This window comes from Alternaria ethzedia (assembly GCF_023757985.1).
Source record: "Alternaria ethzedia strain BMP 0044 chromosome Unknown scaffold_3, whole genome shotgun sequence".
NCBI lineage: Eukaryota > Fungi > Ascomycota > Dothideomycetes > Pleosporales > Pleosporaceae > Alternaria > Alternaria ethzedia.
In genome coordinates, this window is record NW_026056196.1 from 1,663,714 (window position 1) to 1,903,198 (window position 239,485).

Below are 239,485 nucleotides of genomic sequence, written 5' to 3' on the forward strand. Positions count from 1 at the left end.
TCCGTGGACACCGTCTCCGAGCTGCTTACAGATGGCGGAGTTTAGGTAGTTGAACAACAGGTTTTTGATCAAAGACTTACAAGATGTGGACAAGAAGCGCATTAGTTGACAGCGGTAAGAGGGTATAAAGGAACAGCACTTCTCATCTCTTGTAGCTCTCATCAAACACTACAGTTTCTACATCCCATCACTACCTATCTTCCCAAGACCAATCGCCAGAATGACTACTCGTTACGCATCCGCCCATCAATCGCCCAACGGCCCCGGTGACCAACGCCCTACGGCCTCTCAGATCATCGCAGATGAGAACCTCCAAGGGAAATGGTCGGACAAGACAGTCCTCATCACCGGCTGCTCTTCTGGTCTTGGTATTGAGACTGCAAAATCGTTGTTCGAAACCGGTGCGACGCTCTTCCTTACGGCTCGAGATCTCAACAAAGCCAAGTCCGCACTCGGAAGCCTGGTAGAGAGCGACCGTGTTCACCTCTTGGAGCTCGACCTCAACTCTTTAGCCAGCGTGCGCAAATGCGCCGACTCGTTCTTGGCCCAGCACGATCGTCTCAATGTCTTCATTGGAAATGCAGGCATCATGGCGTGCCCAGAAGGACGCACCGCAGATGGCTTTGAAACCCAGTTCGGTACCAATCACCTGGCTCATTTCCTGTTGGTCCAACTTCTTCTTCCTACGTTGGTCAAATCGAGCACCCCGGAGTTCAAATCACGCGTTGTCATGCTTGCGTCGACCGGTCATCGCATGGGTGGCATCCATCTCGACAATCTCAACCTCGAGGGCGAATACCACCCCTGGACAGCCTACGGCCAGAGCAAGACAGCCAACATCTACACCGCTACCGAACTCAACCGCCGATACGGAAGCGAAGGTGTACTAGCGTTCTCTGTCCATCCCGGGTTGATCTTCACTGGCCTCATGACGCATATCGACAAGGAGACGATGGAGTCGTGGGATAAGAACCCCAACATCGGCAAGGCGCTCAAGAGCCCACAGCAAGGTGCTGCGACTACGGTCTGGGCGGCTACCGCGAAGGCTTTGGAAGACCAGGGTGGCAAATACCTTGAAGAGTGCCAGATATCCAGCGTACTCAATCCAGACCCTGCATCCGACGAGCCCGGTTATGCGCCTCATGCGTACGATGAGGAGAAGGAGAGGTTGTTGTGGGAGAAGTCTTTGAAGTTGGTCAAGCCTTTCATGGAGTAGCTTGCGCGTCTTCTATCGTTCCTGTATTCGAAGCGCTCCTTTTGCTAGATTCTAGATACTGTACTCCTTCAGCAATATACAAACGTGATGAGAACTTCTTTTGGCCCATATCTGTGCGAAGATCTCGCGAATTTTGTGCACAATCCGTAAAACCATCACACGCGATTTGATGATACGTGGAGAAGCGACTGTTTCGAAGTGTTGAAAGACGCGGTCGCGCATTAGCACGAAGATTCCGTGAAGTACGGTCCTGAAGATACGAGACGGCGTTGCGCATATAGGCTTCGTCACGTGCGCAGAGTCTTCTCCATCCCTAGGTCGAGTGATGTAGACTTGTCCGATGTCTCCAGAGCGAAACTCTTCGACGCCAAAATTGCTGTCAGAATTTCCCTGGGGAGAAAGAACGTCCCGCTGCCCGTAACGTTGTAGCCGTGTCGTGCCCACGGGTCCCGCGGACCCCACAGACGGAAGTAGACAAGGGGGGATGCTTGGCGGATGAGTGGGGCACGCGAACCCAACGCGTGGCTGCCAGCTCGTCCGCCTTCTGCTCCCTCTCGCACGCCATAACATCAATACACGACTACCTTCATCATGTGTCCGAGGCTTTCTGTTGTCGAATCACCTTAGAAGATGCGGTTCTCTCTGCACTAGCTCCAGATCTGGGATAACGCTGCAAAATCTTCTCAGACATGGCGCGTCAGGAAACCAGCGGTTATAGGCGCTCACTCCTAACTCCGCAATGCTCTCCAGCCGCCAACCCGAGTACTGCAACTTTAGATAAAAGATGACAAACGGTTCCATCCGAATTCAGCAGTGCTGGGGCGTCGGACGAATGTCCAAGGCTACCTAGGTAGGCGTACGTGGGCTCCTTTTCATCGCGTAACTGTGGATTACTCAGCGGATAGTGTTCGCTATCATGGCGAATATCGAGGTAATTAGGCCTCGGTGCTTACCGGCCTGGGTGGCCTGAGTGCTTACTGAAGAGCGAGAGTCGACGGCAGAAGCAACAAGAATTGCTCGGGCGTAGCCAAGGCCCAACAAACAATGCACGATCAACCCGTACAAAAAGGAAAGCAACCTTCTTTTTCGCTGCAAGGGATGTACACAGATAAGGGGTTCTTCCATCACCGACACAGTACTCAGAGACAGTGTGCCTTTCAACATCAACTCAGCTCTTCCGAAAAGCCCTCGATCAACTACCAGCTATGAAGCACTTTCGCGCCAGGATGAAGCCCATGTCCGTCATCTCAGCCCTTATGGCCTCGACATTTGCCACGAATGTTTCGACGATCCACCAGTTTCCCAACGGCACATGGGCCGAAAATATTGCTGCGATGGGCAACGGCTCCCTTCTCGTAACAACCCTCGACGCTGCTCAAGTGCATATCGTCCACCCGCAAGGCTCACCCGCGAGTTCCTCCGTCATCGCCACTTTCCCGAATGCAACTGGCGCCCTAGGAATTACCGAGTTTCAAGAGGATGTCTTCGCTGTGATCGTTGCGAACTCAGTTCCTGGAAACACGACGAATCCACAGAGCTTTTCGTTGTGGAAACTTGATGTGACTGTCAAGGACAAGGCAGTCAGGGTCAGCAAGATGTCTGAACTGCTTGACATGGCTATGCCTAATGGCATGGCGACATTGAATCACGAAATGTTGCTGTTGGCAGATTCGATGTATGGAAATATTGCTGCGTACAACGTCAGCACTGGGAGAACGGAAGTCGTTCTCGAGGATCCTAGCTTAGCAGCCAATCTCTCTGCCCCGGTACAGCTTGGTGCCAACGGGATCAAATTCCACAATGACTACGTATACTACACCAATACTGCCCAGTCTCTGGCTGGCCGCGTTCGAGTTCACCCATCTACCGGCAGACCCAACGGCTTTTTCGAAACCGCGCGCGACTCAATCTTCAACGGTCCTGACGATCTTGCAGTTGCGAGGGATGGCAGTATGTACGTCTGTGCGCCATTGGCAGCACCCTTAGGCGACAAAATTCATCACATCGAACTGAATGGCAAATTCACGACTGTCGCTGAAGGTGGATTGGTGGCAGGCTCTACGGCGTCGACATTCGGAAGAACGGACAAAGACAACAGTACCCTTTATTTGTCTACTATGGGTGGCTTTGGAGCGGATGGAACAGCGAAGGCTGGTGGAAGGGTTGTTGCGGTAAAGCTGCATTAGTAGTACCTGAGATGAGTGAAGCCCTCGGACTCGAGATGGTGCTTCGGGGGTCGGGGTTTACGACAAATGATAAATCTTTACAGTGGATGCACTTTTAAGATATTTAATCCTAGTCTAAGGCATATACGTTTCAAGAGGTCGTGACTTTGGAACTACTAGCGTCTGTATATAGAAACGGCCGGTAGCAAGGCTTAAAAGTCAAGAGTCTGCAAGCACCTCTATTCACTTTGATCGACTGTCTCATATGACCCACTTTACAATGACATAATAGGACATATGATAAGGCCGCAACGATTTGTCAAAGCTACAACTCTGCCACTACACAGTTCTCTCCGGTACATTACTCCCGCTTGGGCAAGAGCTACATGTCCGGCCCCCAACACCTTCCTTTTCATATATCACACAAAGTGCGATTTGAGGGCGCCACCTCATCTTTGCAGCCGATGAATCTCCTCACTACCTGCGCTATTGCAGTTGTCGTTCTCGCGATAGCCTGCATCATGTACAGCTTCATTATTACCGCCATCGACAAAGCCACACACGCCAAACTCCACGCCCCGACAACAGATCGCCGTCGCATGCGACGCAAGGCCGTTGGACATAGGGGTAGGCGTCTTGGGGCAAGTAGAACCTTGCTTTCTTTGCTGACAAAGAGCTACATCATAGCCAGCGACGCCAAATTTTTATACGCCCGACAACGAGATCCTCTTAAAGTACATCGTTTTACAAAACAGGAACGAATCAAGTTCGGTATAAGCACGAAAAAGGAGAGAGAGGAGGAACTTCCCGACGCACGATGATGCATGAAGCTGGAATACACAAGAGACAAGGATACATCCGACTGGAACGGCGCCCAAGTGGTGAGATGCAAGCTGCATAGATATCTGGAATATTGAGGGGCTATAACAACATCAATGAATGCCATCGTTAGCGTTATGGATTTAACCTCAGGCTTTACCTTCGTCATCGCTGGATAACTCATCATATCATTTCCTTGCAGCGTGTTGCCTCAAGGCGAAAACATCGAAGCCCTTTATCCCGCACGTTCACATGGCAAATAGAGCAAGGCTAAGCCAGTCGCACGAAATGGGGCAAGAAGACAGAGTTAGAGGTGATGTGGTGAATTGCTACAAACCGCTGCATCGGACCGTAATGTTGGATAGCAGTCGCGCAGCCTCTCCGTGCCTTGCGGCAAAATCTACTCTAGCTCCAGGTACAAAGCTCTCAGCCGTTTTTCTCTCGAGACCCACGAATATGGCCTGTTATCGCACAGCGTTGTCTCTTAGTGTAAGTCCTCTAGCAAGTGACGGAGATACCCTTGATAGGGGGGCCAAGAGCGTAGCACTCTCCAGTTATGGTGACATTGGCGAACTGGTTCACGCTGGTGCATGTGGCATCTGTCCAGATAGCCACTACATCTCGTTAGCTCTGCGCTTCTCTTCACAGCCCGAGTTGTGGGGCCGAAGAAGACTACGTACCCTTGCAACCAGCGTTGGCATAGTTGAGCCTCAAGCTCGCTTGGCAAGCGTCGGTGATGGCATTGCATCCGGCGTGGAGATCCCCCGAACCAGCCTTGTTGCAAATGGTGCTCCTGCAGCCAGCACCAGCATAACGGTCGACGGAGGCAACAGCAGCGACCTGGCGAGGCGAGAAGTCGGAGGCAGGGGAGGCGGTGGCCAGACCAAGGGCGGCGACGATGATGGTGAGAGCGTACATCTTGAAAGGTGGAAAGATTGATGAGTGTAAGAGTTGAAGAAAGGATTTGTGATTGTTGGCTGGAGATGGTTGTAGCAATGAGCGGAAGGAAAGGGCATTCTTATACTTGTGATCACCCACAACTCAGAAAGATGTCCATCAAGCGAAGCTGCAGTCTTGAGGCACCAGCAGCTCTTCGGATCATCGGGAGGCATAGCCTCATCCTTCGGTATGTTGTCGCTGTTGGTGACGAGAGCTCGGATGTACAGCAGTTTATGGCCTACCTCACGCATGGCCAAGAGCGTCAGCGTAGCGTCAATGCGATTATCAAACGCCAATAGCGAGGCCGAATAGCTGACTGAGTTGCCTATGGCTTGTGCTAGCAGACGTGGCTCTTGCGGAGTGTGGACTGTGACGCACCAACGAGCGGTAAGACGGTCTAGCTTGCAACGATATGTGATATCCGCGGAAGGAGCTCCGGCGTCATAGGCGATTGCTGAAGGCATTTGGTATCGCTCTGGACAGTTTGGTAGTGACTTGCGTGGTAGTTTACATAGTAGAAGACCGTTGCCGGTATGGAGTTAATTCCGTAGATGCAGGAAAGTGGTACGCATTCCATTGCTTCTCCATACCCGAATAAGTCAGGGCTCTGAAAAGTCTTTGCAGGACGGCCGAGGCCATGGTAGTACAGCGTTAATACCAATTTGGCGCGACATAACAGAGGGTTATGCTCTTCTCAGCGGTGGCGTGTTTGTTGTGGGATGATAGGGCCACAGTGCGCATTTCCCATGCATCTTAGTGGTAGGTACTCCGACTCAACGAAATCTCTAACACTTACGTACGCTAGGCTACCCAATGAAGGGCTACGCAACGCCGCGGGTGTCGAACAAACCGAACGTATTGGCTGACGAGTTGGCAACCCGGGACTAAACTCATCTTGCAGTCTTGAACGTATACGAAGAAGATCGGCCATCGAGCTGATCATAGGCAGTCGAGCATCATCGAGATACCATCGAACCCTGCAGCTATATCAGTTGGTTTCCACACATTCAAGATAGGCATGATGCCATGCAGACTCCCTGTAGGTACGATCGCGTGCAGGCTGACACATGGATCTAGTTAGTTGTTACGACGAACACTGCCGAGTCTGTGCTAGTCATAGCCCCAGTGTTCGTCTTCAACCGCCTGGACCTCATCCTAACTCTGCCATGCGTGGTCATCTGGTAAGAATCGCTATAGGAGCGAGAAGTCCTGCAAGCCTTACTAGCAAGTTCGCATGCCAGGTGTCTCAACAAGCCTTCCGGGGACTAGCCTTCGGGCCACACGCATCTGGCGGGCCGAGCCTGTTGTGTGCTTCGGCTGCCGCTTACTGCATCGCGTCTGCAGTATGTAAAGCTAAAATCCCAATTCCAATGTTTGGAGTTGTACTTCCACGTGGGCCAAGCTATCCGCAGGCTCAGTAGGGATAAGATCCCTGAAGTGATCTGTAGCCATGGCAGGCAAACCTGGTCGTATACCCAATTCCTCTGGTCATCCAACCGACAGATACTGGACGGGGTAAGATTAGAGGTGTCCGGCCTAGACACGATGGTAGAATGACCGGGTAAAGTCGGTCTCGCATAATGGGCGTGCATGCAGACATCGTATTTGACCTGTCAACCTGGTCTGTGGGTGCATAGGCGGTGGACGCCGGATCCCCGTCCACCAACAATGAAGCTATGTGATTAACACGCTGGGTAATGAGCTCGGAACGAGAAGGATGAACAGCAGGTTCCTCACGAGATGCAAGACAGTCTTGGCATCTGGTGTAGATGGTTGGCGGTCTGTGTGCGGGCGTCTGACTGCTGATGCGGCGTCGGACAGTGATACGCGTTCGGCCTGAGTTACAAAGCATTGATCACCTCGATCTGACCACCAAACGCGTCTGTCGGAACTTTCTCGACCGTATCATGTTGACAGCGTGCGATGGATGCGTGGGAGGAAGGAAGCACCGGGGCCGCTGTCCGCAAGGGCCGTCTCGCTTACGGCTTACTAAGCCGAATCATGTGATGTTCTAATCTCGACGTATAGTTCAACTCCCATCACAATCACCTCTCGAGACACTTCCTTATCCTCGCGCAGCCTTGGAAAGATTACAAGGCAACCTCAGACATGCATTCCTGCGACCGTGCACAACAAGGGCTTGGGAAATTACGATTATGGAGAAGTGGTGCTTGCAGCAGCTTCAGATCAGAGCTTCGCGGGTGCTTCTGTCAGTCCACAGCAGGTGAAACTGTAGCATGAAGTACAAGAGCAATTAATATGACAGATAAACACAACGATCCCTCGTACCCTTCGCTTCATATTAGATTTGACGCCTGAACCTCTTCAATGGTCTCTGTTGATCGGCGGGTTGATCAGGATCCCAGCCAACCAAGCAATTCACAGTCTCCGCTCCAAGCCCAGGGTCGTTGATGCGGTCACCAGTCGGCATGCGGAACTGTCCCATAAGCTTGACATACGAGTCAAGCGCATCGACCATAGTCTTTCCAAGAGCCAGAGCCCTCTCAGCCCTAGTATGCGAATAGAATGTCAGCAGTTCGAGCGCATCCTCTCGCATTCCGTTCTCCACCAAAGTCTTAGCGCTGCGCTCGATCCACTCCATATCTGCGAATGAAGCGTTCTCAAATCCGTGGAGCATGTTTTGGACGATTGGTAGGTATGACTCCGGATCTGAGCAAGTGTAGTAGAGGACCTGCTTGAAGATGCGTCCGGCGAAGTGCGTGGCTTCTTGGTATTGGTAGTCGGTATCCAAGAAGGTGGATGCGGCATCTTTGTAGAGATAGCGATGGAGGCCGAACTCAGGTGGCACGCTCTTCACACCCAGCCACCACGGGTTGAAAGGTGCGGTCACAGATCCGGTTGGAGCGACCCAGATGCGAATCAGATCCGGGTCCATATCTGCGCGAAGAGACACGACTTGGCCATAACCGGCTTCATCATCTGAAATACGGTAGTCGCGAACGCGCTCGATGAGGTCTTTCTCGGTCACCGGAGCCATTGCGCGGGTGGCGTTCTCAAGAGCCGCTTGAGACATGTACTTCGCACCTCCGTCTCGCGCGGTGTATCCCTCCGCTTGGTAGGCATACGCATTGAAGATGTTGAACGGCTCGGTGCCGTTCGGGTTCCACCAGCCCTGTTCGACGGCAAAGCTCACGATGTTCGGGCTACCCATGTAGTCTGTACTGTTTTCGAAATCGACCGGGAAGTCCTCAATGTAACCTGGGTAAAGCACACGTACGTCGTTCTCGCCGAGACGTTCTGCAGCCCAAAGCTTCTTGCCTCCTGACATCTGCCATACAACCCATCCTTCGTTCGCATCTGCGATGAGATGCGAGTTGCCGCCGTAATCGGCATATCCGTATTCTGCAATCATCTGGCCAATGAGCTCAACACCTTCGCGTGCGGTGCTCGCGCGTTCCATAACGATACGAGCTAGGTCGGAGTATTGTAAACCTGTCTGGGGGTTTGGCGTCATGGCAATGAGGTCATCTCGGTTTTGTGCCCAGATGTCCCTAACAGCGACGCCCTTCTCATTCACACCACCATTCGTCAGTGGAGGTGGGAAGCCCTCGAAGTCGGAGTATTCCATCGAAAGATAGCGGAATGTGTGCGGCACTTGGGAGATGTTCATCAGTTTTCCAGGCATCGATGCGTCTTCGGTAACTCCAACTGTGATTGTCGCATTCGGGGCGTGATCTTTTGCTGGGAAGATCTGAAGCCAGTGCGAGGACACTTCTTCTCCGGTGCCACCCAGCATAACACTGCCATCCTGCGTTAGGTTCTTTCCGACGTAAAATCCATAGCTTGCTCGGGCGGGCTTCGCGAGGCTCAGAAGCCCTACTGCAAGAAGCTGTGTAAGCATGTTGCCGTCCGGTGGTAAAGATGAAGAGGCAAGAACATCGAGCAAGTATCTCGGAGTTTTTTTTGCGGATTCTTTCTCACAGCAAGGGTGGGGGTGCTCGAAAGCGGTCCGACTACGTCAGATAACTCCGACACGGCACATTGCGGAGATCACATCGACTGGAGAAGGTCAAGCTTGTGGTGTTGGAGATGCGCTATGCAGGAACCGGTTCGGTGGGCCTTGGCACCTGAGTCGTGAACTACTGTTCGGAAATATTGTCGGGCGCGGCGGCCGCTTATCGCACACGTGAGTCCAACGACCGCTATGGCTTCACAGCTGCCTCATCCTTGACTGCTAGACGTTGCAACGTTGTGATCCAGCGGTGTTGAGGAGCGCGTCTCGCAAATTGACGAGGCGGGGTTGATTCGCAAGCCACTACGCTAATCATGCGCGAAGGAGCGGGTCGTCGGGTCTGACTCTTTCGTGTCGTTTGAACTCCGTCGCCAGCATGCATCCAGAAATCTCCGTGCCAATGAGTTTATGATGCGGTGGGTTTAATCGCTATCGCTCAAAGTGACTCATAAAGGCTCATGTCTTCCGCATGTAGCAATCTCCATCACCACAACGGCCATCGTGAGGTTTTGCAGGGCTTGCGATCTCGAAAGAAGCGTTATGCTGGTGCCTGGAGGGAGCGCGAGAGCGATGAGGTAAGTCTATGAGCAGACTAGGAAGGTTGACAACGCCCTCGCCAGTTTTGCGCAAATTGCGCCCTTGAGAAAGGCGTTGTGTTGGTATCTGGGAGGATCGCGAGGATGGTAAGCTATCTACTCGTGAGTGCATACGCTAGGCAGACACATCGACCTGTAGGCATGGGTATAAGTATCTGAGGCATCCAGGCTGCAACGTAGCAACGCTACACTTCCCTTGCAGAGTATACCGGAACCCTACAACTATCACCGCATCTTTGCCATCGCTACCACCTGCAATGTCTTCTGACTCGGCACCCTCTACTTTCCCGCGTCAGCGTATCCGCGAACTGTTACCAACCCTGCATCTTGGTCGTTACCAACCCGGCCCAAAGAACAGTCTGACAGACATTCCCGGTGTGCTCGTACACACTGAGTCCATTCATTCATCTCCTGCCTATCCCGATGCCCCACCGAACGACATCAACACTGGCGTGACGACCATCATTCCGCGCAAGGACTGGTTTCACAAAGCTTGTTTCGCAGGCATGTTCCGGTTCAACGGCTCTGGGGAGATGACTGGAGCGCATCTGATCGAAGAGATGGGCCTTCTTTTCTCCCCAATCATCATTACGGGGAGCTTTGGCGTTGGCTCAGCGTACAACGGCATCTACGAATATGCGATCCGCGAGAACTGCGACAAGAATGGAAAGGTCGATTGGTTCCTATTGCCTGTCGTAGCGGAGACCTTTGATGGTTTCCTGCACGATGTGTCCAAATTTGCCGTGACACCGAAGCATGTCGTAGATGGCATCGACAAAGCAAGCAGCGACCCCGTGAAAGAGGGAAACACGGGCGGTGGAACGGGTATGATCTGCCATTACTTCAAGGGAGGTACTGGGTCTAGCTCCCGTGTGGTGCCTGGCGAAGATGGCAGGAGTTATACAGTCGCGGCTCTGGTCCAAGCGAATTACGGCAAGATGTGGGATCTCAAGATCGGAGGTGCGCCGATTGGGAGACTCATCTATGAAGAACAGAAGCGAAAGATTGAAGCGAACCCTGACGATCCAGAACTACTGGCACAAGCGAACCTACTGTTCAAGGTGAAGAAGGAGAAGGACAAGAAAGATGGATCCATCATAATCATCCTGGCCACGGACGCGCCGCTTCACCCGCAACAACTGCAAAGGCTCGCCAAACGTGCGACTGTCGGATTGTCTCGCGTAGGTGGCTACGGCACGAACTCTTCCGGCGATGTCTTCCTCGCGTTCTCTACCGCCAACGAGTTGAACGTGCAGACAGTCACAGCGGGGCAAGCATCTGTCGATCCGTACAAGGCGAGAGAGGTATCGGTGACCATGACCGACGATCAGACAATCAATGCCTTATTCGAGGCGAGCGCTGACACAGTCGAAGAAGCAATATACAATGTGCTGTGTATGGCGGAAACAATGGACGGTAACGGAAACAAGATTGAAGGGCTGAACCTGGAGCGCGTGAAAGAGTTGATGCAAAAGTACCTGTAGCGTAGTGCATACTTCCGAAAATCGACCCTCCGGTTGCTCAATATGATGCGTACAGAACAGTGCTATTTGGGGGCGTTTCCAAGCCCATCGTCTGCAGTAGCTCCTGTAAGGATTGGGCAGTCGTACTAGTTTTGATAGTTCAAGAGAGCCTGATATTTGGCCAAGGACGTGGTGCATGTGTCGGTTGCTGTACCCTTTGATGCGATTTGACAGCTGATGCTTGTGTAGCGTGGATCGTCATGCGTGATCCAGGCACGAGCCTCATGATTGATGGCTGAATGCTCCAAGTCGATGAACAGGATCTGAGTGCACGTGCTTAGCACGACGGCCACGAGGCTGCTCGTTTCACAACAAGGAGATCAGCAGCTTTGCCAGCGCCAATGGCAAGGCTGCGCGAATCTACCATGGCCATGATCAGCAAGAGTATGTGGGGAAAGGGTACCGATCCAAGCGAAGAGACATTCCCTACTCATCGCGCGGACGTGTGGCGCAGAGATGCACGGGAACCGGGAAGTCGTGTGGGTAAGCTAGAGGCTGGCGAGATGGCGCGCCGCTGTATCGGAGATGCACGAACAGTCTAGGCCTTTGGCCTACATAAGAACACGATCGTCGAGCAGCTTTCGATCGGTAAACCCCGGTCGTGGGTTACACACTCAAGAGACACTGCAGTGCAGATGATGGCTTCTGACTGGAACAGGGAGGTGGAAAGCAATTCCGTAGCTGCTTCATGTATTTGAGTGGTGGAAGGGCGGTCAACTTTAAGCTTCCCGGGAATCATTCCCTCGGCAGATAGCGCAAAAGATCATACGTTGATTCTGGAGCGCGTATAGCTGCATTGAGCGGCAACACGCTGGTAGTGAGTGTTTGGGCCACATGATTCGCATCGTTGTCTTTGCGTGGTGTTCTGAGGTCTGGACACAGCGCGGTGCTGCTGCTGATGTCGGTAGCACGCTGGAGAAAGCCGATGCGCTCAGCAGCAATAGCGAAATGAGATGAACAGCAGCAGGACCGAGCCGTCTTAGCAATACGTGCTCATGGAAAAACACAAACACCATGGGCGCGTCGTGTGGCGGCGTCTTAAATTCCCATGGAAGTTCTTGCCCTGTGGCAGAAACCGGCTACTGCCACTAGCGTGTGTCAAAAGTGGGTCCGGGCTGTGACGTTCGAGGCTCTCCCAGAACACCCTTCTTTTCATCCACGCGGTCTGGATCACCGGCCACGACTGCGCGCTACCCTATAACGTCCATCTCAGCTTCAGCCCGCCTGTAAGGCCATAGTCGCGGTATCTGTCATGCCGTGTGGCAGCGCTCATATATGCCATTTGTCCCTTTTCCCATCTTCTTCCACCACAGACGTCACCCCTCATGGCGATCCCTACCTTTCCGAGTTCTTCTGTCCCAGACCTCACTGAAGTCTTGGAGCGACTTGGACTCACTCAGTATGCTCAGGTTCTAGCTGAGAATGGGTTCCACAACTGGGAGACGGTTGTAGACATCACGGAGGACGATTTAACAGCACTCGAGTTTAAGCTTGGCCACAGGAGATTACTACAGCGCGAGATTGCCACGTACCGCGGTATCCCTCAATCACTATCACTGGAGCCAGACAATAACTCGCCTGAGCCGACGTCATTATCGACATCCGCTTTGGAAAGCTTCACCAGGCAAACAACGTCCCTGCCACCACGAGAGAAGAGGAGGTACAGGCGGCATCCACGGGCAGACCCAAATGCGCCAAAGAAGCCAAAGACAGCCTGTACGCTCTTCCTACGACGCTATCATAACTTGATCTAACACGTCGTCAGATGTAAATTTCGCCGACCAGCTTCGTACCGACCCTGAGGTCAGCCAACTATCCTTTGTGGATATAGCTCGCGAAGTCGGTCGGAGATGGCAGGAGCTTCCTTCAGAGAGAAAGCGTATCTGGGAAAGCAATGCGGCCCGAGCCATGCAAGAGTTCGAAGCCCAAATGGACGACTACAAGAAGACGGATAACTGGCGAAAGTATCAGGCCTATCTGAACGAGTTCAAGTCGCAACAATCAAGTCCGAGCATTGGCAAACAGCGACCGACGAATAGTCGCTCAACAACCGACACTTCTAACAACACGAGACAATACTCACGTGCCAGCCCGAGCTCTTCAGACAGCCCGGTATCTCTCCAATCAAGCAGCATATCAGCCGGACCCGAAGCCGAAGCATGCCACAATGCTCTGACGCTGGCCTTCAGTGAGTTGGTCACTCTCAGAGGCGAGATACTCAATGGATCCGGCCAGCAGTTCAGTCAAGCATTTTTGCCGACCGAGGATCGTGTTCGGCGGTCCATGTACGCGTTCGTACGAGGAACTGGGTCGCTGCTCTTCATGTGGACTTATGATGAGGTTAATGAGATACTTGACCGTATCTACCGGCCCCAAAAGAAGGTGGACGACATGACACTTGCCGAATGCTTCACAGTTGCTGCTATGGGCGCGCATTACGACATCGATGCCTTCCCTGATCGGATGCGCCGATTGCTCTACGCATCTGGGACCCTTCATTTCAACGAGCAGACTGCCAGACAAGACTATTTCCGCACAATGCGCTTGCTATTATCTTTGTCCTTTTATTCTTTGCTCGAGAAGCACATGAGCGCCAAGTATCTTATCGGTATGTTCAACTCGTACACTTGATCATGTGATTGTACTAATAAGCCACAGCTGCAGGACTACAGATCGCCCGTTGGAAGTATCCGGCTCTGCAAACTTCGTCTCGCTCAGCAACGGACGACCACTGGAGAAAGATATTCCGTAGCCTCGTATTCATGGATTCATGGCTTGCCTACACCCTCGGTTATCCCACTGAGGTGACAGCCAGTGACATCCAGGTATGCTAGGGCGAGCTTACATTGATTTTCATGATACTAACATGGCCAGGTCGCCTGCATTGCCCATCGCCAAGATCAGCTGTCCATCGATGAACTCATACACATGCAAACCAGCAAGATCAACCTGATAGCCGCCGAGGTTGCCAAGACACTGGCATCTCCAGAGCTAGCTACCAAAGGGAACATCACCATGCTCACAATGAAGCTGGAAAAGTGGCGTGAAGAAGTTCCGCAAACGTTACAGATCCCTACGCTTCTGTCTAGTGCCGCACAAGACTTGACAGTCTTCCAAAGGCGAGCGGTCTTTATGTTGCACGTAAGGAAACCTTCCATCTTCTTGTATCATCATTTTATTGACTCATTCAGATCATGTATCTTGGTGCACTGGTCCTGCTATACCGCCAGCTACTAGTGGCTTCAGCAGAAGCCCAGCTTATCGACGGAATTCCATCTGCGTTGAACAACATTTCAGTCGAAGATGTCAAGATATACCGACAGGAATGTGCAATGGCTGCCCAGAACATTGCTCGCATATTGAGCCTTATCTCCTTTGACGGTACGCTGACAACGCGTTGCTGGATCATGTAAGTTCATATACAAAACCCGAACACCCCACGAACTAACGATCATAGTATTTACTGGGCATTCTCAGCTGCCATTTGCCTGCTCTTCAGTGCAACGACTAAACTCATGGACGGTCAAACTGAAGGAGTCGAAGCTGATCTCACGTACGCCAAGTCGTGCATGGATATGCTCGAGCCATGTAAACCATGCGAACCCGTTGCCGCGCGATACCTGGAGACACTCTGGCCCCTATACGACCACTTGCAAGATGTCCATCGTCGGATGATCGGCAGATCGAAGAGCAGCATCTTCGCCATCCTGCAGCCTGATCCGAGTCTGTTGAGCCCACCCATACCTGTGTCGAAGCAAGAGATGGGCCCGATTTCAGAGAAGCTTACAATGCTACTTACGGATCCTTTCGGGAGGAAGCAGACTGCCGACGGCACCCAACGACGCATCCTTAGCAACGATGGGTCGTACTCAGTTTTCTGGTTTAGGTGAAGAAGGCTTCGCTGATATTGTAATGTTTTATCATCGACCAGAGGATACCGGCGGCACGGTCTGTCCAAACAAATCTTAGAGTTCATCAGAGCTACCGTTCTCGATATCGAAGTGCAACAAACCACAAAAAGCCGATGCATAGCTTGTCCGTTATCTGAAGTCCACTGGTAGCCAAGTCCGATAGACGCAAAGTCTACATTAGCTGCAGTCGTTTCTTACAAGACGAATCTGTCATGCTACTAAATATGGCATCATTCTCGAACGCTTGTCACTCCGGCGTGCGCTACAAGACAATTGATCGATAGCGCGACTGCACGTTTCAGTCGTTCCTGACTAGCAGCCAAATCGACGGATTACAAGCCGATGCGCCTGCACGTCCCAGGGGTCTCCTACTGTACTGGTGGGTGAGCGTGGGGAAAGAACGAAGACCGGAAAGGGGGGAGAGGCGTCGATATCGGCCGTGGTACTGGCTGGGCAACGTCATCTCAACAGCGAAACTGATGGTTTGCACCACGATAGTGTATCTCAAGCAGGAAAGTTGAGACTGCATTGTGCTGTAGCGTCGATCACGGGAGCGCCCGTCCTCCGTAGCGCAAACGCCATCGTCAGCCAATTCCCACTCTCAGCCCGTATCAGCCTGTATCTGAATCAATCATTGTAGCGTCATGAAAATTTCACCATCAATATTCCGTTCCACGCAAACATTTCTGTCCTGTCGTTGTAGCATGTTGCGATGTTGACGAGTTAGACCCTGTTCGCGGCCGCGGTACAAGCAAGCGATACGCGTAATTCGGCTCCATATTTCATAAACCGAGCGATATCGCCAGCGACGCAGGGCCGAATCGTTCGCAGTGCAGGTGTAAGAACCATTCGCATAGAGATACAGGCGGTGCGTCCATGACATCTGCAAGTCGAGAGATGGCGCAGCTGAGGTGGTGATGTCGGCCGCTACGCGCTTCCAATAGTGCGGCAGTTAACAATGTCGCGATATCTAGTGCCTCTCGCGAACCCTTGGGCTAGCGACTATCTTTATCGAAACGTGTTTCAGCGGGGTCGTCCTTGTCAACCGACCGCTCTACCTACGACGTCGTTTTCGTTTCGATCGCGATGTTCGGGTTGATCGGCCTCTGCGCGGTCGGGTCGGTGTAGCTGCGCTTGCATCATTGAAGATCATGCTCGCAAATTGGTTTAGGGGTACAGGAGGGAAGTACGTAGGCGCGGGTACACCTGCTGTATGAGATACAGGAGGCAGTTCGCTTCCCTCAAATTAACGAGGTCGCAAAATAAATGCTCCACCGCTTCTTCGTTGTTGATGCCGCTCAAGTGCGGAGAAAAGCAAGCTGTTGATGCGCAACAGGGGACTAACCGCCCACGCCGCGTTTTCTGCCCGAATCCGAAAGCCAGTACTTCCCGGCCGGTGGTGATGCCATCTGGCGCGAGCTAGTTGGCTACATAAAGCAGTCGTGAGATACGGGCTCTGCACAAGCGTGGGCGGATAAGGAAAGGGGGGTGCGCAATATGCAAGTCTAGATCTACAGCAGTCTCCACCCCGGCAGCGCAGCAGCGGGTGGAGCTCCTGGGCATGAGGGAGGCTCGTTCGCGTCATTTGGGGGGTGAAATAGGGAACGGCCGTCCGTTGCAGGGAATAATGATAATACCCTCGAAGCCTTCTTTCCCTGGCATCTTGCTTGCTTTGCTCTTCCCCCTCTTATTTGCTTTTTAGCCTCGTCGTGCGAAGAAGCTTGTTCGTTCTCGTCTGCCTTTCGACTCGAGATAGCCCGACTGCATACCGATGCGAAGCGAGATAGCCACGCCGACAGAGAGATACGATGGACTACGGATACGCTGTGCCGATGGAGAGCCCTTTTGTGATCCCACATGAGGATGTAGAGGCGCTGGGCGAGTCAAAGGCCTTTTGCGCGCTGAGGAGGCACCTGGCTGGTGATGCTGAGTATGTTCATGTTCCTGTTCCTCTCCCCCCGTCGCGAGCAGCTTATCGCACTTCGTATCGCTTCTCTCCACCTCCACATGCCTATCCACCCCCAGCTCCACGGCAAACCTCAATCGCAAGATCAAGTACTAACAAGCATGCCAGCTTCTGCGCAACACACACGCAATGTTCTCCTCAGGCGAAACAAACCTACATACTCCACCGCGATATCCTCCACGCCCTCATCATGCCCGTCGTAACCCTCTTCTCCCGCGCATCAACACTAGCCTCCGCGGCACTATGCACACAACGCGCCTCTGACCTCGAGCTCGCCTTCTCAGGCGAATCCCGCAGCGCATTCATCGGCCTCCAGTGCTTCATAACCGAAGAATCAGACTGGTGCCGCACCCGGGGCTGCCCAGCATGCGTCGTAACAGCAACCCTAAGCACCGACAGCCACATCCGCCTGACCATCGCCGCAAGTCTGCTTAGTACAGCAAATATCGCAACGCCAACGCAAGAAGAACCACCAAAGCACATCGAGGACCGAACGCTGCCTCCCCTCCCGCACATACTCCCTGCGCTCCAACACGCTGTTATAAACGACCCGTTCTGGGAAGGCTCAGAGATCTGGGGATACATACTCTCGCGTGCGACACAACTCTCCGCTGGCATCCAGGCCCTCATCGCTGAGTGCGTGAACCTCGAGTCCCTTGTTTCGTCCCCTATGATCGAACGTCCGGGCTCGAAGCGTGGGCTCACACATCCTACGGTGCCGTTTGTGGTATCTGGACAAGCGGTTCAAGAGAAGGGCGTCAAGCTCAGGAAAAGCAAGCTGGCGAAGCGACAACTCAGACTGCGGGACGAGGAAGTGGAGCTCATGCGCAGAGTGGCCATGCAGTGCTGGGCGAAAGCTCAGGTGCCCAAGCACGTCAGGGGGGAAGTACTAGGCTTGGGCGATAGCAAAAGGACGAGGAGTTTGACCTGCCCGTAAGCAACGGGTCTACACGGTCTATCAGCAGTGCGTCTGATGGACTGGAATGGTGTTATATGGCGTTTAGAGGGCTCGCATATGGATGATACCACAGCATACCACTTTTCCTTGGGTTAGGCGGCATTTGCTGTCGCGGGACTGGTTGGTCTCGCGACTGGGTTGGGGGGCATATACATGGTATGGGGGTATTTCTTTTGTTTGGCATTAGATACTACTGGGGCACACGTGGTCTTTAGAGGTCTAATATATCTATATGTTCGCTTTTAGTAAGTGCCCGTTCATGTCCCATCAAACGCCCTCTCGTTCCATCTGGCGCCGACGGTGCTCCGCCAAATTTCCAACGACACCATACAGAGGATATTGGGGGGCACATCTGCGCATGACGTCTCGCCAATCATCATTTAGGTGGCTTGCAGCTGCCTTGCCGGCGTTCTCTCACAGCCCTCAGCCTTCCTCCCCAACTTACATCCTACCACCAACACCACAATTCTACAAGCTCACCCAGTCCTCTGAGCAATCGGTCTCAGCATGCCAAAACGCAGAATCGAGTCTCCTTCTCCGCCTCCTGAAACCAAGCGATCGAAAGTATCCGACGAGAGACAGGACGACACAATCTACGAACCACTCCCAGCGGGCGAATTCATACGCGTACTAAGACTACGACCCGGCGACAACGACCAAGACATCGACTGCAGCCTCGAGATTGTCGACATAGAACAGTCCAAGGGCTCATATGAAGCGCTATCATACGTTTGGGGCGACCCCAACGACACTGTCAACGTGCAGTGTAATGGACAGCGGGTGCCGATCACCGTCAGCCTCGCAGATGCCCTTCGAACCTTTCGCCACGCATCGGAACCTCGAGTGCTATGGGCCGATGCTCTGTGTATCAACCAGGAAGACAAAAAGGAGAAAGGGCACCAAGTCAAGAGAATGGGCGAAGTGTATGCCAACGCGAAATGTACACTTGTTTGGCTTGGTTGCGATAATCAAAACAATGCTGAAGATGCGTTCGCTCTAATCCTCGAGGCAAATGCATATTTTGCGGTCTTATTCTTACAAGCGAACCAAAGAATTAGCAGGATGGCAAGTATTGCAAAACCGTACCCTATTTCCATGAACAGAGAAAGATGGTTAGGGGTCGTGAGCCTCTTCAAATTTCCTTGGTTTAGAAGAGTATGGACTGTTCAGGAAGCTGCCATCGCTGAGGAATGTTGCGTTTATTGGGGCTCAGCCAGCATTAATATTGCCGATGTATTGGAAATGTGTGTGTGGCTTTCGCAAAGGCAAGATTTCAAAGAGACCATTCGCAACGTTGTTGGGAGATTTAATCGCCCTACAGAGAGAAACATAGAAGTCTACCTTCATTACAATGCGCACCGGCCAAAACGATGGCAGCAATCCCGCATGGGATTGGCTTACTTAGCCACCCATTCCGGAAAAAGCACGTTTACGATGCTCCTCCAGGCTTCCCGATCCCTAAAAGCAAGTGATCCTAGAGACCATGTTTACGCGTTCTTGGGTTGTCCAGCCGCGATTGCCAGTGGAGGCCGCACGTTCGTGGAGGCAGACTATACCTGTTCGATAGACGATCTTCATCTTCGTCTCGCGCATGCGCTAATTGAGAATGCCGCAGAAGGGCCTTTCCTTCTTTCGGCTGTTCGTCACAACAGTAGAGACAGACTTCTGGACTGCATGCATCCTTCTTGGCTACCGGAATGGCATGTCGCCGGGGAACGTCGCGTGAGAGTAGCGGACCCGGACTATTGGTTCCAAGCTGGAGGCACCAGCGAACTCTTCAGAGCCACCCAGCATGGCGAGAAGGGATTGAGCGTTGGTGCTTGCACCTTCGACACCGTCATCTGGAGGTCATCTACAATACAAGGGGACTATGCGGAGGTCAATCCCACTTATGCATCGACTAGCGGACTGAATGGAGTATTCGTCGACACGTTATGGGATGATGTGATGCGAAGCTCGTCACGATTGGGCGTCGCAGTACGACATGTCGACTTTTTCCGCAGCTTATCGATAGGTTACCCAAGCAACAATGTCTTCTCCGCCATTTCTGACCAGAGACAGCAACGCTTAATTGATGCGTATGAAAAGCATATCCGTGTGGCGAGACCGGGTGACAAGGAGGCTGTGATGGGAGTAGACGAGAGACAAGACGCAACATGGCTCAAGAAGAACCTCGACGCTCTCGACAATGCGAGTATGTTTTTGACTAGCTATGGGCGTATCGGAATAGCTCCGCTGGGTGATCTGGTCGAGATTGGCGATGTATGCTGCATCATTTTCGGGGCAATTGTCCCTTTCCTCCTCACACCAGCGAGAGAAGGCCGGCACAAGTTGATAGGCGAATGCTATATCAACGGTGTAATGAATGGCGAGATCATGCAACGTTTCGCTGGAAGCGACCTCAGCGAGCAGAGCATCGTCCTTGATTAGGCCTCGCGACATGCTTCTGCAACGAGACTTGTTGACGGGTCGAGCAATGAGTCGATGGAACATGATTTGGGAGGCTGGTGCAACTCGGCGTAATCTTCGGTATCGTAGAAGATGCGAGGAGCTTATACAGAATACTACTCTCTCTCACTCTCATTCAACCACTTATACACCACCCTCGCGTCCTTCCCTTTATACCTATCGTCCTGCATCGCCTCACCAAAAGCCTCCAACGTAGGCTTATCGAGTATAGTGCGCGCCCCCACCATCTCCGCAAGCTGACTCCCCATGCCCAACACCTTTGCGCAAAGCTCGATGCGAAACCCGCCTTCGTAACCCCGTGAACTCGGTACATTTGCTTGTATCCCTGGCACTGGATTGCTCTTACTCGTGACCCAGCATTGGCCACCAGATACGTTGATTACATCAGTAAGTAGCGCGACGTCCAATCCCATTTTCGAGCCGATGTTCAGGGCTTCAGACGCTGCGAGCGAAGTGATGGCACTGAGGTAGTTGTTGATGACCTTGAACGCTGTGCCTGCACCGATATCGCCGCAGAGGAATATCGCATCTGGCTTGCCCATGTGACTCAGATAGCTCTTCACGGTAGGGAAGATGTCCTTATTGTTCGCGCCTGCCATGAACGCCAGAGTACCATCCTGCGCACCCATGGGTCCACCCGACACCGGCGCATCGACAAATGTCAGCATCTTGCTTGCGCTGGAATATTCCACCGCTTTTGCGACTTCCAAGATTGTGGCTGTTTCGATAGTGCCGCATTCCATGATCAGCTTTCCCTCTCCACCTTTTGGTAGTTTCTCCGCACCGGCCAGGACTCCCGTTTCGGCATCAAGGTACACCTTCTTTACAGCATTTGAATCTGGTAGCATCGTTATGACGGTGTCGGCCTTTTGTACGGCGTCATATGCGTTCTTTACTACTTCCACGGGACCCTGGCCGGAGGCATCTGATTGGAACTTTTCGAGCGCGGAGGTGGATACGTCGCATATCAGGATGGTATGGGTAGAGTCGAGGCCTTTGCGAAGGTTCAGGGCCATGGGATAGCCCATTACGCCAAGACCTGCGAACCATAAACATGAGGAGTGATGGGTTAGCTAGGTAGGAAGGAACGCACCGATGAAGGCCGCAGTCTTGCTTGGTGACGACATCGTGTCGAGAAAGTAATCGTGCCAGTACCTTCTTGTCGATTATTGTTTCCTTCTCTTCAGATTTATTTGAGTATTTTCGCAATCGTAGTCTCAGCTTGCTATTGTGAGGTGTCAATTGGCAGGAGCCATGCCCAGTAGCGCGATGTTTCCTACGGGATTGCAGTCGCGACCGTCTCACCAACATCTTTCCCCGCACACCACCTCACATTTTGACCATCTACTCGCAGACAGTACTTCCATGCTCAAAGCCCCCATCATACCAAGCCGCGTCGTGCTTCCCCAAGCGTAGCCCCGCATCTCACCCCGCGTTGGGGAACACATGGCTTCTCCACCTCCGCAACGTTCGCAGATCGGCAATCCGGCTAATACTCTACACCCTGCCACCGACGTCGACATGCAGACTTTCTGTGTCACTCACTCTTCAGGCGTCCTGCGTATCGAAGCGAGTGATGGCGGATTTATGGAAGTTGGAGAAGGAGCCAGGCCTAGACGATGGACACGAGTAATGAGCGCAGGAAGGCGCATGGCGTACATACATGCCGGATATACGCCTTTCTATCGAGAATGCATAACAGACGAGACTACTTGATCTTTGAGCTCGGATAAGTCATCGGGAAGCATTCCGCTACTGTTTCCCTCGCTTCCTGACATCTTTCGGCAATGGCAACGCCAGACCTTCAACGCTCGCTGACCGACGAGAAACACGAACAAGTGCAGCGCGAATACCTCGCGCAAGATGAGACCCCAGAGATTGTGGAGAACAAGAAGAAAGAAGATGCGTTGCGACGGAAGCTGGACTGCTTCGTTGCACCAGTCATGATGATGCTGATGCTCATCAGCTATCTTGATCGCGGTAACATCGGGTTTGCTGCGACTCAGGGTATGACAACAGATATTGGACTAAAGGGTAGCGAGCTTAACGTACGTTCAGATCGTGATTTGGATCTTGGAAAATTTGCGGCTAATCAAAGCATAGACTGCTGTATCAGTATTTTACATCTTCTACATTCTCGCTGAAGTACGTGTATTCGCTATCCAGCCCTGCTCGTCTAACCTCACACAGTTTCCAACCTCGCTGCTAGTCAAGCGTCTCCAGTTCAACAGAGTCATCCCCACGATTACGTTTTGTTGGGGTGTCACATGTCTCTGCACCGGCTTTGTGCAGAACTTTGCTGGCCTGGTCACTACGCGCATCTTCCTTGGCTTCTTCGAAGGCTGCTTATTCCCAGCGATGACACTTTTCCTGTGTAACTGGTATACTAGAGAAGAGCTGGGTATCCGTATCGCGTATCTCTTCATCGCATCGGCGTTGTCGGGAGCCTTCGGTGGCCTTATCGCGTTCGGCATTCTGTACATGAACGGAGTTGCTGGGTGGTCAGGGTGGAGATGGTAAGTCCTGGCTTTTGCAACTGTAACGGTGTATAGACTAAAGAGTGATAAAGGCTTTACGTTATTGAAGGCATCATCACCATTATCTGGGCAGCCTGTTGCATTTTCCTCGTCCCCAAGTCCTTCGAGACAGCATATTTCCTGAACGACGACGAGAAGGCCCTCATGCGCCAACGCGCACATCGAACACAGGCCTACTCCGACTCGGAGGGCTCTGGGCATTATGGAAAGGCTGATATCAAGGAAGCAGCGAAGGACATCAAGAGCTGGGTTCATGGTCTCATTCAGATCGCGGTCGTAACGATCCTATACGGGTTCGGCACCTTTTTGCCTATCATCATCAGAAATGGGTTCAACTTCTCCACCAAACAGGTACTGCTAGCCACTTACAGTTTGAGATACAGAACTGACGTGCAAAGGCGCAATATCTTGTCATTCCCGTCAACATCTGGGGTGCTATCGTCTACGCAATAGGCGCATACCTGTCTGACCGATATCAAACGCGCTTTCTACCTCTGATCCTCATGGCACCCGTAGGCATCGCCGGTTACGCCATCCTCCTCGCTCCAGTGAGCCCATACGTTCAATACTTCGCCACCTACCTTGTCGCAACTGCCTGTTTCCTCTGCACGGGAGGAAACATCACCTGGCTATCTGCGAATTGTGCGCCTGATGGCAAACGCGCCGCTTCGTTGGGAATCCTGCTCACACTGACCAACATCGGTGGTGTCGTATCTGGCCAGATCTATCAGAGCAACGCAGCGCCGAAGTATACCTTGGGCCATGCGTGGAGTCTCGGCTGTTTAGCGTTTGCGTGGTGCGGATGGTGGATTGTTAGGGCGATTTACAGGAGGAGAGAAGAGAGGAAGGATGTTAAGCTTGCTCAAGGGTATACTATGCCTGCTGGGAAGCAGTATACCGATCGCGAGCCGGATTTTAGGTATCAGATATAGCTGCGCAATCGCCTCAGGGAGTTCAAGAACTTGAGAACGTCGTATTGATTAAGTTCAGACTGGAGGATGTCGCGTGACTTTCAAGTTTTTTGCATCAAAGTATAGAGCAGCGTGATGTGCTTCCAGATTTCTATAAGCCATATGAACAATGTAACAGGGTAGCGGGTTAGACTTCAAGCTCTCCACAGACAGAATATGCACTACCCACAAGCCTTGAAGTATACCAGGCTCCTACACGACACTACTCTTCGACCACTCTCATGACCTCCAGACAGCTACCAACAGTCCCACTTCCTACGCCTTCAGAAAAGACATGTTCTTGATCTGCTCAGTGACATCCTCCAAGCCTTCCATCTTATCCTGTATCAGCTCAATAGCCTTCTGCGGATCCATCCAGCCGGCGAACTTCTCAGGCACCTGCACCTGCATATTGCGTACATCCACCAGAAGAGCTTTCACCAAAGGCCGATTGAACAGCTCTTCCGAGAGATAATTCGGTACCGTCTCGTCGATGGAGAGATTACTAAAGCCCGAGAAATTGCCTTTTGAGAATTGGTCTTGCGCGTGCTCATTCTGAAGTTCTTTCGCCACAACCTTCTCTTTCTTCTCCTTGTAGATGATGAACTGCATAGCCCAAGCAGATCCATGTTTCTGGTACTCTTCCACCGGCATCTGCCGGGCTACGCTCCAAAAGTCGTCCGTGGCGTATTTCTGCGGTGGAACGCACTCTTCGAGCGCTTTGACCGCCACACCCATCCTGCCCCTAGCCTGCTTGCCCCAATGTACCAGATCATACTGGCTTGTGCGCCAAAGTCGAGCGATCCAGTAATCGCGCTTCTCCTTCCCGTCGTACTCGATATGCATCGCCGTTTCCAGCCATGCGCCGACGAACTGTTCGAGGAATACAATGAGTTTCTCTGCGAGAAACTTGCGCGCATTAGGCGTGTTGAGGACGATATGGGCTAGGAGTACGTTGAAACGGATTTCCTTGTGCCAACTTGAGAACGACTGTGTCTGGCTGATCTGCCAATGCCATGTTGCCATGCAGACCTTGATGTCTTGGTCGTTCTTTCGCGCGAGGAAGTTGGCGGCGGCGAAGTCGTTGTAGTTGGCAAACACGAAGTCGAGCTGGAGGCTTGGAGGGATGGTAGGGACATGTAGGCCTTCCGGGTTCTCGTAGATGTCGCGGAGGGTGGGGAGGCGGCCTGAGGGGAACACGCGGCCGGGGATTTTGAGCTTGGATAGCTTGTGTTTGAGGAGGTGACCGGCTTTGTTGTGGAGGTCGAGGAGTTGTTGGTTGGTAAGCGCCATCTTGAGGATGGGAGGGAGAGGAAAGATAGGTGTGTAGATTGTAAGAAGCAGGGTTGGTACGGCCGACAGAAGTTGGTTTTATGGTACGGAATCGAGGTGAAGGTGAGCTGCTCGCGCGACGAGTAGATCGTTGGTGACGCCATGTTCTTTATCGTAAGTGAAGGTAGGTTGTCAGCCTAAATACAAACGCGCGCGATTCTCGCTCACCTCGACATGACCGACTAACACATACATAGTAGAGATATATCTATCTTCTACTGTCCTTTTACGCTGTGACCTCATACAAACCAAAAAGCTAAACAGGTCTGCAGCCTACATCAACACAAAAACCTGCAAAGTAGCTAGCCCAACGTCAATGTAGTCTCTAGACCTACTCAGATTCTTCCTAAGTTAACGTGCTGTGGTATAAAAAAAAAAGGAATTGGCAAAAACAAAATGATGGCGCCAACAACCTACTAACACAGAGTCGTACTCTATAGCGTGCTTTCTGTTGTCAACTGTAGTGAATCGAACCCACGAGCGACCATGGGTATGACTCTGCAATGCTGATAGCCAGTGTGGGTGAGACAACTGACTAGACTAGCCGGTAATGCGCATTGCTGTCTTCTTCGTTTCAATGAGAATCTCTTCGGCGGTGGGCTTTATATACCTAGAGAATGTCGCGATTGACCTATCACAAGCAATTTTGGGGGTCAGGCGGTGGGCTGCGATGTGAGGTGAAGGACGCACGTCATTGTGGGCGTGGGCGGGAGAGTCTGTGCGGGTTTGGGAGTTTAGGCGAGAGTGTTGACGGTGGGAGAGATGGTGAGCTGGAGGTGAGAGCGCGTGAGCGCGGAGATGATGGGTTGTGAATGTATCGACACGCTTTGGAAGTTGGAAGGAACAGCGGATGCAGCGTATGATGGAGACATTGCAAGACAGAGAAGACAATGGGAGATAACTCAGTGACAAGAGGTCACAAAGTGTCCCGGGTGAGGCACTGGGACTTGAAGGGACCACGAAGACAGCGATTACACAGCGAATGAGGATATCCGAGTGTACGAAATGCTAACAGAGCGGTGAGAGAAATTATCCTGTCCTACAAAGAAAAGAAATGAACAGGTACTTTGCCGGCTACATTAGTATACAAGTCAAAGTTACGCAATGTCCAAAGGTAATGTAGACTCTTAGGTAATACATGTCCAGCTTGTTCCTTGAATGGGATGGTCCAATCCAGATATCCAGAGTCACGATCAAGACCAGGGTGACGGGCACCTTGAAGTATGTTTTACATTTCTCCTGCTTCACTATCTTACTTTCATAGTAAAGCGCCATGCGTGTCCCGATGCGAAGATCTAATACAGTGACACGACGCCAAGCCAGCATCTGTCATAACAGTCGTCCTCCTCATGTACTCGCCTGCTTTAGCGCTTCTAACTTCTCAACCTGCCTCCTCAGCATAACAAGCGCACCCAGACTGATCTTCCTGAGTCCATCACGCTCACCCTCCTCACTACCCTCGGCGCTTTGCTCGACAACGTCCTTGGCAGCTTCGATGGCCTTGTCGAGGAGTTTTGGCGCGCCGTCTTCTTGGCTGCGGTAGAGGTACTGTAGCTCCTCCTTGAACGGGGCGACCTCATGCGTGAGTGCGTGGTGTATGAATGCGCGAGCACGGAAGTAGGCGCGTTCAGTGTAGAGCGCAGAGCTGAGCTTGGTCTCTGGCGCTGAGCGATGGACATCGTAGCCAGCTTCGTTGTAGTAAGGTTCCTTGACCAGCACAAGTCCCATAATGGAAACTAAAACCTGTAGTAGCGTGCTCTTCGCGGGACTCCAGCTCTCGTTCCGCTCATCTGTGTGCCATGTGCCCAGTAGACTCAGACAAATCTTGCCATCTTCGTATAGGTTTGGGTTGACAGGTCCGTTGCCGTTTGTCCAGCTATGGAAAAAGGCTGATGGTGCTTCTTGTGGGTATGCTGATCCGAGGTGGAAGTCGATGACGAAAGGCGCGTACTCGTAAGGTGTGTCGTTGGGGCCGATCATGAGGACGCGGAGGAGATCTAATCGCGACTCCCATGTGCGGACGAAGATGCCTGGTGGGAGTGAGCTTCGGAGGATCTTGTGCTCTTTTGCTATCCGGCGCATGAAAGCTGATGATGAAGCTGATGACTGGGATATGTAGTGGTGGGACGCCGGTGGGGCGTCTTCAAGGATAAGGAAAGAAGCCGGGCCATCTGTGGGCTGTTCTGTATGATCATCCAGCGCTATTCCACCCTCTTCATCAGGCTGCTCTTCTGGAGTGGTCTTCGATGTATCGACTTCTTTCGTGATGTCGACAAGATCGGGCATCGATGTATCCGTGTTGCCATCATCTTCTTCCTCTTCGTCCTCATCCTCTGTCGACCAGTCGCCTTCGTCGCCAACGGGCTGTTCGCCATCCATGCCCTCATACTCGATCCACATCTCGTTGAATGACGCCGTGTCGAAATCGCTCTCATCGCTCTCGTCAGAATCGTCGATGTATTCACCCTCTAGTGGATCCATGTTACCGAAATCATCAGCCATGTCGCTGCTGTAGGCAAGAGTGACGCGTTCGTAGGGAACCTTGACATCTACAACAGGCTTTGCTGCGCCAAGGCGGACGGTGAGCTTTCCATCTAGACCCAAGTCAATGACCTCTCCAAACCAGTCGGGGCCAGTGACATTGAGTGGTGTCTGTACACCTTCGATCGAGTCTGGATGTACAAGTACAAAGTCGCCACGCCTTCGAGTTAGTGCTGGAAAAGAGTAAATGTCGTATAGACTGACGTCTTCAACGGTCTCGAGCAATTCTCCTGTGCTTGACGGAGGAAGTAGGTCTGGGCCGAAGAACTCGATGGAAGGATTCTTGAACCATCGCACAGTGGCTATCCGATCTCGGCCCTTGACTGTCTGAACCACACCCACTTTCGAAGGCTTCTTTGTCGCAGTGTCATCAGCGTTATCCCCGTCGCGGTTCTCTTTAGAGAAGACGACTTCACCCGGCCAGACCTCGTCGTCGTCTTCTACATTGGGGTCCGGCAGTAGAGAAGAGCTGAGATCGTGCGTTATGGACAGGTCTTGCCATTGAACGGTGACCCGACTATGTGTCTGCATCACTAAGAAGACATTGAGATCGTATCCCAGGCTTTCCGTCCGCGCGATGCGTGTCACCTTCCCTTGTGGATATCCGTTGGGTAGTTCCCTCGTGCCGTCGTACTTTACAGCAGCGCCGGCGATGTCCTTGAACCGTACCCGATCACCCACGGCCACATCGGTAACATGGTATGATTTGTCGACACCATTTTCGGAGACGGGCAGTGTTGTGGCGGTACCTCCTGAGGCATCGTATCGGTAGAAGTTGGGGCTCTCGAATTCGTCTCGACCGATCGTCGCCGGAGGCTCGTCTGCATTGAAGGCGACATTGCGCGCGCCAATACTTCTTGCTAGCCACTGCACGTCGATCTCAGATGCTCTTGTCTCGACTACCATGCCCACGGGCGGCACGCTCGGATCGTATGCGCCGAATCTCCAGTTTCCTCGCCGCAGGTTGCCTTTTTTGGTCTTGACTGTGTCGCCCACGCTGAGCCGCTCGAGAGTGGTGTCGTCCTGTTCCAGCTCGGCCGGGTCCTCGACGACCACGACTGAGTTGTTGGCCAGCCTGATGGCGACCTCATCGTATACGTTCTCTACCCGCCCCACCCAGTCGCCATACACGACTAGCGCGCCCTCGACGAATTCGTGTACGTTGATGAGCTCGTCGGCCGGGATGTTTCGTATGGATAGATCGTCGGTGGTTGTCTGTGTGATTTGGCCGCCGTTGAAGAGGGTCGCGGGGAAGAGGGTGCAGACTGCCTGGGTGCCAATGACGGTACCACTAATATGATCTTCGGCCTTCCTCTTGACCACATCGCCTACGTACAGCGCGCGATCCAGCAGCTGAAGCTTTGCTTCTGGTATGAGTTCCGTCTTGTACTGGGTCTGCCATGACACTAGGACGGTACCCCGCGGCGGGATACCGTCTTTCATGAACTTCCAAAAATCTTCCCTGGGGATATCGGTGTGGCGTTCGATATCGTCGGGGTAGTCGCGCTGTGGCCGGGGCTCGTGCGAGTCGACATCCCCAAAAGATCGCTCTATGATGCCGACGCTGTACTTGTCGTCCTTGAGCCCCACGGTATCCTCGACACAGAAGACGACATCCTGCGCGCTTTGCATTTGGCGTGCTGAAGTATGCGGTGGTGTGATTTCTGCCACTCCTGCAGTGTTGCCTGGATTTTGCGGTACTGAAAAGGTATTGGAGGCGGTGAAGAAAGGCACGAGGTGATTCGAGGGTAGCGTTCGCGGCGAAATCGGTCGTGTCGGTGCAGCTTCGTCGTCGGCGGTCGAGAGGTCTGTGAGAAAACGATTCTGGAACAGCTCAGCGAGGAAGCGCTCGACTGCGTTGGGTTGCTGTGGTCTATTGGCGTCGTCGTCCGCGCTATTGGGGTTGTCTGGGTGGGAGTGGCCGCGATCCATGAGTCCTGCGGTTCCAATGTTGCGGTAGCGGCCGCATGTGAAGTGCAAAGGGCGCTAACGCGACAGGGGTCAGCCTCGTGGCACCTCCGCCCGCAACTCGACACCTGGGCAGCCACCCCACGCTGCCCTCGCGACGCAATTCAACAGCTGCACGCGTCATTGGACGAGTGAAACGCGACAACATGGCGGATCCCCTCTACGAACTACTGATACCCTACTTCGACGCCCAAGACGCGCAGCTACGGCCCTCTCCCAATGACGCCGTTACCAACACGTACCTATCCCGCCTGACGACACTGCCCTTGGCGGCCCTCACCTCCTCAGAGCAGCAATCGCTATCACAAAGCTCGCAGTCTATACTACGATCACTGCAAGCTCTTTCAAAGCGGTCACATAAACCGATAATATCCTCGACCGACCACCTCCTACACCTCCGCAAGACACTCCCGCAGATTGGCCAAGATGCAGGCACAGTACAGGCGGAGCTGCCGAATCTGGAGACAGTTGCGCAGAACTTCTCCGAGAAATACAGCAGAGGGGCAGACAATGCCATACTAGACAGACGGAGAAAGGCAATGTTGCTGTCCCGGAACATTGACCGCGTATCCGATGTGCTCGACCTACCGACCCTTCTCTCATCCGCCATCAGCTCCTCTACAGCTGCCGCACAAGCCTCGTCATCCACGGCCACGGCCAATGCGAACTATGCCTCGGCTCTCGATCTCCACGCACACATCAAGCGCCTCCATACGCTATATCCAAACTCAGAGTTGGTCTCCTCGCTCACTGCCCAGGCTGAGCAGGAGATGAAGACAATGACCACCAACCTCATAAGCTCGCTCCAGACTCAGGGCATCAAGCTGGCAGGTGCCATGCGAACAATCGGGTGGCTCAGACGAGTGGCGCCAGAACTGGACGAAGCATGGTCAACAAAACAAGCTGGCATAGGCAGTGGAGAAGGAACACTGGGCGCGTTATTCCTTGTATGCCGCTTAGTGTGCCTGGAGTTGATGCTCGGCGCATTAGATCCTCTACGGGAACTCGCAGACCAAGAGACAGAAAAGCGAACAACCAAGGCAGCGAAAGGCGACGCTGGCTGGGCCGTGGGTCAGCAAACAGAAAAGTACCTGAAGAAGTATCTTGAAGTCTTCCGAGAACAGAGCTTCGCCATCATATCCATGTACAAGAGCATCTTTCCCTCCGCCTTACCAGCACCAGGATCCGACGAAAGCGCGCCAGCTGTAAAGCCAGTCAACACATCCAACCCCCTACAACCGATACCGTCGGCCCTCGCAACGTTTCCGCTACACCTCGTAGAAATGCTCTTCGACACTCTGCGAACATACCTTCCAAACGTGCAAGATCGCTCGCAACGAGACTCGCTCCTCACGCAGGTCTTATACTGTGCTGGTTCGCTGGGTAGACTGGGCGGCGACTTTAGCATGATGATCGCTTTACTGGAAGAGGACCTTCGGGCAGAGCTAGGAGAAGACACGGCGGATACCGAGGAACAGGAGGTTGAGGAAGAGTGGGTAGAGGTCATGAAGAAGCACCGTGTTCAGGCTTCTAGGTTGGAGCTGCTTGCATCAGGCGTCGGTTCCGGGAGGACGAGTAGTCCTGTAGACCGGGCTGCGAGTCCAATGAGATAGAGCTTTTGCTGTACTCCGGTTTCAATATACGCCAGACGTCTACATGGTCTTCTGTTCCGTTAGCACGTCGATGTACAAATGAGCCAGGACCTCCTAGGTGCGGTTCCACATACCTTTCCGTGCACCACTTGGAGATTCGCCGACCGATTAGGCTTAGCGTACCTGCATCTTGGGCACTCCTTCCCAGGGAAGCCGGCCAGGGAGCTGCGTCATCCTTACACACCATCACGACCACCTCTAGGCTATTCTCGAATAGTGTTCTCATGTGCCAGACCCTTCGTATCTGCCTGGCAGCTACTCGATTCACACACGTTCTTGCGAGTGTGCTGATCACTGAGGCCCAGAGCGCCTACCTGCCGAAAGGTTCTTCCCGGGAATACTGACGAGTAAACTGCGCTATCTTTGCATTGGACACTGATGATACCTCCTGGGTACGTTATCAGATCTCAATTGAAAGTACAATGTCCGTTGTGTTCTTCTGGCATGCGCGCAATTTACTACGGTATCTGGAGATGAGCTGTACGCTAAGTTGTTCTTTCCGATCGAACTCAAATATGGGGAATTACGCCTTCTCCAGGAAGGGACCAGCGGATACCCCCAGACTACCTTTTCAGGTTCCAATTCATGGTGTAACTCCCTCTGTATCCTCCTGGGGTAGCGTTTTTCCTCTGACCTGTGCGGGAGTATGCCGGATCTTGATATGTTCTTTCCGATAGGTCAGCGATATTTCCTATCTGCTAGCACCATCAAAGAGCTCCCGGCTTCACTTTCAGGTCGAGTTTGAGTTGGTAAACCCATGTGTATCCTCCTGGCGTGACTATCTTGCGCTATGCTATCAGAAGTATGGCCCATGTCACAAGGCCTTTGCCGGAGACATTGATAGTGTGCTTGCTCTATGCTCCGGAGGACAGACCATGTATATTCCAGGCTACCTTCTCCCAGTTAGGTTTAAACTTCAACGCACCGTTGTAGCCTCTACGGGTTATTATACCTCACTGAACTGCTGGGAGGTAGGTCGACGTATTCATCAAGCCGCTCCTGCATGCTATGGGTTTCTTCCCAAAGGAGCCGATGGGGAAACTGCACATCATGCTTTTGAGAAGGAGTACACAAGCCATGAAGCAGCAGCGCAGGAGCGCCTGCCCACGCTGTAGCTGCAATGTAGTGAATCTCGCTCCGCGTCCTGCTTCCTGTTCTTTAGCACCCACAAGAAGGGAACAGGTATGTGCACATTTCCTTTCCAAGCCATTTTCTCCGTTACTGCATTTTGGCTTCAGTGTGCTAATAACTATGTATCTATGTAGCTAACACAATGCCAACTCTCGCGGAAATCTTCCCGTGGCTCGACTGGCCTTCAGTCGGAAACAGTATCGTCGCGGCCGCCCTTTGCGGCCTTTTCTGCATGTTCGTGGCCTTCGTGGCTTGGCTCTTCCGGGTGTCGTGGCCCTGGAAGGGGATGTCGGCGGAGGAGGTGGAGCGCCTCCGGGCGGTGAAAGAGGAGTTGGTGGAGTTGCGGGGGCAGGTGGACCGTCTCGCCCGAGACAACGCCATGTGGCTGCGCGAGCGTGAGCAGCTCGACATGCGGCTCGCCATGCTGCATGACGACTTGCGGCAGTCTCGGGGCCTGCCGAGGATGACGGTCCCCGTTGACCGAGGGGGTCCTCTGCCGGGCGCGCAGATGCGGGCGAGGCGTCTCTCCCTTTGATTTCTTTTCCTTTTGTCAAGTATCATATTAACTCTAGCATCCCTTTTTTTCCATCATATTTACAAAACATTGTAGCCCATGACAGATTGTATCCCCAACATCTCTTTCTTTATCATATTTACATTTCCTTTCTCTCCAATATTGTATCCCAAGACAGCTTGTATCCCTAACATTTCTTAACAACTTACATTTTATGGGCCTTGTCCCCCACGTCCCCGCCGTTAGGCCTGGGGCCACCCCCGATACTGAGATAGGGGGTGGTGCAGACGGGGGTATTCTTACTCATGTTCTCTATTACCTTGAAGGTATACAGAACTTCTCTTCAGCCAACAGTTCCGCTTCAGCCAACAGTTCCGCTTCAGCCAACAGCTTTGTTCCCGTCAACAGCTTCGCTTTAGCACTCAACTTGGCCTCAGCATACAACTTGGCTCCAGCATCCAACCTCGCTTCAGCACCCAACTTGGCTTCAGCATCCAACCTCGCTTCAGCCTACATCTTTGCCTCAGCTGGCCTGACTTCGCAACACAGCTTCTCCACCAAACAGCTTCACGCAGACAAGAGATCACACCATCGGCTACTTCACGTAGACCTGTACCGCTACAATCAGCAATGTTGCTACTTTCGCCCAGTACCAGACAATCGATGTTCTCAGCGTCTTTTGTTGTTGGTACTGAGGTACCTCAGTCGACGATCTCCGCCTTGACATCGTTTCACTGGCCTCGATCAGTCATCGGGTATTGGACGAACGCGATCAAATCCTGCATACCACGCCGTTCCTCAGCTTATCAATAACATCAAATTGGCAAACCCCGGTCAGCTGGTTGAAAGTCTCGGTGTTCGCGCGATTCCATACTTCGGTTCCTTCCATCCCATTTATCGTACTGCGATGGCGGAGAGCGAGACGAGCCACTCATGACTCCTGCAATACATCAACCACATACGCAAAGGTGCTTCTCATCAAATGAAAGAGATAGCAATCCTCAGACTCTGGCTGAAAGTCACACGATCGCTCTGAGCACAGGTCCGCTTTTAGCTCACCACCACCACAACGTTCACACCTCAGGTCAACTGCACGAAGATAAAACGCATGCATCTCATCCATCGCCTCCGCAACATCTTCGCGACGCTTCCGCAGAATCCGATCTACCACTGGATTATGTATGTAACCACTAGTTAGACCGTTAAGTACACAATAAGATTAGATAGTGCAGCTCAAAGCCATACTCCAGACTCATCTCATACCTGTAATCAAGCATCGATAATCCAAAGACGGAGCTAGATTAATGTCAGGCCTGGCCCGTACGAGTCGACCTCAAGAGCACCCTAAAGTCTACATCAATGTTGAGCCACTCACTTTGCATGGTTCTATGTTATTGTAGGCTGCAAACCTGGTTGGGATTTTCCGTACATCGGGTGGGAGGCTCGACCTTGGGAGCACCATGGAGTCTACATTGATGTTGGATTACCCACTTTGCATGATCTTGTGTAATTGTAGGGTGCAAAGCTGGTCATGATTTTCCGTGTATAGGATGGGAGGTTCGACCTCAAAAGCACCCTAGAGGCTACATCAATGTTGAATCACCCACTTTGCGTGGTTTTATGTTATTGTAGGCTGCAAAACTAGTCAGAATTTTGGGTGGGAGGTTCGACCCTGGCTCTAGGTTCGGTTAGCTTCTCATTCGCTACAGGGTTGCGCATGCACGTGCACAGTTCTTTGGTAGCGAATACTGCCCTGGGCAGGCTCGAAATACAAAAGGACTCACCGAGCTTCAACGAAACGCACTTCTTTCAACTGATTGCAACTTTTCTAAACCTTCCCAACGCCGCGACCATGCCGATCATCAATCTTGGACCGTTCGGACGCTACCGTCTCTCAAAGCTACACGACACAGCCGAACAACAAAGTCTACTAGAGGATAAAAAACATCCAGAAACCGGTGGCACTGCCTCAAAGTCCCTACCTTCTTATACATCTCAAAGTGAAAGCTGCGTGCCGCTAGGGTTGCCACCAAAGGAAACAAAGCATTGTGCTCCTCCCAAGGCTCAAAAGCCAAACAGTCAAGTTCAGCAGCTGCAGCGATACATCCTCGAAATCCTCGCGATTACTTTCTCCGCAAATTTCGACACGCTCAACAGGGCTCTCCAGGATCCAACATCAGAAGGCACTACCACAATCCTCTGCGACGAAGAGCGATCGGAGCTTCTGGCGCTATCGGGTCTTGTACGCAAATGCCACGATCAGCTACATCGCGATCCGGAAACGCGTATCGAGGCCAAAGACGAGATGGCACTAAGCGACAAGATCTCCCAGCCCGGTCTGCAACTAGAGTACAACCTGGGCAAGTACGCCTTAGAATTGATAGAATGGTACGGATCCTACACTTGTGCGTGTGGGAATAGCCACACCTGGCAATACACGATACCTGGCTATTGGGAGAAGAACCCTACGATGGGTTTCAACAATCTCAAGGAAAGCATGCGTACCTTCTCTCTAATCATAGAGCACACGGCGCCTAGCCAGCATGTTTTCGACATTCTGCACGAAGCATGGGATGTCTGCCGAGAAAAGCGCGGACTTGAATGCGAATACGAATTCCTAAGGAGCAGCAATCTGATCTACTGGGCTAGACGGAACGGATATGATCACATGGGAGCGGTCCTGTCGCTGTATGGTACGACGCTTGAATTTGCGGGCAACGCACCGGTGAGGCCGCGATTTCTGTGCGGAAAGCCACCGCGATTCCTGTGGAAAGCCACGTGGGGAGGAGGAGGTGGTCGGTAGTGGATCTTTTTGAGTACAATAGATCTGCTGCCAAGCAGCCTTCATAACACGCCGATCAAATGTAATACATGCCACTAGAATTTTATGCTCACCTCATACATGAAAAGACTGAACGGTTATGAACACTACATGGATAACATGCAAAGTGGGGGATCCAACATCGATGTAGGCTCCGCGCTCGTCGCCAAGTTAACATCCTATGCCGTTACAGTGCCCCATCTCCTTATCCAGCACCTCCAACCCCACATCCAACGTACTAATACTCAACAACGTCGCCAACTCCAACACCTCCATAATCTCGTCCTTCGTACCCCCATAATTCAACACATTCCGCATATGCAGCTTCAACCCCGGCTTATACATATGCGTAGCCGCCGTATCAAACGCACAATATATCAGCTCCTTGACTTTAGGTTCAAGCACGCCCTTGCCCCCCTCATTCGTCCACGGCACAGAACTAAACTCCGTATACGCGTCGAAGAAGTCGGGTGCGATGAGCAGCATTTCTTCCCACAACGCGTTCCAGTACCCGCGCTTTACCTCGAAATCTTGCTTTAGCGCGAGTTGCTGTGGACTCATATTCGCCATGCCTTTTGGTATGGCTTCGCCGCGCTCTTCGAGGACTTCGAAGAGGATTGGGACGCCCACTGTGGAGGCGTGGATGCCGAGGGTGGATGTGAGACACAGTGTTTCGACAATTTCGGCGCGGGAGGCGCCGGCGGACAGGGCGGCGCGGGTGTAGCGGTGGATGTTGGGGATGTGGAGGTGGGTTGATGATGCGCTGACGGCGAGGGAGATGAGAGCCTGGATTTTGGGGGAAAGATGGCCGCTTCGCTTTGGTATGGCTGTTAGGCGGAGGGATGCTGCGAACATCTCGGGTGAATGTATGAGCATCCTCGCCCAGGATTCGTCGTAGGCTGCGGAGCCGAGCTCGGTGTCGAGGCGGTCTCTTAGGCGCTGCTGGTCTGGTGAGAGAGACATGCTTTGTGGTAGTATTGATATTTCAAATCAAGGCTTTGGGTACTGATGAGTGCATGAACAGTTCGCGCAGAGTCTCTGGTATGGAAATTACAAAGACAGTCGCATTGGAGCTATCGGAAGTCATATAAGATCTCGGCATTGAGACAGGAACGCGAGTAGTATCTATTTTGCTATTTCCGAGTAGCACTCTGCGTGGTCCTGCCTGCCGCCCCTCAACCCGGATATCCGAGGATGGTTGATGGTGGTGGTGGTGAGCAAGCAAGCCCCACATTTCCCCAATTCTGTCGAGTGGGGAAGCGCAGGGATCAGCACACCACCTGGTGGCCGAACGAGAAGGATTACAGCTGTAGCGGGTAAGCTAGACCTCCGCATACTGCGATTCGACAATGCGGTATGTGCGAGAGGGCGATCGGTATCCCAATATCCTGTTCAGAGCAATTGCTAGGTGATGTCTTGAACGCTAACGACTATCCATCCATGCTTTGCTCCGCGCCAAAGAACCGCGTCTTGTTCTTTGGATCGTTCTCCCATTCAACATCATGTGCAAAGATGATTTCAACACCTTCTTTCTCCAGGGCTCTGATTCTGTCAATTGTCGCCTCAGCTTGCTTTCTGTCGGCATGTATGCAACAAACTTGTCCATGAGCATCGTTCCACTCTCCGATCGTTTTCTCTCCGGTCAACAGTCGCCTGTCGTGACATGCATCTCCGCCCATGTAAATTTGGTGATCAGGAGATGTCCGGGCAAGAATATTGATGTGTCCTGGTAGATGACCGGGTGCGTCGACGATGAGCAGTGAGCAGTCGTTGAAGACGTCCAAAGTCTGAGGGAGGTTCCCGTGCGTTTGCCAGGAGCCACTAAAATTGATATCGCCCGTTCCCCTACACGAGTCGTGCTTCGTCAACACGTTTGCCGAAGGTTCCGATAGTTCAATGGTCCGCTCTTCTGGCAGAAGATCACTTTCGAAGAAAGAATGGCCACCGCGCAAAGACGACGATGTGCCATCAAGCAAGGCAAGTGAACCATGGCCGACAACGAAGGTAGATGAAGGAAAGTCTCGAGGTTCGCCAATATGATCCCAATGCACCTGCCGTAGCCACGTTACCTACCATCCGTGAAGCAAGTTCGTGTGACTTACGTGCGAATAGATCACATAATCAATATCCTCGGGTACTAGCCCGCCTCTCGCGAGGCTTTTGGTGACGTCCGGATCGGTACTCATTGGCTGTCTCGTCTCGACATGCTTTTGTATTGGTGGGGCGTATCTCTTGATGTCTCTCCTCAGGCCTAGATCGAACACAATTCGTGTCGTCTTCTTAGTGCTTCGATTGTAGTGCTGTATCAGAAATGCTAACGAAGGTACGGTCCGGCGTGCATCTCGACTAACAGGGTGTACGAATTGGTACTCCGGAAGGGAAAAGTGACCACACGATAACGCGTGCATAGTGACAACGGCCGGCGCTGCATGGCCGGACTGGTTTTGCGAGACAATAGCAGACATTTTCCAAGGATGATGGAGCTTTTCGTAGATGATGTCGTCTCAAGGTTGCAAGACTATGGCTGTCCAGAAGAATAGCCGCAGGTGCTCTCATGCACGAGCAAATGGAGATGGCACGTGAGATCATCGTTCAGCTTACCAAGAACCTATGGGGAAACTAGGAGTTGGCGAAAGAGTGGGTAGGATTAGTGCGTCGTTATCCGTTGGAGAAATCTCTACCCCGCTTCACCAGCCGCGGCACGCTCACAACGCGTTCTGATGGTTGTGTTGACGTGACTTGGTTCCCAAAATTTCCAGGTCTCGTATACACACCAACTTTCCACTCGACGATAGCTCTCTGTCGTTCCTGAAAGTACTCTCGGCTTCAAGTCAATCCACTACCTCTATCTGGCACACGCATTCGTCATGACGCATTCGCACGACTTCAGAAAGCTGGGCTTCATCGGCCTCGGAGCTATGGGAAAACCAATGCTTTCTCATCTTGCCAACAAACTGCCCGAGGAATCGCGCATTTGGGTTTATGACGTGGTCGAACAAATGGTAGACGATGCGTGTGCAGAGTTTCCTGGTCGAGTCTTGAAGGCAAAAAGCGCCAAAGACGTTGCGCAACAAGTCGTGAGTCTAGACGCAATCTTGATGAAACCATTGCTAATGCCGTGGCAGGATACAGTTGTGAGCATGGTGCCCGAAGGTGCACATGTACGATCCGTATATCTCGACCCCCGGGACGGCGTATGCAGTACCGATATCTCGAACAAGTTGCTCATCGACTGCTCGACAATAGATACGGCAACTAGCCTCGCTGTGAAGGACCATATTGCCGCTGAGTTTCCCTCTGCGTCGTTCTATGACTCTCCGGTGAGTGGCGGCGTAGTGGGAGCCATCAAAGGCACGATCGCATTCTTTCTAGGCTGTGCAGAGTCGGACCCAAATCTTGAGCGCCTCACATATCTGATGGGTTTGATGGGTGGGCAAGTGATACCTTGCGGAGGTCCATCCCTTGGGCTTGCAGCGAAGCTGTCGAATAACTACCTATCGGGTATCATCGCCATAGCTTGCTCTGAGGCTTTCGACATGGGAATGCGCAGCGGACTGGATCCCCGCACTCTGGCCAAAGTATACGCTGCAGGTACTGCCCAGAACACTATTTGCGACAAGTTTTGCCCTGTCCCACATGTATACCCCGAAGCCCCGTCTTCAGGAGGCTGGAAGCAGGGTTTCAAAGTGCAGCTGATGCGCAAAGACTTCGGTTTGGCAGTTGATATGGCGAGACGAGTAGGGTCGAGAAACGTATTGGGTGACGTTGGACTACAGACATACGATGGGGCAGCCAACGATCCGCGTTGTAGAGATTTGGACTCGCGGGTGGTATATCGCTACCTCGGTGGCCAGGAAGACTGGCAATCTAAATCGAACGGCGCGTGAGCAGCAACTTGGGCTGTGACATCCCATCGTCGTCATACCCGATGTCGCTGGATCTCGATGTGCTGTATGTGACTAGTCGCATTAGCGCCATGTTGAAGTTGGAGAAGGTTGGGGATGCTTGGGGTAATGCCGAGGGCGGGCAACCGTGGGATGAAGCTACTATCGCGGGGCAAGCATGCCAGTCTTGTTAGCTTGTCACAGTGCTAGTACTACGAACGCGCAGTGAAAACACTATCGTCATTCCCATCCTGTGAATTCGTCTCGAGATAGACAGCCTCTTTCACGTCAAAGCCGCAACAGCTGCTATCGCACCTCAAAGCAACCGACCGTCAGCATGTCGACCGATCCGAAGCTCGACGAGCTACATAAGCAGCTCTTCGATGAAGGGCTGAAGATGAGACGGAGTGTGGTGGGAGATGAATACGTCAATCGCGCGCTGGATAACGGGTCCACTGAGTTCTCACGAGCCGGACAGGAGCTCGTCACCGAGATGTGCTGGGGATACGCTTGGACACGTCCAGGTCTCGACAAGAAGCAGAGAAGTCTGATTAACATCGGCATGCTCATGGCACTCAATCGCGCCCCCGAGCTTGCTGTGCATGTGCGCGGGGCAAGGAACAATGGTCTTTCCGAGCTTGAGATCCGTGAAGCCATCATTCACGCCACAACATACTGCGGTGTGCCGGCTGGGGTCGACGCGATGAAGACAGCTGAGAAGGTCCTGAATGACATGGCAGAGAAAGGCGAGATGCCGCGAGAATTGGGCGAAAGGAGCAAGAAGGCTTGATAAAGCGTTGGTATGTGACGATGGACAGAAAACGCGTCGCGTCGCGGTGGACTGTGGCTGGGGCAAGTGGCACCCGGGATCATCCGGCCCGGGCAGGGACGGGTTGTTCAACAGTGATCGTAGCAATACCACCATTCTTCGTACCTTGCTTCTGCGCGAAAGTGTCAAAACAACATCTTCCACCTCATGCATTCTATCAATATGCGTGCATCCTGGACTGTGGGTACCTGTCACATGTGTGATTGGTGGCTTTCCCACCTCTTCCCAGCACCCCGCATGTGAACCGTCGCGTCCCCGCGCTTCATTCCTTTCCCCACAATCTCACGACCCGACTTCGTGAAACACGACTTGCTGTCTCCAAACTTCGTCTAAGTGTTCAGGCTGCTCCAAAACTCGGCTATCGCCTGCTGAGCCGGTCGCAATTGGGCCCTGTGTGAGCGAAAGCGTTGCGATTGGTCTTTGATGGAAGCCGCTACCGGTACCAGTGGAGAGCAGGTCCCGCAAGCTCAACCGGGGAAGAAGGAAAAGCGATTCCAATGTCCACACTGTCAACGGGCCTTTGCTAGGCTAGAGCATCTCCAGCGTCATGAGCGCATTCGTAAGTCGTGCGGCTCGCATCGTAAGCCAATTCTAACATGCGTCAAGATAGCGGTGTGAAGCCCTTCAGCTGCGCAGCATGCAACTATTCATTCACACGCAGGTACGATACGTCCAGCGTCGTTCACGGCAGCAGCTAAAAACTCAATTCAAGTGACCTGCTCGTTCGCCATGAGCGACTCACTCATCGCAAAGAGCAAAGTACACAGCAGAATCACCAGCATACTCCCGCTGGAGATGCATATGGCTCGGTCGAGACTCGGCCGCACAAGCGCATGCGGTCAAGTTTCGATGCTGGACGTCCAGTGCCCGAAATACCCAGTATGATATCCTCGCCTGCTGTAATGGACATGCAATCCTCGCAACAACCCGCAATGTCACACGCCTCCATGACCTTCGGGCACCACAGCCCCTACTCTTTGACAGCATTGTCCATGGCTGCCGAGTATCAAGCTCTTCAAGGTAACATGGCAAACGGCTCTGCTCATGATGCGATGCCAACCCCAATGCCTTCTCATGCTAGCACGATCGCCGCGAGTGTTGAAGGCCCACACTCAACCATGCTCACAGAGCCGTCTGCTCATAGCTATGAGTCGACCTTTGGAGAGTCACTGGACAGTCTCACTTCGTTCCTTGACAGTGAACCACTAAATTCGTACCACTTTGCGTCCCTGATCAACACCGAACAGCCCATGCCGTTCTTCTCTCCAGACTCATTTGGCTACGGTCAACAAATGGCGACCGAGCCAGAGGGAGCAACAGCACCCACACACGGTTGGAGACCAACCCAATTAGAAGAGCCGCCGTCGCTTTCACGATTCGGCTCTCGTTTTCCTTCCTTGCAGCCTGACGATCAATCCGCTCGGAAACGATCATTCGCAGATATTTCACACGAGGATCGTCAGGAAATTCTCGAGATGCTCCAGCCCTTCTCCATGGTCATACCCAGCGACTTCGTCCTACCAACTCGATTAGCACTGTGCAGATATATTGCTGCGTATATCAACGGATTCCACGAGCACATGCCATTCCTCCATATACCCACGATGTCCGTGAAGACATGTTCGATAGAGCTACTCCTAGCATTGGCAGCTATCGGTGCGCAATACACTTTCGAGGGCGAAAAGGGTGTCGAGCTGTTCAACGTAAGCAAAGCAATCGCGACGCACCGTATCAGGAAACGGGACACGCGCCTGGTGCAGCTCCAGCATCATTCTGAGTCGGATCATTCGTCGCCCCACAATCATCCGAGCGACCCTCGTAGCCCTCAACGTAAGGGTTCCGTCTCGGGACCGCTGGGTCTACCTTCCCAGGCTGATGTTCCTATCCTTGGCGAAGATCTCATGCAGACCGCTCAGGCACTACTCTTGCTCATGGCACTGTGCACTTGGGCAAAACACAAAGAGATTCTCAGAGAGGCGTTAGCAATCCAAAGCATCTTAGCTACCCTTATCCGTGACGACGGACTCGAGACCGAACCTCTCCATGAGACCATCTCATGGTCGGACTGGATTCGGCGCGAAACGATCAAAAGGACCAAGTTCATCGTCTATGGCTTCTCCAATCTCCACTGCATTGTCTACAACATTCCTCCGTTCATGCTAACGAGCGAGGTCAAGTTGCCCTTGCCATGCAGTGCCGCTGAATTCAAGGCTCCTACAGAGGCTTTATGGAGGGAAGCGAGGAAGAAAAGTGCGCCTGAGGTCCTGTTCCAGGATGCATTGAAACGTCTATTTACAAAGCAAGGCCGCGACGTCACCGAGGTCAACTCGTCGTCTGGAAACTACGCGTTGATACACGCCCTGATACAGCATGTTTTCTTCCTCCGACAAGTGGCACGATGTCGTTTTGAAGGACCCGGTGATCTGAGCGCAGAAGACATCGCGTCGCTCGAGAACGCTCTGCGAAACTGGCAGACAGGATGGCGCCAAAATCCCGAATCATCGCTGGATCCGATGTCGCAGAACGGTCCTGTCGCTTTCAACTCAACTGCCTTGCTTCGATTGGCATACATACGACTCTACGTGGACACCGCAGGTCGAGCTTTAGAGACGCGCGACCCGGTGCTGATTGCCAACGCCTTCCGCGCCGGACCTACAATCAGACGCTCGCCAAAGATCACAAGAGCTGTGCTCCATTCGGCTCACGCACTTTCCATACCCATCAAGATCGGCTATCGTCTCGTAGCAAAGACACAATCGTTCATCTGGAGCATCCAACACTCCTTGTGCACGCTCGAGTGCGCCTACCTCATGAGCAAGTGGCTTGAAGCCCTGTCGGTACCAGAAGCAGACCGACCCATCACAGAAGACGAGCACAGAATCATCGCGATCGTGAAAAGCATGTTGGATGAGACCGAGTTTGCCGTACCCGCCGATATTACGCCCGACTCGCCCAACTTTACACGACATCTCAGCGCGGGGGTGCTCAGGGTCTGGGCGATGATCTTCAAAGGATCTCAAACTTGGGCTATCGTGGATGTTATTGGAAGCTCTCTCAATCTGTATGCGGATATGCTGGAGTCTGGGTGAGCAGACTTATGAAGATGGTCCGTTTCACGAATAACACGCAACGACTTCTGTGGACTTCAGCCGAGACCTTTGGTTTTCCCGATGCAAACCAGGGTTGAGCATCGAATGAAGCCAAACCTCGCATCAACAACCCTAATTTGGTAATAATCCAGCTGCATGGCTTGCGCGGAAGATGCGACATTAGACGATCGAAGCATATAAGAGAGTGTCTCCCGCGAGCGGCGCCTGTTGATGGATTCTGCGCTCCCAACGTGAGATGACATTCGAGCAATGCGGCCGCCGTTCGAAATCAGCTTTGAGGACTAGAATTACCCTTTGAACATTTTATAAGCCAGCAAGATTTACTCCGATACCCTTTACCCACGATGGCGGACCAACGTTCCGAGCGGTTACGGGATACGCGCCCCTCAAAGTCCAATAGCTTCCGATTGTGCAGTCGACCAACAAGAGACATGTCGAATCAGGAATTTTCGAGCTTCAGGCTGAATTGCATTTAACTCACGAGAAGCGGCGTGGAGGAAAAGCCAACAGCTGCGTGGGCTTGAATGAGTGGTGAAAGAGGTCGAAAGTGCAACTATCGAAGGGAAGAAACCAGACAGAATACTTGACGTGGTGGGCACATCGAAGCCTGATCTATTCTGAAGCTTCATGGGCGTGGTAAGCGTTGAAGGTATTACCAAGCAGAAGCAGGAATAAACCTTGTCTCTTCACCGGAAGTAGCGGGTCAGTCAGCCCACTGTCATGAATGCGTGTTGAAGGGGTCCTTCTTTCAGAATCAACACTGCCACTTCCGCAATGGAGCTTGTGGTGCGAAGCAAGACGTGGAGTTGACGAGGCGCCAGACAAGCTTCGAATAGGTTGTCACTGCAATCTAGTCCACACGTCCGTTTGAGGTGTGTGTTGCGTGTGATACAGTCACACGTCAGTGTCACTGTCAGCAAAAACCCCAGCGAGTTCGAAATGGATGCGTTTCAGGTGTTTCAGGGCATTACACACGCTTTGGTGGTATCTAGATAGCTGCCCAACCACCAATCGACATGCAGGCGTCACCTGAAGGCCTTGCAACGGTAGCTTGGCGGTAAGATAGAGGCGCCCATCTTCGAGCAACTTATCCATGCGAGATAGTATTTGTCGATGAGACATGATCATGGCTCGTCGTGCTTGGCCAAGGGCAAAGCTGTAGCTTAAAAACCATTCGACGAATTTAGACGGTGCTGACGACGAAGAGCCGTGTGCTCTCCTATAGGTCTGTCACTGGCATAGAGTGCTTCAATCTATCAGCGAGTTAATAGCTTTCGCATACCCTACCTCAAACAGCGTGGGTGCTCAATCCAACTGCATGCCGCGCCGTCATTCGCGAGTCTAGTTAATTACCGTGCTGCCGGGCGTAATGTGCAAGGTTCTGTCCAACTGCATATCGGCTAAGACAGTGGCGCATCGGCACGGGGGCAAGCCCTATCCTCGGGTTGGAGTTGCAACCCATGCGCACGTTCGGTATGTCTGACATAAGCAGCGTCTGTACATGCAGTGGAAATGGGCATGGTGTGAGGCGGCATGTATGGATGAATATTGTATTTGTCTGGCGGGGCGCATTGTTGTTGTCCAGCAGTAAATGTCTCCTGGTGGTGCGGTGACAATAACCCGGGTCTGTGTTGATCACGACGCGCCGTCGGTACAAGCAAGTCGATAATCGTAAACACGGCGGCTGATTGTATTGACATCTACTCAAGTCGCTCTACCGGTATCTTGAATTCTTGCGTGATCTTGGTCACGTTGTTGACCACTACGGATTGAACGAGAGTTAGTACAAGGCCTGCATGTGTACTATACGTGCTACTTGCGGTCATCAACGTCGACTGTCTGCTGCTTGCTTCTGTTTGGAGCACCCGAGGTTGAAGCATCCGTCTTCGGTGGGTTGGTGTCGATTTGGATAGTGACCTAGCAATGTCCATTAGCATTAGCAAGCAAAGCGGCACACATTCAGGAAATGTAATGCTTAAGTTGTACCTCGCCATCTAGGCAGGTATAATCCAAACCTACCGGCCCATCGTTAACCAAAGCAACATCCATCATGGCGGCAAAGAGTCCGTCTTTGACCTTGTTGGACTCATAGAGAGATCCGACCTTCTTGAAGAAAGCTTGATATAGTGTCTTGGCTTGGTCGCCGTTTGCGGATTGGTGGAAATCCGGCTTGTTTCCCTTCTTCATAGAGGCCAGTAGCGTGAATTGGGAGACTGTCGACATTCAGCACAACGATTCCGCAGCAAAAGCACTGTCATAGAGTTTCACACATACCACACAAAACCTCGCCATGGATATCGGTCACGTTGCATTTCCACTTGGCATGTCAGTCTCAGCCGAGAGAAAAAGCATCGGCTTCATACGCGGCCCGGCGGGTCCTTGGAATCGTCGTCCCAGAGCTTGGCCTTGAGTATCTTGCTAGCCATGGCCTCAACATCCTTCTCCGTGTCGTCTTTGGAGACGGCAGCAAGGACCAGCAAGCCCTTGCCAATCGAGGAGATCAACTGGCCATCGACCGTGACTGATGCCGACTTGACCCTCTGCAGCACCGCTAGACACGCTTAGTATAGTCGTGGTTACGTGTGCATGGAGGCGGGGTCCGTACTCCTCATGATGGCGGGGTAGCAGCCGTGGTGAGAGAAACTTGGGTGGCTCAGTGTGCGATAGCCTCACGGTGATGCGTGCAGCAGCGCAACGACGTCACGCATGGGAATTGCGACATGCGACAATTATGAGACGGGGCTGGAAGAGGGTGGAACGCGTAGATGAAACCAGACGCGTGGGGCCAATCGTGGTGGCTAGTGGCCGCACTCTTGGCGAGGACGCTAGGCCAGCCCTGTGGCATCGCGTTACCTATGCGATACGTCCGCCTCCGCATTCAGCCCACGACAAACATCCACGCCATTCCCCGTCGAACGCCCTCACTCGCGCGATTCGACTGTCTCCCGGCCGCTGCCACCCCCGGCGCCGCAATCATTGCCGTAACCACCGCGAAAGTCCTCACGACGAGGCTCGACCCTCGCCATGGCCGCCCGCAAGCTCCAGCAGGAGATCGACAAATGCTTCAAGAAAGTCGCCGAAGGCGTCGCGACGTTCGAGAACATATATGAGAAGATTATGCAGACGGGCAACCCCTCGCAGAAGGAGAAGCTCGAGGACCAGCTGAAGAAGGAGATCAAGAAGCTGCAGCGCTCGCGGGACCAGATCAAGACGTGGGCCGCCATGTCCGAGATCAAGGACAAGAAGCCGTTGCTCGACCACCGGAAGCTCATCGAGACAGTAGGCTGACCGCCGCCTCCCGGCATGATGGGACGCTGACATGTGACAGCAAATGGAGCGCTTCAAGGCCGTCGAAAAGGAGATGAAGACGAAAGCATACTCCAAGGAAGGCCTGCAATTAGCGTCCAAAATCGACCCCAAGGACAAGGAGAAGATGGAGATGGTCGAGTTCCTGCAGCAGATGAACGAGGAGCTGGAGCGCCAAATAGAGACCATCGAGACCGAGATCGAGACATTACATGCCAACGTCAAAAAGACGAAGAAGGGGGACAATTCCAAGGCAGAGCGAGTCGCAGAGCTGGAAGAGTCGGTCGAGCGGAATAAATGGCATCAGGGCAAGCTGGACCTGCTGCATCGAGCGCTGGAGAATGGCAATGTCGAGACGGAACAGGTCAAGGAGATTGAGGACAGCATCAAGTACTACGTCGAGAGCAATCAGGACCCCGAGTTCATGGACGACGACACAATATACGACGACTTCAACCTGCAAGAGGAGGAGGCCATCTTTGGCCTGGGCGAGAACCTGGACCATGTGTCTTCACACGAGTCGCAGTCGATAGCAGACGACACACCCGAGTCAGACGTGCGACCGCCAGCACCCAAGCCGAAAGCGACAGAGGCAGTACAACAACAGGCACGACGGCCCTCGACACAGATGAAGTCGCCATTACCAGCACTAGCAACATTGCACACGCCGTTACCTGGCGTCTCAAATACCACGGCCAACGCGATGAAGCCCGCGCCGATACCGACAAGGACGCCGGGCGAGCCCTTAAAGTACGCCTCGGCCGCCGCTGCTGCAGCCGCGAGCGATAAGAATGGAGTGGGCATTGCTCCTCTGCCACCACCACCGGGAGGGGCCGCAGCACAGTCAGGCCTCATTCCTGGCGGCGCACGGGCAAGTGCAGCGAATTCCCCGGCAATAACACATTCCCAACTGGCCTCGCGCGCGCAGCCAGCCGAATCCGCACAAGCATCGCCAGCTCCCGCGGCAAGTATACCCGTGACGCCTGCTGCGGAGAAGGAGACCCTTTCGCGCGCCGTTTCGTCGGAAGACGCATCGAAGTCCAGCAGAAGGACACCCGCTCCCGAGCCTGTAGAAGAGGAGGAGTCATCGGCTGCCACCCCGCCGTTAACGAACGGTGATTCTCATGCAGAAGAGGAGGAAGAGGAATCAGTGTATCATCTACCGTCGAGCCTGCAGGACCTCCTGGACACATTCGAGGCGACCAAGAACGACATATCCGCCTCTGCCTCGAAACCTCCGAATGAGCACATGCTAGCAGCATCCATGGCCACCGCGCCGGACTCTGCGGATACTGAGGCGCCGCGCCACTACCGACCCCAGAATCCCTATCCGTTTACGCCCGCGCACTACCCGCAAGAGCCGTTACCCATCTTCGATGATCCTCGCTTGTACTCCCGCATCGAGACCGACGCTCTCTTCTACGCCTTCTACTACCGCCAAGGCACGTACCAGCAATACCTGGCTGCAAAGGCACTCAAGTCGCAGAGCTGGAGATTTCACAAGCAATATCAAACATGGTTCCAACGCCACGAAGAACCAAAAGCAATCACGGAAGACTACGAGCAGGGGACGTACCGCTTCTTTGACTATGAGAGCACATGGTAAGCACCTAATTCTGTCCACCAGCCTTACGCGGGGCTGCCGTATTACAAACTCGCGCCACGCCGTGCTATTTCTGCACGTCATACAGTGCTAACCTTATTGCAGGATGAACCGTAGGAAAGCTGACTTCCGGTTTGCCTACAAGTTCTTGGAAGATGAGCTATGAGCAGTCGGCTGCTTTCTTCTTACCGACCCGCATGCTCGGCTTGGGGTAATTGAGTTCTGTATTAAGATTAAGTATTAGGTAGTCCTGGAATGGGTCCCGTTGAGGGCAAACAACTTTTGCTCTTCGGATCTTGAATCGCTTCCATGAGGGTATCTTCGGTGCGTATTAATGTCCGCCCGCAGGCACCCGACCGACCACGCGAGGTGTAAGTCACGGTGAGACAATTATGCATGGATCAAATAGCACTTATTGAGGCTCACCTGCCAAGTGCAGGCCCTCCGCCCGCGACAATTTGGCCGTCCAAGGATGTTGTAGCGGTCTGAGCGCCGGGCGTAATCTGACATGATGTGGCTAACGGCTGCGGAATGTGCTCAATTGGTCCAGACGACGTTACACTGGGTTCCGCCCCCAATCGGTGGAGCCTACAGGGCTGCAGGAGGAGGCTGGTCGCATGTCACTGGCCGCCTAAGCGAAGAATCCTTCCGCGACGTTCAAGCTTCAGTTACGCCCCGTTACGCCCGGCAGCACTAACTCGTGCATGACTTTGAGTTGAGCGGTTACTGCATCAATCATTTTACGGCATTCGTGCGCCGGTCCAAGTCCATCGGGTTGCGGGTTAATTGACCCACTTACAGCAGCAGCAGAGACAGACGAAGACCAGACGCGAAATGGGCGTTTGATGACGGCTAACCTACTTGGAGACGGGCGGTCAAGCAATGTTTGATCTCAATGCGTTTCGAAGGCATGTGGCCATCACAAGTGCTCCGATGATTTCGAGCGATCAAGTGGTCGGGTGAGTTGCCGAGAGCCAGCTGGAAAAGCCTGGAGCATCGCGAAACGACCATGTCGAACATGATAGACCTCAGGCCGATCGCTAGGCTCCAGGCCACGTTCTGCAGCGTAGCAGGGGTTCGTTCCTACACCGCGGAACGAAAGTACGCGAACAAGAGCCACGCATGCACATCCAGTCACACGGGGCCCATCGACCTACCCGCATGTGTGTTAATCGGTGAACCATGCCTATCATATATCCCGGTACACCAAGATCAGAACACCAACGTGTACGCATTGGACTATTCTAGCTATTTGCCTTGCCAAGCCATGACAACGACAAATGAAAGAGATGGTACAGTTCAATTAAAGTTGGATCGGGGCCTAGGGGTACTCGCCCTGCATCGCCATAAGACGACACAGATCTACCAGTGTCCTCGTTGTGCTTCCTACCTCTACACCTAGACCACTATTTCACCGCCTCAATTCTCCCACAGCATACGACAACATTAGGCCTTCTGATTCACCCGCGCCGCGACCAGACCCTACAATTCCATTTTCCGGTGACGGCACGGACACTAGTTGTCGTCAGCCCTATACCGATTAGTTGTGTGGGGTACCACCAAGCTGGTACTGGCTTCGCCTCGCCATCCTACGCATCCACCTCAGCAATCTTGGACTTCTATATTCACACATTTGGCCTCTGGCGTAGCGGTCCTTGTACAAGGAGATCGCAACGCTTACCAAAGACGCGATCGTCAAGCCCTGTCGAGCGAATCCACAACCTGATCCGACTTCTCGCCTTACGACACTTCTAACTTTGTTTCGTCATCGCCATGTTGGCACACTACGGCCCTCAGGGAGATGGCTTTGGGCGCCCGGACGGTTCATTCCCTCCGAAATACCTGTGAGTCGATGCGGTTCTTGAGGGTCTATAGCATAAGCTCTGGGGTGGCAGTGAAAGGTCTTTGCCGATATGAGGGAACGAGTTATCATGCTCGCTTCATATAAGACTCGAAAGCATGCCAGGATAGCAAAAGCAACAGCATCATCAACGACAACTTCTAACACCGGTTTCATAGATCTCTCGAGCAAGTTCAACTTCGTCCCCGAAGACGTACTTCCGTCTCTAGTACAAGAAAGGCATTCAGACCAAACAAGCTACGCATCATCACTTCGCCCGTGGCGCCCGTCTATCGCCCTTCCACCACTACAAGCCGTACGAAGAAGACGAAGACGATACGCCCGAAGCAGGAACAACCGCCTTCGCCCGCCATGTCCGGATACAGCGTAAGTCAAACTTAATCTGTTCGTCGTCACTTGCTTCGACTAATAACACCAGTATTCTTCTTCTGACCAGGGGAACTACAACTATCAAACCTCTTACCCAGCTTCATCAGTACCTCAATACACACAATCCCAGATCAACACATACTACGCACAGTATCAATGTTACCCACCTCAACCGTACCAGATCATTCCAGACTACTACGTGCAACCTGTCAATGTTGCGCCGACTGCTGGATACCAACAGCCAGTAGCTAGCGGGTATGACGTTGGAGGTTGGCAAAGTCACGGCGGTGATCTAGGGATGAGTTCTTCGCAAGCTCCGACTAGGTGAGCATCTTTGTATCGAAACTTGGTGTTGAGATACTAACATCAAAGCAGAAGCAGCAGTCGAACAAAGTAATTACCCAATCTCCCTTCCCCATTCCCATCCACTAACCAATCTCCCCCCACAGAACATGGACCTGCGACATCGCCTCCTGCACCTCCTCAGCAAACTTCACCCGCCTCGCAGACCTGCAACGCCACCAATCCACCGTCCACGGCGTAGGCACGCCAGAGTACCCCTGCAACGTACCGCGCTGCAACCGCGTAGGCGACAAAGGCTTCACACGACGCGACCATCTCGTCGAGCACCTCCGCAACTTCCACCACATGGACATTCCCAAGCGGAGACCAGGGGAGCGAAGCGCCTTCCCCTTTGGATGGCCTGAAGGAGGTGGCGCGGGCGGTTCTCACCAGTGAGTCTACTTCACGTATGGGAGGGAAGCGGGGGAGGGTGAGAAAGAGGAGGCGCTGATTGGGGTGTAGGGTTGACGAGGGTGCAAGGTCGAGGGCGGGGGGCCAAGAACAGGGCGAGGGGAGAATTGGTCAGCGTGTACGAAGTTGTGGGAGTGGGATTGTACGAGCACCCACTACTTCGACGACGTCAATGATGTCGACGGGAAGTCGTAGTACTACCGTTACTCGCGGTAGGGTCGCCAAACGCCCGTCGAGAAGAGGTGATAGGGCGGGTGGCAGGAGCAGGGGTGCGAGTTCCAGTGCAGGCATCAGTCGTTTGAGCGCTCAAGCTGCATCGGCTTCTTCTTCTTCTGCAGCAACGTTATCTTGGTTGGACGTCCCGCAAGAGCAAGGCTTACATCCTTCGTTACATCAATATCCGCCTCCACCACCACTACACCAGTCACATCAACAACAGCCACAACAACCACAACTACAACGCCATCCCCTCTCCTTCACCAACGCGGAACTTACCGAACAAGACATCTTGCTTGGTGGCACCACCGGAGACTTGTTTGGAGCACCGGCCCCTGACCCGGAGACATTTCACAGGCGGTGAGGCTTAAACGACGACACGGCATGGCATGGGGTTTCGGTTAGAGTATATGCGGTGTGCATTGATCTCTCGTTTATTTGCGTCTTGGTTATAGCATTGTTTGCACAGTTTTGTTTAGAGTCTTCGTTTTCATTTTGTTTGCATAGCATCGCATGGTCAGGGCATATACATACATGATTCAGGCTAGGAGAACTAGAACGGCCAGAACCTGAGAGGCGCTTGGGGAGTAGTTGTTGTTTTATTTTAGATTTTGTCTAGCTTGGTCGCTCGCTTTACAAAGAGCATACAGTAACAGAGTTTTTTGTTCGTTGATACGATGTTGTTGTTGATCAATCGGGCCGGATGGCAAGACAAAATGTAAGCTTGTACATTGTCTATACGAGCAGACCAATCTCGATTGCGCAAGCAACTATTCTGACGATCGTGCTGTCTAGGCAGGTACGCTCCTTGCCTGCCTCTACACGCATTGGCTGCCTAAAGACGTTAGTCAGCGGAGGTTGCCTCTGGACATCGTGACATCGTGTCTTCGAGGAGCTGCAAGAACGTTGACCGGTGCCCTGGCAGGATTGGCATCCTTGATGGTTGCTCGTGATCCTGCTCGCGTATTGCGGAGGATCCAGATGCGGGCTGCCTACGGACTCGCCAACAGTTGCTGTAAGTCGACTAGACAGGTGTGTTGGTGACTGCGCCGCATAAGCCTCGCTTGACCTGTCCATGCTCCCCACAGCAGTCGCATTGTCTTGTGCGTAGGTGTGTCCGTGTGCGCTTTATTACCAAGCTGATGTCGACGCGAAGAGGAAGGGACAGGGGATTTGGAATCCAACAATGAGGATGCATGAATGATGTGCATTCAACCCGAAGGAAGGGGTTGCGTGCGTGGCGGCTTGGTACTGTGCCGCATGAGCCTTGCAGGCTTCATCATTTCCCACGTTGCGGCGTCTGCCTTGGTTGCCGTCTACCGTAACGTCGGTGACGGGTTTATTCGGTTCACAGTACTGCAATGAGATGCCGGGTCGCAAGAAGCACTGCTTTGATGGTGAAGTTCTGGGGTTAAGACATGGGTGCCGTGGTGCCGAGACCAACATTGCCGCTGTCATAGATAAGCCGATGCCAGGTGAAGCGAGACGCTCACTCACCCAAAGCACACAAGTTCGCAGACGTATGCACAGGAGACGGAGCTTGTGATAAGGTTCTGTGCCGCATCCATGACCAACCCTAACACCTATGTCCGCGGCGCATCGGTTGCCAGATGGAGATTAAACCCGAGGCTGAGGTCGAGGTCCAGCAACACGTCTCAGCCCGAGCCGCGGGGAGCGATCCGCTGGCACAGTTCTGACTCCACGTGGTTGTGCCGCTTGCAATACGCGTGGGGCATTTGGCCCCGTGATCCTGCTGTCTATTCATATCCATCGCGATCCTGTGGTGTACCAAACGGTCGTGGGTTGCGCGAACTGTTTCTGCGCCGCAGCTATTTCGAACGCTGGGCGGGTCGATTGTTGAGCCGCCCGTCGCAACACTTGAGCCTCAATAATGTCTTAGAAGGCCTGATCGGTCATCGGAGGAATGCGACGCCAAGGTAGGGCTGGGAGATGGTCGCACATTAGCTGAGATGTTGTGTGCATCGCCCTCGCGACCGGTCCGTCGATGACTGTGCGCGGCTTCCTTCCGAGTGTATAATTAGTCCTTCAGGCCTTCAAGGTGAAGACCAAGTCTCTGCTATGCGAGCTAGGTGTTCTGCCGCCCTTGATGCTACAAAATGCATAGACGTGGACGAGCCAATCAGCGATGCGGCCATTTAGCTTACAAAAGAGTGTCGCCAGAGGCTGGGTGCTCGCTGGATAACGGTGATTGCTGATTTACTACATACTTCGATATTGCCGGAAGGTAAGAAGGAGATTAGTATACCTAGGTACAGTCTGGAAGAAGACAGAACTATAATGACGTAGGTCTTGGTTAGCGCACTTTGGGCAGCCATGGAATCGGGAGAGGTCGTATGGATGGATGAACATCTGACACTTGCAAGTTGCCTCCTGCACCACCACACGTCCTCGTACCTTTGCAACCTATACCTTGGTTGACTTTTGCTCTGACTCATACTCATGTCTTTCACACCGCACTTATATTTCTACACAATCCAGTTCACAGAGTCTTTACCATTTCAATAACTGCCTTCACCTTGTTTTCCCCGCAGTCCAACCTTGGTTCCGCCACACCGAGCAAACTTCAGCCTCTACAGGCATATATTATAGTTTCACCAGAACTCTATCAGCCATAGCCCAACATGCGAGACCTCCGAAAACAGGCTCTCGAGAGCCATAAGACTATGTCGCGCAAGGCCCGCTCGCGCGTCGTATCCACGACAGCCTCAAAGACAACGTCAGCGGCAGGCTCGCCGGCACAGTCGCGCGCCGCCAGTCGCAGTCGACAGGACTCTTCAGACGAAGACGGCTTCAGCGACGGAACTGCTTGGAGGTAAGTTTCAGTCTGCGCATAACTTTTTTGATTTTCCCCACATCGCGACTGCACCGGTGACATCATCGCGTCTAGCCACCTTCGCGCGAACACGTACTGACATTCCTCACAGCACGGCATCCATCGACGATGTACTCAACGGCGAGGACATCAACATACCCGAAGACGCGTGGAAGGCCGAGCTCAATACGCGCATCGAACAAATCACCAACCTCAAGCGCAGCAGCACCGAGGGGCGCACCGAAAGCCTGAATGCCTACGCACACGTACTCATGGCCCGCTATGCGAGGGATGAGGTTGAGGGACATGTGAATGAGCTTGTCTCGTCCATGATTAAGAGCATTAGACAGGAGACGACAGAGGCCGAGGTTGTCAAAGCCCTAAAAGGTATGTACAAGCGCAAACACCGTAGATAGGCCTTTACTAACGCTCGCCAGCACTCGCTGTCACCGCCGTAACTCTCGATTCCGACAGCATCTACGACGACGTTTCCGACCAACTAAAGCGATCGATACAATCCTCTTCCTCAGTCGCAATCAAAGTGAACGCGATCCACACACTCGGCACGACTGCCTTCTTTGCTGGGGCCGGCGACGATGAGATCCTGGATATCATGAACCTCTTCATTGAGATAATAGAGTCAGACGGCGCATCGATTGACGCCCAAGACGAGGGCAATGTCGTGATTGCTGCTTTGGAAGAGTGGGGTCTCCTCGCAACCGAGATTGATGATCTGGAAGAGGAAACGGAGGCTGCAATGGAAGCGTTTGTCGAGCAGCTTGAGAGTGCCGACTCTGGTGTCCAAATTGCAGCAGGCGAGAACATAGCGCTCCTGTACGAAAAGTCCCTCACTCCACAAGAAGAGGACGAACAGGTGCAGGAAGAGGCAGACTCCGACGACCCAGAGCACGTCCGCGACGGCGAGCGGTTAGTCAAGCGCTACACAGTCTGGCGACGACAGGATCAGCTCATGCACACGCTCGACGAACTCGCCAACGTTTCGACACGCCGCATATCTAAGAAGGACCGCAAGGCACTACACTCGTCTTTCGCAGACATCCGCAATTCGGTTGAGAAGCCATCGCGCGGCCCCGCATATTCCACTGCTCTTCACGAAGAGACTGGCAAGGCCTACGGAGCGGGCAGGATGAAGGTCAAGATCAACAAGAATGTCGAGGTCAGAATCGACAAGTGGTGGAAGTTGCAGAGGCTGAACGCGCTGCGACGGACACTGCAGGGTGGTTTCACCTACCACTACGAACACAATGAGCTAGTATCGACAGCTCTCCCTTTCTCCATGTCGGCAAGACGATAATGTTATGCGCATAGAGATTGTGTCTTTGGCGTTGGCATCAGTTGGAAAAGTGCTTCTATTCTTATACGCGTGGATACCTGGTTGCAAATGGCGTTTTTGAGCTTACTATTATTTTCGAAATGGAAGAGATCGGTGAGCAAATAGGAGTAGATTTGCGCCTAGAAGTGATCAAGATGCATATGCCATGACATTGTTGCTGACCGTTCGGGTGATGTTTGCGAGTTTAGCGCTGAGGCTTGCTGTATAGCTTTCGGAGTGTAGCTAAGACGAAGCCCGGTCACTGCCCCGCGTTGCCCCTCATCGCGAGCATCATGTCAATGTTTACAAGACACAACAAGCTCAAAGAAGCACCTTCACCAGTGACTATGCTGTTAATGCGAACCATATTGTTGTTGTATGAATATAGTACAGTCTTCCTAGAGAATCTAGCCAACATGGTTGCGCCTGCCAATGGTCCCACCGATGTGTAAAGGCGGGCTTGGCGCGGCATGAAGCTGTAGGCTGTAGCTTCCGTAGAAAGTTCTGGACAGCTATCACCGTGCTTTTCTTCAGCCTCGCACATAAACTCCGACTTCTGCAACTTTGTTGATATCCTCAGTGCTTGAACATTGACATCTTTCGCTCATCTACGACATACCCACGCAACAATTATAGCAATTCCGCGATCATGGCTGACACGAGTAAGTAACTTCAACACAAGCCTATCTATAGGCTTTGGGAGCCCAAGAGAGTCCTGCTAACAAGCTCCAGAGCGCCCTCGCGTCTTCTTTGACATCGCCATCGGCGGCGTGAAAGCTGGCCGTGTTGCTTTCGAGCTCGTACGTTCCTCAACCTCCCATACTCTGCACGCGCATACATTCCAATCCGCTCAAACACAAAACCTAACAGCTCTTTAGTACAGCGACATCGTTCCCAAGACCGCCGAGAACTTCCGCGCACTATGTACCGGCGAGAAAGGCGAAGGCGCATCCGGCAAGCCGCTGCACTACAAGAACTCAGGCTTCCACCGCGTCATCAAGGGCTTCATGATCCAGGGCGGTGACTTCACACAGGGCAATGGCACAGGGGGTGAGAGGTAAGCTGTGGCCGTACGAAATGCATGTGAGACATACACTGACTGGGCATCTTCACCTCTGCAGTATATATGGGGAGAAGTTCGAAGACGAGAACTTCGAGAAGGTGCACGACAAGCCGTTCTTGCTTAGTATGGCGAATGCCGGCCCAGGAACAAACGGCTCCCAGTTCTTTGTAACCACTGTCCCCACACCGCACCTCGACAAGAAGCACGTCGTCTTCGGCGAAGTCATCAACGGCAAGAGCATCGTGCGCCAGATCGAGAACCTCAAGACGCAGAGCGGAGATAAGCCATTCCACGACGCGACCATCATCGACTGCGGCGAGCTCACCGGCGAAGACTACGACAAAGCGACAGAAAAGATCTCGGACGCAACCGGCGACCCCTACGAAGACTTCCCCGAAGACCAAAAGGCCAGCAGCGACGATGAGTGGAAAGGCGAGGAGATACTCGAGATTGCCACCAAGCTAAAGGACATGGGCAACGACGCGTTCAAGAAAGGCGACCTCAAACTAGGCATTACCAAATACTCAAAAGGGATCCGCTACCTCCACGAGTACCCCGCCCCTCTCGACGACGACCCTGCAGACCTCTGGCCCAAACTGCAAGCCCTGAAGATCTCCCTTTACTCCAACAGCGCGCTGTTGCAGAACAAGACGGGTGCATATAGTGACGCGGCGGAGAGCGCGACCAAGGCGCTGGACATTGAGGGTATCACGGATAAAGACAAGGCGAAGGCGCTCTTCAGGCGGGCGCAGGCTAAGGCGGGCAAGAAGAACGAGGACGAGGCGTTGGCGGATCTGAATGCGGCGCTCAAGCTTGCGCCGGGCGATGCGGCGATTGTCAAAGAGTTGGATGTAGTGAAGAAGAGGGTGCAGGCGCGGAAGGAGAAGGAGAAGAAGGTTTATCAGAATGCCTTCAACTTCGATTAGGACTGCGAGAGTTGTTTGCGTGATATTGATCACGAGAAGCATGACGAAGCAGAGGAAGTGGAGGAGTGGTGGTAGAGAAAAGGGATAGATACCAGTTTATTCGTCAGTGTAATAGACAGCATTTTATACAAGTACTACTCTCGACAAACACAACAGTCACTTCGCAGATTGTGGAACAGAAGTTCATGACAAACAACCACATTGATATCTATGCATAACCCCAAACTTTGCAAATGCTATGTACACCCAAAAAGAAACGTACCTCGTCAACCGATCCATCCCCTCAACCGACCTAAAATGCCTTACTACCTGCCAGGCTACCCTGTCATGCCAACCCCCCTAGAATGAAAATCTAAATGAATCAAAAACCCCAAGACCAAGACGATAAACAAACAAGTCATCGCTCTAACGCGCCATATGTAAAAACGTCAAAACTTTCGTCGCGAGTAGTAAACATGGTTCAGATGAAATCGTCTCAGAACCAGCCTCCGCCTTTGTTGTTGTGTTATGCCCATGCCATGCAAGCGTTTTTGTTGTACCAACGTACGTCTAGTCCACCCAAAACGCAAGGCGATGATGCAACATCTGAGTGTGTATGTAGTACAAGCTTTTTAGCTTTTGTGATAATTGCCAATCAGTAGATGTGGTAGCCGCCCTGGGACAGAACAGAGACAACGAGCGAAAAAGAGTTTCCGAAAGCAAGATATCATCACTACGACGGACTCGCTTTATCCAAAAGTTCACCCGCGCTCTTCCTCCTCTTGATTTCGCGTCTAGCAATCGCGCGCGGACTCTCGGTAAACCATCCATGGAGTCAGAATTCCTCGTCACGGTCTTCGCCGCGGGTCGTGTGTTTGCCGCGCATGCTGCCCATGTTGTCGTTGTAGCTCTGGTGGCCGCCGAGGGCGCTGGTTCCGCGTTCGGCGCTGCGGCTGCGGTCGCGGCTTTTGTCCTTGCCTTTATCTTTGCGGTTTTCCTTGTCTCGTTCCTTGTCTTTTTTATCCTCTTTCTCCTTGTCTTTGTCCTTGCGCTTGCCTTTGCGTTGGAAGGGGAGGACGCCTCGGAAGCCGCGTTCCTTCTTCTCTTTGGTGGCTTTCTCGGAGAAGGCGGGGAGGGCGGTTGTGTACTCCTCTTCTGCGATACTGCCGCTGTCGCTGTTTTCCATACTCTGACCGCCTGCTGAACGAGGTGGTCTTCCGACAAGCGAATTTGTGGACACAGCGGCAGGTCTTTGTTGGTTGATATGAGAGTTTGGATTGCTGTAGTTGAAGGACTGTGTAGAGGTAGATGTAGATATCGTGGTCGTGGTCGTCGTAGTCAAGGCTTGCGGGTAGGAAGGCGCAGGGGCCATGTGAAGACCATCGCTGGACCCCGGTGGTGTATCCTCGGTTGCCGATGCTGATGCACTGGCCGAAGCAGACGCGGACTGCGAGGCATTTACCGAGTCGTTCCCTGACGGCGTGTATTGACCAGACCATTGCTTCTTCGCAAAGGGGTTTGTGTAAGATATGGTGGCCGAGCTGTTGCTCTTCAAAGAGCTCTGAGATGCTGAGATGCTCGAATTTTGCTGATGCCGTGCCCGAGGTGGTGGCTGCATTGTGATGGGTGTGCTGGTAGACGAAGACGAATAGTCATCACCACCGCCTGGAGATAGCGGGGTTTCCTCCATCTCTTCTTCCAGTATTGGTCCACGATTCCTCGTTGCTGCACCTCGTGACGTGTCGATTTGCGCCCCTTGGAGCTGCTCGACCAACTCTTCCCACTTGACACTCAGTGACGATGAAGGCCGTTCGGCAGGTTCAGCGCGATTCAGGCAATCCTTGGTGCGCTCGCTTAGAGACAGACAGATGTTGTGAAAACGGAGGAGATCACCGTCCGTGGCTTGTATGTCAGGCGCACTCTTCTGCGTGTTGTCTAGCCAGAGGTTGACGAGCATTGCAAAGTTGCGTGAATGATCGATGAGATAGGGTAACGATGGAAACCCTTCTTTGAACGTCGGAGGCAGACGATGAAGAATGGCGATCGGAGTACTGTAGGATGGCGGTATCGGCGGTGCGGGTTGCGAAGTGGTTGATATTGAGCAGATGTCGTCGAGATACTTCTTGAACTCTTGCCGATGCGTGGTGAGGAATTGGTTCATGGGCTCCATCCATGCTTCTTTGGTGCCAAATGAAGACATGTTCGCCAGACCTTGCAGTGACTTTGCAATGAGCGTGAACGTTCTTCGAGCTTTGACCTTGGGGTGATCTAGATGACTGTTAGCGAGATGGTTAGAGCAGAAGTGGAGAACTTCGCACCTTTCAGTAAGCCAAAGAGTTTCGGGTTCAGCACCGCTGGAACGAAGAAGCGCAAGAAAAGGAAGCCAGAGACACTGCTGTACTGCACCGTCCGGAGGTAGTCTCCATAGCGGTCGTCAGCACAGGCCCTGATGTGCCTGAAGATCAATCTCAGCTCCTGTGGACACCTCGCCACGGAGTTGTAGATGGCTCGCCAAACTTCTTCAGTACAGTTGATCAGCCTTCTCCAGTTCCGGTCTAGTTCGTGTTGTGAAGTGACTTTGTTTGGATCAACTTCACAATCGGGGTCTTTGGTGTTGATCTCTCTCAGCTTCTCGCTCAGGGTCTCTTCCAGGTACTCTTTCCCAAGTCGCTTCATGTGCAGATCCAGTGACTTCGTGAGCAAGGTGTTACCGCGGAAGAGCAGATTGGCCTCCAGTTTGGCGTTGTTACCCATGTCGCGAACGAAGAGCTCGCGGTCGCTAGCAGAACCAAAGGTGGCCAGCGAGGATTCATTCGATTCACTTGATCCCAGTCTTTTACTGAACCGTAACCGACTAGCAGGCGACTCTTTCAATGTGCCATCAATCTCTTCTTCGACTAGCGCGCATATCCACTCGCCAGCTGCCCCGGACACCTGGAAGATGTTCAACAGATATTCTGATAATCTTCTGAGCTCGTTCGGGATCATCTGGGCGATCTGGAGTGTTATTCCGTTGGAAAACCTGTGAAGGAGTTCCGAAAGTGGGTAGTAGTCGCGAGCCATGAGGATCGCGCATTCCTCGCTGCTAACTTTGACGAGTACCTCGCCGACACTGTTTCCATACATGTTGATCAGCGGCCACCACTTCTCCATCTCTTGATTCGGGCCGAGGTCGTCCAGATAGATGTCGGTTTTTCCTACAGTCTGATCGAAAGAGATGCCAGCGTAACCACCCTCGGAGACATATGGGTCGGAGTTGGTGGCCTCGAAACCGCTCTTTTCGGTGCGGTTGTAGCTCGGCGGTCGCTTTTTCAGGAGTAATGAGGCGGTGTGTAGAGCAGGTAGATCCAGGAATTCAAACTCTTCTCTCCAGAAAGGATTGTTGCCTTCGCTCTTGACCGTGGTTCGTGAACGTGTCTCTCCGTCTAGTAGCACTTCAACGAGATAGCCACCCGGGTTGGTTGTGGCAGACGAAGACGGTCGTATCGGGGTCGTTCCGTTGCTATCCGAGACCTTGGGGCTAACAGGCGGAATCAATTTCGCTTCAATGACCCTTACGAACAATGACTTCTCCATGCGGAACATGTCTTGGGTGCCGAAAGACGGCGACAAAGTGCCCTCGTCGGTCATGGCATCCGGCGACTTGGGGCCATATAGTTGCGGAACGGTGAAGGCGCGTAGGAGGACAATCCAGACCTCGTACAGAACTCGTGACTCTAGCGATAGGAATATGGGACGCAGGATTGTTAATGCAGGAGAAGAAGCAGCGGTATACTGGGGATATATGGCAATGCAAAATTCGTTATCCAAAACGGAGGGATCCAATCGCTGAACGGCGCATCGGGAAAGCTGGGAAAGCTGAACGGTGGAAACAAGGGTGACGTCGGTGTCGGAGTAGAGCTTGAGCTCTCCGTTCTCACGGAGCGTGCACGACACTCTTCTCCAGCGGCGGGATCCGTGGCTCTGGACTCTGTACGCCTGTGGACGTCCCCCTTGCCCGTTGTTCTTGGCGGTACCTGTATTGCTGCTGTAAGTCACACTAGTGTCCCAGTAGATCATCTTGCCGACTTTGATGATGGGCGCTTCCTTCTTGGGCGAGTCTTTGAGGAGCGACACCTCGGAATGCCGTCGGCTGTCTGGCAGGCGGCGCTCGATCATGACGGGCGCCTGGGGCTTGGCCATCCTGTTCTGGATGCCCTTGGGACGCATGGGCGACCAGCACAAGAGGGCGGCGAACCACGAGTCGAACTCTTCCTGGGTCGGCGGGCGCAGGTGGACTTCGAGCTTCGAGTTGTGGACGACGACGTGGATGTAGGCCGTGTAGGCTTCGCCGTCGTATGCGCTCTTGACATGGCAGCCGCGGAGATCGGGTATGAGGGTGCGGGTGTACGACGTGTCGTTCTTGGGCTCGTAGACCAGGCTGCCGGCCTCGTCGTTGATGTAGCAGTACGACAGGCCCCAGGGGTTTGGTTCGCCGCGGCGGAAGGCCAGCAGACCCTGCATCTTGCCGCACGTGGAGCGCATGAGGGCCTTGAGCTTCTTAGCGTCAGATGCCGGGACGGGCGAGACCCACGAGTCGGGCGGGACATTGGAGGGCGAGAGAACGGGCGAGGTGGAGCGGTGGGCGGCCGCCTGCTGTTGCTGCTGCTGCTTGGTGAGGCGGCTGCGGCTGTTGGTGCTCGAGGTCCGGGGCGGCTGCTGGGGCGGGGAGATGGTGGAGATGTGGCCGATGGAAGTGACGACCGACTCCTCGAGGCTCTGGTAGTTGCTCTGGTTGCTGGCGACGGAGCCGATGCGGTGGCGGCCGGAGCCAAAGACGGAAGAGGGCGAGCGCTCGCGGGTGCTGCGCTCCTCGAGGGTGCGGGTCCGGGGCCGTGTCTGCTCGCGCGCATTGCGGTACTCGGAGTCGCTCGAGGCGCGGGCGACGTACTGGCGCGGGTTGGCGGTGCGCTGCGAGTTGCTGAGCTGGCTGTTGTGGGAGCGGGGGCTGTTGGGCGGGGACTGGAACGTCTGCACGGGCAGGCCGTCCTCGGGGATCGTGGCCGTGGCCGTGTTCGTCGAGGTGGTGGTCGTCTGCGAGGGCGGCGGCGGCGGGTCGTCGGGGGTGACGGTGCGGATGGTGTGGGCATGGCGGACGTCGTCGCGCTCGTGGAGGGAGTAGACGCCCTGGGCGGCCTCGGAGGCGCTCACCTCCCTCCGGCTGCGTCGCTGCTGCGTCTGCTGGTCCATGGATGCGGACCGCTGCGGTGTCGTCTGCTGCTCATTGACACACGACAGGCGGCCCGGCTCTGGCAGCTGGTCGCCGTTGCGCTGGCGGGAGTGCGGTGACGGCGGACGAGGGCGGCGGGGGCGCGGCGGGACTGGCGTCTGGTGTCGTGAGGCGCATCGCAGGCCTCGTTGCGCGGGCAAAATGGTCTGTCGTTAGGTAGTCAGAGGCCCACCGCCAGCCCTAGCGAGCCAACATGGCCACGACTAGCACCCAGCCTTGGCGCCGCTGAGATGCATCGCTAAATCACCGCGCCCCGGCCCAAGCACCGCGACGCCAGCTGACGACTCTACCCAGCTGCGCTTGGGTGCCCAACGTCCCTGTGCCCGACGTCTCATCTATCTGCTTCACCGATTCTAGAATCGACATGTATGCAGGGGAGACGACTGTAGATCACAGCATAAGATAACACGCAACATATAACTAGCATTCTCTCAGCATTCTCCGCATTCTCAGCATTGGTATCGAACAACGACTGCAAACGGCGCCTCGTGGATATCTGAACCTCCCAATAACCCCACTGCCTGCCTATAACCTCCCAACATTGCAAAATCAAATTGGTCCCTTCCCATGTCCATGCTCCTCACTTGAACGGGGGCTTGTCAGCCGCGCTCTCCTCCACACTCGCCGCGCTCAATGGCTGCGAGCGCGCACCGCTGAGGTCGCCCGAGTGCGTCTTGCGCAGCGCCTGTCGCATTGTTTCAATTTGCACTGGCAGCTCTTCGCCCGACGCTGGGTGTGGGCTGCCGAGCACGACAGGTGACGTAGGACTCGCCGGCGACCGCGTGCGCGACAGATCCGCGTGCTTGGGCGAAGCTGCTCCGCTTGTGGTTGGGGGCGAAGACGCCGCAGACCGCACTGGCGAGGGCGATCGGTTCGCCGTCGACGAGAGGCTCATAAACTGCAGAGCCTCCGTCGACGTGGCGCCCAACACTTCCTGCCTGTCATGCTCAACATGCTCTGCCTGCACCACGTCTGCGAATGAAATGAAGCTCAAGCGCCGGGGATCCGCCGTGTCCAGCGAGCCGTATCCGGGTGCTGAGTCTGGCACGTCAGCATGGCTGGACGCCACGGATTCTGTGTGAGGGAGAGGTGGCGAGTGCAGGGAGTCGGTCATGCTGCCCGCAACTGCGACGGCGGCTGGCTGATGCGCCGTGTGTGTTATAATTTCCACCTCGTCGGGGTTGAGGTGGTTGTCGGTAATTGCTAGGGACGTCGCATCCAGCGCGGGGGGTATGTGGTCTTCCGTCTTGATGTGGGCAGGCACGTCGGCTGAGGGCTCGGGCTCCTGTACATTGCGCTCGAAGATGAGCGACGACGCGGGACTGTGAAGACCGGGCGACGTAGAGCGGATGCGCCGTCCAGGAGATGCGCCAATGGGCAGCATGCGCGGGCTTCCTCGCGGTGATGCTCGTTGCTCGGGCGGTGACATTGGGGGCGAGGGGAGCAGTGTCGGAGTCGTGGTTGTTGATGCGCTCTCTGTTGGCTGTTTACCGGCCTCTGAATCCTTCTTCTTGCCTAGGCCCAGGAGCTTCTTTCCCTTGCTCAGGATGCTGCCATCGTCGGTCGACTTGGTCGCGCTCGATGCGGGTGCGACGGATGCGGGCGGGTTGGGCTGCTGAGGGGCTGCGGCTGCCGTGTTGGTTGCGCTCATGGTGATATCTGCTCTGTCTATGTCGCGAGGTGGAAAACAGCGCAAGAGGCGAGATGGGCGCCCTATACAAGAAGCTGCGAGTCGGGCCTATGGCAAGCAATAAACCTGTCCCTGTGTCGTCACGCGGTGGCTATCGTCGCTTTCCAAGTTCAGGGAAGTTGCCGAGTGGGATACACCCTTGACCTTTAATCAACAGGCCTTGGGCTGTCTTGCGCTACAGTGAATGATATCGATAGATTCAGTGGTGGAAACTGACAAGGTATTCAATGAGACTGTATGAGTGAAGTTTGCACGTAGTATAGCACTGCGCAGGTCTATGTTGACAGTCTCCTCTCCCTCGTACTTTGGGTTGTTGATCATCACGGCGTGCTGACGTATGCCCAAGACCCTGAATGTGCCTGGGAGACTAGAACGCTTCCCCTAGCTCATCTCGCGCACCCGCTGTCCAATGCCTTGCCAATGCCCGCCAACAACAACGCCTTTCAACGTGCGACGAGTCTCGCTCAGGTTTCAGATCAAACGTTTCCCATCATTTCCGCTCGCTGATCCAAATGCCACTCTGCTATGCCTGGTAACGGCACAGTTCATTGGCACGGCCTGGTCGCTCTCCGGATCCCTCCATGCGCATGCATGCAGGACATTCACGTTTAATGACCTCTGCGCTTCCATCATGCTTCCACGCTTTTCTTCTCCGCGGTCCCCTCCATGTGGTCGAACCAAGTTCTTGTGATCGCTCGCCAGGCCTCGATTACCATGTCTAATATCCCTGCTCCCGATCGAGAGTTCGACCTTGCGTCGACAGTTTATGGCAAAGCCCCAACAATCGGGCGAGTCTCGTGGACGCAGAATTTCTCACGGTTCATGCTTGGTTCTGACGCACTCGCAAGGCAAACTCGTCCAGTCAGCTCCAAGCCGCGCCGTGGGGCTGCTCGTTTCGTAGTGGCTGAACCCGCCAAACACCAACATCGGACTAGCCGCGGGTAATTACATTGATGGGGGGCCAGACACGGTATCATCCCTTGGTGGCATAGCATCACAAGCCGTCCCCGCCTCACGTATATGCCAAGTGCATGGTCAAATCCTCATCATACCCCCCGAGTTGCAGGCATCATCCATCACGTTGAGAACGGGCGCCCCAATACAAACCTGCAGAAAGCACGTGAACACGTTCGACCGCACCTCACTCCAGAACCTTGTTGAGATGAGAGCCGTCATCAACTGCGCCGCATCGGCTTTCGCCATTCTGGTTGGCCTACCACTTTTGCAAAGTTTATCGTCTGCGCCTGCATGACCTGACACGCAGGAGTCAGTAGATGCCGGTGTCAGCTCAGCAGCACAGCCGAACTCCGTGAAGAAGTGGTACACCTCCCGGAAATTGCCATGAAGTTCAGCAGAAGCGTGAACGTACGCAGCAGCTTGATCGATTGGCCAACATCGCTCTCCATCATTTCACTTCTCCAATATACAACGTCTTAGCTAGGAGCACAAGGTACTAATCACAGTAAATGCACCATCTGACAGATACCGATATGACATGGGTACATACTGACGCCTATGGTGGTTGCCGGTCGTGGGGTATACGGATTCGCGAATGCCGATAAACGCCCTGCTCGACTAGGTATTCAAGATGATCGTGGCGCTACCAAAGCGCAAGTCCCCAGCCCGTGGTTTACCTCGTGGCTCGCTAAGTGTACGGGTATTCCCAGTCCTTCGATTCATCATCATCCCGTGCCGGGCATCGAAACGAGTTTTGGTACTTCGTATCGTACACTTGACGGCAGGTCGTCCATGCCCTCATTTGCAAACGTCCATTCCGTACTGCAACTCCCACTACAACGTCACTATTCCGATGCCGGGCAAGAATGGGTGCAGTCAAGATGTTCAGTCCAAACGATCTGCGGCCCACTATCGAAATCACAGCTTTCGTCCTGGTGGCCCTCTCGACAGTAGTGATCGCTGTTCGGTTCGTTTTCTATACTCGTTGTTCTACCCTTGTCCCATTGTGCTCATCAATATCAGGTTCTACGTGCGAGGATGGATCATCAGAAAGGTTAATCTAAGTGACTACTTAATGGCAACGGCATTAGTAAGTTGAAACCAGGTTATGAACTGTCATATACTAATCGACCGTGGGTCTTCACTTGGGGGCTTTGCGCCTGCAACCATTATCAGTTCTTATTTGGTTCCGGGGTTGATTATAACCCAGGCGTCAGATCAAAGGTAAGGATAAGTGTTTTGAAGCATCGGACGTGCTACAGCAACATGCTAAGCAAACCACAAGGTCAAAGCAGAGCAGTTAAAATTGGACCGCAACGCCTTAGGTGCTGTAGCGACATGTAAGTAGCTGTGTTGGCAAATACAATATCATTCTGACTGTTAGAAGGGTACGCATACCATATCGGTTATCAATTCATAATGGGTCTCATCAAGCTCTCAATACTCGTCTGTAAGTACAATCCTTGACTACGTCGTCCAAATGCACGTCAATCTAATCCCTCCACCTCCAGTCTACCTCGGCTTTGCAACCCAACGAACCTTTCGAAGACTAGTTCACATATCGATCGTGATCGTCACCGCTGTTACGATCATCTTGATCTTTGTTATCGCCTTTCAATGTCCCAAAAAGCCCTCCGTCGCTTTCGGCGCTGCTATATTGCGAGACAGGGGCTCCATCCACTGTTTCGACTTAAAGATCATTCTCTACTGGCAAGCAGGCTGGAGTATCGCATCCGACATCATCATTCTACTTCTTCCCATGCCCCTCCTATTTTCACTGCGTATGCGAACCGCCAAACGCCTATCCGTCATAGCCGTGTTTGCTGTGAGCCTTCTTATTCCGATAGCATCTGCAGTACGGCTTTGCGGGCTGAACCTCTGGGCCAATAGCGGATCGCACGCTCGGTATTACGGGGGATACATCATTTTCTGGTAAGTAAATACTGTATAGGATGTAGATCTGAGACAGCAACTGATCGCACTCTAGGTCCCAAGTCGAGATCAACACAGCCATCATCTGCGCATCTGCACCATCCATCCAACCTCTCTTCAAACGCATCTTGAACCGTATACTCGGCTTCCGCCAATCTCGCAGCCCTTACTATTACTACGGGGCGCGCAGCTCGCTTCCCGGACTACCCGCCGTGGAAATCGACAGAGACTTGCGATTCCGTAGAGACAGCATTAGTACCCTGGAGATGCCGACGCGGGCTTGCTGTCCAGCCAAGGAAGATGCAGATGACGGACTTCGGGACCGAATTGCTATTGGTCATCCTGCGGAAGAGGAAGAGCTCAGGGCGCGTATTCGTGCGCTTACAAGTCCGACGCCTGTGTTTGTTCGGCCTGTGTCGCTGGCTTCTGGACCGACGGTTCCTGACTCTAGTGTGCCGGCAATACCACCAGAAAATCCGCAAGGCTCTCTGGGCTGATCAGAGGCAGCATTTGAGACCTCTCAATTTTACAAGAGTGTAAGATCATCTACGCGCAGAAAGCTTCAGGGCCAGATCTCAAAGCAGGCGCGCAACCATGGAGTTCTTACGCCCCGCCCAGCCATGCAATACAAGCCAAGACCGGATTTCACTGTTCATTGCTTGGGCAATCCGATTGCTTACCTGTCAGCGACCAACACCGCTCTCGTAGCCGAACCTGGTTCCTCGGCTGAGATAAGCCGCCCCAGAACGTGGAGTTCAATGTAACCATCGGTTACGCGATTATTATTCGAGACAGGCTGATTTGTCGATACTGTGATTATACCCCCCGCGGCTTGGGGCATGTGCTTGGGCGGAGGGGGGAATCGATATTCCTGATCCGTTGTATGGGGACGAGAAGGGAGAAGGCGTCCAGATGGAACAACAGCATTTTCGCGTTGGATTAATATTGGGTGGGGTGAGAGGAGATGCATGCGTTGGCACTGCTGGTTGCTTTCGAGTGCGAGGTATCATTCCAAATCGTGGCGCCGGCTCGAAGTCCGGTCATCGCGTAGACTGCAGGCGGCGTCGCGTCGCGTCGCGCTCGAGCTGAGCACTGATGGTAGGGTGGGGAGGCGGAGGGGAGGCAGTGGAGGTCTCAGATGTCGATGGCGCCTACTCAGAACATAGAGTGTACCATGGCCATTCTTGGTTTAGACTAGTCATGGAGATTGTGCATTGGTATACGGCATCACGATAGCTTTGATGATGATGCCGACTTAACCCCGATGACGCACATATCGCCGAGATAGATCTAGACCCACCTTCCTCAACGGTTCAGCCTCCTGTCTTCCTTCCCACCAGCTCTACAAGTCGGCGTTCAAACAAAAGCCCTACATCGCCGTCTCATCAAAGCTCTTCGCCGTCCTCGAAAATGCGGCTCTGGCCCTGACTAACTCCAGATGGGGAAATTATCGCGGCGGCTATGCTTTACTCAGGGATCCTGCATATACATTTCATGAGAAGGGTCTAGCGTCAAACCACGCTTCGATCTGACATTTATCGCACCACCAGCAATCCACGTCACAACGTCCCTCAATGTCACGGTGATACTAACAGAAACGTTCATTAATGCGGATTGCTAGTAACGGTCGCGATCCGGGAGTTTCCCTTTTCGCATGCGCGGCTGTGGGGTTGCCGCTGCTTTTTGCTGCTTTGGATGGGTGGCGAAAGGTACCGATGCTCGCGGTTTGGATCGGAGGATGTGTTTTTAGACGGCGGCGTGGAGATCGCGGGATCCTCACGGATTGCTCGGTGCTTGGGGTTTTGTATGCTTGGTTGGCGAGAGAGCAGTTGGTTGCGACTGTGTTGAAGAGTTGGAATGATTGGAGGGGCTGGGCTGAAGGGTCGCCTGGTACATATGCCGTCTTCAGCGTCGCAATACCGCTAGCTATCCTCGCGACTTGTTTATGGCGCAGTCTTCGCAGCAACGAGGATCCAATTGCGAACACACCCGATATCAGTCGATGGAGATCTGATGTGGAAACGCCAAAGCCAAAGATATTCCCGTGCCAAACGTCGCATGCTCGAATCTTTCCGAAGCGCCATGCTTTCGCATACTCATACCTTCAATGCGGATTTCCCATCGTCCCAAGCGGAGCTAAATACCAGGGGATAGAGTTCGCAGGCGGGGATGACCAGACTTTGGGTAGATGGTGGTTGCGGATAAGAGCGGAGGATTATCTGGAACGAGGTGGCGGCGCATCCGGATTCTACTGGAAGCTGAGGTCGTACTTGCGGGCTCAGCATGTTGAAGATGCGGAATGGGAGTATGCCTATCTGGTGACGGCACCACGCTTTTTGGGCTACGCATTCAATCCGGTTTCGTTCTGGTATATCTACGATCGCGAACATCAGCTTGTGAAGATGATACTCGAAGTCAACAACACATTTGGAGAAAGACGCATGTATCTGCTTGATGGATCGACCCCTGCCAGTCCGCCGCGCACATCTGATTCTGAACAAACGTCTGGATCCGAGGAACACGGATCGCAGATACCTGTTCGGGCGAAGTCGAAGTTTACCGATGTATGGATGAAAGATTTCCATGTTTCGCCGTTCAACTCTCGAAAGGGTTCGTATGCGCTCAAGGCCCAAAACCCTTTTCCTTCTGTGGATTACGAGAACCCTCTGATCGACAACACGATTACCCTGAAATCTTCCAAGGACCATGGGAAGCTTGTAGCTCGCCTCTTCTCTACTGGAAAGGCAATTGACCCGAATCAATTGGGCTCCCTCGGAACTCTGCGGTTCATCCTGAGCTGGTGGTGGGTAGGCTTTGTAACGTTCCCGCGCATCGTCAGAGAAGCTGGCAAGATCTTTTTCAAGAGGAAGTTGCATGTGTGGTTCCGGCCGGAGGTGCTAACGTCGAGCGTTGGTCGGCCTCCCACTTCCGCTGAGATGTAAGTACGGGTGAAGCACTACCCGAATGCAACTAACAATCCCAGAACACTCTACAAAGTATTCAGAAACTACTTACACGTGCTCGTAAACCAAACCGAAGTAGACTTTTGTATCACGTTCAAGGCGTCGGTTCCCAACATCCCCACCGACAAAATCGCGACGACACACGTCCCTGGTCGGAACCGACCGTACAAGAACATCGAGATCCGTGTGCTTACACCAGCGTTCTACTCGCGACTTATCCACTACACCTACATATCCGAGGCTTTCGATCGCGAATGCATCTTCACCGACGAACGGAACAGGACATTATGGTTGTGCCGTCCCCAGCTCCTACCTCTGCTGCTCTCAGAATGCTCATCGATACGCCTCAAAGACGAGGATACGCCACCAGTCCGAAGAAGCTACCTCGACGAGCTGAGATGGTGGTTGCTCAAGAAGTTGAGGTGCCCGCCCGCCGACCCTGCGTACTCAGTCACGCCGCAAGATTCCGCGGTCAATGTCGACGATATCCGCGCCAGGCCGTTCTCAGAGCTGGATAGATATGTCCGGGGTTACTTCGGGCAGCAGTACGCTTGCGAGTACCGCAGGACCGTTACCAAGCTTTTCTTGGCACAGCGGTTTTGTTTCGGGTTTACAGAGATAGTTGGGTTGGTGGATCTGATTATCAGGATCTTGCTGTGTTATATTGCTGCCCGGCAGCTGATGAGTTGGGGTGGCTCGACACTGGGATTGCTGTCAGCTGAATGTCTAGAAGGTTTGGTGATGAGGAGGGATTGGTCGGCATGCTCCAATGCGCTTGCGATAGATCATTGGGGTTGGTGGTCCTTGGGGAAGAGCGTGTTGGCGGTGTACTCGTGTCACATGTATGAATCCTTGAAGGGTTACAGATGAAACGTAGATTACTCTCCTCCTAACCACAATTCTACTCGTCAACATGCTTCCTGAATAACGGCGATGCACATGGCGGTACAACGCCCAGTCACGAGCATTTGCCGGGATCGTCACTGCTGCCGAGCGAGCCTTATCCGAGATATTCCAGACGCAACAATGACACCACTCACGTGTTTTCCGAGACAAAAGCGCCCTAAACAGCGAAGATGCCTGCTCGTGAAAGTCGCAGATCAATAGCGGTTCAGGCCTTTTCCGGACAGGATCAACCGAGGTAAAACCCGCGCGACGCTAACGACACGCGACCCCAGATTTTGGCGTGCGTCTTCACATGCACCAGAAAACCAGCTAAGCAGAGGGACGGAACATCGACATGTGAAGCTGCAGCATACTGTCGCGTGTCATGCTGAACATCATCTCCAATGCATCGAGATGGGAACCGTGATAAAGGAGTAGGATGACAACGAAGGATGCAGCTCTGTCTGTAACGAGTTGACCCAAGACCATTGGCAAACGTCATCCCCGTCACGGTTCCGCTGGTCCCCCATCCCCACCCCGATCTACACTGGTCAGCCTTCCAAAACGTCAATTCCCCTTGGGCCGAGGGCAACGCAAAACAACGCTCGAGCAAGTGCCATGGCCAGCGCTAGACGTTGCTGCCAGCTTCCGAGGATGCAGCAGTCGGGCCAATGGTGCGTCCAGCCGGTCGTCCCCGAGCTCCCTTGGGGTGCTGTGCTAGCCGTGCTGGTGTGAGTATGCTGATGGCTATGGTTATAAGACGCTTGGCTTTCCCCCCAAGGTTCCTGGCTGCGTAGACCGAGGCTAGAGTAAGTGTGGTGTCATTGCTGGTCATCTTTATCAAAGGACAAGCTTTCCCTCTTGTTTTTTGTCCATATTTCTCCAGACACACACCAGTCGTGTCGAAATAACTTAGCTTCTTTGCTGTTATTACACATCTTAGACACCATTCATCATGGCGAACATTGACGCCGAGGACGCGCAGTTCCAGAAGGAAGTTCAGGAAGTTAAGCAGTGGTGGACGGACTCAAGATGGAGGTATACGAGGAGGCCGTTTACGGCTGAGGATATTGTGTCGAAGAGAGGTAACCTCAAGATCACCTACCCAAGCAATCACCAGTCGAAGAAGCTTTGGGAGATTGTGGAAGGACGCTTCAAGGTATGGTAGTCGTTTTAGACATCAAGTATGCGAGCTGACAATATGTAGAACAACGACGTCAGCTACACATACGGATGCCTTGACCCTGTCATGGTCACACAGATGGCGAAGTATCTGGACACTGTTTACGTTTCTGGGTGGCAAGCATCCTCAACAGCTTCATCGACCGACGAGCCAGGTCCAGATCTAGCAGACTACCCCTACGTAAGTTGCAGCAATGGACGGTGATGGGGAACGAAAGCTAACGAACAAAAGACAACCGTCCCCAACAAAGTTGGCCACCTATTCATGGCACAGCTTTTCCACGACCGAAAGCAACGCGAAGAACGCCTGACCACCGCGAAAGCCGACCGTGCGAAAGTAGCCAGCGTAGACTACCTACGACCGATTATCGCAGATGCCGATACTGGACATGGAGGTTTGACAGCTATCATGAAGCTTACGAAGCTGTTTATCGAGAAGGGTGCTGCGGGTATACATATCGAGGATCAAGCACCAGGAACAAAGAAGTGCGGTCATATGGCTGGAAAGGTGTTGGTTCCGATTAGCGAGCATATCAATCGACTGGTCGCTATCAGGGCGCAGGCAGATATCATGGGTAAGGCGATGAACTTCAGCCATCAGATTTGATGTGGGCTAACGTTCGAATGACAGGAACCGACCTACTTGCCGTCGCCAGAACCGACTCAGAAGCCGCTACCCTGATCACTTCTACCATTGACCCACGCGACCACCATTACATTCTAGGCTGCACAAACCCTGCCCTCCAGCCTCTGGGCGAGCTGATGTACGCCGCCGAACAAGCCGGCAAGACAGGCGCGGAGCTCCAAGCGATCGAAGATGCATGGACGAAGGAGGCCAACCTCAAGCTATACCACGAGGCCGTAATCGACACGATAAATGCCGGTGTACATGTCGACAAGCAAAGCATGATCAACGAGTTCATGGAGAAGAGCAAGGGCAAGAGCAACTCAGAAGCACGCGCCATCGCCGCAGGCCTGACCGGCGTTGATGTGTACTTCAACTGGGACGCCGCAAGGACGCGCGAGGGCTACTACAGGTACCAAGGCGGTTGCCAAACCGCCATCAACCGCGCCATCGCATACGCACCCTACTGCGACATGATATGGATGGAGTCAAAGCTGCCCGACTTCGCGCAGGCTAAAGAATTCGCTGATGGCGTGCATGCCGTGTGGCCCGAGCAGAAGTACGTCTTCTTCCACCCACTTCCCCTCACACGCACTAACAATCTCAACAGACTAGCATACAACCTCTCCCCCTCCTTCAACTGGAAAGCCGCCATGCCCCGCGACGAGCAAGAAACCTACATCCAGCGCCTGGCCAAGCTGGGTTACTGCTGGCAGTTCATCACGCTCGCTGGTCTGCACCAGAGCGCGCTCATGGCTGATACGTTCTCTAAGGCGTATGCGAAGCAGGGTATGCGTGCTTATGGCGAGATTATCCAGGAGCCGGAAGCGGAGAATAAGGTCGATGTGCTTACGCATCAGAAGTGGAGTGGCGCGAATTATGTGGATAATCTGTTGAAGATGGTGTCGGGGGGTGTTAGTTCTACGGCGGCTATGGGGAAGGGTGTTACGGAGGATCAGTTTAAGTGAAGGAGTGTTGTGGGGGTTCACCAAAACGAAGCTTTTACATCTCAGATTTCTGGGTTACTCAACATCTTGGTGGATCCAAAGACTTACCGCCATGGACATAGTGCTATCACCGCTCCAGTGAATGCACGATTTTTATTTCGACTCTCACCATCTAACGAACGTTTGTATTCTTTGAAACTTCGGAATTCATTCTTCACAGTCTCAACGTCAAAGCCTTTCGCTCAACAAACCCGCAAGCTCATTATTTCACTCGACATTGAGCACTGTGAAGGATCCATTGCCCTCCCGGTCAATTATACTTTAGATCTGCAACAATCTTGTCCAAAGTTGTGCAAGAAAAGGCACTTTATCTGGTTCCACTTCTCCGCCCCAGACCTGTGTCCACCAAGCAGCAGTTGAGAACCTAGACTTGACTCTACTACACCATGTCAGCCCAGAAAGACATTGCGGAATCGGCAGAAGCTCCCGCAAACCCCACAACCTCATCGTTTAGGAAAGAACGCAGCGACATGGCTCAACGTATCAAAGACGACAGGGAAAAACAATGTCAATCATACGGTCCACAAGTCTTCGAAGATGCTAGGGCTTTCGAAGCTTCCCTGGACAACGGAAGAATCTTCACCCGCGCGTTCTTCGAAAAAGCAGCAGAGCAAGTCGAGATCATTCGTAAAGGTGACCCGGACATGCCGATTATGTATACACCACGTGTAATAGGTGGTGGATACGTGAAGGGGCGTGTCCCAGCTGGTCCCTCGCCCGCGGTCAGCCTGAGTTTCAGCGGGGTCTTCATTTGTGCTTCTGACACGATGCGTCCAGCGTGGCATATCAGGACTCCCCGCCACCAGGATACTAAGTACGAATTCAGTGATACCAGGGCGTTGAAGCCCAATCACCTTCAGAATACACATGAGCAGGCGAGCCCGTGTTGCTCTACTTCCGAGGAGTACAAAGGAATCCCGAAAGTCATCGAGACAAGTCTGCTACAAAGTAGGTTCTGGCCCAGTGTACAACAGCAGCTCGACGCTCTCACTGTACAAGTCGACAACATTGTTTGTGTAGCCCTCGGAACCTTGCAAGGGACAGAGGAGGAAGGCAGAAAGGAAGATACTTCAGCTACACAGCACATGCTCGCCTGCGCCATCTCAACCTACCTATCGCAGCGCTACGTCGCCACTTCCCCGACAACTTCCACACCAATCCCAATCCCAATTGTAGCTCGCGACCCGGCCTACGAACGCGTAGACATGGTCATGCTTTCTCAATGCAACCCTCCCATCACGGTAGTATCAGAGCCGTACCAATACCTCTCCATCACGCCCTCTACGCTCTTAATAAGCCTCTACCAGCCCGCTTTTCTACCGGTCTTCCAGGTTGCTGCAGACATGTGTTTTCCGACAAGTCCCGCGGCAATCATCACCGCAGAGATACTGAGCCATCCGTGGCATAAAGAAGGGAAGATCATGGCGCTCGATACTTGGACCCCGCGAGTTGGAAGGATGCTGGAGTGTATGAATGCGACGTGGCTGGGTCGGGAGTTTGCAGATAATTGTCCGTCGCCAGATGGTGATGGTAGGTTCGAAAATGCCGGCGACCTTATTGATGATTGGGGGAAGAACTTGACGTTTTATGCGCGGAAAGAGTAGGCTTTTCGTTGCTGTGTCGGCGTTCTTTTCGGGCTTCTCCTCTTGGATCGTGTCCTTCCCTATGATTGTTACGAAGTTTATAGTAGACTTCTCTTGTTTCGACGCTGTTTGTTTTGATGTATATCAAAGATACACATGAACTGTAATGCGGGCGCGTAATCATAATCCCAATCTCAAGCGATCAATTGAAGAGCTCAGAGTTGTTCGTATAGTGAGGTGAGGATCGTCATCTTTGGGCCCGGGAGTTGCTATCAAACGCTTGTCAAGGTTCTCAGCCAACCATGATATGACTGGGAGCTGCCCGATGGGCCATGGTGTCGCCAAGAGGAGGACAACATGGTGCTCTGAGATATATATGCCATCGATGCCCTCGTCACTCTCCACATCTCTTTCATATCTATCGATTGTTTGCGACAGATCTTTTACCGTTTTCTTTTTGCTCTGAGATGATTGCTCTTGCAGAGCCCTGAGATGGTCTCGCTATCTCTTCAGCTATCGGCTGCTCCGTGCGCCAGGCACAAGCTCCCCGTTTTCCAGGGACCTCGGCGCCGCCGTGCTATCGCCCGATGGATTCGACAGCCGGTCACACCAAATTGACCTGCCCAGATCGCACGAAGCGGGGTTCCTGAAGGAAGAGGCGACGATGACAAACCTCACGAGGGCTTTTGAGTGTTCCGCGATACACCATGGATCCTAAACGGCCACAGAACGGGTCTTATGCGGGTCGCGCAGCCGGACATGACCACCTTCCTAAAGAGCATCCATCCGGCTTTCTTGGCGAGCGTGATCTTGCCTCCGCCGGCATCCACCCGCATGAGTTCTCTCTCCAATTGCGCTGCGGAAACCTCGCAATTGAGCGCCACTATCAGGCGTGCCCAGACGCCGCCCAGGACTCGACCGGAATGAAGCAGGCATTGGCGCGGCTTGTCTTTACCAGCTGCTGGATCAAGCATGAAAAGTGGAGAAGCCATGGGCGAATGATAGGAGCTTGTTCATATTGAGCTGCTTGGCAGACAGGGCGTTGATTGCGAGTGCACGCGATAGCTGCAGAAGCAGTTGACGGAACAGGTCCACGGAACTTGTGCATGGCGACGCATGCACGACCTGACGATCGCTGCAACAGAGATCTATAAAGGGCGCGTTCCGCACTCCAGAGAGGAGACACGCCGCAGCTTGCTTCTACCATCTCAAACACTCGAGATAGAGCAGATTTGTCAATATGAGGGTTACTCTCGGTCTCGCTGCGCTCGCCGTTGGTGCTGCAGCCGTCCCTACGGCGGAAATCAGGCAGCGCCAGGATGGTCACAACGCCAAGCCATGCCCCAAGAAGCCTCTGGTCACGAAGGTATGGAACTTCAACCCCCAACAGTCGCGTTGAAACTATGCTCACGATCGTTGTAGGAGGCTCTCCAGAAGGACATCACCATCAAGAAGTTGATGAGGGGTGCTCAGCAGCTCGAGGACTTTGCCTACAGTTACCCAGCCCGTAACAGGATCATGGGAGGAGAGGCTCACAATGACACCGTCAAGTGGCTGAAGAAAGAGCTCGAGTCTACTTCATACTACGATGTCACACTCCAGCCCTTCTCCAACTACGTCATGCTGAACGGCACGCTCAACAAGTTCACCATCGACGGACGTATGATCAACTCCACGATTCTGGAATACTCAGCCTCTACCGATGGCCTCGTCACCGCACCCATCGTTCCCGTCAACAACCTCGGTTGCGAAGCGTCTGACTTTCCCGCGGAAGTATCCGGCAGCATCGCACTCATCTCGCGCGGTGAATGTGAGTTTGGACTGAAGTCTGCTCTTGCTGGAAGCGCTGGCGCCGTAGCTGCCATCATCTACAACAACGTTGCTGGCACTATCAGCGCAACGCTTGGCCCCCCTCCCCGCCCGGAGGGTGATTACGTCGCGAGTGTTACTCTGTCTCAGGCAGAGGGCCAGGCAATCCTTTCCAAGGTCGCAAGCGGTGCTACTGTCACCGGCGAATTGGACGTTTTGACCGACGTCCAAATCATCACCACCAACAACGTTCTTGCTACCAGCAAGTGTGGTGACAAGGACAACCAGCTTTGGCTCGGTGCTCACACTGACTCTGTCGGTGCCGGTCCTGGAATCAACGACGATGGCTCTGGAACCGTTGCCATCCTGAACGTCGCCAAGTCGCTCGCTAAGTACAACGTCAAGAACGCTGTTAGCTTCGGCTTCTGGTCTGGCGAGGAGTCCGGTCTCCTCGGCTCCACTTTCTTCGTCGAGAGCCTGTCTCCTGCAGCAGCTCTTGACATCCGCGCATACCTCAACTTCGACATGATTGCGTCTCCCAACTACGTCCACCAGATCTACGACGGTGACGGCAGTGCATACGGTCTGAGCGGACCCGCTGGAAGCGACCAGATTGAGACTTTCTTCGAGGGTTACTTCAAGGATCTCAACATCTCCAGCAACGCTACCGAGTTCAACGGTCGTTCCGACTACGGTCCTTTCCTTGATGCCAACATCCCCGCAGGTGGTACCACTACTGGTGCTGATGAGGTCAAGACCGTGGAGGAGCAGGCTATCTGGGGTGGTGTCGCAGGAGAGATCCTCGACCAGAACTACCACCAGGCCGCCGACAACGTCACCAACCTCAACGAGGGAGCTTGGCTCCTACACTCCCGCGGTATTGCTGCCGCGGTTGCCAACTACGCTACCTCGTGGGAAGGCTTCCCAGCCCGTACGCCCGTCAACGGTACCGCGAAGAGGAGCGTCCGTGAGCCTCACGTTCACAGGGGCGTCAAGGGCGCAAAGGTCACTTTGAGCCTGTTGTAAGCTTGCAGTAACGCAGCTTTGTATATAGTCAACAATGATAATGTCAACGACACCACGAATAGCACACTTCAATCACGCATCTCTTTTGTCTTGATACACGTGTAGCTGATCAAGCTTTGATGGGATTAAATTTCACCCGAAAAAAACGGAACATAGACGTCAGCTTTGTAGTGTCGTCTTACTGTAGCGCTGAGCCTCATCCTCATGTCAGCCGCCGGACCTGCACAGCCCCCACAGCCATGTCAATCGGCTAAGCGGCTCGCGAAAGCTTCTAACCGCGACACCGCCGCTGAGCCGCACGCGTGTGGAAATGAGGCTTATTGCGATCAGCTGAAGTGCAGATAATGGGAGCCTACTTTGGCTTAGACGTATATGTATCGCGTTTGGGACGCGTTCGTGTGGATTGTTGATTCTTGGGCCTTTGACTGTCAACAACAATTCCCAAACCTCTCGCTATCTACCAGCGCGACGGTACCAACCAGTGGACTAACAGGAGCTTTCACTGCTGTGCAGACTCCCGATCTTTTGAGAGTCTGAGATAATCGCCGTCCCGCGCGTGTTTCGGGCGTCAACGACGTGACAAAACAAAGGGTTGCCTGAACGAGGCTGTGCCCACCGCGCGACGCTTTTGATCACCGCGCCTCCAGGGCATATACACACGCATCACGCCGCCATTTCTCTGGTCCTCCGTCCCTCCAGCGATTTCGCCACCTTTAAGACCACAAAACCTCCGTTAAAAAAACCAAAGAATCAAGAAAACAGGAGTGGATAGAAATCATGGACCACAACAGCCCCTGCTACGAGCCCTTCCCAGCCCTAGATTCCGCCCCCACAACCCCACAACACGACCACGATGCGCCTATACCCTCAACCTCAGATATCGCCACATCAACATCACCATCAACATCAACATCAGAGCCCTTCTCAGTCCACTACGAAGGCCCTCTCTACACAGAAATAAACATTCCACTCCCCCGTATCACAACACCACGCACCACATCTCCATCCACACCAACCCACCCATCATCACCAACCAACCCCTCCGTTTCCACACCATCCGAAAAACAACGCGGACGTTCCCGAACCCTCTCCTCACTATCACCCTTTCGGCACCGCAGCTCCTCATCCGCATCTACATCCGCGTCCGTAACATCACCCACCTCACCTACCTCCCCCCGCTCCAGCGATCGGAACAGCGAAGACTGGCCGCGCATCCGCAAAGACGTCGTGAAATCGCGAGAAGTGAACGCGATGATGAACTTGCGACATCATGGTAAGAGGGGCCGGAGCGGCACGATCGATGCGTTGGCGGTTGTGCCCGCTGTGCTGGTGTTGAGTGCGGAACTGTTTACGCCGGGGGGTGAGGAGGTGGGAGTGGCTGAGGGGAGGCGGAAGGATAGTGGGGTGGGGAGGTGGGAGGAGGGTATTAGATGAGGGGGTTGGGTGAAGGGGCTGGAAAGAATGAGGATGTGGGGAGGTGGTGTGATGGTTGTTGTATGGAGTAGATCTGTGTGTTGTATTTGTACGGTAATGCTTTGGGATGGGCAGTATGGGTATTTGTTGGAAACAACGAGGCTTCGTCTAGAGGGTCACCCCATGCAAGGAAAAAACTGAACAGGCCTGCGGACTACATCGAGACAAAAATCTACGAAGTGGGTGACGTAGCATCAACGTAGTCTCTAGGGTGTTAAGTTTTTTCCTGATGGCGTGGGGTCATGATTGTACCACGTCACAGAGGGTTTAATATAGACAGAGGACGCGGATGTGCGTTGGCATCATAATAGATGACGAGCAGGGTAAGAATTACTCTCGACGATCGGGAGAGCATGGTAGTAGAGGATAGTTGATGGTCTGATGTAACATAGAGCGGCGACTGCATCAATACATAGTCACAGCAATATCACATAAGTGAAATGGAACAAGACACAACATTCTATTTTGGACCCGGCCATAAAACACACAGAGTCATATCACTACTCGAGTTTTATAAAGAACAGCCTCCCCAACGCCAGTCCATGCACGTATGCTCATAATGCAGGTACAGGTATTTGATATACTGCTCCTCAGCAGTCTATAAACATAAAAGCACGATAAAAACACCCCTCATGTCCATATTCCCAATGAGCGCAGTCGACAGATAGTGTGATCCTTGACAACCAGCAACTCCATCGGCCCATTTTTTCTTTTACTTTTCGCAAGTGTACTCCGTAACAGAATCCGAGCGTAGCTTAGCGGGGCAGATAGCACGGTCTCCCAAGAAACGGATACTACATGAGTACAGGTACTAACTGTAGTCGAACAGCACGCTGATGCTCTCGCCGTGGTGGACGCGTCGAATGGCCTACAGAATGTCAGTGTAAGTCTCGACGTCTCGTTGGTAGTTTCAACATACCTCAGCAAATACGTTGCCAACCTCGAGGACCTCCAACTTGGGGCACCGGCTCTTGTGATCCTCCTGGGGCACGGTGTTGGTCACAATGACCTTGTCCAGTGCACTGGCGTTGATGCGCTCGATAGCATCTCCACTCAGAATACCGTGTGTAATGAGCGCAATCACCTGCGTAGCGCCCTCCTTCTTCAGGAGTTTTGCCGCGCGGGTAATGGTGTTGGATGTATCCGCCAAGTCGTCGACCAGGATAGTTGTGCGCTCCCGAACGTCTCCCACCAACATCATGGTCGCGTTCTGTCGGTCGTTGATCTGTGTGGGGCGGCGCTCCTTGTGGATAAGGGCAAAGGGCATGCCGAGGGCGTCGGCAATGGCGGTCGCGCGCTTCGCACCTCCAGCGTCGGGAGAGACTACCACGGCTTGTTGGTAGTTCGGGATGTTGAACTGGATGTATTTGCGGAGGAGATGGCGGCCGTACAGGTTGTCCACGGGGATGTCAAAGAAGCCCTGGTATTGGGGATCTAGCACGTTGTTAGCACAGCCATCTCAGGTCGTCCAAGATTGTACATACCGTGGAGATCCATCGTGATAACGTGGTCGGCGCCAGCGCAAGTCAGAAGGTCCGCGATAAGGGTACCGGCCTGAGCGACCCATTGGCGGTATCCAACCTGGGGCTCGAAAGCAGGAGGCTTCGTAGTTGTCGGTGCGCGCGTGAGGCCTGGTGTTGGAGCAACTGAGCCGTTGGTGCCGTTGGCGCCATGGTCGCCATTGAAGTATGCGCCCTTGTCGGATTTGCCGGAACTGCTCGAGTCGACCGTCTCGGTGCGCTTGATGCCATTCTGCTTGACCGGGCTTGTAGGATCAGTGCGGCCGCCGTTGCGCTCGTCTAGCTTCATTCTACTGAGCTGGTGGTGCAGCGCGGCGGAGCCATTGGTGAGGCCTGCGCTTTCCGCCTGCCCAGGGAAGGGCGTCTGCGGTCGCGAATCGAACGTGTAGGTGCCGGTCCTCGAGCGCGTGCCAGGCACCTTGGAGAGGGGCGCGCCAGTCTTGTTGTAGGGAATGTCCGACTGGCGCGAGTAGGGGAACAGAGGGAGGACGGCGGTAATGCGCTTCGCCGAGGCGGTGCGGCAGGCCGAGATGGTAATGAGAAGTCTGGAGGACGGTCAGGCACTTCACTCAACTACACCATGAGGATGGGCCTACTCCATCAGATGGTCGTTGACTGCGCGCAACACGAGACATTAGCGGGGTTCTTCACATATCGCAGCGCACGCGGGCGTCGTGTTCCGTCCCAAGTGCGCTGCAGTACCACTGCGGCTAGGAATGCGCGCGCGACCTGCACGAGGGCTTCGTACCTTTACCGCCGCCGGACTGAATGATGAAGACATCCTTTCCTCGTACACTCTCCTCGATCTCGACACGCGTCTCACCACCCTTGAATTTGTCGAGAAGCACCTTGGCCTTGGGTATGCCGAGGTGGTTGCAGATGGTCCTATCGCCCAGTTAGTCACAGCCATGGCCCGCTTCTCCGCGCGTCGACTTACTCGGTGAGCTGCGGGTGGGAGCTGCCGCCCAGGACCACAATGTTCCTCATGTTGACGGCTGGTGGAGGTGGTGGGGTCGAGTGCTAACTTCGCGGCGGGCAGTATAGCAAGAGGAGATTAGTGAAGGAAGGAGGGCCCTCGCGGAGAAATTCCTCTTATCGATAATGGAAAAGATTTAGTTCCAAGTTACTTTAAGGTTCCGCCCTGGTAATGCTTGGGTGGAGCAGTCGCAGCTCAGGCAGCTCAGGAATTGGGCAGCATGGTGAAAGATGGATGTCTGTCGTCACGGGCCAGAGAGGTTTTCGCTTCCTTCGGCTGTTGCACTTTTTCTGCCGAGCCCATGTCGCCATCCAACGCACCTCAAAGCTTCTAGAGCGCGGCATGGCTGCAGTCTGCACGGCATACATACCATAGTGAGCACACCGGATGAATGACTCGGCCTGCACGCCAGCTACTTCCGCGTTGTTGCGCAGGAGAGCGCAGCTATGGCGCTTCACCTGCAGCGGCTGGCGGTCAGTAATCGCGCCATGCTCAGTGGTTGCAGTTCGCGTCAGTGGACCAAGGGAAGGGTCCGTTAGCGCCTGCCGAAGTCGCTCTCTCACGTGCCTTCCTACCTGGTCGTCTGGGGAAGGAAGGATACACCATCCCTTGGTTTTAACGTTACATTCCAGACATCCCACCTAAGTCTAGTTCACCGGCTCATGGCACGTCGTACAGTCCTGCAGTTATCACCGAAAGCGGCATCTTGCGCCCTTGATGTGCCCTCGAACAGACAATGCGGATAAGCGTGCGGTATTATATTACATTAGAGGTTTTAGTCTAAGTGCCATAAAGCGGTTCGTCTACAAGGGGTATATGCTAGTCGTCGTTTCGTCCATAATGTACTTACTCTACTCGTTCAACTTGGTTCTCGCTCTTCGATCTCTCGCACTTCGGCCTCCCCCTGCGGTGTGCCCAGCCACTCCACCCTGGGTCGATGCACTCCCTCGTCGACTCCCTGTAGCACCGCTGACAAGGCTCGATGTCGGACTGTAAGGTCTCCTGTGCGCGCTCGACATGCTGCTATCCCGCGTTCCGCTCATCGAAAGGACGAGATGCGCGCGCGAAGGTGGTGAGATAGGGTGGTCGTTGACGTAGAAGCCCCCAGTACCATCTTCGGTAATCGTAGGTGGGGCCGAGACGAGCTTGTTGCGTTGCTGCGCGTGATCTGGAGAGACTGGTCGCGCATTGACTTCCTCAACAAGCCCAGTTTCCAGGTCGATGTCGACAATACCGTCTCTACTGGTACGAAGTACTGCGGGCGCGAAGTCATGGGACTGGATGGCTTCTTGGAGTAGATCCTCCTTTGCAAAATCAGACCTGTCGCTAATAGCAGGCGATTTGGTTTGGTCTTTTGTGATGTTTGAAGCGACCATGGTCATACTCTGCGTCATCTTACTTCCGTTACTGTTGCCCGGAGATCGTCTGACTCCTGTACGTGCGGCCGTTGTCGCGGACTGATGGTGAAGAAGTTGTGCCGTCTTGCGACCTCCAGCCGTACGAGCAGAGTGATAGGTCCATGGAGGAGGGTTCGTGTCATCGAAGTTACCCATGTCGAACAGTTCCCTCAGTATTGTCCATGTAAATGGCAAGTTGGCGACAAGAATGGCCGTCGAGGATTCTCGGACGTACCAGTAGATCCACGTGGATTTGTAAGGATTGCTGAAGGAGTAGTAGCTGTTCATGATGCTCGCAGCCACGACAAAGATACCGAGAGAGAAGATGCCACATAATATAAGCTTTCTCTTCATGGGTAGCAAGGATCGGATGAGCATCTGCAATGCAATACATAGCATGATCAAATCCGATGATATGTTGAAGACAGCTTTGGTGATCCGGTGGTGTACCAAGGCGTTGCACTGGAAAGAAGTAGTCGGCACTGCGTAGTATGCAGAAAAGGGTCGACACCAGGCTGAGAAGTAGAGGACCTCTATAACGACGAATCCAAGTGCCGTATATGCGGCGAGCAGTTTGATGGCGATGTTCTCTTTCTGAAGCGCCGTCCGTGTTATGCGATGGTACATGATCAAAAGACATGCTTTGCAGGCCCAGATCACGGCGATGTGCATCTGTTCTACAACGACTACGAGCTTGCTTCCGAACCGTCGTCTCGACAGTTCTTCCACAGTCAGTGCGCTGAAGTCGAAATTCTCCGGTTCCAGGTTCGACTGGACTTTGAGCCACCGATTCGCAAGCACAATCATAACGGTGTAGGCGGCGGTGACGAAGAGGCCCATAGTCCAGTCATCGATCTGTAGGCCTTTGACGGATCGAAAGAGCATCTTTCGCGAAATCCTACGTGACGAATCTGGTCAGTAAATGCATGCACATGCTACAATGAGCAGGTAGACATTGGTAGATCGCAGGCAGTTGATGCAAGCAGCAGAAGGGCAGAGCACCGATGCGCTCAGTAATCCAAGGTCGCCCGCCAGCGCATTGCATCGCATGCGAAGCCGCATTCTCGAATGCGAAACCAGATCATGAATATAGACTGATGTAATGGGATAATGCACGGGAACTGCACTCACAGTCTTGCCCCGATCATGCATACAGCGCATGTATACCAGATCCATGATTCCTGGTTGAACGGTAATGGCATTGTCGAGTTGCAAGGCGGTCTGCGCCGCTGACGCCAGAGTCGCTATCCGTTAGGCCGCTTGAGGTTTAGAAGACGAGATCGACGAAGGATCATGTTGTAAAGCAACACGATAATCGAGGCGCATCCAGAGCACGCAGGAGAGGTGATGTAAATATCCCGAGGGTAGAACTGGTCAGGGAGGAGGGGTGTAGATACACACCGACCAAAAAACAAGGAGGAGGGAGGAAAAGAAAGCTGACAGTGTCGACATGGAAAGGCAAGGTGAGAAGCTAACCTGTATAGCCTGCAGCTGATGCACACGGCAGTCTTCCATTTGCAGCCATCAGCTCGATCCAGGGCTTATCGCAACCATCTGCCGCGCCTCTTGAGCCTGATGGAGGTCCCGCGTGGGGTCGCCGATGCTTGGGCCTGGCGTCGTGTCGGGCCAATTCCAAGGTCGTGCGTGGCGCGTGTGAAGGATAGCTTCAGGTGCGGCTAGTGGTTGCTTTTGCGGGGTTCCGCGCGGTTGACACACTGAGCACCAGTGCGACCGACGCTCTAGACGTCTCGTGGCGTACCATCCTGGGTGCGCAATCACGGTAGTTGCAGCTGTGTAGAGTGTTGTGGTCGTGATATCATGCCCAGGTGAACAGTGCAAGCCAAGAGCCAGCTGGCTGAGGCTGTGCCTGCGAGGCTTACAGTACACGAGGCTGACGGCCGCAGCTGTTACCAGCAACACAAACTCGAGCCTGATGTAAGATTGGACGACTACTGTTTTCAAAGGCGGTAAATGAGCGTTAATGCGCATTAAGGGCATGGTGATGTTGGGTTCATGTTTGCATTTGCCGCTGGCCCTGGGCGAGTGATGGCACAGGGAAGGAGGAGTGAACTGCACGCGGGAACTCGGGAAGTCGCCACTAGTCCAACGCGCACCGTTCAACTCACGTCTTCTTAGCTCCTAAACGCCACTTTCGCCTGTTCTCTCGAAAGAACAAATACTCGGGGTCTCGCATCCTGCACCCTGTTGTCAAATGGAGTTTGGACAACGCTTATCGTAGAGGACACCCCTCCGTTCCTAGACACCTTGATGATTTCGCTCGGAAAGTTCCTTCACGTTAATATCGCGATTCAACCCCCAGTCGGACCGCAGCACCACCGAATGCGAGGAACGGTCTAGAGATGATTCACAGATCGCACAGACTTTGTGGTCGAGAAATTGCGATGCGGCGCACGTTGACGATACTACAGGAACGCATGACGAGCATCACCGACTACTCAAGGCAGCGCACGACGACTTTCTTTCTTCCTCTTCAAAGCGCACACACGGAGGGTATGCTGCCTTAGCATCGAAGCTCTCGTACTCGAACACCCTTCCACCGCCTTCCGTACCTGCCAATCCCTTCTAGAAGACCTTAGTGCATGATCGAGAAACAGTCGATCGTGGTCACTCGCGATATAGTACTAATTGTTGTGCACTTCACCGAATACGCCCTTCTTTACCCATTCTATAAAGTTCTCGTCAAAGCTCTTTCCGTCATCATCACGAGACCTTACCACAAGCCGGCTGCTCTCTTCCGACACAGTCGTCTTGGACATCTATCGCGTATCGCGCAAAAAGTGCTCGCGCGTCACCTTCCGATGAGCACGGTTTGGGAAGCGGTACCATACTTCCCGCTGATGGAGTGTATCACTGACGCGGACATGTGTTTTCTCGGGACGCCCATACTGAGAGATCGCCTGTTAATTGCGATTGGTTTTAGTAGGGAGACATACGCAGGACGCGGCAGTGATCGATCATTGCTGTTATCATGGTGAGCATACTAGACGACGGGGTCTCCGTCAAAGTATGTACCCTTCAACCTCACGACTATTGTCCCCACTTTATTCTTCATTTTCGATCTAGAGTCCTGACCGATCATGTCTGGCTTATTTGTCACTACTTTTGTCACTGATCTGGCCCTGTAGACAGTGCAAGTGGCATAGCGGTAAGAATCGCACCTGAAGTGGACAAACAACACCATTATCATACGTGTCCACCAACCATTCGCCTACCAGAAGTCGGCCTTCACGGCATCGGAGACTTCCACTCTCGATGAACTTCCTACCTCATCACATCTCTTTCTCCTCCAGATATCGCAATCGCTCTCTGGGTAACGCGTTTGCTCACACATCATCCGAGATATCTTCCAGTTGCTCGACAAGAATAGTCTGTCCCTTTCTCGCAACCATCTTCTGCATACCGCTAGTACATTCTATCACGACGTTACTCCAGGAACCGAATATTAGGAGGGTTCTCGTAGCATCAACGAAACTCTGGAAGAAGCTAACTCTGTCTCCGCTAAGTCTCATGTTCACGAGGTCGCCCAGGCGTACTGTGATAACGTCTTCCACCGCAGGAGACACGCCAACGGCGTTATGGCGTCTATGCAAATAGATCGCAACGACTCCATTATCCCTGAGCACTTTGTTATAGGTCCGGCTCCTACGGCAGCTTATGTTTACAAGCCAATGGAATATCTCGTGCTCCTCGCAATACCGATGCGTGGACCGTTTGGTAACGACGAATGGGAACGATTTCCACTTCATGCGGAAAAGAGGCCGGATATCGATACCAGGGGCTTCAACGGCTTTGGGTGTCTTGAGGAGGCGCACGGCTTTCAGAGTAGTGATGATAGAGCTATTGATATATTCGTCAGGGTGCGGAACGACCTCAAGATACTCGGCAAGCTCCTCGATGTCAATGATAGGGCGGTGGGCTTTTGTGTAAAGCGGCCAGAATTCGGAGCGGAATAGTCGGTTCGTTTGAGCAAGGCCGAGGAATTGGCGACTAGGATGACGGTCTCTCAGAGCATGTTTCGAGTGTTGAGAGCGGCCGCGGCGCTTGCGGTGCAGCTTGACTCCATGAGCTGCTTCTCCGGCAACAATGATGCTGTATATGTGGTTGCGCAATTCTTCGCCGTAGGTCAGTATACATGGATCTCGGAGCAAACATGACGATTGGCTTACCACCGGGCAGCTCCAGAAGCCGCGACACCACACCCACATCGGACGCATCGTTCATTGTTGTATCGGCATCCATGTTGGGTTATGCCAGTTGAGCTCGCTTCTTAAGTGGTTGATTGAGACAGTGTATGTAAGAAGCAGACTAGAAGGGGTACTTATAAGGTACTCGGGGCGCACACAGACCAATTTGGAAGAGTGATTAGGCAGCATTTGGAGCTTCTTCTCTTCCCCGATGACTTGAATCCACATTCATTGTCACCCATTCCCGAACCGTCTCCAGATTCACTCTGCCACAATTCGTCATCCGCCTCATGATCTCCGAATCCCCTTGCACTGGCGTCTTTCCCTACACCTCTCGCCTCTCCAAACACACTTCACCCTCAAAAATTGTGCGACGCCGCCGGTCCGCTATCGGGCATCGAGAAATCCATCTCTGCAACCAGCGCCCGCTCAACATGCGCATGCACGATGGCAGCGCGCGAGATTTCGATCTCAGAGTCGAGCTCTAACGTAACGAGGATGAACGACTTGCCACTCCGATAGCGAGACTTCAAGATGCTGATCTTGGTGATGGCTCCCGGCTCCAACAGATGGTACCATGAAGGTAGACACGCGAGCATGCGGCATAAGATGCCCGTCATAAGGCCATTTCTGTGGCTCTTGTATTCTGTGTCAAGGAACCAGCGGCCTGTGACATCGCAGTTATACGGGTCTAGTCGGAATAAGAGTGTTACGTCGAGACCTGGGTTTGACGAGTCGATGCCCGTCGCCGCTGGTGAAGGCCTTTTTCTGATTTTAGATAGAAGGCGGACTAGTGCGGGATATGCATCGTTCTTGCCAGCGAGACCCGAACGGTAGAAACGGGCTAGCTGAGAGAAGTGGAAGTAAAGTCCGCTGTCGTACAGAGGTGCGAACTCTCTACGCGTTTTGCGGTCGACTTGTGTCAGGCCCATGTACTTGTGCTTTGCATAGCGTTCGCGGAAAAGCAGTGCCGAATTAGGGTTATAGTGCACGTGTATGATAGATGCTGGTTCATCTTCTAGGATGTAATCGTAGATACGGTTTCGGAGTTCTCCTGATAGTTGCGAGAACAGGCATGTGTAGCCCGGCCACACATCAGAGGTCGTAGGAGAGCTGATTGGCATCTGGGTTTCAGCGCTCATCGCGGAGGTACGTAAGATGCTTTGCAGGGTAGGTGCAGAGTTTGCATTGGTGTAGGAGATCATATCCATGTTTTGTAGAACGGTGTTGAGAATCTTAGTCTCGCGTTCGATACTCTCAGTCTTGGGCCTGATACTCTTGGCCTCGCGCTTAATACTTCAGGTCTTGTGCGTAGTACTTTAGGTCTTGCGTTCGACACAGCGATTTTTGTGTTCAAGATCCTGAATATTGCTCTTAGACTTGAAGTTTTGTCTTAACACGTTGATTCTTGCGTCTTGTTTCTCAATATACCGAGTGAAGTGATACCAAGACGTTGTGATGTAGGACTACAGAAGTGAGAGAACGAGGAGCCGTCATAAATACTTCCTCGCTACTAGCTCACACAATTATTGTGCGCGCGAAGCCACATTGACTCTAGCTCCATCCGGTTTATCGTGGTACTGCGGTGACCCAAATGCCGAGATGTAGCCGGGGAGCCACTCACAACTCGCCCAAAACCAACGCGACGGATGATACTCGAATCCCCTCTTGAATCGGTGGAAAGGCGCAAAAACGGGCCATGTAGAGAACAGATTGGTTGAAATAAACAGGATGTTTCTCGGGCCAAAACTCCGGTGATAGCATGTCATCGTAGACCTTGCTGACCACGCAACGTTGATTGGACACCGCTTACCACTACATCACCAAGCAGCGCCTGCGACAATTCAGATCTTCACAAAGTCAACAAGCCAGACATTTTCCACTTACTCCGCCTTAGCATCTCCAGCACTGACCAACTCTCCACTCTCATCTCGCTCCCACTCGCACACCCCCAGCCCAGTACCCTTACAAGGAATGCAAGCAGATCCATCACCCAAACTCCTACATTCATCCACGCCCAACCCCCTACTCCGACACCTCTTACAAACGACCAGCTTCTTCCCTTTCTTAAGCTCATCCCTCCAATTCTCATCATCCATAATGCGGTAGTTGATGCCGTTGAAGCGCCAAAAGTCGTCGCTGGTATACATCAATTCCTCAACAGGCAGCTCTTCGCCCTCCATATATGGCGGGATGAAAGACTTCCCCGACGGGAACATTTCTCGTGAAACAACGAAGTGGGCGTTCGTGCTGTATGACTTGAGCATGGTGGCGATCTTGTAGGTAGCCGCGCGGTCGAAGAAGAGAGCGCTGAGGAGGTGAGCTTGTTCTGTCGCGTCGACGATTTCGAAGAGGCGGAAGAAAGAGTGGTCGGAGAACTTGAGGTGCAGTATGAAGTCGTCTGCGAGTGTTCTTGGGAGACAGACGTCTACGAGTGAGGTGAGGGAGCGGAAGGCGATGTCGGACAGCGAGCGGAGGTCGTGGCCTGAGTTGATGGAGATGGCGGAGTCGAGCATCTTTAACGACTTGAGGGATGGCGGGAAGCCGCTTTGTCGTAGGTAGTAGTAGAGGTGCGATTCGAAACCGAGCTCGAGGTATTCTAGCTCGACGAGAGAGCGTAGCTTTTCTGCGCCTTCGGGATCGGTATCGCGCTGGGTTAGATATCCAACGTGACCACCGCAATGTGTCAAGCGCTGCAATGAATGTGCTTGTTTCTGCAGTGCGACTAGGAATCGAGATGAGGATGTGCGTTGTTCAGGATCCATGGACGGTTGGCATTCCTGGAAGACGTGCAGTCGCTCTCCGATTGACAACTCCTTAAGAGCTTTGGGTAGGCTCAGGACATTGTTTAAGAACGGAACACCGACATTACATTCGATTAGCGTTAGAGACTGAAGGCATGTTGTCTTCTTCTCCGATTCGGAGATTTGGAGATCTCCGTCGAAGTTCAAACAAGATAGTGTGATATTACGCAAAGTTGGATGCTTGAACATTGCGACAGCGCGACCTAATCTGAACTTGTTGTCTCCCGAACCATGCGCGTGGAGCGTTACTGCGTTTCGTTAGTCAGGCTTATTGTCATGAAACATCTGACTTACACGACTGTAGCATCGGTAACGTCATCGGCATGCCCGCGCGTGGATACACTGCCGCCGCAAGCAAGTTGTTGTAATCAATCCTCGAGTAGCCGTCGAAGTAGATGCCGTTTTGCCATTCCAAGTTGTTCGGGCAGGGGCTCTCGACATGGAGATGACGGAGCCTACCCATCAAACTCAGATAATGGTTCAGATCCTCAATCCCCTCGCGACGTTCATCCTTGTAGCGAATAGCCAGATCCTGGATATAGTCTGTCCGATTGTCCCGGCTGTCCAGTGCCGTGGCAATCCTTTGCGCGTGTCCTCCGTTCAAGACTACCAGTTTGCGCCAGATGTAGGGTTCAACGAGGCCTTGAAACCGCGTGCACGTCGCTGCAAGACTGCAAAGCGCATCCTGGCCTTCGACATGGTCGATGATGTTGAGGAGGAGTTCATCGACCAGACGCAAGAGTCCGCTCTCGGCTGGCCCGAGCATCGTGATTCCAGGTTCTTGACGTGCTTTTGTGAAGGTGTAACCGGAATGACGCGTCTTGCGTTTCTTGGCTCCTGCGAAGGATATACTTGGCATTCAAGGGTTCGGGATGAGTTGAAGTTCAATAACACAACGGGCGTTGTTCGTAGACATGTGTTTCTTAATGACCGCGCTGGCAGAAAGCAGAGACAGGGTGCTGCTGTTCAGCCAACGGGACCGCAGGATGATGTCAGACGCTAGCACTATAAAAGACTAGAGCGCCACGTGAAGACATCCGTGCGCCAGTGCGGCATCACATCATTATCGCCAGCTCAACGCGTAAGTTCAGCGTGACGATATTCACCTGAGCAACATTATTGCATTTACATTGACATAGTTTGGAAATCGCAAATCGAAGATAACGTCATGATGTATCGTGCTTTTCATCTACACCAAGTTCATAAGACCCAAGTCCCCCACGATAGAAACCTCTTCCCCGTCTAGTCCGTTTGGTTGATCACAGCATCCTGCGTAACGTTAGCTTCATCCTAATCATGATTCACACAGCAAAACTCACCCTAGCAACCGCATACAGCGGCTTGACACCAGTCCAGTACTCAAACTGGTGCACACCCTGTCCGACCAAAACCTCCAGACCATTGACCGTCTTCCACCCGTTGTCCATCGCAAGCTGAATCAACGCTGTCACGGGGGGCTTGTACGCCATCTCCAACAATATTCTTTCTGGACCTGGCTCCACGTCCTTGACGCTCGCCTTGCCCTTCTCAAACAACGTGCAAAGCGTTTCGCGGATGGCGACGTCGATGGGTTGGTCAGCAGGGATGGTTCCGATAGCAACCTGTGGCGTGCTTTCCATAGATTGGACTTCTTCTGGGGAGCCGATGACGTGTAGGTTGTATTCTGCTGAGAAGGCGTTCTTGAGGGTCTCCATCTTCGAGGGGTTGCGGCCGAGGAGGTAGATTGGCCCATAGCCCATCTCCTTGAGTGCGTAGATGGCAGCGCGACTGGTACCGCCGCCGCCGATGACGAGGGCAGAGCCGCTGCCTTGCGCGCCGGCGTTGCGGAGGATGAGCATCATACCTAGATAGTCGGTATTACGACCGATTAGACGGACGACCTCTTCACCACTGGATTCATCGATGGAGCTCTCGGGAACGATGGTGTTGAGGGCACCGATGACATCGACTTCTGGGCCTAAACCGTCGAGGAGAGGTACGACGTCCTGCTTCAGCGGGATTGTCACACTGGCTCCACCGAAGTCTGGCGAGCGGATGATGTTCTTGATTGAGCTTGCATCCGTAGTCTCGTGGCGGCTGTAGACGTGTGGGAGCCCAGTCTCACCGAACAGCTTGTTGTGGAGACGCGGGCTAGGGCTTTGTGCCACTGGTGAGCCGAAGATGAAGAACTTCTTCGTCGAAATTTCGCCCATCAACGACAAGCCCCGCCGAATATCTCCTGCAGATAGTTGACCCGGTGCGGTAGCAGAGGGCAGGAGGGGGTGCGAGACGGGTGTCATAAAGCCATTAAGTATCCTGCTAAGCTTGCCATGCTCGCCCATGTTGATGGCGATCAGGGGGACAGGGTGCGCAGTGTTCGCCCAGCTCTTGAATTCTGCAAGCGCATAGTTATCTTCGAGCGACTTGGCGACACCCACAAGTTTAATGACAGTACCGTACTGCAACGCGCGGTTGTAGTACTGCATCCACGAGCCGTTTCTCCAGTTGAGCTCGCCTTTGGGATCGTGATGGCTAGCGATGATCTCTGAGTATCCGCGAGTGTCGGAAACCTCGCGCAGGATGTCTTCTGGCATGGTCATCTCCAGATCTACAAAGTCACAACCAAGTCTCAATGCTGTCCGGTAAAGGACGAGGGCCTCATCGTATGCCTGGTCTGGGAATCTCCCGCCTTGTGCTTTCGTTCGCAAGGTGAATATGATAGGTATCGATGTTACGGTCCGCAGTATTGTCAGTTGCTCGATCACGAACTCTGGTGTTGGCAGACCTTCTTGCCCGTTCGGGTCTTCCAACAAGTCGACTCTGAGCTCAACAGCATCCGATCCGACTACTATCTCCGGTAGAGTCTTCATGCAAGGCTCAAGTCGGGGTGCAGATAAGCAGACGAAGAAAGAGTGCTTCCTCTTCTTGAGACCCTTCAACGTAGTGGCCTTGCCAGTGATGGTGTTCAAGAAACGGGCAATCTCCCCTTGCGTCTGAGCGAGCCCCCCAGATCCTGGAACCTGACTGTGGAAGCGGTAGTTACTGCACTCCGTGTACCAGTCCTTCCTCCGTAGCCATACGCCCATGATGTCGTCTACGTACGCTGGCCGTGTCTTATCGATCTGTAAGAAGGCGACTACCTTGTTGATATCACGCGTGACAAGTAGTACTATACCACCACTCTTCTGATAGTCGACGAGAATCTTGCGAGCTTCAGGTGTCTCGACAATCCCACCACCACAGGCGAAGACGTGCCCATTAGGCTTCTCCTTGACAGTTTTGGCCAGAAGCTTCAGCTCCTCGCTCCGGAAGCCGTCCCATCCTTGTGACTTGATAAGTTCCGGTATTGTCATACCGACATGGTCCTCGAGCGCAGTATCCAGATCAATGAAGGGGCGTCCGAGCGCACGTGCTGCCCATCCACCAGCGGTCGTCTTGCCGGCGCCGCGCATTCCGATGATGAAGATTGACTTCTGTTCAGTCTTCGACGCTGCCTTATGCGCATTTGGCCGTGGCGGTAGCTCCACGCCTGAGAGCTCGGTTTTGAAAATCTGGCTCAGAGAGTCCCAGTATCCAGGCCATGTCTTTCCAGTACATTCCTTTTCAAGAATGAGGACTGGCGCTGGAGCGACTAATGACAGCACAGCGAAACTCATGGCGACGCGATGATCATCGTAGCAGTGGATACCGACCTTTGGAGCTTCGAGCTCGTAAGCTTTTCCGTCAACTTCAATACCATCGTCAAATTGTCTGCAGGTGACACCAAACTTGGCGAGCTCATCTTCCATGGCTTGGATGCGGTTGCATTCCTTGACACGCTGGTTTGCAATACCATAGATGCGAGTGGTGGCTGTGCTACCATTCGATGATGCTACTGCGGCCAACACGGATGCTGTGAGGAAAGCATCCGTCATGGGCTCCATGTCGATCTCCTTGACGGCTTTCAATTCGCCGCGAGGAGGGCCTGTGACTGTTGTAGAGGTCTCGGACTGTTCAACCTTGCAGCCCATGGGTTTTAGAACTTCAACAGCGAATCGCGCATCACCTTGCAGGGAGCCTGAGCCGATGTTAGGCACTGTGCACGTCGTACCTGTTATAGCCGCGATCGCGAGAGGGTAGGTAGCAGAGCTAGCATCGCTTTCCACCTCATATTCGGAGGGGTTGGTGTAGGGCTTGTTGGGGATGTGGTAGGTATTGGGATCATCCTGGGATCTCTCGACCTGCACGCCGAAGGAAGCCATCATGGCGATGGTCATATCGATGTATGGTTGGGAGATTACTTTGCCACCGATCAGCCGCAGTGTTACAGGCTTTTTGGAGTATGGCGCGCTCAAGAGGATGGACGATACGTATTGCGACGACACGTTGGCAGTAAGCTCAATCTCGCCCGTGAAGGAATCCGGACCAAAGCCACCACATGCAGAGATTCGCAACGGCAAGCTGCCTTCATTCTCCTGGTAGTCAATTTCGACGCCCATGGTGCGGAGTGACTTGACCAGCGGGCCAATGGGTCGCTCCTTCATGCGCGCGTTGCCGGTGACTACTGTGGAAGTCACGCCCTCGACGGGTTGGCACAGTGCAGTCACGGAAGTCAGGAAACGCGCGGCAGTGCCAGCGTTTCCGAGGTAGAGTTCGTTGCTCGACGCCTTGAGGTTTCCACCATTGCCGGTGACGACTAGCTCCTTGCCATCATTCTCCCACGCGAAGCTAGCACCCTGCATCTTCGCCAGCGCGTCTAGCATGACTTGTGTGTCGTCAGAGTGCAGCAAGTTGGTGATGCGACATGATCCAGTTCCAAGCGCAGCAAGCACGAGGACTCGGTTGGAGATACTCTTGGATCCTGGAGGCCTGCACGTCACGTTCAGGTCGGAGGGGATACCGGGGTGAACAGATATGCTCGGTGAGAGGGCGATTCGGATGTCGCGATCTTCGACGGAGCTAGCCTTCTTCTCGTGCGTCCGGCCAATGCCCGACAAAAGCACGATCTTCTTAGTCTTGCCTGCATTCTTCTTGTCCACAGCCATGATCTTGATAAGCTCGTCTACGGGACAATGCTTGTTGGCCGACCGCTTCCGCACCGTCTTGTCCGCTAGCGATGTAGGCAGTCCGTAGCTCGCGATGCACTTTGTCAAGCGCGCGACTGCGGAGGGATCCAGTACACCCAGGTATCTGGCCAATTCGGCCTCCTTGACCATTCCTATCGCGACGCACTCTCCGTGGAGGATCTGGGGTGTGAGGATGGCTTCGTAAGCGTGTCCGATCGAGTGTCCGAAGTTGAGCAGATTGCGCAGGCCGCCTTCGCGCTCGTCCGCCGAGACGACTTCGGCCTTGACGCGTACTGAGCCCAGCACTATGCGCTTCAGTATGCTGGCGATCTTGTCGAAGTTCTTGCGGCCGTTGACGGGCTTTTGGTCAATCGCAGCCAGGATGGCGTCTGCATTGCCCTCGAGTGTTGTGAATTCCTCCTCGTTCCAAATTGCCGCCGTCTTGACCACCTCTGCCATTCCGTTGACGACCTCTCTCTTGGGCAGCGACTCGAGGAACTGCAAATCAATGTAGATCCTCTCGGGCTGCCAGAAGGCGCCGACCAAGTTCTTGCCTGCGGGCACGTCAATGGCCGTCTTGCCGCCTATGCTCGAGTCGACCATGGCCAGCAATGTGGTAGGCACATTGACGAACTTGATGCCGCGCATGTATGTCGCCGCGACATAGCCTATCATGTCCCCAATGACGCCTCCGCCCAGTGCTATTATGACTGTGTCGCGCACACATCCTTGCGACAGCAGCCAGTCTTCTACGGCTGCCTTGGTATTCCGCGACTTGGACGTCTCGCCGGGCGCGATTTGGTAAGTGAGGAGGCGTGGGGAGGACGAGAGCGAAGATGCGGCCGACGCGAAGGCGCGCTCGAACGTGGGCGTGTAGAGAGGGCCGATGTTGGTGTCGGTGATGAGGACGTACGTCGACGAGGGAATGTTGGTAAGCAGGTCCTGGGCGATGTAATTCTGCCAGATGCCGTAGTCGACGACTATCGAGTCTTTGCCCAGGATCGTCACCTTGGTCGGCTCACCCTGCGCGACATTGACGCCGTTGCTTGCCATGGTGGGCGGTGCGAGTCAGACTTGCACAAAGAGCCGCCAGCTGCTGAACGCGGGAAGTAAGGCTACAAGGAACTACAATTGATGAGGGCGAGTATCGAACTCAGCGCATTATGTCTGGGAAGTTGTGGGTATGAGTCAAACCGGGAGTACACTTTTTGCGAGGGCTGCGTTCTTCGAAATCAAAGTGCACCGCTACCGGACCTTGCATGCCTGACGTGGGGAACCCATGTCATCCCCGACCGCGCCACCGCTTACGCTTCCAACACCAACTTCGCGCAACACCATCAGCGCCCTACCCGTTCTAAGTTTTACGCGTACAGAATTCTCGCAGCCGCACGTTGAACCTCGTGACGGGTAAATCTGTCTTACGATATTCAAAAGCGCTTCATATGCGTCGCTCCCAGCGTGGTCAAATAGTCCGACGACGGTTGATATCGATGCAGCAGCTGGAATATGGAGGGAAGCTTGTTCCTCCATCGGCCTTCCGAAGACGAAAGGAAAGGAGATATTAAGACAAGCTGTCGACGTAAGGCTCAGCGATGATGTGGGCTCGTACGTGTGTGGTTTTGACTACTACATCAGTCTACTCGTGATGTAGAAACGCACTGGCAGACGAGACGTTGTGTTCTACCATGTGCCGAGACTGGAGACCGAAGAAAATATCTGTATAGGTGTCCGAGTAACAGAGGAATTCATCAGGGCACTAGTGGCTGTATGGCAGCATTAGAGGATAGCACATGAACCTTCCCCTCTTCCACGCCAATTCTTCACCGCGGTCTTTCAAACGGATTTCTTGCAATGGACACATGGCGAGCAGGGATAGACACATGGGGCTAAATCGGTCGAGTGGTGCCTTGGATCTCATGTGCAAGTCTTGAGATCTTAGCACTGCATCTCCAAGTCGTAGTGTGTCCTCGCGCCGTGAGTTTTAGGGTGTGATGACTAAGCGACGCGCCTTCCAAGACGCGCTGCCCCTGCCTCGTCCGATCATCCACCAGCGGTTCCGCCTTCGTTCATCCATCATCTCTCATCATCATCGTCAGCGGCGCCATATCTCTACTGATCCTCCTCATGCTGGGCAACGGCTCGGTGCTTGGCCGTCTATCACATCCCTTTGCCCGCTCTGCACAACAGGCGTACTTGCTCTTGAATGCAGAAGCCCGCCGCACAAGCATCTATCATTCCGCCCGAGGCGCAGCACTGCTGCAATGTTTCAGCCTTCCCGCTCGAATCAATTTGTAGAGACGCAGCCGCGATGCATCTCATACCGATCTATCCGGCTGGGCAAGAATAACAAGAAGCCGTCGAAGAGCCTCACATTGCGACGTTCTCTGTTGAAACATCTTAGACTTGCTGATATATCATTACGCTCTCATTCACCACCAAGAATCATCTTTTGTCATACCCACTTCTTACCGCATACAGTAGCAACATCGGATGTGTGGAGAAGCTCGACGTCCTTGCATAGGACACAACTGCCAAGCGCGTCAACGCAGGCTAAGGACTTGGCGACTTGGTATCGAGCATGACAACAACACCCACGGAGCAAAGGAAGGCAGTGTCTGTACGCAATCTCTCGGACCAAGTACTCCTCACTAGATTCAGTGCGTCCTCCGGTCAAATCAGATGTGGCATCCGTGGCATTGCTCAGAGCACTAAGAGGAGCGCTGTTGTGGATCGCAGCATGCACACACCAAACATGGCAGTGATCAAGAGCACTTCAGTTGATTCACGGTCGTGTACTATTAACGGGCTCTGTGCATATTGTTCTCGTATTTAAGCGCAGATTGCCTTATTGTTCGGCTGTTCAGAGTTGTGCAGAAGCTGTGGTCCGGACAGGCATTCGAGTCTGTGCACGTTACATGGGAAAGTTGTTGAGCATACCTGGTATTACGAGCATCTGGCACATGGGATTGCGAATACCATTGCGTTACGCAAGATGATAGGCTGCACAACAGAAGATACCCGTTCCTCCGTACCGAAGATCTGGTCCCCTTGACGCGATCCACGTCCAGCCTTGCCAAAACAGGTTAAGAATCCAAGGAGGTGAAGGTCTTGGTTAACCACCAATTACCCCAGTATTAGAAGCTTGGAAGCGCCCTTGTCCAGAGCCTCCAAGCACGCCAGGGCGGAAGAACGGCTACCGGCACTTCGACGACGAGATTATCAAACTCGCTTCGGTCTTTCTGCCTGATCGATGCCAACGGTGCGTCTCCGTATACCAAGCGCATGGCATATCTCGCTTCCCCATGGGGCCGGGGCACCCTTCCCCAGGTGTTCGGGTTATAAGGGTCAGACTGGTTCCAATACTTTTTTGGCCGTTGACGACGATCACAGCAACTTACCTCCCCGCTGGAAACACCTCCAACTTGAGATCGCACTCACACAATTTTTTTTTCGTTTGTTGACAGCATGAACGCAAACAAAGATGGGCCCGTGCTCACAGAACCGGAGTACAGGGACGAGAAAGGTTCGGACACATCACCAAACCCGCCTCTCAAACTCGAAGACGTCGAACAATCCGCCTCGATGATTGACATTGATCCTGTCACTGAAGCAAAACTGCTAAGGAAGCTGGACATCCGGATCGTGCCCATGATATGCTGGATCTACCTGATGAACTTCATGGATCGAGGTGCGTACGGTATGCTCATCTTGAGATCTAGACTGACAGATTCGCGTAGTCAACATCGGCAATGCTCGTCTCTACAAGATGGAGGAGGATCTTGGCATGGACCCCGATAGCAATCAGTTCCAAATCGCGGTATCCATCTTGTTCGTTACTTACGTTGTAAGTGTCGCTCTCACCCAATGTTTGTTGACTTCCACTAATCGTGTATTAGATATTCGAAACTCCGGTAAGCTTGGCGTTCATCAGAGCCTAGTCTTACATGCTAATTAGACATCTAGTCAAACTTGATCCTGAAGCGAATGAAACCTGCCCGATATCTCGGAGGCCTCATGTTCATGTGGGGCATGGTAGCCACGTTCTCCTGCTTTGTCAATAACTTCGCTGGACTCATCGTCTGCCGTCTCCTGCTGGGCATGTTCGAAGCCGGCTTGTTCCCGGGCGTCATTCTTTACCTGAGCATGTTTTACAACCGGCGCAACGTTAGCTTGAGACAAGCGTGCTTCTATGGTACATCTGCACTAGCAGGTGGACTAGGTGTAAGTATCGCCTCCACGAGACAAAAGAAAGGCTCTAACAAGCACAGGGTGTTGTAGCGTACGCAATCGGTGAGCTCGACGGTGTAGCAGGCTGGAATGGATGGCGTTGGATCATCTTGATTAACGGCATTCCGACTGTGATCACCGCCATCGCCGTACCTTTCGTCCTACCCAACAGCCCCGAGACGGCCAGCTTTTTGACCGAGGAAGACCGCCGGAACCTTGTCCTGCTCCGAATGAAGGAAGTCGGCCAAACAACTTCTGGTCAAGAACTCGCGCGCGAGGATGTTATGAAGGGAGTGAAAGACTGGAAGGTCTACGCCTACGCCATTGCACAATTCGTTGGACTAGGCATGCTCTACAGTTTCTCCGTCTTCCTACCCACCATCATCAACGGTCTCGGAGGTGGATGGAGCCGTCAAGTAGTTCAGGCGTTGACGATCCCCGTCTACGTCTGCGGCTTCCTTACCTACGTCATCTGCGCATACTTCAGCGACAAGTCGCAAAACAGAGGTCTTTACTGTATAGGTGGGCTCGCTGTTAGTATGATCGGGTACATCTTCCTCATCGCAAACAAGGTAGGCCCTCAACATTCCACCATCCCAACGAATGTACTGACATGCGTATAGGGACTCGGCCTCAGCTTCGCTGGCTGCTTCATCGTCGCGCTCGGCCTATGGGTAGCCACCGGAATCGCCTTCTCCTGGATCGCTGTCAACAATCCCCGATACGGAAAGCGAGCCTTTGCGAGCGGTATGCAGATCACCATCGGTAACTGCTCAGGTGTTGCGGCACCTTTCTTGTACGCCGCCGATACCGCGCCAACATATATTCCGGGCTACGGCGCTACTATCGGGCTGCTAGCCCTCGGTATCGCGATCTACATTGCGCTACACTTCTACTTCCGTATGAAGAACAACAGGAAGCTGTCTGGTAAGGAGGACTGGAGGGTTGAGGGCAAGACTGAAGAGGAGATTGCTGAGATGGGTGAGGATAACCCGAGGTATCTGTACACGATCTAGATTTCCATTACTACTCCTGCTAGGGCGCTTGGGATTGGGATTCGTACTTCCATAGGATGAGATACCGTAGCCGATACCTCTCCTTGGGATCTACAACACGTAGATCTAAACTATGTCTCTGTCTTAACCCAAATCTCTCCACACAAGACATCGACGTGAGACCCTCGAACGCTCCTGTTCTACTTTTAAGAAACAGCTCCCAGAATCTGTCTCTCATTGAAGAGCCCCTGGCCTATATAAAGTCTCCGGAATTGCTTCTTGTCATGATAACGTATCCACCTCGCACACACATTATCAATATCATCAGCACAACAAGATCACCCGTCATGCCCACCACCCCACCACAGAAACCAAACCACGCCACCCCCGCCAACCCCTTCGGTCCTCTCATCGCCACTAGCTTCCGCTCCAACTGTACTGTGCACCAGTACCACGACTACAACCCTGCCGCAGACATGCCCACCCAAAACGACGCATTTCGCCTGGGCGCAACGCATGCTACCAAGCGACGAAACGCTCAGAGTGAAAGAAGATTCGATGGGCGAGAATATACAGCAGGAGATGGGTTCGCAACAGCCTCTGGGCGTGGTCGTAGCTGGGATAGCTTGGCGGAAGGCCCAATGAGTGAGATTATCGAGGATACTGGAGATACTGGAGATGATGAAGGAAGTGATGCGTCTAGCCGCACCTTAGGTCGGTCGGAATCTTCGGGCTCTACGCTTGCAGCAGATGAAGATGACGAGAAGGAAAATAGTGAGGGCGAAGGAGATTCAGATGAGAGTATGGAGGATGACGGAGATGAGGAGGAGAGTGAGACATCTAGTCACACGCTGGGACGGAGCGAAGACTCGGACTCTGGTGATGACGGCGGTGATGAAGAAAGCGATGAAGAGATGGGTGAGTCTGATGATGAAGGCGATGTGTTTGGGAAGAGTTATAGGGAGGGTAGCAGGAAGTAGGAATTAGAATATGGCTCGGCGTGGTCGGTGTAGATTTCCCATACTAGTTGTACATCAATTGTTTACTCATCTACATGATTTTCCTTGTTAAGACACCATCCATAACACCTTTCCTCCCATAACTCCTAGTAGTAAACGCCACACACAACACCAGAACTTGACAAAAAAAAAACAGAAGACCGAAATATCACCTCTAATCGCCACCAACCGTCCTCGCCGCCCTTGCCACAACCCTACAAATCCTTACACCTCCTCCTCTTCCTCCAAAACCTGCACAACACCCCCGTTCATCGACTTCGCATCCAGCAAATCCCTCAGCCGGTTCCCACCAGGCGTATACTCTATCCCACGTCTCGCGTCCTCTGCAATCTTCCTATCGATCGCTTGATCCAGACTACTCACGATGGCTTTGCTCGGTGTGCGCGTTGCGTTGCGGTCGAGAACGGGTATGCGGCGGTTTACTGGGGTCTTGGCGGCGGTAATGGGTTGCCTGAGGTTGTTGTTGGCAGCGACAGCGTTACGGGGCGCTGGGGCTGGGGTTTTCGGGGCTGGGGTTTTCGGGACTGGCGTTTTCGGGACTGGCGTTTTTGGAGCTGGCGCGCTGGGCTTAGATCTGGGTGTTGACGGGGCGCCGGACTTGGTCGAAAGAGGTCTTGATTTGACGTCTTTGGCAGGAGGGAGGGCTTTGGAAGTCCTAGCCGATGCAGGTACCTTGGCGGGTGTGAGGACCCTCGCAGGTGAGCCGTCTGGTGTGGTAGAATCGTCCGTCTGGCCTCCTGCCTGTATCTTCGCTGGCGTGTTCTTGGTTGCGACCGTAGGACGATTGATCTGCGCTTTCTTCCGATCTTCGTCGTGCCAACCAGCGAGCCGGTCAGCGATGTCTCCCGCGCTGGCGAACTCTTGTCCATACGGTCGTGGACCGGCCGAAGGGACTTGAGTGGCTGTAGTGGAGGGGAGCACAGGTTTGCGGATCGGAACAGGTCTAGTGTTGACCGGAGCAGTTGGTACGTTTGGTAGACGCTCTTTCAATGCTGCGACGGCCTTACCGTGACCCGAGGCATTGGAAAGCGGCTTCGATCCAGCTTGAGGAACAGACTGTGTTCGCATCCTGGGCTTGGCGGCGTTCACTGATGGAATGCGGCTGTGTGGAGAGCTGAGTGTTGTTGTGCTTGGAGGTGCCACGGGTTTGGCAGGAGTCGCTGGGGTCTTGCGAGGTGTGCTAGTCACCGCTCCCAACTTGCTTGTTGCTGAAACTGTGGTCTTTGATCGAGGGCGGGATCTTCCGGGAACCGCAGTTTTAGTCGCACCCATACGCTGAGGAGTTTCCTTCTTAGCTGCAAGAAGACGGTCTCTCGTTACTTGTGCTGAGGTAGGAGCACTAGGTTTCAATCGTGGTATACCTGGCGTACCGGAAACCTTCAACGATGCTAATGAGTTGCTAGTACCTCTTACTCCATTCGCTTGTACGGTCGCAATCGATGGGTTGTCGGAGTTGGCTCTACTGAGGGTTTTTGGTGTACCAACAACACCTGGGCTTCTAATATCTTGCTGGCCTCTAACGAAGTAGTCGTTCGACATAGCAGGTAGCTCGTTCAGATTGAGCGGGCCGCAAAACGCTGGGTCGACAACGCCTGCCGAGCGGCGCATCGTCGCTTCCAAGTTGGCCATATCCTTTTGCATCTTCAAAAGTACGCTTGGATCAGTCCCCACTCGCCTCTGGTGGCTCGCAGGCAGGGGCTTCAAATAAGCAGTCTCCATATCTTGCCACCTGACCTGGTGTTCTTGCCGTGATGGCTCTTCCTGCAGGGTCTCCGACCTCCGCTTTGGGAATAGAAGTGGGCGATGTGGCGGGGCTGGTACCTCGCGAGTCGCATTCAGGGTGTTGAAAACCCCCAGACTGGCTGCACGCAGTGGACGTGCGGGTCGCGGTTCGCTTGACACGTCCGCAGTATGATCTGTGGTTTTGGAAGAGGGAAGAACTGCCTCGGTTGATCCAGACGACGACGACTCAATCTGGTTACCCTTATCGTGTCCTGGGTCGATTGACGCAGGTTCGTGTAAATTCAAAGACCCTCTCTTGCTGACATCGGAAGCAGGGTCTACATTGGTCATCATGGTCGTACCATTGGCCGACATCCGCAGGAAAGAAGGCGACTCTCCCAGCTTGAGCTTCTCGGAGGCCTTGCGTAAGGGCGTCGGTATAGGGGAGACCATGTTGTTGTTGTAGGCAGTTCCCCAGTCACGCGTGCTGGTAGTGCTGCTGATGAGGCTTGCCATGAGGTGTCCGATGTTTTCTGGGCACTTGTTCGCTGGTGGCGCCTGCCTCGTGGATTCGTGGTGCGGGGCTGAGTCTGTGGCAGTCGCGACCAAGTTTGCTGGAGCGTGCTCGTCTTTCAGGTCCACAAGACGTTCGGGTGGCATTCGGGATGTCTCCTCTGGCCCTGATAGGAGTTCTCTCGCTAGGCGTGCAGATGTCCTGAGCGGATCTACAGGTGAGTCTTCTTGTTCAATCGAGCGCTTGATGGGACTTCCAGGTCGATTACTTCCAGGTGTCTTGAGCAAGCCACTTCTCTTCGGAGTAACAGTAGCTACCTTGGCAGGACTCTGCTTCACTGCGCTGTGATTCTTTCGCGGGCTGGGCGTTGTCCGAACAGGTGTATGTGGATCCATATCTTGCTTGTGCATCCTCGCCCGCGTCGGCGTACCAAACAACGGCCTCGCAGGGCTCTGCTTGGTCGTCTCATCACGCTTGAGCGGGCTGCGCGTCGCCCTCGTGGGTGTACTCACTGCATTCTCTTTCGTTGGGCTCGCCTTCTTCAACGGGCTAGGCGTCCGCGTCCTCGTGGGCGTGTCTTCCCCCTTTGGCGTCTGGCTCTTGCTTGTCGTTCCGCTCTTCTTTGGCGTGATCTTGTTGGGGGGCAGCTCAATTGAGAAGTAGAACGCGCCCTGGCCAACTTCGAGCTTCATCGGCGATGGTTGTGTCCTCTTGGGAGTATGGCGAACTACGACTGGGCTGTCGCGCGCCTTCTCGAAAGATTTCTGGCTCTCCATGGGCGGACGCGACGGTGTCGCAGGCGGCATCGAGACTGCTCGCAGAAAGCGTCGGTGCAATGGAGTAGAGTCGGGAGTCGAGGGACTGCCGTGCTTTTTAGGCGACGGAAATGTTGTGGTAATGGTGGCTGTAGATCCTGCGCTGTCATTTGGTACAGAGGCTGGCGTGGTGGTCGGGCTCGCACTGTAGGTCCTAGCGGCTTTAGTCGGGTTAGTCCCGGGAGCAGCATCAGTGAACGCCTCCATCATGTGATCCCGTCTAGGATGAGACGGCCAGCAACTGTCGAGGAGAACAAGAGGGCCCAACACAGAGCTGCTAAACGGAATGCAAAGTATGCAAGCCTTGGGAATTCAATAAGACAGTCGCGACAAATGTTTTGCAATCAGCTGTGTAACAAACAAACATCAGATCGTCCCGCATATGCATACTGCCGTGAGACATGCAAGAGACTGGTTTCTTTTTGAGGATTTGGGTCTCATCGGAAATTAGCGTAAACCCAGTTCATCAAAAGCAACGTGCTCCGGGAACATGTGGAGACGACATGGCACGAGCTCCCTGCCAAAAAAAGATGCCTCGCGCTCTCGCGCCTCACTGGCAAAGGAAGACATGTAAAGGCACAATTGACTTTGTGAACAATCGATTCCTGCCCAAGAGTAAGCAGAACTCCGTCTACATGGTCAGGTCTAGGAATCACGCTGTTACCGAGTGATCCGATGCAAGGAATATCCCACGCGACTATTCAACACTGCTGTACATCTATAGCTTCTCCTTCAAGCTCGACTTTAATCTCCTCTCGACGGCATCAAGATATTCATTGGTGGTGACCCAAGACGCCCGGTCCTTCTTTCCACACGCAAGGGCCAGATCCTTAGTCATGATCTTGTCGATATCCACAGTGTCCACGCAAGCCTTCTCGAGCTGCTCGGCGAAAACGACGAGCTCAGGTGTGTTGTCCAGCTCACCACGCTTGGCCAGACCTTGTGTCCAGGCGTAGATGGAGGCGATGGGGTTGGTGGAGGTCTCGTTGCCCTTTTGGTGTTCGCGGAAATGGCGGGTGACGGTACCGTGCGCGGCTTCGGCCTCGAAGGTCTTGCCGTCAGGGGTGATGAGGGTCGAGGTCATGAGGCCGAGGGAGCCGAAGCCTTGGGCGACGATGTCGGATTGGACGTCTCCGTCGTAGTCTAGGAATGTCAGTGAAGTCAGAATATTGGTAGGATGGACACGCACTCTTCATGGCGATGATGTAGCCACCCTCGCTCTTGATCATTTGGGCGACCATGTCGTCAATGAGGCGGTGCTCGTACCAGATCTTGGCAGCCTCGAACTCCTTCTTGTACTGGCTGTCGTAGATGGCCTGGAAGACATCCTTGAATTTGCCGTCGTATGCCTTGAGAATGGTGTTCTTGGTGCTCATGTACAGCGGCAGCTTCTTGTCGAGCGCCATCTTGAAGGAAGCGTGTGCGAAGCCGGAGATGGACTCGGTGGTATTGTACTGGGTTTGCGCGACGCCGCCTTCCGCTGGGAAGTCGTAGACCTTGATGACCTCAGGCTTGCCGCCCTTGGGTGTAAAGACCATCTCGAGTGTGCCCTCGCCGGGGATAACGCGGTCCTTCGCACGGTACTGGTCGCCGAAAGCGTGGCGGCCGATGATGATGGGCTGCTTCCAGCCAGGCACGAGTCGGGGAATGGTGGGGATGACGATGGGCGCGCGGAAAACGGTTCCTCCTCTGTAGTATGCTGTCAGCCATGTGTCTTCCTTTGCTCCAGTGTGCGCCATACAGGTGGTTGCGGATGGTGCCGTTTGGCGACAGCCACATCTTCTTGAGCTTGAACTCCTCGACGCGCTGCTCATCGGGGGTGATGGTCGCGCACTTGACGCCAACAGAGTATTTCTTGATAGCTTCGGCGGCATCGAGCGTAACCTGGTCGTTGGTCTCATCACGGTAGGGCAGGCCCAGGTCGTAGTACTTGAGGTCGATGTCGAGGTATGGGTGGATGAACTTGTCCTTGATGACCTGCCAGATGATCCTGGTCATCTCATCGCCGTCGAGCTCGACCACAGGGTTCTTGACCTGGATCTTCTTGATTCCCTGCGAGGACGCCATCCTATACTGTCCAATTCGAGTGTATAGGCTGGGTGCTGGTGTTGGGGCGCTGTTTGCGGATGTTCGTCGCGGGCTCGAAAACTGGGCCGATCTCGCAGCAGTCTGGGAAGCTAGGCAGCGCGTCGCAAAGGAGCACGTCTGGCGGTGGGGGAGTCGTGCGATGGACGTCGCAGCGCGGAAAGCGGCGGGCGCAGTAGTCGCAGGCCTCATGGCGAATGGGTGGTGTGGTATAACCTCGGAAAGACGAATCCAAGGGAGTCCAGAGGGAGTTTCTTCGCTACCGGCCGCGGTCCCGATTGCGCAATGCGGCGAAGATACTCGGCTGATAGGACGGGCGGCAGCCTCTAGTCGACGGAGTTGCTAGCGGGGTAACGAAAGCCGAGGAATTCTCTCTCTTTAATCTTGGACTGCTGAACATGGCCCAGACCAGCGAGAAGCACGTCGCTCGGTGGAACGGCTAATACCCCACAGGCGCATTGTGTAGGCGCGAATTGATTGCTCCAACGGGCGGCAGATACTCCTTCGTGGGCTGTCATGCGCGAGCTCTCATCCTACAGCGCGGGGCACGCCTGTCATATGACGCGAGCCCGCGCTTGACGTATTGGCGTGGTCATGGCACGACATGGCTTCTGCAATGACACTTGATCGGCGGCGAGTGTTTGCGGTTGAGCGGTGCAAGTTCAGGACCGACGCAGTATGGGGCATGAGGTGGTATATGTAAGTTCCTTCCCTGCATTCGGATCCCCTCAAAACAACACGCGCGCGTCGCGGCTGCCGGATCCGCTCCGACTCGACGCGCCCACGACTTCTGTCATTGGCCGCCTGAGCAGATTTACTTTTGCTACAAGACGTGGCGTTGATCGAGCTGCCTGACTGGATCGAGCACTCCGACACCGCAAAAGAGATGGAATTGAATGTGACAATCGTCCATGTTATTTGGTTGGACGTGCAGACGACATGATCCCCAATCTAAAGAAGTCGCAGAGGCCTGCAGCTCCGTACACTCCTTCACAGCAGCCCAGACCCAGCATCCACATCTAAGACCGGTATTCGCGCTTGTCTAATATCCAAAGGTCTAGTTGTCCTCTATACTCCCATATACTCTAACCCGTCCCCCCTAGCTCTCACAGCTTCGCGAAGATCTTGTGTAGACGCATGATGCTACTTCCTTCATCACGTCTGCTGACTTCACCCGAAGTGACCATTGATTCGTCCATTGGATCGTCCACTGGATCGGCCGGTGCCTCCTGGTATGCATACGCGAGAATGCAAAGACTTCCTTTGCCTTCGCACTTGAAGACGCGAACTGCATTGATGTACATGTTGCCCAGATCGGCTTTATGCTGAACCAGCATGTATCCATAGCCTCGCATGTTGGGAGTGCCTGCCCAAAAGTTAGCCGGAAGTCCCTTCCAGTTCGGAAATTGGGAGACTGCATGGTCTCAAGTGAGCTCCGGTGGTTTTGCCATTCTACAATGAACACGACAAAATCCCGGTGACGCTCTGGCCCTTCTGGTTTAGATGCAACTTACCCAAAATGGCATGAAACTCATTCGTGCCGGATCCGAAAACTTCTCCCGGCCACCCTGTCAATACCAGGTTCTTGTCAACGAATACTTTCCGACATACCGCTCGGGTTTGTGGATTGGTAATAGCGACCGAGATGAAATATCGAAGACCTCTGATATTATGACCATTCTGCTCGGCGAATGTTTTCCATGTGATCCAACCCACGTCGGAGAATTGGTGAAGTTTCGGCATATCATCTCGTGTCAGGGGTGGAACTCGTTCCTGGCCTGCCTGCATAGGGCCTTTGCGGTTCATGCCGATTACGACTCCGTCCTTTGTATTGATGGACATAGTGTAATCGGCACCTGTGCACCGATACTCTTTACCCCCCTCGCTGTCGACAACGTACATTTGTTCGTCGACGTCCTCTTCGTCAGTTGGGTCTTCATGCACGATACTGAGGACTGTATTAGGGCCCTCTTCCTCGTTGAAGTTCGTGTACTTGGAAATCACAAGACCCTCGAATACTTTCTGAAGACCCCAATACTCGTTGTCCAGGTCGTGATATTCTTCATTAATTTCATCCGGAGGGAACTGATACCAGTTCCAATTCTCGAGGTCTTGAGCAGTCTGGAAGGGTGATTGTGCTTTTACTTGGGGAGGAACAAAGTGAATGGCGACATCGCTGTCAGAGTGGTGCATCGCCCACTCGAGCATGCACCCCTTGTTTCTGCAATCCTGGTAGACTTGGTCGGTCGCTGGAGTCACTCGCTCCTCTGAGTCAGATTCAGAATCAGAGTTAGGAGGCCTGGGTGACGACGGGTCCGATGGAGAAGGCGGATCAGCGGCGACAAGTATCTTATCGAGCGCACCCGGGAGCGAAAGGTTGGCGGTAAGAGAAACGTCATTTGCGCAACTAGAATCAAGGTTAACTACAACGACATGTAACCAAACAGATTCGGTACATGGTAGAAAGTCCCGCTCAAAACAGCTACTCAAATAAAGTCACCATACCTACTTTTGACAGACCTCGCCTGCAACAGCAGCGAAGAGGATCGACAACCAGAGGAATCCTGAGATCCACATAATCCAAGACAATCGATGGTACAGCTGGGGGGAGAAGTGAGGGGTGGGGTAGTGAGAGACATACATATCGGGGGCTTCTAATCAAGATAGGCCAGTGCTTGTTTAGCGCGGCGCCTGCCTTTTCCTTCACTAGAAATAGACTGAGGAGAACTGGAAAGTAGATTTCGAAACACAATTCTCTCACCAAATCATCGTTTCTATCGCACTAGACCTACAATGAGATACTCCCTCGACTGGCGCTATATACTATCACAACCAGTGGTAAAGCTTTGCTTATCAAATCGCTCTCTTCATCTCACATCTGACAAGATCGGCCACCAGACATCACCACAGGCCCGCGCGGATAAGAGGTACTTAGAAACGCGGCAATGCTGCTTTCGCTAGCAAAAAGGGCGTGTGGACCTGACAATCGCAGAAGACTACGGGCAAGAGTTTGAACTGTCATATATCAGCTTATATCTGGCCAATACAATGTCTCGACAACGACTACGAACTTTTACATCCTCGCTTCCGACGCTTTCATCACCCCATACGAGCGCACTTCATCAGTGTAAACCAAGTACACATCTTCACGTAGTGTCAGAGCTATGGCGACACTTCTGTATGCGCGACGTACCTCTGAGCTGCCACGCTGCACACCGCTTTGACCTAATTACGACATATCATCGCGACATACCCAAGCTGAGCAAAGGACTGTGACATCAGCTTGTTCAATTTGCATTACGGGATGATAAGCAGTAACAGAGAGCCGCCCCAGCTCTCAGACCTCACGCTCTACCTCTCTCCCGATCACGGGAGCTAGCTCAAGGAAAACTTCGCGGTTTCTCCCCCGCCCAGCTAGCCTCCGCGCTCCTCTTCTCTCTTTTCACTTTCACGGTGAACCAGACCCTGAATCTAGCACCTCTCTAGCGGCAGTAGCCTAAATCCCCGTGCACACTATCCCCATTGCTACAACACTCCATGACCAAAACATGTGACCCTCGTCAGCAATCAATTTCCCTCTCTCCTCTCCTCTTATTCGCGCTCCCTGACCGCCCAAAGACCACCGCAAATTTTCAAACGAAAAAAAGAAAAAGATATGACCCGCCCTAAAGGCACCCCAAACAAGCACCCCCGACCATCCAAACCCAAGCCGGTCAAGCAACCCCGACCCATAACGCCCAAGAAACCACGCACATACGGCCCCAAACCCATCCCTGGACCCAACGGCAACAAGCTAAAACAAGCACAATACTTCCGGTTTGCCAAAAACGATGTAGCCATCTACCACTACCGCGCCTCCTTCATCTCAGTCGCTAAACTACGTTCGCTGCTGAACCGGCCAACGCACGGCTTCGTCTGCGCGCTCCGATCCGACGACCCGTTCCGCAAGAAACCCGTTCCGGCTGGTGACGAAATCCCACCGGGGTGTCTCGAAGTCGGCTACCTGGCTGATGTCTTCCAGCTCGGTGGCTCGGCGCTCGGATTTCGCACGGGGGATAACGTGGTAGAATGGCTGTGTTTCGATCGCGGTATCAAGGCTAATATTCTGGATAACCTCGATATCGACACGCCGATGGCGAAGATGCTGTTTGAGCATGTCGCTGATATAGGGAGATCGCCGACGACGAGTAAGTGCTCAAGGAGGTTGGTTTGGACGGAGCATAGGGATTGGTATGATGCTTTGGAGAGGGCGGGGAGGATTCCGATGAGGGTTGGGGTGAGGTGGACGGGGTTTGGGGAGAGGTTGAGGGAGGAGCATTTGAGGAAGTGGGTTGAGGCTGGGGGGACGCTGGATGCTGAGGGGGAGATTGTGCGCGAGGGGCCACTGACTACTGAGGCGGAAGTCGTGCGCGATGAGACTCTGACCACTGAGGCGGAAGTCGTGCGCGGTCAGCAGGATCAAGAAGTTGGTGGGACACTGGTCACTGAGGCGGAGGCCCTGCCCGATGACAGAGCAGAGACCATCACGCAGGCTCATCAGCGCGACACCAATAGCCCGGAGACGATCGGTCGGCGCACGCCTGTGTTCCGCGATGAACTGGCCAGTCAGCACTTCGCGTCGCCGCAGTCCTCCAAGTCGAACAAGTCGCGCTCGTCGGGCACTTCTGTACTCAGCGACCGGAGTACGAACATGCGACAGAAGGAATCTCTTCCGTTGCTGCCCGAGAAGTCGAAACAGGAGCTACTACTAGAAGGTAAGTACGTTTGATTCGTCTCCCCTTGGAGAAGGCTTTGAAAGAACGCCATCGTAGCGAAGGCATTGCATCGGATCTCTTAGCCTTCTACTTGTACAATGATACCCGGGGCTTGCTCAACTAGCAATCTATTAATGTGTAATTACGAAGAAAGTCCCCATTGAGCACAGCCCGACCGGCTAGGAACAAGTCGTATCACCATTGTGGTTTTGGTAACGCGCTCTAGCTCTTTGTGTGATTTACCAACAGATTTAAGTCGTTTACGCATGACCAAGAGTATTTTGAACCACACCAAGCCGGTCTGGGGAAAAGCTGCACACCCTGGAGCCTACCTTGACGTTGAGTCAACCACTTTGGTGGATTTTGTCTTGATGTAGTCCGCAGGCCTGTTCAGGTTTTTTCGTGTATGAGACGATACGATAGACAACGCGTGGTTGTCGGGCTTGAGGAGAGTACGTCGTAGCAGTCTGGCTAGGTTCGGGGGCGTTCGGGCGTTACAGCTGTAACCTCGAAGGTCATGCTAAGGACACCTGCGTTATATCTGTATCGTGGTACGTGTATCCAGGAGGAGTCTGATAGTATTGCGCGGTCCAGTCTGATAGTATTGCGCGGTCCAGTCTCTGGGTTATCGGAACGTGTTTGTCGAGTGCTTGAGCGCGACCGTATGCGGCAAACGTTGATAGGTCGTATTCTTTCGTCTGAGCCTTTCCTGGACACGAAGACGATGCAGTAAAGATTTAAGACTAGATTGGCGAGTGTTGACGCATGGCGTTCGGTATTCTAGATGTAGCTGGACCTCGTCAGCATCCAAGTTGAAGCAGACCGTCCATGTGCGTCCTCTTTCTTCGAATCGATGACAATACAGAACAAAAACCAGATCCTTCGAGGGGTGGAGCAGAGGAGGGCTTCCAGCCAACTGTCAAGACATTCGTGAGGCTCACGACTCCGGCTCCGCAATAAGCAAAGTCAAGGGAGGAAGTGGGCCGCTTCGCCAACTCAAAGGATCGGCATCTGAAGCGCACGAGCTTCTACCACAACTTCTATTGGTCGCCTTGCTTCCAAAAATCTCATTCACTCATGTCATTCACGCATGCCGTGTCGACTGGTGTTACCGAACGCCGCGCAGTCGGCAGGAGTACATCGTGGTGTCCGTCCCGGCTTAGGGCGTAATCGGATCGGCAAACAGGGTTACGACTTCGGAAATTACGAAGCCTCACTTTTTCACAGAACCATTTGTGAAGGTGCGTTTGTGGAAGAAGTTGGTAAGACTAGAGCAGGTACTGGGTCTTAGCAAGACCTGCATATGATGCGCTGCATGCATTTTGCCGCGATCAACAACGGCGAACGCGCATTGACAAGGACGGTTGACGTGGCACGCGAGATCCACGGTTCGTGCTCGGAATGCCGCTCGTGGCGAATTTGTGATGGCACTTTGCTGAAGATGTTGCAGGCCGCATGTACAGATTGCGATCAAGCAAGAGCAAATAGTGTTCCTCGTCACTTCGTTCGGCTGCGTTCCGCCTCGACTTCTAAGAGCGTGAAGCCTTGTGCCTATTGCATCCATCTTTGTCCGTCAACGAGACAGCCATCGTGTCCAACCACCGGATGAAGCGTGTGCTGTTCACAGGATTTTGCCGTTGTGGGCTCGGTCGCGGTGTGATGGTGGTGGCGTGGGACCATGGAATGAAGCTGACGCGATTAACTGACACAGAACAGCCATCTGTAGAAGGGATTTCCCTGTGGAAGTATCTGAGTGGCCACATATAGTAATCGTTAGCAGAATTCGTGCCAATTGTCTCACACGTAGTCCCGCTGACCCATGCTCCGGTTCTACTCTTCGAACAGGGCAGACAAGGGCTGAAGGCAGCTTACTAGTCTGTGGCGAGTGGGGGTTTGGACGGTATCTTCCTTTGGGCGCATCGCCTATCGGGTCTCAATCAGGGTGTGCTAGACTCCATAGGCATGGAAGACGTCACAGAACGCATTGCCTGATACCCTCCCATCTCCAGTGTGCCAGTCGTCCGTCGTCGTTGCCTATTCGAAGAGCCATTGCTCTGCAAAGTGACAGCCCAGTGACAGTCGTGAATTTTGTCAGGACACGTCTGCAGGATTGCTAGCTGACCCTAGGGACACGATGTTGTCGAGATTGTCGCCCCGAATGATCACAACCGGGCTGAGCCTTGTCAATGTCCGGTGAACAAGGCCTTAAACATGTCAAAAGCTATACGAGATCGGAGAGCAGTCGTACGATAGAGCAGAGTGGCAGCGGGGCGACTTCTCGGGCTTATGATTTCGGCCGCTTTAACGAACAGTTGTTTTTGAAAGAGTTGCTCTCTGCCGGAAGCGGTAGCCGTACCTTGCTTGTCAGATCCTACCTACGATCATCCGTCCCTGAAATGCGCTTTCTCGTCAACACTAGGTGCATTACTTCCAAGCCGCTCGGATCCCCTGCATTGCTACTGTATAGTCACGGTAGGTACGCTCTCTGGTCTTGCGTTAGTTGCGGAGTACCTCGGGTTGCGCCATCTTCCGCTGTCTTCCAGTAAGGCCGGTAAGTAGGAACCGCCGACTGAATATGGCGTGATCACGCATTCGATGTGCCCGGGGTTCCTCGTAGCCCGCGAAATGGCCGCAACCAGGTTTTGCCTCCAAACTCATAATGCCTCACAACATCCACTGCGTCGTGTCGTCTCATCAGTGACATCATGACGTAGGTCGACAATTTCGGGGACACCTTGACACCGGATGCAAGGTGAGGTGGCGTACGAGGCGACTGCATGGTGGATTCTGCGGGGTAGTCCGGTGCATAAGGTGCTGTAGGTACAGTATGTTGGCCACGACGATGGAATGCTTGTTGTGATGGAACCTAAACGCTCGGACGTTGGGCATTGGGCACATGTTCATGAAGTCGCACACGTGTACACGACTCATGCGGCGTGTGCAAGAGCCGAGACCGCCGTTAGGATGCAACTCCGGTGGTGATCCTGTACTTTCGAGCAATGATACGCGTTCGTTGAGGTTTGTTGGCCGCAAGAGATGATCTATGCCGAAGGGAACAGAACGCATGAACACCTCAGATGAACAGCTTCACAATCGAAGCGATAGCACCAGGTGTTGCTGAACGCTCTCTTCTTGCCATTGGCACCACATGCCGTAATCTATCACCTTTCCTGGTAGTGTCGAAGTAGATCATCAATGACAAGCGGGGTAAACCAGGCTCGCCTCACAGTGAGATAGAGTTGCCAGATGGTGTTGGCGCTTAGTCCGTCTGCTGTGGAAGAAGCCCAAGGGCTCGGGTACCGTTGTTGCGTCAACCAAGGTACATGATGGTGGATACTATAGGGTCTCGGCTCGGCTCTTGGAATATTCAAAACCTGGAACATCCCCGTAGCTGGATGCATTCATACCCATAGCAGCGCGTGCGGAAGGGATCTCCTGGATGCGATCGCGCCTTCGCTTAACAGATCTAGCGGTGAAGCCACGCTGGCCGAATTTAGACACCGCGACACTGTGTTCCTTCTGCTGTGCGATTACCGTGGGGCGACTGGGTGTCACCCATCGTGGAAGTTGAGCCGGGGTATGATCGGCGTCGAGGTTTCTCCGCTAGAAACCTTTGGCGCCAAGTTCATCGCATCTGGAAGAACAGGTTGAGCCCGCTGGCTTGGAACTGCAAGAGGGTGTGGGAGTATCACATATCGCAAACCCCTTTGGAGCGTTTGGTGGCGAAGAGATCGTCTTTAAGCATCCGTAGTTGTCGCGAGAGACCATCCATCTGCAGACGTGGCAGCTGCGTTGGCCGCTCCAGCAATTAGCGCCGAGATGCGAAGCATAACGAAACCGCAATAGTCCTCCAAGAGTAAGAGATATACCACAAAATGCAGTGGGAATTCCGTGAGTGGTCAATTGCAAAGGGTGCTGCAAGACCCGGTCTTAGTCGCTGCCCAATGGCGGTGATTGGGCTTTCGAGGCGAACAATGAGGCGGACGCGTCCACGCCCAACGGGGGACTTGGTCGCAGCCGATGCATCGCATCCTCATCCGGACTGGAACCGGTGTAGATAGAGTGTATGCAACCGATTCCCCAGTCGCAAGGCTGCGAGTCAGATGTATAAGTCCCCAGCGCGCCCAACCTTACCATCATCCCCAGCCCGCGAACATCGAGTCCAGCCAACATTGCAATACCCTGCCGACGTGACCATCCCAACACCATCATCATGGCTGTGCCCAACTCGTACTTCGTGCCAGGCTTCGGCATCTCAAGAGCCGTTATTCAGAACGAGATACGCTATCATTGCGGCCCGGATGCGATTGTTCGGCCCTACACCTTCCAGGTACTTTGCAATGGTGGTTGTTGAGTATAGCAGAACGCTAATGGTGTCGACAGGGACGCGACGGATTTCTGATAACCACCATCGGACCACCGCTGACCAAGGTAGCTCAAGCATATCCTTACTTTGTGTATGAAGGCTGACTTGATAGGCACAAATCGATGACCTAAAGATGTCTTCCTTGGAATACGAGGAGAAGCAGTCTCGCATCGCCGACGAATCCCACGTCTTCGTAAACGCACCTATCCCAATAAACCAACGCATAAGACGAAGTACATGATCGCGGCGCAAGAGACAACCTTGATTTCACTTCGTGCCATGGTCTAGGAGTTCGAAGAGCATGCGCCCTATACCCAAATTTCCGTTTAATACGTTCACCTCTTTCTCGTCAAGTATTCTTTAGCGTGCATTTATCCCTGGGCGGACCGACTGATGAGTTATGGTATACGGACCATTATGATGTCTCGAGGCTTCGAGTTGGCGTTTCGGTTTTGTGGGGAGGATAAATTGGCTACCACGTCGCTGTTGACAATACGTGAGATGCATTTCGCTTTAATGCAGAAAAGAATGTCTGTTCCTTCATGATATGCTCCAGTTTGCAGTCTTGTTACCATGTGACGCCCTTCTTCCAACGTGAAAACCTAGATCTGGCGTTTCCGGGGATACTGCGCGTAAGGAAGACATCGTCTGCTCTTGGTTCTTGGTTGAGAGTTTCGTAGGATGCCCCCGAAGTGGTTTCAGTCGTCGAATCTGTTGCCTTCGTTGGCTGAGTGTGAGCCTGAGGTCTGTCTTTTGGCATTTTCAGGCAGCCAGGGCTACGAAACTAGATGAGCGGAAATGCGAACGAAGAGTGCCTGCCTCAGCACTTGGGCGCCCGCCCCATGATGTATTCACAAGGCAACTTGGCGAGTCGGACCTGGACAGCTGGACTGGTGCCACGTCGCCGATGGATTTGACGTGTATACATTCGTAGCGACGAGAACAAGGGCACGACAAGCGTCGAGGAGTTGTTGAGTTGTGATGATGAGGCGGAGCCTGAGCCAGCAGGACGCAGGGACGGATGGCGTGTGATTGGCGCGCATGTAAGCGAGCCAGAGGCTGGTGAAGTGTCGTCACAGCTCAAATGATGCAGCAGTCGTCACATCGCGATTTGAAACAGCGCATAGCTGGATGAGAGCGACGTTGGCATGGTCAAAATAGAGTTAATGGTTGAGTGTCGACCGTATGGTTACCTGGTTCTTTCAGACATTTCCAAGGTTGACCCGACTTGTGTCTGAACGAAGCCGCTTTCTTCAAACGGAGATTCAACGTATTCAATACAAAGGCTTCTACTACCGGTTCATCGGTGAAGCACTTGTGAAGCTGCAATGCGCTGTTGGTCTTTAGTTGGATTCTGCGAAGGCCAATACTTTAGTTTTCTGAATTGCTCTTAACCCTTAGAGGACTAGTGCGCTTCTGAGGGATGAGAGTCGATAAATTTTCACCCGTCTTTCATGCTCTCATCTAACACATCTCTATGTCCATGAGTGTGCAAAGCGCTTAAAGCAGTCGCTGCATGTAGACTGGGCGTGCCGTCGAATGCGTCTCTCCCTAGTTGTGCTGTCGGCCCCCACCTGAACCCCGCTTCCCCGCTCAGCCATGCCCAAGCTGGCCTCATCACCCTCTCACATATACGCTCAGATTACTCAATCCTTCATCAATCAGCAAAACAGCAAATTGAAGGCACTTTGGCGTACGTTTGATCCAGTCTGCCTACTCAACGCTTACTAATCCAAATTCTAGGGAGTGGTTAACGCGCTGGCCTGCTAGTCCTTCACAGGAAAGTTAGCCAGTTCCTTCGGGAGCGTGTGTTCGAATCACACAGGTGTCGCATGAACCAATTTTTTTGCCGTTTCATTCGAGCCAAATGCATTGTTTTTGCTATTAACAGGATCTGGCACGCCTTGCAGGGGAGGGAATACTGTGATGCTCTAATGAATGTCCCTGTTCATGTGTACTGTTCGATGCGCTTGTATTCAATCATACTCTCGACATATTTACAAACTACATCATAGTACACATATCAGCCCCTTGACTTTTGGCGCCCTTCTCAGTCGTTGTCTTTGCGCTCGTCTTTGCAACGTCTTCCAGTACCTGCCTGCACAGCTCCCCTGTCAGCGCGCTGCACTCAGCATAGTGATCGCACAGCATCCTCTGCGCCGCCTGCAGACCCTCGTGTGGCATGACACTCGGCCCCTTGCCCTTCTTATCCGGGCCATGCTCGGCTAACGTCCATTGTTTCCTCAGGTCTCGCTTCAACCCTAGGACCATCACAGGCAGGTTCTCGTCGTAGTTGAAGTGCTTATTTACGATCGGCAGCCATGTCGATGCAAGAGAATCGAGGGATGCGCGCGAGGAGATGTCGTAGCAGAGGATCACGAATTGCGGGTGCAGGAGAGTGTAGTTCTGGGGCGACGCAGTGTCATAAAACTGCAGCCTGTATGGACGCCCGTAGAGCGAGATGTCGAAGGCGTAGGGCTGGTCGATATCGCGTAGCTTGGGGAGTTCATACGGTGGGAGGTCGTCGCCCTGAGGCTGTACACCGAGTGACAGGCGACTGCGAACACGTCAGTAATGGTAGCAAGACGTCAATCGACATCAACTGTCACGCGAACCGCGCGCGCCGAACTCACGATAAGAACGTCGACTTCCCGACTTCCGAATCGCCCAACAGCAGAACGTTGACCTCTGGAGTTAGAGGGCTGTAATCCATCGCGAGTTCTGGTGGCCTCGCAGGCGCAATCGGATATCAAGGCGGTTCCATGTTTGCTTTTGCCAGTCGATGAAGGAGATGACGAACACATCTGGGCGCGGAGATAGGCGTTAGCTGCACAGTGTCTTGGCAACGAGCGCGAACGCGTCCTGGAGACAATCATCACTCGAACTCCTCATCCATCGCACATCTCAACTCGTAATCGCCAACATGCTACAGACATCCTCGCTCGGCTTGCAGGGACATCGCTATGCGACAACATAGATATCATTCTTCGCGCCATCCTAGCGTGCATCAGTTGCAGCCCTGCGCATTCTCCAGTTCTTCTTCCAGGTCTCACCCCAGACATACTATACATCTACTCGGCTGTGGGGAACCCAGTGCTTGATTCTGACAGCCTCGGAGCGATGCTTATCTGCAACTCACTCACGATCCTGTAGCAACAACCGCCGGTGCCTTGCTAACCCACATTCAACAGTCTTGGCAACGCCTTCGACACCATGGACCAGGAGTCTGGATCCTTTAGAGCATTTTCGCATTCGTTGGCCCACCACCAGCGCCATCATCCGGGTTAGAGTACATTTCGTGTGGCCATAGCAGAAGATAACAGTTCGGACCTGCTTAGAATCGTAGGGCAGGTACGCCAGCCAAGTACGCTTGCTGTCTTGGAGTCTTGGAGAACCGCCTCCCCATTACCGGATGAGGAAGCTGGCAGCAATGCTCTTCTCTAAGAGGCTCGCGACACATAGTACCAAGCCATCGACCTTGAATAAATAAGAACAGGATGGCGACAGTCTGTGTCTGCACGACTCTCAATTTCTACTCGTCGCAGCATTATTATTATCGCTGTCTGCCATGAAGGTCTCCACACTCCTCGGTCTGCTTCCCGGCGCTGTTCTCGCATCCGATGTCTTGAGCGTCGCATTCTACGCGAAGGAGAAGAACCAGCTCTACGACTTCATCTCGGCCAACAGCGAGATCGACTATGGCTGCCGCCCTGTTGTTATGGCTGCGGGTGGCGAGCACAAGCTGCACGCCGTCATCTCAGAGGACCATTTGGACCACTTCAAGCGAAGCCTGGACCCCGAGCTCGTACGCGTTGAGCTTTTGCACAACATGAACAAGCGACAGACTGTGACTGCACCCATTGGCAAGGGCGACCGCTTCAAGGGCGGAAAGGTCGCGCCCCGGGGTCTCGGTACTAGGAAGCCCAGCGAGTACGCTCAGCTTCAGAGCGCCGGTGTCTTCAATGCCGACGAAGTCTACACCGCCATGAAGGGTCTGGAGAAAGAGTACGGCATGTCCATTTTCACCACGCCACACAAGACCTACGAGGGTGCGAACATCATCGGTGGTGTTGCCAACAAGGCAGAGAAGATCAAGAAGGACAAGCAGTACATTTACTTCACTTCAGGTATGCATTGATCAATGAAGATACTGCATGTATCAAACTGACTCGAATAGGCATTCACGCACGTGAGCGCGGAGGACCTGACAACCTGATCTACTTCGTCTCTGACCTTCTTTATGCCAACGAGCACCGCATCGGTCTCACCTACGGCAACAAGAAGTACACCAACAGCCAAGTCAAGAAGGCTCTTGGTGCGGGAGTTGTCTTCATTCCCATGCTGAACCCAGATGGTGTGCGCCACGACCAAGCCAACAGCAACCTATGGCGAAAGAACCGCAACCCAGCCTCTGCTAGGCCCAACGAACCCCTCAGTGTTGGTGTAGATTTGAACAGGAACTTCGACTTCCTCTGGAACTTCACCGAGAAGTTTGACCCTTCAGTCTCCCCAGCTTCAACAAACCCAGCTTCCCAGGCCTTTTACGGTACCGCACCATTCTCCGAGCCTGAGTCGAGAGACATGGCTTGGGTGTACGACGAGTACCCCAACATCCACTGGTACATTGACGTCCACTCTGCTGCCGGAACTCTGCTCTACTCATGGGGAGACGACGTCGACCAATCCCACGACCCCAAGCAGAACCTGTTCAACCCTGCTTACGACGGCAAGCGTGGTATCGTCGAGGACGACCTGTACAAGGAGTACATTGACCAAGAGGACTGGGACAACATCCGCATCGCAGCCAACCGCACCACCGATGCCATGATTTCCGTTGGAGGCCGCGAATACATCCCTCAACAAGCTGTTGGCCTTTACCCTACTTCTGGCGCGACTGACGACTGGTCTTTCAGCCGATGGCAGGGTAACAAGAAGCTCACCAAGGTCTACGGATACACCATGGAGTTTGGTTACCCGACTAACTTCTATCCCACGAGCGAGGAGTATATCCAAAACATCATTGACACCAATGCTGGTTTCATGGAGTTCATTCTCGCTGCTGTTGAGATTGGTCTTAAGGCTTAAGTTTCCTTGCTTAATTTGTAATGGTAGTGAAAGGCGGCTCACGGTGCGAGCATGTGGTGGTGATGATGTCATGAGAAACGAGAGACGATGTGTAGTAGTAGTAGTAGTAGTAGTAGTAGTAGTAGTAGTAGTAGTAGTAGTAGTAGTAGTAGTAGTAGCCGTTGCGTTGTAGTATTAGGAAATCAACTCTTACCAGTCGCAACTTGGTACCTTCAAGACTTGACCTAACACTTGACTCATGCATGGCAACGTGCTTAGGATGATTGCGCAGTTCATTGGAACAAAAACCGTGCAGTATGCCGTAAGAGACTATCATTCGTCGTCATCGTTATCATCACCATCATGTACATGACCCATGCAGGTACAATCATCTCTTCGTCTTGCATGAACCCGAGCTCGCTCAACGCCCGATATCGCCCGTGCTTCACCATCCCCACAACTCCCGGCCCAACACCACCTCAGGTCATCAAAAGACCATCGAATCATCTACAACTCCATGATCTCCTTGGGAGCCCCCATATAGCTCAACGGTCCCTTCTTGACCATCAACGTCATAACTTCATACAGCGTATCCTAGAATGTATCCCGTCAGCGAAAGCCCCAAACCAGCATATACATAATCGAGCCAAGGAGAGTAAGGAAATAGAAACGCACAGCAGCAGCCATAGTGGTTAATTCGGCGTTGGTGTCGTAAGCGGGTGCTACCTCAACAATATCGGCGGCGATGAGGTTGATGCCTTCGAGACCGCGGATAATGGTGCGGAGTTCGCGTGTGGTCCAGCCGCCGGTTTCGGGGGTGCCGGTTGCGGGTGCGACTGTGCGTTCATACACGTTAGCTATGCCATCCAATCTATAACTCAACTCTCCCAAAGATTTAGTAACGTACAAGCAGGATCCAGCGTATCGATATCGATACTCAGATACACAGGCTTCTCCAGACCAACCCTCTCGCGGATCTTCTTGATGATGCCATCGGTGCCGATCTTGTCGACTTCACGTGCTTCGACGATTTCAAAGCCGCAGTAGCCGTCGTTTTCGTAGTCAGAGGGGCCGGACAGGGTCGTGCGGATGCCGGCGTGGATGTTGGTGTCGTTTGCGAGGAGGCCTTCTTGGGCGGCGTGGAAGAAGTAGGTGCCGTGGTTTATGCTGGCTTGTTCGGAGGGTGCGCCGCCGAAGACCTTGGGGCGCCAGGTGTCGCTGGTGGGTGTTAGCGGATATAGGATAGGGAGGTGATGAAGAAGGAGTGGGGCTTACAGATGGCTGTCAAAGTGGATGACGGTAATGGGGCCATATTCCCGGTTGATGGAACGGAGAAGAGGGAGTGTGATGGTGTGGTCGCCTCCCAGAGTGATCAGACGAGGGAGTGTCTTGCCTGTCTTTGAGGGACCGGGCTTGTTGGCATGTGTGTGTGGTGGGCGGCTCAACAGCAGGTTGTGGCCTTCCTCGATCTGCTGCAGCGCGTACGCGTTGTCGTATCTACACGAGCAAACGAGTTAGCACATCCTAACACAAGCTTCTCAAGCACGTAAGGACGTAAAGTAACTTACGAAGTAACGGGAATGTCACCGCAGTCCACAACTTTAGCCCACGAGTTGAACGGGTTCGCCGCGAGTGGAACGTTGTAGCCACCACTAAATCCAATTCTGCGTGAGCCTTTGGATCACGACACAATAAAAGTAAGCATGCGACTGCTTTTAAGGAAACATACTAGAGATTGAGGCGGCGGGAACCTTGTCTGATACCGCTGGGCCCGAAGCGAGCGCCTGGGCGGTAGGATGTGCCAGTGTCAAAGGGCGCACCAATGAACGCAATGTCGAACTGCGTGTTGCTGGAGAGACATGGGTGGTATGGAAGGCGGCCGAATGTGGATATGCCGGAGAAGATGGAATCGGCCTGCAGTCACGTAAGTTAGTGTTGTACGGCGTCGTTTCGAGCTGTCGATGCGTACTTGTTTGCCGCCATCACCAGGAAGTGTGTTGTACCACAGTCCCTCGTGAGGACCATTCAAAGGGTCTTGGTCGTGACCGTGATCGCCGTGCGCAGCTACCGTAGCCGCGAAGCTCAAAAGCGCGGGAGTGAACCTCATCTTGCTGGAGTCTCAGGATAACGATGGAGCGAAACTAGAGGAGAAGAGATGGATGAACAGATCTGGGGACCGCGGAGAGCTCGCAGTAAATAGCTGAAGATATCGAGCGCAACTCTATCAGTGACTTGCTTGACCAGCTCACGTTAGGTAAACTGCTGTTAGGTAAACAACCCTTTTTTTTGGAGCTACCCCTGCTCCATGATGATGTCGTCTGCAGGCATAGCACCGTACTGCCTCCAATCGGCTAGTAGCTTCTTGGAGAAGCCACCGGGCTCGATATTGCGTTGACGTAGGTTGTGAACTCGAAGTTGAGTGCTTCGCGCGTGGAGGCGAAGAAGTGCCGCAATGAGAATCGGACTGGACTATTTTGCAGTCAACTATGTCTCCCTTTTGAATAACCATCTGAATACCGTGATGGTCTCACCAGCTCTTCACCTCATCCTCGTACTCTTGCGCAACTTCATTTCACCGAGAACGACATGCACCGGCCGTTGCTGATCAATGTGGATACCCACCCCGCCATGCACGCATGTACAATGACGGGCGCCACGGTGATAAAACCCGGGGAATCCGACCAGTAACCTTCTCCATAGACGATATGTAACGCGGATATTCAGCAGCCTCGATCTCTGGGTATCGCAGCCTTATCTGAAGCGAGTCAAGACGCGTAGCAAAGTTACACTAGCTCATGCATGCAAGTGAGCTTTCCGGTGAGGTTGTTACGTAGTCTAGAGCTTTATACCTCTACGTAACGGTCTTTCGTAGCTGTTGTATGGTACGCGGATTGGTTCGATAAGAATTGTGTGATCCGGATGCATCCTTCAAGTGCGATCTCCGTGGCAGGTTAGGCGGTCGATTGATGGGCCGAGGTGCAGCGCATGCACGGTTGCATACATCGTTCACTCACGCGTTTCCAGTACGGGGTTCCATGCCATTGAGGAGGAAGCAAGGCGTGGGGTACGCAGCGATCGGGTAGCTGTGCGGAGGTGATGATGTGATGAGGAGTGAGGTTCGTTCGCGGAGCCAGGGTTCAGATACCGGCGGCACTAAAAACGTCTCGCTTAACGTATCGAGTAATTTTTGACACTTCGTGCATTGGTGGCTCCGGACAGCTATCTATCTCTATTCCGTGCGTCTACACAGTAAGACGCGTTGCTAATACCTCCGAGGTCCGATCGACCTCAATGATGCGAGGCCACTATCTGTGTACCGGCGCTGCTTCATCTGGAGGCACGCCCAGCTCCGCCCTGTCATCCGAATCCATCCGCTCGAAAGCTTTCTTGACTTGGTAGTCCCAGTTACTCCACGCAACGATCGCCCATTCTGCAAATCCAACAAGATACAGGGCGATGCATTGGCCTACCCATAAGCCGCCAAGACCCCAGCCGTGGAAAGCAAGCCAGATGCCGAGTGGCAAAGCTCCGCAGTAGTAGCTGACAATGTTTACCGTTGCTCCAATATGCTGTCGACCCATGCCTCTGAGAGCGCCTCCGCAGCTGCCATTGAGTCCATCTGCGATCTGGAAAAGCGCAACATAAGGCATTACCTTTGCAGTGAGCTTGACGACCTCCGCGTCGTCGTTAAAGATCTTGGCGTAGAAGTCCTTCACTCCCATGAGGACAGCGAGTACAAGCGCACCGAGCAACATGCTAAGTACCGCAGCCACGTTGGCAGCTCTGGCGGCGCCTTTGGCATTGCGTGCGCCGAGGAGGTTTCCGACACGCGACGAGGTAGCGACACCAACTCCGAAAGGAATGGTGTTCATAACTTGGTCCGTGGTCATGATGACACTTTGCGCGGCGAGTGGTATCGTGCCGAGTTTGCCTGCAACAAGCGCAACAATCTCAAACGCCCACCATTCCGTGCCGACATGTATAACTCCGAGCAAAGCAAGCCGTGAGAAGGTCCAAAGGTTTTGTAGACACTTACGGTCCCAACCGCCCCAGCATTGCCATCCGTCGACGAAGCGAGCATATGCGAGCAGCAAAAGAAAGGATGCCCAGTATGCGATGCCGGTAGCAAGCGGAGCGCCGAGGAGGCCCATCTGGAAAGTGTACACGAAGAGGTAGTTCAGACCGGCGCTGAGGGGGGAGGTAATCAAGAGGACGTATGTTCCGGGTCTCATAATTTCTGAGTACGTCAGCATGTGTTTCCGGATTGCGGCAGAACAAGAACCATACCTTGAGCCTGCATATACTTCTTCAACGCCTCAAAGTATACGTATCCGATACCACCTGGGGCAAGCACCGAGAGGAACCTTGCCGAGTCTCTGGCGATATAGTCCTCCTGGCCGAGAGCTTTGAAGAGCGGCTCGGAGCAGAACCACACGATAGCGATGGGTATGTAGAACAGTAGAAGAACGACGAATGCGCGCTGGAGGATGATACCCAGGTCATGTCGATTTTTGCTTCCGGTAAAACTGGCAGAAGCCAGCGTGTCGATCGCGGTCGTGCCGCCAAGAGCGACGAGCCAACCAGTAGCCATTGCGAACATATACGAGAAGGCAGCGGTTGCCAATGCTTCTGGCGAGAGGCGTCCGACGATGAGGACGGATACTGTTTGCAGTGAATTTTGCAACGCGTATGCTACGACCACAGGCAGTGATCCTTTGAACAGTACCCAGAATTCGTGGAGGATAAGTTGGGACTTTGATGCAGTGTCATCCTCGAGTTCGTGGGTTTCGCCAGTAGACCATTCCTCATGCTGCGAGTCTGGGAGAAGAGACGTTCGCTCATCAGGCGTGGCGTCATCTTGAGTCGTCTTCTTGAGGAAGTTTGGCAGCCATGACCGGTACTTATTCGCTTCGTAGCCCATGACGAGAGAGGTAGATGAAGAAAAACGAAGAGCGTGTGGAATGTGACGAGAGTCTCCCAACAACGAGGTCTGATATGTAAGACAAAGCTCTTCCACTCCAGCCCCGATACCCACAAGATGAACAAGGCAAAAAGCTCGCAAACCTTACATCACGCATTCTCTGCACATCCCGAATCCCCAGATAGACCCGGCATGACAGCACCTCTGACAATACAACACCCTCCCAAACCGGTGTAACCACGGGCGTATCTACCCTACCATGAGCAGCAAGACCTGCAGCCGCCAACAAACAAAGCAGCATGCATGCCGCCTCTAGCCTCAATCGCCGTGTGCAATGATCGGGGCGTATCTTCGAGCAAGGACAGTGCGCAGCTGTAGCCTTATCGACTTGCATCTGCGCGGTTATTTGACTAAGGCACTTCGGTAAAACGTTTTACGTGAGGCGAGGACGTACTGGACGCGTTCGGATAAGTGTAGGAGAGTGGAGCTGGGAACAACGTTGATGCTATTGTCTGGGCGCGACCTCGCGTCGCTCGTGCACAAGTGCCGGCCACGCCGGAGCTTCCCCGCAACATTGCGTGCTCGACAGCGAGGGCGCAAGAGAACGCGAATGCGTGCAGGGTGTCAATGAAGTTAAGTGTATGGCTTTTCTCCTGTGAGATTTCGTGCGATGCCCGGAAGAGCCCGGTCGAGGTTTCACTGGGAGCTTAGCGAGTGTGCCGTTCATGTGGTGCAGGTCAAACTTTACTGGATTTGGCCCGTGTCCATGTAGCCGGCACATCCACCAACAACGAGATCAGGAAAGTTCATGAATAGTATCATTCGGAGATCGATGTTGATGTGTCGTTAAATTCGTAATTACCATTAAACAAAATGACTGTCTTTTCCGACGAAGATGACCACAAGTCTTTTCCGACGAAGATGACCACAAGCCCGCGAAATCCAGCGCCGAACAACCGAGAAAATGAAAACAGAAGGGGGTATAAAACATTACTAGAATCAGGAACGCATGCCAGTCATCCTAAGCTTCTCCAGCCAGCGCAGCGGCGACAAGGATGTCAATGCCACTCGCATGTGTGCTCGGGTTGCCACTGTCACTAGGCCCCTGCCACCGGTCTATAATGACACCTCCGTCAACCCTAGGCTGACTTCTCGCCGCATTCGCATTGCGCATGAAGAATTGTTGTACACCTTCTTGTGGTGCGTTCTCATACAGCGTTGATAGACCGCGAACGTATGCGCCTTTGAACTGCGAGGCGACGGGGTCGAGAGGATAATCAGCAGGCTCGGTGAGGATACCGCTGCCGTCACTGAGTTTAGAAGTCGACGCCGTAGCGAGCTTGTAGGCCTTTTCGATGTAATCGCCGTTGTTTGTTGCGCGAGCTAATTCCGAGAGACCAGCTAGGACGATGCCTTGGTTGTAAGTGAAGGTTGTTCTGCCGTTGTTCTTGCAGCTCGATGGATCGATGCCGTCGTTTACTAAGCTGTCGGAGTTGATTATACCGGACTTCTCGAACCAGTCCCACTCCATCTCAGCCCAGTTGGTGTAGTCCTCTTTCATCTGGCCCTCAGCCCGGTTTGCCAGATGGGCAGCAACGGATAAGAAGAGTTCGTTTGAGATGGCAGCAATGTAGTCGCGGTCTTTGGACCACCATAGGCCGCCGCCACACCGATTGCCGTCCCAGCCTGTAGTCATGTCGGCGAAGATGTCTCTGGCTGTGTCGAGGTACTTCATGTCTCCAGTGAGATCGTATGAGGCTATCCAGCCCATGGCCCACCACCCCTCGTCATCGTAGAACTTGTTCTTCCACCCATCTGCCCCGTGCTGTTGGGACGATTTGGCGTATGTGGTGGAGACGATGTTAATGGCGTGCTCCTTGAAGTCGGCATCCTGAATACCGAAGCGCGCGACGGTCTCGATAATGTTGCCAGACTGCCACCATAAGTCATTCCTGGTAGAGATTAGATTTGGCCATTGTGAGAGTGGACTGCGACGTACCATAAACCAGTATCAGAGTTGTACCATTTTTCTTGTAGGGTTTTTATCGCCGAGAATGCGTCGTCGGCAAAGTCTGCGTATGTAGGAGTACAGTAGAGGAGAGGTATCAACAGCGCTGTGAGGTTCTTCATGGTGGATTAAGCAATAGTGACAATAGGGATTACTGAAGTGCTTCGAGCGCAATGAGAGGATGCTGGCTTGATAAGGAAGTGACAACTAACGGAGGCGAACCGCTCTGTGTTTTATGTTTTCTCCAGACGCTGTGACATTGACCGAAGCGACCTCGACTTCGAAAGTTCAGGCAGATGTATCAAGGAACCGGACTGTAGGCTGGCGTGTGAGTTCGATCCTAGTCACGGCAGTGCAGATAACGCCGAGAACTCCAAGAGGATACTGTACACAAGCAAACCTGTTCGACATATCGAATGTACCTATGGCATTCTCTGCCGCATAAAGTCATCCCTGCCATTCCTGTGCTTGAGCTATTGTTAGAGCCTGTGGCACAGCTAGCCAGGCGGCCTTGCGGATTGTCAGGCATGGAGACTCATGCGGGCGAGAGCCGTCGACGAGTCAATGACTGTGATAGAGGGCATGTCCATACACCAAACGGTGAGGTTTGGTACTGTGCAGCGGTAAGTAAAATTAGGTTTGTCGGAGCCTGATCGACGCGGACCCTATCATGAAGCGACTACTGTCTAGGAAAGCGCTAGAGCGGATCCGATCTGAAACACGGGGAACAGACGCTGGGTATACCTATTGGTAAGGCAGATATGGGAGATTGAAGGTTGATTGGTTGTATATCTGAAATATCGCCTGTTTGGTTAGGTCGCTTGTGGCACAGGGGCCCTTTCGTGGCTTGTGAAGCGTTGTCCAGCCTTGCCGACCCTGGGAGTTCGCTCAGGAGCATCGCGTGTAACGGCGAGCCCTTCCTGAGGATATCGCGCGACGCCGACGGCACAGTTGGGAGACGACTCCAAGTCGCGCGGTAAGACTCGAATGCATGCGACCCGTATAAGACAATGGTCGAACGTTGTTGTTGGCTATTGCATGTGGCTGTCAGGCCTCCAAGGCAGCTTTCATCGAGCATCCGACGGTCGTACTTCCGACTGCTGACCATGCTGGCATCATGCTGGCGATCGCCTTCATAGGGCGATGTTGGTATCAGCTATAGGAGTACACTATAGCCGGCGTTATCTGAGTTGTGCGCGGGCTCGGCCCAAGGGTGACTGCGGCCGGCCAGGTGAGACCGCAGACCTCGCCGTGCAGACAAGGGCCAGTTCTCCGATAGTGATTCGAGGCCGTAGCTGCGGCCGGAAATAGGTCAACTCTTCTCCCGCTTCTTGTTGCTGACTTGCAGTTGTTGTGGTACCAATGGACGCGATGTTGGCAGGACTCAGCCTCGCCACGGATGCTGTGAGATCAGCCAAGGTTCACAGCAGACAGCGCAGAGCGCAGAGCGCAGCAACGGATAACGGCCCGCTTCTTCTATGTAAGTACATGATCGGAGTTGTGCGCAGGATGTGCACAGCTTCCAATCGCCCAAGCGAAGGCTCGTCACATTGACGACGTTGACGAGATGAAAAGTGGATAGGCTGCGACAGATGTCAAACAAGTTTTCGCTCAGCGGCAAAAGGCCAGAATTAGCAACGCCGTCCACTGTACGCGCTGTACGCGTGAAGTCGATTGCCGCCGTTCAGCCGAACTGCAGAAGTTGGACGTGTCGAAGTCTGTAGGATGTTTGCACGCGCAGCGCGTGGTGTGGTGAGGGATGGATTGGGGTTAGTGTGCAATGGTGATGATGCTGGTCACGTGCTGCGCGACTTCCTCGTGCCTCTGAGCTACGTCAGCGGGGTACTGCCCCACTAAACCCTCGCCCTGTTCGCGTACCCGATGTTGGCAAACAGCGGCTCCTACTCCGGAGCATGGCTGTGAGCTAGAAGTAGGGCGAGGATATAGTCTACCGTTACCAAGAAAGAACTGATGCTAATCCAGCGCTACCAACTATGTCTCTGCTACGCTACCAACTATCCAGTTCAGAAAGCAATTATGGGAGAGGGGCAGCCGCGGCAGCACCTGCCCCTCTATCCAAGTTGTACAGCGTATCTCACTCGTAGCGGGGCAGTGTTCGTCCCGCGGCAGAGATCTGGAACCCGTACCCACCCTAAGCCGTGCCCAGATGACGCGAATGCCATGCAAAGGCGCCAGATTACCATCAATCACATATAGCGGAAGTGCTGATCTACCTATCGTGGCGGGCTGTGGCGTCTGCAAACTGGTATACACCCTGGCAGGAACCCCTGTAGACCCTGCCAACCGCACATGTGAAGGAGCAAGTAACAGGGCCCACTGAGTACACGGTAGGACTGCTGCTGCCCTCTCTCACCCACACCCTTTGCGGCTACGGTGCCTGCCTCGCGAGGGATGACGTACGGTTTTCGTAGCACGTCACTGCAGCCTGGACGATGCTGAAGGGTAGTATATAAGACTGCTTCTGCTTCCCTTTGCTCGAACCTTCATCACACTCAACTCCAATCAACTCAACTACAACTACCACTTTCAACCCTCAACCAACCAACCAACCACCAACTACCAAAATGTCTGACAACCTCCGCAAGGGTCTCGGCGAGCAAGCCTCCGAGAAGAGTAAGCTTACTGTCTTACCCAACTTCTGGCATCATCTAACAGTCTCTCAGTGACCCCCGACTCCCAGAAGTCCACCACCGAGAAGGCCAGCGAGAGCCTCACTGGAGCCGGTGACCGCGTTGCCGGTATGGTCCAGCCTGGTACGTCTCTTCCACTACTCACCACTTACCACCGTGCTATCAACTAACATACACACCAGAGGGCCAGAAGTCCACCGGACAGAAGCTCGGTGACGCCACTCGCTCAGGCGGCGACGACGCCTCCGCCCAGGGCCAGGGTGTCATGAAGCAAGCTCAGGACGCTCTCGGCAACGCTGGCCAGAGCATCTCCGACACCCTCTCCGGCGCCACTGGCCAGAAGAAGTAAAGCACTCGCTTCCTTCTTCCTGTTGCCTGGTAGCCACGATACACACCCCTCCTCTTACGACCATGAAGACCTGAGAATGGACGAACATGATACTGCGATGGATGGAACATACCCTTTCGGCGTGAAAGCCGCATATCTATATACCCTACCATGAATGAAATAACAATGATCAACAACCTATCTTCTGCCGTGACTTGCCTGTCGTTATTTCTAACAATCGGACTTGACATGGACTGTGGGTAGTTGACTGCTCATGCCTTCGCAAACCATGAGTTGAGACTTAGCTCAGTCTTCTACCAGCAACACTTACCTTGTGGTGCATGACTGAGAGCAGAACGTGAATCCAAGTGAAGACGAAACTTGTGAAGACAGAACTCATCCATGTTATTATTGGAACTCAAATCATGTCCTACAAATCTTCATCTTCCACCTCCTCCATCTGCACATGCCTGAGTGTATTCTCCGCCGTCTTGGCCTCGTCGGATATACCCTCCATCTGCCCCTTGGCCTCAGCAGCCATCATCTTGTACTCTGCTTCCTGGACCGCAGCCTCAGCAACTTGCTCTGCCATATCACCCGCCGACGTGTTCTGTAGCCTCAAGAAAGCATCCAGCTCTTCATCCTCAGCTGTTCGTGGAACCTTCTCAGCACCTTCTTCCGTGTCATCCTTCTTCTTCCCCTCATTCATATACCCTCCTTCCCGCAACTTGTCAAACTCGTCGGGTTCGAGTAACCGGCCCTCGCCCTTTGCCAGCTTGACCTTCTGCGCCACAGACGCAGGCATGAATCTTGTTGCTTCCTTGCGCAGATCGCGGACCTGGGGTGCAGCTTCGTAGACGATGGTGGGTTTCTTGGGTTCGGCGGGCGCGGCGGCTTCGTCTTGCGGGTCTTGGGGTAAGTATTTCCGTGGTATGGGCGGCGGTGTGTCGCGCGGCATGGGGATGCGCTTCACGTCGTCGTCCGTGTCGCTGCTGTCGTCGTCTTTGCGCTGTCCGTCGCGCGATCGCTTGCCTAGAATGCCGCCGCCTCTGCCCCCTCGGTCGCCTCCCCGCCCTCTGTCCTCGTTGTTGTATTGCCGCTCTGGCTTGAAGACGGGCGCTTTGTCGCCGAGTGCTGCGCGCGCCTTGTTGACGGCGGCGAGATCCTTCTCCAGCTCCTGTAACCGTTGTCGCTCATGTGGCCGTATTGCGCCGCTCTGATCGAGTTCTTTGAGGTTGTCAATGTCGCGTTGTATGCGATTGGGGTTTCGGCGCGCGAGTTTCTCGTTGCGCTGCGTCTGGAGGTTGGCTTTTTGCTTGCGGATCTGCTTCTGCTTCTCGGCCTTTTTGGCTTCTTGCACGGGGTTGTAGTTCTTCTCTTTGGCCATCTTGGCGGTCGAAGGCGGAATCGGGTATGAAGGAGGTTTGTGAGGTCGTTGGCCGAGACAGCGCTGTATGGAAATTGAGATTCTGGGGACTGACGTAGGTCCGTGCTTGAGCCGCGGCGCGTCGCGAATGTGGTCTGCGATGGCTCTCGAACTTCCTTGGCGACATCAATTGCTGCCAACTCTCCCCGCCACGAGAGCAGGTTACTAGCATCATGTTCATTCCCAGAGCGCTCAGGCTCAAGGGCGTCCGCGAGAAGCCGCGGCCCAAGCCTGCCCAAGCGCCCCCTGAAGCGCTTGCTGAAGGCGACCAAGACGATGCGCTGGTCGAGGCGATGCAGAAGACAAGAACCAGCTCACCTACTGACCAGCCAGAACAGACTGACCTCAAAGCCACCAAGCCTGGCCCCAGATTTACCACCAAGCCTGTCACGCCAGAGTACATTGGTCAGCTTGCTGCTGGCATCGAGCTGATCTTCACCGACTATGCCCACCAGGAGGAACAACGCGCCAAGTGGCTGCAGGACCGTTACAGAACCGTCGATGGCGAGGAGAATTGTATACACACCCAAGTCTATGTTGTCCCCCATAACTGACTTGCTACACAGACATCCACCTTACCGCCATACTTGAACACCCCAATATCTCCTCCCTGAAGCCTGAAGCCTCTCAGATCCTCCTTCAGCAAGCACTCCGCGACCACCCCTCTAAGATGCTAGAGCTCTCGAGCAATGGCTACCATGTCCGCCGCAAGCCTTCTTCGTACCCTCCCAAATACCTACCCCACAACTCCTTCGAAGTCACTGATGACGACGGCCTAGCATTCTGGGACCAGCGCACAATCTACGTCGAGCCACATCTACGCAACATCTGTCCTACGCCAGCAAAGGTCGCATACTGGCTTGCGGAGCATGGCGAGCTGAGGTCCAAGTGGCTTCCCATACAAGCAGTTCATACACTGTGGAACAGCTGCGCTTTCGTTGTCCTCAGCGGGAGCGTAATGCACGAAGATGTTTGGCAAAAGTGGAGAGAAGCAGACAAGCCCGAGAATTGGAAGATAATGACCAAGGTTGAGCATACCAAACGGACCGCTGAATACGTTGCGTTGCTCAAGGCAGAGAACCCTAGAGGAATGCGCAAGAATAAAGTCGACGAGAGCGAGCTGCCTCCAATCGCACGACCAGCAGTGCTTCCGATGGCGTATACAACCAAAGCTCCTGGTGAAAAGATCGTTCAGGTTCCTCCGCGAAAGCCAGGAGAAGTAGCGATGGAGATCACTGTGGCTGCAGAAGAACCACCAGTCAAGCATAAGCGGAAGAGACGAAAGCCAAAGAAGGCTGGCAAACCCGCTGGTAGAGACGACGCCGATGGAGATGATGCTGAGGGTGCCTATGATGAGCCGAGTGCAAAACGCAGAGGTTGAAAAACCACGTTCCTCCGAGGACCTCGCCACGCTCATGGCGCGAGGATTCGCAAATCGCGAGCAAGGCTTGAAGGCCTCTACCAGCGATTTGATAAGTCAAGACCGAATAGCCTCACGATGGCCAGTAGCACGGCTGCTGTTGATTACCCCGACTTACCCCGCTTACTCGCTAGTACTGACATACCAGGCTTGCCGAAGCCACAGATGGATCGACAGCCAATCCAGACTTGATCGAGGGAGCCGAGGAAACGCGTCGCTATGAAACGGCGATCGTGCGGCTACTCTAGCTATATTATATATAACCGAATACACGAGAACGACGTCTTGTGGTACCATTGACCGCAGTGGCCATTTCTGCTTCGTTCGTCGGGCTTTATTAGTTGAATTCGCATACATTGTGTTTGCATAGGAAGGAACCTCGCAGTAATATGGCTACCGTTGTAGAGAAGACGGCTGATGGAATCATCTATCGTTCCGAGAAAAGCTACCCGATACCTGACCTCGATGTACTAACGCTTCTATTCGGTACGCCCACCCCTGCGAAAGCACCTAACACCACCCCAACAACCTCCTCAACTAACAACACGTCTCCTTGTAGACTCCGAACACAGCCTAGCCAAACCAGACACTCCCCTTCACGTCTCAGCCGCAGACCCAAGTCTAATCCTAACCACATCGCGCGCCCGCCACCTAACCCAAGCCACCTCAGCCGCCCTCCGCAAGCACTTTGGTATCGGCGCCTATGGCCCAGGAAGAGATGTGTGCTCCGTTATCTCAACAGGCCACTACCTCCTCCCTGTTCTCGCGTATGGAATTATCGGAGCAGGCGGTATCTTCTCCGCTGCCTCCGCAGCAAGCACAGCCAGCGAACTAGCCAAGCAACTACAAGGTGCCAGCTCGAAGATTCTCGTGACTTGTCAAGCTACCCTGGAGACTACGATTAGAGCTGCAGAGGACGCTGGGTGGGGTCAGGGTGGAGGTGGGCGTGTACTGCTTATGAGTGAGGGGAGGGAATGGACGTTGAAGGTTGTTGGGGAAGATGCGAGGCCGGGGAAGGACATCATTGATGAAGGAGATTTACTGCCGTGGACGCGGATCACGAATAGGAAAGAGCTGGACGAGAGTCTGATAGTACTGATTTATAGCTCCGGGACGACTGGGCTACCCAAGGGCGTAAAGCTTTCACACCGGAATATGGTGAGCCAGACGGTTAGTACGGGGGATATGATGAAAGCGTGGGTGAAAGAGAAGCGTCCGGGTTTTGAATACCGCACAATCGCCCGTAAGTTATATCTTCCTTATCCGGATTGCAAATTGACATAGATGTTTGCTGACATCCCATCCTATCCCCCACCAGACCTCCCCACCGCCCACATAGCCGGCGTACAAGGCTACCTGATAAACCCCTTCTACCTCGGCGGCACCGTATACTGGATGCCGCGCTTCGACTTCCCCTCCTTCCTCTCCTACAACGCCCTCTACCGCATAACCTTCTTCTTCACCGTTCCCCCCATCCTTCTCCTAATCGCCAAATCCCCATCAGCAACCACGCAATTCGCCTCCCTAGAATTCTGCGTCTCGGGTGCCGCGCCACTAGGAAAAGATCTCCAACACGCGGCAAGCCAGAAACTGGGTGGTGAAGAGTGTTTTGTGGATCAGACCTGGGGCTTGAGTGAGACGACGGGGAGTGCGACGATTATGACGCCTGGGAAAAGGGATGATACGGGGAGTGTGGCTATGTTGTTGCCGAATATGAGGGCTAGACTTGTTGATGATGAGGGAGGAGATGTGGAACAGGGGATGGCTGGGGAGGTGCTGGTGAAAGGGCCGGTGGTGTGTAAGGGGTATTATCAGAATGAAGAGGCGGATAGAGAGGCTTTCACCCACGATGGCTGGTTCCATACGGGTGATATCGCGGAGTTTAGGAATGGGATGTTCTACATAGTGGATAGGAAAAAGGTTGGTCCTGACTGTACGAACTGCATGGGAGACACACGCTGACTTTGTAGGAACTCATCAAGTACAAGGGCTTACAGGTCGCGCCTGCGGAGTTGGAAGCCGTGCTGCTCAGTCATCCGCTGGTCCTAGATGCTGCAGTCATTGGTGTTTTGACGGATGATGGGACGAATGAGGTGCCGAGAGCATACGTTGTCGCTGATAAGAGTAAGATCTCGTCTGAAGACGTCATTGAATTTGTCAAGGGGAAGGTTGCTGGACACAAACAGTTGAGGGGAGGTGTAAGTAGTCTCCACGCTCGAACTGTATGTGAGACAAATACTGACTTCGTTTACCCGTTTTTAGGTGATATTCTTGGATGAGATTCCCAAGAGCCCAGCAGGCAAGATTCTTCGGAAAGATTTGAGAGCTTTGGCGGAAAGGGAGAAGGGTGCGAAGCTGTAAGAAAGGAATCTCTTTGACCAGATCGAGCCGATACCAAGCCCAAGCCTCAGTCAATAGCGCACTTCATTTTTTGCTGTAAGACAGGGTTGAAGAATACATCGTAGTTTTGGGGGTACAGTACCCAGGTGGTACTGCGGAATAGCGAATACCTCCCGAAGCCATCGCTGACTTCATGAAGTGCAAAAACTTCCCCTTCGATCACCGAATCTCACTCAAGCTTTGAAATTGAATTGTTTTCGACGCTCGCCTTATCACTGCCGTGCGATGCAGGTGTGCCCCGCGGGCAAAGAAACCTTGGAAAGACACGTTCCAAGGTTGCGGGAAGCCCGTCCCCGGCATTCCGAGGACCCTTGTTTACCGACAGCTTCGGGTTGATCACCCACACGTTCGGCGATCAGCTTCTCTTAAGACTTCCTGCTTCGATCCTGCTCATCGCGCTTCAAATACCCATCATAGCGCTGATCGGCTATACTATAGGCGTGGTTGCTACAGGTGTAACAGCTGCTCTTGTACCATGCACCTCTCCAGCCAACCAAACGCCTGCCTTCCGTTACGCGGACGATGCTCCGCGCCTATCAACACAGACTGGCCGTGTGTATCCACTTTCAGAAAGGGATGCCTCATAGCGTACTTCGACTGGTCCGGCACAGGTTACCAGCTGCCTTAACGAGGCATACACGTGGGATTAGTAGGACTGACCGTGGTACCGCCGCGTATGACATCACTAGAAGGAAACACCGTGTACCTTTGTCTCATCCCACCAGCCTAGGCTCACCACGTCTCGCTCCACCGATCAGAACGATGGCTCGCATAGCGGTATTTGCTCATAATGATTTCATTAGCTCATAATTAATATTCTGTTCTAGCAACAAAACCAAAGGATCCAGGATATCCTCCCAACCCTCCAGAACGAGGCAGATCAAATCGACCAGATTGCAAAGATAAGAGGATGGTTCCGTCCAAAAGAAGACAGCGCGTACTACCCATTGATTCAAGACTACCTCAGCGAGAAGATCGACGTGAAAGAAGCGACGGCGCGCATCCTCGGACCGATTGATGAAAAGATCAAAGAGGCCAAACTCGACGATGTCGACTTCATGGACCTATGGACCAGCATCATTCACTCAGCAAGACGATCAACATTCCGCGACGGCGCCCGAACACAGCACCACCAACTCATCGAGTTACTCGACGCATTCAAGAAGCACTCAATACTGGACCACACGGAGTATGACTACCTCTACAAGGAAATGACCGACTTTGGCATGGCCTGCCGTGAGGCCTTCAACGACGCGCCAGCCGCTCACGAAGGCTTCATCGAGACGGAGGTGCAAGCTTGGACGAACATGAACTACTTCTTCGCCTTTGTAGCAAGGGAACATATCCACGATCTCTCCATGTATGCCATCTTCGCGCTACGGGAAGCTCTCGAGACACCTCCCATCGACGAACCCATGTCGACGGCCAACCAAAAGTACGACGCAAACGTTCCCGCAGCTGCAGCTTGGATAATAGCCTACGGCCACGACCTCTTCCGCATGGAAAAAGATCTCACGCCCACCGATAAAAAGCAAGGCAACCCAGGACGCGGCGGCGAACTCTGGAAGGGCAAAAGCGAGTTCAGCAAAGAAAGATGGGCGCTCTGGAAAGAACGGTTCGCGGCGATCGCGGAGATGGAGGGTGTCAGAGAAGAAACGAGGCTCGATGCCAAGGATGCGATAGAAGGCATGGAGAGGAGCCAGACGTATGAGCTCATGAGGTAACTTCCTACAAGTCTGACGTGCTGATGCGCGTTTGCCAGATTCATGTTTGCGGAGGAAGTAGCGCGGAATGGAGATCTGCAGCGGCTTGGAGGAGGGTTTCCACAATCGTTTGACCGGGGGCCTAAGCGTCAGAAGAGAGAGGATAGTGGGAATGGATGCTGAGCACGCATGTGTCGTTATCACAGTATGAGGCGGGGTCAGGCATAGGCGATGACTTCATGGTCACAGTATCTTCGCTAGCGACCTAAACATCGAATGCATTCCTCCACGGCTACCCCTTGGGCCTATGCCTTGGTAGTCGCCCCCAAAGCCTCCACTCCCGCATTCGCAACACTCAAATCCTGCTCCACGCTCCCTCCACTAACACCCACACCCCCAATCAATTTTCCCTCAAGGTAAATCGGTATCCCGCCCCCGAAAGCAATCAACCCACCATTCGTATTCTGCACATCATAAAGCGGCGCACCCGGCTGCACTGCCGCATACAAATCCGCACTAGCATACAACCCATTGAACAGCACAGCCGTCCTAGCCTTCTTCTGCGAAATATCGATGGACCCGATGAATGCGTTGTCCATGCGGTGGAAAGCGACGAGAAGGCCAGAGGGATCTACGATGGCGATGTTTTCGGGGATCTGGAGGGATGTGGCGTTGGTGATGGCGGCGTCGATGACGGTTTGTGCTTGCGAGGCTGAGATGACGTAGCGTTGGGAGGGCGTGGTGCCCATGCCGTTTGTGGTGTTCATTGTTGCGGCGGCGGAGGTGATGGTGAGGAGGCTGAGGGTTGTGCTCAGGAGGGTGGAGAGGAAGCGCATTTTAGTTGTGTGTAAGGGGTGTTAAGACAGGCTTTGTCGATAGTGATGTTTATTTTTTCGATCGTCCCTGATGGAGGTTTTGGAGATGTGGGTAGGTGGGTAGGACGCGTGTAGAAATGGTCGACTAATAGGTAAATTTGAGATTCGTGTTGTAATATCTTCTTGTCTGCCGTCCCGTTCATTCATTACATACTCGGCTTATATAGGTACCCGATTTGGCCATCCCCTCCGACCTAGAACATGTCTAATGTCTTCTCCACTCCTGCATCTTCCTCTGCAGGTACGAGCCGAACCTCGGTCGTAGATCAGGCCTTCCATTCAGGTTCGAGGAAATTTCTTCAGCCGCAGCTCAGCTTTGTACAAAAGTATCGATTGCTGACAATGGCGCATTCTAGCTGCCAGAATGGCGGCGGTCTAGTCCACCGGAGGCAAAAGATTTCAGGGTGTAGTGTGCGGGGGCATGAACTCAAGTCGTGGGTCGTTTCCGCTTGTTAGACCTGTTTGGGCTTGGTGGGTGAAGATGGCGGCCGGCCCGGGCGGTTTAGTGTCGGATGGCAGGGACCGATCCGATGCTCTTCTCCCTCACTGTGGTTGCGCGGCTGCGAAGACTTGACTCGCATTATGCAGCGTGGGTCTTTATAGTAATAGTGAATGATAGTGGCGTGAGATGGGCGGGCGACGTATTTGAGTTCTTCCATGACAGTTGTGGAACGTCCCGGGAATAAGAATAAGACCTTCAAAATTTGATGCACCAAAGTAGTGCACCTCTCGCTGTGACGGACATGTCGAAAGGATTACTCCTCGTACGAGCAGTGCACGTCGGTGACATGTCGTGCTAGTCGCTCATCTGGCGTCTCTCCCGCTGGCATGTGCTCGATACGTACGCGACATAGCCGGCATTCTGGTCTCTTTTTGCGTTTCTCTTCCATGAACTCAATCCACGCATGTCGGATCTCATCATCTATTCTCTCTCTCGCCTCTTCATCATCAATCAGTGATAACAGTACGCCAATCTTCTCTTTCATGTTCTCAAACTCTGCGGCCTCTTTCGGTCCAGTCTTGACCCATTCGCTGCATATCTGGTTCTGCACAGGGGCGACTTTGAAGCGCTTGAGATCGCCCGTCATAATGGTAGCGAAATGAGTTGCAAGTTCCGAGGCATAGCGCACGAGGTGGGATTGTAGCTGTTCTCCCGTCTCCCAGAAGAGATTGTGGCTGACCCACAGATCCATGTGCTTAATGCGGTACATGAATTGCGCAGCGGTTGCTAAAGAGAAACTACACGATGTTGATGTCTCGGTACAGAATATCATGTGGGACCAGTATGGTGGGAGCAGGAGGGTCTGTCCTGGCTTCTGAATGATTGCAATGCCATGTTGCATTTCCGAAAGAACATCCAGGGGAACGTGTGAGGTGTTGCTATCATGCATACCTTCGTACGCTTTGCGGAGCAGGTCTAGATTGGCTTGCAGTGGAGGGAAAGTGAACCATACTTTCGAGCCGGTCAACAGTGTCGTAGAAAAGTGGTGTTCGTAGTACTCCAACTCGAATACCTCGCCTGCTGGAGCAACAGTCATCTGGAACTCTGACTGACCTAGGATACCTTCTCCTTCCCATCCTGGTATCCAGCGCTTCTTCTGGATGAAGATAGGCGACTGCATATGGACAACCGCACCAGGCTCAGAATATCTAGGATTACCGATATTGTCCAGCAAGTGCATGACTGCATTTGCGTCGGCTTCTGGGGATCCACGCGAAGGTGCGAAACGGAAGTGATTCTCACCTCCAATGTCGCTTTTAATCGCTTTTTCGACTGCCGCAGGGCTGGGTAGCGATGTGAAAGTGAACGGCAACTCTCCGTTAAGGTTCGGCGTGTCCCACTGCGATGGACCAAATATACCATCTCTTTCCTTGCGCAAGTGTCTTAGCTCGTCCTCGTTCAATGGATGGATACGGCCGCCTTGAGCCGTGTCGAAGGCGAAGGCCGCTCGGTGATCAGATTGATGACGTTCAAGCTCGGCCATGACATCTACCAGATCTTGGTCGTGTAGAGTAGAGGTAGATATGGCTACATTTGCTCGTGCAGACCGTGGCGTCGGTGCAGTGACGAGACGATGCGTTGTCGGGTCAAACGTTGTATCGCCATGCTCTCGTAACTGCATACCGGAACCGGCGGACGCAACCGAAACTTTGTGTGATGAAGGATCCATAACAAGTGACATCGGAAATGATTTTTTTGTTGCTGGTCTTGATGAAGTCTTATATGTATTCGGTGATTGGAACAATATTGAGCTGTAAATTCATGAGTATTCTAGGCCTTACAGGACAAACGGAGAGAGCACACGGTGGAACTAGCACCGAACGTTCTTCACAAGCTGTTTCACTCATTTCTCTTCTAAATTTGCGGTGTGATAGCTAGAATGTCGCTGGCTGCTTCGATGGTCTCTCGATGGTCTTACCGCCCACAGTAATGCGGTCTGACGAATCCGGCAGTGGCAAACCTTCTCGAGCTGTTTTGACAGTGGCCCTTGCTGTATACATTAGCTTGATCATCTAGATCACATCAGCCGGGCATGAAAGCATGCGAGTGCCTTCCGAATGTACCAAGATAACAAAAATGACGTAGAAATCATGGCGTGTGGGTGGGGCGGATAGAGTGAAGGATGGATTAGGCATCCACACAAACGCCGTGAACGATGTTGTCATAGGCTCTTCTAATATCGCGCTGAAGGTGTATCACTAGGTTCTTTGTCGAGACCTAGGGTCATGATCTAGGGGATCTTCAGCCCGCGCTGGTTGAGGTGGAAGGACCGCAGTAGCCTGAGCATCTTCATGAGATCCAGCGCTAGAAAGAGACCCGGGTAATGCATCTGCGCAACTATGAGACGATATCGGACTATTCAGTAAACAAGTTCGCCGATGAAGAAAGAAAATACATTCGCTTGTGGTGAGTGATTGCTGTGAAGGCGGCCGTGCGACAAGAGAGGCGGATTGGCAGCTCTCGTACGAATGCGTAAAAGTGATTGACAGATGCCTAGAGTCCACAAGTACCACTGTACACTTTGCAATGAAGAATAACTGTCGCGTTGGAGTTGCATCGCGGTGTGTGGGTGAGTGAAAGGCGTTTGGTGAGGCGCGCACCAGTCACCGCGCGCGCCAAGAGACTAGCCTGCCCAGGCTTAGCCCGCCCACAGGTCTCTTCCGGAGTTGCAATATTGAATTCGCGACCGACGACAACCCCACGACTAACACACAGGTATCACGCCAACACCGCCAACATGCGTACCTACGACGATTCCTTCAGCGGTCAAAAGATCTACCCGGGCAAGGTGCGTTACATTGCCCCTCCACGTCTCGCCGCTCGCCCCTCAGACGTCGAAATCCGGCCATCGCGACGGCGACAACGCGAACACGTGGCGGACGAGGATGGAACACTACAATGGGTCGGACATTCGCTGATGGCACAAACAGGGCAAGCTCTACATCCGTGGTGACAGCAAGATCTTCCGCTTCCAGAACGGAAAGACCGAGTCCCTTTTCCTCCAGCGCAAGAACCCTCGCAAGATTCACTGGACCACTCTCTACCGAAGGGCGCACAAGAAGGGTATCTCTGAGGTTAGTCGCCGCGAACCCATATGCACGCCGCTGGGACATGTTTGAGAGACAGCGAACTATGACATCAGTCTGTACTGCGGACAGAGTTGGGCATGGCAAACATCCTCAGCGGCCATGTTGCTCTCATCGCAACATGCATCTCTACTCCCCCATCGCGGACTGCGCTAACCACCATCTCTCCAACAGGAAGTCGCCAAGAAGCGTACCCGCCGCACAGTCAAGCACCAGCGTGCCATCGTCGGTGCTTCGCTCGACGTGATCAAGGAGCGCCGCAGCCAACGTCCCGAGGCCCGTACCGCCGCCCGCACCGCTGCCATCAAGGAGGGCAAGGAGAAGAAGGCCGCCGCCGAGTCAGCGAAGAAGGCTGAGAAGGCCAAGAACGCCGCCGCGTCCGCACGAGGCAACGCCGCCAAGGTCAGCAAGCAGGGTGCCAAGGGTGCCGCACCAAAGGTGCAGGCAAGGACTCGTTAAGCTGGGTTCGATATGGCGTGCATAGTCTGGGTTATGGCTGGTTTTTCGGGATGACTCGGTGTTCCTTTACTCTCTGAATCTCTCTTCCGAACAAACACACTACGGAAAATGGAATGAATGGAATGGCATCATGGCTTCTTCACCTCTTTTTGGATCGGTGTGCCGGACACTGTCCACATTAGCGTCTGGCGCCATAGGGCAAATGCAATACCACGTCCTCACGAACACCGGAAGAGCTTGAACTCACATGTGCATGTATAGTACGACAGGATTGTGAGGCGCCACCGCAGCAGCCAGGATGGTATGACATATTATAGGTCCTGCCTGTAAGAAGTAGTCCAGACAACGGCGGCATATGCAGGCATCCTGGCGAGTTGACCAGCATGTACAGAGCTGAACCAGATGATTGCACTACTGCGACTGATGCCATGATGCTCTTTATCGTGTGCCACCTCGGACATCTCAAGAACTTCAATTGTCTGGGACATCACAAAAGACACCTATCATCCATACGCTTAATGTCGATGTATGTACTGTCATATCATCTACGTAACACACTCACATGCGCAGCACCACCGTGATGTACATCAGTACAAGCAGAGAGGTGGCAGTATAAATGTCTTCTCCTACCTTATCATACGACTACCATTGACTTGACAGACGTCTACAACAGGTTTTCGTGTCCTCCGCTGCTATCCTGAGTACGGATCTTCCGCATACGACGGCCTAACAAGTGCTCGGATGTCAAAGGCACAGTGCTTGAGTACCTTCTGGGTGCCGCTCATGGTGGTCATATATCTATCAAGAGTGCCATGTAAACACCTTCACGTGCACGGAATTATGATAGTAAGCGCAGAAGCGACTATTATTATTACGTATTGACGTTATCTTCGGCGCCGGGAGGGGGTATACGTGTACAAGTAAACCAACATCATCCCATCAACCATCTACACGCCAACACAAGAGCATGTGAAAGCGTATCCATCTGTATCGTATTCAGAAGATCCCCCATTATCGACAACCCACCAATCTCCCATCTCCTCCTACAAACAAGATACCCAGACTCAAAGCACAATACAATCCCTAAGCCCTACTCACAAGAGGGAAGAAGTATGCCATCTGGTATCCAAACACCCCGCTCCGTCATTATCATTATCATCTTCATGTTTCTTCATCTTGGTATCCTAGTCCAAGATCTCCATCATCGAAGCTTTCTTCTCCTCGTCCTCAACCAGCATGCAGCGAGCGCGGCAGACGTCCTCGACAATATCGACGACCTTCCGGAAGCTAGAGGCGGCGCCACGGGTTTGCGTGAAGCGCGCGAGGCAGAGGTTGGCGCGGCGTCCGTGTTCGAGTACGACGAAAAGTTCAATGACGAAGGTTACGGGCTTGATCTTGAGGTCTGTGGGGGAAAATGTGTTAGCATGGATTTGTGTAGGTTGTAGAAGTAAATCGCAGCATTACATCGCCATACAAGCTCGGTTTCGAGCATCTCCACTTCGAACCGCCAGTTTTGCAGACGCTATCCGCTGAATAGAAGACACGCTCGGGATGGTGGGCACTTACGGTTGCTCTTGTCAATGCGTGCGTTGATTGAGTTTGATGCGCGATCCAGTGAGACGTCCTGAACGCCGAATCGCTGCCAGTCGCGCAGCAGGCGAACAAGATCCTGACGAACTTTGCCACGACCGATCTGGAAGCATAGCGTTTTGCTGGCAGGCTTGATGTGGAGGAAGCGTGATAGCCAGTTCATCTGCATCTCCGGTGGACCAGTACGAGCTGTATCATTGTTGTTGTCAGAGCTGATGTCGAAGTTGGACAGGATCGAAGATGAGCTGAAGTTGAGTCCTGAAAGGATATTAGTGTTTGATTAGAAATGGAAGTAAGAAAGAATGAACTGACCTCCAAGTTCCATTGGCTTCTTGCCCTTGTCGTCCTTCTTCTTGCCAAAGAAGGCGAAGAAACCCTTGCGAGTCGAGCCATCGCTCTTCGTGGCAGCTGAACTGCTGTTGCGCATGGGGAATTCGCTTCCGCTGCTACCATCTATACCCTTATGATCAAGCTTCTCGCTCTCAATGTTCGTGAATGGTGCACGATCAGCCTTGATGCGGTCATCGAGACCCTGCCATGCCTCTGGGATCTGAAGGAGGGTGTTTGACTGCTTCTTCTTGACTTGGTTCTCCTTGTTCTCTTGATCACGCTCCTGCTCGCCAGTGTTGCGACGAAACCACAGCGACTTCTTCTTCTTAAGCAGCGTGTTCTGCTTCTGGAGAACGGGAGCGGCTTCGTTCGTACGTGGAGCTTGCAGATCGTGCTGTCCATTCTCATATGACCGAATCAAAGGTACAGCAGGCACCTCGTTAGTCGCATTCGTCTTCAAGCTTGCACCACTGCGCTTGCGGATGTTCAGAGGCGCGACACGGGTGGGCGATCCATCGACGATACGGATAGTCTGCTGCTGCTCGGTTACCACACGACGACCAAGTGGCCTGACGGGGTCAGTGACAGCTCGACGTTGGGGAACATGGGTATCAAACCCATTCACACCGTCGACCTTCACTTCCTCCGGGATGGCTCGCAGCGGTTTACGCTCGGGAGACTTCGCAGGAGCAGAAACTGTACGCTTGCCTCCAACGCCAGGCACCATCAAACGATCGAGATGCTCAAGAACCTCGTTGAAATGTTCAGTGGTATCGTCATCCTCGTTCCGTCGTCGGGCGATGTCTGCACGCGTCTCCGCCAACTTTCGCTGCAGGAAAGTAGTGGGTGTCTCGGCGGGAGTTGGTGGTAATGGCCGCTCTCCAAAGAGTAGCTTAGCACCTGGGGTAGCGGCCAGAGTACTACCACCTGAGTCGCGGGTATTAGAGAATGAAGTTGGGGGGCTATCATATTGCGAAGCATCGTGGTAAGCATCTGAACGAACGCTCGAACCGACTGAAGAGCGGTTGAAGGCCTCTTCCATGACTTTACCCAGCTCCATGCTAACCTTCCGAGCCTCTCCCTGGATGTACTTGGTAGGGCTCTCTGGCTTGCGAAGCTTCAAGCGCGGCGTCTCTGAGCTCATACGAGCTCTTGGCCTAGGAGTTGACCGAGTCGTGCTCGTCTTGATAGACGGACCATACGACCCAATAGATGTATGAGGCCTATGAGACATGTAGTCGGCACAAGATCCAACCTCGGTCTGCCAACTGCTAGTGGTCGCTGCTGAAGTCCGACGATCGCGCAGATGCGAAAAGCTCACACCTCGCTTACCCATACCAGCGGACCGAGCAGCAACAGGTGGGCTACTAGGCCAGTGTGAGCTCGCGATGGACGAACGAGACATGGAGCGTCGCTGTATCGAAGGAGCGCGATGAGATAGAGTACTCTGGTTGGAAGGCGTGCTTCGTGAAGAGCCGCGGGACAGTGCGGAACTACGCTTAGAGTTGTTTCGCAGAGCTTGAACGCGTAACGAGTTTCCTGTATGATGCCCCAAAGCTGTGGTAGGACGAAGCTTTTCGCTGCGACCGCTCTGTCCCCGATGAACTGTGACATTCTGGTTGAGTGGAGCGTCTTCGGGAATGGGGACGATAGGCTGCCGCGAGGCTCGGTATGGGTCGTAGCTAGCTTCAGAGACAGGCGACTCGTAGAGGCTGTGCTTCGAGTATAGATGCTCATTGTGCATAATGGAATACGTGGACTGCGAGCGCTTGTGAGCATTGCTGTTTGTCGGAAGCTCCTCCATGTCCCTCCGCGTGGGCGAATGCCGCGTGTTATGGTGATGGTCGCTGTTGGAGTGGGCTACGACATGGTGTGCGTCCGGTTGGTAGTTCTCCAGTTGATCGGTGTGGTACTTCAGAAGTGCAGAGTAGAAGTACTTCTCTTGGTTTGGCCTGTTTCAGGTATTAGTAGATGCACATGAACCCAGTAAGGAGGATGCTTACTCTTTACTCAACAACTTCTGGATAAGGGTTTCCTCCTTCTCACTATGCCAGAGTGTACGCAGGTACCGCAATATCTCGCGATCAACGGAAGTGCGTTCGAGAGTCGTCCACTCGGCGATGGCAGGAAGGGGGCCAGTCCAGTAGTCGACGTTGACATTCTCTCCCACGAAATTCAGCTCTTGCTGATACTTGCGCAAGAATGGGTGGTCCCAGATCTCATCGATAGAGATACGGCGGTTCGGATCAGCGACGAGTATCTTTCCAATGAGGTCTTGGGCCTCTCTGGAGATGCTGTCGGGCATGACATACTTCGCCGCGGCAATATCGCGAAACAGGTGCTTTAGATCGCGCTCATCGCCAGAATAGTTGAAGGGAGGGGTGCCGGTAAGCAGGACGAACAGTATGACGCCACAGCTCCATACATCCGCCTTTCCTCCGTCGTATGATGTAGTCTTGATCACCTCTGGTGCTGCATAATGAGGACTACCACAGGGTGTGGTGAGCTTCTTGCCGATAGGCTGCAACGCAGCCATGCCAAAGTCGACAAGCTTGACGTTCATGGTATCTCTGTCCAGCAGAATGTTCTCGGGCTTGAGGTCGCGATGATGGATATTGATACGATGACAGTAGATTAGGGCTGCGATGATCTGACGGAAGATGTGTACGGCATGGATCTCGATCAAGCCATGCTGCTCGTGGATGTAGCTGAACAACTCGCCACCTTCGACGAACTCCATTATGAGGTAGCTGAACCATGTTAGACAAGTAGTTTGTTATCGGTGGTGTACTTACAGCTCGTCGCGGTTCTCCCAGATGTCATACAGTCGTACAATGTTTTGATGATCCAGCAGCTTCATGATGCAGATCTCGCGCTCTAGACCAAATGGGATGACCTTGCCGTCGGGATAGAGTGACGACTCTTGCTCCGCGATGAGATTGGCCAAGCTCAAAGCGCGCACCTTCTCGGCCGTAGCCTTGGAGATGATCTTTGCAGCACCGTATTGTCCTGTGACGCTGTGCCTGACAAGCCGCACTCGCGAGCAGCCACCTCGCCCAATAGTTCTGCCCAGCTGCCAAGGGCCAATGTGTGTTTTGCGGCGGCGATTTGAGCTGGAAGCATTGGTGCTCGCATTGGAAATCTCCGAATCGCGCTTCGACTTGTGGGGACGATCTTCATGGGCTTGGACGGCGGACAGACGCTTGTTCTCCGGTGAGACTTGCTCGTGACTGACAGCAAGGGTGCCGTTCGGGACTATAGACTCGTTGTGGGGAAGTGGATGCGGCGACGAAGATGTGTAGCTGTTGCGTCGCTTTTCATTCCCGCGCTGAATGCGTGGGCCCTCATTTGCGCGGTTCGTGCCGTCACCGAGCGCACGTCGCCGCGTTGGTGGGCGGCCATGGAAGCTGGAATCCATGTTGTGGGTAAGGGCTTGCAGTGGTCAAGGTGGAAGTCCTCGAGTAGTGCAGCTGCTATGATTACGATACAAGGGTGGAGGAGCCAAGAGATACAAGACGATAAGGTGGGTGTCCAAGAGCGTAAAAAGCTTGCGGTGTGTTGTTGGAGTAGTCGGCGTTGCTGAAGTGGGGGTATCAGGCCAAGGCCATGACGGAGATGTAGTGTTGTGTTGTTGTTGTTTATTGCTGCTCGCCCGATCGCTTGACCGCCAGCGAGTCCGTAGACGGGGCCGGTAAGGGAAAGGCGGCTAGATGTGCAATGCCAAGTGAGTCTGCTCTCGCTCCAAGAAGCTAACAAGTAGATGGATGCATACAATGGGACCGGCTATGCAAGTGTATGTTGGGGTGAAGAAATGGATGTTGCGAGCACAGACATCTGGACCCTGTGGAAGCGCCATCGGATGCAAACGCGGCGGTGGCAGGAGCAACATCAACACCAGCCACAGCAGTGGCGATGAGGTACAGAAGCAGGAAGGTGTCTCTTTACCATCGTGAGACGCAAATAAGACTTTTGGGGTGCAGCAAGCTATTGCGCTGAGTATCATGACCGGCGAACATTGTCGTGATCCCAAACATGATGAGAGAGTTGGAGTGACCGGCTCATGTCAACTCAGGGAAGAATTAAACTTTGGAACAGGTCTGCAGCCTACATCAACTTCAAAACATTCAAAGTAGGTGAACTAACATCGATGTAGGCTCCAGACCTAGTCGATTTTTTCTTGTATGTGGGCTGAATAGAAGAAAATGAGATGAAGACTTAAGGGAAATGTGTTCCTACCGGTAAATCGGAGTTCTTGAAATGACGTTCCGCTCTTGCGCAGAAGTTGCCAGCGGATCTTGCTTGTGAGCGTGATAGCTAGCTTGTGTCATACCTCGTATATAGGCATGCCAGGAGACATCACATGAGGAAACGGTGACAAGAGAAAGGCCATAGCAAGAGTTGAAGCATACAGACGATGGAAGATTGCGGAAGAGCGAGCGACGCGTGCCTGATAAAACCGTGAAGTAGGTACACATTACCTAAATACCATCAATCTACCGTACCGCACGAGCCGATCGCGTAGCAGACCTAACATAGACAGTGGACGAGATGAAAGCGCATCGTGGAGAGGTGAAAGCGCGTCCCGCTTCACGATGAAGTGAGGTGAAGTAGAATGGAGGTTTGCAGTCCACGCGTCGAGCGCGTCTTCCAGCACGTCCACGTCCGTGCCAAGCCGCCCGCCCGCACACTCCCAGCCCCCGGAGCCTGCCGAACCATTTGTACCGGCAATGTGGTTCGCACCTCTTTTTCGCTGCACTTAACCGTCTTGCGTTCCTTGCACGAATCAAAACCTTAATGCCGCGACCGCTCCTTCAGGAACATAATGCAGATGATATATGCCAGTGATGCCACACTTAACTACATGTACCTACGGGAACAAAGTGAAGCACATCACACCCGATTCACACCGCAAGTTCGCTGGATGTTGCGCACGGGTGTTGAATCAAGTCGATGGACTGGATGAATGTGGGTGAAAGCGAGTTCACGGCGTGGCAATGCACGTAGGTGAGGATTTCAGGTAAGTCATGATGTGGTATTTTTGCTGGTAGCAATACAGTGCGCGCGCAGTTTTGACTCGGCACCGCAAATGCAGTCTTCCGTAAAAGCGAAGCGAAAAAGAAAACACTCCGGTGTACAGTGGGTGTTCCACTTCGTCCCTGAAACATTACACCCGTAAGCAAGGTCGGCGTAGAGCCCCCTTCCCACCCTGGAAAGGCACATGCAGGCGTCCGCACCGACCGAACCATAAGCTTCCGACCACCAGTTTCCTGCAACGTTGTCCCATCTCTAACCCGAACGACAACAGAAGCAATGCGGTGCCAACTACATACAACCATCGACAACCGAAACGCGCGTGACCAATGCAAATATACCTTCATACATACACAGCGCGATAAAAACAACAAGTAAAAGGTATTCGCGATCCGCCCGAACAAAAAATATGTCCCGTAACTCCCCTTTCCGTTCGTTCGTTTCCCAGGGTAGTCCAGTTCAGAAAATAATAAATAAGCGGACGTGATAAAACATGCATAAGTCGTAACCAGAACGATGCGTTTAGCGCAGGCGACGTGCGCGAGAGGGATATAGGACAGCGTATAGGAGGAGGTGAATAAGTAATACAAGAGAAGTAGAAGTGAAAGTAGGAGAGGCCGGGGACTCTCCATCGAGTAAGAAGGGCGATGGACGGCGGAGTTTCGGCGATCAGTGCTTCGAGTCCTCGATTTTGGGCGACGGGGTTTCGCGTTTGGTGTTGTCGTCGGCGGTGGCTTTTCCACATCCCTTGACGAGTATGTGTCGCTGTTCATCCGTTAGTATCTATTCGCTCGGTGTTCATTACAGTGACAAGACATACCTTGAGCGCATCCTTCCGCGAGAAGCTCTTGTCGCAGTGATTGCAAGGGAAAGGCTTGACAGCAAGATGGATCCTCTTATGCCTCTTCAGGTCGTGATTCCTGTTGAAGCTCTGGGGGCACTGATCGCACTTGAACGGCCGGTCGTTGGCAGCGGGCTGTTGGTGTTGCGGGTGGCCCATGAAATGAGGCATAGCTGCTGCGTGACCGCTGTTGAATCCTGGCATCATCGCAGGGTGGCCTCCGACAAGTGCCAGTCCACCGTTGGGGTTCTGAACGTTGGAGAAGACGGGTGCTTGGCTACCGGGGTACTGCAGTGGTGGCCTTTGTTGATATTGGTAGGGTGATTGTGCAGGGTTGTTGGAGGGTATCGAGGGGATAGAGCCTTGGGATACGGCGGGTGACATCCGATGCATGGATCCACCAGCGCTGATGGGGCTCTGTTGCTGGCTTAATGTAGGAGATGGGCCAGTAGAATAGGGGAAGTTGGAATGCTGGGGAGTGCTGGCTGTGTGGTAGCTATATGTTGGAGTCGGTGGCTGTGGTGGCCTGAAGGAGTCCTGGCTAAGAGCAGGCGATTGTTGTGGTGCCGAAGAAGAGACTGGTGTTTGTGCGCTCATCATCTGTTGGTGGTGGTGTTGCTGATGTTGATGCTGGGGTTGTTGATGTTGATGTTGTTGGTGATGTTGTTGTGTGGATATCGAGGGCATGCTCGCTCCGTTGGACGAAGGCGTAAAAGGTGGAAGTTGCTGGTTCATCTCATATGGTGGCGGATTCAGCCCTTTGCCCAGTGAGTCTTGTCGTCCAAGCTGACCTTCGCTGCGCGGTGGAGCAAACATACCTCCACGGGCTTGGCCGTATTGGTTCTGCTGTTGATGATGTGCAGCCGGGTACCCGTAGTGCGCAGCCGATCCCTGCGCTGGCGGGGAGTAGATGTACTGCTGCCCGTTGGAGTATGCCATTGCTGTGGAGTACTGTGCGCTGCTTGTAGAGACTCCTGATGAGCCTATCACATCACTGTGGTGTGTATTTGGCGGAGTCAGAAGATTGCCAACGCTGGCTATGGTAGTCGGAGCCTGTGATGACTGAGATGTGGTGACGGTGTTGGTGAAGGGATATTTGTGCATGGGTGGTGGTGGTAGCTCAAAGCTGCCCAGTTGCTGGGCGTGAGGCCTCCGCGTTGCAAAGCTGGGAGGTACACCCATTGGGTCAGACCCAGGATGCATGGAAGACGGATGAGCCACGGCAGCAGCCACGTTGGCGGTTGTGTTCCGGGTAGGTCCTGATGACCTCCCTGCTTCAGATGAAGGAGGACTTGGTAGGGATTGCAGCTGTGACGCTGCAAATGGTGGGGTGTAGTGAGCACCGGACCAATACAACCCACGTGAAGGCTGAGAATCCACGGAGGGCAACGAGCGATCCGTAGCTCAAAGGCGTAATGTGAGAGGTAGGGGCTCTAGTGGAGAGGGACAAGGTACAGATGATATGCAGGTAGTGGAGGGAAAGGGATCTTGTAAAAGGTCCTCCCAGTACACAAATACCCGCTCGGTCTGTGGATTCGCGATGGTGCTCCGGGTCTAGTCTCTCGTCGCGTCAGACGGCTAATCGCTGCTCCGTCCTTTGAGATGCTGCAATCGAACGAACGGCTCTGGCAATGGTACCTGCGCTGGTTCAGGCGGGCAGTGATACCGAAAAACGCACGTCTGGCCGCAAGTGCTCTAGAAAGTCTCAGTGACTGCGCGGTGTTAGTGGTGCTCGTCGTCGCAGACCGTAAGAGGAGGGCGTACAAGAGATCAAAAGCAGATACTCGTGGAACTGTGGTGTTGTTCAACACGGACTGTTCGGTAGGGCCCGGATTCCTGGTTGCGCAGACGTGGTGCTACTGAGGCTGTTACACGGGATGTGTATGCGATTGTTTGGGGCTAAGGACACTGAGTCGTCTGCTATGACGGTACTGGTGTTGTGGTCCGAGGAGGATGGTTATGCTCCAGATTGGCTGTGGTGGTTCTGCCGTTACTCGACCCAAGGTGCTGGGTAGCGGTATTGCAAGATGTGGTGCTGTGCGTTGACGATACGGCCCACTGATCCTTTGGCGGGGAGGTTGAGCCTTGTGAGGTGCTGGTGGTGGAGTTTGAGGCGTGTGGAGCGGCGATCACTCCTTGTTAAGCTCGGGACCTGGCGCCCTAAGAGGAGCGATGGCGGAGAATGGCTGGAACCTTGGTGGACTAAAGGCTTTGTTACCGCGAGTGAGTGGAGAGCGGTAGCCCTCACGTATATGTATGGCGGGCTAAGGATGTCAGGGTAGGTGGGCTCGCGTGGCTGACTGGCGCGCTGGGGCTTCAGGAATATCAAGGGCTCAACCAGGCGATAGGGTCCGTCCAAGCGTTTTGAGGATCTGGATCGGGATGGGAGATGAGAATTAGCTCGAGAGCACGCCTCAGGTGAGCGGGCGGGAGCGCTATCCACAGACGCACTTTGTCACAATAAGGCAACGCAAACGAGGCACGGCAGAAGTAATGCGACGAATGAATGACAAAACCACACCGTTCAGGTCCAGTTTAGAGAACTAGTCGAGCATGGGGCCGCACACAACAATGCATTGCCAGGGGGTGAAAGCACCCACCGTAGCCAGACCCTGTCCGCAGGCCATCTGTCGGAGTCTGCTGGCGTGCGGGACGGCTTGGACCAGCAAAGTGGAGGAGCAGTCGCTTGCGCCGGCCCGTGAGCTCTGAGGACGTCTGATTATCTCATATCACACTTGCTGATGGGCAACGAGGAGCATCCCCGTGCCGGCACTTGTTTCGACCCTCGTCGATTATGACGAGTAGTGGCGCAAAAGGAAGAAATTGGGTAGGCATGCGGCTGCTCCCCTGACCCAGACTCGCGGCACGACAAGAGACGGGCAAAGGACGAAATGCTTTTGTCTTTCCCAAGTACCAAGGGTCAGGAGCCTACTGGCACTCTAACTCGCGTCGGGACTGGCGCCAACAGGACCTGGGAGAGCCTGTGGGCGCACGGACATGGTCTGGCCCAAACAGTGCCGGGGCAGAGACAAAGCACATTCAAAGACGACCCTTACCTGGTTTGCCCAAGCTCGCTGTTGCTGGAGGCCAATCGCCGTTACTAGCAGCGCTGATCGCAGAGGTAGTCCGGTCGGTGGGTAGCAGAAGCGCTATCCAGCAGGTAGGACATGAGCGCTTCCGTCGCAGACCTCATCACGCTGCATTCAGCGTCAATCATGGTCTCGCGAGAAACAGACAAGAGGCCAGCTGGGAAGTGCTTATCCCTGCAGGGATTCCAGTTCGGCGACCTAGGTTGCGACCGTGCTCCAACCGCTCCGCGAGTTAGCTGACGACATGGCGCTCTGAACGAGCGGGCTAGCGCTAGCCGAGATGGAGCATGACTGCGAGCAGCACATGATGAAGCGATGGGCTACCGTGCGCTTAAGCGGGCGTGTTTCGACGGCGGGATGAAAGAAAAGTGGGAGGTGTGCTCGAGTGTCGGATCGACCTGGCACCCGTTCCCTGTAGGCGGTCATGGCGTGGTTGACCAGTTGCGGAGCAATATCAAGACAGTCAAGGCGTCATTCCGGGAGGCTGCTGTTGGCCCCGAAATGTGTAATCATGGGCCACTGAAGGGTGAATTGTCGGGCTAAAATTAGACGTGCTGGTATATTGCCTGCGGCACGTGTGCATCTGAACAGGCATGGTGCAATAAGCAGAGCATTCGATACCCTGCTCAACTCAATCTCTCTGACGCCAGACCCGGCGCACCGTCGTCGTACATTCTGCCTAGATGGGTGGATCTCCACGTGGAAGTGCATATTCGGTCCATTTTGCGCGCGTCTGGTGCCGTCTTTTGGGTCTTGGAATCTCCGTCGCTGCAGCGTGTGTCGCAGGCAGCGGCGTCGAGCGTCCAGCCTCTGCGGAAGCACAAGGCGCCGGCGGCTTCGCGTGACAGCTGCTGCACGATGTCGACGCATCGTGGAGGTGCTCGCGAGGCGTCGACGATGCATCTGGCGGATGCTGTGTCGTCGAAGCCTTTCCCAGCGGCCTGGTTTCGCCAGTTGGCGGAGTGGCGGAATGACATGGCTACAAGGAACTGGGGACGACTCCGCGGTCGATCGGGCTCTCGGTTGTCTGCACGCCAGGCCGTGTGGTAGTTGGGCTGATGCCACAGACCATTGTTTTGGGGCAGCCGCTGCGAAGCCATGCCCGTTGCGCTGCGGTGCAGGGCCAAGGCCCAGCAGAGATCTCGTAGCCGCAGCCGATGGCCGGCTCCTTCAGCGCCCTCAGCGCCCGCAGCGAACTGGAGAGGCTGGTTCGGTGGCTTGCTGCTTCTCCCCGTCTCGGGTCGCGGTAGGCGTCACAACGTGGACAGCCCTGGCCATGTGTCTGCTTCCGATGGAGCCAGGATGCCGACGGCTGACAGCTGCTGCGCGACAGAAGGTGCAGAAGGAAGCAGAAGGAAACCCGTCACATTGCATCAAGCGCTCCCTTTCATCTCAGCGTGTTTTGTCCCAAGTGACGGGGTGGGCATTTTCGTGTCATCCATGGCGCGCCTGCCCAATCACCCCAGGCCGTAAGCGAGGCCTCCGCGAAGGGCAGTCGCGATCTGAAGCTGACCGGTGGTGCCTTCCTATTGCGCTTGCACCTCACTCGAGTAGAAACATGCGGCATTCACTCCTCACCTACGGCACGCGCCCTAACCCCATTGCAGAAAGCCATGCGTCGACAGCATCTAAGCAGCCGCCGGGATCGCCGTCTGGCATGGCTATCCCAGCGCGCCCCAGCTGCAAATTATCCCCTCTACCGGTTCTGCACGCTTCGCTGATCTAAACGACACGCTATACGTGCGTACGGTACCCTCCAACCCCACCCCATCGTCATCATCTCAGCCTTGCCAGCTCAATCTCCGCCCAGGTGCCAGCTAGATGACGCCGGCTGCTGTGATCCCACGGTACTTGGTACGTCGCCGCGTGACCAGCGACGCCAGACTTGCCCTGCACCGCACCGGCCGTGTCTACCAAACACCAGTCCAGACCATCAACGTCCGCGGCGGTCACCTCCGCCAGTGTGGCCGCGCTAAGATCTCGCCCGTTCGACTTTACAGATCTCAGCACAAGCGTCTCAGGCGTTCGGAGTGCCCGTGGCCCACATTCTTGGCTTCGTCACTCGCGGGCTGCAAAGTCTAATCAGTGCACCGACTCGACTAGCGCAGACATCGTGCCCCTTCCCCGTCACGGCCCAGCCCTGGGACGGAAGTCCTGGTCCTCTAACCGACGACGCCCACCCGCACGCCTGGGACCGTCTCTCCCCACCACCCAATCCGATCAAATTACCTTTCGCTCTCGCAATCTGTTCCATCAAACCGTCGGCTACCGACCACGGCCGCCGCGTTTGGAGCCGCATTTAGTCATTGCCCACGCTGTGCGGCACAGTTGCGGCATCAATTCTCCTCGTCACTAGGAGTAAACTCTGTCTCTCTTGCACATTCCTGTGTCTTGAACCAAGACTACTACATGCGCCGTCGTCTTGTCGCATCCTCATTGATTTCTCATCGTACATCCCGTACAAGGTTTACCACTCGGGGATGTGCATATCCGCCCACGTCGGCAATATTTGACCGGCCGCACCAAGTTCATCGTGATCTGAAATGACATCTTATGCACCCCACGTTATCAGAGTTTACAGCTTTGTGTTTGGGCTCGGCACCTTCTCCTGCGTGCTGCAGCCGTCAGCGCAGCCTTCCCAAACTCTACTACGCACATCCCAGCACCGCTAGGCCTCCTTGACTCGCCAAACCCTGCCCTACACGGTGTGCTCAACGCAACTCTGCGTCAAAGCACGTTTGGGCTGCCCCCCATCACAGCACTCCTGTCTAATTACCAGTTCGTGCCATCGCAGCATGATTTGTCTTCACCAGTTTCCCCGCCTACGCTAATCGCAGCTGGCCATCCTTCAACGTCTGGAGCCTCAGCCGCCCAGCTGGCCTCGCTCAACCCGACCTCGCTCTATCGCTGTCAATATTCTCCGTTAGCGCTCTATCCCCATCTCCCCGAGCATAACACCGCAGAAGACTGTTTTGTTAAGAAACGCGTCTGTGCTGCGGGTATTGAGGCCGTCTTTGGCCTGCACGACTGTACCTGCGTCTGTGATATACAGTAAAGCACAAGTCTGTGTGGCGCCGCCATCATCTACACTCCACATCGATGATCCCGTTGATCGTCCCCAGGAGCGTTGTGCTTTGCCTGGATGAGCGCGCCAGACGTCGTGTCCGCTAGGCCCGACGCCCAGCGCCCGCAAAGCCATCCCGTCTAGAGGTGCGCCACGCATCCATGATGCACGCAGGGAACACCGTTGTCGAGGTTTTCCTTTGTTCGGGGCATGGCCTACTTTTGTCCTAAGCTGCTGCCGTTGCAGGCTTTCGTCCCCAGGCCCCGAGGGTCCAGCCAGAGCAGACCCTCCATGACTCGTCCCTGCCCGCGCGCTTCTTAGCTCTCAACTAGCCTTTTCTTACATTAACGTTTAAAGCCTAATTTCTAGCTATTCTATTAGCTGCCCTACTTATTAGTAGGCCTATATTAGGTAGTAGCTAATCTTAAAAAAAATCTACTAGCCTTTTTTAACTTAGCTACTAATACTATAATTACTTTAAATCTTTAAAATTAATAATTATAATACTAGCTACTATACCTACTACTATAGTAAGTATAATTTAGTATAAAGAAATAGTACTAATAAGTATAAATACTTACTATTTATAACTTCTATAAAGTACTTAGTTCTTAAACTTTTCTTTTATAGTAAAAGAATACTTATTTCTACTTTATAAAAAGTTAAATATACTATTACTAGATATATAAAGAAGCTCTTACTATTACTTTTAAGTAATAAAAGTAAATTCTTACTATTTATAATTATAACTATAATAATAATGTTAAGATTACTACTACTATTACTTTTATTAGAAATAAACTTCTTAAAGTTTTAGCTTTTAAGCTTATCTTATAAGCTAGTAACTAAAATACTTTAGTAGAGAAATATAACTTAAAAGTATAAGTTAGATCTATATTTAGTAGAAAAATATACTAGAGATAGATTAGCTAAATATAGATTAATCTAAAACGTAGTTAAGAGCCTTATGTAACGCAAGGATTTTATTAAATCGAACGAGCATACGATAAGCTGTTCACGGAAGAACCCACTGATGCTATGTTCCAGGCGCTGACTCGATTTTGACTGTCAACCAACACTGACTCGATTTTGACTGTCAACCAACACTGACGTGCGCACACTGAACGCGATTCGCTCTCTCGTACACCTACCCTCGTTGCGAGCGCACCAGCCACTAAGAAGGATCTATTCAGTTATTCTCGCTTGTCCGCGCGTAAACATTGGTGGATAACTTCTGGATTGGAGAAGCGCCAATGATGTGGGCCGATGTTCGCAACCACGGAAACCTGCTTCCTATGCTTACGCAGTTTTTCTTTGCATGTTCCAAGCCAATCGTGGGTGATCCGCCTCCAGCATGTTTCACTCTCTATCTTCAATCGAGGGATACAGATACAATCGTTTTACGTGTCCAATACCCATAACCGCGCGTGCTACTCAATGGGGGACCCATCTCGCTTAGCGATACGAGAAAACATCAGACCATAGTGGCCTTGTGCTACAGCACCTGTCTGCATGCAAAGTGTTTTCGTCAGGCCCAATCACACTTGTCTTTACTTTTTCTCGACTGCTTTTACCGTCCTGCAATCTTCTGGCCCCCCCTCAACAACAAAACGTCCTGGTTCTGAGACTCGCAATTCGTCCGATGCGGACTGAACACCATACACCAACTGCAAGGCATCTGTCTGATCGTCGTCAAAAAGCACCAGAAGATCCACCGGCTATCTCGTGATCCTCGAATGAGATTACCGAGATCTGTCTCTGGAATGTCAAGGTCACACAACGATGCAGATATAACATGATGACCTTCTACCACACGACGTCAAGCTCCCAACTACCAGTCTTGTCGCTGATGCTTACTGCAGCTTACGCTCCTACGTGCATCCACTTGACAGCGTAAGCACTCCCGTCTGACAGCCATCTCTGGTACGGCAGTAAGGGAGATGCGGCTATCTTTGGCCCGCCTTAGCCTGGTGTGCTTGATGGTAGTGTGGCTTGCCTGACTGCAAAATGCATTCGTCGTCAAGCATCGAACGTAGAGATCGCCAAGGGACGGCTCGCACGCGATTGGGGAGTGTGTACTGCGGGGCGAAACTGGTCGTGAGAGAGGGCGCTTCCCGTGTGCACTCCAACTGAAGGCTTCGCTCGAACTACTGCGCTTAACTGTTGGGTCTGTCACCTGTCAAGCGTGTCGACGGGTTGTGGTTTTGTTCTGCATTCGACCATCTACAAGCACGGGCGGCAAGAAGCTTCAGATGCTAGTGTTTGCTGTGATGGCGGGCCCCTGACAGCTGATGAGGCCTCCGTATTGACCGGACACGGCGCCTCACCCTTTGGCAGGGGCATGTACACCGATGGGCCTTCAGAGGCGGCTCATACTGAGACTTTGTCTCTCCTTACAGACCGGATGCGTGAGTTTCCTTCTGACCGATCACGTACATCTTCGGCCGTCTTTACGAGATGCATCCTGTTCGCTAGTCTTTATCATCATCGTATCACACATGTACTCAGCTTACCCTGCCTCAAGACGGAGTTCGGATGCTTTGATGCACACATGTCCTCCTTCCAGAAGTAGGTGCATATCTTGAATTGCCAATATGTCAATAGACGGACTTCATTGTCTGACTGATCTGATCTCGCACTTGATCACTAAACGTAGCCTCATTTCAACAACACCTCCGGACATGTGACGATGCTTCAGAACAAGTCCTCAGCCATCCGTGCATTACACGTCTTCTGAATCCATGCGTTATACTGTACAAACCTCCGTATTACTACGTCACTAACTTCGTTTTCTCGGCCTCAAGACTACCCAGACTTCTCAGCCTCGATTGCGGAGATGCCAGAAGGAAATCAGCAGTGTGCATGAAAGCTCCCACCAACACCCCTCTCGGTAAACGCCACGGGCCCAACCTCAAGCTTCCGTTCAGGTTGGTGTGTCGGGGTCGGAGCGTCCCTTCCACCGTCACCGTGCCAGGCCACTAGCACACGCCACAAGCTCGCGGGGTGGCAACATCATAGCGATTGTCCATGCGTATATCCTCCGATGCAAAAGCTATGTGGTGGTATATGCGCATGGATTGCTGTGTTTATGCGCATGAGTTTAGAGTACGTCATGGGGTGTGTTTTTGTGCTTTTCGCAACTCATGGGAATGTGGGATCGAGATCTCAAAGATGGTGTTTGTGAATGATGTAATGTGATAATGGTATGTGTGAGACGATTAAACTGGACAGACACACGTAACTCTGGACTCACGATTTGAGAGTGCTAGGACCTTTGATTGCGCGAATCTCATGTTCCTGTTTGTTGACGCTTTTGCAACTCTTGACTGCTCAACAGGCCTTCAACCAGGTTTTCGTGACAACATGGGTCTTGTTTATATATGTTTATCCCGTTGAAGTAAACAAAGTGGTCGTGACTTCTACAAAGTCTTTCACTTGATTTAGAAGGAAATACAGAAAATCATGTAGTGAGCCGCGATGGATTTTGAGAAGACTGTGGGTCTGCTTGCGCGAGCGCACATCTTCGAAGTCGAAATAATTTTGAGAAGTCGGGGCAGACGAAGCAGCAACATGAAAGTTGCCATTGTGTTTTTTGGTAAAGTCGTCCGCACAAGAAATGATGAAGAGGAGAAGCCTTCCAAGGTTGGAGAGGTATTTATATGCACTAGACGCTCGCAACATCATGTGCTTCCTCGAAATTTAGAGACATGCTAGCAGGAGTTGCTCGACAACAGCAAAAGCCCTGGTTTCGGTTTGTCCTTGTTTTGGTGGTCTTCATCTCGCGAAGACATGATATCTGCTTGCGAGATCTTGAGTGTAGATGTTTGCAATATTGTTCTCTCGACCGAGGACATGGATCTCCAGGGTGCATTTTTTTAACTTGGTGGAAGCATCTCAAAAGCATGATATTTCTGTGAAACAATATGGTCTTTTCGTCTGCAGACTGGACACATGTAAGATGACTGGAAGAATTTCGAGAATTTCCGGGGAAGGAAAAACATCACATTGCTTTTACATCTTTTTGGAGAAGAATGGTAGGAGATGGTGTAATGAAGAACAGAGAGGAAACTTCGGATGGAGTTTATATATTGTCTCAGCAACGCTAGCTCGTGCTCATATATTCGCAGAACAATCGGCAGGACACATAGAAGTCTTGGATCATTGTTTTGGAGTCCTACAGGGAGAAGGACATATAGTCTTTTCGATCGAATTTTGGAAGTATGAAGCTCTTAGTGGTATTGTAATGGTTAAGAATGGGGAAAAGACTGGAACAGTGATTTTATATCGGAGCAGTCATTCTGGAGCATTTTGAAGTCAAGCGATGGTCGAGACGCTCCCAGGAATTCTGCATACGCCAGTTTTGATCTCTCAGGGGCGAGGGAACACGAACTCGAAATCGTCAAATTTAGGAGAGAGGTAGCAGAGACTGAGATACGAGGAGAATTTATCCTTGAGGTAAAGGTTTTGCGCACCGAGAGGATGTTGCGCTAGCTGCATGTCGTTGGCATGGTGGTAAAGTACGTCGACTGGAGTACTCCATTTTGAATGCCATCCCATCTTAAACTTGTCGGGTCGTCTTCGCAGTACGCAACGCTCGCTCATAATTGAACCTGTAACTCATGTTTCCACAATGCTCATCTTCAAGACAAGACCACCAACTCAACCGCGTGACAACCTTGATGACCCAATTCCTCCCACCTCCACTTTTCCGATGTCACCCATCCAATCCAAAAACCAGGTCCCCCCTCCCAATCAAACCTTCCTCGTACAGCCTACCGTACCCATACACCCAAATCTCATACCAAACATCGCATCTAAACGCTTCACTCAACCGCCACCCACTACCCATCATCTCCGACCCAAGACACCAATCGGAGTCCACGGCCCACCCCTCACACAAACCCGTTGCCTCACTTCCACCACTTGCCTCCACTGTACAACCTCGCACCCATTACGCTCACATCTCGTGAAACCGTGGCCGCCTTCGTGGACTCATGCATAACACCACACCAGAATCGATGGGCGATACGAAGTGAGGTGGCACGAGATCGTTTGTGTTACCATCGGTCAGGATCGCTGGGAACTGTGGGAAGCACTAGAGTGGGAGGCGCTTGAGCTGGCGTATATGCCGGAAGCGGTGAAACATGCGTCTTTTGTGTATGCGTATGTGGGTGGGTGGTGCAATGTGTTTCGTCGTGTTGCTTTTGCTTTTTGGAGATGGGTGGTGCGAGATATATTGCATGGTAGGACGAGATTTCGGGGGATGGCTGAGCCACTCCGAGGAGCGATGGAGCTTGTAAAAGAGTCATGCCGATGTAATTGTAAATCCGTTTATTGGGAGTGTAGTCGTTTCTTGTAGTCGTGGTTCCATGAATCGAGTAGCTGTGACGCTTCGTTGATGCTCGCGATATGATTGGAGCATTCAGAAGGCCATTTGCTTGTCCTGATAGTCTTAGTGTAGCTGGATAGTTTGACCCTAGAGTGTCCATAGCATAGCTAACAGCTTATACTACTGCGCAGTAATATTTGGTAGGCCATGTGAGCCCCTAATAGAACCGATAGTGCTGTTAGTTGGCGAAAGGTGTTAGACGCTGACGCAGTATAACGCTCGTTCGTACCACCGCATTGAGCTATGGTCGGTAGCATCCTTCCGTATGTTTAACGACACCAACGGCATCGGAGACATACACTCGCCGGAAAGCGGATTCGGAGACTTCTTCCCATCTAGCCTACCTCTTCGCCAACCGATAGCTCCCTTCTAGCAACGACAAAAATCCGCGCCGGTCTCCTTCTCGTACCTATATCAAACAAAGTATATGTAGCATTGCGCTTCACTCTGAGGGTCAACTTACCCTACTCAACAGCTATACTCCAACCCCACCTTTTGCACTACCAACACCATCAACCATGACCGAATCCTCACCTACCAAACCTCCTCTTCCTGCGTTCGACCCGCAGAATTGTCAGACCTACGCAGCGAGTTGCCACTGCGGTAGCGTACAGTACTCAGTTCTACTCTCGCCGCCGCTGGCCCAGTGAAAGGTTGTATCGTGCAACTGCAGCATCTGCACGCGCAATGGCTACTTGCTCGTGTACCCCGAACGGTCGCAGCTACAAGTAAAGAGCGGTGAGGACATGTTGAGAGACTATTCATTTGGTGTCAAGAGGGTTCTACATAGGTTCTGTAGTAGGTGTGGGAGTGCAGTCTGGCTTGATCCTAGGATGGGCGAGTTTGGAGAAGCGCCGCCAGATTTGCTAGGGATGAATGTATGTGGTGTTCGTCCCATGAGGGTGTCAACGCGGAGGGTTCGAGGCTGACCAGAGCAGGTTCGCATGTTCCATGGTGTTAAGGCGGAGGAGTTGGACATTGTCCATGTTGAGGATCGGAATCCATGAGGTTTAACACATGGGAGGATGTGCGGTATCAGAATCTACGCCGCGGGATAAACGAAGACATACATGCTCTTGGGCGCGCAAGATTTTCTGCGCGAAGCGCAACTATTCGCGATGTGCTCTGATCGAAGTGCATACAGCTTTACCAAATACCACAATATACCAAAGAGTGATGTATTGTGCTTTGAGTCTGGGTATCTTGTTTGCTATCTGGGTTCGCCCTCTCTCCCGCATGCCCTAGCTTCCATCTTCCTGCATGATATTGTACCAAGGACGTGAATAACGGTAATATTTTACTTTTGCATGTTAGTATATCTGTGTGTATCTGTACGTGTGTGTGCATACCTGTGGCTTGACGAATGTCGGGAATGTCACTGACACAGTTCCTCCTGAAGCACTCAGTCCTTGACATGTGTGCATGTGGGCACCGTGATCAAGGCCCTTACCCTGAGCTCGCGGGGTCGCCGCCATCTCTATGATGACATCTATTTATGTTAGTATATCTAAATGACTTTGTGCAGATGCCTCTCACCTCCAGCTTCTTTGGCCTTGTCAAGAGCTTTGGAGCTCAGATCGTGCGCCTTGATGATGGCGGTGTGAATGATGATGAGTGAAGCCGCAATAGCGGCGATCTTGATGGCGTCTGATGGCATGTTTATCGATATAGATAGATTGTGATGTAGTGTGACGCGATAGGATGTGATGTGAAGTGATTTTGAAGTGAAGTGTAAGAGTGAGAGAGTGAGGTTGCAAAAGTTGAAGGTTGTGTAGTTTGATATGCACCGAGCTAGCAAACGGACGGTGAGCAAACGCCCGCGCTCACACCGTGTTCTTTGAGCATATGCATGAAGCAAAGAAACATGTTGCGGAGCTCCTGATATTTTGGAGAGAGGTAGCAGAGACTAAGATACGAGGAGAATACATTATTAAGGGAAAGGTTTTGTGCACCATGACAAGACGCGTGAAGGCCTCAAGAGTGACAATATGGAGAGTGCTTGCAGTGCAGGCATCGTCGCGTTCATAGCCCGAAAACGACGCGCACTTGGTGATGGTGTTGATAAGGCAGGACGCGAAGTCCAGGTGTTCGCCAATGCCAAGCCGCTAACCTTCAGCCTCGGTGAAGTGATCCCTGCCACCGATTCGCGATATCTCCATCATCGAAGCCTCCCAGATCTCTCAGCAATTGCTACCTGCAGCCGGCGGTCAGCATGTCACGAGCGCGCATCGTTCTTACTCGCGCACCTTTCAAACAATCCTGCCAATCCGCCAGCCGGACCTTCCGTTCCTCCAGCTACCATGCGCATCGCGATGCTCCCCTCCCCCTCCAATCCCGTATCCGCTGGTCATACTTCTGGTACGCCAGTATACTCGCCCTCGGTATTACGACTGGTCTAGGTGCTCGCCACTTTGCCGCGCCTCTCGGTCTTCCAGAGCCTGGGTCAAGAGAAGACGAGATCATCCTCGACTCTCTGCGGCGCGACATCGATGCTCTCGAAATCGTGCAATCCTTGCGCTCTCAATCATACAACCTACACACCGACACAGCGCTCCGGTCAGGACCGGGGATAACGTCATCTCCTGGATCAAGTCGGAAGATATCAGCGTACAAAGGGTGGCTCGAGCTGGATCTGGACTTTGGGAGAGAGAATGAAGGCAAGAAAGGCATATTGGGCGTCATGAGTGGCACGCGGGGATTGGGTGTACAAAGAGCATTCTGGAGTGCAGAGACAAAAGAGATGGTGGCTGTGGTCTGGATAGGAGGAGGAATGAGTGGATGGCCGGGTGTTGCGCATGGTGGGGCTATCGCAACCATCTTTGAAGAGATCATGGCGAGGATGGTCAGAGGGCCGGATGGGATTGTGGGTGTGTATACTTCTCAAGTATCTGCAGGGAGTACGCTCAAACTGACACTTAAGATAGAACCAATTCACCGTCCAGACTCTCTCAGCCTAACCTACGCCAAACCAACCTACAGCCTCGACTTCTACATCCTTCGTGCCTCCTTCTCGAAACCTGACCTCCCTCAATCCGAGCCGCCGCCAGAACCCGAAGCGGAACCTACAAAGAGTTGGTTGGGATGGTTATCGCCGCAGAAGGATTTGACGAAGAAGATTGACGCGTCGAGACATAAGCAGGAGATTGTTGCGACGCTGGAGAGTGTCGGTGGGGACCTTTGTGTCAAGGCCAAGGGCACGTTCAATGGAGGTAGCCCCATGGTCTGAGGGGTTGCGGTGGCACCTCGTTCAAGGAAAAACCTGAACACCCTGGAGTCTACGTTGACGTCAAATCATCTATTTTGGATGATTTTGTCTTGATGTAGGCTACAGGCCTATTCATATTTCCTCTTGTATGAGGTAGTGCCCTCGTACTAGTGATGAGATCAGAGAATGCCCCAGATGGACGGAAGGGATCTGACTTGATGGGATACTTGAGAGTCGACACGCAAGCTGAGATACCCAATAGCGAAATGATGAGACCAAACATGTCACAAGAGATGTGGCACAATACCTAGGCTTGCGCGTCTAATCAAGCAACAGACCACCGCTCCATGTTGCAAAAAGAGATCGCTTGCATAGGCAAAAAGGAATAGAGCAGAACTCTCGCCCTGTATATCTGCTTACTACATCGAGCGAAAGAAGAGCGGCGACTCTGACGACTCCATCTCAGAACCTAGGCAAAAAGAGCAAAAACATACAACAGCGGGGATTCGCTAGTGGTCACCCACCTAACTACTAATCCGCCGGTACAATGCTTGTATATGGCTGAGCGGACGGGAAGCCTAACTCTCATTGTCCTATGGTCGTATGTGAAGGATATGGCAATCTTTACTTTTATGTACTCGGTCCCAACCCGCCCTATACCGCAAGTCAGATTACGATGACGAGCTCGGCTCTTCCAACCTTGTTCTGGACCTCGGAATGGTCTAGATATAGACACAGTTTCACATCTTGTTGACACGTTCACAGATGCTTCTAGTACCGAATATACTCGCATATGGGGGCACCTTCACCACGGCTGCCACAGTACTGCGCTAGACCGGCACTAACGCAGGTCAAAAAGCTTAGCACAGCGTACCTGCACAGGCTGCCTCTAGAATCTATACTACCACCGTGTACTTAAGTCGACACTGTAATGTTGATAGATTGACTGGAGGTGATGTACGCATCTTCATTTAAACGGTTACTTTTGGAAGTGATTGCCGAATCAGGCAATCTGTGAATGGAATGAAGGTTGCGCTTGCTACCTCAGAACGTGCCCGGCTAGCGGCTGGTGGCTCTTGCTTCCATGCACCTCCAGCACCTGCCAGACCACCTGCGCGTATGCTTGCGTGGCTCAACTCACACTCACTACTCTGCTGTTTGCACTCTTCACCTCTCGCTCGCTGCTGTTGCCTAGGCCTCTGCGATGCTGCGTCTGCTCGCCGCACTCCACATCTGCACCCCGACATCCTGATCCGACTATCCTCGCTCTCTCCCAACATTCGTTTCCCGTATCACGATCCAATCACCAACTCCGGTCGCTACCGACGCCCCGAACCATACGTAAACAAACGACAACAAGACCTCGAGATCCGTTCTCACACGTCCAGGCGACATGTATCTACCACGGTGCGCCCAAGCTTTGTTGGCAGCTGGCCTGCTGCTACTGTCTCCGGCCGGCTCCGTCAACGTAGACGATGACGGTACATGGGTGGTTGGAATCATCGATGGCGACAAATGGCAAGTCAGAGACGACAGACAGCCATCTCTCTACACTGCCGACTATGGCGACTGCCTAGGCAAGAGCGCCATCAACGTTACACGGTTCGACGCAGCCTACTACAAAGACAACATGACCATCATCTTTCACCTGGAAGGCGAGACTGGGCTCCGAAGAGAAGACATTATGATGAATATCGGCGTTTATGCGTACGGCGAGAGTCGATTCGACCTGACCTTCAACCCTTGCGACGCCAACATACTCAGCGCTTGCCCCGTCAAAGCCGGCGTTCCCATCGAGGCGGCGGGCATCATACCAATCAATCAAGACGACGTCGCAGGGATCCCAGAGATTGCGTTGAGCATTCCCGACTTCGAAGGCCAGGCCATCCTGCGACTGTTCTCCAACTCCACACAGAACGAGGGTAAGTAGCCGCCACGAATAGCTCTCAAGATATCTTGCTAACTTATTACTAGTATGTAGCTCCCTTGCTATGCTTTGCCAACGCGGTGCTCAGACATCTTACTATTCGTATTCGTGTTAACAGCTTGACAGATCGGCTGTTTCGCGGCCCAGATCACCAATGGCTTCACATTCCAGCAAAAGAGCTCAGTGGGCACAACGCTAGGGCTATTCACTCTCATAGCCGTCGTTTCCTCCTTCGCTACAGCCGCCTACGGATCCAACATCGTCGACATGCGCAAGCATTACGCCCACTCGCTGTCAGTGTCTGTGGTCTTCGCGGTATGGCACCACATATTATACAGCGGGGCGTTATCAGTGAACTGGCCGAGCGTCCTCGTGGCCTTCTGGAGCAACTATGCCTGGGCTGGGGGTATGATCTACTCCGAGTCAATGCAGAACACGATCAACGATTTCATCGGCTCGAACAAAGGAAATACATCGCATGTCGGCGCCGCAGGTACGGGCGAAAGCAATCCTCATCTTGGAGGAGGGGTCGACATCCACCAAATATACAAACGAGACGCTATTCCTCAAGATCTGAAGTTCCAAGCTGCCCTAGCCAAGCGCCATCTCGTCGATGTGAATAGCGGATTCAAATATTACGGGCTGCCCGTAAAGCCTGGACTGCCACTTCCGGGCAACTATTCTGGATTTGCTGGTACCCTTGCGACGGAACACATCCCGGCAAGCAACGCCTTCATGACCGGACTGCTCTGGTTCTTAATCTTGATCGCATGTGGTGTTGTCTCTGTACTCTCACTGAAAGCTGTCCTCGAAGGCTTGAGTAGCATACGCGTTGTCAGAAAGGACCGCCTCGCCTTTTTCCGAAGCCATTACCTTGCCTTTGCTCTGTCGACCATCCTGCGGACAATCTTCATCGGATTTTACATGCTGACATTCCTGGCCATGTTCCAGTTCTCCTACCTCGCTCTTTCCGGTCCTGTTGCAGTCGCTTGTGCTGCCTTCTTCGTCGTAGTATTTGGCATAGGCAGCATCGCCGCCTACGCTTGTTTCTCCAGACTTCGAATTGGCAAGTATGCCTCGGAACCCGATCGACTAAACGTAGTCAAACGAAGATTGCACAAGATCATCCCATGGTTCAGCATTTCCAGAAACAGCAAAAATCCGCGCTCCGAAGACGAGACCTACATCGGTTCAATTCCTTGGTGGACGATACACGCTACGGCGGATACCACATCAATCCATGATGACGAGCGGTACACAACAAAATTTGGTTGGTTGGCCTCTCGCTACAGGAGGACTCGTTGGTGGTTCTTTGTCGTCTGGCTGTTCTACGAATTCCTTCGGGCATGCTTCCTTGCCGGCGCATCGACTCAGCCCTTCGTCCAGGTCTTCGGTCTACTTGTCGTTGAGATTGTTGCCTTCATCGCCTTCACTATCCTTCGCCCCTTCGAAGGACAGCGCCTGAACGTTTTGGCCGTGTATCTTCTCGGCTTTAGCAAGATTACTACTACAGGTCTTTCGGCAGCCTTTGATACACGGTTTGGAATCGCTCGTATCCCTACAACCGTTATCGGCATCATCATAATCGTCATTCAAGGTCTCTTGACGGTGGCTGTGATGGTTTTGATCCTGGTCGGCGCTGTCTCAAGCTACCTGTCCATCTTGCGGAACCGCGAACAAATGGCGCCGTTGAGCTGGAACCCGATGCGTGAGAAGTACTTTGCGCATATCGATCTCGCAGTGCAAGACACTCCGCGACCACGTGCGGTGTCGATTAACTCGATGCCAGAGTTGCCGAAGACACCGTACTTTGAAGTGCGACATGTGAAGCGGATAGCCAAGGTTGAGGACGAGGATGACGAGTTCATGCGAGAGATGGACAGCGATCATGCGACGTCCGAACTCTTGCTGCCTGAGCAAAGTCACGATACTCCCACAGACCGGCCCGCCCAACGGCACAGGAGTGCAACTCTCCAGTCGCAAGCATCTTACTCAAGTCTACCCAAGGCGGCTCGCCTGCATCGCCCCAACTGGAACAGACACGGGTACAGCGATTCGATGAGTCCCGGACGCCACAGGGCTTTGAGCGAAGCTCATATGAAGACTCCCAAGCAAAGTCATGAGACGATCGATACGTATCCAAGTCCACTTGGCATTCATGCTGAGGGGCCCATGACTCCAGCTCTTTCTTCTTCGGCGCTCTCAGACGCAGGCAACGTCGTCACCCCGGATAAGCAAGCAACAAGTCGAATGAGATTAGTCTCACGATCGAGCTCAAGGCCCAGACTGGATACTAGGATCACCGAGGAGACTACTGTACCTCCCGTTCCGAAGAACAAAATTGCAAACTGAGCCCAGTATCATACGGAGCAGTCATACCACCGACATCAACAGCAGCAGAGACCTATACGCCGAGTACATCCTCATGCAACAGCTTTTGATCAGCTTACCCAGTATGATACGACGGTATATGAAGACACGTCAACCAAGAAAAAAACCGAACAGGCCTGCAGCCTACATCAACCTGAAAACCTACGAGATAGGTGACCTGACGTCGGCGTATGCTCTTGACCTGTTCGGGGTCTTTCTTGTATGAGGTGAAGAGCTCAACGAATTCCCGTAAACATCGCATCGATCATCGAACATCGCTTCGGCACATCTGTATTGGTCTTTCAACGCAGCATCAGCAATGAATACCCATGATTCTTCGACAACAACCCATATACCCACAGCAACAAGCAGACGACATTTCCTTTTCCATTTTCCTCAGCAGCATGACGTTAGCAGTATCTGCATGGCTTCGCGACGGGAGAAAGAGCATCTCGGCGCTTGATTTAGGATGTTGGATACGGCATGTTTACGAAGTGTATGAATAACGAACAAAGCCGGATAGTAGCTAGACGAAGGCAGGAGTGGCAATGCGCATAATGGAACAACGATGATGATGAAACACTGCGTCGCTGATGGTGGGCTATGCTACCTTTGGTGAGGTTGGTGCATGCATGCGTGATGTGTGGTGTTGGCCGGTTAGACTCCACTTGTACCAACTTTTTTCCTCGAGCGTCGACCGGCGGCCCGCTCCTTGTGCGCAGAAGTCCGATGTCAGACATTGCGACGGCGCGTCACCAGCCACACCAGACCAAGGGACAACGCCAGCGCTAAACCTTCTCACCGCAAACATGGGTGCAAAACAATAAATCCTGAAACGCCCATGAGCCATGTCTGTCGGCTCCCAGCCGCTCTGCTTAATCTCTAATCTCCACGACAGAGGGACATGGAGATTGAAAGCAAGATTGCGGTTCTGGGCATCGAGGGACCGATCCAAGATCGTGTTTTGGTGTTAATTCCGATGTGCCAGGTTAGCCGTGCTATTTCCAGCAGATGCCTTGGAAAGATGCCATGGCCTCCAAGCGATATGAGCATGCGACCGGGCAGTCTAGACCACGATTTTTACTTGCAGTTGCTTGGAAAGACTAGCTCCCGCGGTACGGATGATAACATGGGTTTGCGAAAAGGTGGTGAGACGTTGAGACGAAAACCCATGTGGCCCGCGTGCCGTTGCCCTGTTTGCTGAGATTGCCTGACGGACTGATGCCAATATGGGTGGATGACCCACGCACGCGTGTTTGAGCTGTGGCGTCACCTCATCAGCGAGGCGAGAGAGCGGCTGGAGAAGAGGCAGCACGGGTTGGGTGGAGATTTGGAGCCGCTGTTGTTTGCAAGGATGCGGAAGAGAATTAGATGGGCCGCCACAGATGGCTACGTCACAGTTACGGACACGGACATGGAATCTTGCAACGGTGGAGCCATGCCGGATAAGAGCATCTGGGGTGATCAAATATGGGTGGATGATGGCTACAGGTGAGGAGAAGGAGGTGGGCGGGCAGGCGTGGTTGGCACGATAACGGTGGTCTGGCGTCGCACAACGTCGAGCAGCGGTAGTGTGGCCGCACCAAATCAGCAGCATGGGCTTATCAAAAGTCGGTCTACCTGCTTCGGGGGCTGCCATGGCAAAGTCATCGCGATCGTGAGAGGCGGGCATTGCGTTGCCCATGGGCCCAGCCACGCGCAGGCTGCGATCGCTGCTGCATCAGGGACGGGCAGTGACGTCGGCGCTCTTTAAGGTTGTGGCGCGCGACCCACACCCGACGTCGATGTCGCAGGGCCAACCCTGTTTTGCGCGACTGCTTTGAGCGCGTCCGTCGCCCATCCCTGCCGCATCGGGCGGCTTGGTTGGCGCAAACCTGACTTTTCCCGCTGACGTTGCGAGCTTGGCTGTTTGCAGACGCAGCACAGTCACCTGCAGGAATGGAGTTTGAGTCGGGAAATTTCGTTACGCAGGCCAAAGATTGAGGTGAAGGATCTGGAGGACAAGGGGGCACGGACTCCGCGTGACGTAGCCGTTGTGCAAGGGCGGTCGTTGTTCCGGCGCCTGGCTCGCGGCTGCTTATAAGTGAGAGGGCTCAAAGCCCTTTGTTGTGATACCACACTCTCCCCAAACCATACCATCTACCAACGAACCTACGAACAGTCGCCTCTCTACCTCGAGTCCTCCATCCACTACACCACCGAAGCCTTCACCAGAACAACACCGCTATCATGGGTGCCGTCGTCTCTTGCATTAAGTCGGTCGTACGTAGCCCTCACTTGCCTGCCTATACAAACTGTCCCTAACCCGCTTTCTAGTTCCGCACCATCGGAAACTGCATCATGGCCATTGTCAACGCCATCGCTGCTGGTCTTAAGGCAATCATCAACGCCATCGTCTCCCTCTTCGGCATCATCATCAGCTGCCTCACCTGCGGACGCGGCGGCGGCCGAAAGAGGACAACGCATACTAGTAGAGTCTAGTGTGAACCCGTTTCCCACATGTCGCCGTACTGATCATTACTTCCCCTTGTGAAGGATGGCGCATGAGGAGATACGGGTACTACTAAGGCGCTATATCTACTACCCAACTACTACTACGACGACGAACGACGATCGCTCGACGGCCGTTACTTCTCCACTGCCAGGACCACACGACGATACGATACGTTTACAACACATCGCCGCGTAGTCTTCGCAGAGGAACGGACGGAGCGCGATTGTCTCTTTTTCGGAAGAGAGAGTGTGGATGTTTATACCCTATACTATACCCCCGGTATCGAGCAAGGAAGATGGATGCGGTAATGAACGAAACAGCAAGCATGGAGTTTGAGCGAACAGTTTTTCCTTTTGTTTTGTACAGTCTGAGAGAGATGGATGCCAAAGGGTCGTGGAGAGGAAATCATTCTTGATGGATCACGGACCTGTCGCATAGATACCCCCAGCTTTCAATCAGACTTACTATAATACCCATGAATCGTCTTCTACTTGGTGACTGCTTCATTTTCATTGTTGACACGCTAAACTGTTACTCACGGTATTCGCAGGTTGCCCCTATCAACATTATCCAAAGACGCTTTACTTGCCTACCACAGGCCACTGCACCACCGGCTCCCCAATTTACCCTTCATCACCATGGTAGCCCTGTTGCATTTGCATTGCAGGACGTCGACAACGCAGATGGTGGAAACAATAGCGTCTGCGCCACACATGCGTAGTGCATGCGCTTGCATGACGCCGTTGAAACGCTGCTGGCACGCTACAGGAACTTTCCTAAACTAAGACCACTCCAGCACTAAAGCTGAACATCTGACTCTCTCATGTGTTGAACAAACTCGACATCAGCAGATTCGCATTTTCGATATGAATATCGGTGCTGGCGACGTCGATGTCGTTTTAGTGTGTCACCGAATTCAACGAAAAGGCTGAAAAGTTGCGCAGCTGTATACATTAACATGAAATGCGAAATTAGCATGATTTAAAGGCAATGTAGACTTCTGAGGTAGGTGTTAAGATCTTTTAGCATGTGGTGCTCATCAAGCCAATAATGGGAGACAATGTCCAAATATGTTTGTCCCGTTGTTCTCAGACAAAATTTCCATGTAATAACGGTGAGTTTGATAACCTTCATATAGTCAAAGATGTCGCGACCACATTTCAGGATATCAAACATTTTCCCTCATTATTGCGACAACAAAGCTCAAGCTTTTCCCCCTCTCACATACGCCATTCCCAAACCACCAACTCTACACACCACTCCCTCTCGCACCCCACCCCACAAACGCGATTCCCAAAATGGACACAGCAATGTTCCCGCAACTGGCCTTCATGGTCTTCCTCGCCCTCATGGTCATTCTGATAATCTTCTACTCCATCACATCCTTCTACATCCCCGCCATCAACGACCTCATCATTTCCGTGTTCAAGCACATGCGACTGGCTCAACGTCAAGAAGCCAATGTCATCGAGAAGGCGCTCAGGAACGCGCGACAGGCAAACACAGGTCAAGAGGGATTCTACTCACTTGGTAAGTCCGACACACATATGCGAAATGGGCGCAAGGTTGCAAGAACTCACGCTTTACAGGCATGACTGGCGAGATTGTAGCGCCGCTGAACATTGGCAGCGGCGGCGCGCATATCAAGAATATGTATGCTCCTATTTGGGCTTCGAATTCTCGCTCCGTTCCCATGCAGTTTGGCGGTGTGCCTACTGCTGAGCAAGCTCAGGTATGTGGCTGCTTGTCATGTCGCGCGATCTCTCAGGTTGACTGACGGTATAGAAGTGAGATGCGAGTCGGTAGCATGAGAATGCTTGGTTGGTGGGGTATGTGGGGATAGCTTGGGATGGATCGCATTGGAAGAGCAAGGTTAGACATGAGGAAGGAAGAAGGAGAAGCATCTTTGTCTCCAACGCGTCATTTAAACGACAAGACTCATAATCGCGACCTAGACGTGGACGTAGATACCTCCCCAGGTATACAACGCACCGGTATCAATACACCATCCTCGTCATTCTCTCGTACCAACCCCTCCTCTCCTCTCCTCCTATCATACCTACCCACCCCACCGCATAAACCCAAAAACAGCATTCAACACCACCCCCATAACAACAGCAACCTGCCTCCTCCTCGTCCAAACACCTTCCTCCCTAAAGCCCCACACCAAACTTCCCAGCGGAAAGAAGAAGCCAGTCAGATACCCATACAGCATATCGTCCAACCCACCTTCTTCCACCGCGAACCCCGCGCCCCAGCCCGCATCCGTGCCAGCACCACCAGCCCCCGCAGCGCCACCTGTAAGCGAAGCAGAGGGATCGTTAGCGGAAGAATCCAGCCATCGATCTTCCAAGACGCGGATCTGTGCGGGCGTAGGCATAGTATCAGGCGTATGCGTAAAAGACAAGTTCTGCGTAAACGTCGCCCTCAGCGAAGCAATCTCATCCCTCGTAAACCCCGAACTCAGCAATCTATCAAAGCCCTGAGCTTGAGGCACGGTATTCGCCGTATTCGCCGTAGCCGTCGAGCTACGTCTGCGTGCATTGTGATCTATAGTCGTACCGCTTGCGCGCCGTCCGGGCGTAGGATACGAAGATGTACTATAATGCGACTTCAACGCTATCTCTATGTTCTGGGCGAGTGTGGCTTCGCTGGCGAGTTCGGGGGCGGAGAGCGCGTCGCCGAGGGAACAGTGGATGTAGTATTTTTTTGCTGAGGGGGGTATGTCTGTTGTTGTGCCGTATTCGATCGCGGGCGTTTCTCGTAGGGGTTGTTTGCCTTTGCTCTTGCTGGCTTCGCCGGTGCCGCTTCCCACTGCATCACTGTTCTTGGTATTCCGAGGAGGCGGTGGGGGTGGTAATCGTAGGGATTTCGATAGTGGCTCGGTGTCTGCGAGGACTTTGCCCGCGTAGATGAGGCGTAGGCGCACGGAGGCATGTTCGGATGGGAGGTGCTGGCGGATGAGCTGTTTGAGGGAGAGGGTCGCAATTGTTCGTGGGGTATGTATTGAGAGTGGGAGGTCTGGTACTGAAGCTGTGAAGCGTATGATGAGGTAGATGAGTTGCTCGGGGAGAGCTGGCGCATTCGACATGGTGGATGTGGAGGGCTGCGGCGGCTGCTTGAGGATCGAGTTGATCGTGAGCTATTAATTGGGAATATTGTATCCTTCTGGGGTCATGACGGTCGTAGCTTCATTATTCGCAATGGTGTGGTATGTCTGGTGGTGATCCTGCAGTTCGCCATGTTCGCGCTATCGACCATGCGACGCGGCAGCTCGCCCGGAGCTTAGCAGCGCTGAGGTCATTATATCCGAAGTATCACCCGCCATGTTAAATGCCCCTCTTTAGCCATTCCCTACATCACCACTCCTCGCGTCCTGATCAGTTGTTGGTACTGACTTGTTCTCAAGATGACGATCATTCGCATTGTACTATTCGAGTGGAAGTCCACAGCTTCACCAGAGCAAATCTCAGAAGTACCTCCATGTTGATCTAAACATACATCATTCATACTAATACATCATAGGCTTGTAGCCGCATGCTCGGCTTGAAAGACCAGTGCATTCATCCAACTTCCCAGAAGCCATACATCAAGTCCTTCTCAGGGGGCAAGAACAACAGCCCTGAAGGCCATAGCGTATGCCATGTCCCTAAGTTCCCTCACACATGCTGACATGCACAGGGCAACTCAACCCATGGTTTCGTAGTTGAGTTCGAGAATGAAGAGGACCGCGACTACTATGTATACAAAGACCCTGCCCATCAGGAGTTTGTAAAGCTTGCTGGAGAGGTGGCGAATGGCGTGAAAGTGTTCGATTACGAGCCAGGGAAGATGTAGATGTAGTTTCAGTAACGAATGAAGGATGCCACTGGCACCCAGAGCTACAAGTATGCTGCCAACTCGTGCAGGTGCGATGGTCTCCAGACAGCGCTGTTGTTGAACTTGCAATGGTAGTGTCGCGAGTGTATTGCAAGTACGTGGAGAGGCCAAGTAGCAATCGTGCTACCGGTGGTGGTAATGATATTCGAATTATGTCATATGTATGTGTAACGCCGAAGATGCAACGCCGGGAATGCTTCTATAAGGTATAGTGATCGAATCGTAAGGGTATCATGATACGCTGAAGGACTCTCCGCAGCCACATTGCTCCGCTAGGAAATGTTAGTCTTGGTCTCTCGTAGCATCTTGTGTCGATACTTACTGATGTTGGGGTTCTTAAAGATGAATCGCTCGTTCAACTTGTCCTCCAGCCAGTCCATCTCGCTTCCAATGATGTTCAGCAGCGCCTTGTTGTCGATCAGGACCTTGACACCATCCTGCTCGACCTGCTCATCCAGCGGGCTTGGCTTGTCCACGTACTCCAAGTGATATGCTAACCCCGAGCAGCCCTTTGCCTTTGTGCCAATCCGGATAAGCTTGGGCTCTGGTAACTCAAGGAGTTCGCGGAGGTGAGATACTGCCGACTGTGAAAGCTTAATGGTGGCCTTCCGTGGCCCGAAGTTGTAGCGACGCGGCCGTAACGGCTTGCTGGCGCCCGCTGCCTGCTGTGGCTTCTGTGCTTCTCCTTCAGGTATGCTCACGTTCGGTTGCTCGGATGGTGTGGCTGGGATGTGTTCTTGCGGTGGCAGTTGTGGGGTTTTCGCATTGTTTGCCTCGGCTCCACCTGCTATCGATGTGTCGGGTACGCCAGCATTCCTTGGTGGCGGCTGAGGGTATAGCGAAGAAGGGTGGTAGGCAGTCGCCGTCTGCATCTGACGCTTAGCTGACTGCCGATACGGTATCGACGAGGCGAAAGTGCGCGCGCATTGCGGGCATCTGCGGGGAGTAGCCGAGGGAGCGGCGAATCGTAGGAATGTCGAGCTGGAGCGCGCAAAGGCAGTCGTGGTTCGAGGCAGCGACATGGTCAAAGGGCGAGAAGTCCAAGGAGTGCTGCGAGTGGACTTGGTAAGGCGCGTGTGTTGAGTGAATAGATGGCAAGGTACGGCTGGTGCATTGTCACTAAATTCGCCGAAGCCTATGTCATCTGCGGCGATTTCCGGGGCAATTTGACACGATTATAAAGCACGTGCTGATTGGCTGCCAATCTCCCGAAGGTTCGGAACTTCGGAATCACAAGTCACACCATCATAAGCCCACCTCGAAAGTTCACCTAGGCACCTTGTCTTCGAACAAGCCGCCGCAGTGTAATCTCCTATTGTAAGCCCTTCTACCACGTATGATAGTTCCGAACCTTCTCAACACTGGGAGCATGACAGCCTCGCCAGTTTGCAAAACTACCTAGGTAGTCAGCACCCCCAGAATAGCTGGAAACCATCTTTTCTGAGAGTATCACACCTGGGTACTTGCGATTTCTCTCATCCCTGAGTTGTCTAATCTCCTAGCTTATTGGTATTGCACCAGATGTAAGTGGCTCGTTCCGCTCTGCGTGATCGCAGTCAAGTCGATGGTAATCCTAACCCATGGATTGGTGCTGCTTCGCCCGCGAACAACATAGGCCAACCACGGATCATAGCAACAAACCGATAACTGTGGTATCGAGCATTTCCAATGGGTCAGCCAAATGACTGCAACAGCAAATTTTCAATGAGTATAAAACAGCGTCCTCGTCTTCATCTCCGTCTTCACTGCCGCCCTCAACACCAGCGATACTGCACATGAGAAACAACGCCGGCCGAAGGACGAATCTACTCTCTAAGCCCACAGATGGCCGCATCCACCATTCAGAATACAGATAAGTCTCTGTTGATGGCCTTACCAACCGAACTGCGCTGTTACATCTACGACTACTTCCCCAAGCGTGTTTTCAAACATGTATTTCCCACGCCAGGTATCGGCACCTGGGCAGAACTTCGAATGCCGACCGCCCTACTTCAAGTGAACAAGACGATTCTCGACGAGGCTCAACAACACTTGAGGACGAGGAATATGCAGAAGTCCCCTAAAGTTACAATCGGCCCAGTACCTAGGTCTGCCGCAAGGGAGGCTATGTTCACCTTAATATCAGACATCTTCCACGAGGCTAGGAGACAACGCAGTACATTGTTAGCCCAACCCCAGAAACCGGGGGACGACAACGGAACCAAACTCATCAGTCTCGTCCTCGCATCCTGGTACAACAAAATCATCCTGCCGCTACTGCTTCAGAACCCTAGCCTGGGCGATGATAGTAAGGTCTACAATCAAAGAGAGTGCACAGCCGAGGAACTGCATCCATTCGTAGGGCACACTTTGAGAAGAATGGAACGGAAAAGGACCTACGAAATCAGCATACGAATGTTGTTTCCCGACGACGATGATGACGACTTCGTGAGTTACACGATGTATGAATGGGACACCACACGACTAGCGCTAAGCACCCGACCGGGGCCCCCACTGAAGATTATACCTCTGGGTCGCGATCACAGGCATGACCTCAAGCATGAAATGAAGATGTGCCGAAATATGGATTTGGAAACTCGAGGGATGGCTTCGAGCATCAGAATTGGAAAGCCAACGGCCCAGGACCTGATACTCTTCAGGATACCCAGTCTGCAGACAGTCGAAGCCACTGACGAGCAACTGGTCTTATCGCCGATAGCCAGTTGAATCGAGCTCAGTCGGTAACAAGAGAGCGGAGACCCGACTTGAAATGCACTCTATATTACTCAAGTTCAATTAGAATCTCGAATCACAAGTTACCTTCATACATCTCATACAATCTCGATCACTCAGTAAGTCTTACTAGGGGCAGCTACACTTTGTGTCGCATTGGAAAAAAACGATCAAGCAAACTACATAGCTAGATGTCTACATTATCTTAGGAGCTGCTCACTTTCAAACATTTGATAGTATGTATGCAGCAAGATATCACATACTTTTTAGTTACCTTGCTTGCTTGCTTGGCCCATGTAAGGTCTCTGTGATACCATGTGTCCTGAAAAGAAGCCACGTGATATAATTTACGCGCAGTTAACCTTTGCTCCTGACGGTGAACGAGACCTTAGGATGCGACGGACTTTCTCATCGTCTTCGCCAGGTAGCGGCGCAGGGACCTCAATCAACACGCAACATCGCCAACGTCAACCTTTTACCGCCAGTGACAAAATACAGTATCTGAACAATGGGTTACTTTGCAAAGTTCCCAATATGATCAAGACACGTGATCAGAGATTGCCTACAACATGCCGTCTTTGGAGCCAGCGATTATTCTGGCCTTGGTTGAAACGTCGACAGTCTAGCTTGCACCTGCGACGGTATATAGGGTCGACGAACAGGAGGCTTCAGGGTCGCTAGTCCTAGCTTCTAGCCGTTAGGTAGTTTAGAAGGTATTATGCTGACTTTCAGTTTTGCGATCCATGGTCAAGGCGTGATCAATACATTGAGAGACACTAAGAGAATGATATGCAGCTGCCCGTGGATACAGAGCACAAATGTTTGCGAGCGGGTTGATGTATCTAGAGTAGTGGTATCTAAAGACGCGCTGAGTTCGCACATGTGGTGACCATGAATGTTAAAGAGTCTTTGATAACCGTAGAAACGTCTGCTTGTTGCAAGCTGCTTAAGCCGCTGCTGTTGACTTTTGCTGCCGATAGAGGTAGCTACCATCCGTGTCGCAAGCATTCTACAAACATACCTAGGTAGTATTGACTATACGGTTAAGCTAGACGTCTACGTTGACTTGGAGACTGACAGGTTATCAGGATTTGGTAATATGTATTCAGCAACGTGCGATATGAATTGTAGCTAACCCTAGTGGCGTGAAAGTACCAGCAGCTCAACAACATCTTGATGACTCTTGCTTACCGCTAAAGTCAACGCCGTAACGTGATATTGCCCCTTCACATTGACGTCTATCTTGCGACTAGTAAGAAGCAGCCGGACCACTTCTATCTTTCCGTGGAATGCTGCATACATCAGTGGCGTCCACCCTGTATTGTCCGCTGTGTTGACTTCGATGTTTTTGCTTGTCAGCATCAGCTTGACTACGTCGCTGTATCCTTTACTTGCTGCATCTAGTAACGCCGTTCTTCCAGTATCATCCTTGATATTAACATCGACGCTCTTGCTTCCAAGCAGCAGCTTCATCATGTCCTTGTTCCTCTTACACGTCGCGTGCATTAATGCAGTCTTCCCGTCTATGTCTCTCGCATTGACGTCAATGTTGCGGATACCCAGTAGCAGTCTGACGATCTTCTCATCTCCATATTTCACAGCTTTGAGTAGTGCTGTACTCCCAGAATTGCTTTGCGCGTTGACGTCAATCTTATCGTCGTCGATCAATAGCTTAATAATGCCCGCATTTCCAGTGTCTATGGCCTGCAGTAATACAGTGTTCCCGATATTGTTCTTCACGTTGACATCTATCCTGTCAGAGCTGAGAAGTAGCTTGATGATGTGTTCGTTTTCCACCTCTACGGCCTTTTTCACTGCGGTATCCCCGAACCAGTCGCCCGCATTGACGTCAACCGTACTGAAGCTGAGTAGGAACTTAATCATGATACTGTCTCCATTGCTCGCTGCCAGAACGATTATCGGAGGTGCTCCGTCGCGATTGCTATTTGCATCAACGCCAGCGTTCAGTAGTACTTTGATAGTGTCCTTGTCTCCGGTTCTCACTAGCAACACCAATGTCTTTTGTGCACACAGCTTCATCTTCTGAGATTGCAGCATCAGCAATTCGAGAATTCTTGTATCTTGATGCGTGGTGGCAGCGAAGCTCCAATACAAATCAGAATCTGCATTCGTCGTTTCCAGCTCTGGATATCGACTCCGAATCAGTGTAGTTGCAAGTTCGCAGATAGCATCAGCTCGACTTGTAACGTATGGAATATGATTCTGCCAATTGGTATTCGCATAACCAAAGAACTTGAATCCGTCCTGGGGCTCAGAGTACGAATGACCACGAGCTTCAGCAACCGTCTTGCTCAAGTCAAATGCGGGTTGCTTCTTGGACTTGAGAAGCTTCATAGCAAGTTGCCGAGCGGAGCTCGAGCCGCCCACGGTGTTTCGCATGACCGTAGACGGCACTGCTTGTGCTAAGATCGGATGGGCATGGTTTCTCTCAAGTTGGGTTTCGAAAACACCGTACCCAAGATAGGTAACAATGATATCCGCCAACGTTCCGTGTGCTCTTCCAACAGAGAAACCCATGTACTTCACGTCGTCAAGACCATGAAGAATGTATTGCTTGACGCTGTGATGTATGACTCGGACAGTCGACTCTTCCTCATCGACAGTAAGAAGACATCCGCAGCAGGCTAGGGCTGACTGCACATCGTTCAACATCTTAGACGGATCCCATACTGCATGTCCGGGATCGACGCTTAAGGCTTCTCTCAACTCCTCAGTCGTCAGAGGTCGGCAAGCTGCCAATACGACCTCCAGTATCTTTGCTTGGAGCGACGGATCCGAGGCTCCTGATTTGTGTAAGATGCGGGAAAAGGTTTGCGCAAGGTCTTTGGGCAGGTCTGCCAGGGCTTCGCGGATGGCATGATCAGTCTTCATACTACACAAAGACTGGATCTGAAGAGCCGCCCAAAGGAACATGCCTTGCGAGCGTTGAAGGAGCGACTCTTGGATGTCCAATATCAGTGTAGAATCTCTGAGCGTTAGAAGATCTTCGTCCAGACAACGATAGAGCTCCGCTTCGATGAAGGTCTCGATGTCTGGGTTGCTCTCCGGTAACTGAACTATGCGGGCATCCAGGAGGCGACGTGTCATCGACTGTAGACCTAAAATTGCGTTTACCAGGTCAGTATTCTCCTCGCATACACTTCATACAGGGATTTCACTGACCCTTGTTTGGCTCTACCCGGAAAGACGCACACACAAAGACCTTTAGCTTTGCTTGGATGTCCCTCACCGCTTGTACCAGCGTCGCTATTTCTCCTTCGCTGCACTCGTCCAGTCCGTCTATTACGAGAAACGTTTTATAGGTAAGGGGATAAGCCTGGAGAACCATTTCCAGTATCTTGTTAACGTCTCCAGTGGTGTGCACATCTTGGAACACACCTGAAAGTTTGTCGAAGTCAGCAATACTCCGTAGCATTTGTCGCACTAGTGAGCCAAGAATGGTGCGTGCTTGCAGACTCTCGGGTAGATCGTGTCTGCAGAAGAAGTATGCTACCAAGGGTCGATCTCTTTCGTCAGAGAGATTGAGATCGTCCACGATGTTGGCTAGCAACACAGACTTTCCTGACCCTAACTTGCCCGTGAATACTATTGTGCAATTTTGTGAGCTATCCTTCCACTCTCTATATTCGTCGAAACGTGTAAAGAGCGATGTATTCCCGACCTTTCTTGTCTGCTTCCAAACTGTTTCGTAATCGTACACGGAGCAGAGGTCAAGCACCTGCTTTTTTGCCGCAAGTTTCTGTTGGTACAATGCGGAGTCGAACATTGATCGGGATAATGCTCGAAACCCAGAGCTTTGTTGGAATTCACTGACTTGCATCTCTTTTTCAATCGAGTGTGCCCATTTCTCGAGGTCATACTGGAACGTTTTCAGCTCCCCTCCACTCAACGATGATGTGAATTGCTGGAGAGGGGACTTTTGGCCGAACCTGAGCAAGTAATGACACAGAGCAACGACCACGATGAAATATTCGAGGATGTAGACCTGTAGCTTTTTAGAGAGTGGGTAGAGCACAGCAATTTCCTGATGGCGTGGACAAGAGCGACCAAGGTCCATGAACATCGATGATAGTTTCTCTACGTGGTTTGACACGCTCACAAACGACTGTGTACCATCAGTAACTGACGTGAACATGGATACAACAACAATTACTCACCAATATCGACATGCGTACCAATGACCACACGCCACACGCGATCGGGTTTTGTGAGCTTCCAACCACGATATCCCCAAGCGCAGCGAACTGCTGAACAGCTTGGAGAAAATTGGTAAAGCGCGGACCGAAGCATCGATTGCTAAATTTGTTGGACATGCGGCGGTCAATCTCGGCGGTCAGTCGCATGACATCGCTTGGTGTGGGTGTCGCCAAAAGTGTCTGCGACTTCAGCGTACGAAATGCGGACTTTTGTTCGCTTGACAGATCGGCTTCAAATTCAGAGACAGCTTGAGCGAGGCGAATTTCGGGACTGAGCGACCCAGCTTTAGCTAGAGCTTTGGACATGGTTGTTGCCCGCAAGCTGTAGGACAGGTAGCTTCAAGCCAAAGCTGACGCCGTATGGCGAAGTTGTTGGTAAGCCAGAGCGTGGTCAAGAGTTGAACATCGTGGTGATCAGGGGTGCGGCTGGGGTTGCTGTGTGGCTCAATTTGGCGTCATGTAGGTATGAGGGTCAGCAAATTATAGAGTATCGTCTGATGAAGATAAGGAAGCAAAGAATGAAAAGGTAGAAGCAGGCTGCTAGGTGAACCGTCAGGCTGAACAAGAGCTCATGTGCTGCGCACCAGGCTGACAGGCTGCGCTTGGCTGCGCATCTCAGCCGCTGCCCCGCTTGCCTCTCTCAGGTGCACTGCCGAAGTTATTGGTGCCTATTTACTTTGCCTCTCGTCGTTGCATTGCGAAGAAGACCATTAGACCCTGACCGAATGAGCTAAGAGCTTGAACTCTGACAAGGACGACCAGAGTTGCCCGGTGTATAGGACACCTGCATGGTATGGCCATGGCACGCTCTCTTCTTTACCGGTGTTATCTAAGACCTTGATGTTGAAAAGACAGCACGAGCGGCTTGCAGAGATTCAGCTCACAAACCGCCAAGCACAAGAAACACAATCTTTGTATGGGTATCACATTCTTCCTACATACGAAAATACACATCTTATTTCTATATTTCCCTAAAAGACCCCTCAACAGGCTTCCTACTGACCCCAGTATACTGTTGTTGAGATTGTTGTTGTTGCTGTTCCGTGCCCGGAGTGAAAGCGCGATATGGCTGCTGCTGCTGTCCCACACTCCCCGCCACAGGTGTATACGACCTCTGCCCTGGGTATGCCGGAGCCGCATTTGTGAAAGAGCCATGGTTTGTTGACTCGGAAGCTGCATAGCCGGGCTGCAACGCTGCTGGTGCTGGCGGGGGCGTGTAGGTATCGTACGACGGCGTGGAATCGTTGTTGTAGGCGTACGGGTTTGCCGCGGGTGGTGAGGGGGATTGGTGGCGGTGGTCGGGTTCGTCGTAGTAGTCGCGCTGGTCGTAGGTTTGCGGTTGGTTGTAGGAGGGTTGTTGGTTGTAGGGAGGTTGCTGGTTGTATTGACTGAGCTGGTCGTGGGAGTCGTAGGCTTGGGGCGCGCCTGGCGAGCGGCGGCCGTAGGGCTGTTGCTGCTGCTGCGGTTGCTGTGGCGCGTATCCATCGTTTGCGCTGTAGACTGGCGATAGGGTATGCCCTGGCGAACCTCTGCGGTAGTCGTCCTGCTGCGCGTATGGTCGGCCGTATGCACCCTGGCCGTTCAACGGGGCTCCTTCGCTGACGAAGGAATCGTTTTGATAGCCGCTTTGAGGGTAGCCCTGACCGTAATTGTCCATTGGCGACACTGGGGACCGGCCCGGGCCAGGCGATCGTCGTTGTGTGGGCACAGCCGCCGCTGCTACGCCTGCCATTGATCCTCCTATGGGACTGCCATTGCGGTCTAGCCTGTCCATCTCCATGTCGCCTTGCTTCTGGGGCATGGGTTGTTCCTCGACTTGGACATGTACGTCGCGCCCGTCTTTCCACGTGGGCATTGCGGGAAGCGAATCTTCGTTGACGACGGCTCGTGTCGAATCGAAGGTCGCGAATTGCGGTCTCTCGGACTGCGCGGCTGGCGCGAAGGTGGGCATTGCGTTGGAGCGATATTGCTGGTTCACCGGGCGGGTGTCGATGGGCGGAGGAGGCGGCGCAGCGGCATGCGCCTGGGCGTAGGGGTTCTGGTTGTAGGGGTTCATGGGAGGAGGAGGCGCTCCATATGGTGTGGGATACGGGGCGGCGAGATCGCTCTTGACGCGCTTGTGGCCTCTTCCACCACTGCCGCTGCAGCAGCACGTGCAGCATCTAAAGCAGCAGCACGCGCACTCGGCGCCGCAGCATATGCATCGCGCTATGCAGGTAACGACGGATATGACGATGAGGGCGCCAATGATGATTACGACGATAACCGGCCATCTGTTGTCTGTAAGCAAAGGGGAAGCAGCCCGAGGCCTGGCGATTCAACGCACTTGCAGTAGGCCTTGGCCATGCAGTTGTCCCATGAACTGAGCGTGTTCTTGGCCTCATCCAGCGGGTTCTGGCGCGCAAACAGCGAGTGGACGAGTAGCGACGGCATGGCGATAGCGAGTGTCCAAAGAGGCGACGCGTTGGGTGTGTCTTCCGTCCAGCGGGTTAAGGGAGTCGTTCGCGGTGCAGAGGCCGGCCGGGGTATATGGCTATGGATGGGGATATAACGATCGACGGGACAGGACGTGCCTCATGTCGCTACAGGAGTTCACGGCATCAAGGAGGAAGTACAAGGCGAGGCGTGAGTGTCCGGGTCATGTGGTGGTGCATCGCTTGCTTTGACGTCCCCTGGAATGACGCTGGGTGCCAAAGGCGAAACGGCCGTGAAGCTTGGAAGGGGCGGGACATGGCCAAGCACCCATGCCGACGCGGTCGCCGTGGCTGAGTAGCCGCTAATCCGCGTTTCGCACCAACATGCCCTCTTTCCCCGCAAAGCCTATCGTGGCGCTATCGTATTTAGACCCGAGTGCAAGATTGTGTCCTCGCTTTTCGATCGCGCGCAGTAGCTTTACCATGGTTGGCAACCATATGGCGCGGAGTGGAGTTGACAGCGGGGAGGGAGTACGCAATGCTGGTGACGCCTCGCGGCATGCCATCAACAAGAGAACGCCGAACGTCAACAAACCCGACATCCTCGCATGCCATTCCGGTTGCATGGCACGATCGTCTTCTCCAAAGCTTGTAGTGTACTACGCGTTCAACAGGTACCATCCGGCAAGAACGGCAGAGGGCGTGCACTTCTATCCGATATCCGACATTGACATATGTAGAGCACGTCGTCTCCTTAGGTGTCATGTCGTTCCATCTATTCCACATCAATGATGCCCTTTACTCATGAACTCCGAAATTGGATTGCTGTCTGGTGTCTCGTGAGTTTGTTGAGCGGGTGGTATGATATACTCTACGTCTGTCTACGCCCTTACAGCTTGCTCGGTGGCAGATGGCATGCGCCTTTCTTCAAGCCCATGGAACAATGGGCTGCTTTTGATAACCTATACGGGGCGCAAGCATGTATACAAGGCGACACTGTCTTATCGACCAAGACCAGCATCAGCTGCTTCGAGGTGAACCTCCACCTAGCCTACTTGTGCCAACTCGCTCGGCCGGGCGCGCTGCGTTCGACATTGGAAGGCAGGCGCGTCGCCGGTCGGTTCGCTCCACAGATAGCTCTATGTGGTCTCCTCGCTTTTGTCGTACAGGCAACAAAGCAGATGTTTTACAGTAGGTTCAGTACTTCTCGGAAGGTGTTTGCGAAGACATACTGAGCGTCAATGTAGTTGGAGTGCAGTCCAATTCCAAGGCCTTCAAAGAACATACATCTTCCAGTTTGATTTGGGTTATGGTTAGGTACGCCGGTAGCGCATCGTATAACACAAAGTCTACGTTAACGTCCAACCCAGTTACGCGTCCCTTACCATCTCTGCGTGTGCAGCAATATCCTTTTTGAAAGAGATACACGCTGGCTTGTTGGAGGAACACGTGACCCAACCACCTCCAGCATCTACCACGGAGAAGCCGCCGACACAGGATCCACGATAGGCATGCAAGATATCTTGTTTACCCACCGACCTCTCCACAGTAGTCTTGGACGGTGCTGGCCGCGTCCACAGAACCAAAGTTCCCAGGTGCCAAGGGCTGCCCCTCCCCCACCACCCAGCGGCAGCTTCCCCTTCCAGCCAGCTTCCAGCCGCGGGCCTGCCACACTCATCTACGTCACCGATCACGCACTACCCGCTTGCTACAACGCCCAGGCCTACATAACCAGCCATGTCTTCAACCCCCTCTGTTGCCGAACTGCAAGCCTATTCTGAAGAAGTACAAGCCCTTTACAAGAAACTTCCCAACCTCCGCGACCTGCCCGACAACAAAGTCAACGAGACAGCCGCACTCGAACAAGACGTCAAGAACCTCGACGTGAAAGAACAGACTCGTGAAGACAAAGTAGACGCCTACGTTAAAGGGTTCCTCTACATCGGCGGCCCGAAACCTCGACGACAGAAGCAATCAGTCACCACATCAACCTAAACAAACATGCCGGACCACCCAATTGAGCAGGGCGCCGCTGGCAGTACGTGGCACCTTCCTCTTCCCACTCACCACACCACCCAGCCTGCTCAAGCCATGACTGACGCGTCCCCACAGGCCTCACCGACAAGATCGCAAAGGAGTCCTCCGACTCGACCGCATCCTCGCACGACAACCACGCCGAGGGCGGAAACCTACTCGCTTCAGCTCACAACTCCAAGGTATGCCATTCGCGTGCCGTCGTTATACATCTGGGTCGGAACGGAAGCTAATGTAGTTGTAGGGCCCAGCCATTCCGGACAACATGCCCAAGGCGGAGAGCAAGGAGGACCTTAAGAAGAGGGCTGAGGAGTTGAACAAATAGAGTGGTAGAGGAATACGTCGATGTGGTGATCCATGTCTGGAGGCTATACATATATGCAGTCCCCAAATCTATTTTCCAACCTACAGTCTGGCATTGCCAGCAATTTGGACCCCGTTCGACAACCGCAGCCCAAAAGGCAATCCTCTGACGTATCTGTCGGTGTATGCAACTCCATCCATCTCCGCAAAAGCTTGCTCGATGTCCTTGTACATATCGTAGGCGTTCATCTCTTCAATGGTCAACTTCTTCGCCTCGTCCTCTACCTTGTAGTTCGCCATTGATGTATTGCTGCTGAAGCCTGCAAACATTTTCGTCAATACTCATTCTTCAAAAGGTTAATGATACCAATGTACGTACCAATGCGTTCGTTGATATTGGACGCTGCTTTGGCAGCTGAAGCCTGAACCTTTGTCGCGCGAGGTAGTCTGACTTTCTCGTAGACTGCGAGCGACTCCTGCACATCTCCTCGGAAATAGTTCTTGCTGAAGAGAATGCCCAGTGCAGCCGCGTCTTCTATCGCCATGCAGGCGCCTTGACTTTGGTGCGGCATCATCTGGGAAACGAATGTTAGTTTCAATATACATAAGAATGGGATTATGTAGGGGTGGTAGTGTCTTACCGGATGTGCAGCATCGCCAATCAACGCGACACAGTTCTTAACAACATACGGATAAGGCTGATGAACCCAAAGCCGCCACGGCCGCACCTCGATACCAATAGCAAGATGAGCTTTTACCTTCTCATCGAGCTCAGGGTACGGCGCAAGCAGTTCCTCGACAGGCAAATCGGCACCGCCCCACGTCTGATTCGCATAGTCGCCTTTCTCGCGCGGGAAGAAGCAGTAATATGAGAGAAGTTCGCCACCGTTGCAAGGTGAGAGGACGATCTTGTCCCACTTGCCCTCCTGGCCGCCCCAGTACTCTAGTGCGCTGTTGAGGGAGTAGTCTTCGAGGCCGAGTTTTTGGATGTCTTTCCGGAGGACGTTGGCGTGCAGGCAGCTGGATTCTGCGGGGTGTTTCTCGGGGTTCAGGCCGATTATCTTGCGGGTGACGGAGCCGATGCCGTCGGCGCCGATGATGAGGTCGTGGCGGACGGTGGTATTGTTGGAGAAGGTGATTTGGTTGGTTGGGAGGTGTATACTTTGGCACTGCGACTTCTCGTTAGCACATTCATGCGAAGAGAAAGATCGTATCTTACCGGATGGTTCACCAACAACTTCACCGGCATCCCCTCACCCTCCTCCTGCAGCGCACACTCCATAAGCATCTTATGCATATACTGCCGATGAAACATATTATACACATAACCCCACCGCTCCTCATAGTCATCAAGATCGTAAACGCTAACCGGCTCCCCCGTCGTCCAGTCCCGGTTTATGAGCTTCTTCAAAACAACAGGATCGCCTTTCTCTACATCGACACCCCATTCGTGGAGCCACCGGGTGCCGTTGGCGGCGCAGGAGACGGATGCGCCTGCTTCGCCGGCGAAGTCGTTGCGCTCGTAGATTGTGACGGTGTGGCCGGCGCGCCGGAGTGCGATGGCGCATGAGAGACCGCCGATGCCTCCGCCGATTATGCCTACGCTTAGGGGTCGCCAGCCGGCTTCTATTGAGCCCATGATTGCAGGGTTTGTGTTGGTTTTGTGGAGGGATGGATCGCTGAGGAGTTGGGTGTAGTTTGAACAATGGAAGACGATATTAAGAATGCTAAGAGACGAGTATGAGGATCATGATAATGGAAGACGCCTTTCTAATATACCGTACAAATACCATCTCCAGCTCATGCTCTGCAGCATCCCGATCCGGCTCGAGCCACACGGCTGATGCGAACCTTGCAAACTCGGAATCGTCTTATCTGCAGACGGCTATGTGGAAGCAATAGGCACCAATATCTTTGCAGACTTTACACAGACTGTAGTGATAAGACCTGCTGCTCATGACCAAAGTCGGAAGTTGGAGAAGTGGCGTAGCCGTAGCATGTCTGTGTAACGTCAATACGTGATACGTAGCCGACACGGAAGATCCGACGGAAGTCTTGTCGGATCGCCCCAGGGCTGTCTTGCAGGAGTGTACTAGTGGCTGAGGGATTGTGATCCTTCCGCCTCGAGACTTGCCATCTACTCTGGATATGCTTCGACTTCGCGGATGAACTCTTTCTCCTATGCCTTCTTCTTCGCAATCATCGATATCCAGCCTCGCTGGACTTGTGTCCATCCATATTTGACACCCGTGATTCGTTTGTGCAGCGCGAAGCCATCTTTGCAAATGTCATCGCACTGTGTTGGCTTTCGCATCCCACCAAGTCGTACGCTGATTACTTGTCAGGACTTCCTCAGTCATGCGATGCTGGGGAGCATGCAAATGCTGCTGTCACCGTCTCTGTAGTTGTTGCATCACATCTGCTACGTCGATACAACGGTAGGTCTTGCCTGTCGGCACATTCTGCGCCCGGAACTCTGCTTCCGTCGGATGTTGCGTCTTGACCCACTATTACCAAATCCTCGAGATAAGAAAGATAACGCCTGCGCAATGAAGGTATGGCGATCACGGATGGTGAGTTGAATAAGAAGTGTATTTCTGAGCGATGTATGATGTTGTCGGACCAGATCTTGTCATTCGGCGAGAATTTTAGCGGCGGTCCTTGTTGTGCACCTGCCGGCCGCCGTCGGCTGTTTCCAACCAACACCTTTCCACAGACCCGACTTTGACGTCGCAAAGAGCAACTTCTCACTATCTTGCTCTGCACTTGCCTCTCTCAGCTCATGTGTCGCATTCGCATGGTGTACTTGGGGCTTTATTCCAGGCGTTCAGATTATCACGCTGTCCCGCACGCCCATCACCCCGAAGATTTACACAGGTAGGTGACGAGGTGCACGGTAGTAGTACGAGAGAACACAACTCACTGAAACATCTTACGGTACGCCCAAGAGTCTATAATTCATGTCTTAATGCCAGCTAGTCTACGTACAGCGTGTTCATCACCCCCAGGCCGCTTTTCCCTCAATGAATATGATACTGGATAAAAAGGTCATCGAGCGCAGCGTCGTCTCTATTGGTCAAGCTCCTAGATTTGCCAATCGCAGCTATACCTTGAAGGATTTGAGGACTGATAATCTCGATCGCATTATCCGACTCTTCGCGCTTGCGCACGATGATCCAACCCGGTAACCCACACACCAGCAAGGCTCGATCGTCAACCTTTGTCTTGTCTGAACAGGCCAAGAGGCAGAACGTTCCAGGATTGACCGAGCTGCTCACGTAGCAAATCTTCCGCTCAACCTCAGCGATGAAGGTAGACAAACAGTTTTGAGTTGCCATGAACTTTTGGAACCACCTTGGAGTCTTGGTGCCATCCATCCAGAGAGTAAGGCATCCTTCAAGCTTGTCTCTTCTCGACCCAGAAAGAGTCTTTCCCCAGTTGATTCGATCTTTTTGGCTTGGCCATGCAGCCTTGGCGCTGATTGGGAAGAGCTCCTCAAGTGTTGGCTGCGCATAAAAGATAGCATGGATCTTGCAGCCAATAGTTTGCGCCCAGTCTGCCCATTGAAGCATGCTTCGTAGGTTTTCCACATGCGCACATCGTTCGTCGGTCTCTATCCCGCGATATACACGACATGAACGATGCCTGAATCCACCCATCCAGTGATGGCGAAGGGAATTCCACCTCGAGAGTTCAGGCTCATCTGCCTCTAACGCTATCGCCTTTATCGGGTAGAAGGAAACACAACCGCGAACGGTACCAGCGTCCCTAGCAAGCACCGTGAGCATGTTTTGAGTAGAGTCTACTGACAAGTTCTGCCGAGCACGGAGCATGCGGAGTCTGTCCTCTGACCCTGGTGGATACCTTACAGCTATTCCATGAAGATCGGTTCCTGGATATCCTGGTACGTCGCGCCAAGTGTTGCTACTGAAGGTAGACCAATCTGGAATCCACGATGGGGTACCTGGTAGCCGTCGCGCAGCAGCGATGTGCAGGAACCTTAGGTTACCAGTCGTCTGAAATAGATGAATGGTGAGTTGTCGGTAGAGTAAGGGTATCTGTGCCTCCTTTGCGACGTCATATATCTGCGCCGAAAGGTCAATCACTCCACGCTTGCCTAAGATGGCCCAGATACCGTATGCCATGTCTCTTGGATCGGTAGCTGCTCTCTGGTACAGCGCACCCACCAAGTCGTCTGACGCAGTCTCCTTGATATCGCCCCGATAGGTCTGATATTCGGGGCGCAGCTCGAAGCAGATGAATATGATACAAAGGAAAACCCCGAAAATGCCGATGTACATGAACGCATTCTCAGTCCTACGCGCAAGTACAAAATGTACTCTCCACTCAGGATACTTTCGAGAGCAGACAGACACAACACCGACCAACAGAGTTGTCATTGTGTATGCCAAGAGCAAACCAGTCGCTGTACTCAACAGCCATCGGCGTGTCAAGATGATTTTCCTAACGATGGTTTCATGCTCTTGGAGAGTGTGGAGCACGCTACGTTCCATCGGTCGATTAAATGATTGCAGTTGCCCCCTGTCAAAGACGATTGCCTCCCATGCGATGGCTGCCCTGGGAAAGTGTCTGAACGAAGATCGTAGAAACAAAAATGTCCACTCGAAATCGGACCACTGGACGTGTTCGGTTCCACACACAATCACTGGGTATGAAGCCAGCAGGATCTCTTGGTAAGTCCACAGCCGATCCTTCCACGGCCGGTCGAAAAGGTAGACGAGATCTGCCCCTGAGACGTATTGCACCCTGCGAGTGAACTTAGCTAATAGAGGCGAATTGTTCCCTTCAAGTGTTAGTTTGATATACTTGGTAAATAGATGTGCACTTACCCCGAAATGGTTCCGGGTGGTACGTGAGACTCCACCTGGAAAGACCAAGACGTAGCGCTGCAAGATAGGGTCGATATTGCGGTGGTCTATCCGGCACGACGTTGACATATTTCTTCAGGCCGCCGTCCGCCAGGTATCTCATGGCGCGGTTGGAGCTGTCATCACCCTCTCCCAGCCAGACATACACTTGCGCAGCCTTGGTGTAAATGTCCCCCATGAGAGGAATCTGCCACGCCTTCTCTTTTCTCACGTCTTCTTGGTCGATGCAAATCGCGTCAACCCAGATTACCAGACCGCCGAGCTTCTTACTCAAGTGCCACAAGGCTGAGTAACAATTCTCGCCAACATCGAATACAACGCCGTCACATATGATGCTGCGCTTAGGTGTTGGTTTGCCCCACACGTATGATAATGCTGTGAAAGCGGGATTAAGGTCGAGATTGATGATGCGTAGAGTGCATTCGACTGGCGTGCTTTTGGTAGCATCTTGCGGAATTGGGCGCACGTCGAGGACGCGTATTATTTTCGTATGTGGGCGAAGAGCATGCCTTTCGTAGACGGCCTGCTTATTTGATGGATTTTGTTCAGCTTGCTCTACGTGCAAGGTCGCATCTGCCATTGTTGGTGTGGCACACTGAGCGCGCAAGGCTGAGAGATAGATAGCGCGAGACCTCGAGAAGATGCGTAGGTTGGGCGGAAGCGTTTTACGCTACAGGGCATCTGAGTAGTAAGCGGGAATGAACTTGACAAGCTGTACGTTAGGAGTTTGTAGAAGTGGAATACAGTAAAGAAAAGTCTGTTGCGAAGAACTTGGGTGAGCAAGGCTGAGAGACACTAGTGTGTATGTGCATACACGACCTCGCGGATGTTGTATAATTAGACTGTGTGGCTGTCGTAGCGTTTCCTTGCACTTTAGCATAGAGAAGATTTGATGTAGCCTTGGGTCTGACGAAGCCGCTTTACGTAGGCAAGCTGGTTTAAGACGCCGTAGATGCTATATCACTACTCATCATGCATGCGCTACATTGGTTGCCTTCCGGGTGTCAAGTTAGACAAATGAAGCATTGCGACGTTGTCGTGAAAGCGTTGGAGATCGAAGCAGACTCATCAGATTCACGCGCAGTTGGAAATGCATATACGACGTTATAATTGCGTTCCGATTTTCTTCATCAGTTACTTTTGAGCATGCCATCTCATTCATCATCATCCTTCCTCGGCCGCGGCGGCTTCTGTCCATACACCAGCGACCTGCACAACACGTCAGCACCATTCAAACCATTACCACCAACTCAACGACCATCAACTTACACTTCCTGATACGCATGAATCCCCCTCGTCCTCAACGCCGTCCGCATATGCGCAAGATAAACCTCAACCTCCTGCTTCGTCCACCCCATAATCGTGGTAAGCAGATACAAGCTCCACCCCTCAATCCCCTGCTCCCAATTAATCCTGTTATACTGCCCCAGCTCCTTGAACCGCTTATCCGCCGGCCAGCCACCAACCGGCAACTTCCAGCGATGTTCAACAACATTTATAAAGCCCGCGGCTTCTATCCCCGCGCGCTGTTCGTCGGCTGTGCGCAGCGATTTTCCGAAGCGGTCGCCGAGTTCGAGCGAGAGCTTGCCCCAGCGGTCGTAGATGGAGCCGGGGGTTACGGTGCCGTCGTCGGATTTGGGGACGACGGAGAATTCGAGCTGTTCGATGTAGCCGCCGGGTTGGAGATGGCTTGGGGAGCGGGGTTAGTATGGGTGCTGGTTTCTGAGGTGTGGGGTGTGGAGACGTACTCATAGCACTCTTTGTAGAAGGCGGGCCAGTCGGCTACGCAGCCGAAGAGGGATCGGATGTGGATGAAGTCGAAGTGGTCTTTCTTGTACAGCCATGGCTCGGTGAAGTCGTCGATTTCGAAGCGGACGTTCGGCGGGACCATGGACGGTTGGGTGGGACTGAGGTCCGTTCCGAGTACCTGACTCTGTTAGAATGGTGTCGCGGAATATTCTTCGCATATCTGTACGAACCTCGGCCGATGGGTATCTATCCGCAAAGTCGCTGTTGGTTTCGCGTCAGTCTGTCGGTCGACATGCGAGAACGTGAGACTGACATAGCCCAGATTCCTGACTGGTCAGCTTATGCGTTCGTCGATCAGGGTGTTCCTTGCATACCGGTGCCAGTTCCCAGATCCAAGACGTGCTAGAGTACCCGATTGTCAGCCCGAAGCCAACAGTAATGGTGTCTTGTCTGGCTCCAAACGTACCATGGGCTGTTTTGATATAGGTGCCAGGAACAGCTCGCCATCGAGTAAGAGGAGGCAGATGTGGTGACTACCCAATCCAGTCAACACACGTCCATCGCCAAACGGGTCGCATGCCATACACAATATCGAGCTGGTCTGCCGAAGTCTCATCATTCGGCCCCCCTGTGCTCACTTAGGAACAGCATTGGCATGGAACGAGCGGGCAGCCCACAGTATGATCCTTCCTTGTATGCATGGTATCGCCGGCCGTTGCGGTACTTGTAGTTGTATACGGCCGATTTCAGGGACGTCGTCTCGCTTCGGTCCGTGTCAGAAGGCGGCTGGTTGGCGGGTTCGTCATCCTGGGAAACTTACGATGCCGAATCGTCGCCAAATGCCGAGTCGGTTTCGTCCGAGTCCTGGACGCTGGTGTTAGCAACGCGACCATCGTTCGCATGGGGACACGGCTTACATGAGCGATCTGGGCTCCAATGTCGGCCATGTTTTATGAGGCGCAAGATGGATGATTGTCGCAGCGAGGGGTTTGCAGGTATCGGAACAGTGCGAACGAGAGGGTCGCCCTGCCACCACTTAGCGTGACCTTTTGTACCGATTGCAACGTTCAGGCCAGCAGCTCGAACTACTGCCTTTCGCTCCCGACAGCCGTGTGACCGCGGCTCTACGCCGGCGACATGCACGCATGCAGACAGTCGACCGGCCAGACACCAGCGCTATCAGCCAGGTGCTCCGGTTGGCCGCGGTCGTCCGCAATATGGAGAGTTGTCCTTAATGAAGTGGGGATGGCGGATGCCGTCGTCGACTCGTGTCTGCGAGAACTGCGCGCGACCATTGAGGTCAACTTCATCCTCCTACTATCCTCACTCCGCCCGGCGAACTGTCCCACCAATCAATGCCGATCGTCGAGTCCCTACCCAGCGCAGCGGTACTGCTGTCCGCGGGACTGACAGCCCTGCTGGCCTACGTGCTGTACGCAGTGACCTACAACGTCTACTTCCATCCGCTGGCCAAGTTTCCGGGACCGCCTCTCGCCGGCGCTACGACATACTGGAAAGCGTATATTGAGTGCATCGCAAACCGGTCCTTTTGCCACTTCCTGGTCGAGCTGCATGCGCAATACGGTACGAGGGACCTGGCACGTAGTACACAAATGTGCAACGCTGACCCGTGTGGTGCGCGACGATAGGCGACGTTGTTCGTATTGGACCCAACGAGGTGTGTGAAGCATCGCGAGAATGCAGTGAACCCCACTCTTGTGCCACCACGTGTCGCTAACCATCATGGCCTAGCTCCACTTTGCCAACCCCCAAGCCTACCACGACATCTACAACAACAAGAATCGCTGGGACAAGGAAGCGACGCTCTACAAGAGCTTTAACGAGGACAGATCTAGCTTCGGCTATCTCACGTATGCCGAGGCCAAGAACCGCAAGGATGTGCTCAATCGCTCCTTCTCGCCGGCTGCCATCGAGAGCTCCGAGGGTCTGTTGATTGAAAAGACCAAGGCTCTCTGTGCAGCCTTCGAGCGGCAGAGCAAGGCTTCCGCAAGTGTTGATCTGTTTTACGCATTCCGCTGCATGAGTATAGATGTCATTACGACCTTTTGCTTTGGCAAATCCATCCACGCGGTGGATGAGCCTGACTTCAAGGCGCCTATCGTCGTGGCTCTTGATGCGGCGACCCCTGTTGCTATGTACTTCAAGTATTCTGATTTGTTCAAGAACTTCATACTCAAATGTCCGCCTAATCTGTCCAAGAAGCTTAGCCCGTTGACAGCGGGCATGATCGATCTAAACCAGGTATGTTCTTTGCTCGTTGGGGCAGCGGTCTACTGACTTGTTGAAGCTACTCTCGCAGCAGATCAATGAGCTCACTGACGACCCAGAGAAGCTCAAACTTCTCCCTCACAACATGACCATCTACCATCGGCTAATGGACCCGGAAGCGCATCGCGACAAGCAGATTCCATCGGCTGAGAGCCTGTATGAAGAGGCCCAAGCGCTCATGTTTGGTGGCACAGACACCGTCGGCAATACCCTCATGGTCGGCGCTTTTCACCTGCTCAAGCATCCTGACAAGATGCAAAAGCTCAAGTCGGAACTATCCGCGGCATGGCCATCTCTCGTCGGAAACGAGCCCACGGTCCGCGATCTCGAAAGGGTACCGTATCTGACGGCGGTCACCAAGGAGTCGCTCAGGCTCTCATCGGGAGTTACCGCGGGCCTTTTGCGCATCGTTCCCGCAGCCGGTGCAACGATAGCGGGAGTCGAGGTGCCGCCGCAAGTATGTCTGCATTTTGCTCTAGGCTAAGACGCGTGCTGATTGCGTGCTAGACCATTGTATCGTGTGGGAGCACATTCGTCCACTTCAACACCGATATCTTCCCAAAGCCAGATGAGTTCGTTCCCGAGCGCTGGCTCGATGAATCTGCGGACTTGGACAAGTGGCTCGTCGCCTTCTCGCGCGGCCCACGTATGTGCCTGGGAATCAAGTAAGTCGATCTCGGTAACTTCAAGTGAGATCCGAAGCTAATGTGGTAACTTTTTGCAGCCTGGCTTGGGCGGAGTTGCGCCTCGGCTTCGGCCACGTCTTCCGCAAATTTGACCTGGAGCCCAAGGGGAAACTGTAAGTCGACTGAAGTTTCTTGCTCGTATGCTAAACTAATGACGATCAGGCCTGAGCAGCTGGTGTGGCGGGATGTGTTCTTGCCCTTCTACCATGAAGACCATTTGCAGGCACATATGCGACCTGTAAGTGCGTGATAATGTTGTGTCGGACATGGAGCTGTTGGGGTCGTCGAGTCATTTCATAGATTGTGCGAAGACGACAAAGGGATCAGCCGACCGTTGATCGTGCTCTGGACTTGCACACGTGTAATTGAGCGCCGATCAGTCGGAGATATGGCACCTGGGCGCAGATCAATATAGTATGAGCTAGTGGGAGCCGAGGTGCAAAGGGGGACAGGGCTTTCTGAAAGAAGTTTGTCAAGCTGAAAAGGGCATTGTGACTTGTCGCTGTGCCTCTAATCGGCGCATGTGATGTATTGCTGAGAGGCATGTTTCTGCAGGCGGTTCCAAAGTGGTGAAGGGTTGCATCCGACAGGGTGTTGAAGGATGTGACGAGGGCTCTGGGTGCACGACATTGCATTAGCTGCGGGTTCTATTGCGGCGTCAGCTACATGCGCGTTTGGTACAAGCGCGGAGCACTGTGGTTCGCCGCCTCGTCCAACCACAGCGCTGAGCTGGGGGGAGAAGTGAAGACCCCGCCCCGTTTGAGCAAGGAAGAAATTGAATAGACGCGCTGTAGTCTGGATTAGTATAAGGGCGAAGGTTAGCAATATCTTAAGCACCAGGTAATTTAGTGATATGACTTTTGGACGTGCTTGAAGGGGATGTGGGGGAGCGGACAGCAGAACACGAAGGTAGCTGGCGATCATGTCGATCAGCAGCAGCGACGAGAGTTTGGAGAGCAGGAGCTAAGGGCGGCGGAAGATTTGGAGCCGATGGAGTCGAGAGTTGGAGCTTCCCAGGTTGTATGAGACGATAAGGTTGGCGATGTGTGCCAATCGGAAGGGCAAACGGGTTGGCAGAAGGGCCGATGATTGGCGGGCAGGTGTCCAAGCATGTGCGGCGGAGCGAGACGAGATGAAGGGTGACAGGCGGGCCGCAGAGGCCGGGCAGCTAGCCAGGTCGTGGATAGTTGCGAGGGGACAACTGAGGGTGGACATCTGAAAGGGCATGCGATCAGCCAAGGGGTTTGGATGCAGCGATTCAGGCGTCTCAGGCGTCGTGTGGAGAGAGTGGGATGCAGGCTAGCTGGTTAGCGACGCGGGCGCATCGTCTGGTGCAGGCGAGCTAGACCCCGTTGGCTGCCATGAACTCGACTTCTCCCCGCTGAAATACTGCATACCAGTACAGACGACGTAGCATCACAACCGCCTACCGCCTCCCAGCAGCACCCGCCCTACCTCTACGCTCGCCCTTTGCCTGTCCTTACACCGGTGTGGTCTCCAATGTCCCCATTGCGCCTGGGGTCCGCCAGCCGTCGCACACGCCTTGACCTGGGCCCGCCCTCGCTGTGAGCGCCCTCACGCCCTCACCATGCCCGCCACGGGAGGCAGCCGGGCTGTCCACGCGCCGCCCTCGAAGCCGACAGACAAGGGCAAGATGGCACAGGCCGCCCAGCCGCCGCGCAGAGAGAGCAGCGCGGGCACCTCAGCCCAGCGGCCCGGCATCAAGACGCGCGCATATTCCGCTCCCAACGTGCCCAAGAGCGACACCGACGCTGGCAGCGAGCTCGACCGCACCGACGAGGCCAGCGAGGCCGACGAGATTGCCGACGATGCCTTCTTCCAGCGCTACCACTTCCCCCAGGCCACCACCCTCTCCACCCAGCACGAGGAGGGCGACAGCAGCGCCGAGTCGTCGTCCGACACCGAGGGGCCCCTCTCGCCCACCCACCACAAGGACCGCCAGGCCCTGGATGCCGCCTCGGAGCCTTCGAGCGTGAGTAGACGATGTGTTGGGGGGTACCCGTGGATAGTAGTAACTTACATACTTGCAGTCGACCAGCGACTCGGCATCAACCATGCAGGACCTCAACATCGCCGTCATCGGCGCGCGGACTTCGGGCAAGAGCACCTTCATCCGCCGCGCCCTGGGCCTGCCCGACACGGCCACGACGACGTCGTGCTCGCGCCGCATGACCATCGACGGCACCCCCTACGTCGTGCGCTTCCTCGAGATGACCTTCAACGACGTGCACGTCGGCGACCGCAGCATCATCAAGTGGCCCGAGACGATACACGACTTTGCGACGCCGCGTATGGACGCTGCCGTCACGCTCTACGACGTCACAAACCACGAGAGCCTGGGCAAGGTCCCGGAGATGCTGAGTGCGTACCCCGCCATCGCGTCAGCCGACGCGCCTCGTACGCGACATGCTGACTGAGTCCAGGCACACTGTCCAAGGCTCACCTGCCCTTTATCCTCGTCGCCTGCAAGTGCGATCAGCACCCCGCCCACCGCGAGGTCGATCCGGCCGTTGTGGAGCAGAAAGCAAAGTCCTTCATTGGAGACGTGAGCGTGTTTCAGACCTCCGAGTCGTCCCCGGAGACGCACCGAGGATGCCTGTCCGTCATCACTCGCGCGGCCATAGCCGCCAAGCGCCGTAAGTGGCTCATTTCCTTTTGTTACACGCCCAATTGCCCATACCCAATGCCCCCTCAGTGCCCCCAATGCCCCCCAATGCCCATTCCAGGGTGCAAGTCATTGACCCCCTGCAGCCAGGTCCCAGGCTTCCATGGCGCGGCGCCGGGCCAACTCTTCCGCCGTAAAATCAATCACCCAAAAGGACCTTTGGAGCCGCAAGCACGAGCGGGCTAGCTCGGAGATCTCCATGAGGTTTCAACGGGGTTCAAGCGAGGTCAAGGGCCACCGTTATAAGCCCAGCGACACCAACAAAACTTTTTTCAACGCTGAAGAGTCCCCCGGCTATGATTCCCAGGAGTCTGATGACAACGACTCGGACGCCGGCCAAAGCATCATGTCGGTGAAGCCGTCGGATGAGAATGGCTACACCTTCGAGCAGCTGGTCGACCGACTGCTCGCCCAGCCCATGTCCAAGAACGACTCCAAGTTCGTCTCCGTGTTCCTGGCCCTGTATCGGAGATTCGCAACCCCGGGCCAACTACTAGAAGCCATCATCAAGCGTTTCGAGTCGCAGAACAAGGAAAAGGAACTGCCCATGATCCGCATCATTGCCCAGCTCCGTTACCTGTCAATATTGCAACACTGGGTGGCCTACTACCCCGGTGACTTCGCCTACCCAACCACACGCCGACTCATTCGAAGGTTTGCATCGTCGTTGGCCTTGAACCGGGAGTTCTCCGTCGCCGCAACGGAGATTATTCGCGATCTTGAAATGGTCACCGAGGACGACGACACCGACTGGGCATGCAGCGACCGCCAACGAGCCCAGAACGAGAACATACCGACATTCCACAACAACGTCCTGGACGAAGACTCCGACGAGGACGAGTTCTCAAGAGCACTCGGCCACATGTCCATGAGCAGTTCGGCACGGAATTCGGTTGCCCGCAGTAGCGTAACCGGTGGCGCTTCATCCACCAACGGCTCCATGGGCTCATCGCAGATCCTGCTTACCCAAGTCGAGAAGAACGAGCGACTCGCCCGACAACTGGAACCCAACCCAATCAAGCCCATGTCCAAGATTCAGTGGCACCAGCTTATGGGCGAATCGGACGAAGCCATCGCAAAGGAACTCACCCGGATAGACTGGATCATGTTCTCCTCGGTACGACCACGCGATCTTGTACGTCACGTCAGCTTGAATGCCGAAGAGAAGAAGCGATGCAAGAACCTCGAGAACGTGACACGTATGACCGAGCACTTCAACCACGTCGCCTACCTCGTCACGAACTATATCCTCTTACGCGACAAGCCCAAGCACAGGGCGCTCATGATGGAAAAGTGGATGAAGATCGCACGACAGCTTCGGAAACTCAACAACTACAATATGCTGGGTGCCGTCATGGCAGGCATCAACGGCACCGCGATCGGACGACTGGTAGCGACTCGCGAGCTGGTCCCTCAAGCCACCAACCAAGACTTTTGGAAGCTCGACATCCTCATGGGTCAGACCAAGTCGCACTCCGCATACCGACTGGCGTGGGAGAACAGTTCCGGCGAGCGCATACCATATATCCCACTACACCGCCGCGACCTCGTATCGGCTTCGGAAGGCAACTCAACCTTCGTCGGGGACAAGAAGAAGACAGACTCCGCGTTCGCACCCCACCCAGGCGTCAGCGTCTTGGAAAGCGTTGTAGGGAAACGCGACAGCCGAGAGCCACCGCCAGGCGGCGTCGTCGGCAAGGAGCGGATAAACTGGCGGAAGTTTGAGATCATGGGCGAAGTCATCGTCGGAGTACAACGCGCGCAGGGTACCCCCTACCCGAACTGGCAGCGGTGCGAAGAGATTCGGAATCTGATCTTGGACATCAAGATCAACAAAGACGACGAAGTAAGTCCTCTCCACTGTTGGTGTTTCCAGTATACTGACATCATCTAGGAACTCTACGAGCGCAGCACCCATCTCGAGGCGGGCAGAGCCGACGAGAAGAGCAGGATCGCAAGATGGTTCCGAGAGCGTTAGTGCTTCTCTTCTTACTTACCCACCCATCCCTAGCGCGCAGCTTTTCTTATCTTCATCTTTCATGTTGAGATCAGATAAGCTAAGTGCAGGTCTTTGACTACAGCCGGGCGTCTATCCCTGCCCTCGTTGCCCTCCCTACCACCAACACAGAACTACCAAGCCGCCGCGAGCACCACCAACTTCGTGCGCATCTGAGTACACCCACACCCACATCATCCACACCATCTACAACGTGTCGCATCTACACCACATCGCATCTCGGAACTATCTACACCACATATACCCATTTTATCCCGGAGCGGACTGCATTTTTTATAACGACATTGCTTTTGTTTGCTGTTTCAAACATTATGATTGCACACTCATCTGCTACCTGTCGTCTATCTCTCTTATTTTTGTTCTGGCTTCGTTGCACGATACCTCATATCCCTATTTTGGCGTTACTTTTATATAGCGGGGCAAACTACCACACGGTTACGTTATCATCTTCCTTTGTTGCAGGCGGGGGTGGGTGAGAATGGCGACTACATGGCGGAAAAGGTATGCGTAGTATTGAGAGTAAGTGGAACTGGCTATATCAATACGAGCCGCTTTTTGATCGATTGTTGGATGTTTTTCTGTGATAATAAATGCTTGATGCGAGAGTTGCCGAGGCCGGTACCGGATGATGCTATAATTCGTGGGACCGCCGGCGCCACCAACGTCTATGTACCAAGAATCTCATGAGTTGAAGCATCACCCAGCGGCGGGCTACAAGCGATCCAAGGATGGACGAATCACAGGCGGCAAACGTGATAAGTGGCTGACTTCAGGCAAGCAGCGCACGGTTGGACGCCTATCGCTCCTACTACAACAACGGCCGCAACTCTTCATAGCCCGATCTTTCTCTTTCACCCTGAGCTATCTCTTCCAGTGCCCATGTGATCTTTCCGATTGTCTTTCTGTTCTTGCATCGTGCGAGCCTCTTCCCGCAGCCTGGGTATCACAGACCGCACTTAGCGAACCACGTCGACGGTATCGCAATTGTCCCGCGTGTGGAAGCGCATTTTCCATGACCTGCGTGATCCAACCCAATTCCAGCTCCAAGTCGAAGGCGCGCTCGACTCTTTGCATCCTGGTTGTTACCGCCTCTGGCTCACCTGCGAAAGTCGAGAACTAGACAGCTTCTCCCGCATCTTGCAACAACGCTACGTTACGATAAGAGCCCATTTGCTGAAAGATCAACAAACAAGAGATACTTCCTAGGTCGTATTCTCTAATTGAATCTAGTGGGAGTTTTGATTCAAGACCGTACTGTGGTAGAGCACCTACCCTCCCACGCCTTCATCAGCTCATTTCCAACTTCTGGGCCCAAGTTCAAGACCGAGTCGCTAGACTGTCACTGCTCTTCCTTCAGATTACAACAACGGACAGCGAAGCGATGTATCCAACTGGTCGAACCCAATTTGTGTATGAACCGTTGGTCAATCCAAATTCAGTGCGCTTGCTCAGAGTGATAGCGCCGGACGCCTTTGGTCAGGTCCTCGTTCAGCTGTGGGAAGACACAGAGGGTACAGCATACAGATGCCTTTCGTATACGTGGGGAGACCAATCTGAAACCTACCCAATTTGGGTAAATTACCAAGAGGGGCCCTGTCCAACTAGGATAAATAACCAAGAAATGCAAGTCGGAAAAGATCTTTATGACTTCCTGGAACTTGCGAGCCATGGCAGTTTCGGTGAGTACTTTTGGATCGACGCGCTTTGTATCAATCAAAGCGATGATGTCGAGAAGAGTCTGCAGGTACAGCGCATGGGAGATATCTACAAGAACGCCAAAGAGGTTCTCGTGTGGCTTGGTGATGGCAAAGAGAATCGTATCCGAGACCTTTTTTTGCAGATGGAGCGTGCAATTGCCGTCTCGGAGAAGACTCGTTATGTGAAGAGGAAAGGCCTCCTGGGTGTTGGGCCGACTGGTTTGAGAAGGTACGGTGACGTATGGGTTGCGCTGGACACGGCATCAGCTGTTCGCTCCAATAACGGGTGCTTCAAGGACAGGAATGATCTTTTCGATATCTGTACGACTGATTTGGCAAATCACCCTTACTGGAACCGCGCCTGGACTGTACATGAGCTATTATCGGTACGGAGTCCGCAACGGATCTTCGTTTGTAGCAGGGGTGCACAAACGCGCGCTTTGGAAGAGCTATTGCATTACTGTCAGGATGATCCACGGTTGAGGAGGATTCAGATGCTACTGAAAGGGACCTACTTCCGCCACGGTTCCGCAATCCCCTTCTGGTTCATCTTCTACCAGCTTGGTCCCACGCTGGAATGCCGCGATCCTCGAGATCGCATCTACAGTCTACTCTCTGTGACAGGGCATGAGGGATTTACAGTCGATTATAGCGAGAGCACCTTTGGCTTATTCTTCAGATCGGCCACCCGTTTTTCAGCGTGGGCCTGTCCTTATCTTTTGACGCTGTTGTGGTATGCGCTCGGAATCACGCGCAAGAGTGTTGAGGAAGCTTTCAAGTTTAGCCATGGACTCCAAGTGTCGATTCCTATGCGCGCGACGAATTATGCTCGCGGACTGAACTTACGAAAGATTCATGCCCGCGGACTGGATTTGCGAAAAAGATGTTGCCCGCGCGGCGGTTTCACCGATTGGCGTGCTACAATCGAGGGCTGTACATCTCGCGATATACTGCTCTGCCCGAGTACCAATGTTGGAGTACCGGGGCGAATCGGTGAAGAGATACCTGACCAAGAGAACATACATGTTGTGGTACGACGTGTGTCGAAAAACGATCTTTCCCTGTCACTCCATACTCACAGCTTTGGAGTGTTTCCCTACTCCAAGCAGATAGAGCTGTGGTTCGACAAGGATGGGATTGAGAGTAGGATAACCAATTGGAAAGATGCTCGACGGTATGCTGGTCTATGTCGAAGCAACATTAACTCCAACGACGATGAAAACAAGGACGACGGGATCATGGACTCGTGGAAGTTGAAACCACATTTCACTCTCAAGATGACTCACGAGTACCCGATCGCGTGCGTGGGTTTCATGAAATCGCAAGGGAAAGAGGCTATCAAGAAGAGTCTCCAGAGTCTTGAAGTTGGTCTTAGGATATATGGCGATGACAGCAGCATTCGCGGGATGTTGTCGGCTACAGCGGACTTTAGCACAACCTTGTAGACTATATCGTACATCCAGCATATATTACGCACCATGTACGATAAGGCATTACGCGGATAGTGGGCTAAACCCCAGCAAAGTCAAGTTCTCTCGGTAGACTTTGAACACATTAGCCGTTGCTCCACTGCACGCGACCGAATTCACGTGTACGCCTAGATACTACATCCCAGGCGATCGCTATCACGTGCATTTGCGTGAGTTAACAGGAGGAAACGTTCTTATTCATGGTATCGTGCACTACAAATAGAGATTATCGAATCTTAGACACGCGCTCGAAGTAGTCTATATCGTCAGTTCCGCCAACTTAACATCCACCAACGATGTTTTCGATCCCGACGCACTATCAACCCTCGAACTCTTCATCAGCGCAACCCCCATCAGCGCATCCTCCATGCCACCGAGCAGACTCGCCGCCTGCTCCTTATCCCAATAGCTCTCATTGAAGCACACGCTGAGGACGAGTTGGCCCTCCCAGACCCACGTGTGCACCATCATGCGCATCGTCAGGGTCTCAGCGCCCAACCAAAAGTCTCTGACTTTGACAAGTCCATCGCCGATGTTCTTGCTGACCTGCTCGTCTACTTCACCCAGGAAAGCAAAGCGCGGCTGCGGTGATCCGTCCGCCTCGCACTTCTTGACATACAGCGTCTCTTCGAGGCGCTGGTGGAAGAACGGCGACGACGGGAGATACGGCGCGTAGCCGGCGGCATAGACGGGTGCGAGTTGCGAGTAGTAAGAGTCGAAGTCGGTTTCTGGCGAGACGATGACTTCCGTGGTGATGACGCTGGTGTAGCTTGTGGGCGAGTTCTCTGGCGCCGCGCCTTCTGGGATCAGAGTGCGGAGGTTGGAGTGGAACGAGGCCATGAAGCTTCGTGCTTCCTTTGTTTGTGCGAGTTTGGCAACGGAGCTGATGAGGGCGGCGTGGAGAGCGACGTCGATGGCCAGAGCGCGCGTCTCGCAACTGTCCATGACGGTCTTGGTGTCGCGCTTGGACAGCTTGACAAAGTGGCGCTGAGTGTACCCCGGTCTCTGCGATTTCATTGTGGGTGTCAGCTCCAGGGCTGGCTTGTGGGGCTCTAGTGCCGCAAGACGACTCTCAGCTTGCGCTTCAATCTCGGGTGTCTTCTTGTGCCCGATTCCAAGCGTCAACTCCATGCTCGGCGTTAGGTTCTTGGCACACCCGCCAAAGACGAGGTTAGGGTTCATGTTGGCCAGGGACTCGACGAGGTGGTTGAGGCAGAAGATTGCGCCGCGGGCGTCGACGCGGTAGTGCGGCGACCAGATCATGACTTCGGAGGTGTCGGGAAGGAAGTAGCACATCATCTGTTCGTTCCGTGGAATCCGTCCCAGCAGTTCATCAACAGTCTTGCCCTCGGCGACGGAGAATGTCGCCGAGACCCACAAGGCGATGGAGGGTTCGTCTCCGACGCGGTAGATGTATCGACCGTTGTATGGGAATGCGGCAATCTCCGGGTGGTTGTAGCGGACTTGTTTCCAGGCCGTCCGCAGGTAGGCAGCAGGGTCTTTGATGTCGGGGTGGAATTCGAGTTTGGCAACGGCGTTCTTGGCCCAGTTGTCGCGGCCGATGGCGTTGGGGACGTTGCGGGTGAGTATGTTGATTCTCTCGAGGTAGGTCTGCGCGCGCTCCCATCGACCTGGTCGGGTCTCTTTCCAGGTGGCGTCCTCCATGATCGTTGAGTGAAGCGGGAGTAGGAGTGAGGCAGAAGTAAGGGTCAAAAGAGGATGAGTAGTAGTCACGTCAAGACTTTGAGCCAAGAGAAGAAGATGGGCCAAGGGAGGAGAAGATGTCGAGAGAAGAGTATGAGCCAAGAGAGGAAGAGACAAGAGATGACAAGAGAATATAAGACAGCTCAAGAGTTGGAGAACAGGTGGGCAAGTGCAGCCGATATATCGTGCCGCTTCCTGGGGTACGGTCTCACATATATAGTTAAGTGGGCCGCCGTTACAACCGTGGAGTTCAAGCTGCGGATATCGAACGATTCCAGCGGCGTTACGTCGGTGTAGAGATGCGGAAGCGCTAGTCCTGGCGAAGAGGTTCTTTCACCGTTGATACTACACACCTGAGTTCGGCTTGGGCGAAGACAACTTGGGAAGGGCCTTTTCCTGCAGCCACCAAATACACTTGGTCTGAGGCATGACCCTTCAGTGGAAGCAATATTCTACGCTTGTGTGCACGGGCGCACTTCGGGTTTCGAGCGCTGCGTGTTCTGGACGAGTCTGGGTCGTGGTGTCGAGACATATAGCCAAGGATGCGGGTCGAGGCGAACGGCCCGCTGCAAGCTACGTCTAACCTTCCCATCGCGCATCGCCGTCGTCATCATTGCTTTTTGTTCGCGTAGAGGTCTCTCAATTCATCGCTGTATAACAGGAATACTTTTGTTGATAATGGGACATGAGCCTGCATCGTGTGTGTCGAGGGTTTACCGTAAGCCCGATCGTAGTTTCATACCTAGAGTGACCTAGACGTCGTTAGCGTATCCATGTCAAACTTTACGGCAATGTTCGCACTAATAAACCGGAATTTCTTCACGATCTGTGGAAATCGATTTTGTGCGACAGATCGTGGGCTGAAGAGGGTTTGTAGAGAAGAGTCGTGAAAGTAAGAGTATTAGCAGTACACCAACGGAGTACTATATCCGTGCGCGAGGCCAAATGAGCCGTCGTGCGCAACGCGCCGCTGAACGCTCTCAAGGATTTGTAAGTATGAGAGAATGCTTTCAGTGGGTACAATAAAGAGAGATGGCAGAGAGGGACATGAAGTGCATTCGAGGGTTCGCAACAAGGTGTTGACGATGACGGGTAGGAACAGTAGCAAGAGGAAGAGGAGTGTGGTCGTGTGTGATACAGAATTAGGACATCAATAAGGTTCGACAGGCGCCAACACGGTGGTGAGGCGTGAGCACCGACGTCATAGCGTCGATGGGAACGGCTAGCTGCTCCTTGAAACACTGCCATTATCGATAGCGGCAACGCCGACGTGAGCACCAACGACCCAACGAGTGCACCACCTACGTACATCGAACATCGCGACCCGACTAGACTGGTCCATGCCGACAGAGAAATAATATACGAATGCGAAGTCAGCGACCGCCGTCATCCTGTGCGCGTCGCATCACCCCTCATACCCGCACTGACCCCAAGGACTGGACTACGAGCCCCATACTCCACGGTCCAGTACTAGTCCCTATGGCCTCCGCAACAGTTTCTAATGGCCTCCACAACACACCGTGATGGCCGGCAATGCCGAACCTTTTCTCCATCGGACATCCCAAGACCAGGGATCTGAGATGTGCTCTGCGCGCTGCCCAAGACACATCCGCCGGACGCGTTGCATCCAAGTCTCGGGCACTTACCCATGGTTCAACCCGAAAGAACTGAGCGCTCGACTCTATATCCGCCCTACACGCCGGTTCCCAACGAAGCAGAGGTTCTAGGTATCAAATCTCCTCACCGAGTGTCGTGAGCCGAGGCATCGCAAACGAAGGGACAGCATCCACCATATCACATGTCTGGGTTCCTACCATTGCCTATGCACATCCGCGTGCCCTCTCAACGACCGTGGCCTCATGCATCAAGACCAACCGCCGCCTTCCGACTACGCTCCAGCGCATCTATTGACACACATTAACAACGGCATAGACGCGGATACGATTATACGGGTGTGCGCAATGCAAACTGCACCGGGATACTGATGTCACCCAGAGCATGACGGACCGTCCTCTTTCGGCGCGATGCACTCCCGTATACCTCCGCGAACTTCCCCAGAACGCGCGATCGAGCATGCGCCACGGTGCACGACAGGAGACAACGTCGCGATATAACTGGGCAACAATTGTGTGGAGACGTTATATGGTCATCTACGAAATGGCCTGGGTATAGCGAACAGTAGAAGATGGCACAGTGATCTCGGCATAGAGTCTGGAACCGCACTCGTTGGGTCGTTGCTGCTCACATCGGCCTCGTCGTCATCCATGAAGGTTATGCTCCCAATCTACACGTTGTTGCGCAAGCGACGTGAACTGCAATGGTCGGCAGCTCATGTCATATTGCGCATTCCCGAGCGGGAGCTTGCGGTCTTGACATCGTTGCAATCACGACGCGAACATTAACTTCAGCAGCCATGCCCGCCATCGCGTTCGCGTATCAAGGACCTCAGCTGACAGCAAGAAACTCGATTGGTCCTACACATACCTCCCGGTTGAAACTATCACGTAGGTATCGGCAAAGGATCAGAAGAGTTATGCACGATGTGTAATTCTAGGGTACATCGTCGGGCTTGTCCAACTACTGAACATCCTCGTGCTGCCTTGGAGAGTGATGAGAGCGGGTGCAGCGATATCCCCTTCGACAAAACACTTAACAGAGTGACTTGGCCATGTCAAACAAGCGCCGATCTCTCGCGCGCGCCACCGAGAACGTGATGTTCATCCCCTGCGATCGAAAGTGGTTCGCCATCATCTTAAGAATACCTTTGTGGGCGTCTGCGCGCGCTGCTGTGTACACAGTCTTGAGTTCGCGCTTCATCCCGACACTCAGAGCTCGCCGTATTTTGTCTTTCGCGGCCAATCTCTCGTACTCCGTGTAGTTACAGAATGGATCACCGAGCTTATATATTCGCTTATGAAGCGGCCCCAGTGGGTGGTTCAGGATTCGAATGCGAACCTCGCAAGTCTTTCTAAGCGCCATTCTTCTCAAAGTCTGTTTCACAAACTTGTGCAAGTGCTTGGTTTTGCACTTGGTCTGCGCACTGGAAGCCCTCATATTCCCGTTTTGTACTTGCTGCCGTAGATACGTATCGTTGTACCAAGACGCAATCTTCAGACTAACGTATTTGACCGCGGTACTGTGCTTTTGCGGCCCACCTAGGTAAGTACGAAGCTGCTTGCCAGCGAGATGGAAGGTATCCGAGAGCGCAACATACACAGGGTCTATCTCAGCGCGCGTCGGGCCGAGTATCATCTTGGACGCAAGCTCATCGTTGACCTTCTGTAACGGCTTTTGTACCGCGGGATGCTTCACTTCTTCGTATATGGTCTTGTTGAGTTGAAGGAGTGCGGTTGGCATCCGGCATACTTCCCAGCTGCAGATGCATGGCTCGGGGAAAACGGGATCGTAAACGATGGCTGCTAGGTAGTTGTAGATTTGGCAGCGCAGTTCGGTCGGTAGGGCCATGAATGGAGAGGAAGCTGTACCATCTGTCGTAGCTGTAGATGGTCGTGGACTTTGGCAGAGGGGTTGTTTGCGCTTTCCCTTCTTGATGTCGTCGTTCGCGGGTGTCTCATCGCCGGCCGGCTTATTCAGAGGATGTGCGCATGTAGAGGCGCCGCCTGTCTTAACCCTCTTGGCAGGCTTTGCATTCGTGACTGCTTCGTTCTTTCGCTTTGGAGGCATCGCGGCGGTATGGGTCGAGGCTTCTCGTGCGCCGTGTTGCCAGGTGTCGGTATCAGCTCAGTTTGATACTTGAATGTTAAGTGTGTCGGAAAGAATATGGATGAGAGACGAAGACGCGAGTAGCATCTGGACTCTGAAAATTTGCTGTTTCGTTTTTGTGGTTGAGCCGTTCCAAGTTGTTCAATGCTGACCAATGCAGCATCCACGATACATGGCTGTGGCCTGGACGTACCGTCAATGAGCAGAACCCGGCACCAATCAGCTGTACACGAGATGTCAAATATGAGTTTGCCATGCAACAAGATCCACACAAAACCGACGTCGTTGCCAACATAAACTAGTTCCCTGCCACCGGCATCCCTATCCCCAGATCAAAATGAAAAGTCAAACATCTCGACGGGGAAGGCGAGTATAGGTTTCGCGAGACAGCTGGATATCACGAAAGCGAATGAGACGCTTATCATGTCGAAACGCAACACATGCGATGAACTCTTCGCAACGGGAGCGTATCTAACTGATAATATAGAGACGTGCATAGTGTAGACTCTACGAAGAACATTCTTTGCGAACGTAATGCCGGATTCATCGAGTTGGCGTTGCAAGCATATACCGTTTCTTGTATTACCAACTCGATGAGTTCAGGATTACGTTCGCAGTGCTCGATTGGATGCCAAGGAGATGTCCTGACCGGTATGGTACCTAGGTATATGGGCGCATCGCCGTCTGAGAAAATCTCATGAAGTTGAGTATGCTAGACTACGAAAGATGCCTTCGAAAGATGCCTTCGAAAGATGCCTTCGAATCAAAAACTCTGTAGTCCTTAATGCTTCTTCGCGTCCTTCTCTTTCTTCTTCTCCGCGATGAGCGCATTCAGCCTGAGAAAGGACGTGAACCCTTCAACGAGACACGTACCCACCCACTTCCACCAGACCGCATCAAGGAATGTGCATCCGTGTCTTGCAAGCTTCCTCGACATGATGATGGCTTCGATTATGTGGATAGGTACCGTGATGGCCCAAACCGTAAAGCCGATTCGAGCGACGAAGCTCGCGAAGCCAGGCACAAGATACAACACGGTGTCGTAGAGAAGCGATCCAGGCTGCCAGTTTGCCGGCCGCGGTAGCAAGAGCAGGGCAAGCACACATTGCGTAAAATTCCACAGATGAGCAGGACGCACGTACGCAGGCACGAACTTCGTGATGGCGATGTCGCTTCGGCCCAGGGTCTGGAGAGCGTCTTTATCCATTTGAACAAGCCGCTCGCGAGCCTCGCGCATGGCCTTCATCGGTGGGTCGAAGGCGATGACAGCTTGTTGCCCACCACAGCTCAAGACCATCTGGTTCAGATCAATGTCGACCATCTGCGCCGAGCGACTCTGCATCATGGACTTGGAAGCGTACGCTTCGGCATACCGGCGTATCTATGGTCAACATTAGGGCTGGAACTCGAATTCGACATCAATGGTGCTTGAAGTGGGTGGCGCGTACGGAGTCGTGGTGGTCTGCATTCATGTGCTTGATGATCCGCTGCTTTGCGGCTGCATCTGCAGCTTCTGGGGATGTCATGCTGGAATGGTAGTATGCTGGTGTCCAATTGACTGGTTGCTCTCGTTGAGCTCCGAAGGAGGTGCGTATGGAAATGCAGTCGTAACGATACCCGCCAGACCGGCGCAATTCGGGCCGGCCATCGGGGAAGATCTGGTGCGCCCCGCGATTGCGTCTTCCCAACGATCGCTAGCACAACGCTCATGATATAGAATTTATCGCGGGATTCTTTCGACGCTGCGCTACCTCAGATCTATTGTGCACGCTATGAAGACGCGTTCCCATTTCCACGCCAGCACTAAACGGTCTCCCGCACCCTGTGGGTAAACGTTCCGCCAGACCACTGATCGAGGCCTCGCCCGTGCCACAGCATGTCCCAAAGCGTCGATGTCAAGCGCATTCAGCTGACGCGTTGCTCGATGCATCGCTGTTGGGCTTGGTGCGCGCGCCAATGACGAGCAAGCGAGACCAGAGGCACACGAGCTCGCAGCGCATCGGGTTGAGCGGAACAGCTAGACTGTCGCAAGCACGATTTCAGATCTAAAATAATCAGGTTGGCAGCGCGCAGGGATGGGGTCAAGTTTTGGGACGCTGGCGGTGGGGTGGATGTGGGTGCCACATGGTGCGTCAGACTGCATGACGGGTGGCTCGAGTGCGGCAGGGGTAGCAGGTACCTTGAAGCTCCAAACCGGTTCCTGTTCCCAGGCCGCTTTTCTCTTATTAACGAATTGCGCCGCGGCTCTGGACTCGCAACAATTTCCGAAGCACCTTCAGCTCGTCACGCACCACCCGTCTAACTACTTCCCACCCACCCAAAGACCATCCAATCAGCACCATGGCGGACACAGTTGAAGAGACCAAGCAGTCTGTCTCCGGAGAGGGAAACGCGGATGCCAACGCCTCGGTAGGCGCAAAGGGCAGTGCGGAATCATCGAGTAAGAAAACCGAAAGGAAGACGCCGAAGAAGCTGGGCGGAAAGAAGCCTCAACAGCAGCCCACTCCTGACGCCACTCCTGCCCCCGAAAGCGATGGCGAAGGGAAAGCTGAGCAAGAGGACGCAGAATCCAAGAAGCAAACCAACGGCGGCGACGCTGACAACGAATCCGACGAACCCCAACAAGAGAAGTCAAAGTCGCAATCGAGACGCCGCCAGTCGCGTGGCCGTGGCCGACGGGGCGCAGACTCCGGTGCCGAGTCTGATGCGCGATCCGACGTGTCCCAATCTGGAGGCCGTCGCAACCGCCAGCGCCAAAAGAAGGGCGGCAAGGGCGGAGGTCCGCTAGACGACATCACCGAGAACGTCCCTGGAGGCGATGCCGTTGGTGGAGCCGGCGAAATGGTCCAAAACACTGCTGGTAACGCCGTCAACCAAGTTGGCGACACCGCTGGCAAGGCTCTCGGAGGTCTCACTGGCGGCGGCGGCGGTGAAGAGGAGGGTGGAAAGGACGGAGGTGAGCAGCTGAGGCTGCGCCTGGAACTCAACCTCGACATTGAGATCCAGTTGAAGGCCAAGATCCACGGTGATCTCACGCTTGGATTGCTGTAAGTCAAGCCTGCAGTCATTCATCACTGAAGCCAAATGCTAACTTTGCGCAGTAACTAGAAGACGGCCGAGGATGAATGCACGAAACGCATCGATTGTTATATTGGGAGATCATAATGGCGTTTGGTTTGGAGTTTTGCATGTAGTGTTACGATACGTATTGCAGTATAATACGACACAATGAACAACTTGCACCACCATTCATTGCTCAATCATCGCGCTGGCATACTGATGGTGTGATTATCTCTGTAATCCCATCCGACTTCGTCATGATCATCGCAGCGTCAGGGGATTTCTCTACTAGGCGTGTTATTACCAGGCCCTGTAATAATACCCCAGTAACCGAGAGCGCATGCGACGTCAACTCATTGACCATGGAGTAAGGTATCCGAGCCTGAGTCTAAACTTGACAACTATTATGCCCAGGATCGAGTATTGCACAGCCGTTGCCCGCGAGATCAACGGTCCGCGTTAAGCGATCGGCGGGCGGACTAGCCACTCGGGTGGGCGCGAGACTGGTTATGCTTCGCCATCGCTGCGCGCGTCGTCAGCATGTGTGCAAATGTCGGGCGACTTGCAAAGACGCGCGCAGATGCATCGTCTTGACATACGTCACGCAGCGGCTGTCAACCCGATTGGGACAGCAATGGCTGGTGTCGCTCGATGTGGGCCTGACGTCATCCGTAGCGAGCCTGAAACGGTGAGACGGTACGACGGATGAAAAGACAGGGGTGCAGGCTGGCGGCGGCGGCGTCCTTGCTTTGGGGGCTACAGAGGACCAGGCCGTTGCGAGTAATCTTGTTTTTGGAGTGGAGCTGCCCGTACCAGTCGTGGCGTGCGTAGGCGTGTAGTAGCTCCGCTTGCTGCTCGACCTTGCTGACTTCACATCTTGCTCGCATCTATCGCCGTTACCTCGACACCTCTGCGCAACTCTTCACCTCCTTCACGCAGACAATCCCCATCTAGAACAGCCTCCTCCAACCGCCCGAGGCCTTGCATGATAGCAAGGATACCCGACGACATGGCCGACAAGGACTCCGACTATGAGAACCAGCCGCACGAGCGGTCGACGATGCAGCAGGAGAAGGCTGTGAACAAGGCCAAGCAGGACAAGCGCGAGGCGGGCCTACAATCCGCCCGGTCGCGCTCCTCGTCGCGCCGCGCCCGCCGCAACCGCATCGAAGAAGACAAGAAGAACGGCAAATACATGCACACGACGTCGCTAGAAGCCCTCGAGGAAGCCGACGCAAACGGCGATCTCCAGAAGATGGGCATGTTCGAGCGTATCGGCCCGGACAGCACATCCATGGACGGGCCCGTCACATACGCCCGCGCCATGCGAGGCGAGATCCCCATGCGCGGCACCGACCCCAACCAGCCCTACCGCATGGAGCCGCAGCAAAAGGGCAGCGAGCTCAAGGACCAGGACGGCCTGAAGCTGACGCTCGAGGCGAATCTGGAGATTGAGATTGAACTCAAAGCGAGTATCCGCGGCGATTTGACTTTGAGCTTGTAGTAAGTCGACCCCTGCCTTCGCCCTTTCGCTTACATCGAGCCTATACATGACTGTACGAGCGAGCGAAGGCGACGAAGTGTCTTTAGAAGATGAGCATGGACGAGTGCTAATTGGCATCACGCAGCCAATAACACAACTATCGTTGCCCTCTTCCTTCGAATGACATCGTTCGCGTTCGCGTTCGCGCTCGCCGTGCAGTCCAGGCCTCGACCACCACCCCTCCTATCCCTCCCTCCCCCTCGTCTTTTCTTCTTCGCCAGCGTCCTGGCGAGACACGTAGTAACTGAACTTAACAGCGAATAGTGCTTGATGGATGTTGCATTCCCCCTCGTTCCACGACCGTCACGAACCCGCCCCGCAGCCGGCGCCGACCGCGAACAACGGGGCAGCGTTATATGGGGATACATGTTTGAGCGTTTAGGAGTTACACTGGTTGCTTTGTAGGGGCTCGGATAGCATGCGACAATAAAAGAATCGATAATGACCACCCGTTTTGTTAGCCAGGCGGTCGTGTTCAATGCTGTGCATACTTTGGTACCGAATGCAGGCTGCGCGGTGTCGCTCCGAGCAGCTTGTCAGCGCCTGCAGCTTGCAGCTGCGCAGCGCCATACTGCATGTTGCGACAGACTGACATGCGCAGGGCAGACGCTCGAATGAATATCTCAAGGCCGACAAACCTGATAACCGGTAGATTTGCCATTGCGCTGGCCGCGAGAGGGCTTCCTGTACCCTTGTAGCATACGTAAAATCAGGGTTAGGGTTTGCTATGCCTCTCCACACTGAACTGTTTGGTAACGAGAGCCACAATGGCGAGGGTCTCGTATGCGCGCAACCCGCAATATTGCGCGACTGACAGCTTCACACCCCATCTCATATACGTACTGACAACTCAACCCCACCTCATACGAGCAGCCTCCTCCAGCAATCAGTCCTGCATCTCGGCAATAAGCGTGCTCTCCCCTTTTCCGATACCGAGTTCGCCGACGACAAGAATGGGTGCGTTCAGCGCTTTCGTTACCCGCCGAATGGATCCCGAGGCCGCAGAGAATAGCGGCCTGCGGAGGTGGCGCAGACGTGCGAATACGGTCGCAGGAGGTAAGTTCGTTTCGTCTGGCAAGGCTTGGAAGGGCAGTGATGCTGACACGGCATCGCGCAAAGGTCAGGACGGCCACGATGTCAAGGTTTCTTGGGCTAGGCGTGCGGCGAAGGGTCTCTGGCAGCGTGTCCACAACCGTGATGGTCGAGCAAAGGATACTGAGGCGACTGCGGCCGCGTTGAGACTCGAGTCGGACAACAACCTTCCTATGGGGGTGAGAACACAGTTGCTGATCTCTGCTCCTGTGGCTTTCCATTCCGATGACACTACGGAGGGTTCTATTCGCGATAACAACGCGGTTGCGATTGATTCCGGAGGTGCATCAGTACCAGCACATCATGCGCATGGACAGCAGCATCTTGCGGTCGAATCGTCCTCTTTCACAGCCGACACTGTCTCCTCCTCAAGGACCATCACTGCCACCCAATTTGGAAGCCCACTGACACGCTTTCCTCATCATACACATGCGCGCAGTCCCACACCTGACTCGATCCCGGCTTCCACAAGCCCCCGTATCTCGGAGATCTCTACCACCATCGAGTCGCCCTCGGCTTCTGATCTATCCGTTGACCCCTACCGCGAGCTCATCAATAGCATCGACCGATTTCAATTCGCTCTTCTCGTGGACTCCAGCACCATTGACAACATTTGCGGCGACGTACGAGATGTGCTTGAGATAACTAGCAACAACTTGCTGACCGTCGGATGCGACCTCCAAAGGCTTCTGGTCATCTGGCGCAAGATCACCGGCAACGCAGCGAACGTTGCTTTGCTTGAGACGCTAGACCCATGGGCCGTTGTGAGTAAGAAGCACGTCGCAAAAGCCTGTATAGACATGAAGAAAGGACTTCAGTCCTATCGCGACTGGGTGGACATCGTGGCTCGCAACAAGATGATAGCCCAATCTCAAAACGCGATCAGTCATGAGTGGTGCGCAGCCTTGAACCACAAGATGAAAGCGCTCGATGTGCTCGAAACGCTGGACTTTGACGATGTTGCTGCTCAGGTAGAGCTTGTCATGAGGAAGTACATGGGTGCTGAGGAGGAAGTCGCGACTCTAAGTGGACCAACTGCACCTGCCAGCATGACTAACACCTCGCTGCCTAGCGCTATCTCCAGTTGCGGCACTTCGCCTGCACTGAGCAAGCGTCTATTCACCACACTAGCGCGACCGCGATGTGGTTCGACCACCCCGCAAGCATGCTCTCCACCAACGTCGCGATACCCACATTTGTGCCAGTCGCCTACGCCATCACTCCCGCCAGCCTCGGTGCAATACGGGAGCCAGCCTACTCCGGCCTTAGGGAACGCCCCGTGTCATGTCCAGCCTGCAACAGCTAGCTTGAGGTCGACTGCGTCTACCGCAACTGCGCCCGGCTATGCCCGGCCGACGAAAGCAAGCCTGGGATGGTGCCAATCGACAGCCAGCAACAGCATGACTGCATCCAGAGTCGCGTCAGCATCCCAGTCGCACCTTCCGGCTTCTGCAACTCACGGTCTGCGGGCGACTCGGATACAACTCCAGAGAACCCCAAACGACGAGCACAGAGGCCCTTCACCTGATCTCGAACACGCTCCGCCCATCCCAACCAAGTCCATCAAGAGACTGATACCTAGAGCGTCCTCTCCGTTGCCCGCTCACCTACGCTCGGACTCAGCCACGTCTCTATCGCTGAACGACGTAGCCAGTACTCGGCGTAGTACCTGCTCTTCAATCTATACCAACAGCAGGCTTCCAGTGAAAGCCAATGGCACGAGCAATCCAGGTTTCCTTCGACCTGCCATAGCTGATGCGCAGACCGAGCATCACGCGAACACGCCCCGCGTTCCTACACCGCGACCTGTGTGCGACAAGCTCGCCGTCGGCGTTGCTCACGTTCGGGATCCCAGCAGCACCACGCATGATATGGCGGTCAGAATGGATGAGATACGCGCGAAGATGAGTCGGATGACGGCCGACATGAAGGCAAGGAAGCTGGAAAGAGAGAAGAACGCCTCGACACAAGATGAACAGACGAAAGCTAGAGATGATGCGCACGCCCAGGAAGGCTAATGAGGATAGAGATACATCAGACACCGGACGTCATTATGGGCAGCGAACACCAATGAAGTGAACGTCTCCGCGCCTACCAATTTCGCGTCCCATTCACCGATCGCGCCCCGGCGTCCCCGGTGTCCCCGCAACCGATCATCAATATGTGAATAACATACCAGTCTCGCCGATCTCAAGTATTGAGTTTGCAGGACGCGGGAAGGTGTGATGTCTCAGAGTCGCCAGATCTCACAATAGCTATACTGATCTTGGCTCACACAAGAGCCTTACACTGTGTTGTGAAAGCATGCTGATCATCTTCATCAATGCAGCCAGCATCAAGGCGCTCCCTATTCGACGGACTTCACATAGCACGTTAGCTCTTTTCCACGTCGTCTTCACACGCGTCTCGATCTCACGGCCCGTTCCCCTGCTGTACCTCGTCGCACGAAACCCAGCGTGGTGGCGCGCCCACTGCGACCTATGAGATCGCAACTCTAGGCTGCTGTACCCGCAGTGTGACTTTGCTTTCCCGTCATACTGGACCCAAGATGGCTGACCATCTCGGACCACCCGACCGCCACGCGTTCCAACCCTCACAGCTGGGTCGCCAAGAGATGGCCTTCCCGAGATGATCTGCAACAACCGCCTCATCGTGGTCATAGCCGGACTAGCGAAGCCTCGAATCACTGGCAGGGGCCTTCGGTGGTGTCGATACATTAGCGGCCTGAGTCTGGGCTCGATTACGCACGCTGCAGCAACTCAACAATTCACCGTCACATCACTATTGGCCTCAACTGGTATGATCAGATGTTATTCATGATATACGAGACTATGCCAAGACGTCAGTGTCGCTCCTCATGAACAGCAGCGTTCACACTGACCGCTACTCGCAAAGCAATCCGCGTCCCTGTTCAACGTCTCTTGTCCAAAGACCCATTCGAGGTGCGACGATAACGAAACGTCCACACCACTGACGGATGCCCGCTTGGCGAGTATGCAGGGTTCGTAGCACGATATGCAGCTCAATTCCGAGATCACCGACAATACGCTTCAAGGCGCGCGGCATCGATAAAAGATTTCAAGAACCTACAAGCACTTAAAGAAACCTTGGAACACTTCGACTTCAAGGTATAGGCCAATCAGAGTGTCTGAGAGTAACGTGGCATTCCTCCAGCAAGACCAACCCTCAACATGCCTCTCCAGAAGCCTCACCCTCAGGTGCAATCGCTCAGAGCTCAGCGCCAAACCAAGCCAGAAAGCTCACAGGAAAGACGGCGCACTCTTCATAGCATCAGTGAACTCAACGTGACTGACGTTGCGACGCCTGAGTTTTGTGCCTTCGCCGCTGCGATACAGACCCCGCCGCGAGACCGGGAACGCGCCATCAAAGCCGGAAGGGATGCTGAAACGACTATCAAACAACCAACTCGATACCGACACTTGTCGAGCTCGCAAAGCTCTAAAGCCGAAGCTGCGGGTCCTGCATCGCTGTCACATTCCACAGTAAGCCACCAAGAACGGTACGAACAGAGCCTTCATGGCAGAGGGATGAACGTGGAGGAGGAAGGCTGGAACGCCCGACGAGACCGTTCAGGCTTCCATCACAGAGGGGCAGTAACATCTCAGGAACGTCGCCGCCAGTCCCTGCAACACATCCCGCAAGACGGAAGTTATCCCAGGATGGAAAGGAACTCAGTGCGCTCTGCCTCGCAGTCCAACCTTCGATCATACTCCAGTCATCCTCAGTTACTCGCCAATGGCTATTCAATGAGCGGTTTCTTATCTTCCTCGTCGTCAAGCGGCACTCTTGACCGCCGATCCAGCGTCGGAACCATGAACAGCCAGTCATGTACCTGGTCGCATAGTCTCGAGGCTAGCGATGTGTACACAAGTGCTGGATCCTCCAATCGCGCCGCACAAGGAACGAACTCTGACTCGTTCGATAAACCGTTCAACACAGCTGAACTTCCACTGACACCCGTCGCTTTGCCATCGAGGCTGACATATCGCCAAATAACCACCGCGGCCCACGAGAACCGCCCGCGACCAAACTCAGCAGGCCCGATGCAGCTGGAACTGACTGCACCTTCGGCATCGCTGCCTACCCAGCGCATTGCTCATGTTGAAACGTCACGGCAGAACCGGAGACGCAGCATATCTCGCTCCGCTCAGCAGCAACACGAAGGCGAAATGCGAAGAGCGCGTTCGGAGTCATTTGCTGCACTCACAGCTGCGCAATCGGGGTCGTGCGGCCAGCAGCGTACATCGTATTCGCGCCTCAGCCCTTCACCAATTGAAGACGCTCTGTCCCAGCATACGCACCGCTCATCCCTCCATCGTCATGCGCAGCCGGGTACATATCACGGGCCTCCGCCGCAGAACGTTTCGACGCCCCCGCTGGCTCGCCACCCCGACATGGCTGTGGCCGCACACCGAAGTAGCCCTGGAGTCGGACAGCGCACGGTACCGACACGCGAAAGCCTGTCGCAGTGGAACTCGGAACGCGAAGAAGCCAAGATGGGCCTTGGTGACATGCGTCGCGCAGACATGAAGGAGAGGGTGCGACGCGCGAACGAGTTGGAGCTGGAGAAAGAACAGGAGCTATTACACTTGGAGAAGAAAGCCAGTGGTGTTGCGCAAGATAACGCGCGAGGCTGCTTCGGCGCAATACTACGCCTACTCGCATTTGGTTCAAAATGATAGTGACTTTAGTCCTGCATAGTCGAGCACGCTGCTCTTGCGTAAACGGATGTTGTCTTAGAGAGTGAATTGAAATAGGTAACAGAAGAAGCGCCTAGCCTTTTAGTGTTAGTGTTACGCGTATTAGCCTTACTATAGTTAGAAACCTAAATAAAGTCTATTTAGGTTATATAGTTTATACACGTAACTCTATACCTAACTTTATTTAAGGTAAACTTAAATAAAGTTTTTTTAGTAAGTAGTTCTAAGTTTAGTAGTATAAAAGTTTTATAAAGATTAGATAATTAAACTATATAAAGATAATAAAGTTATTTTAGTATTATAGTAAAGTGTTAATATAAAGTAAAGTAATAAAATATAATTAGTAACTCTATATAGTAATTTTAATATAGATATATTTTGTAAATACTTTATACTTACTATATATTATAATAGTTTAGTTTCTTAGGTATTAGGCCTATATTAGTCTAATAACCTATAGTATTTATATTTAATCTCTAAGTACTTCTTCTAAGCCTTACTATAATAATATTATAATTTAATATACTATTAACTATCTAATTTCTATAAAACTCTTATATATTATTATAGTTAATAGAACTATATAGTACTCTAGTATAATAGACTAGTTACTTCTTTATAGATTTTATAATATATTATACTATATCTCTAAACTCTTTATTATTATCTAGCGCTACTAGTATCTATAGTATCTTTTCTAAAACTTTTACTATATCTAAATAGATAGTAATCTCTAGCTCTAAGAATACTTCTAGTATTAGTATTTTCTCTACTCTATTCTTTTTTAAGTCTACTACTATATTAGTTATATATAGTGCTAATTAGTTCTAGTTCTAGTTCTATACTATACTATTCTAATAGATATTTAGATTTACTCTCTTTAGTTCTTTCTCTTTTAGCTAGTTATAGTAACTTTTATACTTAACTAGTAGTACTAACCTTTATAAAAGTAGTCTATTTAATATTTCTAGCTTTTTCTAGAATAACTTATAAGTTAATCTAAATACTTATATCTATTTACTTAACTTTAATAATAAGCTTTCTAATAGTAAAGTTAATACTACTACTATCTATTACTATAAAAACTTTATTAACTCTATAATAGTCTCTAAGTCTAAGAGTAGAAAAAGTATTATATTTAGTAATCTTTTTAATATTACTAAGAACTATAGTAAAGCTAGTAATAAGAATATTATCTAATACTATTTTAATTAGCTATATTATAGCTCTTTCTCTAGTATACTTATATATATTTATAGTAGTAGCTTCTATATTTCTAAAACTACTACTACTATTAACTAGTAGTATACTTAGAGCTTTTTTTCTTTTTTTACTAATTTTTATTAATTTATATTAACTTCTATTTCTAGAAAAGAAGCTTATCTATAAGTATAAGTTTATTAGTAGTAGTAACTATAGTAGTAATAATAGTAGTAGTAATAATAATACTAGTAGCGCTAATTTTAGTAGTATTAACTTTAGTAGTATTAATCTTAGTAGTATTAATTCTAGTAGCGCTAATCTCTATAATAGTAATAAAAATATATATTTTAATAATACTTACTAGCTATAATAATATAAAGTTACTAGCTTTATATAGTCTAAAGCTAACTAAACTAAAAGTAAGTACTCTATTAGTATTAGATACGTAGACTTTAAGTTAAAGTCTACTATAAGTAGTTTATACTACTTTAGTTTTTAGTGCTTACTTAGGTTAAAGTCTATAAGATTCTCTAGATAATATCTTAATTAAAGTTCTAAACTTTAATCTTCTTATAGATATTCTATAACTACTAATTCTTTTAACTTTATATAAAGTAAATATACTTCTATATAAGTAATAATATACTTATATATTTTATATAATTCTAACTATAAAGTAAAATATCTACTAGTTTATAGTTAGAGTATACGTAGGTACTAAGAACTATTTACTTCTTATCTAGATATAAAACTTTTACTATCTAACTCTAATATTAAACTTTACTATTTAAACTAAATATAAAACCTTTCTACTTTTATATAATATATATCTTTAGTATCTATATCTAACGTAAACCTATTATATTTATTTAAGTAATAAAATCTTTATCTTAAATTTTAATATATCTAAGTATAAATCTATTATAAAATTTATTACTTTAGTCTTCTATTTTATATATATAATAAGTAGACTAGAGTTTATAATAAAATATAATATATTATATATATATAATAGTAGTATATTATATAAAACGTATATTAGAATAGATAGATTTAGTTTATATTAGATTATTTTATATATAAAAGTTCTTATAGAAGGTAGAAAATATACTAGAATATAATAGCTATATATATAGAAGAAAGTCTATATTATATAAGTATAATATATATTATAGAATAAAGTTATTATCTTTCTATTCTAGCTATTATATACTAAAGCTTATTAATTATTCTCTACTTTACTATTAATAGTAAGTATACTATTAGTATCTAAATTAGCGTAGTTAACTTTAGTAGTATTATTAGTATTAATAATAGTTCTATAGCTTTAAGTAATCTTATAGAGTATACTTTTACTTACTTTAATATAACTATAGAGTTAAGCTACTTCTACTTTAGCTATATTAATCTTATCTAAGGCTTTAGCTATCTTTAGTCTTTCTATTATAATATTACTCTATAGCGCTACTACTATCTTCTTTAAGTAGACTATTTCTATTTAAGTATAATATAACTTTTTTTATTCTATATATAGCTTTTCTACTAAACCTTTTACGCGCTTAAACTCTACTTTAATTTCTATAGAAATATACTTAGTAAGAGGCCTAGAGAGTTAGGTCTACTATAAACAAAAAAGACCTTTCTAGTTACCCTCTTAAATAGATTTCTACTACTACTATAATTACTTACCTATATGCCTAGTACTAAAAGAATTGTAATTAAAATTGCATTACTTCTACCTCTTTAGAATTTACTATCTACGTACTATTACTTTATTATGCGTAATATAGTAGTGTAGCTACTGCGCGTCTACGCGCTTTATACGTACTAATTCTAAAGTAGATTATCTCTAATACTCTAACAAACTAAACGTTTAGCTTATAGATAAAGCTACTATTATTATTATATAGCAAAGTGTGTAGTACTAAAAGAATTATAATTAAAATTGTATTACTTTTATGTCTTTAGAAATTAGACTCTATATACTCTTATAGTGTTATACACCTTATAGTAGTCTAACTACTACGCGCCTATGCGCTTTATATACACTAATTCTAAAGCAAGTTATATCTAATACTCTCTACTTATACACTTTGCGTCTTCTTCTACTTTATATACTTCTTACCTTATACGCTCTCTTACCTTTTACGCTCTCTTACCTTTTACGCTCTCTTACCTTTTACGCTCTCTTACTTTTTACGCTCTTTTATCTTCTATACTCTCTTACCTTCTACACTCTCTTACCTTCTACCTTCTCTTATATACTCTCTTTTACCTTCTCTCTTACTTTATCTTACTTTATCTTACTTTTTAGATAACACTAGCGTGTCTTATAGGCTATTACTTATACTTTAGTATCTCTATCTTTTCTTCTTTCTTCTCTTTACCTTACTATTTATTAAGCATATAGTAAGTTAATTATAAGACTAAAGATTATTTTAGACTCTAATACTAATATATAGCTAAATTACTAGTAGTTAGAAGTCTAATAATATTAGACTTTACTACATTAAACTAACTACTTTCTACTAAAGCAGAAATAATAGTAGAAATATTACATCTACTAGACCTAGGCGATAAGCGTTCTTATATAAAGGTAATTACTATTACTAAGAATATAATCTGCCTATATTATTCTAAGAAAGAACCTAATAATCTAAATAATCTACGCTATCTTGCCTATTGTATTTATAAACTCTCTCTAGAACTCTAGAATAGTATATATAAGTTTTACCTTCTAACTAAACTAGACACTTAAGTAGTGCTAGAGCTATTACTACCTAATAATTACTCTCTTAGCTTAGAAATTATTAATAAGAAAACAGTTATATACTCTATATAGAAGTTAGATCTTACGCTACGTTGCATGTTGCTATAGATCTACTTAGAATTTAAGTATATTTTTAAGTAGTAACTTCTTAAATAGTATCTATTATTTATATAGATAGCACTAAGCTATAGAGATAGAGAATTAGAACCTACTTGTCCGCAAAACTGTTTCTTCTGCACTCTAGCCTCTTTACCTAATTATAGAAGTAGTAAATTCTCTCTAATTCTATAAGCTAGAACTATAACTAGTCTACTTCTGCTAGTAGCTATAGAGATGTTACTACTTTAGAATAGTTACTACGCTACAGACTTTGCTCTTAATCTTAACAAAGCAACCTATCTAGCGCGCCTAGTTCTCTTATCTTTAGTTCTAGAATAGGTCTTACTAGAGAATAAGATTAAATACAACTTCTATAAACTAAAGCTCTCTATCTATCTCTTTCTTTATTACGCAATAATATGCCTTTTACTTAATAGAAAAGTTATAGTGTACGTAGTACTACTACTCTTAGATAATATAGATAGATACATAACTCTAAACTTTATATATAATATGCGCTATTTTGCTAATAATAGAATTATAGAGGTAGAGATTTGTATTTAGGCTAAGATTTTAGAGCTTAAGAAAGAAGAATAGGTTTAGTTCTTTACGAATAATAGTAGAAAGGTTATATAGGTTTTCTAAGCAGCCTATAGAGTAATGTAGAGAGATAAGTATAAGTATAAAGCTTCTTAAGCCTTAAATACTACTATATAGTATCTAAGAATAGCTTAGTATATAGGCCTATAAAAAGATTGTTTTTACCTTACTAGCATTAAATTCTATAGTTAGAAATATACTCTAATCTAAAAGACCTATATATATACCTTATACGTAATAAGTAAGCTTTTAATATAAGTGTTATAAATTAGATTAGTAGTAAATGTATAGAGCGTACATACACACTACCTTTCTATATCTCTAACTAAAAGCTTATACTATAAAGATTCTAATAGAGCATTCTAAGCAATCTAATAGATATAACTAATAACGTTATTAGCGCTAGACCTTTACAAGTAATTATCTAACTAAACAAAAAAAAGTCTACGTACCTAATAACTCTTATAGCACCTAGAAACGCTCTATAAGGTAGACGTAAACTATTATAATAAACGTTAACACAAATTAAAACTCTAAACTATACCTATAGAATTATAACTAATTATAGCGTAACCTATACTTACTTAGTAGAGAGGCAACTAAAAAAGCTATTTTAGTAGTACCTATACGCGTTCTAAATACTACCTAACTATTACCTACTAATATATTACGCTGCGTAACGCTACTTCTAAAAAAGTCTTTTTTAGGTTTATTATAATACACTTTAATACTAACTTACATCTTAACTATAATTATATTTAAGAAATATATATATAGTAAAGAGCTAACCTATAAGTAATAAAAATTTAATTATATAACTAAATATATTATAATAAGAATCTTTTTCTTTAGTATTAAACACGCTATACTATACAAAGTATAGTAAGAAGGCAACCTAAAAAGACTTTTTAGGTTGCCTAGTAACTTAGTTCTTATTCTACTAACGTAGTGTAGAATAATTGCGCTAGCAGCATACGCTACCTTCTAAATATATTATAATAAGAATATTTTTCTTAAGTATTAAACACGCTATACTATATAAAGTATAGTAAGAAAGCAACCTAAAAAGTCTTTTTAGATTACCTAGTAACTTAGTTCTTGTTTTACTAGCGTAGTGTAGAATAATTACGCTAGTAGTACACGCTACTCTCTAAACAAGTTATAATATAAATATTTTTCTTTAGTATTAAATACGCTATACTATACAAAGTATAGTAAGAGAGTAACCTAAAAAGACTTTTTAGGTTACCTAGTAACTTAGTTCTTGTTTTACTAGCGTAGTGTAGAATAATTACGCTAGCAGCACGCGCTACTCTCTAAATAAGTTATAACATAAATATTTTTCTTTAGTATTAAACACGCTATACTATATAAAGTATAGTAAGAGAGTAACCTAAAAAGACTTTTTAGGTTACCTAGTAACTTAGTTCTTATTCTACTAGTGTAGTGTAGAATAATTACGCTAGTAGTACGCGCTACCTACTAGCCTCTTAAAATAGAAGCTACTACTAAAGTATAAATTAAAACATACACTATTATACCTTCTACTACTATATAATCTCTATTTCTATCTATTAACGCGTTGTATATATAAGGTAAACACTAACACTAATTAGTAGTAATATGTCCGCTAAATATACGTAGTAGTTATTATTACTACCTTCTTAATTCTAGTAATAGTACTAGCGAAACTATTGCCTATAAAATAAAATCTACCTACTCTTACACTACGTTTAACTACGTTCTCTATTCTTCTCTTCTACTAAATTTATTTATACGTATAAACACCTAAACTATTACGTATCTATTATTAGTAATATATTAGAGATTATAGATAATTATATATATATACAGCTAATGCGCAGCGTAAAAGAATAGTATAGTAAAGTATAGGTAGATAAGTTTAGATAATAATAACTAAGCTATACTCTATTAAACGTATACACGTATTATATTCTCTAGCCTATACTCTAAAACACTATCTCTAAAGAGTAAAGTTATTAATTAGACCTATATAATTATAACGTTAATTACGTTATCTATATACTTAGTAATAGAGACACTTACAAAATTAGTAGCGCTACTATACTATAGGTATTTAATAAGAGTAGCGAGAACTAGTCTAGACTAAGTCTTAGCGTACTAACTAGGTACTTAGTAATATAGTAAACGTCTATTCTCTAGCGTATATATAGCGTTACATCTAGTGTTGTAGTTACTACTACTATACCTATTATTAGAACTCTAAATCTCTATATAATAAATAAATAGTAATAGATATATATTATCTATAATATTTTATTTTACTATAATTATGCGTTTACTGCGTAGACGATCTATTACATTACGTACCTTTACTAAAGAATTATACCTAAATACGCACTTATTTAAATCTAAGAAAGAATTAGGTAACACGTCTACTTATATATTATAGTATAGTAGAAGGTAGTAGTAGATTACTATATAGATACTATATAGAAATACTATTATTTTTGTAATAATGTCTTCTACTAGTGTAAGTGTACACTTCTTACTAGAGTTTAATATTATTACAACTAGATTATAGTTAATAGTTATAGAGAGTACGTATATAGTGTTCTAACATAGAATCTAGAGTAAGTATAACTAGAGGGTGTTTAGCGTAGCTAGTAGCGTTCTATACGTCTACTCTTATTAGACCTAGAAAAGAGCTTAACTGCTAAATAAATAATATAGACTATAACTAGTAGAGAGAAAGTATTAATTATTACTAAAGTATTAGAAATATTATAAGATACGTACTAAACCTAATATAACTTTTAGAGTACCTTCTTAAGAAAGGTAGTAGTAATAAACGTAAGTAGAACCTACACTATCTTCTCTATTACTCTCTTACTAAAATATTATATAGTAAGTATAGAACTAAAAAAAACTTTTTTAGATACTCTCTCTATAAGAGAGAAGAAATAATAAACGCATAAAGAACCTACACTATCTTTACTATTATAACGTATACTAAAGCGCTAATAACAGTTAAAAAAAGAGTACTTATTTTAACCTCTCTAACAAACTCTAAGTAACCTTCTATATCTTTAGAAAACTTACGTAGACTCTATTATTTAAGCGCACTACGTCTAATATACTAACTCTATTCTAATAAATATAATAGCGTAGAAACGCTAGCTATTAGTGCTACTAGATTAACTTTCTAGCTTCTGCTTTAGTATTAGTAGTTGCAAGTAAAGCCTTGCCTTCTAGACTAAGAATAGATTTACGCTAATTACTGCGTTCTTTAATAATAAAGTAGATATAAGTTACTAAGAGTATTATATAGAGCGCATTCTTAGTAATTATACCTAGAAGAGTTTATATAACGTTACTAATAGAACCTATATTAAGCTCTATACTTATAACGTTAAGGCGTATACTAATAAACTTATATTAATAGAGAAGTTAGATAGCTATAAAGTAGAATTAGGTTAGCTCTTCTTTATTATTCTCTTTAGTAGCATTATAAACGCCTTTATTATCTAATAGTCTTACTAGTAGTTAAGTAGATATTAAACTTCTTTCTAGGTAGCTAGGTAGTATAACGTATTACTAGTTAATGTATAAGGCTTCTAACTTATACTTTACTCTATTTTAAAAGTACAAGGCAGTCTTCTAATTAGTAGAGTACTAAGGTTACACACTTTTTAGCGTTTCTTAATAACTCTAAGTAATAGCTCTAGTAAGTGCTACTAATAAAAGAGCTATTACACTAGTATTTTTATAAGTAAGCTTTATATAAAAACCTAGATAACTCTATATAGCTATTAGTAAAATATTATTAAATATATTATAGTAGAATAACTTACGTTCTTATCTATTAAGTTAGAGCTTAGTATTAGTAAATAGTAAGATAAGTTTATTATATTACTAAATTCTAGCTATTAACAGTGCATAAGATGCCTATAGATATAGTAACTATACGTTCTATTAATATATAGTTAACCTATTACAAAGGTAGAGAGACTTTTAATTATTAGTAAATAGAAGAGAAGATTTATAAACGCTATAGAAGCTACTAGTAAGAGAAGATATCTATAGAAAGAATTAAGAAGTAAGTAAAGAGAGAAGTAAAGAGAAGAAAGTAAGATAAGAATAGAGAGATATATATTAGTAGTACACTAGACTTCTTTAGTATTAGCGTTAATAATACAGAATATCTAGTAGTAAGTCTCTCTTTTACCTAGTAAAAGTAAATCTTACTAATAAGACTAGTCTCTCTTTTACCTAGTAAAGGTAAATCTTACTAATAAGACTAGTCTCTCTTACCTAAAAGCTAAGCTACTTACCTTAGAAATATCTTCTTACCTAGTAAGATTAAAGACTAAGCTATAACTCTCTTATCTAGTAACTAGCACTCTTACTTTATTAAACTCTACTTTACCTTTTATAACTATAGACTTAGTTATAAGTATAGACTATAAATATAGTAATATAAGTAAGTATCTAGATAAGATGTATATTATATTATAGTATCTATATAAAAAGAGAAAGAAAGTTTTAGATAGAAACTATAATATAGTTTATTAATATATAAAATACTCTAAAGAACTTTTAGATTATCTAGCTATATACGTAAATATATAAAGAGCGTTATAAGTATACTACTACTATTATATATATTCTTAGAAGTAGGCTTAGCATTATCTAACTATAGCTATCTAACACTAATTTTCTCTACTACTAAAGATTCTAAGTAAAGACCTATTAAACTTAGAGTCTAGTATTAACAAGACTATAAGAACATAATACAGACGTTAATTATGCTTAGAGCTATTATTATATAGCTAATCTAGTAAATACTAGATATATTTAGGTAATACTCTATAGCTTTGTCTATTATAGTAATAGCGCTTTATTATAGGTACTACCTTCTTAATATTAATAGACAATATTAACGCGTTATATAGTTTAAGAGAGGCAAGATAGTAGAGTTATATAGTAAGATTTACATCTATACTCTTATATATATATTGCACTAATAGAAACAAATATTACACTACTTAAGACAGCGCATAACTAGCATTACTATAATTAAATAATAGAAAGCTATTAATTAAATAATTACTACCTACCTAGAACTATATACGCTTATACTAATTATGCACCTATTTAAAGTATAAGTTACTAAGTATAGTATACTCTAGCAAACACTAACTAACTTTCTAAGAAATAACGTAATTATTTATAACCTAACTAGAATAAGGTATATCTAGATTATAGAAATAGTGTTGCTAATATATAATACTATCTAATATAGTAGCAAACTATATAAGAGTAATAAAACTATAAATTATAAGTTAAATCTCTGCAGAGAGCTTCTTATATATCTACTAGAAGAGCTATTAAGTGCGCGTAGTTTAGAATCTTAATAAGCTTAACGCTATAGCTAATTAAGCGCTCTACTAATTCTCGCTATAGATATTAACTCTATTAGCCTATAACTACTTACTAATCTATATATTCTAATATAGCGTTTTCTGCGTAGAGCGTACTATAAAACGTCTAACGTCTAGACTTGCGTTATAGTTTACACGTAAAGATAACTATCTAGAGTCTAGTAGGTTATCTAGCGCAGAGAATATATTATTATAGGTAGAAAGTTAGCTATAACTCTGCAGGTAGTAGTAGTGTCTAGCTTACTTTAACTCTTCCTCTTTTTTAAATATATAAGTATATACACTTAACTTAAACTAATCTATAGTAATTAAACTAAACTCTAGTCTTTAATACTATTCTCTTCTACAAATAGTTGCATTTACTAGTAGAGTAACTAGTAGAGAAGGCGTTTAGCGCTAAGTAGAACGTAGCTAGTTAATAACGCTAATTAGTTAAGTAATACTAAAAATATAGAATGTATAGCCTTATTAGCTATAGAAAAATGCAAATACTTAAAATAATAAGAGAATATCTATATTATAGGTATAGATAGAGTTATGCGTATTGTTTAAAAGGATAATAGAGAGTAGAGAATAATAAAAAGTAGAAGATAAAGAGTATACTAAGGTACACTAGCTCTTAGTGTAATAAAGACTTACTTATACAGACCTATAGTATATACGCCTTGCCTTAGTACCTATAGTGCTAACTTCTAGCGTTATACTATTAGTCTAACTGCGTTTTGTCTTTATAACATCTATAATCTCTATTATATAATTATACCTTAATAATAGATTATAGTAGGTATACACTACTAACATTGCAAGTATTTAAAAAGGCTTTTTTAGTTCTCTACTTAGTAGCATATACCTAGTAACCTAAAAAGGCTTTTTTAGTTCTTAACGTAGTTGTATATTACCTACTATAATTCTAGTCTAGCTACTAACTAAATAGCGGACTATTATAGTAACCTATTCTTAGCTTTCTTTAAAAATATAGTCTAAAGTTCTAATAAATAAATAAACTTAGAAATGTTACAAGCGTAAAAGCATATTATAACTTATAATAGTTTAAGATTATTATACACATAAGAGGCTAACTAAAAAAGACTTTTTTAAGTTCTCTCTCTATACCTCTAGTAATACGTAAGGTATATTCTACTAGTTATCTATCTTGCCTTAGAAGTATGCTCTACATTTACCTAAGGTACTACACTAAGAAGATATCTAGTCTATAACTATTAATTCTGCAGTATTAAATATATAATCTAACGTAAATATAATAGTTAGAAGGTAATATAGTTACTAGTTATATAAGGCGTAGTGTTTGTGTAGCTAACCTAAGAGGTTATTAGTCTCTACTACTATTACTATTCTATATATATAGCTAAACCTACTATTATTATAATTAATACATATCTATAAGGTAGCAGTATTATAGAGTTAGAGATGCACTAAACAATGTATCTAGGTATCTAGATAACTATTGTATTAGTTTACAGTAGACTTTATATTTAGGCAGAGATATTATATAGCCTATAGTAGAGTAAATAACCTTTGTTTTGTACTAGAATTAAGAATCTAAGCGTAGTTATTCTTACTAGTAAGAAAATAATTAAGCGCTTTAATATCTCTAACTAAAAAGAATTAGCGCTTATACTAATTATAGAGAAATTTATTATAAAGGTTACCTAATATATTCTGTTTAGATAATAACTAGCTAATCTTCTTATAGACAACACTATTACTACTTAGAAGAGAAAGGTTACTATCTATTATCTAAAACATTTCTATTCTAAATCTTCTTATTAATTTTTCTTCTTCTTATCTTATTTATGTTTTCTTATATATTCTTCTATAAGGTATAGTTTTCTCTTTATACGTCTTATCTAAGCTGCCTATAAAGTAGCTTAACCTTAATAGAATAAGATTCTTATAGATAACAAGTTAAAGTTCTAATAGAAGAGTTACTATTCTAATAAATAGTTACTAAGTATATAGTATATTAAGTTAAGAGAAGCTGTCTATAGTTACCTTCTAGGCCTCTCTCTATACTCTTAGTACTTTAATAAATGTATTTCTTACCTATAACTATCTTATAATCTAGAGATGTTACTCTATATTCTAGTGCGCTAGATTAGTAGTAAGATATAGTTTAAGTATAGCACTAGCTTAGTCTAACAGAATTGTTAACTACCTAGAGCTTAGCAGGTCTTCTAGAGCTAGTATATATAGTTTATAGTATTATCTATCTACTATATCTAGTATACTACACTACTACTATTTTATTCTAGGTTTAGTATATAAATACTCTTAGAGTTAGAATTATATACACCTTTATATAGCTATTTTAAACTAGTCTATAGTATAGTATGTCTCTAAACACTATTAGGTTATATTAGATATATAATGTATCTAAGTACAAGAGTTATTTAGTAGAGAAGACTAACCTATAGACTAGTATAAAGATTCTTAGTAGGTAGAGAGAATATATACTAAATTTAAGCCTATAGTAAAGCAGCTAGCCTTAACTACGTAAATAGAGATTTCTTTACTACGTGTAGAGTAGTAGATAGTGTAGTAGAAATAACATTATTTAGTAAGTAGACATTACGTCTGTTAATACTAAGAGACACTAACACTAGCGCTTAGAATGCTTAGCACTACCTTTAGAGGAGTCTAATACAGGTACTATATACGCTTATTCTCTTAACCTTTAAAGAATACGTAATAAAAAGCAACACTATACTACTCTCTACTATTACCTAGCGTAAAGGTCTTTATAAAGTTGCTATATTTATTTGCATTACTCTCTAGATATGTAATACCTATAATCTAGTAGAGGTTAGAATATAATCTATTTTACTATTACCTCTAATACTAAAGCTAATAGCCTATAAGAGTTTGCTAATATGTACTATAAGCTACTATTCTTCTATTGCGTTTCTGTTTCTATAATTAGAACTATTCTATCTACCTAGCGCCTTACTTACTCTTTATACTACGTTACTAGCTTAATAAGTAATATAAATTACTATATTAAGTTATGCTACTATATAGCTAGTAGACGCGTTAAACTTAGCTTTAGCTAATATATACTTACGCGTATAAGATATAACTCTATTAGCTATCTCTAATACTATCTTCTAGCTACTATCTATAACGTAATATTCTACGTTACTAATACGTAATAGAAATACTTACTATATCTATAATACTAATACGCTAGAGTAGTAGAGCATATTATATTTTCTATATAGGCGCAATTTCTACTACAAATAACTAAACTTATTAAAGACAAAGTAAAACACAGCCTTAATCTTTCTATAACTACTCTATTAGCATAGAAATAGATTGCCTATTAGCTATATATACTAGTTTTAGTTAATAGACTACTTATTATATAGCTATACATTACTGCGCTTTATTTATATATAGTTCTACCTAACTAGCGTAATAACTAAGGTATAGCACTATATCTTAAGAGAATACTAATTAGTAACTAACCTAATAAATAGAACTAAAATAATAACTATAAGTAAAGTACCTAAAAAAGTCTTTTTAGGTCTAGCTCTACCTAGCGCTCTAAGTATAATTATATAACTACTTTACTAGAAAGACAATAATAAGAAGAGCGCCTAAAAAAGTCTTTTTAGGTCTAGCTCTACCTAGCGCTCTAAGTACAATTATACAACTACTCTACTAGAAAGATAATAATAAGAAAAGCGTCTAAAAAAGACTTTTTTAGGTCTAGCTCTACCTAGCGCTCTAAGTACGATTATACAACTACTCTACTAGAAAGACAATAATAAGAAAAGCGTCTAAAAAAGACTTTTTTAGATTTAGCTCTATCTAGCGCTCTAAGTACAATTATACAACTACTCTACTAAGAAGATAATAATAAGAAGAGCGTCTAAAAAAGACTTTTTTAGGTCTAGCTCTAATAAGTAAAACTAGCGTAATTCTACTTAAACTGCGTATAGAATATATAGACTATACATTTATACTAGCTATTACTAAGAGTAAGATTATAGGCCTTCTACGTAGTAACCTTTTATTATTACTAATAGTTAGTAGGCTACCTCTTCTATCTATAACACCTATACTACCTACTCTCTAACATACTATAACTACTCTAGCTATATCTTACGTAATACCTTATCTACGTAAATAAAGGCCTATATTATTATATATTAGTTATTAGTAATTAACTAGAGGTTGTAAATAAGTAAATAGATATAGTTTCTACTTGCGTTTGTAAATACTAGTAATAATAGATAGACGCTTATAAGGTTAGAACACTATAGTTATAGTATAGTAGAACTAATAAACTTTTAAAGGTGCAGCTTAACTAGTTATAGATTATCTAGCTCTCTAATATTATATATTAATATTCTACTCTCTATTCTAGCCTCTATAATCTTTATTAAAGTAGTAATATATTACGTATTAAATAAAAGTTAGGCCTAAGAGTTTTAGAGCTAACTTTGTAATCTATTAATAGTAAGTGCTAGCGCAAGGCTGTACTAGGTTCTTAGGTACTAGACTAACGCTCTTCTGTAGAGTAATTACATATTCTTAGGTTAATATAGTAGCTTATTGTCTAGTATAAAAAAGGTACTATAATCTAGATCTACGTCTAATAGATTAGTGTAGGTAGTAATGCTATACTCTTTACGTATGCGCGTAATCTTGTTCTTAAATTTAGTATAAATAGATTTACATAGTAACCTTACTATTATATTAACTAGTAGATTATTATATTTAATTACTCTACTATTATTATTATTTTAAGACACTAATTAAGGCGCAACGTCTATTTATACCTTAGGCACGTTAATTAGATTTCTATATATAGTAATCTATAGTTCTATAGATAGACTAATAAAACTAGACGTTAAAGTAACTACTAATATATCTATATATTATATAACAATATTAAAGATAGCTATAAGAAAATAAGAAAATAGAGATAAGAAATCTAATATAATAAGTAAAAGAGGAACTATAAAGTTTATAGAAATATACTAATATATACTATACACTAGCTAACTAAACTATTCTCTAGTTTCTATATATAGTTACGTGTAATATATTTAGCGTTAGAAGCTCTCTTAATTCTAATAACTTTCTTATCTATTACTTCTTAACTATAAAAAGAAACAAATTCTTAATTAAACGCTCTTTACCTTCTACTTCTCTAAAGTTAACTACTATATTTAATAACACTAGCAACTAATACAAATCGCTATAGAACTATATTCTATACATAATAACTAAGTACTACTAGCTTACTAAAGAACCTCTATAGGTACTTATACCTTTTCTATATAGTAGTATAGAGTACAAAAAATATACTATAAATCTAGCGTACACTAAAGAATACAAGGCCTAGTTATACAATATAAGTAGTTCTATATAATACTAGAAAGCGTACTAGAGAGCTAATTTATACACTTAGTCTATTGCCGGCCTTAATGCGCAAGTTATAGATAGAAATATTAAAGAGATTACTTATATTCTAATACCTCTTATTAAACTACTATTCTAAGAATATTATAATATACTTAAAGTAGCAACCTCTTATTATCTAAACCTAGACAGACTATGCTACTAGATTAACAGAGTTTTAAGTCTTAGATATACTAGGTACTATAATTGTTAAAACACTACTCTTCTAAGTATACTATCTACAAGTATAGTCTCTAAACAGCTAGTAGCAGACTTAGTATATATAGATCTAACTCTATTAGAAGCTACACCTACTAAATAATAAGATTTTAGAAACTATTACTTTAACGCTATTTATTTAATCTATTGTAATAAGCTCTTTAACCTTACACTAAACGTATATAAAATAGATCTAGAAGACGCATATATACGTAGTATTATCTAATATATTATTAGTACTATTACTCTTTACGTATTTACTAAACTATCTCTCTCTATATACATAACTCTAATACTTTAAAGTACTACCTACTAAGAGAGTTAAATTATAGGCTTATTCTAGTCTCTCTACGTCTTCTCTAATATAGAAGTATATTACGTACACTATTTTAAACACTAGTCTAGTTACTACACTACCTGCTAAAGAATTACCTTTATAGATACTAACATTTACAGCGTAGTAAAAATATTAGATAGACTCTACTAGATATATAAGATAGCACTAACGTAAGACAAGGTTCTTACTAAGAATATACTATTAGACATAATTATATTATCTTTATATATAACTTAGAGAAAAGAGAAGTCTTTTAGGTTGTATCTAGAGAACATTAGATAGACTACACTCTAATGCGATTACACTATTTCTATATATAAAACAAACTAGTAATTAAGTAGTAAATCTAAAAGGCTCTTTTTAGTAGCGCCTAGGCACTTATAATATTATTAAGTATATAGCTACTATATATATATAGATAGCCTGCGTACTTAAGTATAAGTCTAGAAAGGTTTTTATTTTCTAATAACAAAGTATAACTACACTATAGTAGAAAGAAAACTATCTAAAAAAGTAACTATACCTAAATAATATTAACGTGTATCTTTAGTTATTTACTTTATAATATATTATAAAAATAACGCATTTTCTTAGCGTAACTTAAATATAGCACGTGTAGAATATAGATTATTATAATAAAATAGGTAATTAATACGCAAAAAACTACGCATATATTATTATTAGTCTAATGTATTACTTATAACTAAAAGACTTTTATATTACCTATAAGCAGAGTATACTTTCTCTACTACTACTAATATTAGAATAGTAGTGCTGTAGTTTCTAGCGTCTCTATATACTATCTACTAATCTAAATACCTATTATCTATATATAAACCTAAAATAAGCTAACACTATACTAAGTAGAATTTCTTATTTACTCTAGCAAGTGTATTATTATAGCGCCTATACAACGCTTTATAGCTGTCTCTACTCTCTATTCTATTTCTTACTATTCGCAAACTTCTATACTACCTCTATATAGGTTCCCTCTAATATATAATACTAGTTATCTATTACGTTATAGTAATTAGATATATATACCTAAATAGTAACAGCGCTAAAACGTACTATAGTTCTAATATCGCGTAGTAGTTAGAACAAAGCATTCTTTTCTAGCTTATTATTATATAGAATATAAAGAACTATAATAATTTTCTACTTAGCTATAAGGTGTCTTATAGCTTAATATAGAAAATACCTTAATTTAGCTTTATAGCTACGTACCTCTTCTTTACTTTCTATAGCGTACTATTTCTAAGTTAAATATATTAATTAAATAACTTCTTTAATAAGAGTAACGTTAAGAGTATAGATAGAGTTACTATTATCTCTACTACTAAAATAGTTAATAGCTATACTAATTAATGCTCTACACTAAGTCTCTGCGTAACTAGTTAGACTATACATATATATAGCGCTCTAGCAGACCTACGTTATTACTATAGTTATCTTAGTATCTATTAGAATTATA

The 239,485-nt window shown here is 51.3% G+C and overlaps 70 protein-coding genes across 70 annotated transcripts; 35 read left to right on the forward strand and 35 right to left on the reverse strand.

Moving 5' to 3' along the window:
* Window positions 1–220: 220 nt before the first annotated feature.
* On the forward strand, window positions 221–1,216 carry J4E87_002048 (uncharacterized protein; the record flags this gene model as incomplete). The annotated part of the gene is made up of 1 exon (XM_049373687.1): window positions 221–1,216. The coding sequence occupies one exon, from the start codon at window positions 221–223 to the stop codon at window positions 1,214–1,216; it is 996 nt and encodes a 331-aa protein (XP_049237057.1).
* Window positions 1,217–2,451: 1,235 nt separating this feature from the next.
* Window positions 2,452–3,402, forward strand: J4E87_002049 (uncharacterized protein; the record flags this gene model as incomplete). The annotated part of the gene is made up of 2 exons (XM_049373688.1): window positions 2,452–2,457; window positions 2,515–3,402. 2 exons carry the CDS (start codon window positions 2,452–2,454, stop codon window positions 3,400–3,402), a joined length of 894 nt encoding a protein of 297 aa, XP_049237058.1.
* A 1,296-nt stretch (window positions 3,403–4,698) lies between these two features.
* Window positions 4,699–5,118, reverse strand: J4E87_002050 (uncharacterized protein; the record flags this gene model as incomplete). Its single annotated transcript, XM_049373689.1, has 2 exons — window positions 4,699–4,814; window positions 4,881–5,118. The coding sequence occupies 2 exons, from the start codon at window positions 5,116–5,118 to the stop codon at window positions 4,699–4,701; spliced, it is 354 nt and encodes a 117-aa protein (XP_049237059.1).
* A 2,323-nt stretch (window positions 5,119–7,441) lies between these two features.
* J4E87_002051 (uncharacterized protein) lies at window positions 7,442–9,001 on the reverse strand (the record flags this gene model as incomplete). Its single annotated transcript, XM_049373690.1, has 1 exon — window positions 7,442–9,001. The coding sequence occupies one exon, from the start codon at window positions 8,999–9,001 to the stop codon at window positions 7,442–7,444; it is 1,560 nt and encodes a 519-aa protein (XP_049237060.1).
* Window positions 9,002–9,965: 964 nt separating this feature from the next.
* J4E87_002052 (uncharacterized protein) lies at window positions 9,966–11,192 on the forward strand (the record flags this gene model as incomplete). Its single annotated transcript, XM_049373691.1, has 1 exon — window positions 9,966–11,192. One exon carries the CDS (start codon window positions 9,966–9,968, stop codon window positions 11,190–11,192), a length of 1,227 nt encoding a protein of 408 aa, XP_049237061.1.
* A 1,364-nt stretch (window positions 11,193–12,556) lies between these two features.
* Window positions 12,557–15,121, forward strand: J4E87_002053 (uncharacterized protein; the record flags this gene model as incomplete). The annotated part of the gene is made up of 6 exons (XM_049373692.1): window positions 12,557–12,947; window positions 12,997–13,839; window positions 13,890–14,056; window positions 14,106–14,372; window positions 14,423–14,640; window positions 14,689–15,121. 6 exons carry the CDS (start codon window positions 12,557–12,559, stop codon window positions 15,119–15,121), a joined length of 2,319 nt encoding a protein of 772 aa, XP_049237062.1.
* A 2,177-nt stretch (window positions 15,122–17,298) lies between these two features.
* J4E87_002054 (uncharacterized protein) lies at window positions 17,299–18,045 on the forward strand (the record flags this gene model as incomplete). Its single annotated transcript, XM_049373693.1, has 1 exon — window positions 17,299–18,045. One exon carries the CDS (start codon window positions 17,299–17,301, stop codon window positions 18,043–18,045), a length of 747 nt encoding a protein of 248 aa, XP_049237063.1.
* Window positions 18,046–20,630: 2,585 nt separating this feature from the next.
* J4E87_002055 (uncharacterized protein) lies at window positions 20,631–21,551 on the reverse strand (the record flags this gene model as incomplete). Its single annotated transcript, XM_049373694.1, has 1 exon — window positions 20,631–21,551. The coding sequence occupies one exon, from the start codon at window positions 21,549–21,551 to the stop codon at window positions 20,631–20,633; it is 921 nt and encodes a 306-aa protein (XP_049237064.1).
* Window positions 21,552–22,322: 771 nt separating this feature from the next.
* J4E87_002056 (uncharacterized protein) lies at window positions 22,323–24,004 on the forward strand (the record flags this gene model as incomplete). Its single annotated transcript, XM_049373695.1, has 4 exons — window positions 22,323–22,583; window positions 22,726–23,051; window positions 23,105–23,423; window positions 23,471–24,004. 4 exons carry the CDS (start codon window positions 22,323–22,325, stop codon window positions 24,002–24,004), a joined length of 1,440 nt encoding a protein of 479 aa, XP_049237065.1.
* A 294-nt stretch (window positions 24,005–24,298) lies between these two features.
* Window positions 24,299–25,315, reverse strand: J4E87_002057 (uncharacterized protein; the record flags this gene model as incomplete). Its single annotated transcript, XM_049373696.1, has 1 exon — window positions 24,299–25,315. One exon carries the CDS (start codon window positions 25,313–25,315, stop codon window positions 24,299–24,301), a length of 1,017 nt encoding a protein of 338 aa, XP_049237066.1.
* Window positions 25,316–26,701: 1,386 nt separating this feature from the next.
* On the reverse strand, window positions 26,702–29,827 carry J4E87_002058 (uncharacterized protein; the record flags this gene model as incomplete). Its single annotated transcript, XM_049373697.1, has 1 exon — window positions 26,702–29,827. The coding sequence occupies one exon, from the start codon at window positions 29,825–29,827 to the stop codon at window positions 26,702–26,704; it is 3,126 nt and encodes a 1,041-aa protein (XP_049237067.1).
* A 182-nt stretch (window positions 29,828–30,009) lies between these two features.
* On the forward strand, window positions 30,010–31,476 carry J4E87_002059 (uncharacterized protein; the record flags this gene model as incomplete). Its single annotated transcript, XM_049373698.1, has 1 exon — window positions 30,010–31,476. One exon carries the CDS (start codon window positions 30,010–30,012, stop codon window positions 31,474–31,476), a length of 1,467 nt encoding a protein of 488 aa, XP_049237068.1.
* Window positions 31,477–35,012: 3,536 nt separating this feature from the next.
* J4E87_002060 (uncharacterized protein) lies at window positions 35,013–35,963 on the forward strand (the record flags this gene model as incomplete). The annotated part of the gene is made up of 1 exon (XM_049373699.1): window positions 35,013–35,963. The coding sequence occupies one exon, from the start codon at window positions 35,013–35,015 to the stop codon at window positions 35,961–35,963; it is 951 nt and encodes a 316-aa protein (XP_049237069.1).
* Window positions 35,964–36,152: 189 nt separating this feature from the next.
* On the reverse strand, window positions 36,153–36,944 carry J4E87_002061 (uncharacterized protein; the record flags this gene model as incomplete). The annotated part of the gene is made up of 1 exon (XM_049373700.1): window positions 36,153–36,944. One exon carries the CDS (start codon window positions 36,942–36,944, stop codon window positions 36,153–36,155), a length of 792 nt encoding a protein of 263 aa, XP_049237070.1.
* A 3,258-nt stretch (window positions 36,945–40,202) lies between these two features.
* Window positions 40,203–40,655, forward strand: J4E87_002062 (uncharacterized protein; the record flags this gene model as incomplete). The annotated part of the gene is made up of 1 exon (XM_049373701.1): window positions 40,203–40,655. The coding sequence occupies one exon, from the start codon at window positions 40,203–40,205 to the stop codon at window positions 40,653–40,655; it is 453 nt and encodes a 150-aa protein (XP_049237071.1).
* Window positions 40,656–41,626: 971 nt separating this feature from the next.
* J4E87_002063 (uncharacterized protein) lies at window positions 41,627–43,783 on the forward strand (the record flags this gene model as incomplete). Its single annotated transcript, XM_049373702.1, has 1 exon — window positions 41,627–43,783. One exon carries the CDS (start codon window positions 41,627–41,629, stop codon window positions 43,781–43,783), a length of 2,157 nt encoding a protein of 718 aa, XP_049237072.1.
* Window positions 43,784–45,616: 1,833 nt separating this feature from the next.
* DTD1 (D-tyrosyl-tRNA(Tyr) deacylase) lies at window positions 45,617–45,991 on the reverse strand (the record flags this gene model as incomplete). Its single annotated transcript, XM_049373703.1, has 2 exons — window positions 45,617–45,721; window positions 45,824–45,991. The coding sequence occupies 2 exons, from the start codon at window positions 45,989–45,991 to the stop codon at window positions 45,617–45,619; spliced, it is 273 nt and encodes a 90-aa protein (XP_049237073.1).
* A 170-nt stretch (window positions 45,992–46,161) lies between these two features.
* J4E87_002065 (uncharacterized protein) lies at window positions 46,162–46,416 on the reverse strand (the record flags this gene model as incomplete). Its single annotated transcript, XM_049373704.1, has 2 exons — window positions 46,162–46,355; window positions 46,410–46,416. The coding sequence occupies 2 exons, from the start codon at window positions 46,414–46,416 to the stop codon at window positions 46,162–46,164; spliced, it is 201 nt and encodes a 66-aa protein (XP_049237074.1).
* Window positions 46,417–46,828: 412 nt separating this feature from the next.
* J4E87_002066 (uncharacterized protein) lies at window positions 46,829–48,879 on the forward strand (the record flags this gene model as incomplete). Its single annotated transcript, XM_049373705.1, has 3 exons — window positions 46,829–47,083; window positions 47,133–48,712; window positions 48,819–48,879. The coding sequence occupies 3 exons, from the start codon at window positions 46,829–46,831 to the stop codon at window positions 48,877–48,879; spliced, it is 1,896 nt and encodes a 631-aa protein (XP_049237075.1).
* Window positions 48,880–54,554: 5,675 nt separating this feature from the next.
* Window positions 54,555–56,060, forward strand: J4E87_002067 (uncharacterized protein; the record flags this gene model as incomplete). Its single annotated transcript, XM_049373706.1, has 3 exons — window positions 54,555–54,745; window positions 54,858–55,132; window positions 55,183–56,060. The coding sequence occupies 3 exons, from the start codon at window positions 54,555–54,557 to the stop codon at window positions 56,058–56,060; spliced, it is 1,344 nt and encodes a 447-aa protein (XP_049237076.1).
* A 488-nt stretch (window positions 56,061–56,548) lies between these two features.
* On the forward strand, window positions 56,549–58,067 carry CPR6 (peptidyl-prolyl cis-trans isomerase cpr6; the record flags this gene model as incomplete). The annotated part of the gene is made up of 5 exons (XM_049373707.1): window positions 56,549–56,556; window positions 56,715–56,740; window positions 56,811–56,878; window positions 56,957–57,135; window positions 57,200–58,067. 5 exons carry the CDS (start codon window positions 56,549–56,551, stop codon window positions 58,065–58,067), a joined length of 1,149 nt encoding a protein of 382 aa, XP_049237077.1.
* Window positions 58,068–58,881: 814 nt separating this feature from the next.
* J4E87_002069 (uncharacterized protein) lies at window positions 58,882–63,275 on the reverse strand (the record flags this gene model as incomplete). The annotated part of the gene is made up of 2 exons (XM_049373708.1): window positions 58,882–60,314; window positions 60,365–63,275. The coding sequence occupies 2 exons, from the start codon at window positions 63,273–63,275 to the stop codon at window positions 58,882–58,884; spliced, it is 4,344 nt and encodes a 1,447-aa protein (XP_049237078.1).
* A 620-nt stretch (window positions 63,276–63,895) lies between these two features.
* J4E87_002070 (uncharacterized protein) lies at window positions 63,896–64,966 on the reverse strand (the record flags this gene model as incomplete). The annotated part of the gene is made up of 1 exon (XM_049373709.1): window positions 63,896–64,966. The coding sequence occupies one exon, from the start codon at window positions 64,964–64,966 to the stop codon at window positions 63,896–63,898; it is 1,071 nt and encodes a 356-aa protein (XP_049237079.1).
* A 5,330-nt stretch (window positions 64,967–70,296) lies between these two features.
* J4E87_002071 (uncharacterized protein) lies at window positions 70,297–71,479 on the forward strand (the record flags this gene model as incomplete). Its single annotated transcript, XM_049373710.1, has 3 exons — window positions 70,297–70,832; window positions 70,878–71,402; window positions 71,452–71,479. 3 exons carry the CDS (start codon window positions 70,297–70,299, stop codon window positions 71,477–71,479), a joined length of 1,089 nt encoding a protein of 362 aa, XP_049237080.1.
* A 1,218-nt stretch (window positions 71,480–72,697) lies between these two features.
* On the forward strand, window positions 72,698–74,517 carry ICL1 (isocitrate lyase 1; the record flags this gene model as incomplete). Its single annotated transcript, XM_049373711.1, has 5 exons — window positions 72,698–72,901; window positions 72,950–73,105; window positions 73,157–73,499; window positions 73,556–74,108; window positions 74,160–74,517. The coding sequence occupies 5 exons, from the start codon at window positions 72,698–72,700 to the stop codon at window positions 74,515–74,517; spliced, it is 1,614 nt and encodes a 537-aa protein (XP_049237081.1).
* A 2,862-nt stretch (window positions 74,518–77,379) lies between these two features.
* On the forward strand, window positions 77,380–78,974 carry J4E87_002073 (uncharacterized protein; the record flags this gene model as incomplete). Its single annotated transcript, XM_049373712.1, has 2 exons — window positions 77,380–77,505; window positions 77,562–78,974. 2 exons carry the CDS (start codon window positions 77,380–77,382, stop codon window positions 78,972–78,974), a joined length of 1,539 nt encoding a protein of 512 aa, XP_049237082.1.
* Window positions 78,975–81,258: 2,284 nt separating this feature from the next.
* J4E87_002074 (uncharacterized protein) lies at window positions 81,259–82,954 on the reverse strand (the record flags this gene model as incomplete). The annotated part of the gene is given in 6 exon segments (XM_049373713.1): window positions 81,259–81,315; window positions 81,367–81,881; window positions 81,932–82,512; window positions 82,633–82,696; window positions 82,716–82,852; window positions 82,905–82,954. 6 exon segments carry the CDS (start codon window positions 82,952–82,954, stop codon window positions 81,259–81,261), a joined length of 1,404 nt encoding a protein of 467 aa, XP_049237083.1.
* Window positions 82,955–83,794: 840 nt separating this feature from the next.
* Window positions 83,795–85,225, reverse strand: J4E87_002075 (uncharacterized protein; the record flags this gene model as incomplete). The annotated part of the gene is made up of 1 exon (XM_049373714.1): window positions 83,795–85,225. One exon carries the CDS (start codon window positions 85,223–85,225, stop codon window positions 83,795–83,797), a length of 1,431 nt encoding a protein of 476 aa, XP_049237084.1.
* Window positions 85,226–88,904: 3,679 nt separating this feature from the next.
* On the reverse strand, window positions 88,905–89,687 carry J4E87_002076 (uncharacterized protein; the record flags this gene model as incomplete). The annotated part of the gene is made up of 1 exon (XM_049373715.1): window positions 88,905–89,687. One exon carries the CDS (start codon window positions 89,685–89,687, stop codon window positions 88,905–88,907), a length of 783 nt encoding a protein of 260 aa, XP_049237085.1.
* A 741-nt stretch (window positions 89,688–90,428) lies between these two features.
* Window positions 90,429–92,115, reverse strand: J4E87_002077 (uncharacterized protein; the record flags this gene model as incomplete). The annotated part of the gene is made up of 2 exons (XM_049373716.1): window positions 90,429–91,380; window positions 91,691–92,115. 2 exons carry the CDS (start codon window positions 92,113–92,115, stop codon window positions 90,429–90,431), a joined length of 1,377 nt encoding a protein of 458 aa, XP_049237086.1.
* Window positions 92,116–92,591: 476 nt separating this feature from the next.
* Window positions 92,592–97,426, reverse strand: J4E87_002078 (uncharacterized protein; the record flags this gene model as incomplete). The annotated part of the gene is made up of 2 exons (XM_049373717.1): window positions 92,592–92,618; window positions 92,669–97,426. The coding sequence occupies 2 exons, from the start codon at window positions 97,424–97,426 to the stop codon at window positions 92,592–92,594; spliced, it is 4,785 nt and encodes a 1,594-aa protein (XP_049237087.1).
* A 2,412-nt stretch (window positions 97,427–99,838) lies between these two features.
* On the forward strand, window positions 99,839–101,616 carry J4E87_002079 (uncharacterized protein; the record flags this gene model as incomplete). Its single annotated transcript, XM_049373718.1, has 5 exons — window positions 99,839–100,061; window positions 100,111–100,217; window positions 100,337–100,594; window positions 100,642–101,172; window positions 101,224–101,616. The coding sequence occupies 5 exons, from the start codon at window positions 99,839–99,841 to the stop codon at window positions 101,614–101,616; spliced, it is 1,512 nt and encodes a 503-aa protein (XP_049237088.1).
* Window positions 101,617–102,236: 620 nt separating this feature from the next.
* Window positions 102,237–102,575, forward strand: J4E87_002080 (uncharacterized protein; the record flags this gene model as incomplete). The annotated part of the gene is made up of 2 exons (XM_049373719.1): window positions 102,237–102,240; window positions 102,310–102,575. The coding sequence occupies 2 exons, from the start codon at window positions 102,237–102,239 to the stop codon at window positions 102,573–102,575; spliced, it is 270 nt and encodes an 89-aa protein (XP_049237089.1).
* A 243-nt stretch (window positions 102,576–102,818) lies between these two features.
* Window positions 102,819–105,626, reverse strand: J4E87_002081 (uncharacterized protein; the record flags this gene model as incomplete). Its single annotated transcript, XM_049373720.1, has 1 exon — window positions 102,819–105,626. One exon carries the CDS (start codon window positions 105,624–105,626, stop codon window positions 102,819–102,821), a length of 2,808 nt encoding a protein of 935 aa, XP_049237090.1.
* A 757-nt stretch (window positions 105,627–106,383) lies between these two features.
* On the reverse strand, window positions 106,384–107,732 carry J4E87_002082 (uncharacterized protein; the record flags this gene model as incomplete). The annotated part of the gene is made up of 3 exons (XM_049373721.1): window positions 106,384–106,808; window positions 106,855–107,354; window positions 107,407–107,732. The coding sequence occupies 3 exons, from the start codon at window positions 107,730–107,732 to the stop codon at window positions 106,384–106,386; spliced, it is 1,251 nt and encodes a 416-aa protein (XP_049237091.1).
* Window positions 107,733–108,856: 1,124 nt separating this feature from the next.
* On the reverse strand, window positions 108,857–110,185 carry J4E87_002083 (uncharacterized protein; the record flags this gene model as incomplete). The annotated part of the gene is made up of 3 exons (XM_049373722.1): window positions 108,857–109,116; window positions 109,265–110,157; window positions 110,178–110,185. The coding sequence occupies 3 exons, from the start codon at window positions 110,183–110,185 to the stop codon at window positions 108,857–108,859; spliced, it is 1,161 nt and encodes a 386-aa protein (XP_049237092.1).
* A 1,220-nt stretch (window positions 110,186–111,405) lies between these two features.
* On the forward strand, window positions 111,406–112,518 carry J4E87_002084 (uncharacterized protein; the record flags this gene model as incomplete). The annotated part of the gene is made up of 1 exon (XM_049373723.1): window positions 111,406–112,518. One exon carries the CDS (start codon window positions 111,406–111,408, stop codon window positions 112,516–112,518), a length of 1,113 nt encoding a protein of 370 aa, XP_049237093.1.
* Window positions 112,519–118,874: 6,356 nt separating this feature from the next.
* J4E87_002085 (uncharacterized protein) lies at window positions 118,875–119,583 on the reverse strand (the record flags this gene model as incomplete). Its single annotated transcript, XM_049373724.1, has 2 exons — window positions 118,875–119,427; window positions 119,504–119,583. The coding sequence occupies 2 exons, from the start codon at window positions 119,581–119,583 to the stop codon at window positions 118,875–118,877; spliced, it is 633 nt and encodes a 210-aa protein (XP_049237094.1).
* Window positions 119,584–120,438: 855 nt separating this feature from the next.
* Window positions 120,439–121,955, forward strand: J4E87_002086 (uncharacterized protein; the record flags this gene model as incomplete). Its single annotated transcript, XM_049373725.1, has 2 exons — window positions 120,439–120,997; window positions 121,048–121,955. The coding sequence occupies 2 exons, from the start codon at window positions 120,439–120,441 to the stop codon at window positions 121,953–121,955; spliced, it is 1,467 nt and encodes a 488-aa protein (XP_049237095.1).
* Window positions 121,956–122,441: 486 nt separating this feature from the next.
* Window positions 122,442–124,564, reverse strand: J4E87_002087 (uncharacterized protein; the record flags this gene model as incomplete). Its single annotated transcript, XM_049373726.1, has 9 exons — window positions 122,442–122,528; window positions 122,610–122,770; window positions 122,842–123,152; window positions 123,210–123,431; window positions 123,503–123,586; window positions 123,664–123,848; window positions 123,904–124,045; window positions 124,231–124,398; window positions 124,557–124,564. 9 exons carry the CDS (start codon window positions 124,562–124,564, stop codon window positions 122,442–122,444), a joined length of 1,368 nt encoding a protein of 455 aa, XP_049237096.1.
* A 675-nt stretch (window positions 124,565–125,239) lies between these two features.
* Window positions 125,240–126,855, reverse strand: J4E87_002088 (uncharacterized protein; the record flags this gene model as incomplete). Its single annotated transcript, XM_049373727.1, has 2 exons — window positions 125,240–126,171; window positions 126,222–126,855. The coding sequence occupies 2 exons, from the start codon at window positions 126,853–126,855 to the stop codon at window positions 125,240–125,242; spliced, it is 1,566 nt and encodes a 521-aa protein (XP_049237097.1).
* Window positions 126,856–127,876: 1,021 nt separating this feature from the next.
* On the reverse strand, window positions 127,877–128,985 carry J4E87_002089 (uncharacterized protein; the record flags this gene model as incomplete). Its single annotated transcript, XM_049373728.1, has 2 exons — window positions 127,877–128,807; window positions 128,855–128,985. The coding sequence occupies 2 exons, from the start codon at window positions 128,983–128,985 to the stop codon at window positions 127,877–127,879; spliced, it is 1,062 nt and encodes a 353-aa protein (XP_049237098.1).
* Window positions 128,986–131,448: 2,463 nt separating this feature from the next.
* J4E87_002090 (uncharacterized protein) lies at window positions 131,449–131,863 on the forward strand (the record flags this gene model as incomplete). Its single annotated transcript, XM_049373729.1, has 3 exons — window positions 131,449–131,497; window positions 131,548–131,637; window positions 131,697–131,863. 3 exons carry the CDS (start codon window positions 131,449–131,451, stop codon window positions 131,861–131,863), a joined length of 306 nt encoding a protein of 101 aa, XP_049237099.1.
* A 409-nt stretch (window positions 131,864–132,272) lies between these two features.
* Window positions 132,273–133,229, reverse strand: J4E87_002091 (uncharacterized protein; the record flags this gene model as incomplete). The annotated part of the gene is made up of 1 exon (XM_049373730.1): window positions 132,273–133,229. One exon carries the CDS (start codon window positions 133,227–133,229, stop codon window positions 132,273–132,275), a length of 957 nt encoding a protein of 318 aa, XP_049237100.1.
* A 1,537-nt stretch (window positions 133,230–134,766) lies between these two features.
* Window positions 134,767–137,049, forward strand: J4E87_002092 (uncharacterized protein; the record flags this gene model as incomplete). Its single annotated transcript, XM_049373731.1, has 5 exons — window positions 134,767–134,773; window positions 135,359–135,931; window positions 136,007–136,608; window positions 136,659–136,886; window positions 136,951–137,049. The coding sequence occupies 5 exons, from the start codon at window positions 134,767–134,769 to the stop codon at window positions 137,047–137,049; spliced, it is 1,509 nt and encodes a 502-aa protein (XP_049237101.1).
* A 264-nt stretch (window positions 137,050–137,313) lies between these two features.
* Window positions 137,314–138,812, forward strand: J4E87_002093 (uncharacterized protein; the record flags this gene model as incomplete). Its single annotated transcript, XM_049373732.1, has 2 exons — window positions 137,314–137,319; window positions 137,937–138,812. The coding sequence occupies 2 exons, from the start codon at window positions 137,314–137,316 to the stop codon at window positions 138,810–138,812; spliced, it is 882 nt and encodes a 293-aa protein (XP_049237102.1).
* A 284-nt stretch (window positions 138,813–139,096) lies between these two features.
* Window positions 139,097–139,627, reverse strand: J4E87_002094 (uncharacterized protein; the record flags this gene model as incomplete). Its single annotated transcript, XM_049373733.1, has 1 exon — window positions 139,097–139,627. The coding sequence occupies one exon, from the start codon at window positions 139,625–139,627 to the stop codon at window positions 139,097–139,099; it is 531 nt and encodes a 176-aa protein (XP_049237103.1).
* A 794-nt stretch (window positions 139,628–140,421) lies between these two features.
* On the reverse strand, window positions 140,422–141,651 carry J4E87_002095 (uncharacterized protein; the record flags this gene model as incomplete). The annotated part of the gene is made up of 1 exon (XM_049373734.1): window positions 140,422–141,651. The coding sequence occupies one exon, from the start codon at window positions 141,649–141,651 to the stop codon at window positions 140,422–140,424; it is 1,230 nt and encodes a 409-aa protein (XP_049237104.1).
* Window positions 141,652–142,905: 1,254 nt separating this feature from the next.
* On the forward strand, window positions 142,906–143,713 carry RPL24 (60S ribosomal protein L24; the record flags this gene model as incomplete). The annotated part of the gene is made up of 3 exons (XM_049373735.1): window positions 142,906–142,956; window positions 143,099–143,242; window positions 143,429–143,713. 3 exons carry the CDS (start codon window positions 142,906–142,908, stop codon window positions 143,711–143,713), a joined length of 480 nt encoding a protein of 159 aa, XP_049237105.1.
* Window positions 143,714–144,897: 1,184 nt separating this feature from the next.
* On the reverse strand, window positions 144,898–149,051 carry J4E87_002097 (uncharacterized protein; the record flags this gene model as incomplete). The annotated part of the gene is made up of 5 exons (XM_049373736.1): window positions 144,898–145,115; window positions 145,280–145,561; window positions 145,616–147,585; window positions 147,637–148,383; window positions 148,429–149,051. 5 exons carry the CDS (start codon window positions 149,049–149,051, stop codon window positions 144,898–144,900), a joined length of 3,840 nt encoding a protein of 1,279 aa, XP_049237106.1.
* Window positions 149,052–151,433: 2,382 nt separating this feature from the next.
* On the reverse strand, window positions 151,434–152,444 carry J4E87_002098 (uncharacterized protein; the record flags this gene model as incomplete). The annotated part of the gene is made up of 1 exon (XM_049373737.1): window positions 151,434–152,444. The coding sequence occupies one exon, from the start codon at window positions 152,442–152,444 to the stop codon at window positions 151,434–151,436; it is 1,011 nt and encodes a 336-aa protein (XP_049237107.1).
* A 12,815-nt stretch (window positions 152,445–165,259) lies between these two features.
* J4E87_002099 (uncharacterized protein) lies at window positions 165,260–166,273 on the forward strand (the record flags this gene model as incomplete). Its single annotated transcript, XM_049373738.1, has 1 exon — window positions 165,260–166,273. One exon carries the CDS (start codon window positions 165,260–165,262, stop codon window positions 166,271–166,273), a length of 1,014 nt encoding a protein of 337 aa, XP_049237108.1.
* A 1,454-nt stretch (window positions 166,274–167,727) lies between these two features.
* J4E87_002100 (uncharacterized protein) lies at window positions 167,728–170,302 on the forward strand (the record flags this gene model as incomplete). The annotated part of the gene is made up of 4 exons (XM_049373739.1): window positions 167,728–167,733; window positions 167,793–168,174; window positions 168,364–170,074; window positions 170,119–170,302. The coding sequence occupies 4 exons, from the start codon at window positions 167,728–167,730 to the stop codon at window positions 170,300–170,302; spliced, it is 2,283 nt and encodes a 760-aa protein (XP_049237109.1).
* Window positions 170,303–172,778: 2,476 nt separating this feature from the next.
* On the forward strand, window positions 172,779–173,030 carry J4E87_002101 (uncharacterized protein; the record flags this gene model as incomplete). The annotated part of the gene is made up of 2 exons (XM_049373740.1): window positions 172,779–172,811; window positions 172,866–173,030. 2 exons carry the CDS (start codon window positions 172,779–172,781, stop codon window positions 173,028–173,030), a joined length of 198 nt encoding a protein of 65 aa, XP_049237110.1.
* Window positions 173,031–174,341: 1,311 nt separating this feature from the next.
* On the forward strand, window positions 174,342–174,834 carry J4E87_002102 (uncharacterized protein; the record flags this gene model as incomplete). Its single annotated transcript, XM_049373741.1, has 3 exons — window positions 174,342–174,573; window positions 174,633–174,775; window positions 174,829–174,834. 3 exons carry the CDS (start codon window positions 174,342–174,344, stop codon window positions 174,832–174,834), a joined length of 381 nt encoding a protein of 126 aa, XP_049237111.1.
* A 1,618-nt stretch (window positions 174,835–176,452) lies between these two features.
* J4E87_002103 (uncharacterized protein) lies at window positions 176,453–176,880 on the forward strand (the record flags this gene model as incomplete). The annotated part of the gene is made up of 3 exons (XM_049373742.1): window positions 176,453–176,518; window positions 176,569–176,679; window positions 176,725–176,880. The coding sequence occupies 3 exons, from the start codon at window positions 176,453–176,455 to the stop codon at window positions 176,878–176,880; spliced, it is 333 nt and encodes a 110-aa protein (XP_049237112.1).
* Window positions 176,881–177,153: 273 nt separating this feature from the next.
* Window positions 177,154–177,944, reverse strand: J4E87_002104 (uncharacterized protein; the record flags this gene model as incomplete). The annotated part of the gene is made up of 2 exons (XM_049373743.1): window positions 177,154–177,194; window positions 177,245–177,944. The coding sequence occupies 2 exons, from the start codon at window positions 177,942–177,944 to the stop codon at window positions 177,154–177,156; spliced, it is 741 nt and encodes a 246-aa protein (XP_049237113.1).
* Window positions 177,945–180,771: 2,827 nt separating this feature from the next.
* Window positions 180,772–182,800, reverse strand: J4E87_002105 (uncharacterized protein; the record flags this gene model as incomplete). The annotated part of the gene is made up of 2 exons (XM_049373744.1): window positions 180,772–182,753; window positions 182,794–182,800. 2 exons carry the CDS (start codon window positions 182,798–182,800, stop codon window positions 180,772–180,774), a joined length of 1,989 nt encoding a protein of 662 aa, XP_049237114.1.
* Window positions 182,801–184,812: 2,012 nt separating this feature from the next.
* J4E87_002106 (uncharacterized protein) lies at window positions 184,813–186,284 on the reverse strand (the record flags this gene model as incomplete). Its single annotated transcript, XM_049373745.1, has 2 exons — window positions 184,813–185,992; window positions 186,178–186,284. 2 exons carry the CDS (start codon window positions 186,282–186,284, stop codon window positions 184,813–184,815), a joined length of 1,287 nt encoding a protein of 428 aa, XP_049237115.1.
* A 1,718-nt stretch (window positions 186,285–188,002) lies between these two features.
* Window positions 188,003–188,624, forward strand: J4E87_002107 (uncharacterized protein; the record flags this gene model as incomplete). The annotated part of the gene is made up of 3 exons (XM_049373746.1): window positions 188,003–188,165; window positions 188,378–188,481; window positions 188,544–188,624. The coding sequence occupies 3 exons, from the start codon at window positions 188,003–188,005 to the stop codon at window positions 188,622–188,624; spliced, it is 348 nt and encodes a 115-aa protein (XP_049237116.1).
* Window positions 188,625–188,704: 80 nt separating this feature from the next.
* Window positions 188,705–190,241, reverse strand: J4E87_002108 (uncharacterized protein; the record flags this gene model as incomplete). Its single annotated transcript, XM_049373747.1, has 4 exons — window positions 188,705–188,922; window positions 188,982–189,177; window positions 189,244–189,771; window positions 189,822–190,241. 4 exons carry the CDS (start codon window positions 190,239–190,241, stop codon window positions 188,705–188,707), a joined length of 1,362 nt encoding a protein of 453 aa, XP_049237117.1.
* A 4,515-nt stretch (window positions 190,242–194,756) lies between these two features.
* J4E87_002109 (uncharacterized protein) lies at window positions 194,757–195,382 on the reverse strand (the record flags this gene model as incomplete). Its single annotated transcript, XM_049373748.1, has 2 exons — window positions 194,757–195,180; window positions 195,240–195,382. The coding sequence occupies 2 exons, from the start codon at window positions 195,380–195,382 to the stop codon at window positions 194,757–194,759; spliced, it is 567 nt and encodes a 188-aa protein (XP_049237118.1).
* A 1,213-nt stretch (window positions 195,383–196,595) lies between these two features.
* Window positions 196,596–198,465, forward strand: J4E87_002110 (uncharacterized protein; the record flags this gene model as incomplete). The annotated part of the gene is made up of 7 exons (XM_049373749.1): window positions 196,596–196,824; window positions 196,890–196,918; window positions 196,993–197,502; window positions 197,549–197,986; window positions 198,037–198,194; window positions 198,254–198,328; window positions 198,378–198,465. The coding sequence occupies 7 exons, from the start codon at window positions 196,596–196,598 to the stop codon at window positions 198,463–198,465; spliced, it is 1,527 nt and encodes a 508-aa protein (XP_049237119.1).
* A 1,338-nt stretch (window positions 198,466–199,803) lies between these two features.
* On the forward strand, window positions 199,804–202,879 carry J4E87_002111 (uncharacterized protein; the record flags this gene model as incomplete). The annotated part of the gene is made up of 5 exons (XM_049373750.1): window positions 199,804–200,208; window positions 200,267–200,597; window positions 200,660–200,872; window positions 200,988–202,747; window positions 202,796–202,879. 5 exons carry the CDS (start codon window positions 199,804–199,806, stop codon window positions 202,877–202,879), a joined length of 2,793 nt encoding a protein of 930 aa, XP_049237120.1.
* A 3,463-nt stretch (window positions 202,880–206,342) lies between these two features.
* On the reverse strand, window positions 206,343–207,749 carry J4E87_002112 (uncharacterized protein; the record flags this gene model as incomplete). Its single annotated transcript, XM_049373751.1, has 1 exon — window positions 206,343–207,749. One exon carries the CDS (start codon window positions 207,747–207,749, stop codon window positions 206,343–206,345), a length of 1,407 nt encoding a protein of 468 aa, XP_049237121.1.
* Window positions 207,750–210,437: 2,688 nt separating this feature from the next.
* J4E87_002113 (uncharacterized protein) lies at window positions 210,438–211,472 on the reverse strand (the record flags this gene model as incomplete). Its single annotated transcript, XM_049373752.1, has 1 exon — window positions 210,438–211,472. One exon carries the CDS (start codon window positions 211,470–211,472, stop codon window positions 210,438–210,440), a length of 1,035 nt encoding a protein of 344 aa, XP_049237122.1.
* Window positions 211,473–212,292: 820 nt separating this feature from the next.
* Window positions 212,293–212,832, reverse strand: J4E87_002114 (uncharacterized protein; the record flags this gene model as incomplete). Its single annotated transcript, XM_049373753.1, has 1 exon — window positions 212,293–212,832. The coding sequence occupies one exon, from the start codon at window positions 212,830–212,832 to the stop codon at window positions 212,293–212,295; it is 540 nt and encodes a 179-aa protein (XP_049237123.1).
* Window positions 212,833–213,851: 1,019 nt separating this feature from the next.
* J4E87_002115 (uncharacterized protein) lies at window positions 213,852–214,562 on the forward strand (the record flags this gene model as incomplete). The annotated part of the gene is made up of 1 exon (XM_049373754.1): window positions 213,852–214,562. The coding sequence occupies one exon, from the start codon at window positions 213,852–213,854 to the stop codon at window positions 214,560–214,562; it is 711 nt and encodes a 236-aa protein (XP_049237124.1).
* Window positions 214,563–215,580: 1,018 nt separating this feature from the next.
* Window positions 215,581–216,075, forward strand: J4E87_002116 (uncharacterized protein; the record flags this gene model as incomplete). Its single annotated transcript, XM_049373755.1, has 1 exon — window positions 215,581–216,075. The coding sequence occupies one exon, from the start codon at window positions 215,581–215,583 to the stop codon at window positions 216,073–216,075; it is 495 nt and encodes a 164-aa protein (XP_049237125.1).
* A 992-nt stretch (window positions 216,076–217,067) lies between these two features.
* J4E87_002117 (uncharacterized protein) lies at window positions 217,068–218,313 on the forward strand (the record flags this gene model as incomplete). Its single annotated transcript, XM_049373756.1, has 2 exons — window positions 217,068–218,232; window positions 218,291–218,313. The coding sequence occupies 2 exons, from the start codon at window positions 217,068–217,070 to the stop codon at window positions 218,311–218,313; spliced, it is 1,188 nt and encodes a 395-aa protein (XP_049237126.1).
* Between the last annotated feature and the right edge of the window lie 21,172 nt (window positions 218,314–239,485).